This window comes from Carcharhinus amblyrhynchos, chromosome 13 (assembly GCF_965287045.1).
Source record: "Carcharhinus amblyrhynchos chromosome 13, sCarAmb.v2.hapA, whole genome shotgun sequence".
Lineage (NCBI taxonomy): Eukaryota > Metazoa > Chordata > Chondrichthyes > Carcharhiniformes > Carcharhinidae > Carcharhinus > Carcharhinus amblyrhynchos.
This window is the reverse complement of record NC_137336.1, coordinates 31783559-32071916: the sequence shown is the minus strand read 5'-3', so window position 1 is coordinate 32071916 and position 288358 is coordinate 31783559. Positions and strand designations below refer to the sequence as shown.

The 288358-nt window shown below is 41.1% G+C and overlaps 2 protein-coding genes across 6 annotated transcripts; both read left to right on the top strand.

The window, feature by feature from the left end:
- The first annotated feature begins 12288 nt into the window (after positions 1-12288).
- Positions 12289-99898, top strand: LOC145351815 (polypeptide N-acetylgalactosaminyltransferase 10-like). Its single transcript, XM_080201482.1, has 12 exons — positions 12289-12618; positions 36217-36322; positions 47774-47912; positions 56330-56496; positions 65647-65832; positions 68605-68788; positions 71860-71977; positions 74235-74342; positions 78113-78334; positions 84077-84193; positions 85365-85514; positions 97992-99898. Exons 1-12 carry the CDS (start codon positions 12487-12489, stop codon positions 98154-98156), a joined length of 1794 nt encoding a protein of 597 aa, XP_080057608.1. The 5' UTR covers positions 12289-12486; the 3' UTR covers positions 98157-99898.
- A 12495-nt stretch (positions 99899-112393) lies between these two features.
- Positions 112394-283044, top strand: LOC145351814 (rho GTPase-activating protein 26-like). 5 transcript variants are annotated; one of them, XM_080201476.1, is made up of 26 exons: positions 112394-113257; positions 176050-176145; positions 181020-181081; positions 182216-182287; positions 187111-187212; positions 191078-191188; positions 191733-191837; positions 202040-202169; positions 202282-202382; positions 204996-205090; positions 205803-205881; positions 213671-213710; positions 216394-216459; positions 221523-221597; positions 228529-228607; positions 234494-234552; positions 235915-236020; positions 241783-241942; positions 244253-244394; positions 259409-259565; positions 263807-263854; positions 268232-268264; positions 270300-270319; positions 277735-277845; positions 279792-279883; positions 281283-283044. In XM_080201476.1, the coding sequence occupies exons 1-26, from the start codon at positions 113104-113106 to the stop codon at positions 281373-281375; spliced, it is 2388 nt and encodes a 795-aa protein (XP_080057602.1). In that variant the 5' UTR covers positions 112394-113103; the 3' UTR covers positions 281376-283044. The 5 variants fall into 5 exon arrangements, with proteins under 5 accessions (XP_080057602.1, XP_080057606.1, XP_080057604.1 ...); XM_080201480.1 differs by lacking the exon at positions 176050-176145; XM_080201478.1 differs by lacking the exon at positions 263807-263854 and having other exon boundaries at positions 112395-113257.
- Positions 283045-288358: the final 5314 nt, after the last annotated feature.

Sequence of the window (288358 nt, the reverse complement as noted above, 5' to 3'; positions counted from 1 at the left end):
TAGAGAGATTCTTTCCACTTAGAAAGGACACCCAATAGAGGGCACAGCCTCAAAATAAGGGGGGGGCGGGTGCAGTTTAGAACAGAGTTGAGGAGGAACTTCGTCTCTCAGAGGGTAGTGAATCTCTGGAATTCTCTGCCCATTGAAGTGGTGGAGGCTACCTCGTTGAATATGTTTAAGTCACGGGTAGATAGGTTTCTGATCGATAAGGGAATTAAGGGTTATGGGGAGAAAGCAGGAAAGTGGAACTGATCCATTTCAGATCAGCCATGATCTTATTGAATGGTGGGGCAGGCTCAAAGGGCTAGATGGCCTACTCCTGCTCCTATTTCTTATGTTCTTATGTAGTCAGAAGGAAGAGGAAGCATAAGATAGGTCTGGGAACCTAAAGACTGACAAAGCCGTTGAGAAATATTGTGAAAGTAGGAAGGAACTCAAACATGACATTAGGAGGCTTAAAGGGGGCCATGAAATATCTTTAGCAAACAGGGTCAAGGAGAATCCCAAGGTCTTTATGCATATATTAGGAGCAAGAAGGTAGCAAGTGAAAGAATAGGCTACTCAAGGACAATGAGGGAGGTTATGTGCAGAACTACAGGAAGTGGGTGAAATCTTTCATGAATACTTTGTATCAATATTCACCAATGTTGAATCTGTAAAATCACAGGTACTTTCGACCAGCTTACTTACTCAAAAGTTTAGCCTGATATTCTAATTTGCAAGATGGACAAAGGACAAACACAAGTAAAGGTTCAATAAGTTTATCAATAATACGATTAACCCTTAAATTACCCACATAAAACATGAGGATATCCCAGATTCAAGAGTACTCCTGAAAAGATGGTTTGGTTAAACTGCAGGCCCGATTCTCTGAGTCCCTCTGGTCCGTTTTCATGAAGGTGAGTTTCGATGACAGTCTTTTCCTTCCTTCCTTCTCTGGTCAGTCTTCCAGATGGTTAAGGTCACCCCCCTCATCGAGTCTTTGCTGCTGGTGTGTCTGAGATGTATACCTTTATCCCCCTCCCTCCCCGCCTTTCCAGAAACTTCTCTGGCTTCCAGCCAATGAGGCCTTGGGAGGGGGTCCCAATACCCAGTGGGTTTCTTGATGTCTGCTTGACAAGACACGGGGTCGGCCCCCAGGTGTCCATCTCCATGGTGTTGCTTAATGTAACCTGTTGCCATATAAGGTAACAGCAGGAACTCTAGGTGACAGAAAGTCTGGCCTGATCTGGGCTTCTAATAATAGACCAGTGCATTTCATTGGAGTGCATTGATCTCCGGCTGGGTCTCAATGTGATAATCTTTGATGGGTGATTGATAGGATAGGCCCGGACCTGTTTCTATGTCTTTGTATATTTGACCTTAGTCAAGTCTCGCCTGCCCGAGGTTTGACTGTGTTTGACTTTAATATGCCCAATTCTTTAATTGAGGATATCCAATTTAGTCAGCCTTAAAACTAGGCCGGAAATATATTACCACACCAAGGAGAAGGACCTGACGGATACTGAGGTCAGTGATAAGTGTGTGAACGCTCTAGAGCTTGTCAAAGGAGGAAGTGTTGAGTATCCTAAATTGCATTAAAGTAGACAAGTTCCCAGGGCTGGATGGGATCTATCCCAGGTTATGGCAAAAGGCAAGGGAAGAAATAGCTGGGGCCTTAACAGATATCTTTAAATCCTCTTTGAACACAGGCAAGGTTCCAGAAAACTGAAGAATAGCCAATATTGCTCCCTTGTTTAAGAAAGAAAGGGGGATCATCCAGGAAATTATAGGCCGGTGAGCCTGACGTAGGTGGTGCGGAAGCTTTTGGAGGAAATACTGAGGGACAGGATATATGCACATTTGCAAGCAAATTGACTAGTTAGCATGGTTTGCAAAGGGAAGGTCATGTCTCACCAACTTGATTGAGTTTTTTGAAGGGGCAACAAAGATAATTGATGGGGGAAAAGCTGTGGATGTAGTTTATATAAACTTTAGTAAGGCCTTTGATAAGGTCCCATATGGCAGACTGATACAAAAACTAAAATCACATGGGGTTCAGGGTGGGCTGGCTAGATGGATACGGAACTGGCTTGGTTATAGACGACAGAGAGTTGTGGTGGAAGGATATTTTTCAGAATGGAGGACTGTAGCTAGTGGTATTCTGCAGGGATCAGTGCTGGGCCCTCTGTTGTTTGTAGTATATATAAATGATCTGAAGGAAAATGTGAGGGGGGGTGGGGTTCTGATTAGTAGGTTTGTAGATGCCACGATGATTGGTGGAGTTGCTGATTGTGCCAGGGATCGTCAGAGGATATAACAAAGTATACAGTATGGAGACTTCGGTGCAGAAGTGGCAGATGGAGTTTCATCCAGACAAATGCGAGGTGATGCTTTTTGGAGGGTCAAATTTAGGTGTGAATTATACTGTAAATGGCAGAACCCTTCAGAACATTAACATACAGAGGGACCTGGGTGTGCAGGTCCACAGTTCCCTAAAAGTGGCAACACTGGTGGCCAAGGTGATTAAGAAAGCATATGGCATGCACGCCTTCATCATCCAGGGCATTGAGTTCGGGAGCTGGGAAATCACCTTGCAGCTATGTAAAATGTTGGTTAGACTGCATTTGGAGTATTGCGTGTAGCTCTGGTCACCACATTACCAGAAGGTTGTGGAAGCTTTGGAGAGGATGCAAAGAAGGTTCACCAGGATGTTGCCTGCTTTCGGGTGTTGGCTATGAGGAAAGGTTGAATAAACTAGGAAAGATGGAGGCTGAGGGGAGACATGGTAGAGGTCTACAAAATTATGAGAGGCACAGACAGGGTGGACAGTCAGAGGCTTTTTCCTCGGGTGGATCTGTCAATTACAAAGGGGTACAGGTTCAAGGTGAGAGGAGGGAAGTTTAAGGGAGATGTGCAGGGGAAGTTTTTCACACAAAGTGGCAGGTGCCTGGAAAGTAATGCCAGAGGAGGTGGTGAAAGCAGGTATTTGAGCAACATTTAAGAGGCATCTGAATGGGTACATGAATAGAGAGGGAACAGAGGCACACGGATCGAGTAAGGCATAAGTTTTTTTTAGTTTAGTTAGGGCATCATGATTGGCACCAATCTGGAGGGCCGAAGGGCCTATTCCTGTGCTGTACTTTTCTTTGTTCTTTGTTGGAACCGGATGGGGCAAATCTTCCACAGAATTGACCTGGAACTAAATGCTTGAAGTCGAGGTGGCATTCCTGGCACAAGTCACCGAGTGACCAAGAGTGAAAGGAAAAGGTTTTGTGGGCTAGGAGAAGCATTCATGTTCCTTCTGAACAAAAAAAATCAATGATACAAATTTATTACAGGAGCTTGGGAGCAGACTCCATCAATCCCTTTTAAGAATCACTGATGTAGGCCACACTGTAATGCATTGAACATGGATGCACAGTGTTTGCAATGGGCACGATCTTATCAGCCATTCATGCCATGCTTTCGCTGCAGCGAGGTCAGAGATTTTGGCACCCAACCAAACGTCCGTCTACTGCAGCAGGATGAGAAAACCCTGTTGGTGTGAATGGCCATAACTTTCTGGCCTTCTGCCTATTGGTATCAAAAACTGCATTGAAGTCCTACAAGCACAAGTTAAACCTTTTAATAAAGTTCACTGAAGCTACCAATTTTTAATGTCTGCTCAAAAATCAAGTAAGGCGAATCCAGTTATAGTTCAAATCAAAGATTTTTGAAGGCAATGACCAATAGATAGTTTCTGGATACATACTATTGGGACAGGGGTTTGTACTGTCTATTGACACTAGAGAAAGGAATCCCCTGCTCCTTAGGCAGCAGCACAATACAGAAAAGGTCAGGAACTTGTTTCCATTATCAAGTAACTTGCTGAGATGTTGTTGTGAAAATATGATTCATAATTCATATGTTTGAGAATATAGGACATGATTTTGAGCCCATGCTCTCCATCCATGGGAATGCCATGCATGCTCAGATTCCAGAGAGACTTGGAAAATGTGATTCACGCCAAGAGGGTTTCCGAGTTCTGATCTTCCAGCTCCCTTGACAGTGGATCGGTGTGAAATATGCTGTGGGGCCCCAGGAAGCTAATTTTAAGGAATTAGCATGTTCTTAGCGAGCACTCTCTCCAGGACTTCCCCCTCACTGGATATTCAGTAGGTGCCTGCGTGATGTCACATTGGCGCCATTTACAACAGGTCTACGTAAATGTGAACCTGGTGCTTCACCTCTGAAGGGGATTTCAGAGGTGAGCACTCAGGCAGGCATCACCCTCTGGGGTGTGCATTACTCAGGGTGCACTGGAGAGAATTCGGGATACAAAGATAAGTGCAACTTGGGGTCCTAGACTGACCATTTTGTAGAGAAGGGTCAGAAGGCTCCTGGCGCAGTCAGAAGACAGATGACTCTCCATTTCTCCTCCACCCCCCCCACTCTCTCTATTTCCAGAGGTGTTCAAAGGCTCTAGGATTGTTAACAAGTACAAGCATGTAAGCCTGGGGGGTTTGAAAACTGATTTAGAAAAGGAGTTTACGTCTATAAGAGGACTACAGCCTGAATTATAACTAATAGAGATAGATTAAAAGTTAAAAACTGTATCTTGTCCTTTTAAGTGTTTCATTGCTTCTCGACCTTATGGCTAAGATCAAGTGTTGTATCGACATATTGGACTTGGTTGAAGTCATTAGGTTATCTTTTAGCTTCATTTGAAGCAATTTTTAAAAGCAGTATCTCAGCCTTTTGGTTAAGATGCAAATGAGATCAAACCTTGTAGGAGGAGCTATGCCTACTCCAATCAGCTTGGATCATGTAGATCAAGCCCAAGACAGGAGGTGAGAGCCCTGTCTTGTCAGGTTGGATCGGGAATGTCTCAACTTGTTGAGACTCTGAATTGGACTTGATTTGATTGAATTGGAATAAAAATACAAAAAAAGTATTTCATTTGGTAAAAGCTAAGCTAATTCATTCATTATAGTTACATTGAATTGTTAAAGAAGGTTTGTTCTGATAAAGCTTCCTAGTGTGTCAACAGAATAACACCTGGAGTGAAGCATCTTATCCTCACATTAATGCCAAAATAGAAAAAAGAACTGTTGGAGTCTAATCAGGCTTCACAACATACCCTGGAGTTTCTGCTCTGGTACCTTAATACAATGTACAGAACCTAATGAATTCTGTTATGTAAGCCAAAGACTTGCACATGTACTGAGCATAACTAGCTGATACTCTGATATGACAGCAGAAGGAAATTAAGCACTATAATATAAATATATTTTCAATTATTTTTTAAATACTTATGCAAATCATTCAGTTATTGAACTGTTAATAGAGTGCTGCTCTTCATTAGCTTCCCAGTGGCAAAAATAACGTGGATGCTGACCATATGGTAAAAGCTTTTTTTTTTGATTGTGTCATGTTAAGTGAGAAAGTGAAGGAAATTGCTGCAGAAATAGTCCCCTTCAGCTCACAGTTTTTTAAAATAATTGATACAACAATTGCAAATTGGAACAAACAGTTATTTTGGGCTGTTTTGCTGTGTTTTTGAGTGAACAGGTTGTTAGAATATTTGTATGTAAATTCTCAAAAATGACATATTTAAAGGAAACTGATTTTCAATGTGAATAACTCCAGACCAAAAATGTGCTTGTCAGGAACAAAAGTAAAATTATTAGCTTAGATTGTTGGTGCATAAGGTTCTTTGTCACACAAAAATAAAATAAATAACTCCTTGGATGTTGACTTTTTTTTGGCATTTCCCATCAACTTTCTAGCCCAAATAATAATAGGTTGGAAAAATAAAAGCGAACTAGATGTGAGAGATCCTAATCTGAGGTAGATAAAGTACAGATTAAATACTCCCAATCAGAAATCTAAGGGGTTAGTCAAAGTATGGAATTTAATGGAGAACTTGAAAGGCTTGAAGAAGATGAGATGTTTGAAAAAAACAAACAAAATTTTGCAGTTACATGACATCAGCCGATCACCACTCCCACACTGCAGCAAATAGGCAAAGCCACTCGAACTTGAGCTCAAATAAGAAACAGTGCTTGTGGAGTTTAATTTTTGAAGTCATTCAAGTAATGCCATATGTTGCAAGTAGATCAACGTGCACCTCCACCACATGAAATGCTCTGCACTGGATGTTAGGTAACATTTGCTCTTCTATATTGTGGGATAGTTCCAGTTTTCCATTTGGACACTTTTGATATGAGCCAAACAGATGAGCACACCTGCATCCTTCACAACTTTGGCTAGTGAAAATGACACTTCACAGAATCCCAGCAGAACAATTTTTCAATGAAGTCCATTGATTTCCCACTCATCTTTTTAGTTACCATAAGAATGTTGAAGCGTACATCAGCCTACAATTGCTGTCATTGTTGACAGTTGTTAAAGGTCACAACAGATATTACAGTGCTATCTAATGGTTATAATTCCAAATTGCCAACTACAGTGATTTTTGCACTTAAGCTGTTAAACCTAAAAAGAAAAGTTGACTGTATGGAAAACATTTAGTGTGCAATATAGTGATAGTGATGCCAATTTTCACACAGAACTCACGTTGGGCAGGTGACAGGTTGGGCAATCATAGTAAAGCCTGATGACATGAATGAGGGGTCAGAAATGTTTTCATGGTATGGCCAAATTTGATTGTGATTTGTGAACTGCCAGGGCTGGATAAATTCGGAGGGAAGGCTTGCCATCCACGGAACAGGATGTGGCACATCAGGTGTTGAGTGTTAATGGAGCTGCACTCATCCAAGCATGCGGTGAGTATACCATCATACTCCTGACTTGTGGCTTGCAGCTAGTGACTTGCGTCTGAACCTGCTTAAATAGTAAGAGAATTTATATCGCTGCTCCAATTAAATGTCTAATTAATGCCAATATCTATGATGTTGATTTTGGGGGATTCAGCAATGGTAATGCCATTGAATACCAAGGGAAGATGTGAGATTCTCTCTTGTTGATCATTGCCTGACTCTTGAGTGTCACTTTTAAACCAAAGCCTAGATCTTTCTGAATGTAAACACAGCCTTCTTCAGTATCTAAGGAGTCATGAGTGGTACTGTGCAATCATTAGTGAACCTCCCCCTTCTGATCTTATGATGAAGGAAGAGTATCAATGAAGTAGCTGAAAATGTTAGGCCTAGGACACAATCTTGAGGAACTCTTGCAGCGATGTGCTGGAGCTGAGATAGTTGGCTTCCAACAACCACAATCATCTTCCTGTGTTAGATATGACTCCAATCAATAGAAACTTTTCCCATTCCCCTTTCACATCAGTTTTGCTAGGGCTCTGTGATATCACACTCAGTCAAATGTTGGCTTGATGTGCAGTGCAGTTGATCTCATCTCATCTCTTGAGTTTAGCTTTTTTATCCAGGTTTGGACCAAGGCTGTAATGAGGTCTGGAGTTGAATGGCCCAAGCAAAACCTAGAGTATTGACAAGTAGGTTGTTGCTGATTAAGTACTGCTTAATGTCTTTGTTAATGATAGCTTCCATCACTTAGCTGTATTGGATTTGTCCTGCTTTTTGTAAAAAGGTCATACCTGGATAATTTTTCACACTGGTATTGTTATAACTGTGCTGGAACAACTTGGCTAAGGGCATGGCGTGTTCTAGACAAGGGCATGTCTTTAGTACTACAGCTAGCATATTTACAGAGCCCACTGCCTTTGCAGCATCCAGTGCCCAGAGTCATTTCTTTGTATCAATTGGAGTGAATAGTATTGATTAAAGACTGGCATCTGTGATGCTGAGGACCTTAGGAAGAGGCCAGATGGACTGTGCACTCAATATTTCTGGCCTAAGATTGTTGCAAATTCTTCAACTTTACTTTTGTACAGATGTGCTGGGTGCCCCCATCATTGAGGATAGAGATGTTTGTGGAGCCTCCTCCTCTTCCTCTGGTTAGTTGTTTAATTGTCCACTGCTATTCATGATTGGATGTGGAATATTTGAGGTTGTGCATGTTGTTACAATCCCAGTTGATGTTATAATTGGACAGGAAGATTCCAGAATGGAACCCCAGCCCAAAATACTTTAACTTTTATTCATAATATGTGGAGGAACTGCATCTTTGGTTTCTTTGATAACTGGTACTAAAGAACAGATTCATGTCTGGGGGGGGGGGGGCAACGTGCAGCCGCGCACACTAGTGAATTGGAACATTAGAGGTAGCTAACTGTTAAGAATTACATTTTGTCATGTTTGACTATTTTAATTGGCAAAGTTGATGCTAATTCTTTTTGTTGTTTTTTATTTATATCCAATCAAGAAATCAAATTGGCCCAATCAAATCCCTACAAGAAAGGCATTATAGATCAAAGCTGACAAGACAGGCACCACTTTTCCTGTCTTGGGCTCGACCCAAGCTGATAGCGGCAGACACTACACCCCCTCCTGGGCTTGATCTGAGCTTCATCTTAGCCAATAGGTCGAGATGGCATTTTAAAAACTTGCTTCAAGTGAAGCTTCAGTGTAACTCACTGACTTCTACCAAATGTAGGATCAGCAAACTACACTTGATCTTAGACTTCTAAAATAGTCTAACTGTATTCTTAAATAAAGGTTCTTTTCATAAAAGTTTCCCAGTGAACCACTTGAATCATACCTGGAGTGAAACACCTTATGCTCACCCTAATGCCAAAATCAAATGCAAAAGTCGGGATCTAGGCTACCTTCATAAGAAACCTTATAGTTTCTCACCTGGTCCTTAACCATAGGATGCACTCCAACAAATGGCAAGGAGCCTTTGGCAGCATTTCCTAGAATCATGACCTCTGTACCCTAGAGGAAAAGGGCAGCAGAAGCAGGGGAACTCAGCCACCTCCCAAAGTCCCTTCAAGACAAACACCATCCTAACAGATATATTCTGCCATTCTTTCATGTTGCATGAAATTCCTGGAACCCCCATCTTAAATAGCATTATACAACAATCTTCCCATATAGACTGCAGCAGTTGAAGAAGGAAGCCCAGTGTCATCTTCTCGAGAGCAACTTGAGACACGCTAAGAATGATTTTTGAGTTGAATCTGAAGGGGACAAAGGTGTGGATGAGTATTCCAGCAGGAGAGCCAGAGCACAAGGTGATATAATTTGGAGTCAGAAACAGAGCTTGGAGTTGAATAGAATGTTTAAGTTGCTGTCCGGTTGAACCTGAGACAATGGCCAAGAAGGTGATGGGAGTGGATAATAAAGGCACAGAGTTTGCTGTGCAAATCATTATGCAAGGGTAGAAACTGAAGTCATGATAAAAATTAAGATAAAGAAGAGAAAGTATGTTTATGACAGGCGTCAAGTAGAAAATATAATTGAGAACGAAGCTCAGTACAAAAGGTTCAGAGGAAGTGTGAAGAAGCAAAGAGAAACAAAGAGGGATTATGCAAAACAATTGGCAACCAACACAAAGGGAAATCACAAAACCTTCTACAGGCATATAAATAGCTAAAAGGTGATAAAAGATGGAGTGGTGCTGATTAGGGATCAAAAAGGGGAATTTATGGAGGCAGAGGGCATGGCTGAAATGTTAAATGAATACTCTGCATCTGTCTTGATCAAGGAAGCAGATGCTGTCCAGGCAATTGTGACAGAGGAAGATCATGTGCCAGTCCGGCTCAACTCTGGATCCTTCAGTGCTCAGTAATGAATTTAATTTTTAAAACATTGTTGCAAAGACGGGAGGAACAGGGCCTGACTCCACTGCATTCATACCCACCTCATCCACATCTCTTTTGTATTGTTGAAATGGGTAAGTTGACAGTGGAGGTGTAACAGGCACTACAGCCCACCCAATTTCCATTCATGAGAAGGAGTCTGAAAGGGAGCAGGATAGGAGACAAAACCATTCCTATCATTAACTAAAAGTTGACCTCTCAGCTGTCTCCGATTTGTCACATTACTTGTCTGAAATCCAATACTGGGTGAGCAGAAATTTTCTCCAATATTGGAAAGCCTTTGGTCCCATCATGAATTCTGTTCCCTGTCCACATTTGCCATCCCTGGTACCTGACTTAAGCTAAGCCAAACTATTGGCAACCTCAATGCTGTATTTGACCTCCAAATTGAGTTTCCCACCATATATCTGCAACATCACCAAGATTTTTATCTTTTTTACATTGCTTAACTCCAAACCCTATCCATGTCTTTGTTACTTCCAATGCTATCCTGGTCAGCCTCCCTCTCCTCTTTCACCCTACACACTCTTGTGCTCATACAAACTTCTGTTGCCCATATCTTAACTCATTCCAATTCAATGCCTGGGAGAACAACCCAAGGATGCAAATCAAGAAGACAGCGTTCCAAAAGCCCAAGACACCCAAAGACAAATTTGGACGATAAAAGCCGAGTATAGTCTGACAGTATGCTGAGCATCATGGCATGTGAAGCTTATTTGAAGTCACCAGGGCCATCTATTGTCCAAGGTCAAAATCAACTTTGCTCACAGGATGTTGTCTTTCTTCCTCCTTGTGCAGCCCTGATTTGAATCATCCCACCATGAACAACCATCCTGATAGCAGTTGGAATTTTTGGAATTTCATAGAATCCCTACAGCACAAAAGGAGGCCATTTGGCCCGTCAAGTCTGCACTGACCACAATCCCACCCAGGCCCTATCACCATAACCCCACTTATTTACCCTACTAGTCTCCCTGTCACTAAGGGGCAATTTACTGTGGCGAATCAACCTAACTCGCACGTCTTTGGACTGTGGGAGGAAACCCATGCAGAGACGGGGAGAATGTGCAAACTCCAAACAAACAGTCACTCTAGGCTGAAAGTGATCCCAAGTTCCTGGTGCTGTTAGGCATCAGGGCTAACCACTATGCCGCCCTTTTCTTCCCCATGCTTCTCCATCTACCTCTCTTTTTAAGACGGTCCTTAAAAATTGAGCAGGATTTTGGACATTTTTCTTTTTGATGGCTGTGTGTCAAAATCGTTTAATTGATATGGGTTTTGTTCAGCACCTCGGGATGCTTTACCGCTGAAACATAAATGTAAGGTTATCAGTTTATTGGGAATGGTATCAAAGGAGCTTGGACAAGGTGAGCTCAGAAAGTGAGTGAATGGGCAGGAGCTGAAGTAACATTCTACGCCGGAGTAAACCGTGACTGGACGTAGGTAAGAGGGGAACTTTCCTGATGCATGCAGAATGATCAACAGTTGGAATGGATTTTCAGTCGTGATAGTGGAAAAACCCCTGCAATCATTTAATAAACGACAAGAAACGGCTACGGGAGAATCCAGGCATGTTGTGGATGGTGAACGGAGGGTAAAAAGCCCTCCCCACTGTTGCATGATCTTGCGAATTGTGCGTTGGGCTGAGAGGCTGAAGCAGATACATCTTATCCGCTTGGTACAAGTGAACCACCTGTCGGCTGCTCGAACAAACTACATTCACCATGAAGTTTCCGAAGAATTGAACATTTTAAAGAAGTCAAAATGAGGAAGTCGCCATTCCAATAACAGGGGCCCCTCCAATTTCAAGATTATTCCGGTGCCTCTCGTTTTCTTTGTAAGTGAAAATAAACAAACGATTGAGAGTAACAACTTAAAATATCACTTTTTTTTCCCCTGACTGCAAGGAGTAAAAACCAGGGCTAGCAAACAAAGACCAAGATTTGGCATTTTTTTCCCCACAAGGTGAATTGAAATATATCCGAGCCAGAATTGTAGGATAACAGCTTCTGTAACTCAGCTCTGCTTCTGTGTCTGTGCTGGAACCGAAAGGTGGGATTAAGCAGTACAGCCTTGGAGCCAACGTCAGAATAAATCACCACTATTGCAATCATTTGCAGCGATTCCTGCCTTGGAACCGATTTGAAATTGCATACCACGGAATGTTGTCGGTGAAATAAACACAGTTAAACTATGTTAGCAACATCGCATCCAGGGCTGCTGTCGCCCTGGGAGGTTTCTATTTTCTCTGTAATTGTGAAATCCAGAGAGTAAATATTTGTTTACGGGCAAGATACTGGTTCCAGAGGCTAAACTTCGCTTACACTGAGCACCTCAAGGCGTTTCTAATATACATCGGCACCGAATAATGGCACCGCCCTCCCACCCTCTCACAATTCAAGTCGGAGACTGAACCCAGTGGGTTAATTGTGAGAAACCACCACTAATACACGTTGCCTCTGCCTAGAACTCAGTAATAGTCAGGGTTTCACAATCAAACCTAGTCGGGAGGAGCGATTAGCGCCTTAGGAGGGAGCCATCCTCAAATATACTGCTAGAAAAATACTAAAACCTTCGCTTTGGATCCAAACTGTTCAAAACTGGATGGGAAATCATGAGATTTGGCTCTCCAAAAAATCTCACTAAACGTAAAGTGGAGGAAAAGACGGCTCAGTAAGTGTTCCTCTGTGTCAGATCTCCCCTGTGAGGTGAATGGTAGCAGTCAAACGGAAGTCCCTGATTCAGTAGCTGCGAGGAGGCGCAGGAAGAAAGTTGGATACATATTTACTGACTGCAAAGTCTCCTTTTCTATCCAACACTGGGAGATGAGGCGGAGGCAAAAGAGGCTTCTCCAGGCGGCCGGTTTAATCCTCCTGACAATAGTGTTCGTGCCAAACGTCGGTCTGTGGTCCCTGTACAGGGAGAGGCAGTTAGAGAGCCCGGCTGAACTGGTGCAGGTAAGAAAGCACAATCTCATCAGAGTTGTGATACCTGGGACCTGAAGTGTTATTCTTTGAGGTGGTACACTTCACACTATTTGCCTTTCTGATAGATAGCGGAGGCCCCCATTAACTCTCAACTTTTAAGATTCATACTGTCTTAAACCCAGTGTAGCAACAATCTTCGATTACTAAATTGTTTAATTATAAATCTAGAATTTGGATCATTGGTCAGTGCTGTGAGAGTGACAGTTTAAGATGTGGATCACAGTCGTATAATTAAGAGGAACTTTTTAAGTGCGATGCTCTTCTATACAATTTCGAGGAGGAGTTTCCCCAGCTTGACTTACTTCCTTGATATTCGAAGCTATGTTTATACTGCAATTCAGATAAAAAGCTGCTGTGTGGAACCAATTAGTACCTTGTTCACACAGCTTGACTGATTCTTCTGACACAGGCGTGGTTGGCTTCCCGGCAGATTAAGTGGGAAATATTTAGATGCTGTGTCAGCATGGCCTAAATATTTCATTCAATAAATACAAGTGGATCTAAAAATATGGAGGAGTGGATATTAAGGAGCTTGTAGACACTTTTTAAAACCTGGTTTGACAGTTCTTGGGAGTTATGCTTAATGGCTGTATCTCTTTCCAGATATCTCATTTTGCATCTTGCTGGAGTAAAGTTGCTTCATTTTGACATAAAACTGGTAGAGTAAGCATAATGGAATTGGCAGTATCTGAGAATAGCTTTGGTATCGATTCCCATATTCTACAATAAGCTCAAGGTTTTCAAACTTGATGTGCTCCTCACTGAATGTCATCTGTATTGTAATCACAATGCCAGCCAATTTTTGTTGTGAGGTGAAACAACTTTTTTTTCATAAACTTGATTAAATAGAAGTATTTTTCCTCTTTTGATAACTTTTTAAGCACTTCTGATAGGCAGTCAGATAAAAATATAAAATATTAATCTGGAAAGGAAGAACAAGCTTAGATAGAGAACCTTATGCAACCTTGCGACAACTCACTTCACAGCCAATTAAGCACCTTTGAAGTGTAACTAAGCCCTGGGCCATTTTATTTGATAGTTTCACATGGTAATTTTTTTTCTCTAGAGAGCAGTTTGAAGTAACTTTTACTTCTAAATAATAGTTTCACAAAGCTGATGTAAGAAAAAATAATGAGGAAGTACAGTTGAATATTGTGCCAATAAAATTTTTCAGTGATATCTTTGTTTATAATGCCATTTAGTTAAACTAATGGTCGTATTTTGTTCTACCTCAAAATACTTCCTCCAGTCTAAAGATGTGCAGGTCAGGTGAATTGGTCATGCTAAGTTGCCCTTTAGTGTCCAAAGATGTGTAAACTAGTGAGATTAGCCAAGGAAAAGTGAGGGGTTACAAGGATAGGTGGGGGAAGAGGGCCTGGGCAAGATACTCTGTCAGAGAGTTGTTGCAGACCCGATGGGCCGAATGGCCTCTTCTGCACTGTAGGGATTCTATGATACACAAAAATCTGTCACTTAATTGTACTGATGAGATTAAGTTCACAGTACAAGTGAATGTACAAAAAATTACATTTCTGCCTTAACGGTGTAATTAAAAATGTCCAGTTTCAATCTGGCTGAGAATTTCATCCACTGTTCCACTTTATTTTAATGAGGAAAGAGATTTTCAAATCATAGCGTAGTGATGAATCACCTTGCAGATAATTTGTCATGAGCTAGTGAAATAGAGTTTCTGTGCAAATGGCGCAACTGTCGGAAAGTACAGCTGAATCCAGCCAGGTAAGTTTACTGTTGGCTACTGTGGTGGGTAAGTGATGAGTGCTTTTTCTCTCCCCCCAAAATCCTTTCATGCCGAATGCTCCTTGCTTGTGATTCATGTTAATGGCCATTAGCTTCGCTTTATGGGAGTGTGGAGGAGTTTTGAATTAATTGAATTTTTTTTGCGAACGAACATCTTTTTAATGTCCTATAATAACTTTTTATTCCATGTTGTCAATTATTTTAAATTTCTGGCTGAAGTTTTATGTAAAAGAAACGTGAAGACATTGCACAGTATTCTTTACTACTAGTTAGACGGACTAGTGAACACTTACAGATTTATTTTATTTTTCATGGGATGTGAGCCTCGCTGGTGAAGCCAGCATTTGTTGCCAAGTTTTTCTTCTAAGACACTCCTTAGTAACATGGATAAGGGAATTGTCAGTCATTTCATTTGTTTAGTTTCTCTGTCAAAAACTCAGCCCTGGGTACCATTTAAATCTGTGAGCCTTGGTATTACTTGGATCTGCTTCCTCGAGGATTTCATGTTTGTTGGCATGTCAGATTTGAAGTTCGTGGGCCTAGACGCTTGGAGCCCGTTTGTAGTTATTTCTTTCATTGGTGTATTAATCTTGCATCAGAGTGCCGAGCTATATTAATGCTACCAACTTGAGATAACAGGAAAATTTATTTCAACTTTACACTTTATTTATTTATTTCAACTTTAGTCCCGCAACATTTCTTGGCACACGTCTCTGCTGTCACTGAAGACAAACAAAAATGTGGGCATGCCTACCTTAAAGGCAGTGTACATAAGACGAGAGGGCAGCATGGCAGCACAGTGGTTAGCACTGCTGTGACACGGCGCCAGGGACCTGGGTTCAATTCCTGGCTTGGGTCACTGTCAGTGCGGGATCTGCATGTCCTCCCCGTGTCTGCATGGAGTTTCCTCTGGGTGGTCCGGTTTCTTCCCGCTGTCTGAAAAATGTGCATGTAGGTGCATTAGAATATGCCTAGTGTTGAATTTCATTTTGCCCTTTGCTTCTACTCATGTCTGACTCCATCAGGTGTTTTTGGAAAAGTGAGCTGGGATGAATGTTGGGACCATAATAGATTACATATCTTTTAAATACGCTAAGTTCTCCCTCATTATACCTGAACAGGTGGCAGAATGTGGTGACTAGAGGATTTTCACATAATTTCTTTACAGTATTAATGTGAGCCTAAATAAATAAGTAAATTTTTAAATTGATTCCTGGTATCTGAGCAAAGAGCTTTGAATGATTTGATAAGCTGAGATATTGGAATCTCAATGTTTTATAACATGGGTGGCTAAACATTCTGAACCTTGGAGCCACATATGATAACCTTCAGATGTTCAAAAGCCACAAGGCATGGAAAAGCTTTACATATATTCAGTATGACTGTTTGCTTAGAAAACTATTATAATAGTAATATCCCTTCAGCCAGACAATACTGTTGGATGTAGAAGCTTTGTGAGTTTTCTTCCTGGATACAGGCCTTTGAAAATTGAGGACAGATAGAGATTGCAAGTAGTAGGGTCAGCAATGAGAGGGTGGGTTAGGGAGCTGGAGAGATTGCTGCAAATGGTGCTTATCAGGTCAAGCAACTCCACATCAGGCAGTCGGGAAACTTTGTTAAAAGGAACTGATTGATATTCAAGTGCATTCACCTTCTCTAACCTGTTAAGTTGCTAACATGGTGCATGCCTGCTCTGCTGTCAGGGATTGTGAATGTGGAAGGTGCTTGAATGCCATTTTGATGGCTTCCATTTCAGCCATGGAGTTTCCTACTTCACTCCCACCTCACTTCTGAAGAGATGGCAAGTAACATGTTATGACCCTGGACCAGACCTCCAAATGTTTGGTATGATCCAGTAACTTTCTGTTTAGCTTAGATGAAGTTTGATATTTAAGACAGTTGCTAAGAGAATAAAGCCACAAGGTTACACAGGTTTGGAGCAAACAAAAATAAACTTTACAAGGTCAGAAAGATAAAACAATTTACAGTATCTATTTTACATGCTAACTTTCAAGGTTAATATGAGATACTTATTAATTAAGAGGCAAACTATGATCAAACACACTACCCTGCACAATAAATGTTAGATGTGACCAAGACAGATTCCATGGATTTTGCAATAACACACCCAGATGTCAGTAAACCCTGAGTCAACCAATCTCATTGAACTTTTTCTTTCTTGCAAGAGATTCCTGCCTTTATTTTTGAAGATTTTGCCTTGAAATTCTTTCCAGAAGTTGTTCGAACCCAGGCTGCATCAACAATGGCTCATCTCATAGGATTTCAATCTTGTTTCCCAAAACTCTGTTCATGTGGATTTCCTAGTCTGCATTCCAGCATCAATTCACAAGCACAACTTTAGCGCTCGGCTACGCTGAGCAGAACACTGTTGCTACAAAGGGTCATCTTAGCCCCAGTAGCCCAAATCACAGAATCACCAACCTTCTGTTGCTTGCTTTGATTGCTGGGACTTCCTCTGAACTCTCTTTAATTGCCATTGCTACTCCTTAGTCGTCTCCACTTACTGGTTCTTCCAACCACATTACGTTTCTGGTTGGAGTCTCTTTTTCCTGCTCCTTTTTCTTCTAAACTGGGACCTCTTCCTGTCCCCTCTTCCTTTTGAAACGTCTCCCTGTCCCCTGTCTGTGACTTTAGCCTATGGCGCGCTGCTCCCAGGTCACACAACACTTTTTATGCTAATTACTTTTTAGGCAGGTCTATTAAGCCCACGTCCTCGACCCGAAGGACTTTAAAGGCTGTATTGCGCGTGCACAACCCTCTCCTGGTCCACGCATGCATGGAGATACCCGGGACTTGTTGGCTGCTTCCTGACTGTTGCTCCAGGAGACATTTCTGCTATTTTTCCAGTCTGACCCCACATTCCACCCGAGGTGCAAGTGCAGGAAATGTCAAACCAGGAAATGTTTGAGTTATGAATGAACCTTTGATGTTTCTGAAAGATTGCCTGAAACATAAGATGCGATCCCTTACGTAATTTAAAAATAAATTCTGCATTCTGTCTTTCAGCGGTTTCAGATAGAGAAATCTTTTGCTTTTGTCACTGAGTCCTTACCATTGGGAGCCCCAGTTTAAGGGAAAGGGAGCACATGCTGCATATGGCCTGTGAGCCACAGCTTTTTGGCCACCCTTGACTTAGAATGCCACATGGTACTTAAAACAGGGAAGATTATGCAAGACTAGAGTGTACACATTCAGAAATGTGAATGGGACAAACGGCATATGCCCTGTTACACGTGGAACAGGTAAAACTGGTTGGCAGGAAGAATAGTTGAGGTCAGACAACAGAATTCACTTAAACTGTGATATGCGGTAACGTTGGAAAGATGAGCTAAGTACCTTTTTAAAGTTTTGCTTCCTCTGAACCTACTTGTACTTCCACAGATATGTTGCCTTTAATTGCCCCTTTTATGCATACCATTGATGGGGATACACAACACAAGATATAGGAGCAGGAAAAGGCCATGTGCGCTTTAAAGCTGCATCAGCATTCTTATTCTTTCAAGGGATATGGGCTTCACTGGCTCAGCCACCATTTATTGCCCATCCCTAGTTGCCCCCGAGAAGGTGGTGGTGAGCTGCCTTGAATAGCTGCAATCCATGTGGGGTAGGTATATCCACAGTGTGGCTTGGCGAGGAAATGCCAGGTAGCAGTGTTCCCATGTGCCTGCTGCCCTTGTCCATCTAGATTATAGTGGTTGTGAGTTTGGAAGGTGCTGTTTAAGGAGCCTTGGTATCACCAGGTTTCAGTGACCTGAAATCTTACTTTGCTGCATGTCCCCCTTAACCTTTGATTCTCCTATAGTTCAAAAATCTGTCCAAATCAACCTTGAATGTAAATCCTCACTGTGCAGAAGGAGGCCATTTGGCCCATTGAGTCTACACTGACTCTCTGAAAGAGCTTCTTACTCAGGCCAACTATCCCCATGACTCTGAGTATTTATCATGGCTAATCCACTTAACCAGCACATTTTGGACTGTGGAAGGAAACAGGAGCACCCTGAGCAAATCCATGCAGATACAGGGAGAATGTGCAAACTCCACTCAGACAGTTAGTTGAGGCCAAATTGAGTCCAGGTCCCTGGCACTGTGAGGCAGCAGTGCTAACCATTGTGCCGTCTTGCCGTCCTGTATTCAATGACTCAGTCTCCACTGCTGTCTGGAATAGAGAATTCCAAAGATTTGCAACCTCCTGAAAGAAGAAATTCCTAATTGTCCTTCTTAAATGGGTCACCTCATATTCTGAAATTGTGCTTTCCAGATTCCTCCATGTGAAGAAACATCATCTTAGCACCCATCCTGTTATGTCCCTTGAAAAGGTTACATGTTTTCATAAGATTTCCTCTGAAGCCCATGTAAAATAGGCCCAACACACTTAAGCTTTCATCCTGAGATAACGCCTTCATCTTGGCAATCAACCGAGTGAGCCTTTTCTGAACTCCTATAATGTGAGTATGGTATGTGTGCTCTGCCTAAAGGCAGATCCTTGGCTCATTGTTTGCCAATGATTCATCCTGAGCCGCTTTTCTTGGCAGTTTTTGTCAGTGGTGCTTTGCTATTGAATTCCATTCTGGAGCAGGGCCGAAAGACAGCCCAGAGCATATTCATCCTTTAATAAGGAGGTCAGAATTGTATGCAGTACTCCAGGTGTCACAGGGTTTGTCAATTTTTAGACCCCATTCCTGTTTCAATAACAATTAACATTTATTTGTTGATTTAGGTGACTGTCTGTGCAGAGTCTGTACGTTCTCTTCATGTCTGCATGGGTTTCCTCTGGATGCTCCAATTTCCTCCCGCAGTCCTAAAGACGTGCTGGCAAGGTGCATTGGCTATGCTACGTTCTCCCTCGGTGACCTGAACAGGTGCCGGAGTATGGCGACTGAGAAATTTTCACAGTAACTTCATTGCAGTGTTAATGTAAGCCTACTCGTGACATGAATAAATAAAAATTGCAGTACCTAAATAATTTTTGTGATTCTTGTACAAAGACACCCATATTCTTCTGTAGTTTCTCTCCATTTAAATAAGAATAGAAAAATCAATATATTACCAAAGTGGTACTGTTTTCCCACGCATCAGCCAAATTTTTGTCCACTCACTTAACCCATCTTTATCCCTTTGCAGGCACTTGGTGCCCTTCTCACAACATGCTTTTCCCCCTATCTTTGACTCATTAGCAAACTTGACTACAATACGTTTGGTCCCTTCATCCAAGTATTGAATATAGATTGTAAATCATTGATGCCTCAGCAATGATCTGCTTCGGTTACTGTGATGCATCAGGGAGTGGGGGTGGGGTTACCTGGACACTGTTTCATTGGACATGCACAAGCCTTAGATGAGGTACTTCAATTTGGCCTGTGAAGTGAGGAACAGGAGGGTGTGACTGCAAGTGAGGCATGTGTGATCTTATTAAATGGCAGAGCAGGCTTGCTGGGCCCAATGGCCCATCCTATTTCTGATGAAATTACTGTCACGACGCTGTTTCCTATTGGTTAAATAGTCTTCTCTCTAGTGGTCATTGGCAGCCTTGTGTCTCGTGAAATGATAGTTTTGCTAAGGTGGTGAATGCTGTGTTAAGCATTGCCTGGTGTGTCTCAGGAGTCGCACTCTGGGCATGGCAGTCCCTGCTGCATTTTCTGTAGAGGAAGACCATAGGCTAAGAATCTTCAGGAATCACTGGCCTTTGTTTTCTCTTCACTGAGTTTTCTGTTTCTTTTCAAATGCCTTTCCAAACAATCAGCCTCCATAGTTCACTGCAGTTGGTGACTGCCCACTGGCTGTCAGTGTCACATCTGCCATCCTCATATCTTCCTGATGGAGGAATGGATGACTGGGATTCCTAATCAGTGACCGTTCACTGTACTGAAAGCCTTTCAGTATATGGCCGTTATCCATCAGATGTACATGGCTGAACTAGCCCAGTTGTAATTTTTAGTGATGAATATATGCTGATTCCATCAGCATATTCCAGGATCTCTTGAATTGGTGACCTTGTTTTATCAAGAGACGTCAAGGACACATTTGAGAGATTGTTCATCTCTTTCTCATGTCAAGTGTGCAGGTCTTACTATTTGTAGAGGAGGACTTGCAGTTTACTTGCAGGTTGCTGTTGTTCCATGCTCTTACTCAACTTGGACATAATTACAGTTTTTGTGATAGGTGTATTGATTTCTGCATCAAGCGGCAGAATGCTGGTGATTGTAGAGCCAAGATATGTGAAGCTATTAGCAACCACTAATGTCACATTGCCACACTATCCATCAGCACTGACAGTGTCCTGGAACATAACATTTGTCTTCCTGGTGCTGGTGGTCAAACCAAAATCTTGAGAGAGTCTGTCCGTTTGTTGTTGAAAGTGTTTTCTGGTGCGGAATTGTCAGTGTAGCAGAACTGTCTGATGAGGACTGACCTCCTCGAGCCATGGATGCAGTACCAGTAGTGGCCAGTACTCCCAGTGGTGCCAGCCTCTGGCAGGCAGATCCCTAAAGTAGTCTCCTAATCCTGAATAATGGAATTCTCTTTCACCTCTCAGAGTTGGCAACAAAGCACGGAAGGGCAGATGTCATTCTGCTAGATGGGCTAGCCTGGACTTTTTAACTAGTGTGGGCGGGGGCGGGGTGGTGGCGGGTGGCCTGTAAAATTAGCTCAGAGTCACTGAGGAAGCACAATTGATACTTTTATATTTCAGTCTAGACGATTGACTTTTAAAACTCTCTGAATAACTGACCAGAGTCAATCTCAGATGGTATATGAGCAACAGTCAGCCATTCTTACGCAGTATTAAGGATGAAGTTGTTGTCAGAAACTTGTAATGTTCATAATTATTCCTTTGCTCTATTAGAAATCTTTTGGGCATTATTAACACTATTTTGAAGAAAAGCAGGATAATCATCGACAGTGCCTTTGCCAATGTTTATTCCTTAATAAACATCAGAAACACATTATCTGGTCATTATTACCATGCTGTGGGCAAATTGATTGCTGCATTTCCAATGTTACAGTGACGATACTGGATTCATTGGTCATAAGGTGCTTTGAGACGTTTGATTTTGGCACCACTGGGAGTAGTGGCCACTGCTGGTATTGCACTCATGGCTTGAGGAGGTCAGTCCTCATTGAGAGTTATTCTTCTACACTGACAATTCCACACCAATGTTCCATGCTGTGGAATAACTTCAACAGCAAATGGACAGGCTCTCTCGAGCGTTTGGACAATATAAAGGTCAGTTTTTCACTCTCTTTTCTTTCCCTTTCCTTTAGTGCCTCAATGAAGCGACCAACAATGCACAGCAAATAATCCTGTCAAATGTTTTGCAACCTTTAGCTTTCTTCACTGCCCTCACAAAACATTGAAGATTTCTAGACTTTTGCATCATTTCTTTTTGTTCTTGGATTTCAAACCACTTGTATCCTCTCCATCTGTCTCAGGAGATGATGGATTGTGCCTCATTTCTATATTGAACATTGTCTACTGCTGGTGTAGAGGTCAAGTTATGAAGTGCCATTCCTTCTACAGCTGGCATAATTACATTGACCAAAGGTTTGATGACTTTTGCCTTCCAGTGGACTCTTTTCTCCAATATCCGGCATTTCTTTTGCCCTCTGTCCTTCCATACTTTTCCTGACTTCTTGATTCCGTGCATTCCAGTCAGCATCAAGCATTTCCTACACATCAATTCTGATCCCGTTCAACTTGAAGACTTGCTTGCAGACACCTTTGTATTACAGGCATGAATGACCAGGTGGTCTTACGCCAATAACAAGCTTGTCATAGAGCATATCTTTGGGATGCAGCCAGCATCTATTCAGCTCACATAATCCAGATCCCAACCTTGACAATAAAAAGACCAATAACATTTAAGGAGCGTATTGGTCAATCTAGTTTATCATTCTGGACAAGCTCTCGTGCTCCAATATTTCTATATCCGGCTCTAAAGAATGCTGGATAATGGATGATCAGCAATTGCTTCAAGCACCACTTGATTTTGCAAATCTCCTACAGTCTCTGACCCCTTCTGTATACTGTTTTAAAATTTAAGGTAATTTCTGAAACAGAGGCTTGAACCATACCTTTTCTGAAATAAAACTGTAAGGAGTATAAGAATAGAGAAGTGTTGCAATTGTATAGAGTGTTGGTGAGACCACTTCTGGAATATTGTGTCCAGTTTTGGTCTCATTTGAGGAAGGATGTGGTGGCATTGGTGACAGTTCAGTGGAGGTTCACCAGATTGATTCCAGGGATGAAAGAGTTGACGTATGAGGAGGGATTAAACAGTTTGGGCTTCTACTCGCTGGAATTTAGAAGGATGAGGGGATCTGATCAAGGTATATAAAACTTTAAAAGGGATTGATAACGTAAATGTAGAACAAATGCCTCCTCTTAAGGAGTAATCTAGAACAAGAGGTCACAGGTATAGGTTGTGGGGTGGTAGCTTTAAAACTGAGATGAGGAGGAACAACATCTCGCCGAGGGTGGTGAGTTTGTGGAACTCGCTGCCCCAAAGCATGGTGGAGTCCGAATCATTGAATGGTTTCGAGAAGGAGATAGATATATTTCTAATAAAAAAAAGGGATATGGCGAACAGGTGGGGAGGTGGACTTGAGACCAGGGAGCGACCAGCTATCATCTGATTGATTGGCGGAGCAGGCTTGAAGGGCTGAATTTGCCTACTTCTGTCCCTAATTCCAATGTTCCTAAGAGACATGGGTCATGCTATGTAGAATCTGTTGGTGATTCTGTACATCTTGTGCTGCAATAACCTAAGTCAGTCTGAGGATACTGAAATGCCCATTTATTTAATCCATACCAACAACTTTTTTATGATTATAATCCCAGAAGTCTACAGCTAAGTAATACCAACTTGACCTGTCCCTTTAAAATCACTGCCCCCAATTTTCAAATGCGAGGAATTGTGATTGGGTTTAAACAACCTCCTACTGAGCAATATTATGGTTTCCGTGGAGATGATAACTTTCAAAAAGAAATTCAAACTTCCAGATAATAGAGAAAAGAATGATGCATCAAGAGTAAATGTTTTAAGACATTAACTATAACAAAAAATTGCTTACAAAATTTAATATTTATATCAACTTATATCTTAAACCACAAAACAGGATATTCCCTTTTTACTTTTAACATGATCAAAATATACTTCACTGAACTTTACACTGTTCTTTAAGAAAACAGTCTCCCAGAACTAATCCAAGGTGATTCTTAGTTGCCAGGTATTTACTTCTATTCTTTTCCTTTCTCATCTTGGGAATTTTAATCTCAGAACTGCCTTTCACAATGAGTTATTTCAAGCTAGCTGAATACTCCAGCCTTGATTTGCCCCTTCCTCCATTCTGTCTTTTCAATGAAAGTGTGAGCTCTCACCTGCATCCCTGCATGGTGAACCACAGAAACGTTTAGCCCCTTGTTTCTTTCTCACATGCGGTCTATCTCATATGCACACTCTCTGTCCTGGATCGTGGCAGACTAATCTTGTCTGTGTGTTTTCAGGGATAGCGTCATGAAAACATGAATCACATGGACCTTGTAGTCAAGTAAAAATGCCAATTTGCTATACTTGAGACCTCAGCTCTCTTTTATCATGAATGTAAATGGACATTTCAAAGCAAGTTTACAACCCATCATTATCAACTCTTTCCTGGGAGTTTGGAGGCTTACTGTCTACCCACTGTTAGGGAAAGGAAAATGCTATTGTCTGCAGGTGTCTTGTACCACCTTTACAGTTGAAGAATCTGGGACCTCTTTAACTTTGAACGGTCAAACCACTAGGGTGTGCTGGAAGCAGACTTCTGAACAGGTCTCATGTCCCCCTTCGTTTTAGCTTAAAGACATAGTCCCAAACCATAGCAATTTTATAAGTCTCATAGTTATAACAGCAGTTAGCCTACTGGTAAAATTCCATGCTCCAGGTGAGTGAAGAAAAAATATTTGTGATATTTGTGTCTTGGATAATTAAAGATCATTTTCCATGCAGTAGAAATTGGATTTTTTTTTGCTGAGGTATTATTCATCGCAACAGCGGGTAGTGAAAAGCTAAATACAGTTCATGTTCTGTCTATAACTTGTCTTTCGAATAAGTGATAAGGTGGGAGGGGCACCCTTCTTAAAATGTTTGAGTAACAAAGTGGAGAACAAATCCCCCAATCAGCTGCCATGCATTATAAGATTAACAGCATGTGTGTTTATTGAAGATAACTGGGTTAGGCATGGCCTCATTTGATTTGCCTTACTCTTGTTTCCCTTAATTAACAAATTATATGGTCTTGCAGTTACTGTGCCCTCTGGTGGTAACTCTGCGTTGGGATTGTAGCTTCTTTGTAATTTCAGAATTTCATGTCAATGATTATTTCTGCTCTCTGTGCCTTATTGAATGATGTTTATCAAGGTAAATACATCATTTGTACTACTCCACTCTAATCTCTCATTAATATATATTTAATGTTTGCTAAATGCTTCCAAGATCAGCAGCTTCCCTACCTGTGGCACAGTAATTGCATTGTAATAATTGGAGTCACAGTGTTCAGTGATTCCTGAAGTCTTTCTTTCCCAATAATTAGGTTTCATCCATATTCCTCAAATTCTTCTCATTACCATGACTAGGATAGTGAAAAATGATATACAGTTGCAGGTTTTTTTAATTCATTCGTGGGACATGGGCATTGCTGGCTGGCCAGCATTTATTGCCCTTGTCCCTTGTTGCCCTTGGAGGGCAGTTGCGAGTCAACCACATTTGCTGTGGCTCTGGAGTCACATATAGGCTAGATCAGGTTACGGTGGCAGATTTCCTTCCCTAAAGGACATTAGTGAACCAGTGATTTAGATGGATTTTTCAGACATTCGACAATGGTTTCATGGTCATTAGTAAGTTCTTAATTCCAAGAATTTTTAATTGAATTCAAATTCTACCATCTGCCGTGGTGGTATTGAATCCAGGTCTCCAGAACGTTAGCTGAGTTACTGAGGATTGTTTTACATAGGATCTGCATTTTACTTCGGATTGGTGTCTTCATCATGCTTTTGTTCTTAAACAATGTTGAACCAACTATGCAATGTGACAGACTTAGAATCCCTACAGAGCAAAAAGAGGCCATTTGGCCCATGGAATCAGCACCCATCACAATCCCCATAACCCCCTTTATTTACCCTGCTAATCCCCTGACACTAAGGGACAATTTGGCATGGCCAATCAACCTAACCAGCACATCTTTGGGAGGAAACCGGAGCATCCAGAGGAAACCCATGCAGACATGGGGAGAACATTTAAACTCCATACAGACAGTGACCCAAGCTGGGACTTGAGCCCAGGCCCTTGGTGCTGTGAGACAGCAGTGCTAACCACTGTGCCACCGAGCCACCCCGGAGGAAGAAACTTTACATGAGAAGACTTCATATTATGCAAAGAAAAACTACAATTTCCTTTCACTGCCTAGTCTTCTAGTTTAATGCAGCTTTGTTTATTAACTTGGCTGAAAATTGTGAAACATGATACAGACTGGACTCCCCATAAGAGGCCAGTGAGAATACCACAGGAAAAATTTTCACAATAGCAAATGAAATGTCTGAGACTGTGATTTAACTTCTCAGGTGTAGTAAAAAGCTGACGCAATTGAAATCTGTTCTAATTAGAATAGTAATAGGGATCATTTTAAGGCTTTCATATTGGAAAGCTGTAAATATTCCTTCTTTCTCATCCAATAAATTGTTCCAATCAAAGTAAAATCAGTGACTTTGGACTAGTCTTCCAGCCCCGTCCCCAGAGTCCAATTGAATTAAGAAAGAATTGAGTATTCCATCCCCCCACCTCCCCTCTGTTCTCGCGCTCGCATTATTTACTGTTTGATGCTATGGTTTATTTTTGGATCCTTTGCATTTTGAGATTCCCAGCTGCATGACATACTGCTGGACTTATTTTAAATCAGTCCCGTGGAGTTTAGTTTCCAGCACACAGGAAGGAGCCAATATTTTCCACTGTCTTGTGGTTAGCTCTACTTAAGTTGACAAAGGGGCAATCAACTCCCTGCAGGCTGCCTGTAATACTCATCACCAAGTATAGTTTAACAATCTCTGCATTAGTTCCAGCCCGATTTTAAAATATAGACTTCTTTTTTAATAAATTTTTTGAATAAAACCTCTACTGAGGGAAATTCTGTAAAATATATTCAAGATCTATTCTCACATCTTATAATTCAAAGTTAGAATCTAGTCCCAGATTTTCTCTTGGTGTATTAACATAATAGTATGACCACTTTCTGTTTGATTGTGTTACTGCCTAATATCATACTCTTTCTCGCCCACCACCCCCACCCAACCCCGTCTCGCCAGCTCTTTGGGGCCTGTAGATACTTGCTTTATTCTGTCATCAGTCTTGCAATTTTACCTTGAACAATCTATCTCTTTGCCAGCTCAACTACGTCCTTCCTGTAGAATGAGATGAAGGAATATGTGCTGCACTCCAGATGTGGCATGATCAAGGATTGATATACTGGCATGGTTACTTCACTTGATCTGATGTCAGGCGGCGGTTAGTGGTTAGCCCTGCTGCCTCACAGCGCCAGGGACCCGGGTTCAATTCTCGGCTCAGGTCACAGTACGGAGTTTGCATGTTCTCCCCGTGCCTGCGTGGGTTTCCTCCGGGTGCTCTGGTTTCCTCCCACAGTCCAAAAGACGTACTAGTTAGGTGCATTGGCCATGCTAAATTCTCCCTCAGCGTCCCCAAACAGGCGCCGAGCGTGGCAACTCGGGTATTTTCACAGTAAATGTAAATCTATTTGCGTCTAATAAATAAACTTTAACTTTTTTGGGCAATTAAACATTTCACTTTTTAAAAAATTAATTCAGACTTTGACTTTGCCTTGGCAGATCTATCTGCTGTGAAACACCAAATTCCTTATTGACTGTTTCTGTTTTGCTGTGGCAACTTGTAAAGAACCAAACAGTAATTTTTTTCATTTAGTCTCAGTTTCTGAAGTTGAATATTGTAAGTTTCTATTGAAGTGCCTTCAGGTTTAGTGAATGACCTCTGCTTTTATATCCAATATTATGCACCTGTACACTCATTACTTAGGGGATTTTCGCAGTAAATTGCATTTTCATAGCAGTTTAATGTAAGCCTACTTGTGACATTAATAAATAAACCTTAATCTGGCATTTTTGGCCAGTATGTCAAATCGTGTTTACAAACTTTAGGAATGGCTGGTGCTTACGTTAAAATCTGAGCGTTTAAGTAAGCAGAATTTTGCAATACGGCATTTCTATTTTCAAGAAGTGGGGATGCTGGCATTGGACTGGGGTGGGCACAGTTAGAAGTCTCATAACACCAGGTTAAAGTCCAACAGGTTTATTTGGAATCACGAGCTTGCTGAGCACTGCTCCTTCATCAGATGAGTGCATTTGTCAAGAAAACAGTGGTACTTGTAGATTTGCCATATTTGCATTTTTGAGTATCAGAAATAGGTATAGTTTTAAGTGAGTTTAATTTGGTGTTTTTTATTAAGGAAGAGTAAACCTATGGTTGGATTCATGCTAGACTAAGATGTTTGTATATGCGAGGGTTTTGGTTTCAAATCAATCTGTGCTTCTATTGTGTTTGGAGAAGTTACAGTGTGAAAAACAAATAAAAGTTGTTGCTCAGCAATCAGGGACACTTTCTAAGATAGGAAGGCTTTTTGAGTTTAGTTTTTAGCTGGATGTATTGCAGTTGGAGAGTTAACATTCTCAGCTCTGCCAGAAGAAAAGCCGTACAGGACAAGGGGATTTCGAAAAGGCAATCATCCCAAAGAACCAGATAAATTGGGACGGAAATAATGTTTTAGACTGAAGTTAAGGGAACGGAGATGAAGAAGTTGAACAAGGTACTGTTCAAGACGATTCAAGGGAAGAGTCGATAGTGTTCTGAGTTGAAGAGACGGCTGCAGTAGGGAAAAGTGGGAAAGCAGACTTCAGAGATGCCATCTTAATTTGGTCTGGGAATCAACAGGTAAAGCAACTGTGAAGAGTTTGTGTAACGGTCTAGATAGGAGGAGTCCTGAAGGGAGACGTGTAACACCTGAAAGTGAACTGTTGATGGAAGCAGCTGAGGGAAAGCTTTGTTTAAAAGAAGATTCAAAAGTGTGTCCATTTGACATCATTAATACAAACAGCAAGGGCACCAAGACTGAACCCTGTGGAAATCATCTGCTATTTACAAAAACATCCATCGACCATAACCCTTGTTTCCTGTCACTGAGCCAATTTTGGACCCAAACTTGCCTCCACCACACTCTCAGGCAGTGTATTTCAAATCTTAACCCTCGCTGTACTAAAACATTTTGCTTCATGTTGCCATTGCTTCTTTTGCCAATTACTTTGAAGCTGTGTCCTCGTATTCTCGGTCCTTTCATGAGTGGCGGCATTTCCTCCCTATCATACTCTGTCCAGGCCCCTTGTGATTTTGAACACTTCTATCAAATCTCCTGTCTGTCCAGTGGTGGATTAACTACCACCCGGACCCCTAGGCTGAGCTTTAGTAAGGCCCCACTGACCTTGCCCCTGCCCCGCTCCCGCCCCGCCCTTTGTCCAATTATCAAATGATGATCCTGAATTTGATGATACATTGATAGCACTGGAGGCAGTGGTGACGGTCATCATGCTGTGGTGTGGGACTAATACTGTGTAAGGGTGAACGTTGAAAAAAGTACTATATGTAACTAAGTATGCACTAAAATAAGTATGTGTACTTGTTATAGCATGACAATAAACTCCTTGCATTTATTTTGTATTTATTTGCATGTAGTACAAGTCTGGCAGTGAAGCTCCTCTATTTATAGGTATTTGTTATATTAGTTCACCCACAGGGTATAATTATGAAAATTTATTCACCCTTAAAAGGGTTAAACCAATTTCTTTTTTTGCTCTCTGGCCCACCCTCCCTTCTGGTCCCTCAGGCTTAAGCCTACTCAGCCTAATGGTTAATCCGCCACCGTCTCCGTCTTCTTTTCTCCAAGGAGAATAATCCCAACTCCTCCAAACTATCTCCCCTGGAACCTTTCCAGACCTCTGGCTTCACCTGAGCACCTGCTTGAGCCCAAGAGGTCAGAAGCTTGTCCAGAGATTGTGGATTTGTGGACCCTTGATGTAATATGGTACTGTGGACAGAGGAATTGGAACATTCCCTCAGGAAACTGTCAGGCAGAATGTGGGGCAAAGGTCATTAACAAAGCATTCCTTACCTTGAATGTTAAGAGGAGGTGGTTAGATTTTCTTGGTGATGGTCACTGCATGGCATTTGTGTGGAACAAATATTACTTGACATTTATTAGTCTATAAGAATAAGAAAGATAATGAGAAAAAGGAATAGGAGAAGCCCTTTGGGCCCTAGCTTGTTGTCCAGGTCTGTCCACTCACAGGCAGAGATTGTGTTTTCGCAATTATGAATGGTACTCAACTGCAATCATCAGCCAACATCACCAGTTCTGAGAGGAACATTGGAAGTAGGAGCAGGAATTGGCCATTTGGCCGGCTGAGCCTGCTCTGCCATTCAAACAGATCATGGCCGATCATCCATCTCTGTGCCATTTTCCTCCATAAGCCTTTTATCCCTTGATGTCATTTGTATCCAGAAATGTAAGGATTCTGTCTTGAACGTTCTTGATTGTGCTTCCACAGCCCTCTAGAGAAGAAAATCCAAAGATGTGCCACTCCAGGTGAAAAGATTCCTCCTTATTTCAATCTTAAATGGCCTGCCCCTTAATCTGAGACCGTGTCCCCTAGTTCTAGACTCCCGAGTCAGGGAAACACCCTGACTATATGTCACACCCTGTAAGAATTTTGTAAGTTTCAATGAGATCACCTCTCATTCGTTGAAAGTCTGGAGAATACAGCCCAGTTTCTTCAGTCTCTCCTCATAAGACAATCCTGCCATCCCAGGAGTTAGCCTCGTGTCCCTTTGTTGCATTCCCTCTATGGTACGTTCATTTTTCCTTAGATAAGGAGACCAAACCTGTACACTCCATATGTGGTCTCACTAAGACTACATAGCTGCAGCAATAAATCTTTACTCCTGTACTCAAATCCTCTTGTGATGGAGGCCAGCGTACCATTTGCCTTCATAATTGCATGCTGTCTTTCTGCAACTCAAGAACAAGGTCACCCCAGTCCATTTGGTGATCGACACTTTCTAACATCTCGCCATTAAAGAAATACTATGGCTTTCTGTTTATTCCACCAAATTGGATAACTTCACACCTATTCACATTTTATTCCATCTGTCATGTTCTTGCCTATTCATTTAACCTGTCCAAAACCCTTTGAAGCATCCTTCTCACAACTTTCATTCCCACATAGTTTTGTGTCATCAGCAGATTTTAAGGTGGAGGGTCATTGATGAAACAGCTGAAAGCGGCAGGGTCTAGGACACTATCCTGAGGAACTGCTCCAGAAATCTTGTGGGGCTGAGATAATTGGTCTCTTTAAAAACCCACAACCAGTTTCCTTGGTGCTAGGAATAACTTCAGCAAGTGGCATGGTTTACCCCTCCTGACTCCCATTGACTTCAGTTTTAGCAGGATTCATTGATGCCACACCAGGTCAAATGCTACTTTTGATGTCAAGGGCAACCACTCTCACCACTGGAATTCAGCATTTTTATCAGTGTTTTAACCAAGGCTGTAATGATGTGAGGAGTGAAGTGAGCAGGTTATTGGTGAATAACTGCTGTTTGATAGCACTATCAACCACACCTCGCATCATTTTACTGATGATTGAGAGTAAACTGATTGGGAGGTAATTAACTTGAATGGATTTGTCCTGCTGTTTGTCGACAGGACATAGATGGGCAGTTTTACATTTTGACAGATAAATGTTGCAGGTGAACTGCTCACAGCATCAAGCACAACCTCTGTATGTTAGCAACAGTTAGTGGGCAGCACAGTGGTTAGCACTGCTGCTTCGCAGCTCCAAGGTCCTGGGTTCGATTCCCAGCTTGGGTCACTGCCTGTGTGGAGTTTGCACATTCTCCTTGTGTCTGCGTGAGTTTCCTCCAGATGCTCTGGTTTCCTCCCACAGTCCAAAGATGTGCGGGTTGGATTGATTGGCTATGCTTAAATTGCCCCTTTAGTGTCCTGAGATGTGTAGGTTAGAGGGATTAGTGGGTAAAATATGTAGGGATATGGGGGTAGGGCTTGGGTGGGATTGTGGTCGGTGCAGACTTGATGGGCTGAATGGCCTCTTTCTGTACTGTAGGGTTTCTATGATTTCTATGAACTGTGCAAGTCCATCAAAATATCTTACTGCTTTGTGTATTCACCCCTCCCAAACATCATCCAGAGAGTCCCAGCTAGGTTATGTGTTACAGGCACAACATGTCCTCCTTCAAGCTATTGCATGCTTCATTTGTTTATTTAGCATGCACCTGATCCTGTATTGTAGTTTCACCAGCTGGCATCTTATTTTTAGATTATGCCTGGCACTGCTTTTGGCATACTCTCCCATCCTCCTCAGTGTACCAGAGCTGTTTCCTTGGCTTGCTGGTAATGGGTAGAGTGAGGAATGTGCTGGGCATTGAAGCTACAGATTATGGTGGTATACAATTCTGTCCTTCTGGTGGCCTGCAACACCACCTGGCCAGTTTTAAGCTGCTAGGTCTGTTCTGAATCCATTCCATAACAGCATAATGGAAGTGCCAAATAAAACCATGGAGGGTGGCCTCTGTATGAAGATGTGAGTTTGTCCTGAATTTCATGATCCCCCTCCAGCGGATTTTTAAGTGTTGGAGGCGGCAGCAGCTATTAATGGTCAAAGCCTTGGATGGATTATCTGCCCTGGCCTAATTTGAGGTCCTTAAGTGGTGTCCGTTTTTCGGGTAGTGTGGGGGGGAAGCCCAAGAATGGATGGACTTGGGCCTTGCTGTGGGCTGGAGCAGTGGTTTGGTATGCTCCACCAGAAGGCCCCTTCTACCTCCCTGACCCATTTCCCTTGAGGTCCAGTGGCTGTTAGCACCTTCCCAAGTACCTGAATCACCCACTTCCCTCCCCACTCTGGGACCTTTTCCATTCAGCCATGGGATTTAGGCTCTGTCGTCTTTGAGCACTTCCTCTTCTGTCCACTGTACCTCCTGTTGCTGCAGGGACGAGAGAACTGCCATCCCCAGTGCTTCCTTCAAGCTGTGTTTCAACATTGAAGTGAGTTTTGAATCTTCTTCATGTTTGGATTTAATTCATGTTTGATCATCACACACAGAACAAAGGCAGCTCACAATAAAGATTGTTGAAAACTATAACCCATGACATTAAATTATTTTAGATGCAGTTTTGATCCATATTTCCTGTACCTCTGATAATTATCCATTCCAGCGATTTTGTTTTTCTTTTAATTTATGAGCTTTGACAAGGCCAGTATTTGTTGTCCATCTGTATTTGCCCTTGAGAACATGGTGGTGAACTAACTCTATGAACATGGGATGGCTCAGTGGCACAGAGGTTAGCACTGCTGCCTCACGGCACCAGGGACCCAGGTTTGATTCCAGTCTCGGGTCACTGTGTGGAGTTTCACATTCTCCTCGTGCCTGTGTGGGTTTCCTCTGGGTGCTCTGGTTTCCGACGTGTGGGTTTGATTGATTGGTCATGCTAAATTGCCCCTGAGGGTCTAGCAGGGTAAATAATTGGAGTTATGGGGATAGGGCCTGGTTGGGATTATTGTCAGTACGGACTCAATGGGTTGAATGGCCTCGTTCTGCATTGTAGGGATTTGAGGATAACCGCTGCAGTCCAGGTGCTATTCAGTCCAGATTGTTATTCAAAGGAAGTTTCTAGTTTTTAATTTGGCAATATATTTCCAAGTCAGGATGGTGCATGCATGAAGGGGAACTTGGTGTTTTCATTCATCTGCAGCCCTCCTCTTTCTAGGTGATGGAGGTCAGAGGTTTTGAAAGTGCAGTTCTCAAGGAGGCTCAGTGTGTTGCTGTAGTGCATTTTGTAGATAGTACACCTTGCTGCCACACTCATGATGGAGGCAGTGAATGTTTTAAGTAATGGATGAGGGGTTGATCAGGTGGGCTGCTTTGTCTGGGATTGAGCAAGTTTATTGAGCAATGTTGCAGCTGCACTCACCTTGCCTGAACTGATTAAATATTTTCAATGAAAGGAAATTAATTAAGCACATCCAAAAGATGTGCTGGTTAGGTGCACTGGCAATGCTAAATTTTCCGTCAATGTACCCCAACAGGTGCCAGAGTGTGGCAACGAGGGGATTTTCACAGTAATTTCATTGTCGCGTTAATTTAAACCTACTTGTGACGCTAATAAATAAACTTTATTGAAATATATAAACATCTCAAATTTTTGTCTGTTTTAAAATATTTGATTTCAACATTCATGTTTATACTGTGTCCTAGATGTACTACACACAAATTTGTTGCATGTGTAATGTTCCCTTAATTTATTAGTTTTCTTAAATCTCTCAAACAACGTATCAGCGAAGTTGATAATCTGGTCATTATCAGATTTTTTTTTGTGTGGTAGTTCGTCATACATAATTGGCTGCCATGCCTCCTACATTACAACAGTGATTAGACTTAAAAAGAATACTTGATTGGTTGTAAAACGTTTGAGACATCCAATGGCTATGAAAAGTGTGATGTAAAAAATGCAAGGCTTTCTTTCGCAGTGAGACAAGATAGCAAAAACATCTTTCAGAGAAGACCGATCTGCCCCCTCTGGTGGACAAAATGGATCCCTTGGCATCATTCCAAAGAAGGGCATGGCAGTTATCCCCGCTGTCCTGGGGCAATATATACCTGTCGATCAACACCACAAAGTAGCTTATCTGGCCATTATATACCTGCTTGAGAGAGCTTATTGTGTGCAAATTTACTGTTGCCTGTATTACAACAAGTGAATACATTCAAAAATACTCCAGTGGCTATAAAACACCTTCTGTACTCATGAACAATACTATATAAATGGAAGTTTCCGTTTTGTTGTGAAAGAAGTGACACAGTTCAATATTTGAACTTGTTGTATGGAAAGAATAGCTCATTCTACTGCAACCTCTGGAGACGATATTTGTAAGTCAATACCAATTACTTTCTTAAGTTCCCTGGGGTAATTGTCTTGCATTATCAGTTGAAACAATGCTGAGATAGATATTGGTCTTTTCCTGGTGGCTATTTGCTTTGTAACATTTAATCAGAAAGTGCTTTCTTGCGTTATTTCCGATCAGTCTGCTCCATAGTCACCTCTGAATAAAGGCTGCCTGATTTATGCTGACAATTTACTGCAATACTGAGCGAGCGCTGCACTATTGAAAGCTGCCTTTTTTTATTGGATGAGCGAGTAAACTAAGGCCTAATTTGCACACAAAAGATTTCATGCCATTTTTGATTGAAAAATAGAGAGTTCTTCAGATGTCCTAGACAACACACAACCTATAATAGAGGATGCTGAAACAGATTAACTGTTTACTTGTCTCACTGTGACATTTTGCTGTGTGTAAATTGGCTACCAAGCTTGCTTGCAAAACTATGACTATCTTTCAGAAGTTAACTTTTTTTTGGGAGCCTTGCTGTCATGGAAGGACAATACAAATGCAAGTTGCTTTTCCTTCCAAGTGATGTACCTCAATAAATCTGACCCAAATATGTTTTCACAAACAGTTACATAATACAATAATGTGAGCACTGGAAAAATGATTGTGAATGAGAGTCTTTGTTCTTTTCACTGGTGAAAGCTTGCAAAGGTTCTGAGAGATTAAATTCATGGGACTCAAATTAAATGTACCTGCATTCATTTCCACTTGAATTTTTCCAAATATATGGAACTACAGTTAGTTAAATCCTGACGAAGTAGGTTTGATTTTTGCTTAAAGTTGTATATTTACTGTGACTGTTTAAATTAAACCATTTTAATCTGCATTTGAAGTCTTGCTAGGGTATGTTCGCATTCCATTGTGATGGTCACAATGGTATTTAAACAGAATTGATAGGCCTTCCACAACAATGTCAGTCTGAAAGTCATTTCAATCTATCTGTCCTATACAGAAGAAAATCTGCTGTCTTTACCCAATCTGGCCTATGTGTGACTCCAGAGCAATGTGGTTAACTCTTAACCGCCCTCTGAAATGTTCAATTCAAGGGTAGTTAGGATGCGCAACAATTGCTGGTTTTGCTAGTGCTGCCCATATCCCAGAAAATAATGTACATTTTTAAAAATTAACTTCAAATTGGTTTATCTTTGATTCCTTGGTACTAGAACTACAATGAAGATATGAGTGTATTTTGTGTTGTAGAGTTTGCTAATCATATACTTGACTACTTCCCATTTGTTATACTTGAAAAGAGTTAAAAGCAGCTAGCACATCTGTTCCCAACTTTGTAGTAATGTTAAAATCTGATAATCCAGAATGATACCACGATGCTTAAACTTCAAATTGTCACTGACAAATTAAATGTGTTGTTCTTCACGCTACACCTGGCCTGAATTTCTAATTTTATTGCATGATAAAATGGTCATGACTGGTACACTTCGCATGAAGCAGCACAGTTACATGTGCCAATTACAGCAAGCGCAATAAATAATCAAACCGTGGCAAGAAGTGGAATATGGCCCAGTTGGTGAATCATTTGGGTGTTTCACTGTGCGGCAAAGTATTGAAGTATGTGCATTCATGAATATTATAGGAGTGGTTACAATTATTGTAGCTTTTCCTATATATTGACAACTTATAGTTGGAACAATCAAGTGAAGAGTACAGATGCTACTGGTAACCTTAGACTCTCTTGTTTTGATGCAATTCCTTTTAAATAGGGTTTACCAATCAAGCCAAGACAAGACACTTTTTTCATTGAAGATGGGTTGAAGAAGAAAGATTGGCATGACTATGAGGCAATCAGAGCAGATGCAGCAAAATCAGGTCAGTATTTATTAATGCAGATTTTCTAACCTTAGTTCCTGAAGAAAGCTAGTTGGTCATGTGGGAGTGATTACTTGCAAAATTAATGTTTTTTTTAATACTTATAAAACAAAATGCAAATTTTCTCCTTTTTTTCCTAGAAAAAAGCTTGTGCTAGTTAACCTCTCATGGCACTATCTCCAACAAGTGAAAGAGCTGTATAGAAAAAAAGATGTAAATTGAAAAGATTTAGTTTGTGGGAATGAAAGAAAATGACACAATTGAGTGTTAAGAACATAAGAACATAAGAAATAGGAGCAGGAGTAGGCCATCTAGCCCTTCGAGCCTGCCCCGCCATTCAATAAGATCATGGCTGATCTGTTGTGGCTCAGTTCCACTTTCCCGCCCTCTCCCCATAACCCTTAATCCCCTCTCTTATCAAGAACCCATCAACCCGCTTCTTAAAAATATTTAGCGAGGCAGCCTCCACCACTTCAACGGGCAGAGAATTCCAGAGATTCACCACCCTTTGAGTGAAGAAGTTCCTCCTCAACTCCGTTCTAAACCGCCTCCCCTTTATCTTGAGGCTGTGCCCCCTAGTCCTACTGTCTTTTTTGAGCGGGAAGAGTCTCTCCACCTCTATCCTATCCATCCCATTCATCATCTTATAGGTCTCAATGAGATCTCCCCTCATTCTTCTAAACTCTAGCGAGTACAAGCCTAGTTTATTCAGCCTCTCCTCATAGCTCAACCCCCTCAACTCCGGTATCAGCCTAGTAAACCTCCTCTGCACTCCCTCCAGGGCCAAAATATCTTTGCGCAGGTGCGGCGCCCAAAACTGCACACAGTACTCCAGCTGCGGCCTCACCAATGCCCTATACAGCTGCAGCAAGACCTCCCTACTTTTATATTCAATCCCCCTCGCTATGAAGGCCAGCATCCCATTCGCCTTCCTGACCACCTGCTGCACCTGCAAGCTGGGTTTTTGCGACTCATGCACAAGGACCCTGAGGTCCCTCTGCACCGTCGCCTGTTGCAGTTTTTCGCCACGTAAGTAATAGTCCTTCCTACCATTCTTCCTACCAAAGTGGACCACCTCACACTTGCCAACATTAAATTCCATTTGCCATTTCCTGGCCCATTCGCCCAGCCTATCTAGATCCTTCTGCAGACTCTCCACACCCTCCGCACAATTTGCCTTTCCCCCAATCTTGGTGTCATCAGCAAATTTCGACACCCTGCACTCGGTTCCCTCCTCCAGATCATCTATATAAATGGTAAATAGCTGAGGCCCCAGCACCGACCCCTGGGGCACCCCACTAGTCACCAACCGCCAATCCGAATAGCACCCATTGACCCCCACTCTCTGCCTCCTATTTGACAACCAATCCTCTATCCACGCTAACACCCTACCCCCAACTCCATGTCCCCTGACCTTCTGCAATAACCTCTTGTGAGGTACCTTGTCAAACGCCTTCTGAAAATCCAGAAAGACCACATCCACCGGCTCTCCTCTATCCACTGCCCTAGACACATCCTCATAGAACTCCAGTAAATTTGTCAGACACGACTTCCCTTTAATGAAACCGTGTTGCGTCCGCCCTATCAAGCAATTCCCTTCAAGATGCCTCGCAATTTCCTCCTTAATGACGGATTCTAACATTTTACCTACCACAGACGTTAAACTAACCGGCCTATAATTCCCCGCCTTTTGCCTGGCACCCTTCTTAAACAACAGCGTAACATTAGCCGTTTTCCAATCTTCCGGCACTTCCCCGGAATCCAGCGACGTCTGGAAAATAACCACCAAGGCATCCACTATAACCTCCGCCATTTCTTTCAGAACCCTCGGATGCATTCCATCCGGTCCTGGGGACTTGTCCACAATCAGCCCCTCCAGTCTGTCGAGCACCACCTCTCTAGTAACAGTAATGTCATTAAGACCCTCCATTCCTACCACCTTTCCATCACTAACACCCGGCAAATTATTCACGTCCTCCTCCGTGAAGACAGAAACAAAAAAGTTATTCACAACCTTAGCCATATCCCCATCCCCTACCACTAGCTCCCCTTTCTCATCCTCTAAAGGACCAACGTTCACCCTAGCCAGCCTCTTCCTTTTTATATATTTATAAAAACTCTTGCTATCCTTTTTTATATTAAGTGCTAGCCCAGCCTCATAGCTTCTCCTACCCTCCTTTATCAACTTCTTTGTCAATCTTTGTTGACATTTAAACCTTTCCCAATCCACTTCTCGCCCACTGCTCTTAGCTACTCTATATTCCTCCGCTTTTAATTTAACACTTTCCTTCACCTCCTTCGTTATCCACGGCTTATTACCTCTCTTCCTACTGTCCTTTTTAACCATCGGAATAAATTTCTGCTGAGCATCAAGAAAGATCTCCTTAAAGATCCTCCACTGCTCCTCAGCAGACCTACCTTCCAACGCACTCCCCCAGTCCACATTCGCCAATTCTTCTCTCATCCTACCGTACTCCCCTCTGTTCAAACAAAGTACGCGTGTCCAGGAACCCACTTTCTCCTCCTCCATCTGCACCAGAAACTCCACCATACAATGATCACTCTCTCCAAGAGGATCCTTCACCGCAAGGTCCCTAATTCTACCCGCCTCATTACATAGCACCAGATCCAAGATAGCTCGCTCCCTCGTCGGCTCCAACACACACTGTTCAAGGAAATTATCCCGGCAGCATTCCAAGAACTCCTCCTCGAGCCCACCTCGTCCAACATGGGTCGACCAATCAATATGCAGATTGAAATCTCCCATAACTACTGCCGTCCCATTCCTGCACGCCGCACTTATTTGCGTGTTAACAGCCCGCCCCACCTCCAGATCGTTATTCGGGGGCCTATAGACGACACCCACCAGCGTCTTTCTCCCTTTGCTGTTCCTAATCTCCACCCACAACGATTCCACGTTCTGCTCTTTGGCTCCGATATCATCCCTTGCTACCACCTTGATACTATCCTTAATCAGCAGAGCTACGCCACCCCCTCTTTCCTCCTGCCTATCCTTCCTAAACACTTGATAGCCCTGTACATTCATCTCCCAGTCCCTGTCACCTTGCAGCCACGTCTCTGTAATGGCCACCAGATCGTATCCATTTGTGTCGATCTGCGCCACCAGCTCATCCACTTTATTCCGAATGCTTCGTGCATTCAGATAAAAGGAACAGGCCAAAAACGAAAAGATTAAAGAACAGTGATATGGTAGGAAAAGAATCAACTGGAATTAATGAAGAAATTTGTTAAAATTGGGATAAAGTTTATTTATTATTGTCACAAGTAGGCTTCCGTTAACACTGCAATGAAGTTACTGTGGAAAATTCCCCTAGTCACCATACTCCGGCACCTGTTTGGAAGAACTTAGCATGGCCAGTGCACCGAGCTAGAACATCTTTCAGACTGAAGGAGGAAACCGGAACACATGGAGGAAGCCCATGCAGACACGGGGAGAATATGCAAACTTGGCAATGAATAGAAAATATAGGCAACATGTGGGCTTAACGTGTAGATTTGGAGTTGAAATAAAGGCATTGATTTTCATGTAGGGACGGGAAAATGCGGGGTCCTTGTGCATGAGTTGCAAAAACCCAGCTTGCAGGTGCAGCAGGTGGTCAGGAAGGCGAATGGGATGCTGGCCTTCATAGCGAGGGGGATTGAATATAAAAGTAGGGAGGTCTTGCTGCAGCTGTATAGGGCATTGGTGAGGCCGCAGCTGGAGTACTGTGTGCAGTTTTGGGCGCCGCACCTGCACAAAGATATTTTGGCCCTGGAGGGAGTGCAGAGGAGGTTTACTAGGCTGATACCGGAGTTGAGGGGGTTGAGCTATGAGGAGAGGCTGAATAAACTGGGCTTGTACTTGTTAGAGTTTAGAAGAATGAGGGGAGATCTCATTGAGACGTATAAGATGATGAATGGGATGGATAGGATAGAGGTGGAGAGACTCTTCCCGCTCAAAAAAGACAGTAGGACTAGGGGGCACAGCCTCAAGATAAAGGGGAGGCGGTTTAGAACGGAGTTGAGGAGGAACTTCTTCACTCAAAGGGTGGTGAATCTCTGGAATTCTCTGCCCGTTGAAGTGGTGGAGGCTGCCTCGCTAAATATTTTTAAGACGCGGGTTGATGGGTTTTTGATAAGAGAGGGGATTAAGGGTTATGGGGAGAGGGTGGGAAAGTGGAACTGAGCAGCGACAGATCAGCCATAATCTTATTGAATGGCGGGGCAGGCTCGAAGGGCTAGATGGCCTACTCCTGCTCCTATTTCTTATGTTCTTATGTTTTTCTGCAGCTAGGTTCTATATGGGGCAGGGTTGTACGTTTCCTACAAGCGGGTTTGAAGGCAGGGGACATCGTGTCCAGTGAGTGGCTGTCCCACCACCTTTTCCCCTCCCAACTAGTCTGAAGTGTTATGGGGAACCTTGGGTGGCCCGACTGCCCTTGAGCCTTTTCATCCACCAACAGATCTAACTGCCTGGGCTGGTGTTGGACAAAAGATGGGGTGGGAATCTCCATTATGTGTTTCCCTGGACCTATTAGAGGCACCGGGTACAGCAAGGCCGCTTTGCCTGCACCCCCCTTCCCTTAGGCGTCTTGAAACTGGCCCCCCCCCACCCCACACTGCTTGCTTGGACCCCCAGGTCTGGACTTACTCCTCAATGTATTGGGACTGCCTGTAATTCCAGCAGCAGTCACCATCTTTGGCCGTCACTGTGCTTCCAGCCATCTGGTTGGCTGGTACCTATCTAAGGCTCTCCAATATAGGAGCAGAAGTCTTGCCTTAAAGCACTGCTTCCAACATTAAATTGGTGAGAGGCAGTCAGCAGCATTGTGGTGGGTTCCCCCCAACCTTTTAGCCAGTGGGACTCGGTTGCTGCGTGGAGATGGCGCTGCCTGTAAAATCAAGTCCTATGTTTAATCTTTCTGGACTGGAATCCTGCCGATCTGCTTTCCATCTCTGTTGAAAAATGAAAATTCAGAGAACGGAATAACAAAAATGCTTAGAGCTTAAAATGAAACAATAAGTGAAGGAATAGAGTACTGGAAATAAAAAGTAAAATGTAAAAGCACAACAAGAAATGTAACTAGTTGGAGTGCTAGAGGAGTTGGTCCTTGAACCTCAACTGTTGATAATCTGTATAAATAATCTACAAGCAGGGACAGAGTGTAACATAGCAAAGTGTGTGGATGATATTAGAATAGGTGGGAAAGCAGGCAGTGAAGAGGATATAAAGATTCTACAGATGGATATAGATAGGCTAGGAGAATGGGCCAAAATTTGTCAGATGGGAGTTTAATGTAAATTAGTGTGAGGTTTTCCATTTTGTCAGAAAAAATTGAAAGGCAAATTATGATCTAAATGGAAAGCAAATTCAAAATTTGCCTAGGCAGAGGGATCTGGATGTCTGTATGAAAGTCAGTATGTAGGTGTAGCATGTAATAAAGAAGGCAAATGGAATATTGGCATTTATTGCAAAAGGACTGGAGTATAAAAGTGGAGAAGTGTTGTTGCAATAGCGTATGATGTCGGTGAGACCATACCTGGAGTATTGTGTCTAGTTTTGGTCTCCTTATTTGAGGAAGGATGTGGCATTGAAGGCAGTTCAGAGGAGATTCACCAGATTGCTTCCGTGGATGAAGGGTTGACGTATGGGGAGAGATTAAACAGTTTGGGCTTCTACTTGCTGCGGTTTAGAAGGATGAGGGGATCTGATCGAGGTATATCACATTTTTAAAAGAGATTGATAAAGTAAATGTAGACCAAATGTTTCCTGTTAAGTGGCAATCTAGAACGAAAGGTCACAGGTATAGGTTGCGAGATAGTAGATTTAAAACTGAGACGAAGAGGAACTACTTCTCACAGAGGGTGGTGAATTTGTGGAACTTGCTGCTCCGTAGAGCGGTGGAGTCGGAATCATTTGTTTCAAGAGGGAGATAGACACGTTTCTAATAAAAAAAAGGGGTATGGGGAACAGGTGGGGAGGTGGATGTGAGATCAGGGAGAGATCAGCCATGATCTGATTGAATAGTGGAGCAGTTTGAAGAATTGGATTTGCCTACTTCACCACCTAATTTCTATGTTCCTAAGAGGCTGGAAGATGAGATGGGAGGATATTCTGATTGGGACTGAATAAGACTTTGGGGCAGTTGATTTGAGAGCAGCAAAACAAATTCAGCAAGGCTGGGTTTAGGTTATGTGGCAAACAATATCAGATCAGAAAACTGAACTGAGAAATCGCTGTCCAAGACAAAAGACATTTGAGCTCATTTTCTACTGTCCGCCCCGTCCCGCCCTGGCAGCTCTGCAATACAAAAGTAATGGAGTTCTTCACTAACTATGGAAATCAATTTGGATCATTTAGCCCTGACAGAATTTGGAAATGATACATCCAAGGTTGCTTTTTCTTCCAAAACTAGTCGTCATTTACTGTCTCAAAATACCCATGTAATAATAATGTTCCTGAAGTCTGTCAGATTGTATTTGAATTAACTATAACTGCTTCAAACATCTCCCCAGAGAGTCCATAGCTCTGATGAAGGGTCATCCAGACTCGAAACATTGGTTCTATTCTCTCTCCGCAGGTGCTCTCAAACCTGCTGAGTTTTTCCAACTTTTTTTTTGTTTCAGATTCCAGCATCCTCAGTAATTTGCTTTTATCCCCTGCAGATTTACTATTCATCCGCGGAAATATTGGGTTGAATTTTCTTGGCCCATAGGTGCTGTGTGGGAGGGCTGGTAATATGGCGAGGGAAGGTGTTGGGAGGGAAGCCTGCCACCTTCCGCTACCATGGAACATTGCCACCAGTGGGCAGTTCAGTGGCTCAGTTATTTAATATCTCAGTTATTTAATATCTCAATTAAGGACCGCTACTCAGGCCTGTGGCCAATTAGTCACATCTGGAGAGCGCACTGTCATAGAGCGACCACCAGGGTTTCTCCTAGCATGTTCTGGGCTACAGGAGCTGTGGTGGGCTTTCCGTGATGGACACTTCATAGTGCGTGCGCACACACACAAACACACACACACACTCTCTGCTCCCCCCCCGCCCATCCTACATCTTGCAATACTAGTGCTTCTGTTACACCATGACCGATCCCTTCTCCCTATTGCTAATGTCCTGGACAAAATGTGATGTGGGGAGGCCGGCATTGGACTGGGGTGGGCATAGTAAGAAACCTCACAACACCAGGTTAAAGTCCAACAGGTTTCTAACACAAGCTTACAGAGTGCTGCTCCTTGATCAGGCAAATGGAAGTAGGTTCGCAAGTACGGCATATATAGGCAAAGACACGATTGCAAGATAATTATAGATTGGAATGTGAGGAATGGCTGGAATATGAGTCTTTACTGGTACAAACAATGTGTGTGGAGAGTGGGATAATCGCAGGTTAAAGAGGTGTGAATTGTCTCAAGCCAGGATAGTAAGATTTTGCAAACCCAGGCAGTATGGTGGAGGATCCAAGTAATGTAATACCTGTTAGACTTTAACCTGGTGTTATGAGACTTCTTACTGGACAAAGTAAAGTAACTTGTTGTGAACAATATTATTTGGTCCCTGTAGAGTCTTAAACATCAAGAATATACCCCTCTCTTTCAATGAGACCATACTAAATTTACATAACTGTTGTACATGAACAATAGGACTGCAACAGAGCTAGGCACATGTGTGGTAGGACCTGAGCAGTGCTAAGAAGTTTGAGTGGGAGCGTGCAATGGTTTAAGGACAGAATTGGGTAATTCCAGAAAAAGCCTCAAGGCTGAAACTGACCACAACTTCTAATGCCTGCACACAAATAGTTAAACACAAACTCAGACTTTGCTATCAGTAATAACCTGCTCCTTTACAGGTGTGTCTTTGCAAACCCTGCCAATAGACTCAATACTGAAATCAGTGTATTTGCATAAACCTACGGTCTCATTAGTCCCATTAGTCTCACATTGAAACTTCAATGACATCCGAAGTTTGAAATGTTTGTGTTTCATGAAGAGTGGGGTAGTCACTGAAAGCTGTCAGTTCCTGCAGCTACAACATCAACTTGTGAAGGACAAGGGCAGCATTTCCTGAGGCTGTGAAAGGTGTCTGACTATCGATGTCTCTGGCTCCTTTTCAGCCTGTTGCTGGAGCTATTAGCAAATCACTTAGTTTGCAGTACACTGTTTCATGAGGGAAATATTAAGACTCTGCATTCTAAGACAGACACATTCATCTTATTTTTTCCTGCTGAGAGAAGCAGGCAGAGCCAGCACGAGGGTTTGCAAGGATTGCAGATTTCCCTCAGGTGCAGAGTGCCGTTGAAAAAAAACAAAAAAGAAAGTCTTGCCTTTATATAGTGCCTTTCATGACCGCCAGATACCTCGCAGCGTTTTGAAACAAAATACTTCTGAAGTGCAGCCCCTACAGTAATGTAGGGAGGACAACAAACTCCCACAAACAGCAAAGTGATAATGAGCAGATAATCTGTTTTAAGTGATATTGATTGAAGAATAAATATTTGGCCAGCATGCAGTGTCTGAGGGCACTGTTGATGTCTTCCATGCTCATTGGGTACCACAGGGGTTGGGATGCATTATCAACTCCTTTTAATCACATTTTAGTTAGATGTTTTAAGTTTCCTTTCTACTTTGTCTTTTGTTTTGGGGTGGTTCCCTTTTTGGGAGCTGCCCTTTTTAATTTGTCCTTCAGTTAATTTGATTTAGTTTAATTGTTTAGTCAAAAAGATTAACATCGGGGGAATCTCCTGCTCTTCTGTGAAACAGTGCCATTTCCATATGTGTCTAAATGTCTCACCCATGCCTCTACATCTCCCCCCCCACCCATGCCAACGATACAGGGCATCTCTCCTCCTTTCCACCTTCTCCATCAAGATTTCTAGTCCAGCATCCAGAGACAGTGCAGCTATTACTGTGCAGGAAAACTGAAATAGTGCAACTACTACTGAGCAGGAAAATGCTGTTTTTGTGTTAGCAATCAAGCAGGATGCTAGTGAGAGTTGGTTCTCTGTTGAAGAAAGAGATTAAAAAATGGGAATTTTCATGATTTAAGGAACAAGGAGCTGCTAAGGTAAGCCTTGCTGGTGGAAGTCATTTCTGGAATCCTTAGGCGGAATGGAGCAATTTCCGACGGACACTGGCAGATTCAACCAGGATGTGGAGATGCCGACATTGGACTGGGATAAACACAGTAAGAAGTCTCACAACACCAGGTTAAAGTCACACAGGTTTATTTGCTATCAAATAGATATCGGTATCTATTGATTCAACCTGGCCAGGTTGGGAGAAGCGGGCTGCTGAAAAGCTGGTAGTAACTTAGACTTCTAATACTATATATCAGCCAGAAGTATGATGCATAGTGAAAGAAGTTGCAAGAAGTACCTCAATTGTGTTACTTAATCTAAAAGTACCTTTCCTTTAATGTAGTGTATTAGTTGCCTGGTAAGTTATGTTTGATTTAAGTTAATTGTAGTTTCTTAGTTAAAATGAAAATTTAAAAACTCTTGTCTTTTGTTATTTCCATTGGCCGTTTGGAAAGTTAATTTTTTTTCAAAGTTGTCGAAATATAAGGGGATTATAATGGTTTGGGTGAGGACATAATCATTGATATTTTAAAACTGCCTTCTCTTCTTTGGAGTTGGGGATCTTGCATGAGTACAGTATCCCGGATTTGACTCGAATGAAAAATTAACTATGAAATAGAGTCCACATTCACTTATATGGTCTGTTGTATTGATCAGTGTTAATTTTAATATTCCTTTTCCGATATCTAATTAGAAGCTGTAGAACAGTGATTTGGATATCTTTATAATCATTGTCCCTTGCCCCATTCAGCCTAGGAGTATAAGAAAAACGCCCTGTTAATTTCCTGATGTGTATTCTCAAGATGGAGTTGAAGTTCTGAGGCCAGAAAGATTTCTTTCTTACATTAAATGGCTTAGAAATGTGATTGGCTGTGACAACAATGCATACTCGCAGAACAGTGAGAAACATTACGTCAAGGTCACAGAGCAAAGATAGCTCACTAAAGGGAGATAAACGTGCAACTATTTTTAACTGATAAGTGAACATTAATTCTTTTGTTCTGTGTAGAGGTAAGGAAATCAATTACCAGCTGACATATCTTGGTACCCAGCAACAAGTTCAAATGAAAGGACACAAACAGAGTTGATTGATAGCCAAACAGGGAAACTGATTTGACTCATTGGGCCCAATTCACTGGTTTTGGGACTTTGTGCCCACGCCGGCAGGGAAATGAGAGTGCCAGTGCCATCTGGAAACAGTGTCTTTTTCATGGGAAAGATACTAATAAGCTCATTTCGACAACCTGCTGTTCCAAGGGGATTGGCGGTGGTGGATGGTCAGATGAATCCTGAGAACGCTGATGCCCCATTCCTGCTGGCCATCTTGGGGAGGTTGCAGAATCACCCCCATTATCAATCAGATTGGCCATTTGAAGGGAAGGGGTATTTTCCTTTGGATTTGAGGGAATAATCTTGTCTGCACTATGAAAGTTTAAAGGATTAATTTTCATCTAAAGTTTAGCTTTTTTCTCTTTTAATTTTGTAATTAAGCAAAAATTATTACTAAAGTTAGAAGTTAAGTTTCATTCCAGCCTCAAAACAGGTATGTACAAGCTGTCCAAGAGCAGCAGCAGCTACTTAATTAGGTAGCTAGCTCAAACTGTTTTGTCAGATGCCCGAGTTAGTTGTTTTTCAGGGAGCATAAGGAGAGGCTTTCCTTGGTGCTCCCTTGTCTGCACTGAGTGCTGCATTGGGTGCAGAGGATTTAAGCAGGAGTTTGGTGGATATGTTTTTTTAACCTTTTTTCAGCTGCAGTAATGGGATCTTATTTCTGTACAGGGGAAGGAGTTGATTTGGTGAGTAGCTGGCAAGTTTTTCTACCTATAATAATTCTGATAATGTTTTAAAATTTTTTACGGTAAAAGGTTAAGCTGCACGCTTAATGTTTATCAAAAATACAAATAGGTGGGATGGTTAACAAAATATATAAAGGGAAAATAAATGAGAGGATAATGTAATTAACTAAAACATATTAAAGATGGCAGGGCAGGTGAGGTGTCAAGGCTGCAGCACATGACAGCTTCTGGATGCTGTTGTGATCCAGGGCAAACACGTCTGCAGTAAGTGTTTGTGACTGGAGATGATTCAGATCAGAATCATTGGGCTGGAGGCTGAGCTGCAGACACAGTGACACATCAGGGAGGGGGGAAATTACCAGGAAGCAGTCATACCAGCTAGGAGGGGATCTTCTGATTTGGTCAGTGGTAAGGGACAGGACTGTTGGTGAAACTATACAATAGGCTCTATTTAACTTTGTCCAATGATCATTAAATAGGCATACTTCACCATCGCAAGAAAGTCACCACGAAAGAATGAAGATTTAGTTGTATATTTGGTAGATCCTTTCAGCATTATCCTTCTGCTTTATCCGGTTAGGTATTGGAGAACAGGGAAAACCTGTCCAATTGTCCGATGAAGATCGAGCTGACCAAGCATACCGAGAAAACGGTTTCAATATCTACGTGAGTAATAAAATCTCTCTCAATCGGAGCCTCCCTGATATTCGACATCCAAAGTAAGTGAAGCATCTTCCTTCCACATTTTGCAATTAACTAAGATGCCCTTATTTGTTTGAAGTTTTTTTTTATCAAGGTTGGAACTATCCTTGTCAACAATATTTTAGTTTGTTTTGTCTCATATAATGTAAAATATACGTTGGAAAAACTCAGCGGGTAAGGCAGCTTTCTTCAGAAGAAGATTCGAGCAGAATCATAGAATCCCTATAGTGCAGAAGGAGGCTATTTGGTCATTGAGTCTGCACTGACCACAATCCCACCCAGGCCCCATCCCCATAACTTCACATATTTACACTAGCTAGTCCCCCTGACACTAAGGGGCTATTTATTTAGCGTGGCCAATCCACCTAACCGGCACATCTTTGGAATTTGGGAGGAAACCAAACCAGAGGAAGCCCACGCACACATGGGGAGAACGTGCAAACTCCACACAGCCAATAATCCAAGCTGGGAATCAAATCTGGGTCCCTGGCGCTGTGAGGCAGCAGTGCTAACCACTGTGCCACCGTGCCACTCAAATGAGACTCAAAATGTTAACTCTGTTCCTCTCTCCGCAGATGCTGTCAGACCTGCTGAGTTTTTCCAGCATTTTCTGTTTTTTTTTAATACAGATTTCCTGCATCCACAGAATTTTGCTTTTATTTTTCTGATATCACTTTTGAGTTGGATGAAATGGATGGTGAATGTATTTGAGACGTGACTCATCCATGATCCAGTTAAATAGTGCTCCTGTTTCTAGGTCCCTTTAATCAACAAAAATCATGATTATTGCATTTTTTGTAATAAATTGCCCTATCGAACATTTTTTGAAATGTCTTGTGCACAATTATTGACAATATATATTAATGACTTAGACGAGGGAAGTGAATGTACTATTGCTAAATTTGCAGATGACACAAAAATAGGTGGGAAGGCAAGTGGTGAGGATGACAGAGGAATATAGACAGATTAAGCGAATGGGCAAAAACTTGGCAGATGGAAAATTAAGTCAGAAAACAAGGTTATGCACTTTGGACTGAAGAATAAAGGAGCTGAATGTTACTTAAATTAATGAAGATTGCAGAAAGCTGTAGAACAGAGGAATCTGAGGATCCTTGTGTATAAATCACAAAAAGTCAGCATGCAAGTTCAGCAGGTAATACAAAAAGCAAATGGAATATTGGCCTTTATTTCAAATGAGATGAAGTATAAAAATAGGAAAGTCTTGCTAAAACAATGCATGGCACTAGTTACACCACACCTGGAATACTGTGAGCAGTTTTGGTCACCTTATTTAAAGAAAACATATTGGTGGCAGTCCAGAGAAGGTTATCTATGTTTATCACAGGTAGGGAGGAATTTTCTGATGAGGAGAGATTGAATAGGTTGGGCCTGTATTCATTGGAGTTTAGAAGAATGAAAGACAACCTTATTGAGACATACAGGATTTGCAGAGAGTTTGACAGGATCGATGCTGAGAGGTTGTTTCCCATATGTGGTTTAGGGCATAATCTTAGAATAAGGGATCATCCATTTAAGACAGATGAGGAGGTATTTCTTCTCTTAGGATAGTAATCTGTGGATTCTTTTTGCTATAGAGGTTGGGTCAATAAGCATGTTCAAGGTTGAGATAGGCAGATTTTTAATCAGTAAGGGAATCGAGGGATAAAGGCTGGAAAGTGGAGTTGAGGATTATCATATTAGATCAGTCATGATTCCATTGAATGGTGGTGTGGACTTGATGGGCCAAATAACCTCCTGCGGCTCTTGTGTCTTACAACCTTATGGTCTATGTGGGTGGACGTAAATATCATTTTAATCCTTTAGGTGAACTCCCTGTTCTCCTTCTTTGCTCTGAGCAACAGTTAGTCCATTGATTAATAACTGCTTTGCTGCTATTGGGTCATTATTCCATTGGTTATTAGAGGAGCCATGCAGTGAGCAGATTGGCTGCTTTGTTTTCCTACGTGAAAAATCTTAGATTAAATTACAGTCGCTCTCTGCCTTGAGACACCCCAAAGCAGTTTACAGCTAATGAAGTACTTTTGAAGTGCAGTCATTGTTTATAATGTAGGAGATGATGAATACAGTTCAAAGTTATTCTCTCTGTGAGGCTGTTTGAAACTTCCTGATAAATGCCCCAATTCAAGCTTTTCTTTTTACATTCATTCATAAAATCAAAAGTGTAATATTTATTTCACATTTCTGTCATATCTTCAACCGTCACACCTAGTTTCCCCCCCCCCCCCATTCACCCACGAGGAATCTTGCCCTGCCCTTAACACACTGCATGGTTTCACAAACTGGACTAAGAAGAATAAATTGAGTTTTCTCCTTGGAAAATGAAGAGTTTTCATAAATACAAACGGAAGTTGCGTGTAACTGAAAGACTACTCACTCTTTACAATTGAAGGGGGGATACGAATTGGCCGATGCTCACTCTGCAGGTGGGATTAGAAAAGGATAACGGCCAATGCTTCCAACCACAATCCAGCAACTTCAACCGAGAACAGCCTTGTGCAAATATGCTAGGAAAGGATCTATCTCAGCTGTGATAAGTATCTTGCTAGTACTCACTTTCTTAGTCCTCAGAAATATTGTTTGGATTTTATAGTGGCACTGACAATGAAACTGTCAGCACTCGTCAGATTTACTCTTTACTTCTCTGGAACTGCTAGTAACTTCTGGAATCTGGCCATGTGCAGTTGAAAGTGGAAATCTCAATGTTACTATTCTACACTTGTTCACTGTTGATAGAAACATTGAAGATAGGAAAAGCAGGAGGCTGTTTGGCCCTTCAAGCCAGCTCTGCCATTTATCATGATCATGGCTGATCATCCAACTCCATAGCCCAATCCTGCTTTTTCCCCCGTAATCTTTGATCCCATTCACTCCAAGTGCTATTTCCAGCTGCCTGTTGAATACATCCAATGTTTTGGCATCAACTACTTCCTATGGTAATGAATTCCACAGGCTCACCACTCTTGAAGAAATGTCTCCTCATTTCTGTCCTAAATGGTCTACCTTAAATCCTCAGACTGTGACCCTAGTACTGAACTCCCCCACTATTGGGAACATCCTCCCTGCATCTATAATGAGCATCTAAGATGAGCCCCAGACTGCAGTCTATTGGAAATTGTTGAACTGATGAGAGCTTTCACTCTTACATTTTTAGCTTGACTGTACTTGGCAGGGTTCAAGGCTAGCCCATTACACTGGGGGTGTGTTGACGCCTACGATTGTGGTTTCCCTAAGCACAAGGGTAGAGTTAAGGATCAGGATAGCCAATAAGGTTAAACCGAGGCTTTGAAAAATTGCATCAGGTAAAGCCATCTCAGCCTTTAGGCTAAGATGAAGTGTTAGAACAAGCCCGAAATGGGGTGCAATGCCTCATCCTGTCAGCTTGGATCTTGCCTAATCGAGCCCAAGGTAGGAAGCAAAGTCTTCTTGGATCTTGTTTGCCCCTCATGTGGGGACCATGATTGGACTTGATTTGAATTGGCATTTTTGGTTAGAAATAAAGTACCAAAAGGTACCAATAAAAAAAACTTAAAGTTGCCATAAGTTTATAGCCTACTAATTTCATAACCAATGCCTTAAACTTCACTGACCTTGAAAGCGTGACTTCTTGTTGAATATCAAATGTCGTAAGGAACTGCACATTTTAAAAGAATAAAAATAAAGTTTGCTTGTCATAGTTCAATCATAATTTCACATGTATGCTCCAATCGTTTATCTTGCAACCTGCAAATGTCAAGGGAATCAGTAGGCTTTTCGCTCCTGGTTTGCTGGCTAAATAGAATGCTTTCACGCGATTGGCTACTTCCCCAGCTTGATGACACACCTGCTGCAGTGTGCCTGGCAGTGCCCTTGGCTTTGTGCCAGGTTCAGACTGACATTGGGAAAGTTGCTTCATAATCCAGTCCAATGAGCTAGGCGCCAGAGGCGTTTAGTTCTCATGGAATCGTACCTCAGCAGGGCTTAAATGATGCCAAAAATGGAGAAGGGGAAGCATCACAGATTATGGAGAGGGAGATCATTCTTGAGTAAAGATCTTATCAACATTTGCAATAACTGATTCTGTCTAGTTGAGCAAAACTGTCAAAGAAAAGCCGAGTGAGCTAACTCAAAGTCTGCTTGTAGCTGATAGTGTGCACAGTTTTGGGATGTACTAATCTATTGACTGCTTACCTGCAGCCACTTATGTCCTGATTCTGAAGCTGTTTTTATGTTGCAAGAGATCGGTGCTATTGCGTTTGCGTGGATCTTGTGTAGTATTGGGTTACAACATAAAAATAAACTAACCAATCTATTTCCTGTAGTTCCTGATAGACTCAGTTTTTTACTACAATTATTCTCTGTCCTGCTGGTGCAAGACTTTCCTTCATGTCTAACTCTCCAGGTTCCAACATTTGTGAACATTTAGGTACTTCATCCTTCTCACTGGAATTCTCTGGCCAATTTCACTTGCCTTAATATCTTTTTAAGCTGCACAAAACTCTGCGACTTTAATTCTCCATCCAAATCTTTCCATTTCCCATTTCCCCTCAATTTCTTTTCAAGATTTTCTCACTGCTTCACGTTGTGAGATGCATGGCATACGTTGTAACAAAACAGTATATATGAATGGCTTATATATTTTGAATAACTGCAGCAAACTCTCTGTAAAAAGCAAGAGAAGCCCACGGATTAGTTATTTGGTAAAGGGAAGAAGGAAGCTGACTAAGAGAAACAGCTGTAATAACTTTGCTTTCCTTTTAAATCCCTAAACGTGACTTTTCATTCCCTCGTTGCTTCTTGTAGGCATTGACCTTTCTTGCAGCAAGAGTTACAGATCCTGAGATACTATGGTGCACATTTCTATGATTTATGTGTGTTATGCTGTTTAGCTTGGGAATTGCTAGAATGTCACTTTCTGTGAAATCAGGTTTATTTATGGAGGAATAAAATGGGTAACTATCAAATTAAATTAAATGTGCTGGTAGCTGAACATTAGTGTTGCACAACAACTTGTGTCATTGGCATATTAAAACGTTCTAAATTGCTGGCTCAGATTTTGTATTATTCATAATGTTAATGAAACAATCAGCATTCAGTATTATAGGACCATAGAATCTACAGCGCAGACCATTTCGCCCGTCGAGCCTGCACTAACGACAGTTCCACCCAGGTCCCACCCCCCAACCTCGCATATTTACAGTCCCCTGACACTAACGGGCAATTTATCATGGCCAATCAACCTAACCCACACAACTTTGGATTCTGGGAGGAAACCGGAGCACCTGGAGGAAACCCACACAGACACTAGGAGAATGTGCAAAAACGCCACAGACAATCACCCGAGGCCAGAATTAAACCTGGGTCCCTGGCACTGAGAGGCAGCAGCGTTAACCACCGTGCCGCCCCTAAATTATTGTTGAGTTATTTGGACTGCGACCTGTGTGTATACAAGTGCAGTTTAAGGTAAAATTCCGAGCTACCTAGCTTCCCCACTGGCTGTGAAAGAACAAACCTCCTCGATAGACTTGGCAATTAAATACCTGCAACAGCATAACGTTGCAGTTCTTGGTTAATAGTTACAGGCTAAATACAGCAGAAAACGTTCGGCTGTCTCCATTTCTGCATTTTTTCGAGTATCTTCTTGCTTACATCTGTCACTCTTCCAATGCTTTTAAGTCACGTGAACAGTTCCTAATTTCTGACTTCCAGGGACGGTCACTGTCTCTGTGCATTCGCCTGCCCCACCGCCCTGGTTCTCTGGGAGGGGTGAAAGCTGAAGTGAAATGGAACAACACAGTTGAGGGCTCTGTCAACTACAGTATAGGATGGGGGTGGATAATCCTCCATTTGAGGGAAAGGAAAAACATAGCAGATGCACTGGTACAGACGGTTGCATCATCAAAACAGGTGCGACAGAAACAGGGAAACTTGGAAAACGGAATGAAGCACTTACAGGAAGCAGGAGGAAGGATATTTGAGATAGCTGGGAGAGTCAGTGAGCTAATACTAAATATTCATTAATACCGTATCACCAGGAAAGGGACAAGGCAAAGATACACTGTTTATAAAAATCGGAAGTGAAAATTGTGAAATTTCCAGTGCAAGTAGGCAGAAGGAAACAGCACTTGTACTGTCATCAGCATAACAGAAAAAGATTTGAGGGGGGACCAGAGTAAGACCTTAAGACACAGGAGCAGAATTGGGCCACTCGGCCCATCAAGTCTGCTCTGCCATTCAATCATGGCTGATTTATTTTTTCTCATCCCCATTCTCCTGCCTTTTCCCCATAACCCCTGATCCCCTTATTAATCAAGAACCTATTTATCTTTGTCTGAAAAACACTCAATGACTTGGCCTCCGCAGCCTTCTGCAACAGAGTTCCACAGATTCACCACCCTCTGGCTGAACAAATTCCTCCTCATCTCTGTTTTAAAGGATTGTCTCTTTAGCCTGAGGTTGTGCCCTCTGGTTCTAGCTTTTCCTACTAGTCCTCTCCTCATCCACTCTATCAAGGCCTCGCAGTATCCTGTAAGTTTCAATAAGATCCTCCCTCATCCTTCTAACCTCCAATGAGTATAGGCCCAGTGTCCTCAACTGTTCCTCATATGACGAGCTCTTCGTTCCAGGGATCATTCTTGTGAGCTGCCTCTGGATCCTTTCCAAGGCCAGCACATCCTTCCTCAGATAAGGAGCCCAAAACTGCTCTCAATACTCCAAATGGAGTCTGACCAGAGTCTTATAAAGCCTCAGTAGTACACCCCTGCTCTTGTATTCTAACCCTCTTGACATGAATACTAACATTGCATTTGCCTTCCTAACTGACGACTAAACCTGCATGTTAACTTAAGAGGATCTTTAACAATGACTCCCAAAACCCTTTGTGTTTCTGATTTCCTAAACGTTTCCCCATTTCGAAAGTAACCTATGCCTCCATTCCTCCTTCCAGAAATGCATAACCTCACACTTTCCCACATTGTATTCCATCTGCCACTTCTTTGCTCACTCTCCTAACCTGTCCAAGTTCTTCTGCAGCCTCCCCGCTTCCTCAATACTACCTGTCCCTCTACATACCTCTGCATCATCTGCAAACTTAGCAACAGTGCCTTCAGTTCCCCCCTCCAAATCGTTAATGTACTTTATGAAAAGTGGTGGTCACAGCACTGATCCCTAAGGCACAACACTCGTCACTGGCTGCCATCCTGAGAAAGACCTCTTTATCCCTACTCTCTGCCTTCTGCCAGTCAGCCAATCCTCTATCCATGCCAGTATCTTACCCTTAACACCATGGGCATTTAACTTATCTAACAGTGTCCTCTGCAGTGCCTTGTCAAAGGCCTCCTGGAAGTATAAATAAACCACGTCCTCTGGTTCTCCTTTATCTAACTTCCTTATTACCTCCTCAAGTCTGTTATGGGGCACTGCTTCAAATTCCTTTTGAAGGTCCAGGTAGAGCACATCAACAGCATTATCCTCATTGATCCTTTCTGTTACCTCTTCAAAACACTCCAGCAAGTTAATTAAACATGATTTTCCCTTTAAAAATCCATGCTGCCTGTTCCTAATTCACCCACAGTTAATTCTTGTTTCATTATTACATTTGGCCTTGCACCACCAACGTTATTGTAATTTAATCTCCCCAGTTTTTGTCTTATCACAGACCGTTCCATATGAACTTCTACCAACCTCTTTCACTTGCTTTAGGTTTTCCTGGTTTTGAGGAAAGGCCACTGCCTTGAAACATTATATATGTCACTATCCACAGATGCTGTCTGATGTATTGATCATTTCCACCCTTTTCAGTTTTTATTCCAGATTCACAACATTTGCGTTATTTTGATTTAGTCGTGCTAACCGATATTCGAGCAACCTTGATGATGACAGAACTTGCTCTGCCAGTGCCTGATTTGGTTTCGATTATGCCACTAGTACTTTGACAGTTTCTCTGAATGGATCGGACTTTGGTCTAGATATTTGATAAGCTGAGGTTCTGTCAGTCAACTGCTGACAAGGGACCAAATATCCCAGCAGCTTTTTAAGAATTTCTCTTCAATTCAGCTTGAGGGAGTTCATGTTATTTCTCAGTTGGGCTATTTTTCATCGGACTCCATGTTGAAAGTATGGGGGCCCCTTTCACAATCATCTCTGTGCCCTGTACCAATAATGAAGAGCTTGCCCAAGTTAGGATCTATGTGGTCCACTTAGGGTGCTTAGTGATTTTGTGGGCATCACATTGCACCACCTGGTAGTAGGGATGGATGAACTTCCTACTTGTACGGACTAAAGAAGTTGCTGATTTTATGTTTGAGAAAGTCCTAAACTGCTGATTATTAATTGCATATATATTAAACAAAAATAAAAAATGGACTATGTTTCATTACAATGGCTATTTCAGGTTCTAAAATGGTTTTCACACTAATCGTGCTTCTTTATTTGACAGCTGCAAGAAGAAACTGTATTTGGAGAAACTTCCAAATACCACCGTGATTATACCATTCCACAATGAAGGCTGGTCCTCGCTCCTTCGAACTGTGCACAGTGTCTTTAATCGCTCACCACCAGAACTTATTGCAGAAATTATACTTGTAGATGATTTCAGTGATAGAGGTAAACCTGTTGAGCTTTTACTATAAACCATTGTTAAGAATAGATTGTTAATGTTTTAAATATTTAAAAAAAAATTCAACATGAACTAAATGTTAAGTAATTTTGACTTTCAAAGATGCAAGGCTCGATCTTACAAAAAAAGTTCTAAGTGCTGAACAAGTGTGAAAATGGGAGAGAATTGCACTCATTTTTGGACGAGCTCTTAGATGCTAAAATGAGGCAAAGTGTGATTGATGCCAGTTGGAGTCCATTCATGCCAGGTACAGACACAATGCATTGTTGCATCCCCCCCGCCCCGCAAAAAGATGCGAGGCCGATTACACTGCCATTTCAGGACTGATATCATTGCGAGCAGTGAGAAAGTGGGTGCGAACCCAGATCTTTACCTCTCTCACGATCTTGCTGGCACACCATACTGACCGACTGGTATGACAAGGCAGTAAGATCGCTCCTGCAACATCTCAAATGTTCTCCACTCTACCTCCATTTAACTGGGATGCCTCAGTAAAAATAAGAAAGGCAGATGGCCAGCACACAATGAAAACTAACTTCACTAACAAGTACAATAGCCTGTTGTGTATTGTCAGTAATGAAAAATGAATAAAATTTGAGTGCTGCCAAGTCTTGGCTGTTTTTACTATCAGACGTGCATGACTCAGTTACAGTTTTCAGTTTCACGGACAGTTACCTTTTTTTATATTCTTTGCTGGGATGTGGGCATCGCTGGCTGGGCCAGCATTTATTGCTCATCCCCCGATACGCAATTCAAACCCCAAAGGTGATATTCAGGAAATCAAGGTTGTAACACTTTGGATTGTTCAATGTAATGGCAATCTTTTTTTTAAACAATAAACTTTTAATGAATCATAAATTTCTTTTAGTGGTTACTATTGTATTTTTAAAGGTTAAAGTACACAATTCTTGCTGTAATTCATGAAATTAACTCTTTTTTTTCACGGCCAGTCATGAGCTTCAGTGTTTTACTACAGCTCCTTTTCCTTCAGAAATGAAAAAAGGTGATGTTTCTGAAACGACAACAAAAACAAGAACATGATTATAATGGAAGTAAAATTTATCTTGGGAGGGTGGGTAGGAGTAGTTGGATTCACGGGTACTCCATGACAGAATTAAAACAAACACTCTTTCTTTTCCCCGTGAACACTGAGAAGGGCAAAAACTGGAAAAAATACTATTACCTCCTAATTCACCCTTTAATCACGCAGCATCCTAACTTGAGCTCATTTAAATAACAAATGAGTAGCATTTACGCCAGCGGGATCTGATGGTCCTGTCGGTGGCACAATCCCACCATGGGTTTCCCGGCAGCATTCTTCAGGACACCTCATTGACAATGGCAGGACCATAAGATTCCACCGTCTCCAACCACTGCAAAACATACTGCGAAGGGGAAGGAAAATCCCACCCAGGATTTTCCAGAAAAGCCATACAATAATGATGTTATGAGTCTAGAGACCTTTTGTGCTTAAGGGTAGATTGTTAGCATTTTAAATATTTTCCAAAAATTTAATCCTAAGTGCTTTTATGTTTCCTTACAGTTTTCTCCTCGTCCATTTTTAACGATAAAGATATAAAAGGAGGTTTATGACCGTCAGGTTCGTAATCCAGTAGGGAGCCAAGGTGAATATAGAAAGTACAAAATAAAGCTGAAAATAGGAACTAAGGGCAAAGAGAGAGAACAGATTAGTGGTTAACATGAAAGGGAACCCAAAAGACTTTCATAAAAATGTTTAAGAGTCGTTAAAAGAAGGCTGAAGGTAATTAGGAACCAAGAAGGAGATCATCTTGTGGACGCAAAGGCACGACTGAACTACTGAATAAACACTTCTCATTTTTTTAAATTCATTAGTGGGACATGAGCATCACTGGCTGGCCAACATTTATTGCCTGTCCCTAGTTGCACAATAATGTTGCTAATGTCAATGAAAAGGAGGGAAATTGGATAGGATAAACTTAAAAATATTTTTGCAAATGCTGAAACAGTACCCAAACTGCAACAGCAGATGGCAGTATGGAGTGAGCAGGTGGGGGGGTGTGAATGAAGGAAAGATATCTGAGGTAATTCAAACGAAGCAAAACTGCAAAAAAAATGAAGTTGTTCTACAGAAAAATGTCCCCATCAGAGCAGAACTGGAAGATTTGAAGCACAGGATTCAAGCTGAGTATATACCTTTGAAAATGCATGATGAACTTGAGACCTTTGGTGAACCAAGTTGTTTGAGATCTGAACAAACGAATGTCAAAGATGACACAAAGATACCAGGAGGAAATAACAACCCTTAATTCCACGGATGGCAAATCAAAGCGGGAGTTAGGAGTTCAGGTGTGCATTCAGGCAAAACAGCTTGCTGAAAAGGCACCCAAAAAAAGTTATGAACCTGAAAGATGCCTTAAAGATTTGATATGTAGCCATAGGAGAACATAAGGAACTAAAAAGAATGTTGAATCTCAGTTCAGAAAATGGAATGTTGGAACTATCAGTAGCAACAAAACGAAAAACCAAAGTTGAGTGTGGCTTGGCAGGAGGTTAACAATACAATAAACAGTTGAAAGACAAGCTGATTATCCTTCAAGATCAAATGTAAAAGGAATGTGTAACCATTCAGTATCATGTAGAAACAAAGACTACCCTAATCAGCAGTATGAAAAGCAACAGAAAACACTTGAGGAGACTCTGCTGAATTACAGGAAAACTCAAGATATAGCAAGCAAACTTTGCAAAGAAAAAGAAAACATGTTGGAAAATCTTCGTGTTACTGAGCGAAGAACCAGTGGGCAGAGCAGATTCAGCATTGCTCAGTAGTCCAGGAGGAAGCCGAAAGGTACAAGAAAAAGGCTGAAGACCAGCTGAATGAAAATGAGGAGGTATTGAAAGGAAAAGCAGTAGAACTTTCCAAGCTGTAAGAACAAAGAAAATTACTGCACAGGAACAGACTCTTCAGCCCTCCCATCAGCCATGTTGCCTGGCTGAACCAAAACCCCCTATCCTTCTGGGAACCATATCCCTCAAGGGTCAATGAGGGTAATGCTGTTGATATGGTCTTTCAAAAGGAATTTGATACAGTACCACATAACAGACTTGTAAGAAACATCTGAATTTGTGGGGGAATAAAAGGGACAGCAACAACACAGATACAATGAAGCCATCAGTAGCACAATTGCAGAACTGAGACAAGTTCTGACTTCACCGGAGATAGACCTGGTCAAAGGAAGGACAAGGTTCAGCAGCAGACACAGAAAGAAAAGACAGAAATGAGATTGGAAAATGTAAATCTGACAGTAAATACAAGGAACTGGAAGAAGAAAATGCACTGGATGTCTCCGATGTTTTGAGAGCTGTTGAGTGTTGAAAAATGAAAATCAATAACTGAGAGTGTCAAGAAAAATTTGGACAGTTGCAGCAAAAAGTAGAAGTTTGCATAAAGGAGTGTGAAGTGTCTCTCACAACTGGCAGAAGTAAAATTAAGAACATGAGCTTGACAGCACAGTGAATCAGATTCTGTGAAGGAAAAATTGGCCAATGTAGAGAACCAATTTTTGATGGAATGTTGGAACATCAAGAAAAGAACAATGAAATTCTTGAACTTTAGTCAAGTTTGAAGAAAGTGAAAGATGATCTGTGCAGTGTGGAATAGCAATTGGACTTTAAAAGCAGAAAAGAAAATCCTTAGGAAGAATCTCAGGAGCAGCCAGTGATCATGGAGTTAAGACTTGAATAGAACTGAGTTTCCAAGGTAAAGTTGTTCAGTGTGTTTAAGGATCACATAGATAACTCTAAAACAAAACCCACCAGAGTAGTTGCTGAGCTGAATGAAAAGATGCATAAGCTTGCAAAACTAAAATTGAAAATCAAACAGCAAACTAATTGTTTGGCAGAAATTGTGAAACAAGTAGAAATTAAGTTTTCAATTCTGAGGCATCAACGTCCAGCAAGAACATGGCAGCTTTCAAGAAGCCTGGTAAAAAGGACATTTCTGTCCACACTAGGAATGACTAGAATGTTCATTCTCTCTGGAAGGAACGGTACAAAGCTACAGTGTCCAAAAAAAGCAGACATGTTGTTAACAGAAACGGAACTTGAAGGGGTGCAGAAATTGAATCGACTGGAGATAACCAAGCACCAGAAACATGATGGACCAAGATGTGGAAGAACCATCAAATCTTAAAACTATCTGAGTCTGTAAAATCAGAGACTTGAGGTGAGGGAGAAGAGATAGCAAGTGAAGATGGTATTGTAAATAGTTGTACTCTGGAAGGGTGGAAGTTTTCTTTTGAGAAGAAAGTGATGTGTGTGCCTGCATGCCACTGTAATGTAAAGGTACTTGGCAAGTCAAGGTTAACATGACTTGAGAATAGCACTGTCCAAGGCATTATGTGCAGAATGACAACCTCTACTGGACTCAGAACTGTCTGGAAGATGCTTGTTTGGCAGCACTGTGTATAGCAGCAACTGAGATATGTACATAATTAAGAATTACTAATAAATAGTTCATGTTTATCCATGCAAGTCTCACAATCTCAGTGAGACACCAAATGAACCCATAACAGAACAATAATATCTTGTATATAAATAAATGTTAAAAAGCAATTTTATAGTTTGGAATTTAGGCTAATCTTAATATTTGTGGAAATAAATTCCAACTGGCAAAATTTATCACAGTACCTATAGTTGGCAATAATGAACCAAAATGATGGGATGAAAATAAATTATTCATATTTTTAATAAATCTAAAGCTCTCCATAGTTTAAGGAGACTGCCACACTCACTAAGGGCAACTAGGCATGGGCAATAAATATGAGACTGAAGCTTCCAGTCAGTAGCAGAGTTGTGACTCATTCCTTTATGTTTTTGCCAGCTGCAGCAGGAACCTTGTGACCTGGCAGCAGCATTGGTCAATCATTGAGGTGATCAGGGAAGCCTAGGGACAAAGTGTAGTTGAAATTGAATCATTTGACATCTTGGATTAAAGGCTTTCCCTTGCCTTCACTTTGGTGTTTTCAAGTTAATTTTTAATGAATCCTTCATTCCAGCAACTCCCTCAACTCTGGGTGAAGGATGAGCCAAGGGAGGGATGTGAACTAGGGTTGCGGGTGATGGGTGGAACTATGCTGTGAGCCAGGAGTGGGGGATTGGGGGGAGGGGGGGTGGTGGTGGTGGTGATGTTTAGCACTATCGGGGATGACAGGATTGTGTAGACATGCTTCCTGATTGAACGGTCTGCTCTGCTCCAAGCAGGCTGGGTATAATGCTAATAAATCAATACAAAAGAAGTAGCTAATTTCTGGGCAAACAGCCCAAGCTTACACACTGGCTGGTTCCAGGGGAACCATTAGCAGGTGACCCCATTGAGCCCTTCTGCTGAACTGGAAGTTCCGAGTTCCTGTACAGCTCAGCTCTCTGCAGAGCTACCAGTTCTGCTATATTCCTTAATAGCAGCCAATGTGTTAAGCATTTACCGCTATTGGGATCACAAGCTCTGGGCCATTGTCTTGCCAGGATTGCACATTCCCCAGAATAAAAATAAGTGACAAATATTTTGAATCATTCTGTTTCCAGATACCTGATGAATCTCAAATTTCAGAGCTACCATGCTTTCTTTTGAAAGATGATGCTGCAATCTGAGAGCATGGTGCAAATAGTTTTGCATTTTAATATTAATGCTGCCCATGAAGTACATTCTATAATACAAAGGACAGTATTGTTTTGTTTCAATGGAGAAGTGCACCTCTTGAAATATCATTGTACTCTCCATAATGTTATTTTTCATTACAGAGGTTTTAGTCAAGTTATGTTGGGTAAAGTTATTTTAATTAGCCAGATTGATTTCTATTCAACTGAACTGATGAACCTTTTCAGTGTTTTAAAATTGAAAGAAAATAATAGATTGAATTTTCCCTACATAATGAATAACTGTCCTATTTATCTTCAGTTCATAACAAATGGTGAACCGATGTACATATGCAGTCTCAGAAGAATTTCTTCGTGGTGATGCAACCCCACTAAATGCGCACAACAGTATTTAGGTCATTACTTCAAATATCTTTTGCTGTTGACAGGCTTGTATTGAAGTTATGTCTATTTTTAAGAAACAATAACATCCCTCCCCCAACAGAAGGTGAATTTCAGGAGTCTTCCCTCGTTAATTGCTGAAGATAAAATTTGGCACAATTTAAATTGCACTCATGAGTTTTGGGAGGATGTTGGATGCTATTGGGACTCTCGCAAAGTAGAATTTTATTACAGTAAGCGGTGCCATGATCAGTTTATTTAAATTAGATGGTCAAATGTGAAACGTTTATAAAATTCATTCAGGCTTGAGAACAAAAGTATGAAATGCAAAAAAGGTCATTCAGCCTTTAAAGTTGCTTAATACTCTCAACTTTTTACTAAATGGCCCATAATGGACATCCCAGCCTATTTAATGTGGTTCTGCAAAAGCACCACCTGCCCTACAAAAACAAATTCTGTCAAGTTCCAGTGAACTCATTTAACCTTCGGTTCTAGATTATAAACCTAGACTAATTGCTACCATGGCAATGCCTATTTATTGTTCTAGTAGCGCAGTACCTCAGGGTGAGGCTCTGCAGATCATATCATTATCTTAATCAATGCCAATTCTTGTTAGAATTTATCCCTACTGGCTTTGAATTTGCATTCCTAATGAGATCCATTTAGCTTTTATTATCAAGTTGCTTATTGATGTTGCATCAATTACATATTAAAGAAATTCTGGTGTTTCAACTTGCAACACGATTATGATTCACACGGATTTTTACGTTTACAACAAGCTACAAATTAGAGTTGTGGAGCAAGTAGTTTATTTGGTTGATATACCTTGTTTTGTTCTTGCAGAAGCACATGTGTTCATGTGTTTGTGTGTTCATTCTGATCTCTCTCCTGATCCCTGCTCTTGCCAGACTGTTTACTGAATAATATCAGGGCTCAAGTGTTGCTGTTCCTAGCAAAAGAGACCTTGTGTCAAGGAACAAAATAAATATTGGGCCTGAACCTCCACAGAGTTTATTAATTGATTAATAAACTCTGCAGTGCTTAAGTATATCCTGATTACATAGTGTATTCACAATAAATAATTTATAAGTAGAAAATATTAGAATGCACAGTAGATCCACCATGTCTTCTGTCTTTACAGATGCTGCCTGTGTCCAGCATTTGTATTGTAGCTGGTTTGTTGTTCTTTTCTTTCTTAAATTATGTGATGATAGTTGAATTTATTTACATTCGTGATTGCCATAGCAAATTTAGCATTCCTCTAAAAGATGGTGCATTCAGTAGTGCAGCATTCTCTCAGTACTTCGCTGACGTGTCAGGCTGGAATCTTTTTTAAAGTAAAGTTTATTTATTAGTCACAAGTAAGGCTTACCTTAACACTGCAATGAAGTTACTGTGAAATTCCCCTAGTCGCCACACTCCGGCGCCTCTTTGGGTCAATGCACCTAACCAGCACGTCTTTCACACTGTGGGAGGAAATCGGAGCATCTGGAGGAAACCCATGCAGACACAGGGAGAATGTGCAAACTCCACATAGACAATGACCCAGGCCGGGAATCGAACCCGGGTCCCCGGTGCTATGAGGTAGTAGTGCTAACTAGTGTGCTACGATGTCGCCCTTCTGTGCTCAAGACTCAAGAGTGGGATTTCAACCTTCAATTTTCAGACTTGGAAGTGGAAGCGCTCCTAACTAAACCATGACTGACATTAGATGACAATAAATCGCTTCTGAAGGATTGGGGAAAAGTATCCATTTGAGGAAATCTAAAGATAGCGCTATCAGCAGTGCGCTAGAATAATTGAAAACTACGTGTAGTCTTTGTAATCTGAAAGAAAGGTGACAAATGTAGTGTAGAATCATCAACAAGCCTAAGAGGGGAGGAGATGGTGGAATTAAGGGAATAGAATAGGAGAGTGGAAACGCTGTGAAGAAATTGCCAAATCCCGTTCTCTGGTTCATGGCAAATGATCCATCAGTTATAGCAGTGTTAGAGCAATTTGAGGGGAAACTGGACTCTGAACAGGTTTAGTGTGCAACAATTTGATTTGCCCTCTGACCAAAATTAGGGTGTTATTGAATCTATAGTTCTATAATTAAGTGATAGATGATTTGCTGAAATTATATTGGAGTGGCTCATCAGCCAAAATCAAAGTGTGAAGCATATCAGGGACGTAAAGATTTAAAAACCTGTCTACTTCCCCAGGATTTAAATAGAGTGCTGCTTTGGGCACGTGTAATTAACCAATAATTTTATAAACTCTTGTAGGGGAAAGCAGCACTGAGCAATAACTACTTGTTGTTGGAGAACGAACTGAGAAAACCAAGTCCTGGAAACATATTAAAAATATCAGTTGCATCTTGCGTAAATATTGCTGACAAAGATTTGAAGAAATATTATGAATTCGAGTAACAAATTTGTTGAATGTGAATTGAAGAGAAAAATGGGAAACCTATTTTTAAGGAAGTAAAGAAACTTGAGTCAGATAGTTTGGTGAAGTTGCTTATATACCAGACACAGACCTTGCCTCGTACGTTTCCTTGCCCCTTCCATAAAATTCAGTTTGTGAATGAGGAAAACTACGTATCTCCCTTCAAACGTAACTAATTTGCCATTTCCACTCCAGTGGTAAATTGAGAGAGATTGGATATTTTATTTTTAATAATAGCAATTGTAAGTAGTATCAATGCTATTGTCGTATTATTTTCAATATTTTTAACAAAAGATCTTTGTTGTGGTAACTATCTTTACAGTTCAGAATTAATAGTTTTTAATGATCTACCACACTTAGTTTGCACCAAGAGGGGAAGTAAAATGATGATCTTCCAGTTTATAAATGTCTGATGCTACGCTGAGAGAGAAATATATGAGTATTTGCCGTTCTTGGGTTGGGATTAAATTCAGTTGTCCTTGGGGAACGATGCACATTCAGAGTCCAAATAGAATTCACGATTCAGAATTATTGATTTTCATCATGGAAGGGTAATATTTGAAGAGGCAGAGATTACACACTGTACTTCACAATGTACCTAATCAGACAGATGATGCGACGCAGGGTGCTTGGTGTCTTTGTGTTGTTCTGAAACCAACAATGTCTGCACTTTCATTTAATTTTTCAAAAAGAATACTTGAAAAAGAACTTGGAGGAATATATGGTGCAGTTTCCGAAGGTCAGAATTGTGCGGACCAAGAAACGAGAAGGTTTAATTCGAACGCGACTACTTGGGGCTTCGATGGCTAAAGCGGAGGTCATAACTTTCTTGGATTCTCACTGTGAAGCAAATGTGAATTGGCTGCCCCCATTACTTGGTAAGAAACTAAATCGCAAGTAGGTGATGCATAAAAAGGAGTACAGAAAGCTCAGAGGGAGTATTGTCCTCCTACCTAGGCCCTATTCTCTAGTCTCCTTCTAGCTCTTGATCTTTTCGTTCACAGTTATTGGTGTGACATTGGCCATGTCACATTTCTCTGCTCCTCTCACCTACTCCAAATTGTCTCCCTCTGAACTTTTGACACTGTTTTCTTAGATCCAACCCTCACCTGCTGAGAAGGGTAGTGCTGCTGTTATCTGGCTTGCCAAGTGCTAATTCTCAGACACTTTCTCTGCCTCCCCGGCCACGATCCGACCATTGAACATCAAGCCATTATTTTCAGGATTGCCACTGACCTCATCAGCTCTAACCTCATAGTCCCTCATCTCCATGCAACTTGCTTCTACTTCCTGTCCAAAATGCATGAACAGGACTGTCCTGGTAGACCCATCGTTTCAGCCTGTTCGTGCTCCACAGAACTCATTTCTTTCTATCCCGGCTTCATTCTCACACGCTTTGTCCGGTCTCTTCCCTCTTACATTCGTGGTTCATCTGATGTGTGATGTCATATCAACAATTTGCAGGTTACTGGCTCTTCAGTACGGACGTCCATTCCCTGTACACCTCCATCCCCCTCCAGGATTGTCTGAGTGCTCTTTGTTTCTTATTAGAGCAGAGGTCCAAACAATCCCTGTTCCCACCACTCTCCTCCACCTGGCTGAATGTGTTCTGTTACTAGATATTACTTTAACTTATCTCACTTCCGGCACGTAAAAGGTGTGGCTATGGGTACCCATATGGGACCAGTTATGCTTGTCTTTTTGTGAGTTATGTGGAGCACTCCTTGTTCCAATTCTACTCGGGGCCCATTCCTGCACCTCATTTTCTGTGACATCGATGACTGTATCGGGGCTGCGTCATTCTCTCATCTGAAGTTGGATAAATTTTATCAATTATGTTTCAATTTCCACCTCTCTCGGTCTATCTACAACTCTTTCCTCCCCAGATCTCTCTATCTCTATTTGGAGTGATAGACTAGCCACCAATATTCATTACAAACCCACCGACTCCTACAGCTCCTCAAACCCTGCTTCCTGTAATGACTCCATCCCATTCTCCCAGTTTCTCTGTCATGATGATGTCACATTTGAAAATGGTTCTTCTGACATGTCTACTTTTTCCTTAACTGAAGTTTCTCACCCAATTGACAGGGCACTCAACTGGGTTTGACCTATTTCCTGCACCTTCCCCCCCCCCCTCCATTTCCCTCCCTCTCTGAACCATGATAGGGTCCCCTTTGTCCTTGCCTCCCGTTCTACCAATCTCTGCATTCAAGGGATCATCCTCCGCCATTTCTGCCAACTCCAGCATGACGTTACCATGAAACACATCTTCCCCTCACCACCCCCCCACCCGAATCAGCATTCCACAGGGACTACTCCCTCTGTGACACCTTGGTCCACTACTCCATCATGCTCAACTCCCAATCCCTTTCCCATGGCAGCTTCCTTTGCAATCACAAAAAGTGTGCAACATCTGCCCCTTTACCTCCTCCCTCCTCACCATTCAAGACCCTAAATGCTCCTTTCAGGTTCACCAATGTTTCACTGGCACTTCCTTCAATTTGGTCCCTTGTATTTGTTGCTCCCAATGTTGTCTCCTCTGCACTGGGAAGACTAAACGCAGACTGGATGGTTGATGAGCATGACTCCGACCTTCCTGTTGCTTGCCCTCATGCCCATATGTCAGTCCTTGGCCTGCTGCCATGCTCCAGTGAAACTCAGCGCAAGCTGGAGGAGCAGCACCTCATCTTCCTGTTGGGCATGTTACAATCCTCGGAACTCAAGTTCAACAGCTTTAGATTGTGACCTTTCTCCTCCATTTTAAACTCTTTTTAAACATATCCCATATGTGTAGTGCCGCAATGCAACCCACCTTCTCCCTCCCACACCAGGCCATCTGTCTTTTGTCCTTAAAAGTTGCCACATTTTGTTACAATCTCTCACAGCTCTTGTGACACTAATAAATAAACCTTAAACATTCTCCGTCCCTTCAGTTCTGATGAAGAATCAAATGACTTGAAGTGTTAACTCTGCTTTCTGTCCTTGGAAATGCTGCCAGACCTGCTGAGATTTTCCAGCATCCTCTGTTCTTGTTTCAGATTCCAGCATCTTTTGCTTCTTACCTTGGGAATTAATGCTTTGTATTTTATTCTCAGCACATATAGATAACCTTTCTGCAAATTTAGTATCATTAAGTCAATCTGACAGAATTTGGAATTTATTCATTGTTGGTCATGAACAGACCACCACATTTTGTTTTAAATGAGAGGGTCGGGGGGATTGAATAAGCATGCAGAGAAATTAAAAGGAAAATTTGGAATGGTGGAAATAATTTGGAGAAAGTGTACAAGGTGGAAATATAGTTAAACTTTTGAATCGCAGGCATTTTTTTTTTAAGAGATCCTACATCCAATTTCTCAATGACTGTCAGCTAGAGAGGAGAGAAGTCATTTCATGTCGCCTCTCCTTAAATGCTATGTTCCTTATTGTTAGAGTACATGTGCACACAAGATTAGAGTTTGTTGAAATAAGCCAAATGGTAGAATGGCTCACAAACATGAACACTGCCCTTGCTTGCACAAGAGAATGTCTACTGACTTTTTCTAATCATATTTGGATTGTAAATTGTTTTTCATTGAAATAGTGTTTATTATGTCATTCTAAGACTACATGTTAAATTTGAATCCTTATTCTCTTAATTTTTTCAGACAGAATTGCCCAGAACCACAAAACCATAGTGTGTCCTATGATTGATGTTATTGACCATGACAATTTTGGATATGAGACTCAGGCTGGTGATGCCATGCGAGGAGCATTTGACTGGGAAATGTATTATAAACGTATTCCCATTCCAGTAGAGCTACGCAAACCTGATCCAAGTGACCCTTTTGAGTAAGTTTTTTTTCAGTCATTTGAAACATTAGTGATCAGCAAGGATAGGGCTGTTGTATGATTAAGTGAACAAAGAATTTTTTGTCATCCTTCGCCCTAGTCAGTTCACTTGCTTTTTTTAAAACTAGAGTGAATTTCTTCACCCACCAGCTTAACTCCATTCATTGAATCAGAAATTGCCATCTCAGAGCAGTCTGTTTTAAATCATTTGTTGCAAAATGCTATCAATTACCCTACTCCTATTTTATAACTATACTTGCCTTGAGTGATTTTATAGGGTCCTCTGTCACCTGGAAGCATAGAATCTCTACAGAGCAGAAGGAGGCCATTCAGCCCATTGAGTCTGCACCAGCTCTCCAACAGAGCTTCTTACCCAGGCCAACCACGCCCCGCCCCCAATCCCTGTAACTCCACATATTTGCCCCGTTAATCCCCCTAACTACATATTTTGGACATTAAGGGGCAATTTAGCATGGCCAATCCACCTAACCTGTGCTACTTAGGATTGTGAGAGGAAGCCATAGCACCCAAAACCTGCATATTTTTGCATGCAACCATTGGGAAAATGTGCAAACTCCATGATGGTCCCCCAAGCTGGAATCGAACCCGGGTCCCTGGTGCTTTGAAGCAGCAGTGCTAACCACCGTGCCACCTATTTTAGACTCCTAATCAGTGCCTCCATAGACCTGAGATACAAGATGTGGGCCTGAAATTTATGCTCACCGCAGGTTTGTAGGCATAAGTGAGCAAAACTCCCAGGATTGGCTTCCTGCTGGACTTATGCTTGCCCTAACCGCTCTGCACTCTAATGCCAAGTATTGGCCACATAAAGGCTGTTTCCTACCCAGCCTCAACTTTTAGGCTGTCAGAAGAAGTTCTTGTATGTGTGGGAAGCCTGAAAAATGATCTGATTGTGGCTTCTGGTGGGAAGGAGGGGAGGGCATATTCATTAGCGGCCTCCTCCCTCTTTAACGTTCGGTAACCAACCACAGGACTTGGGTGCCTCTCACCCGACACCCTATCCCCCACTGTTCTCTCCCCAGGCCACCCTTACCTTCACAGCCCTGAGATTCCAAAACTATCGCTTCCTGGAATCCCCGAACCTCCACTCCAGGGGCTGCTTGTAGTTCCATTCCTGCCCACTGCAGGTTCTGTCACTTTGGGGTCTAAGAGCTGCTGGCCAGCTCTCTAAGGTCTGACTTTCTCCCGAGTGACAGGTGGAAACGGCTGTTGGGCAGATCGTGTTGGCAGTGGTGTATTCCCTGCCAGTGGTAGCATGGGAAAGCCCACCTTGTAAAATTTTTGGCTCTGGTGCTCCTTAACATTACACAGAAGGGTTGGTAATAAGGCTGATGCCAGTTGCTTCCTGATTGCAGCCCTGGAGTTTGGTCATGGGTGGCTGGTCTTCCCTTCCGTGTTTACCTGGCATGGTTCTGTCAGGGCAAAGGCCTGACTTACTCCTATACTGAAAGTCCGTCAGGCAGATGAACTTCAACTGACATCATTCCACAGGGCCCTGGATCTACCCAGCTACTCCTACTCCTGCTCCTCATCAGCATGATGTTCCTCCTCGTGCACTACCTATTCCTTTGCAGGATAAAGGGTAAAAATGTGGAAGGTAAGAACAACTCGCTTGGAATTAAGGAGGCGGAGAATGGATTGGATTCCTGTGTATGGTGTTTCATGGGGATGTGAGGGCGACAGTCGCTTATCTGACACTGGTAAGGTGTCATCCATTTTGCCGATTCCCCTGATGAAAATAGAATGTGCTCCTGCTAGCTCTAATGCCTTGTTCTTGAAGAGGATCAGAGGTTTAAAGTTGAGTTGTGTGCTCCCCAATGGCTGACTGTTCTGCAGTCCTGGAAATGGAAAGGAATTCAGTGCCACATCTTGTCTGGGAGCACATGGTACATTTATAGTTGGTTTGGTTACATCCACAACCAGAAATCTGGGAGGAGATTGAAGGCAGGAGACAGAGAGTTTGAGGGTCAGAATCACATGCAAGCTGATGACAGTATGCTCTACCTCACTCTGTTCTGCATTGTTCCAAAGGTTGGTATCATTCTCGAAAATTGCCCATTTAATATCAAGATGTGGATGAACAAACTTCTAGCTAAATGCCACCAGCCTTTATTTCATCAACCTCAGCACCTGTAAGCTGAACATGTCAGGAAGTGTGGAATATTGGTTTCCTTGATCAACCTGGGTTCTTCATCCTCCTTTACAAGTGCTCCATTATGAAATTACATTCTTCCATCTCTGACTTTGTTTTTACTATTTCTTGCTGAAATCATGTCTCCTCCAGCTCTAACTTTGACCTCTCTGGCCATTCTGCCTGAACAATTGTATATTTGAACTTATCTAACACTCAACAGCTTGTGCTCACACCAAAAGAACTCTCAAATTCCCATCATCCTTATTACCCCTGAGTTCAAGATTCTAGTACTTGTTTTTCAAATCTCAAGCCTTGCTGCCTTCTGCCCTAATTTAATAACTTGCTCCATTTTTGTGTTCTCTAACATTAGATTTCTCAACTTGTTTCCTTCCTTCATTTCTCCATTGATGCATGCTTATTCAGCAGCTATGCATCTTTGACTGGAAGCATTCTGTTCAGACTTCTCTGTCTGGCCACCTCTCTACTTGCTTTCAAAACATTCCTTGAATTGTCCTGGTTCCCATCCGAGCCTGTATCGTACAAAGAACAAAGAACAATCCAGCACGGGAAACAGGCCCTTCGGCCCAACGAGCCCGCGCCGCCGCATCACCCTACACCTATTCTACCCTGCATGTCTACGAATGGGACCCTACTCAGTCAGATTCAGGGAAGAAATAGTGTCAATTTGGTGGAAACCAATTAGCCTAAGAGCACATCTTTGGGGTGTGGGAGGAAACCGGAGCGCCCGGAGGAAACCCACGCAACCACAGGGAGAATGCGCAAACAAAATGTACGTCCTTCCCTCCTCTTATTATGGTTTATATGAAGGAGCCAATGCATATACCAACACTCCCTATTTACCTTGCACACTTAAGTATATAATTGTTCTCAAAGTAGTCTACTTGTATCTTTCCAGATCACCTGTCATGGCTGGAGGTTTATTTGCTGTTGACAAGAAGTGGTTCTGGGAGCTGGGTGGCTATGACACAGGCTTGGAAATTTGGGGAGGAGAACAATATGAAATATCATTCAAGGTGAGTGATGTACCATAGTTGCACGAATGCATTTGCAACATTCCAGCAGTGTTTGGGGGCAGTGTATATCATTAAAATATTCTTTAGTGCAGCATAATCAGCTGCCAAATGTTATATTTTAATTAGAAACTTTCACTGTGAATGAAAGTCGATCATCTTTTCCAAGGCATTGACTCTACTATATAACAATGTTGACAATTTTTAAAACATTTTTTTGGTTTGAAGTACAGTGTTCAAATTATACATTGCATTTTATACAAGCGTGTGGAATCTTGAATTGCACAACTGTGGTAGGTTATAATTATCAGCAGAATGGGACTCTTTCTACTAGAAACTGGAAGGCTCCAGGCTGACCTAGGAATGGTCTTTAAAATTTTAAGTATGTTGGGTATGTTATTATGACAATATTTCCACTTAAGGGGAGTCCAAAATTAGGAGTCTCAAATATATAATTTAGTCACTAATAAATCCAGCAAGGAATTCAGAAGAATTTCATTTAACCAGAGAGGTTAGAATTTGGAACTTGCCACCACACAGCATAATTGAGGTGACTAGTGTAGATGCATTTAAAGGAAAGCTAGGTAAGCAGGTGAGGAAAAACGGTATGCTGATAGTTAGACGAAGAAGGATGGCTCTTATGGGGCTTAAACACATCTAGAGTACTGTGTATAGTTTGGCCTTCCTACTTAAGAAAAAAGCATAATTAGAAGCAGTTCAGAGAAGATGCAGGGGGTTATCCTACGAGGAAAGATTGAACAGGTAGGGCCTGTATCCATTGACATTTAGTTTAGCAAGGCAATTTCATTGAAATATGGAAGAGCCTGAGGGGACTTGACAGGGTGGATGGTGAGAGGATGTTCTCCTTTGTGGGAAAGGCTAGAAATAGGGAGCACAGTTTAAAAATGAGGGATCTCCCATTTAAGACAGAAATAAAGAGAAACTTTTTCTTTCAGAGGATCATGAATCTGTGAAACTCATTTCCTCAAAGTGGTGGAGGCAGAGGCATTCAACATTTTTAAGGTTGTATTAGAAAGATTATTGATTGACAAAGGAGTCAAAAGATAATAGGGGTTAGGAGGAGAGTGGAGTTGAGAGGCCACAATTGGAGCTGGCTCCAGGGGTAAAACGGCCTACTCCAGCTCCTAATTTGTACGTTCATAAATAAAGACGAGTTGGGCTGAATGACATGTTTCTGCTCTGTAAAGTTTATTTAACTATCTGATAACTCTGCAACTATCTATTGCAATGAGTTTTTCAAGTTCCAAACTGGCAGTTATGAGACTAAATGGAAGGTGAAATCATTCCTCATCGGTTATTACTCAATTTTACAAAACATCTAATGCTGGAGATTACTTTCACTTTTCCTCATGCCCTTTTCACAAATATGAAAAATTGTGGATTAATATCTGTCCTGCCATTGAGGTAATTTATTTTCTTTGATGTAACTGCTGATTTGTGTGGGTGGCATTTCTATGTAGGAGTACAGTATAATTTTACTGTGTTGCACGTAGCTAACTGACCTATATAAATCTGGGCAGCTTACTGAAGCACCAGAGATTCAGATGACACATGCCATACAACTCCTCCACAGATCATCTGGACCGTCTTCTTGGGTAGTTCCCCACTCATGTTCTCCTCATTTCTGGTGTTCTGAAGTTGGGCAACAGGACTGCTTCCTCTCCAGGTTCTCAGTCTCTGGAATCTTTACAGCACTCAATATGAACTCCTCTGTGTTGATTTGTCCTCCATCAATCTTTTGCATTTGTAATTCTTTCCTTCCCGATCCCACACTTGGGATGTTTTCACTGTTCTCTCAGTTAAGTGTCTTTAAACCCCATGGGACCTGGTCTCTAACAGTGGAAAGCTCCATGCCCTGCCTGTTTTCAAAGGTTAATTCTCATTCGTTCACTTCCATCTCTCTATTGCTTCACCCTTTCACACCCCTTCCCAAATCCTCAACTGCTCATTTTCTAAGTAAGTTGATCTGGTTGTATTGTGTTAAAATAATACTGGAATGTATAACCTTAAAATGAGATGTGAATTAATTTTGTAGGTCTAAATCTAATCATCACTCAACTCAGCTTTAAGTGAGGATTATTCTTGGTCTTCACACACTGTGCAAATGTTGATCTTTTTGAACTACACTGGGTTGATCTGATCATTTAAAAGTATTGATGGCTTATAGTATGCATGCAGGTTTCAGGTTGACTATCTTAAATTTACATTGTTAATACACTGCTTTTGACTGGGGTTTCAGGTATGGATGTGTGGTGGACGGATGGAAGATATCCCTTGCTCCAGGGTAGGACACATCTACAGAAAATACGTTCCCTACAAGATTCCAAGTGGATTTGGCTTGCCTAGAGTAAGTGATTTCCATTTATGTGTCCTTTCTTCTCTTTAATTTTCATTATGCTAACTTGCCTGTTTTTTAAAGGAAATGGTGAGACCTTATCATGTTTCAATTGTTGGATACCACGCATCTTCCAATCGATGAAACACATCTATGTGTTCAAGGCTGAAAAAATTAAAACATGATCGAGTATACAGAATACAACAAGAACTGTGGGCCCTGCAACATCTGATCTATTACTGCAGACATGTTCCAGAATCAGCTATACCTCTAGGCAAGCTGCTTTAGTGCAACTACGATGCAGGGCATATTATCAACAAAATGAAAAATTACCCAGGTATGTCCTGCCCACAAAGGGTGGAGAAAATCCAACTGGCTAGTTACTGCCCTAAAAGCCTCCTCTCGATCATCAGCAAAGTGATGGAAGGTCTCATCAGTAGTGCTGTCAAGCAACACGTACTCACCAAAAACCTCCCCAGTGCTGTTCGTTTTAAGACCAGAACCATTGGACTTTAGACCTCATTGCTGCCTTTTTTCAAACATGGACAAAAAAGCTGAATTTTAGAGGTGGGATGAGATTGTGCCTCTGATATCATGGCAGCATTTGACTGAAGGTGACATCCAGGAGCCTTAGAAAAATTGGCATTGATGGGAATTGGCAGGGAAAAACTCTTGATTGATTGGAATCATGTCTATCAATAAGAAAGATGGCTGTGACTATTGGGGCCAGTCATCTCAGGCCCTGATCATTGTGACAGGACTTCCTCAGGCACAAACATTTTTCGCTGCTTCATCAATGAACTTCACTTCCTCAATGTCAGAGGTTTGGGTGACCAATGATGGTTCAGTGTTCAGTTCTATTTGCAACTTCTCAGATCCTGAAGCAGTCTGTTCCCAGATGCAGCAAGACTTGCACCAAATTCTGGCTTGGGCTGATAAGCAGTAGACAATATATACAACACAAGTGCCAGGCAAGTCAAATGAAAAACATTCATTTCCAGGGTATTGTCATTGACCAAAACCTAACTGGATTGGCCACAAAAGTACCTAGAGCAGGTCAGAAGCTGGGTTTTCTCTGATGGTTGACTTTCTGATTCCTGAAGGCCTTTCTACCATCTACGAAGGCATAAGTCAGGAATGCAATTGGACACACTCTATTTACCTGGATGACTGCAGTTCCAACACATCCTTCAACTTCTGAAGCTTGACCAACTTGTGTAATGTTGGGGCTCCTGGGGCTTGTAAAGCATCGAGCTCGATGAAGAGTGTGGAAGGGTATATCAGGAGTAGCATCAGGCACACCTAAAAATGAGATGTCAACCTGGTGAAGTTACAACTCGAGACTATGTGCATACTAAACAACGTAAGCAGCATACAGTAGACAGAGCTAAACAATCCTACAACCAATGGATCAGATATAAGCGCTGCAATCCTGCCACATCCAGTCGTGAATGTTGGTGGACAAGTAAACGACTCATTGGTGGAGGAGGCTCCACAAATACCCCCATCGATCGGGGAACCTAGCGTATCTGTGCAAGAAATGAGGCTGAAACTTTTGGTGCAATCTTCAGCCAGAAGTGCCAAGTGCATGATCCATCTTGGCCTCCATAAGTTCCCCAGCATCACAGATGCCAGTCTTTAGGCAATTTAATTCACTCCGCACACCATCAAGAAACATTGAAGGCACTGGCTATTGCAAAGGCTATGGGCTCCGACAATATTCCTGCAATAGTACTGAAGAACTTGCTGCATCCCTAGCTATTCCTGTATAGTTATCGACAATGTGGAAAATTGCCCAGGTATGCTCTGTACGTAAAAAGGACAAATCCAACCTGGCTAATTATGCACCATCATTCTACTCTCAAAATATTGGAAGGGTCAAGTAGCACTTGTTTAGCAATGACCGACTTATGGCGATTCGGTTTGGGTTCCTTTGGGATCACTTGGCTCCTCACCTCATTGTAATTATAGAGTCATAGAGATTTACAGCATGGAAACAGGCCCTTTGGCCCAACTTGTCCATGCTGTCCTTATTTTTTTAAAACCCGTAAGCTAATTCCGATTGCCTGCATTTGGCCTGTATCCCTCTATACCCATCGTACTCATAACTATCTAAATGTTTTTGGTTCAAACACAGACAAAAGAACTGAACTTCAGAGGTGAGGTGAGAGTGATTGCCCTCAGCATTAAGGTAGCATTTAACCAAACATGGCATCAAGGTGCCCCAACAAAACTGGAGTAAATGGGAATTGGGGGCAAACATTCTGCTGGTTGGATACATATGCGGCACAAAGGACGATGGTTGCGGTTGTTGGAGGTCAATCATCTCAGTTCCAGGATGTCATGCAGGAGTTCCTTAGGATCTTAAACCCATCCATCCTCAGCTACTTCATCAATGACCTTCCTTCCATCATAATGTTATAAATAGGGATAATTGCAGAAATCAGCAGCATTCATGACTCCTCAGATAATGAAGCAGTCCATGTCCAAATACCAAAGTAAAACCTGACGATATCAGGCTTGGGCTGACAAGTGGGAAGTAACATTTGTGCCTCAAGTGCCAGTCAATGACCATTTCCAGCAAGAAATACCATTACCCCATGACATTCAATGACATTACCATTGCTATATCCCCCACTATCAATATCCTGGGATTACCATTGATTAGGAATTGCAGTGGACTAGCTTCATAAAAACTGTGGCTGCAAGAGCAGGTCAGAGGCTAGCAATCCTGCAGCGAGTAACTCACCTGGGACAGCATTGTTGGGTGTACCTAGACCGCATGGCCTATAGCAGTTCAAGAAGGCATTTCCTGATTACCCAAAATTTGTTCACCATCTACAAGGCCCACATCAGGAGTGTGATCCCTCCACTTGCCTGGATGAGTGCAGCTCCAACAGTACTTGAGAAGCTTGACACCATCCAGAACAAAACAGCCCACTTGATTGACACTCATCCATAAACATTCAGTGGCAACAGTGTGTACCATCTACCAAATATACTGCAGGAATTCACCAAGACTCATAGAATCCAACCCATTGAGTCTGTACTGATTCTGGCTGACCATCTTATTCAGCGTCCCCCCACCTTATCTTGGTAACCCCACAGGTTTACCCCGCTATTCCTTCTAACCTAATTGGTCATTAAGGGACAATTTAGCATGGCTAATCCACTTAACCTGCACATTACCTTCCAAACCCATGACTGGTACCATCTGGAAGAGCAGGGGTAGTAGAAGCATATGAGCAACACCACTTGGAGTTTCCTTTGCAAGCTGCATACGATCCTGACTTGGAATTGTATCGCTTCTCCTTCACTGTCACTGGGCCAAAATCTTGGAACTCCCTCCCTACCAGCACCATAGTTGTACCTACACAACATGAACTCCAGCAGTTAAAGAAGACAGCTCATCGCCACCTTCTCAAGGACAAGTGGAGATGGACAATAGATGCTGCCTTATCCAACGATGTCCGTGAATGAATAAAAAAAGTCTGAAGTGCACTTCTATGTATACCTAAACAACTCCCTCAAAATGAAAGAAATTACCAGAACAGAGAGGGAAATCTGATTAACCAATGCTCCTCAAAACAGAAACTCCAGATTCCACATGATTACCAATCTACATCAGCAAAAACATTGTATCTCCTCACCCATTTGAACTTCAGGAACCAAATTTCTCAGCCCTTGAAGCATTTTCACAAGATATGTTTGTAATTTTTTTTTCATTTTGCAAAAGAAGCAACAGATTATATTCATTAAGAGAAATGTTGTTTGTGTTACAGAATTTGAAACGAGTTGCTGAGGTGTGGATGGATGGATATGCTGAGTATCTTTATCAACGAAGACCAGAATACAGGCATATCTCTGCTGGAGATTTGACTGCACAGAAAGAACTGAGGAATTCCCTTAATTGCAAAAACTTTAAGTGGTTTATGACTGAAGTGGCATGGGATTTGCCTAAATACTATCCACCAGTGGAACCTCCAGCTTGTGCTTGGGGAGAGGTGGGTCTGCTGGAATTTACAAAGGGATATTGTGGTTCAGTGCTGCATAATTTACAGAAGGTGGAGGAGTACAGTGCAGAAAAGGCCCTTTGGCCCAGGAAGTCTGCTCTGACAATAACTACAGCCAAAGTTGCGCTAATGCCATTTTCCAATACTCGTTCCATATCCTTGAATGTTTTGATGTTTCAAATGATATTCCAAATACTTTTTAAATGTTGTTACGTTTTGGGCCTTCTCTACCTTCCCAGGCAGTGCATTCCAGATTTCCACCACCCTCTGATTGAAAAAGGTTTTCTCAAATCTCTTCTAAAACTCCTATTCCTAACCCAAAACTATGCCCCCTTGTGATTGACTCCTTGACCAAGAGAAATAGCTGCTTCCTATTCACCCAGTCCATATCCATCACATTCTTATATACCTGAATCATTCTCTGCTCTAAAGAAAACAATCCTGGCCTATCCAGTCTCTCCTTATAGCTTGAATGCTCCACCCCAGGCAACATCCTGGTGTATCCCATCTACCCCGTCTAGTGCAATCTCATTATTCCTGTAATGAGGTGACCAAAACTGCACACACTACTCCAGCTGTGGCCTAACCAATATTCTTGTACAGCTTCAACATTATATTCTTGCTCTTGTATTCTATGCCATGACTGATAAAAGCAAGTGTCCCATATTCCTTCTTAACCATCCCATTGACCTGCTGTGCTGCCTTCAAGAATCTGTGAATAAGCACCCCATGATCCATCTGTTCCTCTGAATTTCTAGTGTCCTGCCATTCATTAAATAATCCCTTGTCTTGTTACTTCTTCCAAAGTGCATCACCTTGCACTTAGGGTTAAATACCATCAGCCACAGCTCTGCCCATCTATATCTTCCTGTAACCTACAACCACCTTCTTCACTATTAAGCACCCTACCAATCTCAGTGTCATTTTCAAACTTGCTTATCGTTCCCTCCTCATTATCATCTATATCATTTATGTATATAATAAACAATAAAGGTCCCAGCACTGAATCTTGTGGTACTTCGCTGAATACTGGCCTCCGGTAACTCATGATGTAGAGATGCCGGCGTTGGACTGGGGTAAACACAGTAAGAAGTCTGACAACACCAGGTTTAAGTCCAACCGATTTAAATTTTAAATTGGTTGGACTTAAACCTGGTGTTGTCAGACTTCTTACTCCGGTAACTCAAACAGCCTTCCACCACCATCCTTTGTGTTTTATTACTAAGCCAGTTTCGGAACCATCTTGCCAAGTTTCCCTGAATTCCATGTGCTTAAATCTTCTCAATCAGCCTCCATGTGGGACCTTGTCAAAGACTTTGCTAAAATCCATATAAACTACATGAACTGAACTTCTCTCATCCACACATTTGATCACATTTTTGAAAAATTCCATCAAATTTGTTAGACGTGACCTCTGGACAAAACCATGCTATCTATCCCATGCCTTTCTAAGTGTAGATTAATTCTCTCCTTCAGAATTTTCTCCAATAGTTTCCCTACCAATAACATGAGACTCACCAGTCTGTAATTTCCTGGTTCATCTCTACCACCACCCTTAAAAAGTGGCATCACATGAGCCTTCCCTGATCCCGCTGGTACTTCCCCCATGATCTGAGAGGTATTAAGAACTTCTGCAATATCTTGCCTTGCCTCCCACAGTAGTCTGGAATGCAAATCATCCAGATCTGGAGATTTGTCCATTCTTTTTAAGCCAGTCAGAGCCGCCAATACCTCCTCATTCCTTGTTTCCTATGTCAAACTGTGCAAGTTCCAGTCCTGTTTCCTGAATTCTGTACCTACAGTCTCCTTTTCTTGAGTGAAGAAGTATTCCAATGTTCTACGGCTTCACACAGATTGCCCCCTTGGTCTTCATTGGGCCCTACTGTTTCCCTGGTTAACAACTTCCCCTTAATGTATTTATAGAATTTTTTAGGATTCTTCATAATCTTGTTCATAAGGTTTTTTTATGCCCCCTTTTTGTTCTTTCAATTGCTTTCGTAAGTTCGTCCTTGCACTTCCTATATTCCTGTAGGGTCACAGCTGGAATTGCTCCCTTTGGTCTTGTTAAAACTCTTTCTATTCTTCCTGATCCAGTCCTGAATTGTCCTAGACATCCAGGATTTCCTGAACTTATTGCTCCTACATTTACCCCGATAGGGGACATGTTGGACCTGCATTCTCCCCAGTTCCTTCTTAAGTGTCCCCTACTGCTTCACTGTAGACTTTAGCACAAGGAGTTGTTCCTAGTTAACTTTCACCAGATCCTGCCTTATTTCAATAAAATCCAAAGCTGTCTTTTGCGGGCCATCTTTCTCCTCGTCCATAACAAATTTGAACCATAGTGTGATGTGGTCGCATTGCTGAAGTGCTCCCTCACTGCCACGTTGAACAATCGTCTGGCTTCATTCCCCAGATGTGGAGATGCCGGCGTTGGACTGGGGTAAACACAGTAAGGTGTCTTCCAACACTAAGTTTAAGTTCAGCAGGTTTATTTGGTAGCAAATGCCACTAGCTTTCGGAGCGCTTGCTGCTCCTTCGTCAGGTGAGTAGGAGATCCTTTCACAAACAGGGCATATAAAGGCACAAACTCAATTTACAAAATAATGATTGAAATGCAAGTCTTTTGCAGCTAATCAAGTCTTAAAGGTACAGACAATGTAAGTAGAGAGAGCATTAAGCACAAGTTAAAGAGATGTGTACTTTCTCCAGACAATACTTTACAGTAACACAGCAGGGGCTCGATTCTTCACTGCAAAGACTTTAAAACTTGATTAGCTGTAAAGACTCGCATTTCAATCATTATTTTGTAAATTGAGTTTGTGCCTTTATATGCCCTGTTTGTGAAAAGATCTCCCACTCACCTGACGAAGGAGCAGCAAGCACTCTGAAAGCTAGTGGCATTTGCTACCAAATAAATCTGTTGGACTTTAACCTGCTGTTGTAAGACTTCTTACTGTGTTCATTAACCAGAAGCAGATAGAGGATTTTGCCATTCCTTGCTGGGCCTTCTACATATTAATACAAAATCTTCCCTGGAAACACTGCAAGAAATCTGGCCCTTTTAACTCTTTACGCTATGACAATCCCAATTTATGTTGGGGAAGTTGAAATCCCTTAGTATAATTACTCACACCTCAGTGAATGATTACATATCTGCTCCTCTATTTCCCGCTGATTCTTTGGGGATTTATAATATGCTCCAAGCAATGTGGCTGCCACCTTTATATTCCTAAATTCTACCCACAAAGCCTCTTTTGAAGACATCTTCCAAGATATCTTCTCTCTTTATTGCAGTTGGTACCAACATATACTACGACCTCTAACTCATCACTCACCCCTTTCAGGATGCCCTGCAGCCATTTAGTGACGTCCCTGACCCTGGCACCAGTGAGGCAACACACCATCCTGGGTTATATCTTTGGTTGCAGAAACTCCTATTTTCTCCCTGACTAATGAATTCCCTGTCACTTGGTTCTAACTGCACTGCTTTGAGGTACCAGTGCCCTCGTCAGCTTACAAAATGGAAAACTGATTAGTGAGTGGGACCCCAGGGGACAACTACACTACCTGCCTGTTTTCTCCTGGACTGCCTGTTGGCCACCCATTCCCTTCTGCCCTCTAGTCATTTGAGCTATGGTGTGATCACCTTCTAAACATGCTAAGCACATAACATTCAGCCTCACGTATGCGCCACAGGGTCTCCAGTTGCTGCTCAAGCTCTGAAACCCGGAGCTCCAGTTTCTGCAGCTGGGAGCACTTCTGCACATGTGGTCAGCTAGGTCTCACCACAAATGACAAGTCACACATTCCACATAGCTGTCCTTACCTGACATGTCTTAAATGTAAAATTAACATAGGAACATAGGAATTAGGAGCGAGAGTAGGCAATTCATCAGTTCAAGCCTGCTCCGCTATTCTATATGGTCATAGCTGATCTCCATCTCATCCTAACTCCACTTCCCTGCCTTTTCCCCATAGCCCTTTATCCTGCTTTTGATCAAGTATTTATCTACCTCTTTGAATCCGTTGATTGATTCTGCATCCACTGCATTCTGCGACAGTGAGTTCCATAGATTCACAACCCTCTTAGACTATACAAATCTAAATATAGCTAATAAATAATACTTCTCCCAATAAATGAGTTTCTTTTAGCTTCAGCTATTGAAACACAGTCCCTAATATCAGCTACTCACAAACCAATCAGCTTCTGCATTCATATGGCATCACTTTTTGATTTTTTTTTCAAACTCAGCGCGCTGTTTGACGGTTGGGTGAAGTCCCTTGCAGGTCTGATGCTCTCTGCTGCCCAAAGATGAGTGAAGGCCTAGTCCCTGCACTCTCTTACCCTGCCCTGGTGAAGCGTGTATCTCACAGGTCTGCGGCTGTCCACCCCCAAAGCTGAGTGCTGGCCTCGTCCCCCTGCTCTGTTTTATCTTATCCTGGTGAAATGTGTCTCTTGCAGGTCTGGTTCAGTCCATCTCCTGAAGGTGAGTATAGTTAAGTAAGGAAGAAGACAAGATAGTACTGAGTATTGGGTGTTCCGTGAAGCCACATAAATAAATCTTGTATCCAATGAGTATGAGCCTTGTAAGTAAAACCTCAGCAGACAGTTCTGTGGTAGAAACCTTTATCGAGGTGTTATGACTGGTTCTTGAAATGGTGAATAGGTCAACAGCAAAAGTTTAATTGGTACCAATAAAAGATTGGGTTAAGTGGAGTGAACTAATACAGATAATAGAAAGCCAGACCCTAGCTGGAAAAACCATTGCTATGGAGAACTAAATAGTTACATAGGTAGACAGTGAAATGTAGGAGGTAAATGTTAATAGAATTTTTATTATTTTTCCTATAGAAACAAGGGCTGATGAGTTAAGAGGGGGAAGGTCCTGAATCTGTAGCAGGGTCTTGCACGTCAAACAAAATTATTTCCTGAACAGATTTCAGTGGAGCTGTAACAAGGAATATAAATCATATAATCCCTACAGTGCAGAACCGACCACAATTCCACCCTGGCCCTATTCCCGTAACCCCTCATATTTACCTGCTAATCCTGCTGACACGGTCAATTTAGCATGGCCAATCAACCAAACCTGCACATTTTTGTACTATGGGAGGAAACCTGTGCAGACACAGGAAGAATGTGCAAAGTCCACGCACACTGACCCAAGGTCGGAATTGAACCCTGGTCCCTGACACTGTGAGGCAGCAGTGCTTGCCACTGTGCCGATAAAGGTACAGATAGAAACAAAATCCCACCAAAGCTGGTGATTTCTCCTATTCTTCAGCGAGTTGAGAGCATGATAGGCATTGAGATTCTTAACTATTGAAAAACAAAAAACTAGCTGATAGAAGAAATTATGATGATAGTGATAAAAAGAGGTTAAAAAAAATGAACATTTATTATATTAAATGGATTCTTGCCAATAACTTGAAATAGTCAAGTGGGATAGAAATAGGAATGGAAATTATTGATGGATTCTACACAGCCCATAAAAACAACAGCTTTGATGGCCAAATATCCTTCCTTTGTCTGTATTTTGTTTTCATTGATGATGAATGATTCAAATTATAAAAAGGGAGGACGAGGTTGAACTACTTTCCTAAGAGATTTGAGTCAGTGCACAATTGTCCCTTCCTGTTCAGAGCTCAGAAACTAGAAAAACCCGAGCCAAGAAAATGCAATTCATTAACAAAAGTTGTTTTATAATTCACGTAAATAACTTTCTTTCCCAGATTCGTAATGTTGGTGTGGGTCTCTGTGTGGACAGTAAACATGGGGCTTCTGGCTCACAGCTGAAGTTGGATGTTTGTGTCAAAGGTGGTGTAGATGGAACATGGTCTAATGAACAGGTCAGTGAGCTGAAACAGTGCTTTAATTTCAATTACAAACTAAGAACCAGTTAGTTATGATAAAGGATGGAATTTTCCCTGCTGCTGGAATCGTAGGGGGTGGGGCACAGACCATGCAAAGGTCCGTTGATCTCAGTCGGGATTTTTTAGCATTGGTGCAAATGCCCATAATGTCTGCCTTCATCTCACTCTTTCCTGCTGCTTTTCTTTCTTTAACTCTACTCTTTTCTGTGTGTCCAAGTCATGTGGGTGGCAGCGAGGCACTGGATTGTATAACACGCTTTGCCAAGGAAAGGAGCCACTAGCAGCTGCAGTCTGCATTTGGGATGGGATTTATGGGGAAAATCTGATCTTCAATGGGCCTTTCAATACCTTCTCTCAATCACATACTTCCACATCTCCTCTGTCCCATGTTACAGTCATAGGAAGCGTATGGCATTGAGAAAGGCCATTTGGCCTGTCTTGATTGTGCCAGTGCAAAACAAGCCCCCAGCCTCAGTCTGCAGCCCTTCAGGTTACAGCACTTGAGATCCATATCCTGTCATCTTTTTAAATGAATCGCATGTTTCTGCCTCTATCAGGCAGTGAGTTCCAGACCCTTACTACTCTAGTCTACTCTACTACTGCAGTCCAAGGCCCCACACTTCATCTACACCTCTTAATATTCTCCCACTAGTCTCCCTTCACTTTGTTTAATCTCCCCAAATGCATCACCTCATATTTTTCCAGGTTGAATTCCATTTGTCACTTTTCTGTCCATCTGACTAGTATATTGATATCTTCCTGCAGCCTACAGCTTTCTGCTTCACTATCAACTACACAGCCAACTTTTGTATCATCTGTAAACTTTTTGACCATTCCCCCTACATTCACATCCAAATTATTTATACCACCAAAAGCAGGGGACTTAGTATTGAACCCTGGGGAACCCGACTGGAAACTGCCTTCCAGTTGCAAAAATATCCATCAGTATCCCTTTATTTTCTGCCACTGAACCAATTTTGTATCCAGGTCACTGCATTTCCCTGAATCCCATTGGCTTTTCTTTATTAATCTGTTTGCCCTTTTGTCTCACTCCTTTTCACAGGTATTGTAGTGTTAAGATTTTTAGTCACGGCAGTAGTAAATTGTTACATTACTAATTTTCACATTTGATTTTGAACTTCATTAGGTATTCACTTTGGGTTGGCGAGAAGATATACGCCCCGGAGATCCCCTGCACACTAGAAAATTTTGTTTTGATGCTGTTTCACAAAATAGTCCTGTTACATTATTTGATTGCCATGGAATGCGTGGAAACCAGCTATGGAAGTATAAAAAGGTGAATGGTATTAATCAATTTTTATAAGGGAATAATTTCCAACAGCTGTGAATAACATAGATGAGAGGACAAATTCACAGATGGGGAAGTCTCTCTTAGTACCACTTACTTTTGAAAACACTTTTTTTCCTCTCCAAATTGACTGAGGATGTTAACTTTGAAATGCTGATTGATTGATCCAGCGCGTTAAATTTAATATAAAGTAAGTGTTGATAAATGAAATGTTGATGTACAAGTTCATCCCTGATCTTCCTGAATGGTAGAACAAGCTTGAATGAGCTATAGGGTGGAATATTTCAGTTGCACTTGCCCCAAAACTGTAAAATCCTGCCTGAGGTCAACAGACCTCTGCATGGTCCATCCTCCCACCCTCTACGATCCCATGGCAGGAGGAATGGGAAAAATTCCTCTATTCCTGCTCCTATTTCTTACGTTCCTCAAACGTAATAAGTGGGCATATAAATTACGAATCAAGAATCGAGTGTCCACAAGCAGCTACCAATGCTATTAATCTGGAAGAGAAAAGGTGCCGTGAATTACTAAAAATATGCAGGAGCCAAATAAGATAATCTGTGATGGCAAGAGTCCTATTTAATATTGTTTGTTGCTTTAATTTTGAACGCCTTGACATCCTTGTTTTAAGATATGTTGCTTGCACTTGCCTGTGTCCAAGATGGAAATCAACTTCTCCACTATCCCTGGTACCTTGAGCCTTACTTAAAACCCTCACTTAAAACCCCTGCACCAACACTCTACTTGGCCCATGTTAGAGTAATTTTGGCAACAGTTAAAAGATAGCGAGGAAGCTCAGCATGGGTTCTAGTGAGATGCTTAGCCTTTATTCCCTGAGCAAGGCCTGAGGTTGAAGTTGGAGGTTGATGGAGCCAGGACTGTGAGATGGAAATGCAGCTGGAGTTAATTTTACCAACACTTATGGTTATAACATGGAAGGAGGCCAGTTGGTCTTTGTGTTCATGCCAGCTCTCTTACAAAAGCAACTCAGTTAGTCTCACTCCCTCATAGCCCTACAAATTCCTTTCTTCAGGCAGTTATTCAATTCCCTTTTGAAAGCCAATATTTATCCGATTGCCACCACAGTTCATTCCAGACCCTATCCAGTCACTGTTTTTTTAAAAAATGTTTTCCTCATGTTCCCTTAGATTCTTGTGCCATTCACCTTTAGTGTTCTCAATGGAATTTAATGTTGGCAAGTGCGAGGTGGTCCACTTTGGTAGGAAGAATGGTAGGAAGGACTATTACTTACGGGGCGAAAAACTGCAGCAGGCGACGGTGCAGAGGGACCTCGGGGTCCTTGTGCATGAGTCGCAAAAACCCAGCTTGCAGGTGCAGCAGGTGGTCAGGAAGGCGAATGGGATGCTGGCCTTCATAGCGAGGGGGATTGAATATAAAAGTAGGGAGGTCTTGCTGCAGCTGTATAGGGCATTGGTGAGGCCGCAGCTGGAGTACTGTGTGCAGTTTTGGGCGCCGCACCTGCGCAAGGATATTTTGGCCCTGGAGGGAGTGCAGAGGAGGTTTACTAGGCTGATACCGGAGTTGAGGGGATTGAGCTATGAGGAGAGGCTGAATAAACTAGGCTTGTACTCGTTAGAGTTTAGAAGAATGAGGGGAGATCTCATTGAGACGTATAAGATGATGAATGGGATGGATAGGATAGAGGTGGAGAGACTCTTCCCGCTCAAAAAAGACAGTAGGACTAGGGGGCATAGCCTCAAGATAAAGGGGAGGCGGTTTAGAATGGAGTTGAGGAGGAACTTCTTCACTCAAAGGGTGGTGAATCTCTGGAATTCTCTGCCCGTTGAAGTGGTGGAGGCTGCCTCGCTAAATATTTTTAAGAAGCGGGTTGATGGGTTCTTGATAAGAGAGGGGATTAAGGGTTATGGGGAGAGGGCGGGAAAGTGGAACTGAGCCACGACAGATCAGCCATGATCTTATTGAATGGCGGGGCAGGCTCGAAGGGCTAGATGGCCTACTCCTGCTCCTATTTCTTATGTTCTTATGTTCTTATGTAACCCTTCCACCTACTAATGGGAGCAGTTTACTTCTATCAGCTCTGTCTAGACCCCCTCAAGCCTTTAAAGACCTGTATCAAGGGTGGAATTTTACAAGAATGATTCTAAGTATCCAACTGGTGTGAAAGTGGGAGAATTCCTGATTCATTTTTTTGGGTGTGTTTTCACACTCAATCTTTTGCGCTTTGTCATTGAAAAACTGGTGTAGACTGTTTCTAGCTGCTGCAGATAGTGGGCTGGACTTAATTCACCAGTTAGCCTGCAGAGCGAGCTACTGTGCATGTGTAGACTTCTGATTCTGTACATGCTCAATAGCAACAGACGGAGTTGCTATCAGACCCCTGCCGCAAGCAGCCTCAACAAACTCTGTGCCCCCTGGCAATCATGGGGGCCCATGGCTGATCGTGAGTCCAACAATGCCTGGGCATCCAGCCCCTGTAGCCCAGACCAATCACGCCTCCCCTCTCCCTGATGTGATCCCATTGCAGAAGACAGCAGCCTCCCCACCCACACCCCAATCCAATCAGGTCACCCTCTTCATACCCTGCCGCCGCCCCCCCCCCCCACCCCCCCGCATTGCTCGATGGACATTGTCCAGATGCTGGACTGGCAGTGCCCAAGGGGCATCCCCTTTGCCCTCTGTCTTCCGGGGTGGGGTGGGGAGGGGGGTGGCCTCAATGGCCTCCAGTTCCACCGGCAAGGCCAACATGACTGTTTCCTGTTCATGGGGAGCAGGTGTTTCTCTCACCAGAAAGAACCTCTCCCGGAGAGGCCATAAAGGCAAGTGAGCCCAGACAATCGGGCTGCGAACTCACAAAATACATAGAAATTTAAATTTAAATATATTTAAATTATTCAGCCTTTTGCCCGTTTCTGCCAAGAGGCTGACCTTGTAAAATCACAAGAACCAGGAAATCGGTGTGATCCTGATTTTTTGGCTCATGCATGATTTTATTGGCTTACTCTGTCCCAAATTCCCTCCCAACCTACTCGTTTAAAAAAAACCAAACTAATCTATCCATGTAATTAAGGCCCCCATCCCTCTTTCTGCATCTTCTCTGAAGCCTTCATATCCTTTCTAAAGTATGGTGTCCAGAACTGGATACACTACTCTAATTGAGGTAGAATCAGTGATTTGTAAAGGTTCATCATAACTTCCTTGCTTTCGTACTCTATGCCTCTACTTATAAAGTCCTGGATACAGTACGCCTTTTAATCTCTTTCTGAATTTGCCCTGCCACATTCAATGATTTGTCCATATAAATGCTCAGATCTTTCTCCTCTTGCATCCCATTTTCAATTTTACCCTTATCTTATCTTGCTGCCCTTGTTTTTTTTTCTAGCAAACTGTGTCGCTTTGCATGATTTCAGCATTAAATTTCATTTGCCATATGCTTCCCTCCGATTCCACCAGCGTAACAATGTCTTTTGACATCTGTCACTATCCTCCTTACAGTTCGTATAACTTGCAACTTGAGTGTCAAATGCACATTTTGAAATTGTGACCTGTACACCAGAATCAAATGCAATTAATATCTATCAAGAAAAGGAAAAGTCCTGGTATTGATACCTGAGGAATCCCACTGATTACTGTCTAATTCTAAAAACAACCATTCATCATTACAGTTTCCTATCACTCAACTCAATGGCAGCATATTCATGCTGTCACTGACTCTTTTATTCTGTGCTTCAACTTTACTCATTAGAGGGTTATAACTCTTCTTAAGCTTAATGTTAGGTGAACATTTTGGCATGGGTGGCTTCAGTGGTGGCATTAAAGGTGAAGGCTGAGGTTTGAAGCAGCGTTGCAATGGTGTCCAAGGTGACTTCACATTTCCAGATGCTGTTGCCAATGTGCATAACGTAAATTGAGAATATCAAGGATGTACTAAATATTGACAATGTGAGCACAAAAAGAGAACGCCATGGAGATGTAGTGACTTTGTAAAAGCAGATAAGACTGAAATGTGTCCTAAGTGTCACAGAAGTGGACTGCAATGAAGTGTATTGGAAGAAGATTGGTAGTTCTCAGTGTTGAAGGTTTGAGGTTGATAACTTGCTGAATCATGAGCAGCCAACCATCAGCAATCACATTCCCAATCTGATCAGTTAATTGGACTTTATTGTGTATTTAACTGGGAAAGTCCCCAGCTACAATCAAGGCTGGAAAATTTTTGGGCTAATCCTGAAAAAATGTGAATCCAAACATTGCAAGTGAAAATGCAAATTAACAATAGAGTAAGGTAGCAAACATTCAATAAGTGAAAGGCTTTATTCATTCACAACAGTATAAATGGTGTGAATGTATATTCAGTCTGCTATTTTGCATTGTACCTGTTTCTACTTTTTGCAAAGGTATTCCGCTAGATAATATACCAAAAGGAAAGGAAAGTGCTGGAATGGCTAACGTACTTAAAGGGCAAGGGGGAGAATTATCATTGTGAAGTACATCAGCTGTACACAATAATACAAATTCCGTACTTGGTCTGGGAAGTCATTATAAGCGATAGACTATAACCCACCCTATAAATCGAATGTTTCAGATTAATTCATGGCTGGATTTTCTGTCAGCTGTTGAACAGTGACTGAGTACGTACATTAAGCAAGAATTAACATTTTTATTATTCATAGATGCTGATTTGAAGCTATTAGTCACAAAATAATACCACACTGGTGAAGTACCTACACTCTATATCTGGTGCAGATAGCTTTGGATTTGACAATGCCACTTTGGCAGATGCCCAATAGAATTGCTTGATAATTCACCCATGCTGTTTCCCAATCCTACTACTGAGAATTTGCCACGTGAAGAATTTTACATGCAAACCCACAACTTTCCACTAAGTGGTGCAATTTACTTTGATGACATGGAACTAACTATATAATTTTGGGTTTGGAGTTTCTCATAATGAATAGTTCCTAAATCCTTCCTGTATAAAAACACGATGTATCTAAACTCGTGTATTTAAGAGAAAAATACTCTGCCCATCTATTTTGTATTGCATCAGAGAGACATTTGCATCTTTTCGATTCGTAACCCTGCTTCATACTGGATTGTGAGTGTTCGAAGTCATTTCATGTGGCCCATTAATTTTAACACAGAGCTTAGCTTGCTCTATATTAACTGTTAGATTGCTCGCAAGTCCAGAGAAATTGCAGTTATATCCCATATCAATATCGATTTTCCAAAATCATTTTCAGTTCACACGCTAGCATAGAAGCAAATCATGTTATTATTGTATCAGATGTCAAGAATAGTTGTATTAATGTAATGTAACCTTAAGAAGTATATAACTGTAAAATTATACACTGCTTTCAACTTAACATTTTGGTTTTTCCTATTGTCCCTAAATTTCATAATTTCCCCACTCCCTTTTATTTTTCTACTTAACATTATCAGTTCAAAACCTTTTACTCTTTTCTAAAAGAAAACAGATCCTGGTCCCTCCTCTTCACTTTGACAGCAGTAATGACTTTGAGGTAACAGTCTTTAGTTATAAACTAGATTTTTTTAAGACCAGATGTAAGTGGTCATATACTGGATATAACAAAGTCAATTTTTGACATGCATAAATGTACCAAATTAGTAATGGCTGCCATCGGATGAGTTATTTGCATTGGTAGTTCACTTCAAGGCAGGTTATCTGATCGAAGTTAAGATTGGATTAAGAAATCAAATTTTAAAATTAAGAATGATACACAAACAACAATATGAATGCATCTTCATCTTTTTACCATTTTGTGGAAAAGTGGGGGAATAGTGGAAGGATTTCTGAGCTGATTATCAGCCTGAACAACCACGTTGAACGCTGTTTCTGCGGCCAATAAGTTTTGGTGTTGGACTTGAGCTTGAAGCTTCTAGTCCAGCGGTAGGGATGCTACCACTGCACCACAAGATCTTCTATTAATATTATACTTGCTTGATAAAGTAATATGGTACAGTTTAAATAAATTTCCATAGGCACTATGACCTACCAAACCAACGTGGAACGTAATCCTTCCCACATTCTCTGGTTGACAGTGACAGAAATGTTTTCTGCGGAAATTCTGACCAAATCTCAGTTAACAATTGTGATCATTGTCTAGTTAGCTGAAGGTCCAATGGCTAACATTGTTGATTCTGGTTGGTTGCACTATTGTAAAATTGGTAGGTAGAGCTTTTGTTTGGTCACGCTGTTTCTTTCAATGAAATTCATCCAAACGTTGAATTTTAAGTGGCAGTTATATTCAATATAAATTGAGTTTTCATAATCACTGGCATTGGTTGTAAAGAGTCACACTAGGAGCCAGCCCCACCCACAACTGGACATTCCTCCAGGATGAAGTAATCATCATTGGAAATTTCCACTAATTGTACTCCCGCTTGCAAGCTACAAACAGGCTCTGAAAATTAGTACAAAATTAAAATACTGCAGATGCTCGAAATCCAAAATAAAAATGAAAATTGCTGGAAACACTGAACAGGTCAGACGGTATCTGTGGAGAGATTACAGGGGGTATCGAAGACTTAGTCAGGAAGAAGAGGGAGGCATATGTTAGGTCGAAACAACTGGGAACGGAGAGTGCGCTGGAGGAATATAGAGAGAGTAGGAGGGAGCTTAAAAGGGGAGTTAGAAGGGCGAAAAGAGGGCATGAAATGTCTTTGGCTGATAGGATTAAAGAAAATCCAAAGGCATTTTACTCTTATATTAGGAGCAAGAGAGTGGTTAGAGGGAAAATTGGTCTTCTTAGGGACAAAGGAGGGGAGCTATGCATCGAGTCTGAGGGAATGGGGGAGATCCTGAATGAATACTTTGCGTCGGTATTCATGAAGGAGAGGGGTTTGGTGCCGTGCAATGTCTTGGAGGGATCTGTAGGTCAGTGGAAGGAAATATCCATTACGAGGGAGGAAGTGCTAGGGTTTTTAGGTAGCATAAAGACGGATAAAGCTCCGGGGCCTGATGGTATTTATCCCAGGCTGCTTAGGGAGGTGAGAGATGAAATTGCTGGGCCTCTGACGCAAATCTTTGTCTCTTCTTTGGACACAGGTGAGGTCCCAGAGGACTGGAGGATAGCTAATGTGGTACCACTGTTTAAAAAGGGTAGTAAGGATAACCCTGGTAATTATAGACCAGTGAGTTTGACATCAGTGGTAGGAAAATTATTGGAAAAAATTCTTAGGGATAGGATGTATGAGCATTTGGAGTGTTGCGATCTGATTAGGGATACGCAACATGGCTTTGTTCATGGGAGGTCTTGCCTTACGAATCTGGTAGAATTTTTTGAGGAGGTGACAAAAATGGTTGACGATGGGCGAGCCGTTGATGTCATCTATATGGATTTCAGTAAGGCGTTTGACAAAGTCCTTCACGGTAGGCTGGTAGAAAAGGTTGAGGCACATGGGATACAAGGACAGGTAGCTAGATGGATTGAAAACTGGCTGGGCAATAGGAGACAGAGAGTAGTAGTGGAAGGGTCCTTTTCTGGCTGGAAGTCAGTCACCAGTGATGTGCCACAGGGCTCAGTACTGGAACCTCTCCTCTTTGTATTATATATAAACGACTTGGAAGAGGGCGTACGTGGCGTGATCAGCAAGTTTGCAGATGACACCAAGATGGCAGGATTGGCAGATACTGAGGAAGACTGTCAGGTGACACAGCAGGATATAGATAGGTTGGTATATATGGCAGATGGAATTTAATCCTGACAAATGCGAGGTGATGCATTTTGGAAGGAATAATGCAGGGAGGAGTTACATGATAAAAGGTAGACTGATTAAGAGTATAGAAATACAGAGGGACCTGGGAGTGCAGGTGCACAAGTCTCTGAAGGTGTCAACACAGGTAGAGAAGGTTGTGAAGAAAGCGTACGGAATGCTAGCCTTTATAGTAAGGGATATAGAGTATAAGAGCTGTCGTCTAATGCTTCAGTTGTACAGAACGTTGGTTAGACCGCATTTGGAGTACTGCGTCCAGTTCTGGTTACCTTACTACTGGAAGGATGTGGAGACCCTGGAGAGGGTGCGGAGGAGGTTTACCAGGACGTTGCCTGGCATGGAAGGACTGAGTTACGAGGAAAGGTTGGAAAAACTGGGGATCTTCTCCTTAGAAAGACAGAGATTAAGGGGGGAGCTGATAGAGGTGTATAAAATAATGAAGGGAATAGATAGAGTTAACAGTGGTAGGCTTTTCCCTAGATTGGGGATAATTACGAGAGGTCACGATCTAAGGGTGAGGGGGGAGAAGTATAATTTGGATACTAGAGGAAGGTTTTTCACGCAGAGGGTTGTGGGGGTATGGAACGCGCTACCAAGTAAGGTGGTGGAGGCAGGCATGTTGGACTTGTTTAAGGTTTACTTAGATAGACACATGAGCGAAACAGGGATGGAGGGTTATAGTAGATGGTATTAAAAAGGGTCAGAGCCTCGGGGCGACACTGGAAATGTAGTATTACATGTTAATGTTTTTGTCTCTTTAATCCACAGGTGTCAGTCCACCTTGTTGTCAAACGAGGGGCATGCACACGGTGGGTCGTGCGTGGGCTGCTCTTGGAGGTTTCGAGAGCGGCCTAGTACTTCGTGTTGTTGTGTGTGCTTAATCCTGGACCAGCAGATGGGCACCACAACAGCTCAGTGACTATCACTGCTAGCTGTGCAGATACATGGATTTGAGCCAGTGTCTGTGGGAGTTTGCACATTCTCCCTGTGGTTGTGTGGGTTTCCTCCGGGTGCTCCGGTTTCCTCCCACACCCCAATGATGTGCTCTTAGGCTGATTGGTGTACCAAATTGACCCTACACTATTCTCCCCTGAATCTGGCTACATTAGGGGTACCATTCACGTACACACGGGGCAGGGTAGGTGTAGGAAAATGCTTTGTTGAAATGGCGGCGCGGGCTCGTTGGGCTGAAGGGCCTGTTTCCCGTGCTGGGTTGTTCTTTGTTCTTTGTTTGAGAGAGAGAAAAAGCTAATGTTTCTGGCTAATGATCAATCATCAGAACCTCAAATTAAGCTGGCTTAATTTTGAACGTAAGAAATAGAAGCAGGAGTAGGCCACCTGGCCTCTCAAGCCTGCCCCACCATTCAAGAAAATGATAGCATAGAGACAGGCCCTTCGGTCCTCCAAGCTTGCACCGACTATGCTTCCCTGAACTAAAACCTCCTACCCTTCCGGGAACCATATCCCTTTATTTCCAAACCCAATCATGTATTTGTCCAAATGTCCCTTAAAACCCATGACTGTATCTGCTTCTACCACCTTCCCAGACAATGAGTTCTAGGCACCCACCACCCTCTGTGCAAAGATATTTTGGCCTTGGAGGGAGTGCAGAGGAGGTTTACTAGGCTGATACCGGAGTTGAGGGGGTTGAGCTATGAGGAGAGGCTGAATAAACTAGGCTTGTACTCGTTGGAGTTTAGAAGAATGAGGGGAGATCTCATTGAGACGTATAAGATGATGAATGGGATGGATAGGATAGAGGTGGAGAGACTCTTCCCACTCAAAAAAGACAGTAGGACTAGGGGGCACAGCCTCAAGATAAAGGGGGGGCGGTTTAGAACGGAGTTGAGGAGGAACTTCTTCACTCAAAGGGTGGTGAATCTCTGGAATTCTCTGCCCGTTGAAGTGGTGGAGGCTGCCTCGCTAAATATTTTTAAGACGCGGGTTGATGGGTTTTTGATGAGAGAGGGGATTAAGGGTTATGGGGAGAGGGCGGGAAAGTGGAACTGAGCAGCGACAGATCAGCCATGATCTTATTGAATGGTGGGGCAGGCTCGAAGGGCTAGATGGCCTACTCCTGCTCCTATTCCTTATGTTCTTATGTTCTGTGTAAAAAAAAAACAAACCTGCCTCATACATCCCTTTTAAACCTTGTCCCTCGCACCTTAAATCTGTGCCCCCTAGTAATTGATTCTTCCACCCTGGGAAAAAGCTTCTTACTCCAATCTGTCCCTCATAATTTTGTAGATTTCTATGAGATTGCCCCTCAACGTCTGTTGTTCCTGTGAGAACAAACCAAGTTTTCCCAACCTCTTCTCATTGCTAATGCCCTCCATATCAGGCAACATGCTGGTAAGTCTTTTCTGTACCCTCTTCAAAGTCTCTACATCCTACGACCAGAATTGAACACTATATTCCAAGTGCGGCCTAAGTTCCTATAAAGCTGCAACATGACTTGCCAATTTTTAAACTCAATGCCCCGGCCGATGAAGACAAGCATACCTTCTTGACTACCTTCTCCATCTGTGTTTCAGTGACCTGTGTACTTGTACGCCCAGATCCCTCTGCCTATCAGTACTCTTAAGGGTTCTGCTATTTACTGTATATTTCCTATCTTTATTAGACCTTCCAAAATGCATCACCTCACATTTGTCTGGATTAAACTCCATCTGCCATCTCGCCGCCCAAGCCTCCAACCTGTCTATATCCTGCTGTATCCTCTAATGGTCCTCATCTCTATCCGCAAATCCACCAACCTTTGTTGATCGCAAACTTACTAATCAAACCAATTCCATTGTCCTCCAAATCGTTTATATATATATTACGAACAGCAAAGGTCCCAGCACTGATCCCTGAGGAATGCCACTTGTCACAGCCTTCCATTCAGAAACACACCCTTCCACTGCTACCCTCTGTCTTCTGTGACTGAGCCAGTTCTGTATCCACCTTGCCAGCTCACCTCTGATCCCATGCGACTTCACCTTTTGCACCAGTCTGCCATGAGGGACCTTGTCAAAGGCCTTATTGAAGCCCATGTAGATAACATCCACTGCCCTACTCTCATCAAGCATTTTCGTCACCACCTCGAAAGACGTGACCTCCCCTTCACAAAACCATGTTGCCTCACTAATACGTCCAGTTATTTCCAAATGGGAGTAAATCCTAACTGGCCTGTAATTCACTAGGCTGATACCAGACATGAGGGAGTTGGACTATGAAGAGAGACTAAATAGACTGGGTCTGTACTCGCTGGAGTTTAGAAGGATGAGGGGGATCTTATAGAGACGTATAAGATAATGAAAGGGATGGATAAGGTAGAGGTAGAGAGATTCTTCCTGCTTAGAAAGGATAGCAGGACTAGAGGGCACAGCCTCAAGATAAGGGGGGGTGCAGTTTAGATCAGAGTTGAGGAGGAACTTCTTCACTCAAAGGGTGGTGAATCTCTGGAATTCTCTGCCCATTGTAAGTGGTGGAGGCCACCTCACTAAATATATTTAAGTTGCGGGTAGATAGGTTTTTAAGGGTTATGGGGAGAGAGCGGGAAAGTGGAACTGATCCACTTCAGATCAGCCATGATCTTATTGAACGGCGGGGCAGGCTCGAAGGGCTAGATGGCCTACTCCTGCTCCTATTTCTTATGTTCTTAATTACCTGGATTATTTTTGCTACCCATCTTAAACAAGGGAACAACATTAGCTATTCTCCAATCCTCTGGGACCTGCCCTGTAGGCAGTGAGGATCCAAAGATTTCTCTCAAGACCCCAACAATTTCCTCCCTTTCTTCTCTCAGTATTTTGGGGTATATCTCATCAGGCCTTGGGGACTTGTCTACCTTAATGTTTCTCAATACCTTCTCCTTTTTGATCTCAACATTCAATACAATTTAGCTGGCCTCAACTTCTTTTCTGTGCCATTTCCCCTTAGCCCAAGCCTCTCCTACCAGTGAAAACATCTCACCATCTATCCTGTCAAACCCTCTTGGGATCTTATATGTTTGAATGAAGTCTCCCATTACTGTTTTAAACTCCAAGGAACTTTGGATGCAAGGACTCCATTAGCATGTTTTCTAATTTAATGTTCTCAAAAATTTACTAAAATCGAATGTTGTACTCCAACAAATGGCGATTTATTGGTAAATGGCTTTGTATATATATTTTTAAAGCCTTTTTAAGTAATTTTGGGTTACTGACAGGTAGAGAATTGACTTTGGAATTAAAAATGCTTATTTTCTATAGTTGAACTGCATCAAGAATATCTTTTAAGCAAAATTTATAAAATGCTGCCTGATTTTCATTAGTTCACAAAAATGTTACATTCTACAAAATGAGTTCTGAGTGGCAAGTTGATTTTCGCAGGTGAGTTGAAGCTTGAGGAGAACAAATGGTACAATTTGCGCCATGACAGACATTCTTAACTGATGACCTATTGAATATTTCCAACATTTCAAAGCATTTTTTTGATCTCCTTCACTATTTTCTCCTCTGCAGGAGGTGAAGTATAGTGAGCTTCAAGATCATCATACTTGCACTCAGCCGTACCTTTGATTAACATCAAGACATGTTTACATTACATGAAGGACTACTGAAACTCTAAGCTGGTTTATTTTAATTCTCCCTTTGTACCCAAAGGAAATTTTATCTCTCTTAAGCAAGACAGGTTAAGCCTGTTAGCAGAAGGAAATGTACATATAGTAGATGTTCACCATACTGATACCAAAATCATTTACTCAATTTTTTTTATTCTGTCTTCTAGGACAAGACTCTGTACCATCCAGTCAGTAATAGCTGTATGGACTGCAGTGCAACAGATAAAAACATTTTTATGAATACCTGTAATCCCTCGTCTCCTACACAACAATGGATATTTGAAAATATAAATGCAACAGTCTTGGAATATATGAACGCCCAAAACTTGTAGTGACTTGTATTTAAAACACTGAGATGTAATCATTCATTTTTATTGAGGGTGGTTTCTATGGGATGTTTTTATAGCCAAATCCAGGTTTTTTTTTATAATTATGGTATTTTGAAAGGTTAATCTCAGGAATGAATCAGGTATAGGCTGGTGTTTCAGTGATGACATCATATGCTCTTGAAGTGTACAAATGCTTGTATGCTGAAATAATAAACTTGAGCTAATTTCTAGTGCCTTGGCAGGTGAAAAGCAGAGAGTATACATGTCACTATGGTTCATACCTCATCCGAGCTATTAGCCAGCTCACTCTTTGCCAATTTATTTTCTAATTTGATTAAAGAAAACGAAGGATCTGCGTCTGCGCTTTTCACGATCACTGGAAGTCTCCAAGTGCTTCACAGTCCATGAGTACTTTCGAAATGTAGTCACTATTAAAAGGAAACTTATAACCTCGCTAAATTGCTGCAAATGATTATTTAAATTAGCTGATATGATAGCACTTTAAAGAAACCTGTGCAGTGAAAAATAACAATTAAAATTGACTGCAATATTTTCGAAACTGACTAAGTATCCATGTTGTATGAAGTTCTATTTTCCATAGAGGAGGTTGCCGCAATTTTGAAATTCCTTGATTTATAAAGAAAGGTGTAGGGCCAGGTATAGTTTATTCACTATTTAATTATGACCAGAATAACCTTCGGAAGCATCCCATTGAAGTAAAATGGGAGAATATAAAATGTGTTGTGGTGCATCCATGACTGTACATTTCCTGTTTTTAACAATCGAGTTGCTACATTTACGTGTTTCTCATGTTGACACCAATATTACATTTTATTCCGGATTTGGAATTTTTATTTTGCACTTTAAGATGACAATTTCTGCATGTTACCAACCTTGGATAGTGGTTATTGAAAATGACCTTATTTAGAAGTATGTAAGGACCTGTATTCAAATAACTTTATGCAATGTCTGTAACAAAATTTTGAATGCACTCAGAGAAATTTTGCATAAGAATCTCATTTTAACTCTGAATTTATGAGCAAGTTAAGCACAATTTTGCTTTCTTTTAAAAGAAACACAATGATTAGCGGTGGGGAATATTTAAACTTTTACTTATTTATGGGTGGAATTTTCCCAAAATAAACTGTCATAATAGTGAGAATAAGAGAGTGATCCACACCTGTCTCCCAGGCACATTCTGCACCGCAATCGTCCCATATTTTCTTTTTGGAGAGTGGTAAGTTGCATACCGATACTGATTGGGGGGTGGGGACCGTCAGCTAAACACACACAGGTGAGCCCAGCTTCAGTGTGCTCAAGCACCATTTTGCAAGGGCACCCTGATCTCACAGTGCACTGGGAAACCACCACTTCTCTCCCCATGAACACTGGGATCGCTCCCCTTCATCTGTGCACATTCCCCAACTATTCTCCCCTCACCCCCCCCTCCGTCCACAGTCATGGGTCACCAGCATTGGAGCCCTCCCTGTGGGTCCCCTTGCCTGGCCCCTGATATGCCACCCCCGTTGTGACCCCCTTCAAGCTCCACCCTGCAAATCCCCCATCATACTCCACCTCTTCATAGCGTCACTCTGGTTGATCTCTTCTGCACAGCCCTCCCCATCATGCCAGGCACATTTGCAGTGTTCAACTGGCACCGCCGGGGTGCCTGATGTACACTGTCAGGTCAGTATTCTCTGGTCATGTCCCCAACCACCCAGGGCTTCAATGACCTCTGAGCGCACCCCCCCCCCCCCCCCCCCCCCAACACCCTCCCAGGCATGGCCATTGCTCCTGGTCTCTGCTGGTCGGGACCACTATTGTTCTCACTGTTCTCGTGCCACACTCGTGGGTTAGAAGATTCTGGGAGCTGGGTTTTAAACCAACTGATTATATTTAAATGCCACTTTAAATATGCTAATTGATCTCGCACCCTTCCTGGCCTTATCCGGTTTGCGCCATTAGAAAGGGACCAGGACGATTGCAATCCATTTGGCACGAGGTGTAGAAGCGATTTTTAGGCCCACACACTATTTTCCAAGATTGGCGTGATCTGCACCAGATGAGGCAACTCTATGCACAAGACAATTTTTAATTGCCGTAGAGCTCATCAGTAGACTAGAGTTACAGGAATTACATAGTTTTTTGAACTGTATTTTCCATAGTGCATGATTTTAAAGAGAAATAATTTCTATGAAATGCTTAGATTCAATTATGACTGAATTCAAAGCTCCTTATAGAAGTCTAATGGGATTATCCAATGAAAATACAAGGATGCATTACATCTTGCATGGAAGAGCACAAAAATGCCCAATACTGTTTTTGTTGCCCCTGGGCCTCCTTCCACCATGCTTCATTTCACTCTGACAACATTTGATTTTATTTATTAGTATACAGTGAAAAGTATTGTTTCTTGCGTGCTGTAGACAAAGCATGTCATTCTTGGAGAAGGAGAGAGTGCAGAATGTAATGTTACAGTCATAGCTAGGGTGCAGAGAAAGATCAACTTGATGCTAGGTAGGTCCAGTCAAAAGTCTGATGGCAGCAAGATAGAAACTGATCTTGAATTGGTTGGTATGTGACCTCAGACTTTTGTATCTGTTTTCTGACGGAAGAAGATGGAAAGGAATATGTCTGGGGTGCATGTGATCCTCGATTATGCTGACTGCTTTTGAGGCAGTGGGAAGTGTAGACACTGTCAATGGGTTGGAGGCTAATTTGAGTGATGAAATGGGCTTCGCTCACAACCCTTTGTAATTTCTTGTGATCTTGGACAGAGTAGGAGCCATACCAAGCTGTGATACAAACAGAAAGAATGCTTTCTATGTTGCATCTGTAAAAGTTGGTGAGAGTCATAGCAGGTGTGTCAAATTTCCTTAGTCTCCTGAGGAAGTAGAGGCATTGCTGGGCTTTCTTAACTATATTTTCAGCATGGGGGGACCAGGACAAGTTGTTGGTGATCTGGACACCTAAAAACTTGAAGCACCCAACCATTTCTACTTTGTCCCCATTGATGTAGATAGCACGCAACATTTCCTAATGTTTTCTCTTATATACCTATGTAGCTTCTCTTGAAATGCATCAATACTATTTGTCTTAACTACTCCATTTGGGTAGCAAGTTCTACATCCTCACCACTCTGAGTAAAGCTGTTTCTCCTGAATTCCTTATTTCATTTATTAGTGGGTATCTTATATTTATGGTCCCTTATTTTAGACTCTCCCACAAGCAGAACTCATGTTATTTTCAAAAATCCGAAATTAGTGGAGGGAGGGGTGCTGAGAGTTAAATATTAAATGATTGCTCTCCAATATTGGCTTTTAGACATTTTATTGATTTCTTCAGAAAATTTATACAAGCATAAAATGGAGATGTGCTTTCAGTCCAATTCTGATCTGTGGATTGGAATACCTTTTTGAGAAATCAAACCAATATCAACTGTCAAATACATCTGTTTTAAAAAAAAACTGCTGAAGTATAAAGATAAGTTGGCCTCAACAATATACCATTACAATGGAAATATGATAGTTCTGCCTTTGAGAAAATGTGCATTTGAAAATGGCCTTTTGGTAAGGGCAGCCATATTACATTTTAATTACTTAGGATTATATATGTATCAACCACAGAATATATTCTGACACATTTAAAATCTTTGTTAGAGTGCTTTATTGTTCAAATGTATAGTCCTCAATTCTGAATGTCCACTGGCTCTCAAACCGTTTGTATAAATACTTTGTGGTATTTTCCATCAAGTCTTTTTTTTGCTACATGAATTATCTCATTGTAAATATCTGAGGAAGATGACAAATTGTACTATTAAATGAACATGGTTCTTCAGTTTGACCACTTGTTATTCTTTGAAAATATTTTAAATCACTACTGTTTTGTAACATTAGATTGTTAGTAATGATTATGAACATTCTGGGAACTATGCATAATTTTGGAAGCTGAAATAATTTGATATTTGGCCTCAGATTTGGCGCAACCAAAGAAATGCCCTGTGGACCTACAGCATAGTGGTCACTCTTTTTTAAATGTTGTTCTAAGATTTTGCATTACCTTTGCCAAGATACTGAGTTCAGCGCTGTTGTTACTGGGGCAGTGAAGGACTCAGCAACCCAGTTCACCACACACTTCTTATTCCAATCAGAACTAATTTTTGTATTTCTTCTACGTAATCTACATCAATTTCATCTCAAAATCTCAGACAGAATAGGAAAGCAGGAAGAAGTAACCAAATACCTATTTGCGGGGGGTGGGGAGAGCAGGAGAGAGGTCTGAGCAATAAAAACTATCTTTAGCTTAAATCCAGACCAGGGGTTTCCTTGTTTAAGTTGGTTATTTGAAAGTACCCATGAACTATTTTGCTTCATATTTGGCCTCAATTTAGGTCTTAAAATCCATTTTTAATCAATGTCTGTGCAAGAGACTACATCATTAGAACGGGCTTTACCGCTTTGAGTACATTGAAACCAAGTACTTGTCCTGGCAACTTCCTCCTTTTGCATTTAATTATACCCCCCTGGATTATGTTGAAATTTGTTACTGGCCTAGTGCCCACTGCCATGAAATTCCAGTCATGTAAACTGAGAGGGTCAAGAAACAAAATATGATAGAGGTAATCCAACCTTTTAGTTTGTCTCATTACCAAAAACGGTCACATTGCTTTAAACAGGAAATCGGAATGAAGGGGGTCTGGTACTGCTGACCTTTGCATTGCTTTTCCCAACGTGAATAGTAATTGTTTACAATTATTTTAGTGGATGAAATTGGAAATCTGCTCATAGATCCATACATAATGGAGCCACCAGATTAAAATAAAGTTATTGCACTGATCGCAATATAATGTAAGAGCATAAGGACATGTGGCTCGAAACTTGAATCGCTTCTCCTGTAACGCTGACAGCCAAACCTTCAAATGCATTTTCAACATCCATGTCTGACTCTTGTACTTTGCATGCTAGATTATTCCAAATGTTTATCGTCATTTAGGTAAACAATTCTCTCCTAATACCAGTTTTGTGATTATAATTTTAACTCTTATGGTTCTATTGGTCTGATAAATTTTGCATAGCAATGGGGAAAATTTAAACATCAAAAATGTCTTTCGTTAAGGGATATTTCAAAACGAAGTTTCAGAAACATAATCCTTTTGTGAAATACAACAACTTGTGTTTATATAGTGCCTTTAACATAATAAAATGTCCGTAACTGCTCCAGGAGCATTATAAAGGAAAAGTTGACAATGAACCATGTGAGGAGATATTAGGGTCAAGAGATTTTAAGGAACGCTTTAGATTCAGGGAGGGAATTGTGCAGCCCAGAGTCGAGGCAGCTGAAGGCACGGTCACCAACATTGGAGCGAATAAAAAGTAAGTTCAATTGGTTATAGTTAACACAGCACAGTATCTTGGAAGGTTGTGGGATTAGAGGATTTGGTAAGATCATGTGTGGATTTAAAAATAGAGATGAGAATTTTAAAATTGAAGTTTTGCTTAATTAGAGGCCAATGTAAGTCAACAAACTGGCGGTGGCTGATCTTGGTGCAAGTAATAAGGTGGGCAGCAGAGTTTTTGATTACCTAGTTATTGACAGGAGAATGTGAGAGGGTGATCTGGAGTGTATTGGAATAGTTGAGGAAAAGAAATAAGAAAGATATGAATTATGATTTTAGCAGCAGATTAGCTGAGGGAGTGCTGGGTCAAGTGATCTTGGAGGTGAAATTAGCCAATTTTAGTGATGGTGTAGATACGTAGTTGAAAGCTCATCTTTGCAAAATATGACACTAAGTTTACAAGAAGTCTTGTTTAGCCTCAGTTGTCAGGAAGAGGGATGGAGTCAGTGGTTAAGTAACACAGATTGTAGTGGGATCTGAACACAGTGGCTGCAGTTTTCTCAATACCTTGTATTTAATTGGAGAGAATTTCTGCTCATCCAGTATTGGATGTAGGAAAAGAAGACAGTGGAGAAGTTGAGAAAGGTGGTGGTGACCTGGGTGTCATCATCACACATGAAAACTGATGCTATGTTTTTGGTTGCCAGGGGAACATGTGGCTGAGAAATGCAAGGCATTCAAAGCTGTATCTTTGGGGATGTCAGAGGCAACTGTGAGGGAGTGGGAAGAGGAGCCATTGTGGGTGATTCTCTGACAACAACCAGATATGAATGAAACCAAGCAAGTGCATTCATAGCATATGGAATATGGGAGAGAGGTGTTGGAAAAGGATCATCCATGTCAGGGGGAACAGGTTGAGAATGATGCCACAGTCATGTAGCATGTCATTGGTCACTTTGGTCTTTAATACAAAAATAATGGAGTTGTTGACGAATCACTATAATCTATCTCTATGAAATAGTCTTCAATGGATACAGATATAAGGCAAGGGAATTCCGCGTGGTAGAAAGATTTGGGAATCATATTTTCCAAAGTTAAGTGTTGCCACCTGAGTACATATTCAGTACTGAATATATTATGCATTCTGGGCTAATGACACACATTAGATGGATAAATCTGGGTATTTGTCTGGAATTTGATACTTCAAACAAATCTGAAATCCTTGTAACGTATCTGCAATATGTTGAAAGAAAAAGAATGCTACAATCCTTCGAAAAATTGTAAATTTGGTAAGAAAATTAAAGTAGATTCAGTTTTTAGTTCATTTTCTACTTGAGCATAACTAATTGTAGCACTGTATTTATATACTGTATCTCCATATGTAACCAAAGGTTTTTTTTTTGCCCATTAGTAAAAACAGGGGGTACTTTATCAGTTTTTGACTCTTTGAATTTATTCCAGTGTTACTACTATCTAAAAGTATGCTTTTAATTGAGAACCTATCAGTGAGATTTAGACTTCATGGTGACTTTCCATCAAGGCTAGTCAGCTCAAGAAAGCTGTGCTGAATATGTAATCAAACATCTTATTGGAATTTTTGGTTTCTGAGTTTGTTTTAGTGGGAGAGATAACAACATCTGACATTCATATATACAGTCTGTAATGGTCGGGTGTGAAGTTAATTACTTGAGAACAATGGAACAGGAATAGGCTATTCAGTCCCTTAAACTTCTTCTGCTGCTGTTCAGTCAGATCATGGTTGATCTGTACCTTAACTTCATCAACTGGCTTGGTTCTGTAACTTTTAATACCATTGTTTAACAAAAATCTACAATTTATTTTTAAAATTTTCAATTTGCCTACTCTGTTTGTGGTGGGGTTTCCAAATTTTCAGAAACACTCCTGACATCACTCCTAAATGGTCCGACGCTTATTTTAAAAAATTACACACTTGTTCTGAACTCTCCCAGCCGGATGATATAGTTTATATTTATTTGTCTTGTCAAATTATTTAATCACCTTAAATCATCTTAAACACCTCAGTTCAATCAGGTATTACTCTTCTATAATCAAGGGAATAAACACCTCGGGTGCAGTCTTGCAAAGAAAATCCAAAGCACCAAACAAGCGAGAAAACAGGTAAGTTTCAGACCTTTTTTTGGGCGAGTTTGAAAATGCAGTCTTATGACACAAGTGTGAGTCTCACTAGTTGTTTGGGGGCCCCCAAGAGCCAAGCCTAAGCTGACCAATGAAGCCAGCTACAGACTGCTCAGGGTACCATTGTGCAGGCTCCCCAATCTTCCAGTACACTAAGGACTTCCTGCCACCCCCTGCACATCATCCATCCCATGGATTTTGCCACAAATTGGGGGGGGGGGGGGGCGCAATATACCTTCCCCATGGCAACACCGGTCACTGGCGTTGGGACCCCCCCCCCCCCCCCCCCGCCCCGTGAACTCCAGACACAACCCACTCTCTAGCACACCCTGCACATTCCACCATTTGCCAGTCTCCCCTGTACACTGATCACCCCCTTGCGCTGGTCATCCCCTTTGGCGAACATCCACTTTGAAGGTCTCTCTTCCCTGCTGAACACACCCATTGCTCACTCCCCATGCTGATCAGCCCCCTGTCTACTGAGCTCTACATCCCACACAGCTCCCCACTTGCCTCCCCATCTTTATAGCCTCACCCCCTTGGCACTGCCCTGGCAGTAATGGTGCCCATGGCAGTGCCAAGTGGGCACTGCCTGGTCTTGCCCCTGACCACCTATGGCTTCAATAACCTCCGATCCCTCGTGCGAGGCCATAACATCCAAACTAAACTTTGCTGTACGATGTCAGAAAAGAAAAATCAACAATATCTAAAATAGGTGGTTGAAAGCATTGTCAAAATGATAGACTTTAGGAGACTTTCACTGACAGAGATTTGTGTTGGGATTCCAGATACTAAGTCCAAGGTAACTGTGGGCCATTGAACTGACAATGGAGTGAGGGGTGAATGGGTTACACAGAAAGGTGGAACTGGAGAAATTATGGCTTAGTTTGTAGAGGGAGATAAAATAAGCAATGGAGGGGTTATGATCAAGGATGAGAGCATTGAATTTGATGTATTGGGTGAAAAGGAATCAAAGGAAGTTGGTATGAGCAGAAAAGTGACATCATAGAAATTGAGTCAAGAAGTAACAAGCTTGCCTATGAATCTCAATAGTAGATGAAAGGAAATGGGAGGGAGGAGTGGGGGGAGGGGTGGGGGGGGGAGGCGAGGCGTAGTGACAAGAATTAAGTGAAAGAAAACAAAGTGAGTGGACATATGCAGTTGGATGAGTGGGTGAGTGGGCAGATGCATGGTAGATGCAGTATAATGTGGATTAAATGGATTAAGTGTGACACTACCCAGTTCAGTAGCAAAAATAGGAAGGCAGATAATTATTTAAATGAGTGTAAATTGAGAGAGGTGGACAGTCAGCAAGATCTTTGTGTCCTTGTGCATCAGTCACTGAAAGTAATTACACAGTTACAGCAGGCAGTAGAGAAGTCCAATGGCATGTTGGCCTTCATAGCAAGAGATTTGAGTATAGGAATAGGGATGTTTTACTGCAATTATAGAGGGCATTGGTGAGACTACACTTGGAGTACTATATACAGTTTTGGTGTCCTTATCTGAGAAGAATGTCCTTGCTATTGAGAACAGCAAAGATTTACCAGGCTGGTTCTTGGGATGGCAGGTCTATCATATGAGGAGAGACTAAATTGGTTAGGATTATATTGATTGGAGTTGAGAAGAGTGAGAGGGGAATCTCACAAGAAACTTACAAAATTCTAACAAGATTAGACAGGGTAGATTCAGAAAGAATGTTTCTGATGGTGGGGAGTCCATAAATACAGGGCACAGTTTGACGATAAGGGGTAAGCCTTTTAGGACTGAGGTAAGGAGAAATTTCTTCACCCAGAGAGTGGTGAATCTGTGGAATTCACTACCACAGCAAGTAGTTAAGGTCAAAATGTTGTGTGATTTCAAGAAGAAATTAAATTTGGCTCTTGGGGGCTGAAGGGATCAAGGGATATAGGGGGAAGGCAGGATAAGGATATTAAATTTGATAATCAGCCATTATCAAAATGAATGGCAGAACAGGTGAAAAGGACTGAATGGCCTACTCCTGCTTCTATTTTTGATGTTTCTAAATGTGGAAGTGATCAAATGTTCAGCAGCCCACCTGAATGGCCTAATTTTAAGAATGCTCTCTCTTGTTCAGCGTTCCCTTATAAGAGGAAATAAGGATTTGTGACAGAGATATAACCATGATTTTCGGGCATGGCGTCAGTATGCAGCTCCCTTGCCATTTCAGCTTATGAAATTGTGCCAAAGATTTTGCCTCTATGGGTAATTGTCTTCTTTCAGTTGGCTCAAAGGAATTTCACAATTACTGGCACATTAGGCACTACTTCACACCTTTATCATGAGACTGATATATTCATCTTTTCAAAATCATCGTGTCTGTCCTCTGTTGTGGAGTAGTTTGGCACTAGAAAGAATCTCCAGATTTCTAGAAGTTAATTTTAGGATCTCAGCTTTCTATACATATTAATGACTTGGATAGAAAAATAAAGAGATGTTTACCAAGGTTTCCAGATTCCACCAAATTAGGAGGCAGAATAAGTTGTCTGGATGTGAGCAGAAAGTTACAAAGAAACATGGGCCGGAATTTTACTGCTTCACCTGCCACGGGAATTTGAACGGGCAAGAGGCGGACATGGAAAGGTCCATTTGACCTTGGGTGGGATTTTATGGCTTCAGAACAAATGAGCCACAAAATCCCAGCCATTGACTGAGCCAGTGAGAAAAACTACAATAAACAAAGTTCAATGAGATCATTTATCTTGGATTTGAGAAAGGGAAATCAAAATTTTCAACCATGAAAGCCTATAAACTGTGGAAGAACAAAAAGATTTAGCTATCCATAAATATAAATCACTAAAAGCTAATGGGCTGTACAGAAAGTAAGAAGCCAAATAAAATGTTGGGCTTTATTTCAAGGGGCAGGGGTGGAATTAAAAGTGAGGAAGTGATGATTCCACTGTAAAGAGAACTGGTTAAATAAACTCCATCTTGTGTACTGCAGTTAATTTCCGGAACACCCTTCAGCGAAGATATATTGGTCTTGGGATGGGTTCAGGGCTAATACTGGGGCTAAAAGGATTAAATAATGATGGTACCAAGAATTTATACAGGATTTAAGGATGATCAGCTCCAGGGCCAGAACCTTACCACCTTTCACACCAGCGGGATTTTCCCATCTTGCCATAGTGAATGGAGATTTGGCTGGCTGCCAAATTCTTTGACCTCGCTGCAGTGGGACTGTGGTGTTAATGGCAGGTAAGATCGTGTCCCAGGTCTCTCACGTGATGACAAAATTTGACAGACTAGACACAGTTAGATCAGCCTTCTATCTGGTGTTGGATTACAAAATAAAAAAGTATAGCTAGAGCATTTGACAGTAAAATCTAGCAAACACCTTTTTCACATGAAGGGAGGTAAAATTTTCAGACAGAATCCTCCCAAAAAACTTGTCAAATTTGTGTCAAATTTGCATGAAAACAGTCGTAATTCACACTGTTTCGTTTCAGTGGGAGTTCAGACAAGAATCTTCCACTTTCTTGGCATTGCAGAGGCCCCAGCGTGAATATCATTAAAAACTATTCCTGCCGAAGAGGCTTAAATTAGCGCGCTGAGCACGGTATCAGGCATGTGCTGATCTGTCAGTGCCGATATTGGCACAAGCACCAAGGCCCCTCAATGACAGCCTCCCTCCTGGCTGGCCAGCTCAATCGCTGGCCTCCTGACCACCCTGGGCCCAATCCCGACCCTCCCCTCTCCCCCCACCCCCTGGCTCACCCCAATCTCTCCAATTACCCACTCCACCAATTCTCCCCCTGATGGTTAACTGCAGTTCTGAACCCCTAGCATGCTAACCAGCCACCACCACCCACCCCCCCCAAAGCCCACCCTGATTGCCGACCTCCCTCCTTTACCGAACAATCCCTAGGCAGAGTGGCAGCTGGACTTGCCACACCACCCCACCCCACTGATTGCCCCATAGGCCCCTCCCCCTTGGGACTGTCCCATGCCTGATGGGCAGTACCAAAGAGGCCCCTGGGCATTGGTACTTTGACCTTGGGCAGTGCCAGGGGCACAGGTTGGCACTGCCAGGGTGCCCTTTACCCAAGGGGCACCAGCTCCTGCACCCGACCCCTGGGCATCCCGATTCCCCCCTCTTCACTCCAGTGGGATCAGACTGCAGTTCCCTGAAAGTGGAGCCAGTGTAATCCCCGTTGGAGTGAAACACTCTGGTGGGGTGGGAGAGGCTAGCAGGCCCAGAGAATTCGGTCCTGGGCCCACTAATCTCATTTAAATTGTAAGGAAATTATTATTTAAATCATTTCTAGATCTCCCTGCCAATTTCCGGCAGGGGGCAAATGCCACTGGAAATCCAGCGCTTGAAGACACAAGCGGAGCGCAAACACTCACACAATCCCCGCGAATCAGCCGCCACGGGATTACTGTAGTGGGATAGGAGAATCGTGGCCCTGGAATTTTCTCCTCCAATAGGCAGTGCTCACTGGGACAAGTAAACACTTCAAAACTTAAAAGAACATTGATTTTTGTTTGGTGGGGACGCCAAGGGATATGGAGCAAAGGAGTTTGTTTGATTTGATTTGATTTATTATTGTCACATGCATTGAGATACAGTGAAAACTATTGTGTCTTGTATGCTTTACAGACAAAATATATTGTACATAGAATACACAGGGGAGAAGGCTAGGACAGGGTGCAGAATATAGTGTTTAGTTATAGGTAGGGTGTAGTGAAAGATCAGCTTATTGTATGGTAAGTCCAATCTAAGTTCTGATGGTAGCAGGGAAGAAGATGCTCTTGATTTGCTTGGTACATGATCTCAGACTTCTGTATCTTTTTGCCAACAGAAGAAGGTGGAAGAGAGTGTCTTCGGGGTATGTGGAGCTCTTGATTATGCTGGCTGCTTTTCCAAGGCAGAGGGAAGTGTAGACAGAGCCAATGGACGGGAGGCTGGTTTGCGTGATGGACTGGGTTATGTTCACACCCCTTTGTAATTTCTTGCGGTCTTGGTCAGGACAGAAGCCATAGCAAGCTGTGAAACAGCCAGAAAGAATGCTGTGAAACATCTGGAAAGGATGCTTTCTATGGTGCATTTCTAAAAATTGGGTCATAGCGACATGCTAAATTTCCTTAGCGTCTTGAAAAAGTAAAGGCTTTGGTGGACTTTCTTAACTATAGTGTAAGCATGTAGGGACCAGGACAGGTTGCTAGTGATCTGGATACTTAGAAATTTGAAACTCTCGACCATTTCCACTTTGTCCCCATTGATGTAGACAGGGGCATGTCCTACACTATGCTTTCTGACTATATGACTACCAGCTTTGTTTTACTGACACCGACGGAGAGATTATTGTCGTCACACCATTTCACCAGATTCTCCATCTCTTTCCTGTACTCATAATTGTTTAAGATCTGATCCACTACGGTGGTGTCGGATCAGTGGAATTGAAGTCAGATTATCTAACCGAATAAAAGCAGCTCTAGAAGGGTCATATGGACTCAAAACATTAACTCTGTTTCTCATTAAGATAAAAGCAAAATGCTGTGGAAACTGGAATCTGAAAATGCTGAAAAATCTCAGCAGGTCTGACAGCATCTGTGGCGTGAGAACAGAGCCAACATTTTGAGCCTGGATGACCCTTTGTCAGAGCTCAGAAACTCGAGGTCGAAATGTTACAACCTTTCATGCTAGCAGCATGTTTCCATCCCGCTGCCGTGAAGGGAGATGTGGCTGAGCGTCAAATTCTCCGACCAGTGCGGCAGGAGTGTAGCGTGAATGGCTGGTAAGATTGCACCCTCTGTTTCTCTCTCCACTGATGCTGCCATACTTGCTGAGTTTATGCAGCATTTTCTGTTTTGAATGAGCTAACTGAATATTGGAGTAAGCTGGAAGGGCTGAATGATATTACTCTTAGAAAGGTATGGCAGCATCAGTGGAAGGAGAAAGAGGGTGTGCTCTTACTGGCCATTCACACCACACTCCCGCCACAGCGAAGGCCGAAAATTTGATGCTCAGCCAAATCTCCCTTCACAGCAGTGGGATGGAAACATGCTGCTCGTATGAAAGACATGCTAAGCATGAAAGCCATTTCGGCCTTGAGTTTCTGAGCTCTGTTAAAGGGTCAGCCGGACTCCAAACGTTGGCTTTGTTCTCTCTCCATAGATGCTGTCAGACCCGCTGAGATTTTCCAGCATTTTCTAATTTTATTTCAGATTCCAATATCAGCAGCATTTTGCTTATATCTTACTAAGTCGGGAGTTCGGGAGGGGGGGGGGCAGTGGCTAGCAGGGTAAATACGTAGAATTATAGGGATAGGGCCTGGGTTAGGAACTGTTATCGCTGCAGGCCCGATGGGCCGAACGGCCTCCTTCTGCGCTGCAGAGATTCAAAAGTGGTGCGCCTCTCCCGACAGTGCAGAAATACGGGCTTGAAATATCTCACTTGAAGGTCAAATGTGTTTGAACTGTACGCACCACAAACCTGACCTGTCAAGACCCGCGGGTTGCACGGTCAACACCTTTCGCAACCCGTGTGGGAAAATGTCCGCCGCGCGGCCGTGTAAGAGTTGGACGCGAGCCAACTGCCTTTAAATCTGCACGAGCTCCGCACCACCCCCCCCACCCCGCCCCCAACAAATAGCGGGCCAACTGACAGGAATACGGTGCAACCTAACTTACGGCACGGAGCCGCGATGTCTGATTGGTCCGTTCCCCGATCGGTCGCCCCCCGTCCGTCAATGGTAACCATAGTAATAATCAGGCTTGGTTGGTCGGGCTGACGGAAGCGCGAGCGTAACCCTTCATGAAGTTTCTCAGGGGGCAGCGATGACCATCACCATTATAATGTGAAGCGATCGGAAGCGGCGGCCGAGTCTAAACTCCCCACCCTCCCCAGCACCGCAGCCTGGATTCAGCGGGGCGGCTCCGAGGGAAGAAACCAGAAGTTTAGCAGCAGTCCAAGAGCTGAGGGGAAGAGAGAGAGAGAGAAGCAAACAAACACAACCGGGAGGGAGAAACATTTACACACGCACACACACACTCCAGAGTGGTGTCTTGTACAGACACCAGGGGCAGGGAGAAAGAGCCACAGGCATCAAAGTGTGGTTAGAGGCAGAGACTCACCTGAGATAGTGAGAGCCGCAGATTTCTGCACTGGCAGGGACACACACACACAAGGAGAGAAAACATAAGGGAGCGATAGTCAGAGAGTGGCACCGACTCAGCCCCAAGGAAGGACAGAGAGAGACAAGGGATAAACAGTGCAAGGGAACTCGCGCATCCAGGACAGAGCGAGAACTGCTGTCCTGGGGATAGACACAGGGTCAGGACTCAGTGGGACACCGCTTAATCGATTTGCGATAGTCATTTGTCAGTGCAACAGTTCATGTTGAAAGGTGGCCAGGACGAACTGTGTGTGTGTGCGTGCTTTGATTCTAGTACCTTTTTCACTTCTGGCTATTAGCACTTCTGTTGTTAACCATGGGCCTACCGGCACTGGAGTTCAGTGATTGCTACCTGGATAGTCCACAGTTCCGGGACAGAATCAAGTCTCATGAAGCAGAGCTGGAAAAAACAAACAAGTTCATTAAGGATCTGATTAAAGATGGAAAAGCACTGATTCAGGCAATGAAAAGTAAGTTTTTTTTGTAAACAGTTGATTATTTATATAATCTGTGGCATGAAACGTGGTCATTCTGAAGAATGTCTTTGCTGAAAAACAATTTGAAGAGCCTCTGGAAATTGCTGTTATAGAATCTTGTAATAGTAACCAGGCTTATAGTAAACCAGGATGCTGGCTAACGGAAGGTGTCTCTTGATAGTGGTCTGTGTTAAAATTCGCTCCATTCACAAGTTTACAAATGTTGTAAAATATTGCTCTCCTTGTTTTCCTCAGATACTTCAGATTTAATCAGAGTAATAACAGCTCATTTCAATCACTTCTTGACGGTGGGCTTTGATGAACATTATTCTTGAACAATTTAAGAATTATAAGATCACAGCTAGCTTACATAACTATTTTGGAACAAGCAGCTTCTTCAATTGCTAGTTGATATAAAATTATAGAATGGTTACAGCACAGAAGGAGGTCATGTTATGATTCATTTGACCCATTGTGTTCCTGCTGGTTCTTTGCAGGAGTATTCCAGCTGGCCCCACTCCCCTGTAAACCTGTTCAGATAATTATCCAATTCCCTTTTGAAAGCTGTGATTGAATCTGCCTTCAGCACACACTCTGGCAGTGCATTCCAAACCTTTACCTCTTGTTAAGTGAAAAAAAACATTTAAGTCACCTCTGGTTCTATTGCCAGTCACTGAATCAATGTCCTCTGGTTCTCGATCCTTCTGCCAATGGAACTAGTTTGCTGCAACACTAATGACTTTTGAGCATTTCTATGAAATCTTCTATCAATCTTAAGTTCTCTTGAGAGAACAGTCACTACTTTGTCAATCTGTTCACATTACTGAAGTCCCCAGAACTATTATCATAAATCTTTTTTGTGCCTTATCTATTGCCTTTATATCCTTCTTAAAGTGTAGTATCCAGAATTGTACAACATTTCAGTTGATGCTAAATCATTGTTTTTTAAAGATCATCATAACTTTCTTGCTTCTGCACTCTATGCCACTGTTTATGAAGCCCAGGATCCTATGTGCTTTAACCACTTTTGCAACCTGCCTTGCCACCTCCATCAATTTGTGCACATTTACCTCCAGGCCCCTCTGCTCTGCCACACTCTTTAAAATTGTACCCTTTATTGTTTATTGCCTTTCCTTATTCTTACTATCAAATATATCACATCACATTTCTCTGCATCAAATGCCATCTTTCATGTGTCCACCCATTACACCTGCCAGTCTATATCCTCTTGAAGTCTTTCATTATCCTTCTCATAGTTCATAATACTTTCAGGTATTTCACCTGAAGAATTTGAAATTGTGTCCTGCAGACCCAAGTCTAGATCATTAATATAGATTAAGAAAAAAATGAACCTTGTACTGACCCATCACTGTTACACTATTTTTTTATAACTCAGTCAACTTCTTTTTTATGCTGCTATTGTCCTTTTTATGCTGTGGGCAACAACTTTGCTGGCAAGTCTGTTATGTGGCATTTTACCAAACACCTTTTGGAAGCCTATGTATATCGCATCAACCACATTACCCTCTCTGTTACTTTATCAAAAAAACTTTGTTTAAAAAATTAGTTAAACAGAATTTGCATTCAACAAATGTGTTTATTTTCCTTAATTTGATCAAGTGACTGTTAGTTTTGTCTCGGATGATTGTTTTCAAAAGTGTTCCCAACACCCAGATTAAATTGACTGGCCTGTAATTACTAGGCTCATTTTTTTTTTAAAAACATTTTTTACCAGCGTACAGACTTAATTCTGTACAATACTCCTTGTGTCAGAAAATGTTTCTATATATTATGTAGCCTTTGTTAGTGGGAGACATTTGGCATCCTTTCATCAATGTTGGAATTTAATTTGCATATTCAGCATTTTATATGATTCTGTAGTTAATTTCGAATTATCCTACAAAATCCAACTGAAAGCATTGATAAATCAGCAAGAAAATAACATCACAACACTGCGTGAAGTGCAGCTTATCTCTTGTCAAGATGAAGTTCGTGTGATGTCATCTAACAAAAGCTAATTTTTTTTGCAGATGTGGTAAAATTATCAGTGCTTACAATAAAAACTCCTAACACAATCACAGTTATCACAATTTATCCACATTAGGTTGGGTTTCATTTGATAAGTGTAACAATTATGTTTGAGTTTCCAGTAAAGCCTTGGCAAGATGTCAATATTTGGTGTATTGTGGCTGATAGCTGACAGCATGAAGATTGTCAAATGTTCCTTTTGAGTATCATACTTGCTCTCTTAATTAATTTGGTTCACCTGTTGTGTCAGAAACAAAGCATTGCCTCATGTCTTTGCCAAACAAACTAAGCTTGCATGCAATTGTATTTAAACTGTACTTTGGCCTTGTCCTCAGAAAAGCCATTGCATTGTTACAGCGTACTTCACTTTCACTTTCTCCACTTGCATTTAACATAAAATAATCTAACCTTTCTTAAACTTTGTAACTTTTAACTCCTGCAAATTCACATTTTCCAAAGATCTTCTTGAGCCTTTTGATCACCTGTGAAAGCTTTTGACACCTTCATAAACTTTCAGAATCTTGTTTTTGAAGTAAACAATATCTGACCTTAGCTACAATCTATTATTCTTAAATTCCTTAACATGAATTGTTAATTTGAATCAATATCATTCATAAATGCCTTCTGATTTAAAGTTGTACTACTGGATATACTTTTTTTCAAATTAAAAACCAACTTTGAATTAGCAAAATTATAATATTTTCCAAACTGCCATTTCCAGTGAACTGATGAATTCAAATTTTTTTAAAATTCTGTTTTTGAAGTTACAAAGCTACTGCTTAGAGTGGACCCCGGTGAACTTTAATCCATTTCTTGCTTGCTCCAGAAACCAAATTCAAATTCCATTTGAGTCCAATTCACGTTCCTCACAAGAAAGAAAAACAACATCCAAGCTGACAAGATAACACGGTGCACCCATCTTGGTCTTGATCTGATGTTTGATCTTAGCCAAAAGGCTGAGAAGCTAATAAATTAACCTTAGCAAGATAGTTAAAAAAGTTAGAATGCTGTGCAGTCAGCCATCAGTTTTCTGTATCACTTGAAGGTCAGTGTTTGGATGGCTGCATCTACTTTCTCAATGGAGAACAGCCATTCCTTCTGAACATTGAAGTCACTTGAGGAAATTAACTCTTCGGCTGGATTACAGCTTCTCTGTACAAACAAGATCAAACAGTTTAATTTTCCTGAATAAAACTGCAAATTAGCATTACTTCTTTATAACCATTATGTATTAAACAGGACACATTAACTCTATTTTTAAATGAAGATTTAATATTTTAAAAGTTGAACAACCTGCAGATTTTGTACATGTTTCAAATGTGTGAAGCCCAGAGTTCAGCTTGATTCTCTTAGTTGCCACAAGAAAAGTTTCAGCAGACATAAATGAACATTGCAGCAACAGTTACATTTATCACTCTAAAAGCAAAGTTAGTAAGTTTCTATATAGTTGCTGAAAATGGTTCACTTCTCATATGTATTACGACTTTGAAGACCCTTTTTTAATGGAGTTGTATGTTACAGGTGGGGTCAGTGTGCTTTAGATTTCCATGTATGATGCAGATTTTCTGGTCATTATCATATTGCTGCTGATGGAAGTTTGCAGAAAATTGGTGCCACGCTTCCTGCATTATAATAGTGACTGCAATTAAAAGACAAGTACTTAATTGCACTTTGAGATGTGTGGTGATTGTGAAAAGTATATGTAAATGCATGTTTTTATTTAATGGATGCTACCTTTCTTTTCTGATGCGTGTTACTAAGCAAGTGGAAACATGAAGGCTAAAAACTTCTAAGTGCGCTTCAGGGAGTGTCTGCAGATGGTGTGTGCTGTTAACTATAAAAATAACTGTGCACTTTATACAGAGCTAATAGTTTGAGTCCTGGTGTTGCAAAGATATCAAAATAAGCCTGTTTCTGGGTGTAACTGGTTAGTTTTTATGGCCATGTTAATTTCTTGTCATTTCAGTCCTTGATAACTATTAGTTTCAGCAACAAAATCAGTAAGTATTTTAGAGCTAGGAGAATTTTCATGAGCTGCAACAAAAAATTTGCAGTAAATACCAGGGTTTAAATATTCTTTGATAGTGCTATTTATTCCCATAGTGGCCTAACAAATCGGCATGTGGGGAATGCCTAAATTGCCACAATTGAACTACGAGGCAGTCTAACTCAAGAGGTACTATTTCATCTGACCTGAATATTAGTGTTAGCTGCACATGTATTGCTTCAATTAATTTGAAGGCGGATTGAAGAAAAATCTTAAGACCATAGAAACCCATCAGTGCAGAAGGAGGCCATTTGGCCCATTGAGTCTGCACCGACAACAATCCCATTCAGACCCTATCACTATAACCTCTGCTAATCCCCCTAACCCACACATCTTGGGACACTAAGGGGCAATTTCGGATGGCCAATCGACCTTACTGCACACCTTTGGCCTGTGGGAGGAAACTGGAGCACTGATGGAAACCCATGCAGACACGGAGAGAATGTGCAAACTCTACACAGGCAGTTAACTGAGGCTGGAATTGAACTTAGTCCCCGGGGCTGTGAGGTAAACAGTCAGGTCCAGCGAATTTTGTTAAGTTTAGCCAGAATTTAGATGAATGGGCAGGCTTTGACCAAGTCAGCTACTTAGCATGCTCAAGGGTAGCTAACAATCATGTAAGATGATCCATTGATGTAAGTAGGTGGAGTGTGTTTTTACTGTGTGTGAATCTGGTCACATCTGTCACAAACACTTCAGACCTGGCCTCCGGAGAGTGGCACAGTGGTTAGCACTGCTACCTCACAGCTAATGAACTGTTTATTATTTCATTAGAAACCGAGAACAGGTGGAACATTACACACTTTTAATAAATGTGTAATAGTCTCCAGCAGTTCTTGATTTTTTAAAAAATTCCATTTTCAAACCCCACATGGCTTCAGTTCTTCCTATCTCTGCAATTTGGTATAATCCCCCATTTCCATTGTGCTGCCACTGGTGACTGCTTTAGCCCCAACTCTGGAATTTGTCCTAAGAACATAAGAACATAAGAAATAGGAGCAGGAGTAGGCCAACTAGCCCTTCGAGCCTGCCCCGCCATTCAATAAGATCATGGCTGATCTGTCATGGCTCAGTTCCACATTCCCGCCCTCTCCCCATAACCCTTAATCCCCTCTCTCATCAAAAACCCATCAACCCGCGTCTTAACAATATTTAGCGAGGCAGCCTCCACCACTTCAACGGGCAGAGAATTCCAGAGATTCACCACCCTTTGAGTGAAGAAGTTCCTCCTCAACTCCGTTCTAAACCGCCCCCCCTTTATCTTGAGGCTATGCCCCGTAGTCCTACTATCCTTTCTGAGCGGGAAGAGTCTCTCCACCTCTATCCTATCCATCATCAATCATCTCTGTCTCTATATCTCTGTTCTTTAAAGACGCTTCTTAAAACCCACCTCTTTTGTCAAGCTTTTTGTCACCTGTTTTAATACTTTGTTTCTTTGGCTTGGTGTAAATTTTTATTAAGAGTCATGGAAAGTTTAAATATATTACAGGTGTTATATAAATTCAGGTTATTGTTAGCATATGACATTATGGGTCTAACTATGAATTAGCTAGATTTACCTTTTAAAAAGTTCAATGTGGTCGTATTAATTTTTTTTTACTGGGAGAGGTTGTGCATGACACAGAACTTCCCATTCTTTACCGTTTTTCATTTGGGCTGAAAAAGGTGGCTGTAATGGGAAAATGGAAATGCCAGTGAGGCTGTAGAGGATACTCATCTCAGCTTGGACTGGCATTCATTTTTGGAACAGTCTAGAGAGAGCAGCACTCTTTGTTGTGTGACTCTTGACCTGTGAGTGCTTGGTGATGATTGTGATTAACTGATAAAAGTAGAAAAGTGATATCCTTCGATGGACACAAAATTTGACCCAGAGATATAAACAGTACATGCTGTGTTTTCACTGGAACTGGCAGCGGCTCCAAGGAACAGCAGCACTGGTGATGGCACTTTCCAAGATTCCAAGGTGGTGAATGAGAGCACTTTGGTTTGTTTTTTGTATCTGTTATGATTATTTGTTATTTGTCCGATTTTAAACAAATCCAGCTCACTACTATTTTGTATTTTATTGTTTTTACTGTTTAAATGAATTGTATTGTTGTGTAGTTCCTATTGCAGCAATGTTAGCCTCTTGACCAGGTTGTTATTGTAAATGAGAATTGACTTACTTGGCTAAATATAGGTTAAATAAATAACATTTTCTGACACTGGCCAGTGAAAGATGCAAGTGGTTTGGTTGTCGATACAACCCACAAGATAAAGGAACATGCTTATCTGTCAAAACAGTTTTAGCAGCTTGGTTATTCAAGTGACTGCAGCAAAACTCCAAGTTATTGTGCAGTGCACCATCTGAGATCAATGCTTCAGTAACTATGTCACTCTCTCTAAATTTATTTTCCAGAATCATAACCAAATTTCCATTGCTCTCTTTTCTTTCAAAACCTTATGAAAATAATTTGTAACTGCACTGTTCCCTGAAGCTCACTATCCCATCCTATTCATTTCTTTCACTTTTTTGCTTTACCTCCGCCTCTCTATCTAGTGTTTTAAAATGTTTGCCTTTGTGAGGATTGTTATGAAAGTATAAGTTCTTGATGGCACATGTACGATTGGATTTCACAACATATTTAAATAATCTCAACAGCTCTACCACTCGCACTCAAATAGTAATTTTTCAGAAGAGTAGTGTTGATCACTTTGCAATTTTCATTTGAAAAATCAACTTTATTTTCTTTCTGTTCTAAAGTGACGATAGATGCCAAAATCAAGTGTAGTCTTAAGTGTTGTTGGAGGGCCAAAGGAGGAAACATTAGATCACAGTACATAGATGTAATTCACTGTCCATTTTAAAACAAGTTTTGCAATTTTCTTAATATAATGCCTAGATTTTATAGTTATTGGTAAATTGTAGGAAACATGATTTTGAGAAGGATAGAATTCATGTTAGTTGGAGCTAAATGTTGTCTGAGTTGGAAAATGCGAAACAGAGATGCTACATTACCATTGGTGGAAGGATGCCCTTGCAGTATATGTTTATAGACAATTTCTGTCATAAATGTTGAAGTAGGCGTTTATAGTGAAAAATTCACAAGAGGAAGAATGGTTTTGAAAATAGAAGTATCTGTTTTAATTTTTATATAACATGTATTTAATTAAAAATGCAAGAAACGTGCTTGTGCTTCACATACCTTTCAGAATGCTAAAGAGAGGCTAGTTCTTCAAAACTGAAATGCTCCTGCACAGGCAACGTCCTGGTAAATCTCCTCTGCATCCTTTCTAATGCAATCACATCCTTCCTATATTGTGGTGGTCAGAATTGCACACAGTAGTCCAGCTGTGGCTTAACGAGCATTTTATACAGCTCTATCGTAACCTCCCTGCTCTATGCCTTGGCCAATAAAGGCAAGTGTTCCACATGCTTTCTTAACTACCCTATCTACCTGTCCTGCAGCTTTCAGGGATCTTTGGACATGCACTCCAAGGTCTTTCTTCCAAATATCTTACTGTTCATTGTGTATTCCCTTGCCTTGTTAGTCCACCCAAAATGCATCTCCTCATCCTTTTCAGAATTAAATTCCACAGCACCAATTTTCATGTGATCTGCAAACCTACTGATTATACCTCCCACATTTGCCTCTAGATCATTAATGCATGTTGAATTTCCAGTATGATCTATAGTTTTCATTCAGTTGAAGGGAGATATGACAACTGCATTGCACTGTTGAATGTTCTTTAATTGTGTTGTCCATTATCAGTGCAGTTCAAATTGATTTTACTTATACTGAGTGCTTTGAGCATTGTGTGGGCAGAAAAACTTGTCATTTTCATGGTTGTTTCTCTCTGGAAAGTGATATATATTTATTCGAAATTCTGTTGAAATGTCTATCAAATCCATGTAAGTCAGTAAGTGGCTTTTGTAATAAGCAGTTGCAAATACGTAAAGTTTGTGGAACTCCGGCCAGGATTTTTGCCTCCAAGACAGTGCATAGAATTAGGAAAATTCCTGGTTCAGTGCACCTGTGTTGGAAGAAATGGCCTTGAATGGAAGGATTTTCATTCTGTGGGTGCAGGTACATATAGGAGTCGGTACTGCACCCTCAGAAACATTTGGAATCAACAACAAGGGATGCCAAGTACTAAGGTGACTGTTTAAAAGCTCACCTTGGTGCTCTGGGACTTGGTTCCTGTTGTAATGAAAGTAGTTAGGCCATTTAGCCCTCACGTCACTGCACCCCCTCCTCCCAACTACTTCATGGCACCCCCATTCCCTCCTTGCTAATCTATGTACCTCTCCACCCACCCAATTAGCCTCTAAAGTCCCTTTGCCAACTTAATGCCAATTTAGGCCTCTAAAGTATTTTGCCCTTTCACCCTCCACGTCAACTCCCCCAGTATTCACTGTTCAACAGTTCTGCTGAGATGAAATAAAATTAAGTTCTAAGTTTTTATTATAGACTTCACTGTATTAAAATAATCTTCTCATTGATAAAGGCCCATTCAAAGATATGAATTCCTTCAAGTACTTAATTCAGTTGGGGGATCGATAGCTCACTTGGCTGAACAGCTGGTTTGTAATGCGGAACAACAGCAACAACGTGGGTTCAATTCCTGTATCAGCTGAGGTTATTCATGAAGGCCCATCTTCTCAGCCTTGCCCCTTGCCTGAAGTGTGGTGATTCTTAGGTTAAATATGGTCATCTAGGATTATGGTGACTTTAATTTAACTTAATCCAATGTTGGACAACCTAGGCAGTTAGTGACTGGGTAGCATGATTGGCCTTCCTTCTTCGCAGTGGGAAGCAAGGTTGAAATTGGCAACGTACTCTAAGCACAACCCCATGAATAAAATTAAATACATTTAATACACACCAAATATTTCATAATGAGCTGCATAAAAACCTAAATCATTCTTGTATTAATAGAACTGTCATCATCTTCAAATGGGAGAAATATTTAAACCCAATTGTATTTTATAATTTACTGTGCTTGTCAAAGCTAGTACCAGCTACAGCTAAATGTTATACATTTCTAATTACACATATATGCTTTAGGTTTTTGTTTTATTTATTCATATTTACTTACTTTTTTTGATACATCTTTACTACTGTTGTTACAAAAACTGTGAAGAAAACTTTACAGTTTAAAATATATTGTAAAAGTGTTTAAAGATAAATGAGGAAAACAAATAAAATACTCCCCTGTCAATTGCTCCACTCTCAGCCTTGTCTTTCCCATGCCTTTGTATCTCTCCAGGCTCCACTTTCAGTGTCGCACTTTCCCACACCCTTTTGCCACCAGGCTGTATTCTCACTCTTGCTCCTTTTCGCATTCTTTTGTCCTCTTGGCTCCATGCTCTCTCTCAAACTCTGCACTTACTCTGTCAACAAAACATCTTGTGGATCACAGTTGGAACCCTGATAGGCTGCCCACCACAATGTTAACTCCCCTAAAAAAACAAACGTTTGTATTCGTTCCCCCACATCAAAGAGAGCTCATCCTTTAATAACCTGCTTGAGCTGTCAAACTGTGGGCTTACGGGCCTCCCACTGTGATAACTATAGGTCATGGAAGCAGTTAAGTAATAATAAAACTAATGATAACTCTCAGGCTTATGCCAACAAACAGCTGCTGAAATTGTAAATACTGACTTTTTTTCAACTCAGAGACAGAGCAGGCTGTTTTATTTTGAAATATAAAGAGCAGGTATTTACATCACTTGAGAGCTTGACAGTTGCAGAGACTTTATCCACTTTTATGCACATTCACATCTTAACAATCCTAAACCACACACTAAGGGAAATGGACCTTGCTCCAGTAAAAATGGGCTCTGTTTGAACTCAGCGTAGGGTTCAGTTAGCCCTGATGGGTTTAGGTTTCTCCCATGTGTGAATGACACCTGCTCCCCCATCCCGACAGTGAAAGTAGGATTTGTTGGAAATGGGGATGGGATTTCTGAATCTGGCATCTGGGTACCATTTTGGCTATTTGGCTAAAGTATGCAGTTCCCACTATTCTGTGAAAATCTAGGATTAAATCTATATGTTAACCTCTTCAGGAGGGAAGCTGCTCCATTCATGCACTGTCATTTTTCAGAGTAGAGTGGTGTTAAGCTTAGTGTGTGCATCAGTCAGTTATAAAAATACCTGTTTAAAATTAGAACATTAGTAATAGAAATGAAATGGATATATGATTCAGGTACAGAAATAACCACCATGTGCAGAGATGTCAAAAATACTTGCAGGTGGAGAATCCCCCACTCACTTGGATGAGAAGCACAGTGTGTTCAGACTGCAGTAGATTCATTTCAAATTTCAAGAATAGCATGTATGATGAAATATTTGTATTTATTAAATTGTAATTCATAATGTGGTGCTAGTATCATTTTGGTTGCCATGTCTACCCACTTTCAAGTTTTTTTTAAGATCGTAAACTGTTACTAGACAATTGATGAATAGAGTGACATTTAAGTAGCCATAATGGTTTCTCACTTAATGATTGCTCTTTGATTACCTGTGGAAAATGTGCAGGTTAATCACTTCCAAAACAACTCCAACAAATTTCAGAATGATTATAAGTCTCATATAAGATTGATTGTGACAAAAAGCAGATTATTACAGTGTACCTGTACAGAATTTTGAAAGCAAGCCAGAGTATTAGGATTGATATCTCTTAAAATAATGATGTGAGGTACAACATATATAAGCCATCCTTCACGGGGGAAAATCATTTTGAATATGTCTCCCCTTGTTACTTATGCAAAGCTTCAGTTAGAATTGAAGTCAGATCCTTTTCCAACTGGCTTTGCCTTGATTAACACATGGTATTAGCTGAATCCAAGTCCATCTTAGATTCTGGAAGGTTATCTTTGGTGATTGCCGAAAAAAGGAAACTGGAACATTCAACCAGAATATGTAATTGTTTTTCTAATCAAACATCCCATAATACTTGCTACTGGTGTGTTCCATTCTGCGGTGTGCAGAAAAAGAAAAGCTTTCAATTGTCTCTGGCCTCTTACAGAAGAAACTGATTTTTTGTTTCTTTTCACATGCCTTTGGCTAAAATTGTGTATTGGAGAACCAGAGGATTAGTCCAGTAATACTGTGTTCTATCACTCTTGCAACAATGTCAGACTGTGTCTATTTTGTTCAACATAAATATTTGTATTTAATAACAAACATGTTTGATCTGAAATTTAAAGCAGCAATTTAATTTTGCAAATCTAGTGAATTCCATTCTTGCAAGTTTGATAACCTCCAATTTGATTAACGTGTTGTCAGACACCTATTATTCTGTGCACGTATAATTAAAAATAATAATGTATTACACCTGTTATAACCTACTCTTTTTAAATATTTAACATCTGTGTAGTGTTCTGCTAATTGCAATCTGGGAAGAATTCATTTTGTTAGACACAGATTTATTGTCCAAAATTTAGTCACTTGGATTTCCTGTGCAAATTTTCAGGTGAAAATCTTTCCGCAGTCAGCTCCATTACTGGGTAGTATATCCTTCCATATAATTTGGGAAGTTGTGTTCGAATGCTAGTTTTCTTTTCTAATGCTCCCTTATGAATTGGAGTTTTGAATCAAGTGGTGTGTTTTCCTTAGTTTGCCAATGTTATTAGAACAGTTGGCGTGAGATTAAAGTGCATTTCTGTACCTTATACTTGTGCCAACATTTTCTTAATGAATGAAGGATAAAATGTTAGCAAGAATTCTGCCTTTAGCCAATAGAATCCTACGGTTTAATTGAAATTATTGACACTTAAAAAGAAACAAGCTCCTTTCTTCTCCTCCATGTCTTGCCACTGACAGAAGCAGGATTTCTTTTGTATTGTACTGTCCTGTGTGATCATGTAAGTTACGCAATTAACCAGTGCGATTCTCCTGTCTGAACTCAGGGAAAATCAGTGTTCCCTGCTTGCATTAGCAGTGCCTGTCAGGTGGGATTCGCCCACCTTCATCATTTGAATGTATGCATGCCACAAAACAAGCTGGCCAGCCTTGCTTTACAGAAGGGGCACCCAATGTCAGTGTTCAGATACAGCCACCCTTCCCCAAAAGACACTCTGAGCTGGAGTTTCCTCAGGCCTCCTGAAGGCCCTGCCCCCAGCACCCTGCAACTCAACCTGCTGTCAATCAAAGCACTTTGAAGGGATTCAAAGCAGCTGGGCCTTATAAGAAACAGCAAGGGGATCTTCTTGGTAAAACCGATCGGTCCTTTCTTTAAGAGCACTTTAAAGAGGTTATTTAACACCTGTTGCCCATGCCATTAACCAGGGCCAATCCCTATTGTGGAACAGCATTGATGAGGTTTTGAAGGCTTCCGGGTGCACAGGGCATGATTTTTAATGTAATCAGGCCACTTCAAAGATTTTAAAGGACAGTGATGGTGATAAATATCTCTACCAGAACAGTGCCAGAAATCACCATCCTGAGATTGAAACCACTTTTTCCAGAGCAACAAAGTGCAGCCACTAGACCACTATCCCAGGGGTCCATCTCTTATCACCCTCCCATCTCATCACAGCCCTACAAACCCAGGTCCCTTGAGGGAATCCCTCCCTGCAACAGTCAGCAGCAGAAGGAAACAGGAACACAGTTGGAAACTGCAGTTCCCTCTCACACCCCTTCTAGTCCTCTTCTGTAGAGCCCATTGCACCAGGTCCATGCTCTTATGGACCAGGATTAATTATTGGCACCCGTGGGACTTCCAGCTCTGAGGATTGGCTGGGGGGGGTAGTGGAGCTTGCCCGCAATAGGTGAGAACCTGATTTCCATGGCAGTGGCTGGGAGGCTGGGGCTGAACATCCAGCAGGAATCCTTATTTGGCTCTCTCATAAAATTCAATGGGCCAAAGAGATTCCTGGCTGTAACAAATCAACCTGGAGAATCCTGACCAACATTTTGTTCACTGAGGTAGATTGTATTTTCTGTTTAAAATAAAGCAATATGTAGTTTGTGATGTATTTTTCTTTTACAAAGCATTACATTGTAAGCTCAGACTTTTGCAGGACTGAAATGTTTAAAGCTTATTTTTGTTAGATGGAGAGAATATGGCCAAATTAATGACACTCAATACTGTGGTGTATGAATATGAAAATGTTCAAACCAATACAAATATAGAAGCTTGCTACAGTGCCAATCTTTTCTCAGCAACTCAAAACCAGGGTATATCTTTGGCTTTTGAAAGGAATGGATAATGTGACTTTTGACCTTGCTTTAGTAACAAATAAGACATATTACAAATTCATTTTCTGTTCTGAGCGAACATTTTTTTATGTATCACTCTGTCAGACAGATGTTGTTCAGTTCAGTGGTATTACTGGGCTATTTTCTTCTCTTCAAAGCCAATTATAATAGCTCACCACTATCCTGGCTGAGATCAGCGAACTCCACGCAGGCAAGTGGTTAAGCCTGAGACCTTTACGATGAGCATAGCTCACTGGCACATTATGTGGTTCGTCTACCAACTTGAACCATTGGGAGAGCTTTGTGTGATTTTTTTTTAAATGCAGGTTAATGCATCTGAAACTTTGATATTCGGGTAAGGCTCAAAATATTAATGGTTAAATGAGTAAAGTCAAACATTGTTTGTGATATAAAAGCAGCTTAGCTGTCTATATTGTGCCATTGCCCCTAGGTCCAGATTAAGGGTGGATTTAAACGTATTTCTTATGTGTATTAAACTTACTGATTGGCAAAAAAACATTATGTTAGTGCCAAATTCTTTATATTTGATGTAAATTGGAAACAGTTTAAGTGGAATTAAGTATTTTGTGGGAATATGTCAGGAGTTGACTTGTGTGAATAGTTTGGCTTTCAAACTGATTACTTGGTGAGGATTTGATCCCCTGAAACAATTGGTTATACAGAATCCCATGCCTAGCGTACTAATGCTCTTGTTAAAATGCAGAGCATTTCTTAGTCCTTGACAAAACACACCTTCATTGTAACTATCAAGTGCTTTTGGTTTCTAATGCTGTGCATTCTGTCTGCTTGTCTGAGTAAAATAAGTTAATATTAGGCATATTATATTGTTTTGCGAGAGTGAGATTTGGATGCATAATGAAGTCGGCCTTTGGTTTTGCTGTTCAGGTTTCTATTCAATTCTTTCTATCAAGGCCGCACAAATTAATACATTATAATTTTTCAGCTATTACAAGAATATGTTTACATTCAATAATTTTAGAGAAATTAGAATCCTCAGAAAGAGTCTCCAACTCTGAATTAGGTTTGGAGACTTCGGACAGTTCATACTTACTTACTTGATTACTTACCCAGCAATGTTAGGCAGGAAAACCCTAGTCTATCTCCTAGATAACTAAATTACATATATTCTCTGTTAATTCAATCATACCCCGAAATTGCTTGTGTGGCTTCACTTCAACAAATATTTTACAACAGTGATGATTGCATAGAACCATCCTTTGTAAATCTGCCATGACTCCCAAAATCACTTTTGTCTTTTTCACATTCAACTTGTGTCACCTCCAGACCTTTGTCCCCACTATTTTCATGCAAAAATATTACTTCTTGATTCTGTAAAACAATAATGTATTAGCTAAATAGATTTGTCATCCATCTCTCTCTCTCACTCACTCACTGGCTTCCTCGCTCGCTCGTCAGGGATCGCCTTCTCTGAAAGCTAATGCATTTCTGAAAAAGAATACTTAACCATAGCAAATTTACTACCTGCTCTTTGCATGTGTGTTCTGATGGAAGTTTTTTTCAACAAGAAGCGTATTTTGGCAAAACAATAATGGTAAGTTAAGAGGTCTGGATCTTCCCCCCAGTCTCAGGACAGTGGGATACTGGATGTATCTCCCAAATGCACATTGGGACTCCTTGGAAATTCCAATGCATTGACTCTGTGGAAATTGCCCGTGAAGTTTGAACTTTCAATGGACCATTCCCCTGCTCCCCAGAATCCTCGGAAAGAGTCTCCAACTCTGAAATAGACTTGGAGACTTCGGACAGTTCATACTTATTTACTTGATTACTTACCCAGCAATGTTAGGCAGGACTAATTAGGGGGGGGGAGGGTGCGAGGGTAGGTGATGTTAGGAGGTCTACAGTTAAGGATAGGGTACAGGTAAGGGAAGAGGCTGAGGATGTCCCAAGTGGTGGCGTTACGGCAAATAGGGTCCAGAAGAAGGCTGGGATGAAAGCGCTTTATCTGAATGCACGAAGCATTCGGAATAAAGTGGATGAGCTGGTGGCGCAGATCGACACAAATGGATACGATCTGGTGGCCATTACAGAGACGTGGCTGCAAGGTGACAGGGACTGGGAGATGAATGTACAGGGCTATCAAGTGTTTAGGAAGGATAGGCAGGAGGAAAGAGGGGGTGGCGTAGCTCTGCTGATTAAGGACAGCATCAAGGTGGTAGCAAGGGATGATATCGGAGCCAAAGAGCAGAAAGTGGAATCGTTGTGGGTGGAGATTAGGAACAGCAAAGGGAGGAAGACGCTGGTGGGTGTCGTCTATAGGCCCCCGAATAATGATCTGGAGGTGGGGCGGGCTGTTAACGCGCAAATAAGTGCGGCGTGCAGGAATGGGACGGCAGTAGTTATGGGGGATTTCAATCTGCATATTGATTGGTCGACCCATGTTGGACGAGGTGGGCTCGAGGAGGAGTTCTTGGAATGCTGCCGGGATAGTTTCCTGGAACAGTGTGTGTTGGAGCCGACGAGGGAGCGAGCTATCTTGGATCTGGTGCTATGTAATGAGGCGGGTAGAATTAGGGACCTTGAGGTGAAGGATCCTCTTGGAGAGAGTGATCATTGTATGGTGGAGTTTCTGTTGCAGATGGAGGAGGAGAAAGTGGGTTCCCGGACACGTGTCCTTTGTTTGAATAGAGGGGAGTATGGTAGGATGAGAGAAGAATTGGCGAATGTGGACTGGGGGAGCGCGTTGGAAGGTAGGTCTGCTGAGGAGCAGTGGAGGATCTTTAAGGAGATCTTTCTTGGTGCTCAGCAGAAATTTATTCCGATGGTTAAAAAGGACAGTAGGAAGAGAGGTAATAAGCCGTGGATAACGAAGGAGGTGAAGGAAAGTGTTAAATTAAAAGCGGAGGAATTTAGAGTAGCTAAGAGCAGTGGGCGAGAAGAGGATTGGGAAAGGTTTAAATGTCAACAAAGATTGACAAAAAAGTTGATAAAGGAGGGTAGAAGAAGCTATGAAGCTGGGCTAGCACTTAATATAAAAAAGGATAGCAAGAGTTTTTATAAATATATAAAAAGGAAGAGGCTGGCTAGGGTGAACGTTGGTCCCTTAGCGGATGAGAAAGGGGACCTAGTGGTAGGGGATGGGGATATGGCTGAGGTCTTGAATAACTTTTTTGTTTCTGTCTTCACGGAGGAGGACGTGAATAATTTGCCGGGTGTTAGCGATGGAAAGGTGGTAGGACTGGAGGGTCTTAATGACATTACTGTTACTAGAGAGGTGGTGCGCGACAGACTGGAGGGGCTGATTGTGGACAAGTCCCCAGGACCGGATGGAATGCATCCGAGGGTTCTGAAAGAAATGGCGGAGGTGATAGTGGATGCCTTGGTGGTTATTTTCCAGACGTCGCTGGATTCCGGGGAAGTGCCGGGGGATTGGAAAAAGGCTAATGTTACGCCGTTGTTTAAGAAGGGTGCCAGGCAAAAGGCGGGGAATTACAGGCCGGTTAGTTTAACGTCTGTGGTAGGTAAAATGTTAGAATCCGTCATTAAGGAGGAAATTGCGAGGCATCTTGAAGGGAATTGCTTGATAGGGCAGACGCAACACGGTTTCATTAAAGGGAAGTCGTGTCTGACAAATTTACTGGAGTTCTATGAGGATGTGTCTAGGGCGGTGGATAGAGGAGAGCCGGTGGATGTGGTCTTTCTGGATTTTCAGAAGGCGTTTGATAAGGTACCTCACAAGAGGTTACTGCAGAAGGTCAGAGGACATGGAGTTGGGGGTAGGGTGTTAGCGTGGATAGAGGATTGGTTGTCAAATAGGAGGCAGAGAGTGGGGGTCAATGGGTGCTATTCGGATTGGCGGTTGGTGACTAGTGGGGTGCCCCAGGGGTCGGTGCTGGGGCCTCAGCTATTTACCATTTATATAGATGATCTGGAGGAGGGAACCGAGTGTAGGGTGTCGAAATTTGCTGATGACACCAAGATTGGGGGAAAGGCAAATTGTGCGGAGGGTGTGGAGAGTCTGCAGAAGGATCTAGATAGGCTGGGTGAATGGGCCAGGAAATGGCAAATGGAATTTAATGTTGGCAAGTGTGAGGTGGTCCACTTTGGTAGGAAGAATGGTAGGAAGGACTATTACTTACGTGGCGAAAAACTGCAGCAGGCGACGGTGCAGAGGGACCTCGGGGTCCTTGTGCATGAGTCGCAAAAACCCAGCCTGCAGGTGCAGCAGGTGGTCAGGAAGGCGAATGGGATGCTGGCCTTCATAGCGAGGGGGATTGAATATAAAAGTAGGGAGGTCTTGCTGCAGCTGTATAGGGCATTGGTGAGGCCGCAGCTGGAGTACTGTGTGCAGTTTTGGGCGCCGCACCTGCGCAAGGATATTTTGGCCTTGGAGGGAGTGCAGAGGAGGTTTACTAGGCTGATACCAGAGTTGAGGGGGTTGAGCTATGAGGAGAGGCTGAATAAACTAGGCTTGTACTCGTTAGAGTTTAGAAGAATGAGGGGAGATCTCATTGAGACGTATAAGATGATGAATGGGATGGATAGGATAGAGGTGGAAAGACTCTTCCCGCTCAAAAAAGACAGTAGGACTAGGGGGCACAGCCTCAAGATAAAGGGGGGGCAGTTCAGAACGGAGTTGAGGAGGAACTTCTTCACTCAAAGGGTGGTGAATCTCTGGAATTCTCTGCCCGTTGAAGTGGTGGAGGCTGCCTCGCTAAATATTTTTAAGAAGCGGGTTGATGGGTTTTTGATAAGAGAGGGGATTAAGGGTTATGGGGAGAGGGCGGGAAAGTGGAACTGAGCCACGACAGATCAGCCATGATCTTATTGAATGGCGGGGCAGGCTCGAAGGGCCAGATGGCCTACTCCTGCTCCTATTTCTTATGTTCTTATGTTCTTATGAAAACCCTAGTCTAACTCCTAGATAACTAAATTACATATATTCTCTGAAGTTGTAAGGACTTAAGCTGGAATTCTCCCAAAAAAAATTCTAAGTGTCAAATTTGTGTAAAAACTGGAGTAATTCATGCTTTTTTTTCAATGGGAGTTCAAAGAATCTCCCACACCCTGTGCACTGTAGAGGCCATCAGTGTGAATATCATTAAATTTCAGTTGGGAGGGCCTGGAGAGGCTGAAATCGGCTCGCAGAGTAGGCCACAGCGCGTGCACCAATCTGTTTGTGCCAAGATTGGTGCATGTGCGATGGCCCTGCACTGATTGCCTCCTGATTGCTGGCCAGCCCCGTCACCCCCCACAATGCCCGCTGTCCACACACCCGCTCCCACAGTCCTTTCCCCAAATTATTCCAGGCCCAGGCTGATCTCCCCAACCCCAACCTGCTCCCATCACTGCCCTTTCTTCTCCCCCACCAACCTTTATGCAGAGAGGCAGCAGGGCCCCTGTCCCCTTGGTACTGCCCCATGCCAGGAGGGCAGTGCCAAGATGCCTCCTAGACATTGGCACTTTGCCCCTTGGCCAGTGCCAAAGGGCACAGGCTGGCACTGCCAGGGTCTCAATGCCTACGGGCACTGTCTTCCTGTGCCTGATCCTCTTGTGGACCCCAGTTGCCCCCTTCACTCCTGCAGGGTCGGGTTGCAAGTTCCCTGTTAGTGGTGAGCGACACTGAACCACTCTGGAGGGGGAGTTGGAGGAGATACTAGTGGACCCGGAGACTTCAGTTACAGAGCTGATACAAATGCTCAGTGAACTATCAGCTGAGCAAGTACAATAAAGCTCAGATGACTACTTACAACATGAGCAACCAACACCGACCTCACACTTCTCTTTGGCCCACTTTTCCACTTTCCAAGTGTTTGAAACTTTTTGATTCTAACCTGTTGTACACAATGTAGTAATTATTTCACAGGCTAAGACTATCTCAGATAAATGTGCTAATAACCAGCATCAGTGTTAGACTCTTGGATTTCGGAAGCATTCCTTTGATTTGTACAAGGAAAGCTTTGTAAACATTTCAATTATTCTTTAGATAACACCTTTGGGAACAAATGCACATATCTTTTCGATAGATGCTTTCAAAGTTAGGTCAGTATTGCAATGTAATAATTAATTCTTGTGTGACAATATTCCCAATGACTGATTCTACAATCGAGAAGCTAGACGCCACAGAGCTAACAAGATTACATTTGAAAGTCGGTTTTATTTTGTACCAGACAGAATAATGGGAGGTAAAATGCTAAAATGGGTTGTAAAAGTGAACAAATCTGGTAGTTTACCTCCTCTTCATAGCTTTTTAAAGAGGCTTTGGACATTTAAACTTTATTTATAGAATTCAGCAGCTCATGTTGTAGAAATTCTCTGAGCTGCTCTTTCCTAAGATTTCGTGCATTGAATATGTTCTGTGGCATCCTCCATTGGGAAATTGTCTAGAAACATTGGAGAAAGACAAATGTGTAGTTTTTTTGTCTGATCAGGTTCATAAAGAGAGTTTCCAACTCTGATTAGAAGATTTGGGCCAGTACTTTTTAATTGGAGTGAAGCTGAAGGTAAGCTGAAGGGAATTGAAGTGTTAGTTTGTGGTAAGAGTGGGAGATGATGAAATGAGCACAAGTTTTCATGTTTGTGTAAAGTTGATGATGAAAATTTATTTAAATTTTTACACTGGATAGCTAAATATTTAAGTCTTAAAAACATTTCTAGGCTTGCGTCAAATTCTTTATGCTACGCTGCCCTAGGTATGTGATAACACCATTTTTTGGTGCATTGGCATTTTTTGAGTTTTTCCACATTAATCTTTCTCTCCTCTGTGTAAAGATTTCCACTTTAACATGAAATTATAGGTCTTTCATATTGTGGACTACTAACTGGGGCTCCCATAAACGGATCAATCTTACCCTATCTGATTTCATGGAGAGAAGACCTTATTATAGTTTAACCTACAATAAATTTAATGACATTACAGCCCTGTGAAAATGGGGCTCTGTCATCTTACTTACTCCAAGTTAACAAGCAACAGACTCTCTGTAAGTGACCTTTAAATGAAACCTGTAAGCTTTATTTGATACAGTAGATTTGTTCTTTTCAGCTGGAGATGAAAGTCCTTCTGACTTTTGCTACAGGTGTATTTTCAGTATTACTAAGAATGCCATCTGCAGCAAAATATCATTCACAAAGCTATGGTAAATCCAAATTGGAAACCATGTATAACAACCATGTACCTCTGGGGAATTAGACACATCCATTCCAAGAAGCTGAACATTTTTCTCAACAAATAAAAAAGACTAATATTTTAAGTTTTTTTTACAAGTTTCTCACTCAGCAAAAGAAAGACTTGCATTTATATAGTGTATTTAACAATGACAAGACATCCCAAAGCATTTTGTGGCCAATAAAATACCTCTGATGTATACACTGTTGTAATCTAGGAAATGTGGCAGCTAGTTTGCACAAAGCATACTCATAAATAGCAATATGATAATGACCATGTAACTAGATTTTGTGATGTTGATTGAAGGAAAAGCATTGACTAGGAGAGTTGAGGCAAACCCCCTGCTTTTCTTTGAAATGTTGTCACAGGATCTTTTGCATTCACTTGAGATGGCAGACAGCTCCCCAGTTTAACATCTCGTCCAACAGACAACACCATTGACAATGCAGCATTCCCTCAGTACTGCATTGGCCAACCTTCATTTTCGTGCTCAAGTTCTGGATTAGGACTTTAATCTACAACTGTCTGACTCTGATGGTGGAGTGCAATTAACTGAAGCACAGCTGACACACACTAACTGAATTAAAATGGGTTCCCTATTGGATTGAATGTATAAGGTTATGGGGGAGAGGGAATTGAGTGACAGCTAAATAGTGAGGAATATGTACACAAAGCCTGTTTACCATGTTCTGTTTTGGAAATAGATGAAGCTTAGTTCTAACCAGTAATGTGAGGAAGAAGAGAAGGTGGTTTTGTTTGTGAAATCCTTCCCCTGAAATAGAAGCATTTAAGAAGGGAAATTTTAAAGACATTGGCTGACTTTAGCATATCCATTGACTTCCCAAAATTTGAACAGCAATGCCAAGGCTATGCAGTGTGGAGGCCATGGTTCAATTGGCCTCTGAGCTACAAGGATCTAGGTTCAAGCTCCATTTCAGAGCTTAGGTATAAAAATTGAGGATGACATTCCAGTGCAGTACTGAGGGAGCATTGCACTCCTGGACAGCATGTGAAGATGGCATGCCTTTGAGATGACACATAAAACCAAAATCCCATCTCCCTGCTCAATCAATACAAAATTCCATTACATTATTCTGATTATGAGCAGGGGAATTATTCTTGATGTTCTTATCAACATTTATCCCTCAATCCGCATCACCAAAAAACAGATTATCACTTTATCAATTTGCTGGTTGTGTATGCTTTCTGTTTGCATTTTCTATTTCATGTGTGGCTAAACTTCAAAAGTACTTCATTGGCTGTAGAGCGTTTGGCGATACCTGGTGGTTGTGAAAAGCATTCTATAAATTGCAGTGTGCAGATTTTTTTGTGGAAGCATATAATGTAGCTCTGAATTATTTCAAATCAAGACGGATACTTCTGGTATTTTCTCAAAGAAAATATTCTGCTAACAGTAAATAACAACAGGAATGGTTAATAATGATTGTCTGATTTGTTTGAGTTGGGTGATTTGTTTTTGCACTGTGCATAGTTTTTTTTTCACCTTGGTTTTGTCAGATATGACAACTCTCTGATGTTCGCCCAAATGATGTATGAAAACATACTGGGGCTTCTGACATCCACACATGTCTGGTATCCACACATGTATTTTGTACAGGAATCTTTGAAAAGCAATCATGAGAAGGAAAATAACCAACTTTCACAGAATTGTTACTGTGCTGAAGGAGGTTATTTTACCCATTGTGTCTGTCCCCCTGCCCTGCACATTTTTTCTATTTGAATAATCATTGAATGCCCTCTTAAATGCTTTCATTGAACCTGCCTCCATTACGCTTCCAGGCACTGCATTCCAGACCTGAACCTACTGTGTGAAAAAGATTTCTTTCGTATCATATTTGCTTTTTTTTGTAAATTACTTTAAATATATGCCCTCTCATTCCTAATCCTTTTACAAGTGGGCACACTTGCTATCTTGCTATTTCTCACTATCTACTCTGGCCAGCCCTTTCATGATTTTGAAATGTCTATCAGATCTCGTCTTAGTCTTCTCTCAAAGGAAACAGTCGTAACCTCGCCAATCTATCCTCATATCTGAAATTTCTCATCCCTGGAACCATTCTTATAAACCTCTTTTGCACTCTCTCTGATACGTTCAATTCCTTCCTACAGTGTTCTGGCCAGAACTGTACACCGTACTCCAACTAAAGTCTAACTAGTGTCTTGTAGCATTAGGTATATTCAGTTTAGAGTGTATTTGTATTTTGAAATGGAAAAAGTCAAAATAATGTCCTAAGGACAACAATTTATTGGTCCATAATAATAAGTCTTGCTCATTATTCATGCATCACTATGTTCAAGCCTAAAATAGATTGGTGTGAATGAAATTATAACAAAAGATGAAAAAGATCACTTTGTAATGGAGTGTCCTAAGACTTTACTGCTTTAGTAATTTGAAAAGTTTTAATTTGTCAAATGGGTGAAGTTATTCACACCTGGGTAACTGCCATGCAATTCTATATTGCATAGCATTTTGGTAGGTTTGATTTTAAGGTCAGAGATTTGTAGAAGTTGAGGCTGAAGTTCTCATATCTGGTATTTTGGAAACGTGTACAAAGGGAGATTGTTGTCATAGAGGAAGGACTTGTATAACAATCAAGATAATTGTCATTTGGAGCAATTAACTTTTGATCAAGCTGAAAGCTTATTCAAATATCATTAAGGAAAATGTTACTTTTATTAATGTTTGTTTCAGAAAGTGCCTCGGTACATTGAATGACAGCACGGTGGCACAGTGGTTAGCACAGCTGCCTCACAGCACCAGGGATCTGAGTTCAATTCCCAGCTTGAATACCTGTCTTTGTGGAGTTTGCACGTTCTCCCTGTGTCTGCATGGGTTCCCATGGGTTTCCTCACACAGTTTGAAAGACGTTAGCTGCATTGGCCATGCTAAAGTCTCCCTCAGTGTACCTGAACAGGCATTGGAGTGTGGCGACTAGGGAATTTTCACAGTAACTTCATTGCAATGTTAATGTGACACTAATAAATAAATTTTACATTCAGTTTGTGTTGTGTGAGGGGTCGCTTCAAGAAATGAGCTTTAATTGTCATAATGTGTAGTTCATACCAATTGTATAAATCATTTGCAAATTTTCTGACATTTGATCTTTGGTTCAGTTAATTTGGATCCATTTTGTTTTGCTGAATATTGCCCTTTTCTTGTCCATCACCAATTTGTTTGACCCTTCTTTTCTGGCAAAATTATGAGCCCAGCTGCTGTGGTTTCTATTTCCTCATTGCTTCCTGTTCACCACACTTGCATCACTTTATTTCCCAGATCTAAAGCAAGCAATATTTTTTAATTGGACTAGAAATGTATAGATCCATGCAAGTCATGAATGTACCCTATATTCTGAAAATTGTTCCCATTTTGACCATTTGCGACACCTTTGATTCAATTTGTATTAAGATTGGTAAAATCACGTAATATATTTTGTTCTATGTTCTTGCACATCTCTCTGAACCTTCAACAGATCCTTCCTATTATTTCTCCATTGTTTGGTAATACATACCATTTCCTTCTTGCTCCTTAACTGCCTCCATATCAATTCTATCATGTTGCAAGTGCCAAGAATATTGTTATGTGATGGAATTCTTGACTGATATGCGTTAGTCCTTCCCAAATTTTTTTTCTCTTTCCATTTCCAGAAAATATTCCAGCCAGTAATATTAAGTCCCCTATCCTAAGCTCTGACATTGTAACATTAGCGTAATCCTCTGGAGCTCGGGGGCTGTAGTTTGGTCACAACTGATGCACAAATATAAAATAAATAAGTTGGGGACTCCCTGGGGTCTGTTTGTGAAACTTCAGCTTGAAAACCTATGTGATGGGTAACAATGCATTGATTTCAATGCATATTGTATTCTGGGTTTTATTAATAGGGAAATAGAGTACATGAGCAAGGAGGTTATGCTGAACTTCTACAACAAGCTTGAAAACCTATATGGTGGATAATAGTGCATTTATTTTTTAAAAATGTAACCATATGTTACAAAATTATTGTACCCAAATAAATGTAAATACATTTTAGTTAAAAAAATGTTATATCAAAGCTTTCTTTGTATTTTAACTACTGTTTACACACGTGCAAATTTAATCCTTGAGAATAAAAGTCCGAAGATAAGTACTTCACTAAACGCTTGTCCTTTCTCTTGGCGGACTAAGTGCATTTTATGAAAACTGGTATTGAGCATTTTTAATACTTAAGAAAATCACACTACAGTTGTTCAAGGGGGTGACAGTGGTTTGAAATGGAGGAGAGGAAATGAACAACGGTGTTAATTAAGGGCCATGAAGGAAAGTTGGGTGGTCAGTGTTTGAGTGGGAATGACATTCTGAAACCAGGAATGATTTGGGCGGGGCGTTTAAGAGAGATAAGAGTGAAGTTAAAAGAGTTGTGTTTCAATGTTTGGAGCTCAGAGAAAGGATAAAAGGTGGGAGGCAGAGAATGAGAGGGACAGCCCAAGGGATGTTAGCCTTAGTGGGCAAGCTGAAGCAATAGTGGTAGGTGAACCAATGCTCTGTTTTCCCCCTTCCAATTCCATGATCAATTAATTTACTTATCCCATAAGTCAGTCCATCTTTAAAGCGTACCTGCTAGCCTTTATCTTCAGAATTCTTCTGAGCAAATGGAATGAGTTGCACAGGATACACCTGAAACATTTTAACACTGTAGTTGTAATATTCGCCTATTGAGTTCAGCAGTGTAGATCAGAGAAAAAATCTGTTTCATATTTGAATATTCTTTCCTTCCTCCCCTTTTAGCCTCTTTGCCATTCCAGAAGACCCACTTAGGTTTTGTACAAAATTTTCTTCAATAGAACACTTTCAATTGTGAAGTGTTTTCTGTTGGTCCCCCTCACCTCCAGAGTCTATAAATCTATAATTGGTTTCTTTTGCTCAAAATTAACACTGATTCTTTAGATTGGCAAATTGGTACAACACTCAAGAAGCTCAACAGCATCCAGGACAAAATAGCTCGCTTTATTGGCACCTTATTTATCACCTTCAACATTCACTCACTCTACAACTGGTGCACAACAGCAAAAGTGTCTGCTATCTACAAGGCTTCTTTGACTGCACCTTCTAAAGCTGCGACTCTACCCATCTACTGAAACAAAGGCACCAAAAGCACGGGACTGCTAGCATCGGCTGGTTCTCCTTCCAAGTCACATACCATCCTTCCTTGGAAATTATATTGCTGTTCCTTCATGTTGTTGGGACAAAATCCTGAAACTCCCTTGTGATGTATATGCACTTGTGCCAGATGGAATGCAATAGTTCATGAAGGCATCACCTGTGCAAGGGCAATTAGGCAGATGGACAGCTAATGCTGATGTTGCCAATAACGTTCAGCCCCTAGGGACAATTGCCAGATCAGTTAATTTTGCTGATCGCTAGCTGAGGAGAATCTTCCACAATGCAACCTATTTTAGAGCAGTAAATTACAGACCACGTTTCTAAGGATTTCTGTGTTAATCTGTTCATGCCAATTTCTGAGGTTGTGATTTGATTCAGAGGGTGATGACTGAATGCTGACAGTTTGCCTGGGGAGCATGATATTATTCAACATAATTATTAAATACAAGGAGCGTAATTGGATTCTATTTTATTAGTAATTTCATAGAATAGAAAGATCAAATGTCTCCTGAGCAACAAAGTAGAATAATTGAACAACATAGGTTGTCTTTGTCAATGAGAAGCATTGGAGCCCTCTGTGTGACACAACTTTTAAGAGGTTGGATGACAAAGCCTGGTTCACAGTTGTATTTGTGTTTTCTTAATCAGCAAGTCTGAAGACTCTCACAACAATATTTTCAACATCTACCATGCAAAACATCTTTATCATGACATTTAATTCCTCAAAAAGCTCATAAAAGCACCAAGATAAATTTGGATTATAGGTAAGTAGATAAAAAGGCAAGATTGAAGTGAATGGAGAAGACTCTTGAGAATCAGTCGCAGGATGAAAAAGGTTACTGATTCACAGTGAGCCCATTACACACTGCCATCTTGGCAATTTCATCCCACAAAGCCTGCAGACAGTAAACTTCCATTAGCCACAAAATAAACTGAACTCGAGCCATATTCCAGCCTTTGTTTGCAGTATAATTATGGATGACAAACACCATCTAGCCCAACTCATTTCATCCATCCAGAATAACATGAACATACATATTAGGAGCTGGAGTAAGCCATGCTGGAGTAAGCTGTTCCACCATTTGATAGTAAGAAGTCTCACAACACCAGATTAAAGTCCAACAGGTTTATTTGGTAACAAAAGCCATTAGCTTTCAGAGCGCTTGCTGCCTCTTCGTCAGGTGAGTGGGAGTTCTATTCACAGGGCATATAAAGACACAAACTCAATTTACAAAATAATGATTGGAATGCGAGTCTTTACAGGTACTCAAGTGTTAAAGGTACAGAGAATGTGAGTGGAGAGAGCATTAAGCACAGGTTAAAGAGATGTGTATTGTCTAGACAGGACAGATAGTGAGATTTTGCAAGTCCAGGGAAGTCATGGGGGTTACAGATAGTGTGACATGAACCCAAGATCCCGGTTGAGGCCGTCCTCAAGTGTGCGGAGCTTGGCTATCAGTCTCTGCTCAGCGACTCTGCGTTGTCATGTGTCGTGAAGGCTGCCTTGGAGAACGCTTACCTGAAGTTCAGAGGCCGAATGCCTGTGACCGCTGAAGCATTCCCCAACAGGAAGAGAACGCTCTTGCCTGTTGATTGTCGAGTGGTGTTCATTCATCTGTTGTCATAGCGTCTGCATAGCCTCCCCAATGTACCATGCCTGGGGACATCCTTTCCTGCGTATCAGGTAGACAACATTGGCCAAGTTGCAAGAGTGTGCACTGTATACCTGGTGGACGGTGTTCTCATGTGAGACTTTAACCTGGTGTTGTGAGACTTCTTACTGTGTTTACCCCGGTCCAACACTGGCATCTCCAACCATTTGATGACATTGCCTACATTATACCAGTGACAACAACACAAAATTATTTAATAGACTGTAAAGCAATTTGAAAGATCATGAAAGGTATTGTATAAATGTAAGTTTTTTATTTTTCTCTTTCATTATATCTGCATCGAAGTGTAAAGGAGATGCTCCTGTCTACATCAATGGGGACGAAGTAGAAAGGGTTGAGAGCTTCAAGTTTTTAGTTGTCCAGATCACCAACAACCTGTTCTGGTCTTCCCATACTGACACTATAGTTAAAAAAGCCCACCAACGCCTCTACTTTTTCAGAAGACTAAGGAAATTTGGCATGTCAGCTATGACTCTCACCAACTTTTACAGATACACCATAGAAAGCATTCTTTCTGGTTGTATCACAGCTTGATATGGCTCTTGCTCTGCCCAAGACTGCAAGGAACTACCAAAGGCCATGAATGTAGCCCAATCCATCATGCAAACCAGCCTCCCATCCATTGACTCTGTTGACACTTCCAGCTGCCTCGGCAAAGCAGCCAGCTTAATTAAGGACCCCACACATCCCGGAAGGTGGAAGACAGAATGTCCGGGAAAAAGACACAAAGTCTGAGGTCACTGATTCAAGAATAGCTTCTTCCCTGCTGCTGTCGGACTTTTTTGAATGGACTAACCTTGCATTAAGTTGATCTTTACATCCTAGCTATGACGTAACACTACATTCTGCACTCTCTCGTTTCTTTCACTATGAAGGGTATGTTTTGTCTGTAAAACATGCAAGAAACAATACTGTTCACTGTATGTTAATACATGTGACAATAATAAATCAAATTTTAAAAATCAAATCTAATTTTAAAATGTAGCAGGGAGAATGACTATAAAAATGGTGAATTTGGAGGCCCGATGATGATTCTCTAAGGATGATTAATTACAGAGCAATCAACTGATGTTAGGGAAATGGCTACAAAAAATTACTGCATTTACAAAACAGTTCAACTCTGTAGCTAATGCAGTCTTATCATTTTAACCTCTCTGGTGCCAACGCTCAATATACCATAAACGGCATCTGCTTCTTTTAGGTTAATGACATTCTGGGGATTGTGTCAATCAGACGTGTGCCAGCAGTTTACGGAAAATATAGATTGAATTGTTTGAATGAATTTTTCAGAAAAGAATGGTACAAGGGACATAAATTCAAAAAAACCTCAAGTCAAAAACCGCATTGTTTCCCCTTCTTGCAGAAGCTGTTATACAAGTCATGTTATGCACTGTGGATATACCACCTAAATTGGAAAAATTAATAAATAAGGAATTTCAACAGTAAAAGTGTGACATTCCCACCACAGGTTAACTCCCACTTCCCTAACCTTCCATTCCTCCAACACCCCACAATCTCCTTTCCACCTTCCCAGAAGCCCTGAAACTCCAACCCACACCCGTTCTACACCCCCTTACCCAAATCCAATTTGTTCTAAAATAGAGATTTCATTTATCATTTTTTCAAACAGGAAGACTCTTAATTGCTGTGCTGCTGCAGCTGAAGCTTGCACTGGTTTTCTGGTGGGCTTTTCAAAAAAGAATCTGAACCACAAAGTTGTCGAGAACAGCAGCGCTGAACAACATCTTTTCCAGGGTTAGAAGAGACAGTCGAGCTATGAGACCCCATCCTGAGAGAGAGTGGCAAGGTCAATCCCTTGCTCCAGCCATAGCTCATCCAACCTCCAGGACTCTTAGCGGACCCTCCATCTGCAGCTTGACAAACATCACCCCTCCATTCAACATGCCTTGTGCATGTTAGTCATGACCAACACCAAATCCTGCCCAATGAAGTTCCTGCTGGGGAAGTGGATGAATAGCAGGAGGCCATTGAATGGGCCATCCAACCTGCTAATTATATTACAATCAGCGGGTTTCTATAATTATAGGGTTCTCTCTCACTCTGAGGGCTGGGCTGGGTGAAACCGAAAGCGTTCACACCTGGTGGAGATCCCATTTTAAGCCGATGCCCCATTCAATGGGTGATCGGGATTCCCATCAGCAGCAAACAGGTCCGGAGAATCCCTTCTCCCCTGTCTGCTTAGGCTGGGGACAACAAGAAATTCAGTTCAAAGTAACAAGCCCAGTGTCTTTCCACTGCCTTCTCCACCCCCCAACTTGAGGCCACGTGTGTACCACTTCTTCCTGAACCTTGGTCGACCAATATTTATTCTTATATAATAGAAGTCCCACACTGCAGAAAGAGGCCATCTGGCCCATCGGGTTTGCATAGTATCTCCAAAAGGGTATCCTACCTAGGTCCTCCCTTCCACCTTGCCCATGTAACCCCACACATTTACCATGGTTAATCCACCTAACCCGCACATCTTTGGACGCTATGGAGCAATTTAGCTTGGAGAACCCACCTGCACATCTTTAGGCGGTAAATCCACAGTGCATAACATGATTTGTATAACAGATTCTGCAAGAAGGAGAAACAATCCAGTTTTTGACTTGAGGTTTTTTTGGGATTTATGTCCGTTGTACCATTCTTTTCTGAAAAATTCATTCAAACAATTCAATCTATACTTTCCCTAAACTGCTGGCACACATCTGATTGACACTTTACCCAGAAGTTGTCATTAACCCAGAAGAAGCAGATGCCGTTTATGGTATATTGTGGGTTGGCACCAGAGAGGTTAAAATGGCAAGACTGTATTAGCTATGGAGTTGAACTGTTTTGTAAATGTAGTAATTTTTTGTAGCCATTTCCCTAACATCAGTTGATTGCTCTGTAATTAATCATCCTTAGAGAATCATCATCGGGCCTCCAAATTCACCATTTCTATAGTCATTCCCCCTGCTACATTTTAAAATTAGATTTGATTTTTAAAATTTGATTTATTATTGTCACATGTATTAACATACAGTGAACAGTATTGTTTCTTGCATGCTATACAGATAAAACATATGGGAGGAAATCAGAAACTCACACAGACACTGGGAGAACAAACAAACTCCACAGTCACCCAAGGTTGGAATTGAACTGGAGTCCTTGGCATTGTGAGGCAGCTGTGCTAACCACTGTGTCACCCAAAGCTGTTCGTATAGTCAGTTATTTCTCCTTTTTAAGTGGAGGAGATGTTTTTCGCCAATTAACTGCATTATTATTCATTAATGACCTAATAAGTAATAGTTTAGCTGTAAAGATCGCTAAGATATAATGAATATGAACAATATTATATAAATCCATGTTCAGTCATTCTTGGTTTAATCTAAGAATTAGAATATCATTTAATGAGTTAATGAACATTATAGTGGCTCTCGAAATCATAAGGAATGCAAAGCCTATTCGTGGAAGTGACCAAGAGGAACTTAAAAGAATAGGTCATGATAAAATCCTAAATTTGCAGTAATGAGGCACTGTATTTGAACCTGCAGTCCTCTCAAATACCTGGAGTATGGTATTTTCCTTAAAGTGCCCCTACTAGAAGCGTACAAATTAGTTATGTCATAAACTTGTCTGAAATTATTTAGAATCCTTTACTGAAGACAGTTATTAAAGTGGCCTAATTGAGATGCATTGTAAATACAGGCCCGAAAGGAGCAAAATGTTGCTAATTAAACAATTGTGACTTGTTATTTAATTGACAATTTTATAATATGGAATAAGTTACAGATTTTGAACAGCTGATAATAATCTTATCAATGCTCTGGAAGGATAAATGGGCAATCTTACTTTTTTTTTTAAATGAAATAACCTAAATGATAGGTTATATCAAGTTTGGAAAAGGAAATTAAGGAACAAATTAATGTCACAAGTTAATGGATTGAGTAATGTATGGAATCGCAAGTCAATTCTAAGCAGAACAGGAATTAGCCATAATCAAAGTAAAACCAGAACCAGATATTAGGAATACAGAACTTGCTCAAAATTTGTTTTTACTGGAAATCATGTAGTTCAGTTTCTCTGAATCCAAACATAATGAGTGTCAGCATTACATCGACTACAATCTTTCGAATTTCACTTGCAGCAAAGCTGGTGAGTGGTGTTGGGTATTAGATTGGGAGTGTGTTCTTATGATTTCTCATAAGTTCCTGGTTTCACTAGGTTAGTCAGGGAGTGATTATAAAATTTCTTCTAAATTATGCCACCTGCGCAAATATATAGAACAGTATGGCTTATTGAATGGTACTATTACAACCAGTTAAAGTATATACCATTTTTGCACTAGGCCAAGACTATGTACTATGTAGGAACAAATGCACCATGTGGCAATCTAATCCCAAGATAGTACAAAGCCATTAATCATGAGCTGATAAATCCAAACTGTGGGAAATGAAATGAAAAGCACAGACAGGCATCTTCCATCAACAGCAGAGTTTGTCGGCTCTTGACCATCCAATTAGTCCTATACTTCGCAACCAAACAAAGCCACAAACTGACATTCTTAGTATGTGTCCATGCTGAACCAATTTCTAAACTTTGCTGCATTCCTGAACACTGCACTTGGCAGCCCAAACATGCCACCACTTTTATATTTTAAAAAAAGACCTTTCTAGTACATTCATCAAGTGTTACAAATGATCCATAAAGATTAACTAGGACAAAATTCCTTCTAGCGTTATGGTTCCTGACTGCACAGAAACTGTAATTTTTGAAATATATTTAGGAAGAACAACCAGGCAATGGAATAAACATTTTATTGCATCTTTCATGAACAGCTAAATCCTTTTAATATTCATTGGAATTGTAGCATTTAGTCTGCTGTTTTGATGAACCCAGCCACCCCAACAAAAATACTACTTAGTCTGAAGTCAAGTCAACAATATTCTACTGTGTCACAACAGAATAAAGAAACATCTGCAGTAGGCCTAGGGCAGTACACTTGGAGGTGGACTGTTGCTTGGTGGGTGGTGGTGGAGATGGGATTGGAACACCAGTTTAAGGATTCTGGCATTGCAAACAGTCTAGTTCAGCCTGGAACGCTGGCAGTGGGGTGGTCGAATTGATGGAGAATGAAAAGAATTTGTGACGCAACCTGAAGATGATGGATTTGGTCTTCCCAATGTTTATTCACAGGAAATTGCAGATGAAGCAATATTAGATGTTGATCAAGTAGTTTGACAACACAGTGTAGTCCAAAGAGGGGAGGGTGAGAAATTTTATGTAAAAAAGGGTATTGTTTACTAATATCAGCTTCTTTGTTGACCAGGAGAAAATTGACCGGTCAGCAGGCCTAGGGTCAAATCTGAATGTTGATTTTGTGGATTGTGGATTTGGAGTGGGCATGTGGGAAGACCAGATATAAACTGGAGAAATATAAGAACTTTGGGCATAAGGGCTTCTTTGGTGGAGACTTGGCAGTTGAACAAATCGTCTTAATCTTAGTGACACAGAATTCTGAGCTCCTTGCAATTGGTGTTGGAGGTGAGGTTGAAGGGGCAGGAAAGGGGTTTAAAGGGAAATTAATAGTAGAAAAAAGATGAGTATTATCAAGGGCCATGACAGAATTGAAATGTCTCTAAAATTTTCTCCCAACCTCTTCATGTTGCTCCTCTATCTTTTTAAAACGCTCTTTTAAAATCCTCATCTTGATCATTCATTTTGTAATCTTTTCTAATTTCTGTTTATTTGATTCAGTGGCCGTTTTCCTTTATTCTTCCATGAGGTACCTTAGAGGCACAGTTATTTTAAGTTGTTCTGAAATACACAAGTAATATGAACAGGAGTAGACTTTATGTCCCATCAAGGTTGCACCTCTGATTGATATGATCAAGGCTGATCTTTGCTTTGGCTGGGATTCTCCCAAAAATATTCTGTGCCGAATTTGCATTAAAACAGGAGTAAGTCCCGCTGGCATTTTAGCGGGATTTTCGAAATGAATCTTCCACACTCTGTGCATCACAGAGTGCTCCAGAGAGATTCACACTGAAAATCTTGGAGTGAGGCCTACTCCCACTGGAGAAGCTGGCAGCATAGTGCTGAGCGGGCCACTGTTTATGTGCCAATCTGTCAGCACTGAGATTGGCACATGCAAGGGGAATTGATAACTAATATCAGCTACCTTGTTGATCAGGAGAATATTGAGCACTGCCAGCTCGACTGCTGGCCTCCCCCACAACCCCCCGTCACCACCCTTCTGACCTCCCTCCACTCCCCCACCTGCTGATTGCTGGCATCCTGGACCAACCCCTGAGTCTGTCTGTCTATCTATCCCTGTCTCTCTCCCTCCCTCTCTCTCTCTCTCTTTTTCTCTCTGTCACCGTCTTGCATGTTCTCTCTCTGTCTCTAACCAGCCTCTGCCCACGTTCCACCGATTCCTGACAGCAGAGTGGCAGGATCTCCCCACCCCAATAATTGCCCCACGGCCTTGCCACTGCCCAGTGGGCAGTGCCAAGGTGCCCCTTGGATAGTGTCAGGCTAGGTTGGCACTGCCAGGCTGGCACTACCAGGCTAGCAGTGCTCGGGGGACATCCCCTTACCTGTGCTCTCCTGGCAGGTCTCACTTCACTCCAGCGGGGTTGACTGTCAGTTCCCCATTAGTGGGAAGCTGTTGTAAGCCTCTGGAGTGAACAACTCCTGCACTGGGGGAGACGCTAGCGGGCCCAGAAACTTCAGGCCCTGGCCTGCTAATGATGTTAAAGTCTGGATTTTACTATTTAAATCAGCTCTACGTTGATTTCCTGGAGCTGATGACTCTGGAGATCCTGGAGACATGAGGAGACCATCGTGCCAAGCGGGAAGCCCACCAAACTTCCTCTGCTGATGTCTCCCCCTCAAACTTCAAAGAATATAGACCCAATTTACTCAATTCTCATCATAGGACAACCCCATCATCCCAAGGATCAATTTAGTGAATCATTGCTCTACTGCTTCTAATGCAAACATATCTTTTTAAAATGTGGAGACCAAAACTGCTCATAGTAATCCAGAGATGGTCTCACCAAAGCCTGTACAATTATTGTAAGACATTTTTATTCATGTACTCCAGTCCCCTTGCAATGAAGGCCAACATGCTATTTGCCTTCCTGATTGCTTGCTGTACCTGCATGTTAACTTTCTGTGTTCCTTGTATAAGAACATCCAAGTCTCTATGAACATCACCTACTAATTGTGCACCTTTTAAAAAATATTTTTATGACCAAAGTAAACAACTTTACACTTACAAATATTACATTGATTCCTACCTTTTGTATTGTCTGATGTTGTTGCTGTTCTTGTTTTTAATACTATGCCTATGTACTTTACACCATGTAGCAAGAAAGATAAATAAAAAATAAATTGTTACCCACTCACTTAACCTGTCTATGTATTGTCGCAGACAATCTGTCTTCCCCACAGCTGATCTTGCCACCTAGCTTGGTATCATCGGCAAACTATGATACTTTACTCTTGGCCTCTTCATCTGTATAACTGTTCACTGCAGCCACCTTGAAAAAGCACCATTTCATAGAATCCCTACAGTTCAGAAGGAGACCATTTGACCCATTAGGCCCTATCCCCATAACCCCACGCATCTGTCCTGCTAATCCACCTGTACACTGTGTCCATTTAGCATGGCCTATCAACCTAACCCACATATCTTTGGAGTGTGGGAAGGAACCAGAGTACCTGGATGAAACCCACACAGACACGGGAAGAATGTGCAAACTCCATACAGTCACCCAAGGATGGAACTGAACCTGGGTCTCTGGCACTGTGAGGCAGCAGTGCTAACCACAATGCTGCCCACTCTCTGCTTCCCGTCCAACAAACAATTCTCTGTCAATGCTTAACTATTTCCTTGAACTCCATAAGCCCTTATCTTGACTATTAAATTTTTCCATGGCGCCTTATTGAATTCCTTTTGGAAATCCAGGTATACTAACTACATCTATGATTCCCCTTACTTACCCTACTAGTTACATGTCAAGAAATTCTTGTAAATATGACAAACGGGATTTCTCATTCATTGAACCATGTTAACTTGTTCAATCATATTATGCTTTTCTCAGTATATTGTTAAAACATCCTTAATAGATTCTAGTATTCTCCCAGCAATTAATGTTAGGCTAACTGGCCTGTAGTTCACTGTTTTCTCTCTCCCCCTCCTCCTTTCTTGTACGGTGGTGTAACATTTGCCAACTTCCAATCTAATGGGACCATTCCTGAATCTAAGAAATTTTGAAAAATCATTGCTAGCACATCTACAGTCTCTGCAGCTATCTCTTGGAATCTTAGTGTGTAGATCATTGGGTTCTGATAATTTGTTGCATTTTAGTCCCTTAATTTTCTCCAATACTTTTTCTCTGCTAATTTAATTTCCTAAATTGAACTTAAAAAGTAAAAAGTAAATTAAATTTACTTTTTAGCCCCTAGGTTTCTGTCTATTTCTGTTATGAAATTTTGTTTTGTGCAGTGCTTCATCTCTCTCTCTGCTTCTATGGGACCAATGCTTATTTTAGCTACTCTTCCCTTTTTATACTTACTTACAGTCTGTTTATTTATTTCTGGCTTGTTTACTCTCATTCTGTTTTATCCCTTTTATCAACTTTTTAGTGGCCTTCTGCTGGTTTCTAAAACAGTCCCAATCTTCAGTCTTGCTACTCCTTTTTTGCAATGCTGTCTAAGCCTCTTTTTTTAAAAATCTAACACTATCCTTAACTTCATGAGTGTGTCATGGATGGGTTTTTTTTGATGGCGTGTATTTTTGTTGAACATTTTTAAGTTCATTGAAATGTTTTTCACTGTTCATTTACGTCCATACACTACTCATCATCCAACAATCTACCTCAGTAATTTTCTGGTTACTATTCAACTGCCAGCATTCATAAGTTATTTTTTCATCACTGGTATTCCTGACCAAGCTTTTGAATATCTTGTAATGTGTATCTCTCTCTTTTGCCAGTTTTCTTTCAGATGTCTATTATTGTACTTCTCTTGTGCTTCAGTTTGCCTTGAATCTTGGCACAAACATGCTAGCAGTTACCTGCACAGCAATTACTGGGGGTTTGTGGTTAGGAGGCCCAAGTGTGGAATCTTCAGGGCTTGGCAGTTGTAAAGCTGGCAGTTTTAGTGACACATTTACTGGATTTTTTCAGTACCTGTTCAGATTTTGTGGATTCTTACAAAATCCAGAGAAGCTGACCACTCATTTTAAAAGAATGAAGAGCTGTTTGTTTTGTACTCCATGCAAATTTAAACTGTTGTGACATTATGCTTCTGGGTGAGTTCCTGCATTTCATGGTTACAGCGCTTTTGCAATTCTTGAGTGTTAAGACCACTTTGGTATTGATACACAACCAAATTGTTTTGCATTAATGTGAAAGTAGCCTTGATTCTGTCCCTAATGATCAGGCATCAGGAAGCATTCTTCTGATTTTATATACTGGAAAGCTGGATTGTCTGGTGAGGGAAGTCTATTTTTCTGTTGCCAAACTCATTAGCAACAAATTAGTGAAGGCTCTTGGATCTCTTTTTTAGCTTGCAAGTATTATGGCTTCACATATTAACTTTTGCGTCTATCCCAGGGCGCACACGATTTTCAAACATACAGTGTTTCTTTGTTTAAGCAATTAGGCAGCAGGGATGCAGCTATCAGCAATGGGGAGGTGAGGATGTGTTTGGAAAGAAAAGTGCCATTCTGATTATTGTGATGAAAACACGTCATTAGGTACTGCAGGATGAATCTCTGCATTGCAGCTTCCTTATGCCACATGTGACCTTGGTGCTCTTGCACAATAGAAGGTAGAATAGATATTTCTTTCGACCTACATATATCAAACTGTCTTTCCTTCAGATTGTAAATGAATAAAACTAGTGAGGGAGGGATCTTAAAATCTATCAGAAAACCGCAGTTTGCATGAAAAATATTCACAGGCTTTTGCTAAGAGGAACAAGGTTTGTGGTTTTGTAATAATTAGGTACTCAAAACCAGAATTGTGCATGACGTCCTTCTGGAACTCTCTTTTTAGCTCTGGTTTGAGTGGTAATTCTTCACTTGCTTTAAAATACATGGGACAAGCAGTTGCAACAGAAAGCTGTTGCACAAACTTTGCAAGCAATTCTGACTGATTTCTAATGCCTATTCAATTTTTCTGTAAAGTTATTAATTTCTAAGGATTTAGAATATGAGGTGCTTGGTTTCCCTTTATGAAAGACAACCGCTACATATAACTTTGCAATGTGTCCTTTAATTTTAGCAGTTTTGTTAATTCAGGAGTTGTATTTTCAATGTGCCTTGCAAAGCCACAGTTTAGTAGTATCATCGGATTGTGATCTTCCCAGCTGATCCCACAATTTTAATAGTTTATATGACATTTGTTTCTATACATACCTCTGTTTTCTACTGCCTCCCAAAGAAGTGATGGTCTGCTACTTGTAACAAAACTTGTGCATTCTGTTCAAGACTGCAGACCGTATTTGCAATTTTTGAAATTTTTGCAAATGTAAAACCTTTCAATTGTCCAGTATCTACCTCTGTAAAAAACCTGGTGTACTGAAATCCAATTTATATACAGTGATTCTCCATGCAAGTCCTGGTGTGGTAAACCCCAGGATTTGAATGGGGAAATCACTCATACCAAATCATTTCCGAAATCCTACTTTTGTATGACCTCAATTTCTTCAATTCAATTTAACTTTGAAGTGGCTAATTTCTATTAGGACTGAAACAGATTGAAGTAGTGATTGTGATTTTTCATATTCTGGTTGCAGACGATAACACTTTGTGCCATAAATTGATAGTTGCATATGAAGTTAAGAGGGTTTATGATTGTGGTTAATCAATTTAGTATAATTTTAAGTTTTTGAAAAAACGGCCTAAAGCTTGTAAATTTAATTGCCAGTATTGATTGAAATTGACTAAAGGCAGGATTTTCCAACCGTGTCCACCAGTGGGATTTTGGGTGTTTCACTGCATCCACAGTGCCTGGGTCAGAAAATCCAGGCCTATGTCTTTTCTAATGGAGAGTGGTCAGTCTGATGTATTAATTGATACTGACCTGCCAGGATGATGTTAGAACCAGCTGATCTGCACCCTAAGTCTTTAGGGTGTATTAATACTGTCATTAAGTGGGTAGATTAAGTGGTGATGTGAGAACATGATGATGCAGCTGCAGAAGAGGTCACGTGGTGGGAGTAAGGGAGTTATCCCTGGGAATGTGGACAGAGCACATGTATATAGCAACTGGAGCTCAGAAATAAACTATCTTTGTTGGAAGTCTGTGTTACCAGTGATTAAGGAAATCCACAACTTTTCACATGGTGTCAGTAATTGTCAGTATGACACAGGGACTTCGCTGCATCGACCCATTCGAGTTTGATGAAAATATTGCAGATATTTGGGATAAGTTCCAAAAGGAATGGCATACTTATTACGGTGCTTCACTCTTTGACAAGTCAAAGGTTTATCATCTATTACACCTTCCGGGCCCTGAGGCCACCTAAAACTTCAGGTTGTTTGTTTTCCAGACAGGAGGAAAAAGTAAATCTCTGCATAATCCTGAAACAATTTAAGAACATCTGTCTTGAAGGAGAAAAACATAATCCTTGATAGATGTGCGTCCAATTCAATGAACCAAAGAGCAGATGAGTCAATAAAAGTATTTGTAAAGAAAGAAATGCACTTTTGGAGCACTGTAGTAGTTTGTGGAATATATAGTGATTCAGTCAGCGAGCAGCTACTGCGAAAAAAATAATGTTACAAGCAGCCATCAATATCTGTATGTTAAACGAACAATCGGAGAAATAAAGCAGACATTTTAGGTGGGAATCAGAGCTATTTGCAGTACAGGGGATGCCCTGCTTCAACTGCAATGGCCAGCACCTACTAAACAGAACAGCTTGTTTTGCATATGGTAAAAGATGCAACAGATGTGGGCAATGGAACCACTTTGCCAAATGCTGCAGCTCCAAACCACAGCAGCCCACCTGTGCCATCAGCAATATAACACTTGTTCAATCCTCCAGGGATTGGAGCATCAGTAAGGTTAATGAATTGGAGTTCAACCAACCAAAGCAGTGAAGCTACAGAGCCTCTAACAGCACTATATTGTGACAGTGTTGACAATGTCACAGGCAAAGGCAAGATCTGCATCATCCTCAACATAATTAGAAATAATGCCAGCCTTCAAGTTATGATTGACATTGGAGCAGCGGATAAAGTACTCTCCAGACAAAGGTTACAGTAAATAAACCTGTATGCAGTACCAGAACCCAGATGCCTCTCATGGTTTATAGTGGACAGAATCCACACCAAAGATGTAGCAGTCCTCCACTGCCCAGAGAAATTTCAAATAGCTGAGCAAACACTATGAGGGCTTTGGGACAGCATTGCATTGGGACTCATTCAACTTGATCCAGAAGTACATGCTCAACAACTTCAAGCCCTAGAGATAACAGCATATTGAGACTATTTCAACTGTCACATTATTGGTAAGCTACCAGTTGTACATGATACTAGCTAATTTGGTACCTCCAATGATCTGTGCTCCGAGAAGAGTACCAGTAGCCATGAAGCAGAACATGGTTAATGAGCTCTTTTGGATGACAGCACTAGGTTTCATAACTCCTGTAGAGTTAGACCATGGAATGGGTTTCAGCAATGGTGGCCGCAGTAAAAGAAAATGGCATGGTCAGGATATGTATTGATCCAGTGCACCTGAACAGAGCGCTGCTCAGACCACGTCATCCTGTCAAGATAGTGGAACAGGTGATAGCAGACACTCTAAATGTCAAGGTGTTCAGCATTCTTGTTGCAAAATGTGGGTTCTGTCAGATCCTATTAGATGAGGACTCCTCAAAAATAAGTCCATGTCGTCAGTAGGCAGATGTTGTTTTCATTGTATGCTTGATGGGAACTCTTCTGGCAGTGAGATTTTTCAGCGCTGCATGAAGCAACTGTTTGCAGGCCAATCTTGTTGATGACATGCTTGTTTGGGGTTGTACTGTGCAACAACATGGTGCACGTCTTTGTCTTGTCCTTGACAGCTTTCCTTAATCTGGCAAAGCTGAATACTTAACTCTTTAAGTGCTACTTAGAGTGATCATCAGCTATTTAAAGGTTAGATGTTCTGCTTGATTTTCTTCTGGCTGTAGCATCGATTGTCACAGGAGTTGGTATGGCTGCTGCTGAAATACTTGCTGACTCCAAAGATTCATCATAAGCTCAAATATGGGTGCAGTAGTAAGCCATCTCCTTAGAATTGAGTATGATTGGGAAAATGAGTTGAGATGATGCTAAGCAAGAAACGTTCCAAAAGAACGGGGAGGTTGAAGAAACGAGGGTGGCCTCTAGTCAGCCCATTTCTGCCTGGGTTATTTGTGAAGAACTGGTGGGATACTAATAACTTTAGCCCCAATTCCCTACTCAACACACATCTTTCTCTCTCACTGATGATCACATTGTTCTCTTGACCGCAATGGGAAAGAAAATTTAATTCCAAATGCCCATTTCAAACCAAGTTTATAAATGATGCTCTATTGCATACAGACTTAAACTACTCATCACTGTGCTCATCCGTGGTGTGCCTTTGCCTCTCCTAGTGCTCTTACACAGTGCTAGCCCAGTGACCACGGCAAGGCAGGTGGAAATCTGCTTCCATATTTTAGGAGCCTGTTGATTGCCTTTTGAAGATAACCTTGGAGACACCATCCCAACTTAGGTGACAACAGTTTGGGCTGGCTGGTTGATACATTACACTTAGGCACCGGTGGAGTGGTGGAAAGGGAGTCATGAATACTGTCCCCCTGAAAGAGAGCAGCAGTTTTGTGCACCATGAATCCACTACCATTCTCTGAGATGATGCCTTCATAAACCTAGTAATCAGGACTGCTGTGAGACCTGCAAAACCCTTTCCAGCACTGTTATCCACAGCCATGATGACAGTAATCAGAGCTGGCATGGCTGTCCTCAGACTTTTCGTTGGAAACTGAAATGGAAATTGAGGCATTGGCCATCAAGCAGTCTCCAGGCAGCTTATTCTTTACACTAAAATGCAATGTGTAATATCTATTTGTACTGAAATTTATTTCCTATTTCAGTGTTCATTCTGCAAACTTATTAACCTCTTCCTGTACTTTGCATACTCTTTTGAATTAACTACATCTTCCACTAAGATGTTGTCAACAAATTTTGAAATTAACGTTTCTGTTTCTTGAGTTCAAGTTGTCAATAACAGAGGTCTGAGCTTTGATTATTATGGAACATCACTTTCCACTTTTTGCCTGTCTAAGTCAGTATCCTTCCTACCACTCTGTTTTCTATTGTTTTACTATTTATTCTGCTGACTGTCCTCTGACTTCAACTGCTCTAATTTTAGTAGAATCTGATATGTGTTGCCTTACCAAAGGCCTATGAAATAAACCAATGCAGTAATTATGCATTGTGAAAATTGTTTAGTAGGGCCAATAGTATCTATTTTCCAAAGTAATGTTATGCATGATGACACTTATTCATCCATTTATTTAATAAATGTACACGTTATTTACTGTGAACTGCCTCAGATTACTTTGTGCATAAGGCACAAATGACAAAGGACAAAAATGAAGCATTTACTGCAATGAAAACAGAACATTTTTGCCTGTATCTTTCTGTGTCACAGCCTGTGAAATTACAAACCAGGATCAAAAAGAGAAACTGGGTCAGCTTGTTTTGCTATATCTCCTGATTGAACATTTTGTCTGTAATAAGGATCCAAAGGAGTTGCCAGACTATTGAATGTAAATGATTATCCTGTGACTTTTATTAGTTGCACTGATTGGCAAGTCTGTTTGAATTTGAGGTGCCTATTTAAATTTGCTTTATCTTGCCAAAATTTTGAAACTGTGGCCTTGAATTTCCTGGAGCTGACATGAACATCCTAAAAACATCAAAATGTGAGCAAAAGGAGCAGGAATAGCAAGGTAGCACAGTGTTTAGCACTGCAGCTTCATAGCTCCAGGGACATGGGTTTGATTCCCAGCTTGAGTCACTATCTGTGTGGAGTTTGCACATTCTCCTCGTGTCTGCATGGGTTTCCTCCCACAATCCAAAGGTGTGCAGGTTAGATTGGCCATGCTAAAATTGCCCCTTAGTGTCCTGAGATGCGTAATTTGGAGGGATTAGTGGGTAAATGTGTGGGGCTATGGGGGCAGGGCCTGGGTGGGATTGTGGTTGGTGCAGACCAAATGGCCTCTCTCTGCACTGTAGGGTTTCTATGATTCTATGAATGGAGAGCCCAAAGATCTAAGTTGGCCTCAAATATTTCCAAAATGGAGCAGCCACAATCCTCTGCCGTTGAGAATTCCAAAGATTCACAACCCTCTGAGTGAAGTAAGTTCTCCTCATCTTGGTCCTAAATGATTCCCCCTTATCCCGAGACTGTACCTGAGTAGATTCCCCAGTCGGGGAAGTAACCTCCCATTGTCTACTTTGAAAAATGTAAGAATTTAAAGGGGTTTGAAACTCCAGAGAATATAAACCTAATTTACTCGGTCTCTCATGTTAGGACAGACTTCTCACATCAGAAACCAATCCAGCGAACCTTTGCAGTACCTTCTTCAATGCAATCATATCCTTCTTTAAATATGGAGAGAAAAACAATATTAATTAACTCCCTATTCGTGCTAACATATTATCCCAAACTCTTAAGAGACCTTGTTGTGTATTCAACTTTTGGTCTCATGTAAGCCATTAGTAGCAAAAAATTCCTCCTTCTTGTACTCCAAATCCCTCACAATAAAGGTCACCGTACCTCCTGCTTTCCTAATTGCATGCCGTATCTGCATGCTCTTCCTGTGCTTCTTGTGTGAGTACACCCAAGTCACAGTTTACAAATTTCACATCTTTTAAAAAATTTCTGCTTTTCTATCTTTTACCATCAAAGCGAATAATCTCCACAATGCCCTACTTTATTCTCCATCTGACAATGTGTTGCACACTCACTTAACCAGTCTGTATCTCTTTGCAGTCTCTATGTGCCCTCCCAATCGCTTACCTTCCCGCTTAGCTTGGTACCATCAGGAAATTTTGATACATTATTCTCAGTCTTTTCATTTAAGTTATTACTATCTCCCACCTTGTTGCCCACTCATTTAACCTGTCTATATCCCTTTGTAGCCTCTTTGTTTCCCCCTCTTTGTATTGTCAGCAAAATTAGATGGCGACACAGAGAGTAGTGTACTTAAGTCAATAATATAGATTGTAAATACCTGAGGTCTCAATACTGATCCCTGTGGCTCTCCACTAATTGCAGTCTGCCAGCTTGAAAATTCTCGATTTACTGCTCTTCTTGGTTTCCTGTCCGTTAATTAATTCCCTATTCATGCTAATATATTATGCCAAACTCTTAAGAGACCTTATTGTGTATTCACTTTTTGTGTGGTAAGTTATTGGATGATTTTGGGAAATCCAAGTATATAACATATATTGGTCCCTCCTTTATTTAGCCTACTAATTACATCTCAACAAACTCTTAATAAATTTGTAAAATATACTTCCCTTGTCCGCATGCCCTGTTGGTTAGACTTTTTTCCTCACCCTTGTGCTCAGCACAAATGCCAGAAATGTAACCTGATAACATTGTGTCTGTGGACAACTGTGATCTTGGTGAATGATGGGACCAAAAACCCCTCTGTTTATCCAATGAAGTAGGATTTAAAGATTGAAAGAGAAATACAGAAATGACAGAGTAGGAAATGGCACAAATTAAGGATCAAATTGGTTATAGAAAGAGGGATGAGGAGAAAGAAACCGAGATAAAGGGAAAGTAGGAACGTTTTTAAAGATTCTCTAAAATAATTTATTTCCTGCAGGAGTGAGACTCAACAATTTCAGTTGTTTACTTCTTGCACTGGAGAGGTTGAGTAGAATTACAAGAACATGCGTCCTTTAATTAATATAATATAAATAATTATATTACATAAGTGGCTGCATCAGGTTTAATAATTTTCAGACAAAGTTTTTTTTGGAATTCACAGGTTGATGGCCAGCTTTTTGGTTTTGTATATTAATGGCTTAAGAATTTAGAATGTGGACTATTGGATTTTTTGTATGAAGTAAAACTGTGAAAACCTGTTCATTAGTTGTGAACAGTTTATTTTATTAGTTCAAGAGTTACCCCAGTCTTACATGATTTCACTGATGCACAGTAGCCTTTGAAGGGCCTGAGCAAGCAACTGAGTTCTGAAAATAGCAACCTGGCATACATAATAAATGGAGCTGGTAGGTGTCATCCACATCCTGTGAAAACTGTTAAAAACGTTTTTAATTTTTAACCCAAACTCGAGTCCACGTCTAGGCAACAGTTTTATTGAAAAGCACAGAAAAGATCTAGAGTTGTGGCTCTAACTTGATTTACTTGATTTCCTATTTTGGAGCTAAATATTGTATGTTGTAATATGATGGGTCTTCCTTCTTAAACTCTTGTAAACTTGCATTTATTATTTGCTGGTTGGGTGAACAAGTCAACTTAGGAAGGAAAAGAAAGAGAGACTCATCTTTGTACCTAAGGAAGAATTTGTATATTCACAATGAGGTCTGAAGTCTTTCTTTAGGTTAAATCCAAGCCTCTTTTAGTCTGGTAATATACCAGTACACCACTATGTTTCTAACACGCACAGGGATATAGAGCATAAGCCAAACAACTCAATTAATCAGTACAAGCACATTTAAAATAAGAAGCTCTTAAAAAAAAACTGTAAACTGAAACTGTTTGCAGATGCCTAACTTTTGTAGTGAGCAGAGTTGGGAATCAGCCTGAGAGTTGAAGGATATACTGGCATGCCCTTTAGTTTGGGAAGTACTCAATTAACTGAAAATCACTGACTTGATTTAGTTCATGTTTATCATGACAGTAAAAGAAATAGGATTGTGAATTATTCCATAAAGATAGTGTCCATTTTAAAAATAATCAAGCCCACCTATCCACTAAATTTCACCCTGAACATTTGGATTATTCTGCTTTGTTTGGTTTATTGTGACAGAAACTAAATGGTAGTAATGTTAAGAATTGGTCCAATTACTCCTGGAGATAATGCAATAACTTAGATCATACTACTTCCAATGTTAATGGAACTAACCAAAGTATTTTGAATTGCATGGCTCGTGCCACTATTGCTCTAGCTCTCGTTGGTTTTACAAACACATGTCTCTAAACCACACTTCCAGTATAATGCATTGTTCATTGATTTAATTTGGATTCCAATTGATTAGAAGTTGGTGTAGGATTAGCATTCACAGGAGCGAAACCATATTCTGCATTTGACTGAAGTCCATTTCCATTTGATAACTGTGATTTTGCATAGTGTTGTTCAACCTTGTACATTATTTGAGGCATAATGTTGTTATCTGGAGGCAGGGAAGTCATCCCTGGTATCCTGGTCAACATTTATCCCTCAATCGACATCATAAAAACAGACTATTCAAGATACATAGCTGTTTTTTGGAAATTGGCTACCACATTTCCTACAACACAACAGTGATTACAGTTCAAAAGTACTTTATTGTGTGCAAAGCACTTTGTCGTGTTCAGTGGTTGTGAAAAGTGTTACATAAATGCAAGTCTTTTAAAGGTATTGGTTAGTTTTAAATCTTTTGAAGATTTGAAGATGAATTTCAGTCTTTTATGAGTGAGCATTTTGTTTGTAGGTATTTTGAGTTTAGATTAATGCAATGCAGCATTGCATCTGGAATTGTATTCTTCTTTTGCTCTTTTCATTTGAGTAACGAATATTCAATCATTCAGTTTTGTCTTGGGAGTGAGAGAAAGGTAAGAAACAGAAATTCTTGAAGCAACTGAGTCATATCTTCCCCAAGTCAGGAAGAACACTTTGGATCTATTTCTTCTACTGGGATTGCTTTTCCATAGTTTCCATGCACAAGAAGTAATGTTTGTATTTTACTATGGACTTGCAGCTGAGTAGTAAGCATGTAAAATGCCCCGACTTGCACTCTGCCTACAGTTCTTTGAACTAGCTTATATTTTTCAATTCAAGTCATTTAAGTGGCCCCAATACAACCCCTGAAGTAGACTCTATCCCTGTTCCTGGAATTTGTATAAGAAGATTAGCCACTGCTCAGATCTCAGAAGCCTGCAGCAGTGACTGCTAGGTCTGAATTTTGACACAGATGGGATAGTGGTTAGCATTACTGCCTTACATTGCCAGGTATCTGGGTTTGATTCCTGCTTGGGTCACTGTCTGTGCAGAGTCTGCATATTCTCTCCATGTCTGCATGGGTTTCCTCCTACAGTCTGAAAGACATGCTAGTTAGGTGCATTGGTCAAGCTAAACTCTCCCTCAGTGTACCCGAACAGATGCTGCAGAATGGTGTAAAGGGGAAAGAGATTGGGGGCGGGATGATGTGGTGGAGGAAAATAGGAACAAGTTGAACTTTGTGCATCCATAATCCACATAGGCACCTGTACATGTTAGTGCAGCTGTGCATGTTAAAGCCTTAAGTGTAATTTGATTTTTGCTAGGAGAGAGTGGAAAACATGGAGTGTGTGTATATATATTAGACATGATAGCAGTAGGCTTAAATTTGATTGGAGTTCATTGGAGAGTTAAGGTCTCCTTTTGGATTTCGTCCAAGATTTAGGGGTCAAGCACCCTTTTGGGGGAGGGCAGATATCCTTTGGGATTGTTAAAAGTAGACACAAATATGCACAAATCTTTAGAACTGTGAAAGGAAGCATTCAAATATCCTGCTCTTTGAAAATGACTATCTGCAGTGTTGAAAAAATATCAGTGCTTGCTGTTTCACTTTTCTGTTGACATAATCCTGAGAGTTACCCGTTTGAGGATTCGTGGTTTCACCACCTATCTTTATCACAGTAGGTTGCCTATCAGTTCACAGTGTGCTTGACAGCACCAAGTGCTTGTAAAGTCTTTGAAGTGGGACTATAAACACAATTACTTGTTCTTATAAAGGATGAAAGCAAATTAAATGTATTGAATGGGTTTTTATCAATGAGAGTATCTTTAAAAATTCATCAGTAGACACTTATGAATGTAACTTAATCTCAGCATAGGTCCTGAGGTCTGCCATGGTGGATACTGGGCAATTTGATATGGACGGTGTAAGGCTAAAGGATGATGGAGGGGTCATAGGTTGGCATGAATTGGCACTAAGTTGGCAAATGGGCTATAAAGGCCATGAGGGTGGGTTGAAAGGCAGAGTTTGACATGGAGAGTATTTGGAGACGCGGGGGGTGGTGGTGATGGGCAGTGAGAGATGACAGCTGAAGGCTACTTGTGGAGCACCATATAAGCCCTTCTTAACAATTGTTTGAACTTGCCTGGCCACCTTCAGAGAATTATGCAGTTGAAGCTCAAGGTCCCTCTGCTCCTTTACTTCCCTCGATGTTGTAACATTAAGCCTGTATTGTCTCCCCATGTTTCTTCTACTAAACTGCATTGTCTCACATTTCGCGGCATTGAAATTCATCTGCCAGTTTCTGCCTGTTTGGGCAGCTTGTCAATTCCCCACTGAAGTCGCTCAGCACACTGTCAATTGACTATTCTCCATAGCTTAGTATCATCTGCAAATTTAAAGATTTGCCTTCAACACCCATCTCTAAATCATTTATATTAATCAGAAAAAGCAAGGGTCCCAACACTGACCTCTGGGGAGAACCACTTTTAACTTATCTCCTGTCTGAGAAATGTCATTTATACCTACCTTCTAGCTGCTGTCCAAAAGTAACAATCAAATACCTCATGCTGCGATCATTCTGTTAGGGGCTGAGCAGAAGATGGAAGGTCATTATTTTCATGGCACCCCTCAAGATGGGTGTCTGATTTACAAATAATGTAATAAGCAGGCCAGAAATGCCCCCCCAAACCTTTGAGTGTATTTTTTGAAAACATACATGACATTTTCATAACCTTAAGGATCTGTATGTCAAATGTCTACATAACCTGTTTTTTTCTTCAAACAGGCTTAAAATTATAAGATACACATAATTGTAGATATTATAAATGATCATCCAAGTATTAAGCAAATTAATAATTCTCTTATTAAAGATAAAAAAAATTTAAAAAGATGAGAAAGGTTCAAAAAAGTAAATACTTAGTGTTGGGTAGTGTTACCTCAGGACACAGAAATCAAGGGAGGAGATTTGTGAGGAACCAACAATCATCATGAAGGAGCCATTGGACACTGAAGAGGACCCTTAAACCTCAGTGTCTTTAGAAGGAGATAATTTGCCGAAGAAACTTGTGTGCTTTCTTTGCAGAAGTGACAAGTGGTGTGTAGTTTGACTACATTATTTAATTTAGACTTTGAAAACACATATGACTTTGTCCCACACAAAAACTAATTTCAGAGTCACGGGAATTAATTGTAAGTCTTGTGAATGGATAATAAATTGGCTTCAGCATAGAAAAAAAATGTAGATATTAGAATACTTGCTTTGGGATAGAGGGAGCATTTGAGTGGAGTGCCCCAGCCTTGGTTTTGGGATAACTATTGCTTTAATTTATATTGATGATCTGGACTCAGCAATTCTTTACAAATTGGTCAGATTGAGGGACAAAATAATCTGAGGCCAAAGCCCAAAATTACCCTATGAAATTAAATGAGTGGATAGAAATTTATTGTAGATAAATATGAAGTATGCATGTAGAAAGGAAAATGGGTGGAACAAGTATTCCATCAATGGTGTGAAAATAATTTGGAAGGGACCTAACAGTTACTGTAGATCTGATGCTAAGCCCAACAATGTGCAGCAAACCCAAACAAATGTTGAAACAAATGTCAAAACAATAGCACATAACTCAAAGACTATCGTGACCTAAATGTTTAATGCTGTTGTCAGACTACACCCGAGTAACATGTTCAATTCTGCCTCCAGAGAAAATATTCTGTCAGCATTGGAACTGATGGAGAGAAAAAAGTATAAAATTAATTCCTGTAATTGTAGAGAAAAGCTGGAAAGAAGGCATTGGGGCTTGTAAAAGTATATATGGTTGTAATGAAGTGGCAAAGGTGAAGACTGAATAGTAGCTTCATACTGAATTGTGAAAGTAGCACATGAGGACAACAGATTTAAACTACAGATGATAAATTTAGGATTGAAATTGGGGAGTTTTTCGTCACAAAAGAAGTGAGAAAGGAACTTGGAATGGACATATAGCAGTGGAGGTGATAACCTTGGAATAATTTAAAAAACACATGATGAAATAATGGGACTGTTGAATGAACTAAGGCCAAATGGATTTCATAATTTGCCTATATCTGTTAATCTCATAGTGAACATACTTGGTATCTTTTTTCCTTTAATATCCTTCTTATAAAAGTGGGAAAAATTATACATGTAGTCTAACTATACCTCTAGATATAACAGCCATATCGATTTACATTTGTACCAGTTTCAGTTACAAGCTTCATGGTGACAAGTGGAGGAAGAGAACAGAGAAGACAGTACATTATCCTTTGAGTCTGAATCATGGGTCATTGTTGACTAAGCCATACATATACTTTCAATTGTGATTTAATAGATAAATAAACCTTTTGTAACTTGATATATTGCTTCAAGATTCAGCAACTGTTATGTAAGATTGGTATCTTCTCTGCTCAAGTTCAAGGAAACTTTTTTGTTGCATATTATGACTTCATCACCCTACAATCTTTTGAAAAGTTTTTGTGCCAAGAAGCTGTATTAATAATGATTTTTTTCAAATCTTTCTGTTAATGCCTCAGACCGAAGCTGAATAACGCAACACTAAATTCTTCAATGATAAATAAAAGTAAAAAATGCTGGCAATGCTCTGTAGGTAAAGCAGCAACTATGGAGAGAAGCAGAGTTAACATTTCAGGTCTAGATCACCTCTCATCAGAACTTTAATCATTCAGGGGAACCTGCCCCAGGGCCGAGAAGCCAGAGAAATCTCCATTCACATTAGAGTGACCAGAAGATTCCACTGGTGTGAGGGCTAGAAAATTCCTCTTCACATGGCTGCGTTTTGCTTTTATTTCAGATTTCTAGTATCTGCAATATTTTGTTTTTCTGGTATTATTTTCAACGCTTTATGCAAGTATTGGTAAATTGTGTAGAATTAGAATTACTGCTCTGTAACCATTATACATACATCTTGTATTTTGTTGGAAGGGAGCAAAGATGAGCATACTTATATTGATATTTAAGGCTATGAGTAAACTGTTCTTACTTGCTTTGCCTGTTCCTAAGAATTGTTAGATGTTGTGCAACAAACAGAGGGTGTGATCGGGCACACCAATAATGCCTTAAACTTGACAATTTGTTAAGTTGTCTATTAGGACGTTGATACTATTCCAGTAAATAATAATTATAGTATAAAACATCAGTTAAAAAAGTTAATTTATTAGTCACAAATAAGGTTTACATTGACACTGCAATGAAGTTATTGTGAAATTCCCCCAGTCAACACAGTCCAGCTCAATACAGCTAACCAGCACATCTTTCAGAGCGTGGGAGGAAACCAGAGCACATCCACACAGACACAGGGAGGATGTGCAAACTCCACACAGACGATGACCCAAGCCAGGATTTGAACCTGGGTTCCTAGTGCTATGAAGCAGTGGTGCTAACCACTGTGCTATGGTGTCACCCTTATTGATAACAAAGGAAGTTTTAGAATACCTTCTCAAGGGGAAATAGAGATGGGTAATAAATGCTGGCCTAGCTAGCGATGCCAAGATCCTGTAAATGAACCAAAAAAAATCTTCATACTTGTGAAGCAAAAAAGTCAAATTTATGAGTTAAGTTGCAAAATTCTATGATTTGGCAATAAGCAAGATTTTTCAAAGGTGAACCTTATTATAAATGTAGCTGTAGGTATTTGTAAACAAAATGTTGACTTGCAAAATGTGAAGCAAAGTCCTGTTGCAAGCAGAAAGAAGTGTGTGCAGCCGCAAGACTTCTGTAATATATTAAAATCTTGCCTTAGTATGTGCACCAGTACACAAATGCTATTTCCTGTAGCACTTGTCTGCTGGTAGTTAGAATAGAAACATCCTTTGTGGATGTTTATTTTGAGTAACATTTTATAATGAGAGAAACAGCATGTTACTTGCATTATATTAGAAAATTAATTTGTTCTCCCTGTTTCTTCTTGGTAATTGAAACTAAATTTGAAATTAATAAAAAAAAGTTCACAGTAACCTGATTAAATTCATCCACTTCAATTGTATTTTATATCTTCTCATATTTCCATTAAAATTTTTCATGATGTCAGACTTTCCCAAAGAGGGGGTTGAACTTGATATATTTTCCTTGAGCTTGAATGCGCAAGCTTGAGTGAGAAAAGAACTGTTAACTAAAGTCAAAGTTGAGAGAGTGATAAACAGAAGTTGACATCAATGTCTGGGAAATAATCTCAAAACACTAAGTTGAATGTTTGCAAAGATCCAACCCACCATACTGCTATCAAAGTGTGACAAATTGGTACTGCTAAATCTGAGATATGTAACCACCATCTTTTACCTGGCTGTCAAGCAGACTTTGCAATGCTATTTTGCTGTGTTTTATCAGCTGTAAAGCTAGTAAGGGACAAAAATGGAATGCGCAAGTAAAACATTAGTTTGTAACATGTAAGATAATGGCTGTTTACTTATGATTAAAGATTGTGAGTTCAATTTTCCACTCCAGAGACCTGAGCACAAAAGTTTAAGCTGACCTTCCAGTACAGTACTGAAGAAATGAGGGTGCTACATTTTGGGTGAGATGTTTAAACTGCGGTGTGCTTTCTCAGATGGATCCCATGGCACTATTTTGAAGGAAACTGGGGACTTCACTTGGTTGTTCTAGTCAATTTTTATCCCTCAATCAACATCACTAAAATTGATTACTAGGCCATAAGCACATTGTTATTTGTGGGACAATACTGTGTGTAAGAACATCCTATACACTATATGTATAAGAACAGGAGCACATGGCCCGTTTAGTTGGCTCTGTTATTCGTACAATTATGGCTGATCATCACTTTTCTGCCTGCTCCTTATTTCTGTTTGATTGCCCAAGAGACTGAAAGTCTATTCGGCTCAACATTAAGTATATTCATTGGTGGAGCATCCACAACCATCTGGGGCAGAAAATTCCAATGGTTCACAACCCTTTGAATGAAAACATTTCTCCTCATCTCCTTTTAAGTGATGGACCCCTTATCCTGAGACTTTGCTCTCCTGTTCTGGATTTATGTGCCAAGAGGAATGACTTCTCTGTGTTGACCCTGTCAAGCACAGTAAGAATCTTGATGTTTCAATAAAATCATATTTCATTCTTCTAAACTCCAGAAATTATAGACCTAATTTACTCAATCACTTGTCGCAGGACAACTATCTCCTCTTAGGAGCAATCTATTGAACCTTTGTTGTACCCCCTCCAAGGCAAATATATCCTTCCTTTAGGTATGGAGACCAAAACCATGCACAGTACTCCAGGTGTGGTCTCATCAAAACCTTGTACAACCTGTAGGAAGATTTTCACATTCTTGTTGTCAAATCTTCTTATAATGAAGACCAATATGCCATTTGCCTTCCTAGTTGCTTGCTGTACCTCCATGCAATTTAGTGTTCCTTGTATGAGAATGCAATAGTATCTCTGAAAATCAATTTTTATAACTTTCATGCCATTTGAAAAATATTCAGCTAGGTGAACTCCTGCACTGAACTCTAATCTTGTGTGTGGCTTTTTATTGAATAGCTTATGAAAATCCAAGAATATTACATTCACTGATTCCCCTTTATCTATACTACTAGTTAACTTCCTCAAAAAATTATGTCAAACAACGTTTGTTGTATTTGACTCCCTGAAAGTTTCTCTAATACTTTGCTGTCATCAATTACCTTAATTTGTGTCTTCTACTATAAAGACAGACAAAAATGTTTTTTCATAAATATTGTAAGATGTAACTTTTAACTCCTGACATGGTTATTCAATGGTTCAAACATGAGAATTATGAGAAATAAGGAGACAGCACTCAAAGCTCAAATTAAATACTAATGATACAAAGAATGATGCATACAATCACTCATTAAGTGGTCACCTCTCTGCTGATCATATCCTTCACCAGTTGATCAAACTGCTATACCTAAACATCGAATCACTGTTTGCAATGATTCTTATATCTTTCAATCCAAGGTGGGCAAGCTGCTTCATTGACCAGATTTTACTGTCCCATCAAAAGTTACAATTGTCCAATGCAACATCTAATTTTTTTTGTTCAAACTATGGGCAGGATTTTCCAACCCCACCCATTGCTGGAATCATCCAGTCCGACTAAGCGTCACTGGAATTTTGGCTGGTCTGCTGTAGCCTGTGGCTGATCCCACCCAACCTCTGATATTAGAGAACACCTTGATGAAGAGCATCTAGTTACATTTTCTTTAGTAATTTCATCACTTGTGGCTATTATTGATGTCTTCAAGCTTCTTTCCTGGTGTCTTTCATACTTTAAAATCACATGACAATGAAATCCAAGTCCCTTAACCTATTGACTTCTTATAAATTGTTGCTTGGAGGATTAAAGGCAGTTTATCTGATAAATCATATGTTTTTTTTTGTGGGGCCAGGTTCTCTGCATTCAAAAGAAGACAATTACTGACATCATCAATCAGTTTTCAAATGCTTTGTATAGCACTTAAACCAAATGAATTTGGTGTTCCCTAATATCATAGGCTGGGTGGGAGCGTGCCTGATTTCTTGCCCGATTTCTCACCTCTCACAATCTTACTGGCACCAGATATCTGGCGAGATCAGTTTCATGCCTGAAAAAGGCATGAAGCTTGATCTCAATATTTAAATCCTACTTCCCAGGGCTCATTCGTCTGGGATCACATACCACTGTGGCCTTGCCGGTGAAGGTTATTACCAGTGGAGGATCCCAAACAAAGAGGACCTATTGTGATTGTCTCGCCGGTGGGACTGGAGCTTGTTGAGGTGCCCCCAGGAAGTCGGGGGTAGAGTGGGGCATGCCCCTTGGGCAGTGCCAGCCTGGCACACTGGCAGTGCCCATTGGGAACTGTGCAGTGACTAGGGATTGGGGCCTGAGGGAGCAGGACCAACTGAGAGAGGACAGGACCTAAAAGGGCAGGCCAGTTGGTGGGGGTAGGGGTGCGTGTGTGTGTGTGTGACACTGCACGCTCTGCAACCAGCATCTGTTCATATTGGGGGGCGGGGAAGGGGTGGTAGGCGATCAGTCCATGTGGTTGGATGGGGTAGAAATAGCCGTGGAGTCCCACGATAATTGGGTGGGATGTGATTGGCAATGGTGACCAGCTATAGCTGGGGGCAGGCAGTGACAGATTTCCGTGTTCTCTGCCATTACACAGAATAGAAAGAGATATGCAATGTATAATGGCACCCTCTGCTGTAAGCTGCAGGCTTTCAGTGAGCTTTGGCCCTACACTGTTCCCTCTGCTGGTGGGAAACAAATCCTACTTCATTGTTTCTTCAGAATGAGATAAGATTCAGTTTTTAATTTACCCAAAAAAAAGCACGATTTTCTCCCGTTTTTCTGCTGGTCCCACACTTAGAATTTTTTTTAGTAAGATCACTTCCTGAATCCATATTGATGACCCCATTCCAAGTAGCTATTGTCTTGGTAGACCCTCAGACTCTGCAGAGGGGTAAGCTCATAAAGATGCAAATGACATCCATTTCCTTTCAATACCTCCTTTTTGAAATGGACCTTGACAGTACCAGGTGTGTGTTTCCATGAGCAACATGTCAGAACATGTCTCCAATGCAATCCATGTAATGCCTTCACCATATAATTCCAGATATCAAGTTATTTGTGGTGGCCATCATTTGGTTCATAAAAGTTAATTTTTAAATAAGGAAAATGTTTTACTGAAATCACAACAAACATGATAATTTCACTATATGACCTGTTACAAGTCCTTTTCCAAATAGTTTGGGTGGCTTTATCAAATATACATCCTGTGCGATGACGTTCACACCTTGAGTTTGAGACAATCAGGGTCTTTATATCTAAGTGACCCAGGCAATTTGAAATTACCCTTCTGAATTAGTTTCAAGAAAAGACACTGAGTCACTATCAGTTTGAAATGTTATTTTAGTTCCATCTTGAGACTGAAGAGTGTTTCAATCCACAAGAGAAGTCAGGTCATTCTCAAGTGGCCATATTTTTAGTATCTTTCTGTGCTTTTTAAAAATATGAAGTATTAACAGAAAGTTCATAGTATACTGGAACATGACATTTCTCTGAAATTCGTGGGGTCGAACTGACGCATAGCTTTGCTATTTATTTATTTTCTCTTTATTGTTTGTGGTGCAATTTTACACATTTTTTGCCTTTCCTAAATATTCCATGACTGTAAAGTGTTTTTACTAGTGATGCTATTTATCTGTAATGAAAACAGCTTGTAGCTGCTAATAGGTTTTTTTAACTTGAAAAGCCTTTTGGCTTTGCATGCATATTGGGTCAGATTTAATCAGTTTTTACACAGCTGCATATAGCCAACAGCATTCTGTGTTTGATTTAAACTGTTGACGCTTCTGATTGGATAGCCATGCAAGTTGAAATCAAATATTCCAATTAAAATCTTGCTGTCTCTTACAATGTCTACCATTTTCTCATTCCCTAGTATAATTTCTCCTGCTTCTGCTCTAAGGCGCCAATGTTCACTTCAGCTACATTCCTCCTTATGTACTTGTAAAAGCTCTTGTATTCCTGACTTTTTATTGATGTATTCTATTTTTTCCTCCTTTCATCAACTTTTTGGTTCCCTTTGGTTTTTAAAACACTCCCAATCCTCTGGCATGCCATAATTCTTTGCAAGTAAGCCTCTCCTTAATCTGATAGAATCCTTAACTTCTCTAGCTTTTGTGGAGTTGAATTTTTCTTGTTGAGTTGTTGTTTTTCAACAGAATGTATTTTTGTAAAACATTTAAACAACTTCTTTAAATGCTTCCCAAGTTGACACCACATTTCCTTCTTTTAAGTAACAATTACTTAAATAGTGATTCCACATCATCAGCTTTATTGATTGATTTTAAAGCATTTTGGGATGTCTTGAGATTATGGTAAGCATTATATAAATGCATTTTTCTGCAGGGATACAGTAGAATGCAACTCTCCAAAGCATCGGTAACGCTATTTAATAAAACTGAATTTTATTTTGTCGGCCTTTTGGCTAAGACCAAGTGTAATATTTGGCTTCGCATCTGGTCTTAGCCAATGAGGTTACGTTGAGGCTTCACCTGAAGCAATTTTTTTAAAGGCATATTGGCATTTTGGCTAAAGCCAGACCACGCTCGGGAGGGGGTGAAATGCCTCATCATGCCAGCTTGGATCTTGTTTGATCGAGCCCAAGATGGGATGTGTGTCCTGTCTTGTCAGCTTGGATCTGTTTTGTCTCTCTTGTGGGGACTCTGGGCCAAGCTGGATTTTTGATTGGAAATAAAGTACCAAAAAGAACAAAAAAAATTTTACTTTTGCGGCCACTGTGAATCAGTGCGTCTGCATTCATTTCCTGGCAGCTTTTTCCATCTTAAATTCAGAGAGCCAATGTTCCCATGCACTGCTCCCATATAGAGCCTGAAAAATATTTGCGTTATGTAGGAAAAATTGGCTACTCATCATTGCTTCTTAACAGCTTTTCTTACAAATGTTTTCTCTGGCTTTTCTGTATCTGAAAGGAATGCATCAATTAAAATTTCATACAAATATAAGCCAGAAATCAATGCACCCACATTTATTTGATTATCACCGGTCATAGCTATGCACCAAACTGTCACACGAAAAACCTGGCACTACTGATTCTAGAACTGCTCTTTAGGATCAGGCTGGTATAATCAAGAAAGGGTATTATTTCTGGTGCCTTGAATTAAAAAAATGCTTTAGCTACTGTTTTACCGTAAGTATTCTTCTTTGTGATGTGGCTTATTTGGAGCTGATGAAATAACAGCCACTAGTCATTTACAATAGTTTATTTACCACATGGTAGGAATTTTCACCCCTCTCCCCGTGACATTGACTGTTCTATCTGAAATAGAAGTGCCTCATTGTTAAATTAGCACACTCTTGCTGCTCTTGAGGTGCATGCTTTTTCCAGGCTTTCCCCTGCCTTCACAATGTGCCTCCAAATCGGCTCACATTATTTCTCTTTTTCACATAGACCTGCAAACATATTTGGGCACTTTGGGTTCCATTGGATTCACTTCAGTCATTTCATCCGACTATTTCTGGGAAAGGCAGTTAGGTCCACCATAATCCACCATGGATTGGAGTGTATAATTACAGCATAACAAATTTGCATAGAAAGTTTTCAATCTAAACATAGATAACTGAATTTATAATGGAAATATTAAAAATAAAGACAGAATGTAAACCCTGCTGTGGCTGAATTATATGCACCGTTGCACTCAGACTGCATTCAACTCCCCATATACAAGGCCATGTGAAATTGGTGTATATTTTATGTGTGTTTGTGTGTGATTTATGAGTATGTGTGTATCTCTATCTCTTTCTCTCTTTGTATCTTCTCTCCATACTCTTCCATGCCACTACGACAAAAGGTAAATTTCAATGCTGTATACTTAATGTGGGGTTCAGGTGTATGATGAACTGATTGAAAGTTATTCTTGCAACTAATTTGCTATGAACAGATTACTAGATCTGGATTTTCCCCTTTGAATCAGGAATTGTGTGTGAGGCCATTTCCCAATGCTGTACCCCAACCATCTGTATAAACCTGCATCCCCATTATTTTCCGCACTGCGAGTCGGGGTTGGGCTGTAGTAAGGGCAGCTATTTCCTGAAGCATTTCCCAGGTGGAAATGTTGGCACACAAATGCCAAGGCTGGCAGCTTTGAAAACCTGCCTCCATTGCCTGGGACATTAGCCTGATAAGTCCCTAGCCCTTGCTGGCTTCTCACTCACTACATATTCCCTATGTCACCTCTTATTTATCATGCATCTTCTATGTCCCCCCCCCACCCAACTCCAGTAGGTCAACCATGCTCCCCATATGTCTTCCCCACTCCCATCCCCACCCCCCATGTGTGCCCCCATGCAACCCCCGTACCCACCCACCCAGGTATTCACTCTGGACAGAACTCATGAGCCTGAAAATAAACTGAGATGTCCTTGAGGTGTTCATGAAAATAAATGATCATCCATTCAAACTTGAAAAAAATAATGCTACTCTTAGAAGCTCATTATAATGCCAATCAAACATACAGCCATTCAAATTCAATTTGAAAATAACTTGACTTCTGAAGTGCTCATAAATCTGTCAAACTAAACAAACTGCCAAGGCTGAAATGCCAAATCAATGATGTGTCTCAACCTCTACTTGAGTCTTTACTATCTCACAGCAAGTGTTTGGATAATTTGAGATGTTGCACATGATATCAAGAAACAGTTGAGCATACTGGACAAAGCAAAGACTATGTTCTGTGACAATATGCTGGCTGTGCTGCTGAAGACTTGTGCTCCAGAACTAGCTGTGCCTCTGGCCAATTTGTTCCAGTAAAGCTACAATAGTATCAGAGTGGAAAATTGCCAAGGTATATCTTGTCTACAAAAAGCAGAACCAATCCATTCCTGCTAATTACACCTCATCAGTCTGTTATAATCAGTCTGTTATCATGAGAATAGTGATGGACAATACTATCAAGAAGAACTTACTAATGACCTGCTCACCAATACGCAATAGAAAAAAGATAATAAACACTATAAAGAACAATCTTATACCTCAGCAAATTAATAGTAAGCACTTAGTCCCTCAAAGATTGAAAGCCCAAAAGTATCAGTTTCCCCCATAATCCTAAATTCTGCTGAGACCCTGTTTCACAAACAACCACAAATCTATTGGTCAAATCTAGCCAGTGATTGCCATGCTGTAGAGCTAAAGTGACCTGGACTTGGGACTGGTCTTCGGTTTGGCGAAGAAAATGACCTTTTGCACAAGTTGGTTTTTGCCTTCAGCACTCGTTGTCTAGCTGAGCTGTTCCCCAAAGATAGCTGCCCTCTCTCTTTCTCTCTGCTGCTTCTTCTTCAAAACACATTTGGTGTCTAACCTACTTCCTGGCTTACAGCACTCTGATTATTAATTGTATCAAGTGCAAAGAACACCCTAGGATAAAAGCAAAATACTGCAGATGATGGAATCTGATGTATTGTGAAGGCTCTGATGAAGGGTCAAAACAAAGAACAAAGAACAACACAGCACGGGAAACAGGCCCTTCGGCCCAATGAGCCCGCGCCGCCATCATAACAATGTATTTTTCCTATACCTCCCTTGACCCATGTCTATGCTTATGGTACCCCCATTGGAAACCAGATTCAGGGGAGAATAATTTAGGGACAATTTGTTACACCAATCAGCCTAAGAGCACATCTTTGGGGTGTGGGAGGAAACCGGAGCACCCAGAGGAAACCCATGCAACCACAGGGAGAATGCGCAAACTCCCACAGACACCGGCCCAAATCCATGTATCTGCAAGTCATTTAGACTCGCAACATTGGCTGTATTCTCTTCCCACAGATGCTGTCAGACCTGCTGAGATTTTCCAGCATTTTCTATTTTTGTTGCAAAGAACACCCTCTTCTATGTTATTTCCTTTCTGTTAGGTGCTGCCCAGACAGTGGTTTACATGGCAGTTTGATTTTACTTGTGCAAACCAAATTCATTTTAATAGCATCCTGTCATTTCATGACATTAGCCCAACGATCTTCAGCTGTTTCATCAGTGACTTCTCCTCCATCATAATATCAGAAATGGAGATGTTTGTTGATGATTGCACGATATTTCATTTACAGATAATGAAACAGTACACTTTGCCTGTATGCCGCAAGACCTGGAAAACATTCTGGTTTGGGCTGCTATGCAGCAAGTAACATTTATGTCATACAAGTGCTAAACAATTACTGTTTCCAGCAAGGGGGAACCTAACCAGATTCCCTTGAACCTCAACTAGATCAACCCCGGAAATATTGTGCCTATAACAGCAGGTCAGAGGCTGGAAGTTCAGTGGTGGGTATTTTGACTCGCCTCCTGATCAATGTTCCTGTTAGGCCGAACAGGCATGCAGCAGCTTGACAGAGACTGCAAAAGTCTTGTTCTGGGATAAATAATGTGAGTGAAGATGTGCAAAAAAATTTAAAGGAACCGCACATTAAAAAAGACAGCCTATGCATAGCAAGTAAAATATTAAAGAGAACATTGCTTCTGACTTCACAAAATCTTTCCAGCATCTACAAGGTACAGAGGCCAGGAGATAATGGATGACTCTGCACTTGTCTGGATCTGTGCAGCTCCAGCAAAGCTCAAGAACAGCCAAGACAAAGCAGCACACTTTATTGGCACCCCATCTACTCTGCCACCTTAAAACACTCACACCCTTCACCACTGGTGTGTAGTGGCTGTGGTGTGTACCAACCAACGACAAGATGCGTTGCAGTAATTTGTCCAGGCTTCTTTGGCAGCACCTTCTAAATTCTTTAACGTCTAGAAGGATAAGGAGTGCAAGCGATGGAGACATCACTATCAATAATTTCCCTCCTAAGTCGCTCACCAGCCTAACTTGGAAATACAATTGACATTTCTTCATCAGTGGATCAAAATCCTGGAACACCCTCCCAAACAACCCAGTGGGAGTACCTGCACTGCAGTGATTCGAGAAGATGGCTCACTACCTCCTGCTAAAGGACAGTTGGAGATAGAAAGTGAATGCTCCCCTTGCTGGTCACACCTTTGTCCAGTGATTGAATTAAAATTCCTTAAGAAAATGGCAGCATAATGTTTTATTCAGGTCATGATATGAAAAGATATTGAGAATTACAGAAATGTTCAGAACAATACAAAAGTTGAGAAAAGAGTAAACTTGTGTTTCTGTAATAACTTAATATTTATCTAAAGAACACATCTGTTTCACTGAACAATTCTGGCCTCATCATCATTTCAAATAGAAATTTTATTAAGTCTTACTTAATTTGTTGAGAGAGAATCCTGGGTTTAACAGTATTGACTTTAATAGTGTTCGCAGATTGCAACAGAAGATTGATATGGAAATGCATTTTAAACTGGTAATTTTTAAATGTTCATTGAATGTCACTTTGCAGGAAGCCAACCATGGCTTGTAGTTGAAAATTCTGAAGTAGATTTTTGGAATGATTGCATACTGAAAGATAAATGCTTATGACTTGAGCCCTTACAAGATCTTCAAGTTATGCAAGATGAGGTCACTTCACTTAATTTTAGGTTAAAGTAGTCAGTTCTGTCCTCTGTATAACCCTGTTTTGTCAAATGTGTTTTAAGCGAGCAATTGTTGTCTGATGGAAACCACTGTACAATGTAAAAGTGAACTTTTGAATTCTGTTTCTTCAAGACTAGGGCAGGACTTTGAAGCTCCACTGTGCTGAGTAATAAATTTGTAGGAAATGCCTCCAGTAGGTTCTTAATTTTAGTTTTTTTTTGTTTTGGGTTTGGAAGAGAAGGGTGTTGTATAATGAGTAGACACTCTCTAATTGGTAAGCAAATGAAAATGGAGGCTTATTTTACTCTCTAATTGGTAAGCAAATGAAAAGGGAGGCTTATTTTACTTTTACTACAGAGCATTATTAGCAGAGATTTTGGAAGTGTACTTTAGGCCTACCCTTTGCTGAGACATGGATCTCTATATTTTTGGCTAGTGCTTGAGCTGGTGGAGGAGTTTAAGGCATAGAAACCCGGAAATGCTAAGGTCCTGTTTGAGTTAACATTTTAACGTCATAGTTTCTTTGTTCAATTTTCCACCTGGAAGCCAGCCAAATTGACAAGCTGGCTGGTGAGAAAGCCAGTGATAAAACACTGCAGCTGGGGACTGTTGCAAAAGATCCACCACATATCAGTGGTTGGTGGATACTATCAGATGACAGTTGGGGTGCTGGGTAGTGGGCCAAGAGGGGCTATAGGTTTGGAAATGGGAGAAAGTCTGTTATTTGCAGGAGCAGAGTTTGTGTTGGCTGTGGAAGCATTCCTGCTCCTCATGGTTCACGAGTGTGCTATAAAAAGGATTTAGCTTCTGAGTCCAGCTGTTCCTGGCTTCCATTAGCTGCCAGGTCTTCTGAGCCCTTGGAAATTAAAATTTCAGCCAAAATATCTGTAACATTATTACAGACCAGCCTCTTTGGAGTGGGTTACTTGCAAGTCCTGAAACCATCATGGTTAAAATGGGAGCAGGCAGGCTCATGGTGGGTGAAGTTGTGTACAATACACAAAACACACATCCACACACATTGAGAGAGCAAGTCAGTCAATTCCGATTTAAGGACTCCCAGGTATAAGTGTTGACAAAGGCTTGGTAGGTTATTAATGTAGCACCTTGGTACATTGGAATGCCTCTAAGCATTGTCTGCATTTAATTAAAGTGGCTGTTACGTAAGCATCTCTGTACCTCTTGACATTTCAAACTGGTATAAATATAACTAAAATTTGCTGCACTGCAGTTTTTTGACAAGGCTACCTTAACATCTGTTTGCTTTCTGTATTCAGATTTATCCAACGCAAAGAGGAAATTTGCAGAGTCATTAAATGAATTTAAGTTTCAGTGCATTGGAGATGCAGAGACAGATGATGAGATCTGTATAGGTGAGTTTTATTTTATTCTCAGCATTCCCTTACTGACAGTCTTACTGTACTAAAGGGGTGAAATTGTTTAATGACCACAGGACAAAATGGGTTAATAGTGAATTGATGGTCCATTTTACACCTCAGTTGATTTTCATTTCAGTTGATTTCAGTGTTTGCAGTGAGGCAGTCTGTTAATAAGGGTGAATTGGAGCATGACTGGTTCATGGTTGGAATTAAATATTGCTCAACATGGCAACTTTTGTGTGCAGTGGATTAAGGAAAGTGAGGTTAGCTGAAGTGTCACTGGTGTATGTTCTAAGATGGCCGTGGCTCAGTGAGGCAACTTTTGATTCCAGGAGGTGCTATGATCCTGTTGGGAATCTTAACATGTAAAGAAAAAGTCCAAACACCCAGTAATTAACAGACAGAATTATGCTAAAGTTTTTGCATTTTTAACCAAAATCAAACTATTATGTACAAAAAGAAATTTTAAAAATTAAGCATCACTATCTGAACACCATAGTTTATAAAGACTGATGCCATTACCTCTGTTCTACTAGTTGCTTCCCACAAGAGTTCCCATATGTTATGAAGGTTTTTATCTTGAAGATTCATTCACTTCTACAGGGACAAACTGAAAAGGTTGTGCACAGCCCTCCAGAAGTCACTCTGATTTCTCTTCAATGTTTCAGCTGTTCTCTGAAATAAGATTCCAAGGGGTCCTTCAATTAGCTTTACGGCGATGCAACCCTCCACCTTTTCTTTACAGACCTCATGACTGTGGATACCTCAGCTCCTTGTTACCCAAATGCCTTACCATTGCTTTCCAAGTTAACTCTGCTTGTCTGCTTTCTATCACAAGAGTCTGTGAGGTCCACTGTAAATTTATTCCACTAGTTGCAAGCTAGAGAATATCTTCCAGATATCTGTCACAAAATTCAAACTGAGATCGAGCTGCACCCTCATTCCATGCAGTGAACAATGAAGTTAGTACTTTCTTTGCCTGAAGTGCAGACCTGACTGACTGGCTCTCTGAATCTAGTGGTTGCACAAGCAAATCTGTAACTCCCTCCATTTTTTCTCAAACTGAATTGATTGCTGGCTGTTCACTTCTGTCAACAAACACACTCGCATATAAATTAAACAAACAAATCTTCCAACCAAAGCTCCATTCAGTATCACTACCTCTAAGGCAATATGCATGTTTTGGGATAGTTCAAATAGAAATGTAAACTAATTATTTTATCTTCAACACAACTCTTCATTCTGTAACTCATATGGATAATTTCTGTCTGCAATGGAATTTTATGACCCTCTTTCTCTGAATTGCTAACTGAATTAAATCTTTATGGAGATAACACCAGACACCCTGGCTCTACCAAGAACTCCCAAAATGGGTCATCTACTGATCTTGAAGATAAACATAGGTTAACTATTAGTTATAATTAACTCCAAGTTTGTTTAAGTTGATTATACTTCAAGGTTGCTTATCAATTTCTCAACTAGATGCTCCTATTTATCTGCAGTTAAAACTTTAATTCCTAAAACTAAGTTACATTCCAAAACAACTGAATTACAAACCAAATCTTTGCAACAGTAGGTGTAACTATTTTGGTAAGAAACAGCTGCTTCAAGATCATATTTTTGTGTTGGGTTTGAAAGAAAATGGATTTGATGTCAATGGAGTGCCGTGACTTACTTTAATATCCCCAATTTCTCCATGGGCAGAAACCAGAAGTTGGTGGGCAACATGTCAGGGATGCCCTGTAGCCATTAGACATTTTCTGAGGAGCATTGATTGGTTTTCCGCTCTCACTTGGTCCTGCTTCAGAGAAATTGACTAGCAGCTCTGTGGTCCAAGGAACTGTGGCCACTGATGGGACCGCAAGAAATCCCCAGCATTGAAGTGGTGGAGCCCCAGGACATATTGTCTGGCGTCTTGCGGAAAGCAGGGCAAAGAACAGGATAGTGGGATTAACTGGATTGCTCTTGCAGACCCAATTTTTTGAATTTTGTTCATCCGTGCTGTACTATGTTATTATTCTATCAATCTTGCGGTGGGAATGGGTTTCTAGGGGAGATGTTGGAACTATTATAATGAACTCCCCAGCTAATTGACTTTTCATCAGGGTAATCCTCGAAAGGGCTGTTGTTCTTTTGTCAATTTATGACCACCCCTCATTCCTGGATGAGTATTTGGTTGCTTTTTTGACCCCCGTGCGTTTAGTATGTTCGGTAACCCCACATATTTACCCCAATAATTAACACATCTTGGGACAACTAAGGGCAATATAGCATGGCCAATCTACCTAACCTGCACATCTTTAGACTGTGGAGGGAAACAGGAGCACCTGAGAGAAACCCATGCAGATATGAGGAGAATGTATAAACACTACACAGTCAGTCATCCAAGGCTGGAATTGAATCCGGGTCCCTAATGCTATAAGGCGGCAATGCTTACCACTGTGCCACCGTGTCACCCTCACATGTCGAGAGGCCAGTTTACATCCAGGAGGCTAGGCCTGCATCCAAATCCTAGAGCCCAGACAGTGCAGAACCTTCGTAAAGCCAGTGTGAATATCTTCGTTGAACCAGAAAAAGATGTTTCCCAGACTTGATCCTCAGTCTTGTATTGTGTGACAGTTGTAAGCTGGATTTGACTTGTAGGTTTATTTAAAGTTGTTTGTGAAGAGGGAACTCTTAAGGGGTTCAGACTTCATAGGTATATTTTGGAACAAAAGGTACTTTCCACATAAATAGGATGTGTGTTTAGTGATTCCTATACTTATTTGTCACAGAGTATTGTAGTCCTGTTCATATGTATTCATGTTTTCTTTAATTTAATAGTCTTTACTAATTGTTGTGAGTTACTAACGATGACTGAACTGGTTATTCTCACTGGGATTTCATGTGACTCATCACATCATCCCAAAAAAATAAAATGATACACCACCACAAACTGGTGTTTCAAGTTGGGACATCCTCACAGATAACATCAGCGAGGTTTGTGACAATTCGTAATTTAGTGCTTCACTCCCAGAGAGTTAAGTTACCAATGTTGAGAAGCATTGATATTATCATGGATATAATAGCTGAGATTCATAGCTGAAGGAAGTTTGCGTTTTGTTTCTCCTTTGTTGTCTGAGTGCGGCTATCTTTAGGTGTTGTAGTTGGGTTGGTGTTGTCTGAGATGAGATGGAGCGTTGTCTGTCACCTTGTGCAGGTGTTAAACCTTCATATGTCGAGTGCCTTGTGGTGCATGCAAAGTTTAGATCTTTGATGGGTTGGTGGAGTCTTGTACCAGGTTTTGTTTGAACTTTGCCCAGGTTGGCTGGGAAGATCTTTATTCAGAATGAATTTGGTAATTTCTACTCAATTTTTAGGGGACAATTATCCACATATTAAATAAATTGGCTTAATATTGACAATTTTACCAAGGCTACAGAGTGAACAGTATGGAGAAAAAATAAGCAAAAGGAAAGAATTACATTTACGTAGAATGAGGAGATGTTGGATTGAATTCTGGGATTTGCAGTGGGTAGAGTTTGGGGAGTAATATTGACAAGAAGTGAGGATAGAAGCAATATCCTCATTACTTCCTCAGTAATTGTCTATTTAATAAGCAACGCTGTTTTAAGATTGATGTTAAGGCACGTTGTTGGGATAGATTGATGGAAATTACAATTCTGCATCTGTACCAGACAGTGATAATGCCAATAATGGTAATTGTCCCATTTCTGTGTAGCCTTGATGAGCGTAAAAGTCGTACCTAAAATTATAATCCAGATCAAGCTGTCTGCAGTCTAATTAGCCCTCAGGATAAAAAACACTTTTGCAACAAATCACACATTGCTGCATGATTCATGGTGAACCTGCTGTCTGTGGTAGGTTGACAAGCCACTTAAATGCATTGAATCCACTTGAGGATGGGCAAGTAATGTTGCCGTTGTGTGTGAATACCTAAATCCAGTGAATGATCTGAAAAAAAAAAGCTGGGGTTCTATCTTTATTCCTCTGCCTCAGAGCCCTGTGGGTTTCAGCATTAGCATTGTAAAGTATTAGCCAGTAAAGTAGACCAAGAACTGATAATAAAATAAAAGATCAATCGCTACCCTATTTTTTTCAAACAGTGTATTGCCAGGTCCATTAGCCCAATTAAGAATGTAATATTTAAATTCTTTACTCCTCGCAGACCACTTTGCAGTTTGTTCTGTTCACTCAGCAACTTATTTATTCAGTGCTCACTTACAGAACAGTTTACATTAAAAGGTAACAAATCTAATTAGATGCACCCTTCACAGTAAATGGCTAGTCTAATGCAGTATTTTTGTAACTCATTACTTTCATTGTTTTGTATATCTGTGGGACAGGTAATATTTGCAATGCCATCTCAATCCTATGAAATATTGTTGTTTGGAGATAGATCACAAAAAGACATTGCAGAACATAGATGATCAGAATTTGTATTTCAGATAAATATTTACAGGTGTCATTTATCTAACTAATTGCTTTAAAATGAAAACGTGATGGGACACTGTATGCTATATTCTATATTTGTTTGGAATGTTTGTTTCATTTCTGCTTCTGTATCATGTATTTTCACTTGCGCATGTAATTTTTAAAATCAAAATACATGAAGACATGGGAGTTCTTTGTAACTGTGTAAATGCAGGTACACCTTAATTCCAGAAAGGTAAGAACAGCATGTTGATACAACAATAAACCATACCAATTTGTGATTCTGTACTTCCTTCAATTTTGTTTTATGTCCAATATGATGGCTGGGATCTAATATGTGCCATCTTAATGCAATGCCGTAAGTTGTTCCTGTTTGTTGCTTATGTGGGCATGCTGTAACATTTCTGTTGGCTAACTTATACTTTCTTTTAAAGCGAAGTCACTTCAGGAATTCGCAGGAGTTCTGAAGAATCTTGAAGATGAGCGAGAACGTTTGGTGAGTGGCAGCCTAGGAAGTATTTATGAAGTAGGTTGCTAAGATAGCAATAATGAGGACTTGACATAAGAGTAAGATTTTATTTAAGAAATATATCTGAATGTCAAGGGTTCTGGGGCATGATTGAAAATCCAGTGGATTGCTGGTATAATTATGCCCTCTTCTGGTTTGTACTGAAAATGCAAACTTCAACTTCAATATTTTAACTTTTGATCTCAGTTAAAATATTTTTTAAAAGACAGAAGTTATGTTCTATACTACATAGGAAACATATTCTCTATACTACACAGACTACAGGTTGACATTGTAAAATCATCCTTCACCTTTATTTCTTACACAGAATTAGTACAATAATTCTAGCCTAGCTGAGGGTGATGGGGATGTTATCATTGCTGATTGGACCTGATGAGCTACTAGTTAAACCCCCTGTCTTATTTGACTATGACTTCAATGTCTGCAAATATAATTGTTCAAGGAAAAGCCTACTGCAACAATTGCATTTAGTTAATTTTGAATCGCCTAATATTGTACTAAGAGAAAAATTAAACAACTTTGCAGCAGAGATGGCATTTGAGTGATTGTGACTTGTGCAGATTTGTCTCTGATGCAATGATGCTGTAGACTGTGCTCATATTTTTACACACACAACTACAGTGGTTCAAGGAGAATCACTGCCACCTTAGTGTAACTAGGTTGGGCAATAAATGTGGACTCAGCAGTGTCACTCATGTCCCAAGACCAAAATAAAAATCTTGTCATAGAATAATGCAATATTCTTCTATTTAAACCTGTAAGTAGGTGTTTAACTTGATTGTGACTTGTGAACGCAAAGCATTGACCTATCAGTGAAAAATCGATTTGGAGGAAAATGTGTTATATTGAATTTAAGGTGGCTTTGTGGTCTTAAATTTTGATTTCTAAGAATACAAAATTGTTATGCTTTGGATTGTTTGAACTTTATCAAAGCTTAATATCAGAAACATATGCTATTATGAAATTAATTGCACGTTGTTCAGGCAAATTTATTAGAGAAAAGGAATATTGGCTATATACTAGAGTCACACTTCCCTATATTCTATCTATTTGCACTTTATATAGGATAACATCTCTAACATGGCTTTGTTTTCATGTCAGATTGAGAATGCTGGTGAAGTCCTCATCAGCCCTTTGGAAAGGTTTCGGAAGGAACAGATTGGAGCTGCAAAGGTAATCTGTCCAATTCTCTTTGCCCCTTCTTTCCTGCTCCCCTACTCCCTTAGTTTTCTCTCTGCCTCCCTTTTTCTCTCCATTCCCACCCACTTTATTGCCAAATAAGAGGTGAGATTGTCTGATAAGCTGTATTTTTCTGTTGTAGTGATCACTTTCTGTATTTTGACAAACTGGTTCACTTGTCACAAGCTTCTTCAACAGTTTACCTACCACATGTCAATGAGATTTTTAAGAAAGCAAACATTTTGCCCTGAATCACATGGGGTAAATTATTATGTTGTCTTTAGCTATATATAGGATAAGTATAATTTAAAAATTGGTATGAAGTATCTGAAAGAGTTCCTTCACCTTAATCAGAGTAGTTGCCAGTATACAGATGATTTCAGTGGAAGGGCATGACTTATTTTACTGTGGCTTTGTCATTAATTAGAACATGTGTGCTCACTGGTTGGACTGACATTGAAATACTATTACATGCAAATCTGCAGAGTAGTGAAATAAATGAAGTTTAGTACATCAATACATTTTAGACTGATCCACTAGAAATATATTCATAAGGAAGATAATAAATGCCTATTGATATTTATAGCATGAAAGTCTGCTTTTGACACAGTTTTACTGGCATGTCCGTTTGTGGTTCATACAATCCCGCCTGAAGCTAATGGAGAATGCCATTCTCAGAGCCTCGCCCGACCCCAGAATTGGGGGGTGTGCCAGTAAAATTCTGGCCAAAAGATCTGACTAGCTGCTCAACTTTTTAGTTTAATTTGATTTGATTTATTATTGTCACATGTATTGGTATACAGTGAAAAGTATTGTTGCTTGTGCACTATATGGACAAAGAACACCGGTCTTAGAGAAGGAAAAGAGAATGTTGTGTTACAGTCATAGATAGGGTGCAGAGAAAGATCAACTTAATGTGAGGTAGGTCCACTCAAAGGTCTGATGGCAGCAGGAAAGAAACTGTTCTTGAGTTGTGTGTCCTCAGACTTTTGTATCTTTTTCCCGATGGAAGAAGGTGGAAGAGAGAATGTCTGGTGTGCGTGGGGTCCTTAATTATGCTGGCTGCTTTGCCGGGGCAGCAGGAAGTGTAGACAGAGTCAATGGATGGGAGGCTGGTTTGAGTGATGTACTGGGCCTTGTTCACGACCCTTTTGTAGTTTCTTGCAGTCTTTGATAGAGCAGGAGCCATACCAAGCTATGATATAATCAGAAAGAATGCTTTTTATGGTGCATCTGTCATCTGGTGGTACATCTATGGTGAGAGTCATAATGGACATACCAAATTTCCTTAGTCTTCTGAGAAAGCAGAAGTGTTGATGGGCTTTCTTAACTATAATGTCAGCATGGGGGAACCAGGACAAGTTGTTTGTGATCTGGACACCTAAGAACTTGGAGCTCTCAATCATTTCCACTTCATCCCCTTCGATGTGGGTGGGGGCATGTCCTCCACTGTGCATCCTGATGTCGATGACTATCTCCTTCATTTTGTTGACACTGAGGGAGAGATTATTGTTGTTGCACCAGTTCACCAGGTTCTCTATCTCTTTCCTGTACTTCGACTCGCCATTGTTTGAGATCCAACCCACTACGGTGGTGTCATCAGCAAACTTGAAAATCGAATTGGAGGGGAATTTGGCCACACAGTCATAGGTGTATAAGAAGTACAGTAAAGGGCTGAGAATACATCCTTGTGGGGCAGTGGTGTTGAGGATGATCATGGGGGACATGTTTTTGCCTATCCTTTATGATTGCAATCTGTGGGATTGGAAGTTCAGGATTCAGTCACAGAGAGAGGAGCCAAGGCCCACGCCACAGAGTTTGGAGATGAGTTTCATAGGAATAATGGTGATGAAGACTGTGCTGTAGTCAATAAATATGAGTTGGCCATAGGTGTCCTTGTTTACTTGGTGTTTCAGGGTTGAGTGCAGGAGCAGGGAGATGGCGTTTGCTTGGATCTGTTGCAGAGGTAGGCAAATTGTACTGGATCCAGGCAATCTGGGAGGCCAGAATTGATTTGTGCCACGACTAACCTTTCGAAGCATTCAGAATGATGGATGTCAGAGCCACCGACAATAATCATTAGGGCATGCTGCCTGGCTTTGGGATGATGGTTGTCTTCTCGAAGCAGATGGGGACCTCAGATTGTTGTAGAGAGGTTGAAGATGTCTGCGAATACTCCTGCCAGCTGATCGCCATAGGATCTGAGTGCTTGACCAGATACCCCATCCAGGCCAGTCGCTTTCCGTGGATTGACCTTTGAGAAGGCTGCGCAGACATCTGCAATGCTGACCTTGAATACTGGTTCATCCGAGGCTTCCAGGGTAGAGGGCATGTTCTCACTGACCTCTTGCTCAAAACAGATGTAGAATGCTTTGAGCTCATCAGAGAAGAGTGCATTGGTGCTGGTGATTTTACATGCCTTCACCTCGGAGTCTATTATGTCCTGCAGATCTTGCCATAGTCGGCAGGGATCCATGTGGCTAGCCTGGGACTCTGGCTTGGGATGGACCGAGCCACTGTCTTTTGGCATTTCTGATGGATCTCCTTTGATCACATTTGGATTTCTTGTATAGATCAGGGAGATCTGATTTGAACACCTTAGATCTGGGCTTTAGCAAGCAGTGGCTATCCCTATTCATCCACTGTTTCCAGTTGGGAAACACGTGGATGTGCTTCTATGATTGTTAGACCTTGGAATTTTACCAATCTTCCATATGTGTAACAGGTGAGAAGAACAACTCCCACAAAAAAAACTTGCCCCAAGTCAATTTCAATTTGCACTATCGATGAACAGTTGTCTAACCCTTGGCTCTCTGTTTGTTACAATATTTTTGCAGACATCAATTTGCTTTGTTTGCACTTTTTAAGGCAAGTTTTTATTAAAGGTTTACATTTTACTCAAAACACAATGAATCCCAAAAATCTAGTACAGTTCAGAATAATCATTATTCCATATAGAGAAAAGACCAGCAAATATTCATACAAATGGCTCAAATTATTGAGCATTGCAATCATCGTAGCTGGCATCTCCTCTCGTACAGATAAAGGATACCAGAAAGAGTGGAGGATCACAAGACAGCACGATAAAACAATGAGCGCATGGCCCCGTAGTGCATATCCTTTACTACAGGACAACAGTGACAGAGCTACACAATACATGGGATTCTTTATGGGGTATTCCTGCCAACAATTTAAGGAAAATCCTCTAGGATTAACTATAACAAATCAGAGCACATATCAACACCCCACCTACCTGCGTAAAGATAGGAAACTCCAAAGAGAGAGAAGCATCAGGATTATCCAATAGACGCCAGAGGTTGTCTTTCAGTGTACACTTTTGCAGGAAGGTTACCTAGAAGAGAACAGCCCAACCTCACAACAAACAATACACTGTCCCCTCCTCCTCCTCCAGGGGAACCAAAACCTGAAAAAATGGACATACTGGAAGACTCCATTTAAGACCACTTGGAGGAGGGGACCTTATCTCCACCTGAAGAAAGATTCCAACAACACTGAACCAAAGCATCCAGACTTGCACTCAGCCTCTGCAGCCAACAGGATACTACATCCCCAGGAGAACTAAGTCTCAAGAAGTAGAGCAGTCTGGAAGTTTGCTAAAGGGGATATCTCAGAGGAGAGCAATGTGCCTTGCTCACTCCTCCATCCAACCCAGATAAACACAGCCACCACTACCCTAATCTTCTCACCAGAGAAAGGGCCGATAAGCCAAAAATAATTACAGCGTTCTTATATAGTGAACAAAGCAAACTGCCCCTCTCTGGGCACCCCTGAGGCTTCATTTAAGCCCTGTCATCAACTAGATTTGATCCTCTCATCAGAGAAACCCTAACAACAAGAAGATATGCCCACCATATGTTCCATGTGCCAAGTAATCAAGTAGTCACTGTCACTAGGCACGCAGCCAAGTCAAAATAGAAGATCACCTAACAAGGCTAAGTAAGAACATAAGAGATAGGAGCAAGACTTTAACCTGGTGTTGTGAGACTTCTTACTGTGTTTACCCCAGTCCAATGCCGACATCCTCCACATCAATGAGTGCAGGTCGGAAGGACGGTGGAGGAAAAGCAGCAGTCAAGGTAGGTTGGGGGTGTGCTCTGCCGAGGGGGGGCCTGCCTCCTGGGGGGGGTCTGACCGTTGGGGAGGGGGGTGGTGGCCTGCCTCCCAGGTGGGTCCAATCGCGGGCAGGGTCTGCTGGTGGGGGGTGGCGGGGGGGAGGCGGTGGTGGTGCTGCTGCCCCAGGGAATTCGGATTGCAGGGGCAGCTCTGCCAGGGTGGTTAGTGGGGGATTGCGAAGAGTGTTTGAGGAGGATGGGCTTCGGAGGTTCCCCTGCAGAATAGGAATCCACTTTGGATTTTTATTCTGCAGGTTGGTAACACTGCAGATCCAGAACACATCCGAAGACAGTAAAGTGGGATTTGGCGGTAAAGTTGAGCGTGCGGTTCATTAAGTCGATTTAAGTCGGGTGTTGGTAAAGGCGCGATCTGCTTGGTATCGGGTGCAAATCATGTTAGTCCTGATGCCCCATGGTCTCTGCTTAAATAAACAGCCCTTATGCTTTAAGTACTTTTATAACTCGGTGCTAATGAAGAAAAGTTTCACAGGTCCTCTATCTTGAACCTTATGGTATGACCCCTTGTTATGGTCAGCATTTATAACTAAACTGCTCCATGAAATTTTCTTGTGCTGTCCCCTTGTGGCGAAAAGTAATAAACTAAATGTTCTTGCTTGGTTACCTGAAGATGATCCATTGTTAAACTGAGATGTTTCATTCACTCCTTTTTTTTCTTTTACAAAGGAAGCAAAGAAGAAATATGATAAGGAAACAGAAAAGTATTGCAATGTGCTAGAAAAACATTTAAATCTGTCATCAAAGAAAAAAGATTCTCATCTTCAAGAGGTAATTATATTCCCCAGCATTTTACTGAATTTGAGAAACAGATTTTCTAGGATCTTGTAATTGTTTTGCTTTACATTGACCTATCTTCACACTGTAAGCTTCATAACTGGTTCATAACTGACAATGTTGTATCCATTTCTTGTTATCGGGTGCATAAATGTATCAGCTCTGATTAATCTAGCAACATTCTTGTCCAATACTGTACCTGGTATGATTGACCTCATGCAAGTGAACAATTCAAGATTTAACAAGCTCTAGTACTCACCACAACACAAAAGTGATATTTTGGTCTCTCTTCAGGTACCAGGCTCTAAGATTGATAAAAATTGTGTTTGTTATACGCACTTGGCCTGCAAAATGAGACATAGACCAATGAAGTTGGTCTGTGGTTCCCACTGAACTAAGTGCATTTTTTGATGGTTTTTGAGCGTACAAAACACCTCCTCATTTTCATTTCATTTATTTTACCCTGTTTCTGTTTGAAATGCTTATTAATGATCATCTTCAGTTTATTAGGTGCTGTTATCAGCAGCCAGCATTTAAGTTTGATAAAGTAAAATGCCCAATTTGTAATTTTTGACAAAAAAAAGCTTGTCATCAGAAATCATTTGCTTAACTGTCATTCCTTAAATATTCCAATCAGTTACTTTACTGTACAAGTTATTGTGTATGTATCAGAGAACTTTTAAAACTGTAAACATTATCCATAGTAAAACTTGATTGTTTTAGATTTCCCATTTTCATAGTTTTTCTTTATTTCTACATTATTGCTAATACTACTATTTATCCCATGCTCATGAAAACGTTCTAACACTACGATTACTTATGGTACATAGTAAGTCCATTGAATCTTGAAAGATTTTTCTGAAATCTTGTCTCTAACCTTTTTTTAAAACAAAACTGGCCGTTTCTTTGGCTAGAATTGAATGCCCTGTGAACGTGTAAACTTTGAGTAGAGTCTCACAGTTATCGATAAGGTGGTAATTATGTTTAATGTTTCTTTAAGTTGGTGCAAAGATTTAGGAACCATTTGTTGCTCAGGTTTGTTTCCCATTCAAGTTGGCTACTTGGAAGAAATCTGCTCCTTTTCATTATTTTGAAAGATTCTGGTTATATCACCTCATAGTGTACACTTTTCCAGAGCATTAAGCTCTAGTTCCCAAATGCTGCCCTGAAATGTAAGGATTTTGAAACTAGGTATAATTGTGACCTGATGCTGGATTTTTCAGTGCCCCAATACGTCCCACCAGGTGAGAGGTGATAACTGTGCACAGTTTTCTAGATGCAGCCAAGCCAAAGTCTTGTACAAGGTCAGAATTGTACTTTTAGTTTTATATTTAATTATACCATTACACATACCCCAGTTCCCAATTTTAAAAGGACTATTAATCTGTATCCTTCTCCTACTTAGCAGTCATAAATCGGCATGGTGTGAATAGCTGGTATAACTCTGGATGATAATGTTGTAATAGTATACATTAAAAAGGCATGACTATATCCGCCTGCGCAGTCTAAGGCCCTAAAGTCCCCACCCCCGGCAATGCTCATCAAGAGTAAACTTGTGGACTGTTGTTCTAATAACCCTTTATCCATAACATTAATGAAGATGTACCACAGTGCACTTTGCAGCACAGCAACAACTTGCATTTAAATGGTGCCATCGCTATCCCAAGACACTTCACAGAAGCATCGTTAAACAAAATTTAACACCAAAGCACACGTTAGAACAGTTGACAATGATCCTTGAAGTAAGTTTTGAGGATTATCTTGGAGCAGTGGGAAATATAGAACCCTCTAAGGAAGAAATTTCAGAGCTCAGGGCCTTGGCAATTGCGGATTCAGCCTCCAATTGGGAAATTGGGATGCCTAAAAAGTCAGAACGGGACAAAATCAAATTTCTCAGAGGCTACAGAGAAAGGGAGGGATGAACCAAGGGTTATACAGTAAATGGCAGAACCCTTAAGAGTATTGATAGGCAAAGAGATCTGGGTGTACAGGTACACAGATCACTGAAATTGGCAGTGCAGGTGGAGAAGGTAGTTAAGAAGGCATACAGCATGCTTGCCTTCAGTGGCTGGGGCATTGAGTTTAAAAATTGGCAAGTCATGTTGCAGCTTTATAGTACCTTAGTTAGGCCACACTTGAAATATGGTGATCAATTCTGGTCACCACACTACCAGAAGGATGTAGAGGCTTTGGAGAGGGTACAGAAAAGATTTACCATCATGTTGCCTGGTATGGAGGGTATTAGCTATGAAGAGAGATTGGAGAAACTTGGTTTGTTCTCACGGGAACAATGGAAGTTGAGGGGCGACCTGATAGACGTCTACAAGATTATGAGAGGCATGGACAGAGTGGATAGTCAGAAGCTTTTTCCCAGGGTGGAAGAATTAATTACTAGGGGGCACACATTTAAGGTGCGAGGGTCAAGATTTAAAGGAGATGTATGAGGCAGATTTTTTACACAGAGAGTAGTGGGTGCCTGGAACTTGTTGCCGGGGGAGGTAGTGGAAGTGGAGACAGTAGTGACTTTTAAGGGGCATCTTGACAAATACATGAATAGGATGGGAATAAAGGGATATGGTCCCTGGAAGGATGGGGGCGTTTAGTTAAGCTGGGCAGCATGTTCGGTGCAGGCTTGGAGGGCGGAAGGGCCTGTTCCTATGCTGTAATTTTCTTTGCTCTTTGAATGTATTGGTATTTAAGGAAGTAAAGCATTCAATGATCAAAATACACTTTCTCAACATTTTATCATACTATTTCCACCAACAATGCGCAAAGTAAGTTAAGCTGAAAGTATGTATACATCATGTGAAAAAAATTGAGGCTTGAATTTATATAATTCCTTTCATGATCACCATATTTTTCAAAGCGCTTTGCAGCCAATGAAGTACTTTTGAAGTGTAGTCACTATAATATATGGAACACTGAAACCAATTTATGCATAGCAACCTCCCACAAACTTCATTATTATATTCATGATGCTGTTGACAAGACTAAATATTGACTTGGACACCGGGGATAACTAATAGTCTATGGATATGTTAATTAAGGTCACATGTCAAGAGATAGTATCTGTTATTCCTCTTTTAAATTAACTAACATAATATGCAGTTTGCCACATCTGGATTCCTAATTAGCCAACTAATATTATATTGAATTCCATCTGTTATAGTTTTGCAAAGTTCACTTAATTTGTTTGTTTCTAATTTTCTCCTCCCATCTGCACAATTTGCTATGCCTCCTAACTTTGTGTCAGCTGCAAATGTGGGATTAAAAGCTCTCTATTCCTCCATCTATGTTATTAATATAGACATTAAGGAAAAGTGCAGATCCCAGGGAACACCATTTGACACATACCACCAATCAAAAAATTGACCTTTCCCCTGCTTTCCCATCTCTGAAACAGTTAGAAGATTTCCTCCAGTTTAGTACATTTTCAATTTTGTTAATAATTGCAAATGTGGAACTTTATCAGATGCTTTCTGAAGATCCATGTAGACAACATCCATTGAATGCTCCCCTATGCTGTGATAGAAATTATATTAAACAACTGGATTAGTTTTGCTTGTCTTACGTCTCTGAAATCAAAACTGACTTTCTACTAGCTGACACTTACTTAAGTACTCTGTCAGTGTCATTGATGATGGAATCATGTAACTCTTTTAATAAATTGACAGATCATGTTTCTATCACCCTCCTTTTTTGGTAACAGAATGATTGATTTTACATTTAGAGTCTTGTCCTAAACCTAAAAAGTGATTCTACGCTGCTGTTGGTAACTAATTTTCTGTTGGTATCTGTTTTTGTATTGGATCCTGGTATCTATTTTGGTTTATAGAAAAGCTTTTGCTTTGACTTACAGGCAGATAGTCAGGTTGATGTCGTCCGACAACATTTCTACGAAGTATCACTGGAATACGTATTTAGAGTGCACGAGGTGCAAGAACGAAAGATGTTTGAGTTTGTGGAACCAGTAGGTGAACATGTTAAATCATACTGTCTTTGTAGTACTGATTGCAGGTTTAATTTACTTCTTAAATGTCTGCTCAGACCCCCTTGTGCTCTACTATTCTAAAGCTGCAGAATTTCTCCTCCCAGCAGTTATTTGATTCAAATGATTGTTGCCAATTTTCAATCCCATTAATTTGCACCTTGTTAGTCCACATGTTTCATACATGTGTTAGCTTTTCTATCTATTTTCAAATCTTATTGATTTTGCAATCCGTAGTTAGTTACTTTGCCCATACTGTCTATCCAGCCTTTGAGCATCTAGACTCTGTTCAGTCTATCCAATTACATGCAACTTTAAATGTTTAAGTATTTCCAGTCATGTTTATCATGGTTTAATGTGCCAGCGAATTGAAGGCATATTACTAAATGTGCTACTGGCTATTGTGAATCCTTGAACATGTTTCCAGTGGCCAAACTGAAGATATGTATGTTGAGTGGAGCTTGACATTTGATGAAGGCAATAATCCATGGATTATGACCCTGCATTACTTGATATTGTTTTACAGTTGCTTGCATTCTTACAAGGACTCTTCACATTTTACCATCATGGTTATGAACTGGCGAAAGACTTTGGACATTTTAAAACCCAGCTTCAGATCAGCATTCAGAATGTAAGTAAATTTACCTCACACACAAAACAGAAAAAAAATGCTGCAATGATTTTTCATCTACAATTGATTTAATGTTTCGATAATTCTGTGCACGTTTGTGCACCCAGTTTAAATGAATAAGTAGCCATCAAAACAAGTGAAAGTAAAATGAGGAACTTGTTCCTTTTAAATCTTTGCATGCTATTTGGGGTTGCTGCCAATCAAGAAAAGAAACAATCTTCCACAATTGCTTTATTTTTTCACATGTTTCAAGACTTTACTGTCTAGTGGTCAGGAAAGGAAACTCCAAATCATCCTTCTGTATAATTTATTCACTGCAATATGGCATGATGTAGCGCAATGTCCCCACATGACTTAATGTGTTTCCAACCTTAATCAATTAAAAAGCTACCCGGATTTCATCAGTGTTCTTTAGTGTTTTACAATTTAGTAATCTCCTCTTATCATTGACATGTTCAAAGTTTACTTACCTTTGTTGTCCAAAATGCATTCTTTCATTCATTGAGGGGAGGTGATGGCCTAGTGGTATAATCACTAGACTATTAATCCAGAAACTCAGCTAATATTCTGGAGACCTGAGTTCAAATCCCACCACAGCAGATGGTGGAAGTTGAATTCAATAAAAAAAATCTAGAATTAAGAATCTACTGATGACTATGCAACCTTTGTTGATTGTTGGAAAAGCCCATCTGGTTCACTAATGTCATTTAGAGAAGGAAATCTTCGTAGAAATCAGTCCTTACCTCGACTGGCCTACATGTGACTCCAAAGACACAGCAATATGGTTAACTTTAAACCTTGGGCAATAAATGAAGGGCAGCCAGTGATGCCCATGACCCATAAATAAATTAAAACAAAAATATTGTAACATTCAGTTAGAATACCCATTTGTTACTTTATCGTTCATCAGATAGCTGTTATAATTATCTGAGTCTTAATTTTGTCTGCTGCTCATGCTGACCCTTAGGGCAGAATTTTAGTTTCCCCAAGGCGGGAAGGGAGCCTACAATTAAATGGACGGAATTTCCCTTCAAGAACTCGCCCGCCTAAATCCAGTCGCAATTTCATGCTTGGGTGGGAAAGGCCTCAGGTCGGAAATGCATCCGTTTATCTATTAAGTGATGATTAAATGCCATTTGAGGGCCTTTTCCCATCCAGCTTCAATTTTTAGGCTAGCAAGAACGGGTGCGGACAGAGTGGGAAACTGAGAAAATTTTTCTCCATCTCATGTGGGAAAGGCCTCTTCAAAGTTGGGGCACCCTTCCCTCTGGGATGTTGGAGCTCTGGACCTCCTTCCCCCACAACTGGACTAGCCTTCAATGCCACTATTGGCCTCCTCAAAACCCTCCTTGGTAGTGCCTACCCTCTCACCCCCTTCAGGACCTACCTTTCCAACGGTCCTGAATATAGTTCCAGACAGAGCACTGTAGTACAGCTTCTGGCCACTGCAGTGCTGTGCCTGGTGGGTTGGAGAGCTATCAGCCAATCTGTTTGGCTGACAGTTATCGTGGGTGGGACTTCCAAGAGCAGATAGAAGTCTCACCTACTGTCTCATTCAAGTGAACATTAAATGGCAATGGGCTTCCCAGAGTTGGCGCATGACATGCTACCGCCAACTCCCGGAATAGCAAGCTCCGATCGTTCACCATCCTTAAAATCCTACCCTTAATGTTATTAGCAAATTTTTTGATTGTACTGTTTGTAACTGTTTGTCTGCAGAAAGAAGTGACCTAGTGATTAGTTGGAAGTACAATAGTCTATAGTTCAATAATCTGATTAGTTAGAAACACTGCAATAGCACAACAGTGCACCACACATTTCTAAACACAGATTATCAATAACTGCTGACATTCTACTGTCTCAAACCAGAAAAGGATCAACTTTTATTTTACTGATATACTTAGTAGAACTAAGGAGCAAATCATGATTTTTCAAGTTCCCTGAGTCGAGCCTATGTAATGCTGCAGATCCTGAAGTAAAAACAGCAAATGCCCAAAATACTCAGCAGTTCAGCAGAATGTGTAGAGGGAGAAACAGAATTAAATTTGATGACCTTCCATGATGCAAAATACCCTTTAGAATAACTGTTGCACTCTTTCAATACTCTGTTTTCAGAATGCTGTTTATTTCCTTGTTTTCAGTTGAGAAATATATCTCTTCAGAGTTGTTTCTCTGAGATACTGTTATAGCTTTCTTCAAAATTGGTGTTTGTTAGTGCTAGATTTTAATTTGGTAGGAGGGAATAAATTATGAGTGTAAAGAACACAAGAACGTAATCAATGATTTCTGTCTTGAAACCACATGGGAAGTAAAAGTGGTGCTGTTTAGTCCAGCTGATGTCCTGACTTTATAGTAAGCCTTTGGTATAGGAATAGCATGCTGCAAATTGCTAAACCTTTTCAAGTTGTTCTTCAATCCACGATAACGGTGAAAGATCCTTTAAGGCTTGTCACCTGAAGAGGTTGTTTTTAGACATATATCTATTCTGGAAGAAATAATTAGACAACACTATTTTTGTGATGAATATTCTGCATTTATGATATTTTGCAGCTATTGTGATGTTCTGTTTGGTAGAATTGTTGGAACAGGTGTGTATGCATGCAGCCGTAAAATTGCATGGAAAATAGTATTTGCCTGATAGTACATCATGAAACACTACACAACAGCTGCAATATATAGCTACATCCGTGTGTTGCACCTATCTTTATCTTAAGCATTCCCCTCTTCATGCCTCGTTACCTCAAATCAGTAAATTTGCCTTTACTTCATATACTTTGATCCCTGTAGCTAACAAAATTCTTTAAACCTTGGTCTTAAATTTTAATTGACCTAGCACCTCCAACTTCTGGGTTGGAGAGTTTCTGATTTCCCTTCAGCCTTGCATGGAGAAACTGCTTCCTGAGTTCATTCCTAAATGTCTTGATAATTTACCACTGTAAACCCTAGTGTCATTGTGATGTGTTTGTGGTGTATTCACTTCATTATCTGTCCCAAGACGAGGTATCTAAAACTGAACGCAGCACTCCAGATGTGGCCTGTACAAATATCTGTAGCAATTATGACTAACTTAAATTGGAGGCAGGATTCTCTCTGGAGAGAGCTGTGTGTTGCCTGCTGTCAAGAAAGCCTACCACATTAAGTTCCTCCGTAAACCACACACCATCCTGACTTGGGATTATATTGCTGTTCCTTCACTATCACTGGGTCACAATCCTGGAATTCCCTCCCAAATAGTACTTTGGCTGTAGTTATACCACATAGACTGAAGTGGTTCAAGAGGCGGTTCACCACTACCTGTGGAATGAACCGGAGAATGGCTGTCACCTGTTTTGTTTAGTTGAAACAGGAGCAATGTGCGTACATGTTCTGTTTGTTCACATCAGGCAAGGTAATGACCATGTGCAACCAGCCTATGCTTGTAAATCTCAAAACACAGGCTTGTCTGGAAGCACAGTCTCCCCTACCCCACATTGTGTTTCTCAGTGGTGGGACGTGGCTCACCTTTGGTCAGCAAATGGATCATCTGGTCCCACTACTGTCAACAGGATTTCACATTGAATCCACCCCACTCCATGGTGCGCCATTGGCTGGATTGGAATACCCCATCAGTGGGAATGGTGGAAAAATCCTGCTTACAGTGACCAACATTAGAAGTGTTTCCACGATTGGACAACTTTTGCTAAACAATCCTCAGTGTGCTAAGAATTATGCTGACAATCAATTTAAGATTATCAGTTGGGCTCACAGTGTATCACACTTACGCATGCTGGATGCGACATACATTATTATACAGGGCACCATTCTTTCCAGACTCGGGCACGATCTTTCCAGCTCGCTGCACCAGTCAATTGGTGCAGCAGGCCAAGAAGGTAGCGTGTGAGAGTGAAATTCTGGCCGTTTCTGGCCTCCCAGTATCTTCCTCCATCCCCTTTGCCCCCCATCCCCACACCCATCCTCGTCAATGAGAATCACTGTGGCCCCCACCAGTGGGGACCAGGCACATGACCATGCCGGGCGACCGGAAGGCATTGAAGCATCTGGATGGCTGGGGACATGGCTGTACAGTGCGCATCAGGTGTTGCCTGCCTGGTACTACCCACTGGGCATCCTGGCAGTGCCCACCAGGTACCTTGGCAATGCCCGTCAAATGCTATAACTGCTTGGGGTAGTGCCAAGGGGGGTGGGCCTGAGTGGGGGTTGGGGCTATGACTGGGGGGTATGCAAGTGGGGGAGCCTTGCAGGGAAGGGGTGGTATGCAAGGGGGATCTTTGCAAGGGGATAACCATGGGAAATGCTCTGCAGGAGCAGGGGGTATTCCGAGAGGGAGCTCTGCGGAGGGCATGGAAAGTGGGAGCTCTAAGGGGCGGCATGCAAGGGGGGTAAGGTTTGTGGGGGAATGGGGTATGGCAGATGGGGGAGATGTCCGTCGGGAGAGGTGGCAGGCAATTTCTCAGTGTACTGGAAGTTCAGGATGCCTCTGCAGTGGTGCCCGAGTGCTCTGCAGCTGGCTTCCAAGTGTCCCTCCCATTTGTGGCTCTTTATTGCACAGTCTCCAGCTAATGAACGCCATGGTCCTCTGCAAATAAATTTAGGAATGACAGTCAAGGTGTGGTCTAACTATAACACTTACATTTTATCATGAGTGTTTGTAATCTAACCTTGCAGATATTTAGGTAGTTCATATGGTATTACTTTTTTTTGGCTAGATATGTTGCGTTTATTGAGATAGGATGAAATTAGGCAGGAAAAGGGATGAGGTCCTGAAATGTGAATATAGAGAGTTGGGCAGAAGGCTAAAATGCAGGACCTTGAAGGTAGTAATTTCAGCACTACTACCGCTGCCACATAGTAGTGCGAGTATAAATAGGAGGATTAGGCAGATGAATGCCTAGCTTGAGAGCTGGTGCAGGGGGCAGGGATTTAAATTTTTGGATCATTGGGATCTTCTGTGGGGAAGGGCTGACCTGTTCAAGAGGGATGGGTTACATCTGAACTGGAGGGGGACTAACATCCTGGTGGAGAGATTTACTAGAGCCACTTGGGAGGGTTTAAACTAGTTTGGCAGAGGGGTGGGATCCAAAGCAGTAGGGGGACAGAAGAGAAGTTTGAGGACAGCACAGAAGTTAAAGAGAGCACATGAAGTAGTAAAGGCAGTGTCAGTAATCCTAGTGCCAGACAGATCAGGCAAAAGCAAGACAGAGAGCAAGGGAAGTCCAGATTAAACTGCATTTTTTTCAATGCAAGAGGCTTGACGGGCAAAGCAGATGAACTCAGGGCATGGATGGGTTCATGGGACTGGGATAATGTAGCAATTACTGAAACATGGCTAAGGAAGGGACAGGACTGGCAGCTCAATGTTCCAGGGTACAGATGCTATAGGAAATATATACCAGGAGGTAAGAGAGGAGGGGGAGTTGCACTTTTGATTAGGGAAAGCATCACGGCCATACCGAGAGGGGATATATCTGAGGGCTGAGCCACTGAGTCTACATGGGTACAGCTGAGAAATAAGAAGGGGGAAATCACTTTGATAGGGTTGTACTATAGGCCCCCAAATAGTTGGCGGGAAATTGAGGAGCAAATATGTAAGGAGATTACAGATAACTCCAAGAAAAATAGTCAGAGATTTTAACTTTCCCAACATTGACTGGGATAGTCACAGTATTAGAGGGTTGGATGGAGAGAAATTTGTTGAATGTATTCAGGAGGAATTTCTCATTCAATATGTGGATGGCCCGACTAGAGAGGAGGCAAAACTTGACCTCCTGTTGGGAAATAAGGAAGGGCAAGTGACAGAAGTGTTAGTGAGGGATCACTTTGGGAGTAGTGACCATAATTCTGTTGGTTTTAAGACGGCCATGGGAAATGACAGGTCTGGCCCAAAAGTTAAAATTCTAAATTGGGGCAAGGCCAAATTTGATGATATCAGGCAGGAACTTTCTAAAGCTAATTGGGGAAGTCTGTGGGAAGGCAAAGGGACATCTGGTAAGTGGCATGCTTTCAAAAGCATGTCAACCAGGGTTCAGGGTAAACACATTCCTCTGAGAGTGAAAGGCAAGGCTGGCAGAAGTAGGGAACCCTGGATAACTCGGGATATTTAGGCCCTAGTCAAGAAGAAGAAAGAGGCACATGACGTGCATAGGCAGCTGGGATCAAGTGAAACTCTTGAAGAGTATAGTGGATGTAGGCGTAGAATTCAGAGAGAAATCAAGTGGGCAAAAAGAGTACACAACATTGTTTTGGCAGACAAGGCAGAGGAGAATCTAAAGAGCTTCTACAAATACATAAAGGGCAAAAGAGTAACAAGGGAGAGAGTAGGGCCTCTTAAGGATCAACAAGGTCATCTATTTGCAGATCCACAAGAGATGGGTGAGATCTTAAATGAATATTTCTCATCAGTATTTACTGTTGAGAAAAGCATGGATGTTAGGGAACTTGGGGAAATAAGTAGTGATGTCTTGAGGAGTGTACGTATTACAGAGAAGGAGGTGCTGGAAGTCTTAAAGCTCATCGAGATAGATAATTCCCCAGGAGCTGAGGAAGTGTATCCTAGGACATTGTGGGAGGCTAGGGAGGAAATTGTGTGTCCTCTTGCAGAGATAGTTGAATCATCGATAGTCACGGGTGAGGTGTCTGAAGATTGGAGAGTGGCAAATGTTGTGCCTTGTTTAAAAAGGGCTGCAGGGAAAAGCCTGGGAACTGCAGGCCAGTGAAGCCCACATCTGTGGTGGATAAGTTGTTGGAAGGTATTTTTGAGAGACAGGATCGACAGGCATTTAGAGATTATGGACAGTCAGCATGGCTTTGTGAGTGGAAAATCATGTCTCACAAATTTGATTGAGTTTTTTTGCAGGGGTAACCGAGAAGGTAGATGAGGGCAGTGCAGTTGATGTTGTCGACATGGACTTTAGCAAGGCCTTTGATAAGGTACCACATGGTAGGTTGTTGTGTAAGGTTAAATCTCAAAGGATCCAGGGTGAGGTATCTAATTGGCTTCTTGACTGAAACCAGAGTGTGGTTGTAGAGGGTTGTTTTTCAAACTGGGGGCCTGTGATCAGCGGTGTGCCTCAGGGATCAGTGCTGGGTCCACTGTTATTTGTCATTTATATGAATGATTTGGATGACAATATAGGAAGCATGGTTAGTAAGTTTGCAGATGACACTAAGATTGCTGGCGTAATGGACAGTGAAGAAAGTTATCTCCAATTATAACGGGATCTTGATCAATTGGGCCAGTGGGCTGACGAATGACAGATGGAGTTTAATTTAGACAAATGCGAGGTGATGCATTTTGGTAGGTTGAAACAGGGCAGGACTTAGTTAATGGTAGGGCCTTGGGGAGAGTTACAGAATGAAGAGATCTAGGGATACATGTTCATAGCTCCTTGAAAGTAGAGTCAGAGGTGGACAGAGTGGTGAAGAACGCATTTGGCATGCTTGGTTTCATTGGTCAGGACATTGAATACAGGAGTTGGAATATCTTGTTGAAATTGTACAAGACATTAGTAAGGCCACACTTAGAATACTGTGTGCAATTCTGGTCACCCTGTTATATAAAGAGCCGACGAGTGAGCAAGCTATCTTGGATCTGGTGCTATGTAATGAAGCGGGTAGAATTAGGGACCTTGTGGTGAAGGATCCTCTTGGGGAGAGTGATCATTGTATGGTGGAGTTTCTGGTGCAGATGGAGGAGGAGAAAGTGGGTTCCCGGACACGCGTCCTTTGTTTGAATAGAGGGAAATACGGTAGGATGAGAGAAGAATTGGCGAATGTGGACTAGGAGAGCACGTTGGAGGGAGGGTCTGTTAAGGAGCAGTGGAGAATCTTTAAGGAGATCTTTCTTGGTGCTCAACGGAAATTTATTCCGATGGTCAAAAAGGATAGTAAGAGGAGAGGTAATAAGCCGTGGATAACGAAGGAGGTGAAGGAAAGTGTTAAACTAAAAGCGGAGGAATTTAGAGTAGCTAAGAGTAGTGGGCGAGAAGAGGATTGGGAGAGGTTTAAATGTCAACAAAGATTGACAAAGAAGTTGATAAGGAAGGGTAGGAGAAACTATGAAGCTGGGCTAGCGCTTAATATAAAAAAGGATAGCAAGAGTTTTTATAAATATATAAAAAGGAAGAGGCTGGCTAGGGTGAATGTTGGTCCTTTAGAGGATGAGAAAGGGGACCTAGTGGTAGGGGATGGGGATATGGCTAAGGTATTGAATAACTTTTTTGTTTCTGTCTTCACGGAGGAGGACGTGAATAATTTGCCGGGTGTTAGCGATAGAAAGGTGGTAGGACTGGAGGGTCTTAATGACATTACTGTTACTAGAAAGGCGGTGCTCGACAGACTGGAGGGGCTGATTGAATGGCGGGGCAGGCTCGAAGGGCTGGATGGCCTACTCCTGCTCCTATTTCTTATGTTCTTATGATATTATTAAACTAGAAAGAGTGCAGAAAAGATTTACTAGATGCTACCAGGATTTGATGGGTTGAGTTATGAAGAGAGGCTGGATAGACTGGGACTTTTTTCTCTGGAGCGTAGGAGGGTGAGGGGTGAACTTATAGAAGTCTATAAACTAAAGAGGGGCACAGATCAGTTAGATAGTCAATATCTTTGCCTAAAGGTAGGGGAGTCTAAAACTAGAAAGCGTAGGTTTAAGGTGAGAGGGGAGAGATACAAAAGTGTCCAGAGGGGCAATTTTTTCACACAGAGGGTAGTGTGTCTGGAACAAGCTGCCAGAAGTAGTAGTAGAGGCAGGTACAATTTTGTCTTTTAAAAAGCATTTAGATAGTTACATGGGTATGATAAGTATAGAGGGCTATGGGCCAAATGTGGGCAATTGGGATTAGTTTAGGAGTTTTAAAAAAAATGGGCCGCACGCACAAGTTGGGCCGAAGGGCCTGTTTTCATGCTGTATACCTTTATGACTCTATTAAAACTTCCATGTCCTTTTCACTTCACCCATGCCTATTTAAAATGATTCATGGATATATGTAGTGACCAATTTTTCTTCTTATGCAAATCCTGTATTTTGTAGATTGCCGTATTAAATTCCACTTATCATTGTTCTTCCCACTGACATATTTTGCTTTAATTCAAGCTGTAATTTCTGGGTTTTGTCCTTTGATTCTGCTGTCCTGCATAATGTGGCATTGTCTGCAAATTTAAACAATTTGCAGTAAGTTTGAGTCCAAGTCATTGATGTAAATTAAAAACAGTAGAAGTCTCAATGCTGAGGCCTAGGGCACCCTAGCCAATGTTCCATCCCTGTATCCGGACATGACTCCTCTAACAAGTATCTGTTGTTTTCTACCATGAAACTAATTATTTACACATGCCCAGGTTTGTGTGAGTCTGGTTAGCTTTAAGTTTAACTAATTGCTTTTCAAGTGGGGCATTGTTCAATGTGTTTTCCAAGAACATACAGTACAACAGTGTTTACCACATTCTACTTGTCATTTCCGAAGTGAAGTCAAGCAAGCTGTTTTGAAACCATATTTACTACTGTTTACCAAGTTCCCTCAAATTGTTTTCTTTCCCATTTCTCCTTGCTGCAAGTGATGATATGTTAACAAAGGAAACTGTCTTAAATATGGCAGAAAGATATTACTGCACATATTGTCATTTTGAGTTTGAAATATAGTTATTCTAGTTTCAGTAACCCACTAAGTTTGAGTTTATTAAATCATCAAATAACTATTTTGCGGAAAATTGGAAATTGCCCAATCTGAACACTGATTTTATTTAGTTGAGGTGTTCCGAATGCTGCTGAGATTAACTAACTAATTTTTAAGAATGTTTTGGTTTCTCCAGTATAAAGTGCCACTCAGCTGCAAAATATGCATGTACAGTGCTAGATTAACTCTTCAAGCTATTTATATCCATTGTCATTATTGTCACTGGACTTTTTTAAGCACATTGGTGGCAATATATTATATGAAAATTATCATTTTAAAGCATTATTCTTATATGATTCTAGTTTATCACCTCAAAGTGCTCCCACCAATTTGAATTTTCTATAATTACAAAATGATCTATATTTTAATTCAAAATTCTTCAAGCAAGTACAGCTCAAACTTGGAATGACAAAATCCATAACATAAAAGTAGTTTAGGTGTTTTCGCAGTTCAAGGAATTACCATACAAAAATGTTACACATCCATCATCATGCTTTGCTTAAATCTTATTATCAGCTTTGCTCTACTATGTTACAGACACGAGACCGTTTTGATGGTGCACGATCTGAAGTTGAATCATTAATGAAGAAAATGAAGGAGAACCCTCAAGAACATCAGAGTATCAGCCCTTACACAATGGAGGGTTACCTCTTTGTGCAGAAAAAAAGTAAGGATAAACATTTATTTCTGTATTTGCGCATACCCAATTGTTTTGGAAATCCTTTTGATGCTTATCTGGTTTATTTAGAATGAATACATTTTTAAAAATCCTCTTCTAGGTCCATTTGGATCCAGTTGGGTGAAACACTACTGCACATATCAAAAGGAACCAAAGAAATTTACCATGGTGCCATTTGACCAAAAAACTGGGGGAAAAATAGTAAGTGGACTGCATGACAGCTGAAATATTTCATTGTGAGGGAAAGGGGTGCCATTCCTACAGGAATGTTCTCCATGTGATAGAACATTCCTTTATTTACATTTCAATTACACCATTCAGAACTTCTGCCTCTGGCTAATTTTAGTAGTGTGTATATTGCAGGTACTATTGTGATAGAACTATACATGTTATAATCAGAAGTAAGCTTTCAATCCATTTTGTCTCTATAGTTCCAAGCTATTAACTAAAACTATGTATTCCAAACCTGCCTCTCTGCCTTTCCCCTAGCATTTATATTATTCCTTAAAAAAAATTATTTTCAACGTGTTGTAGTCTCTGCTTTAATAGTCATTTGTATTCCACATTCTGATAAACTGCTGGAAAAAAAATGACCAAGTTTTCCATTAGTTCTTATGGATGCTCAGTTTGTGACCCCTTATTGATTTTTGCCAATCTCCAAAACATTAATGTCCGGGATAATCTATTCTTTTTTCATTGGGCGGGTTCAGCATTGGGAGTGGAAAGTCTCAGGAGATGTCCAAATCATGTTTCACGTTGATAGAAGTGCGTGATTCAATTGTCCCCGCCAGTGACATAGCTAATTTCGTAAGAAACATAATTTCCATATATTTTCATATAAAGTTAAAGTTTATTTATTAGTCACAATTAACACTGCACTGAAGTTACTGTGAAATTCCCCTAGTCACCACACTCCTGCACCTGTTCGGGTCAACGTATCTAACCAGCGTGTCTTGGAGCCTGTGGGAGGAAACCAGAGCACTTGGAGAAAACCCACGCAGACACGGGGAGAACATGTGAACTCCGCACAAACAGTGACCTGAGCTAGGAATCGAACCCAGGTCCCTGGCACTGTGAGGCAGCAGTACTAACAACTCTGCCACCATACTGCCCCATATAGTCATCAGGCTTCGACACATGAATCACACCCCCACCCTGTAAGAAAGTCCATCTGCATTGTTGTAACAGCAGACTGGCATGAAACCAACTCATCTCCCAAGGCATGCACCTGGCGAGCAGACCTCCCAGCAGAGTTCAGGCAAGTGTTGGCAGGGTTGGGGGTGATTTCTGGTGAACTGTTATGAACTGGGGTGGCAACCTTTGAAAGTATTGCCTGGTCTTCGAAAAACTAAGTTGCTTGAGGGGTGGGCTCCTAGTTTCCCCTTGTGAAGCCCACCCCTCATTGTTTTTTTTTTAAATCGATGTTCCAAATGATGTGGCAGAGTAAGCCATCAGAATGCCGCTTTTCCTGCCCACTTTTGATCTTTGTTGAACTTAAGGAAAATTCTAGTCAATGCCTCAGGTCACTGAACTTTCATCAGATTTGTCCTGATGAAAAGAGAAAATGCTACTCTGTTTCTCTCTTCAAATATGCTGTCTGGCCTGCTGAGTATTTCCAGCATTTCCTGTTTTATTTTAGGTTTCCAACATGTGCAGTATTTTGCTTTTATTCACTGTCAATTGACTACTTAATCCTCTTTATTTAACACTTTTCCACATAGGTTGACATCATCAGTGAATTTTAAAACAATTGCCTGAATTTTACAGTCAGTGTCAAAGCAATTGCACTTACTGCTCACCACAAGAAAAGCCGCCTGCAAAAGTCTAATGGTTTCTGTGGCATCCCCGTTTTTTGATAGAACTTTAAGTCTGGCGCCAAGTCAAGATGATACTAATGCTATATTCATTCGCGGCAAACCAGGACATTAAAAGCACTTGGGTGTCAACTGTGGCCCATTTGGTAGCACTCTTGTCTCTAAGCCAGCAGTTTTGGGTTCAAGACCCCCTCCAGACTTGAGCATTAAATTCTAGGCTGACACTTCAGTGCAGCATAAACAAACTGCTCCATTGTCACAAGTGCTGTCTTTCAGACATTAAGCTAAGGCTCAGTTTACCCCAGGAATGAACATAAAAAAATCCCATGACAATATTTTGAAGAACAGTGGAGTTATCCTTTGTGGACGGTCAATATTATCTTTTAACAACGCCACAAAGTGATCTGGTCATTATCCTTTTGCTTATTGCAAGAACTTGCTGTTTGCAAAATGGTTGCTGTCTTTTCGATGTTACAACAGTGACTAAACATCACAAAGCACCTTCACTGACTGGAAAAGACTTCATTTTATCCTGATCATATTACATAAATGCAGGTTTTTAATAAAATCCTTCACTTTTAATTCAAAGTTTCAATAGTGAAACAAATAATTTTAGCTTCTATCTTAGCCCAATCATAAAGATTAAAACATTTAAAATTTTATTTTTAAAGTGCTTTTTTTGTTGTGGAGAGAATTTGCATTCTAAAAACAAAATCAACTTCTCAGTGCCATTTGAACGGTTACATTATGACATTATAATTTATTTAAATGAGGTTCTTGACCTCTCTGGGTGGGAACCTCATTACATCACCAGCAGGCTGGGGAAAATCTGAAAACGAGAACTTGCTGGTGGGATATCGTTTCTGACTTCTGTGAGATTTTCTGCCTGCGTCGCCATTTGTTATCATATTCGTCATGGGCACAAAATCTGGGTCTATGACTTTTTCTTGTTAGTTCTTGAAAGAAATTAGTATGTCATTCACTAGCTTCTTTTTCATAGGGGGATGAAGAAATGTTTACCCTAAAATCATGCATTAGGCGAAAAACAGACTCCATTGAGAAGAGGTTCTGTTTTGATGTAGAAGGAGTGGACAGGTGAGTTGAATGCTGAACATTGTATCTTTTTTATCACTTTTTTTTGCTGATTGTTTTAATATCTGTGGAAAAGTAGTTCCGGTCTCCACATGTTCAGATGTAAAATAATTGTTGGACTTCAAACTTTCATGTATGCTGGTGTTCCTCAAGATAACCGTGCTGGAGAATTTTACACATTTTTTTTCAAATTCATTTGAAACTGAGTGGGAGGTGGATCCTGGCCCCTATTTAAACCTGGAAATCTCTCTATAACCTCAGAAGTAGTTTGGAGTTCTCAACAGGATGAAACTTTGTAAACGGATAGTGTTTCTCCTTAACATGTTTGCATTGTTCCAAAAATAGTTTAATTTAGAATTAAATAATCCTTATAGGCTAATTTGTAGCAATCTAAACTCTACTTCTCCAACATGAAGAAATAACATTTCTATCAAATTTTGAAGTTATCAAAAATAATTTTTAGAAGGAAGTATTAATCAAAAACATCAAAAGAATTTCACCCAAATCTAAATATTGGTCAAGTTCTTTTTTCTTTTCTTCCTCTGTGTTGCCATACTCTGTATAACAAGAGATGTCTCTGAGGTGCTTTTGGAGTGAAGTCAAGTTGATTCCATTTAAGAGGAAAACTATGTTTGTTCAAGCAAATAACATGAACTTAAATTCTTGAAGGGATTATTTGTGGTGGACAGTTTTGATCGTCTTCTGTACTTGACAGGGCAACCATGATCACCATGCAGGCACTTTCTGAGGAGGACAGACGGCTGTGGATAGAGGCCATGGATGGCAGAGAGCCAGTAAGGATAATCATTACTGTTGTATGAGGTCTGCAGTTCCAATTTGTTGCTGCTCAAACTGGCCGATCTGAGCTGCATGTCTTGTATTTATCTCTACAAAATAAGGTTTGCAGATTGCAAACCCATATATTACTAACCAGAAAAATTGGAATGGAAAAGAATGGCCTTTAAAATTGAAACTCCATGCATATATTTCCCATGCTTGTGAATCTAGTTTCAAACAGTGACTAAGAAAAGGGAAATGCGAATTAAAAATAAAACAGACCTAAAAGCCAGTTTAAGTATGTTCTTCATTTTTGCAAAGTTCATTTTAGTCTGGATTGCAGCAAATTCAAAGAGTTTATAGGAACAGTATTTTTCTGTAAGTTTTTTTCATTGGTCTATGTTTCAGTTAAGTAGGGCAGAATTTCCCCCCCAAAATTATAAGTGTCATAACAACGTGAAAAAGGGAGTCTTCCTGCTGGTATTTTGGTGAGTTTGACATTGCAATCTTCTGGCACTCTAAATTTTTTTTGACAGCTGGGAGCTTTGCACTAGTTGGGGGATGGATGTAAGTGGTGGAGCCGGCTTTAGAGTGCTCGGGCACCATCGCATAGGGCACACCAATCTGTCAGTCAACTGGGACCCTCCACCTAATCATGCCGTCTCAATCCTCCGCACCAACATGGGACGCCAGCATTGGGGCATCAGAACCTTGCTGGACCCCCAACATATCCCCCCCACTCCTGTCATGACCCCATTTCCAAGTCCCACTCTATGCATGCCACTCCCTTGAATGACTTCTCCCCTACCCCTCAGCATGACCTCTTCTCTCCCCCCTGCATACCCCCCCACGCGCGCACACAAGCACGGTTTTTGGCCTCTCATGCCTGTAATGCCTCCCTGAGAATTAGATTGAGCAAGTCATGAACGGCATCCCTGGAGAAAAATAAAAAGAACTTGCAGAGGGAAAAAAAGACTCTGCAATAATTAAATGCATGTCTGAAAAATAGAGCATTCCAATATAAGCATGAAAGATTTAAGCTATAGTACAAATCCTGTGGACATATACCAAAAGGAGGAGGCTTTCAAGGACCTGCTATTGTATATCCTTGTTTGTCTCATTGACAATTCATTAAAGTGGTGAAAATCCTTGGATCTATTTGCACACTCTATCCATAACTCAATTGACTCAATAGATTCATGACAGAACAGTCATGGACAAGGCTAGAGCCTTGCCCAAGGTTCAGCTTCAACTCATTTGTGTAGCTATTGTGGACCCCACCACCACCACCTGCAGAAGAGGGGTACAGAGGAAGCTTCTTTCATTGAGGAACATAAGACTCTATTAACTCCTCCTTCCCAGCTCAGTTGATGTTCACATACTGTCTAGGTCTCAGATGCCTTTTTTTAACCTCTAATTTAGTTATCTATTCCCTCCTTTTATTTTGCATTATTATCACTTCTGTCATTTTATCAGCTCCTGAGAGTTGGTTATCTTCCTGCCCATATGGTTGAGGTGTAACATATTTTGAGAGACCAAGAGCATTGAAAATTTTTTCTATATATAGTGATTAGAGCATAGAAAAACACCTGCATATTCAATATGGGAATATAAGAATGCCTCCCTCATCTACAGCAAGATTCCTATGCTTTATAGAGCATTGAACAGGAGGGGGAAAGGAAAGGCTGCTGAAGATTAGAGCGTGATTAAAGAAGAATCTTGAAGTTTCAAGAGAAAGCTCCAGATGGAGGGCACAGTGAATGAGGAAAATCCATCAGTGATTGCCTAGAGAAAACAGGGAACAAGGAGTAAGATAGAACATGGTGTAAAAAAAGTACAGTTGGAGGAGATAGGGTAGAGTATGATAATGGGAAGACCTGAGAACAAATGTCTATGAGAGTAAGTGTCTTTGAAGCTAATTCACTACAGGATGTGGAGCCAGTGGAACATACTGAGGATGAGGTGCATGAGTGGGCAAATTGATGTTTGTGGAGACATGGGGACCTTGATCAACTCTGGAGAAAGCTATTACTAAGACTAACAGGGGGCAAAATTGTGTTTAATGAAAACATGTTTAAGCATAAGCTGTCTGCAGTTCATTTTGTTTCCTCCAAGAGACAGCAGTGCTCTAGTTTGTGATCTGTTGTTTTTTTTAATCATACAACATAGTATTTTAACACTTAAATGTTTCACATTGGGATTTGGATGAACTGAGTAAGGCGATAGCTTAATTAAAAATTTTATTCAGTTAATGAATTTAATTGGAGTTGCATGAAGTCAAATACTGTGTTTTAATTAAAGACAGTAATGCTGGAGCCAGTCAGCAGGCCAAGCATTAGGTCATAATTCTTCCTCTTTAATGTGATATAAATAATTATAAAGAGTGAAGTTATTGATAAAATTTAGGCTCTGCATGTTTGCCAAAATCAACAGATAGTAGAGTTAAAGACTAATTAGACAAAGTACTATGAGCTTTTCCTTATAGTCCATTGTAATACCTATGGGCACTTTGCTACTGTCTATGCAGTGCAGACCTGATTGGTTGGCTGTATAAATGCAATATTATTAGTGAATCACCAAAGTCTATCAGCTCAAAATTCAGCCATGCAAGACAGTAAACAGTCTCCTAAGACTCCAACATGGTGGCAGGAAACATACGCTCGCTACAAGTGGAAAAACCTGTCATATTGGTAAAGGCAAAACATCGGAATGCTCAAACCTGAAACAGGCATTAGAGTCTTTCCAAACAAGAGGCTTAATGCTGGTGCCAGATTCAACTATCAGGAAAATCAGGTCTATATAAAGAGATTCTATATAAAGCAGCAGCCAGCTGTTAAGTTTTTTAAAAAATGGACCATGAAGGACTGCTTCTGCCAAATGCTGCATTTAAAGCACGAGGGATCTGCCAGTTGGCGATATTTCTTTCTTTTTCCCCTTGTTAGCCACTACTACTTCCCTCCAGCCATTAGTACCCCCAGCTACCTCCCAATCTAACCAATAGATGGCCCCCACCCCCTCTGTGGTGCGCCCTCTTTCTGGTACCTACCCACTCCACATATCCTCTCACTTAACTGTGGACCATGACAATGAACTTTATGCTGTACTAGTATGTTTTCTGTTGCTGTCAATTGTATACTCACTTGATGGAAATGATTCCCAGGGACCAATATCAGGGATGTCTTGTGCACCACCTGTTCAGGGTTAGGGGTAAATGCATGTCCGGACCATGCACACTAATTTCAGTTAATTTGACTGTGTCTCACCATATCAAAAGATGTTCACATAACAATATATTCATTCAAATCTGAGCACGTTTTCTGTTGTTTAAATTATTGCTTAATAAAAGACATTCTAATTTCTGAAATAAATTGATTTATTGACCTGGTTTCTGGATGATCAAGTTCTCAGTGACTCATACAACCCTGTTGTGACATTTAAAAGGGTACATAATGTTCTCTAGCAATATATAGCCAATGAAACTAAATGAATATACTAATGAAAGAGAGGATCTGTCTCTCAATGGTCAGATTAGAGTTTTAATTAATGTTGAAGCAGGTTTTCTTTTTGCAGAATTGTTCTTTTTGAAATCCTATGCAAAACAAAAGCCAGGAAAACAGTTTTCACACACAGTTTTTCTCTGTTGCTCAATGTAAAGCATATAATCCAGGAAGAAGTTTACAATCGAGACTGTTTTTCCCCCACCCAGAATATTATCGCTGTGGGGCAGCTAGTTTTAAAGTCAGTGAGTTGATGACTGACTTTCCAGCTGATAAGGGCTTGAGTGAATTATGTCATACTCCTCCCCCAGCTCCACCCCCACTGAAAAATTCGTCCCATTGTTGGAACTCTTCATATTAACTTCGATTTATTGCACTGACAAGCTGAGTAATTATTGCAAGGTAGTTCCAATCCATTTGGATTTACTTCTCACCGAGTTTTCTTTTGTGTTTTTTCTTTTATGTTGTGCATTTGTTTAGTGACTCTCTTGCACTCTGTCTATCTCTGTTTCTCACTGCAGCTTGCTGTAAGAAATGAATCCAGTCCAATCCCTGCTCCTCTCACTGAAGGACCTCCATCATTTACCTAGGCCTGGTTCTATGAGGGCTCTTTCTGGTTCAGAAGCCTGCCTTCTTCCCTTCCCACAGTCTCCTTTGGAGAGATAAACAGATGAGAAGGAGAAAGGGTGGTACCAGAAGGAATAAAGAAAAACAATGGGCATATGTGGAATAACCATGCCACAGAGAAGAAGCAGAGGGTGATGCCAAATATAGACCTACTGAAGGGATAGTGAGAAGACAGTGAGATGTGCTCTCTACTTAATTAGAAAACAGAATTTGAATTGAATTTGTTTATGTTTATGGTATCATAGAATCATAAATAGAATTATAAGAAATAGAAAAATAAATACAACCATAGAAAAGTTACAGCAAAAGAAGGCCATTTGCTTGTTGTGTCAGTGCCAGCTCTCTGAAGGAGCAATTCACCTCGTGCCACTCCCCTGACTTCTCATAGCTCTGCACGTTGTTCCTTTTAAGAACATAAGAAATAGGAGCAGGAGTAGGCCATCTAGCCCTTCGAGCCTGCCCCGCCATTCAATAAGATCATGGCTGATCTGTCGTGGCTCAGTTCCACTTTCCCGCCCTCTCCCCATAACCCTTAATCCCCTCTCTTATCAAGAACCCATCAACCCGCTTCTTAAAAATATTTAGCGAGGCAGCCTCCACCACTTCAACGGGCAGAGAATTCCAGAGATTCACCACCCTTTGAGTGAAGAAGTTCCTCCTCAACTCCGTTCTAAACCGCCTCCCCTTTATCTTGAGGCTGTGCCCCCTAGTCCTACTGTCTTTTTTGAGCGGGAAGAGTCTCTCCACCTCTATCCTATCCATCCCATTCATCATCTTATACGTCTCAATGAGATCTCCCCTCATTCTTCTAAACTCTAACGAGTACAAGCCTAGTTTATTCAGCCTCTCCTCATAGCTCAATCCCCTCAACTCCGGTATCAGCCTAGTAAACCTCCTCTGCACTCCCTCCAGGGCCAAAATATCCTTGCGTAGGTGCGGCGCCCAAAACTGCACACAGTACTCCAGCTGCGGCCTCACCAATGCCCTATACAGCTGCAGCAAGACCTGCCTACTTTTATATTCAATCCCCCTCGCTATGAAGGCCAGCATCCCATTCGCCTTCCTGACCACCTGCTGCACCTGCAAGCTGGGTTTTTGCGACTCATGCACAAGGACCCCGAGGTCCCTCTGCACCGTCGCCTGCTGCAGTTTTTCGCCCCGTAAGTAATAGTCCTTCCTACCAAAGTGGACCACCTCACACTTGCCAACATTAAATTCCATTTGCCATTTCCTGGCCCATTCACCCAGCCTATCTAGATCCTTCTGCAGACTCTCCACACCCTCCGCACAATTTGCCTTTCCCCCAATCTTGGTGTCATCAGCAAATTTCGACACCCTACACTCGGTTCCCTCCTCCAGATCATCTATATAAATGGTAAATAGCTGAGGCCCCAGCACCGACCCCTGGGGCACCCCACTAGTCACCAACCGCCAATCCGAATAGCATCCATTGACCCCCACTCTCTGCCTATTTGACAACCAATCCTCTATCCACGCTAACACCCTACCCCCAACTCCATGTCCCCTGACCTTCTGCAATAACCTCGTGAGGTACCTTGTCAAACGCCTTCTGAAAATCCAGAAAGACCACATCCACCGGCTCTCCTCTATCCACTGCCCTAGACACATCCTCATAGAACTCCAGTAAATTTGTCAGACATGACTTCCCTTTAATGAAACCGTGTTGCGTCTGCCCTATCAAGCAATTCCCTTCAAGATGCCTCGCAATTTCCTCCTTAATGACGGATTCTAACATTTTACCTACCACAGACGTTAAACTAACCGGCCTATAATTCCCCGCCTTTTGCCTGGCACCCTTCTTAAACAACGGCGTAACATTAGCCGTTTTCCAATCTTCCGGCACTTCCCCGGAATCCAGCGACGTCTGGAAAATAACCACCAAGGCATCCACTATCACCTCTGCCATTTCTTTCAGAACCCTCGGATGCATTCCATCCGGTCCTGGGGACTTGTCCACAATCAGCCCCTCCAGTCTGTCGAGCACCACCTCTCTAGTAACAGTAATGTCATTAAGACCCTCCAGTCCTACCACCTTTCCATCACTAACACCCGGCAAATTATTCACGTCCTCCTCCGTGAAGACAGAAACAAAAAAGTTATTCAAGACCTTAGCCATTTCCCCATCCCCTACCACTAGCTCCCCTTTCTCATCCTCTAAAGGACCAACGTTCACCCTAGCCAGCCTCTTCCTTTTTATATATTTATAAAAACTCTTGCTATCCTTTTTTATATTAAGTGCTAGCCCAGCTTCATAGCTTCTCCTACCCTCCTTTATCAACTTTTGTCAATCTTTGTTGACATTTAAACCTTTCCCAATCCTCTTCTCGCCCACTGCTCTTAGCTACTCTAAATTCCTCCGCTTTTAATTTAACACTTTCCTTCACCTCCTTCGTTATCCACGGCTTATTACCTCTCCTCCTACTGTCCTTTTTGACCATCGGAATAAATTTCTGCTGAGCACCAAGAAAGATCTCCTTAAAGATCCTCCACTGCTCCTCAACAGACCTACCTTCCAACGCGCTCCCCCAGTCCACATTCGCCAATTCTTCTCTCATCCTACCATACTCCCCTCTATTCAAACAAAGGACGCGTATCCAGGAACCCACTTTCTCCTCCTCCATCTGCAACAGAAACTCCACCATGCAATGATCACTCTCTCCAAGAGGATCCTTCACCGCAAGGTCCCTAATTCTACCCGCCTCATTACATAGCACCAGATCCAAGATAGCTCGCTCCCTCGTCGGCTCCAACACACACTGTTCAAGGAAATTATCCTGGCAGCATTCCAAGAACTCCTCCTCGAGCCCACCTCGTCCAACATGGGTCGACCAATCAATATGCAGATTGAAATCTCCCATAACTACTGCCGTCCCATTCCTGCACGCCGCACTTATTTGCGCGTTAACAGCCCGTTTCAGGTAATGAATTCTCTCTTGAATGCCTACATTAAGCCTAAGTCCACCACACTCTCAGGTAGTTTTAGATTCTAACCACTCACTATGTGAAATAGCTTTTCCTTGTATTGCCATTGCTTCATTGCCAATTACCTTAAATCTGTGCCTTCTGGTTCTCAATCTTTCCACAAATGGGAATAGATTTTCCCTCTCTAATCTGATCAGCTCCTTCATAATTTTGAATACCTCCATTAAATTTCTTCTCAACTTCCTCTTCATCAAGGAAAAGGATCCCAATTTCTCAAATCTATCCAGATAATTGAAGATCCTCATCCCTGGAACCATTCTTGTGAATTTTTTCTGCACCTTAAAACCTTCACATCCTTCTTAAAGTGTAGTGTCCACCACCGGACACAATACTCCAGTTGAGGCAGAATCAGTATTTTATGCAAGATTAACATACCTTCTTTCTCTCCTTCAAGCCAAGAATGATTTTAGTAAGCTGCAAGAAAACTTAAAAATGTTCAAATAGAATTAAACATAATTTGCCTTCAGAATATCAGATTTTGTTTCAATGTGGATTCACTGATGTGATTTTAAAGAAACATGGAAAAATCTTTGTTGGTGACTAATTCAACACTAGGGGAGATAGCTCCTACATTATTATGTATACATGGTCTGATTTATGCGACATTCCGGGCTACCACAAATTTCTGGTTCTCATATTATCACGTGGATTTTAAAAATAATGTTTCACTACTTTTCAGGTGTACAACTTGAATAAGGACAATCCCATAAGCGAAGGCAGTAAGTATTTATTGTTAATCTGATCTGGAAGATGCTGTAGAAGGAGCCTTGGCAAGTTACTGCAGTGTACCTTGTAGATGGTACACATTGCAGCCACTATTCACATGTGGTGGAGGGAGTGAAGGTTTATGGTTTTGGCTGGGGTGCTAGTTAAGTGAGCAGCATTGTCCTGGATAGTGTCAAGCTTGTTCAGTGTTGGAGCTGCATTCATTTGGCAAAGTGAAGGCTATGCATCACACTGCTGACTTTTGCCTAATTGCTCCGGTTTCCTCTCAGTCCAAAGGTGTGTAGGTTGGGTGGATTGGCCATGCTAAATTGCCTTTTAGAGACCGATTTTACCATTTGGGTGTGAAAACATGATAAAGTTGGGTGTGAGGCCATTAACGTGATCTACACCCATGTCAGCGCAGATTACCATTTTACCAAACCCGGGAATGGCGACAATCTGCTTTGCACCCGAAACAGGCGTAACAGCGATTTAAATGCATTTGCATGCATTTAAATTGAATTAATGAACTGCCCACCCAACTTTATCAGCATTTCCCCGTTTATCACCACGTTTGCCAATCTGGAATTGTGCCAAATGGACCTCCTGAATAAGAGTTTGAACCAGGCGCTTCAGCGGCTGAAGAGGTGAGTTCATAGCTTCCAACCGCTCTGAGTCAGATCAGGGGGGAGGGTGTCAGATCATTCTCTGGCTATGGGGGTGTGGGGAGGAGGCTGATCATTGTCTGGTGGTGCGGGGGTGGGGAGGGCTGATCGTTGTCTGATGGGGGGGTGGGGAGAGCTGATTGTTGCCTGGTAGGGAGGGAAGAGGAGGCAAGTCAGATGTTCCTCTGTGGGAGGGGGTTGGTGAGTGAGGCCAGACCATTCTCGGGGTGGGAGGTGTGTGAGGCCAGATCATTCTCTGACCGGGGGAGGAGGGAGGCAGGTAAGATGTATCTCTGGTGAGGGGCAAGGGGGAGGCCTGATTGCTCACTGGTGGCGAGGAGGGGGCAGATGGATCTCTGGGGAGGGGGTGCAGATGAATCTCTGGTGGGGGGCAGGGGCAGATGGATCTCTGGTGGGGGAGGCGCAGGGGCAGAGGGGTCCGCTGCCACTCTATGGGTGATTGGTCCGGTGGGGAGGTGGGGGCAGGGGGTTGCGATCAGTCTGGATAGGGGGGGATGGATATGGGGGACAGTGATGTGTGCGGAGGCCATTGCTCCCACTTTTCGCTCCCGGGCTGCCTTCTCTACTTTCTGCGGCCCAAGCAGGCATGCTTTTTCAAATTTTTTTCCAACTGCGCACGTGCAGTTCAGAGCTCCGATTGTTTCAGGCGCGCTCAGCCCTGCCCACAGCACAATTGGGACCGTGATTTTTTTTTCCAGGCAAAGTGCATATGGGGGCACCTGAAAGCAGATTCCCATTTCGGATCTGAATTATGCCCAGATTCGGCACTTAGAATGAAAATGGTAAAATCAGGCCCTTAGTGTCCCAAGATGTGTAAATCTTCCCAAATGAAACAGACACTTCTTGATCTTTCTCATCTACTCATTGTTATATTTTAAAAATATTGACTGTGATTTTCCCATCCTGCTGGACAGGAGATTCTCAAGTTGGCCAATTCACAGGGTTTGTACATGCGTTCCTGCCGTGGTAGCGTCTCCCAGTGCCAGATTTTGGCAGCGTCAGCTCCGCACCGGAAATCGGCAGGGAGGCAGGATCTTCGTTTCAATAGTCATTCTCATATCATTTAAATGAGATTAGTGAGCCTGGGACTGAAATCTCCAGGCCCACTAGCATACCCCCCCCACCTCCTGCCAGAGCAGTTCAGTCCAGCAGTAGCTTCTGGGAAGTTTGCGGCCTGACCCCACTAGAGTGAAGGGGGGGCAATTGGGGCCACCCAGACGATCGGTCGGCAGGTGGGTACCCCCTGGGCGTTAGCACCTTGGCAGAGCCAGCCTGGCTCCTGTCACTGCCCTAGGGGCAAAGTGCCAATGCCCAGGGGGCACCTTGGTACTGCCTATTGGGCATAGGGCAGTGCCAAATGGGGGTGGGACCTGATGGGGGCATCTGGGGGAGCTCCGTTGGGGTGGAGTGTCCCACTGCCACTCTGCAGAGAGGATTGGTGGGGGAAGGAGGAAGGCCAGCAAGTGGGGTGACAGAGGTTAGGTCAGCATGCTGGGGGAGGGGGTCTGGCTGCAGGGAGCTGATCGTTGCTGTGGGAGGGAGGTAACTGTCGGGGGTGGGGGAGCAAGAGCTGGCGATCAGGGTGGGCCGGGGGCAGGGTGCGTAGGGTGGGGGTGCGTGTTTGGGCTTGCCCAGGTATGGTCGGCAGGCCAGTGATCGGGCCATTGGGGGCTCGGAGATGTGGGGATCACGAGGCTGGCCAGTGTTTGAGCTGGCCAGCAATCGGACGTCCGGCAGTGCGGGGCCGCTGCACATGTGCTGGCAAATCAGTGTGTGCACTGTGGCCCACTCAGCAGTATGCTGCCGGCCTCTCCAGCAGGAATAGGCCCCACTTCCAGCTTTATAATGATATACTGATGAGCGCTGCAGTGCACAGAGTGAGAGATTCTTCTCTGAACTCCCACTAAAAAACAGCATGAATCACTCCAGTATAACACTTAAAATTATTTTGGGAGAATTCTGGCTATCATTTCTGAAGTTTGACCTCATTGGATTTGTTTTTTATTTTCAGCTGCCCAATTGGACAAAGTTGGCTTTGATTTAGTAAAGAAATGCATTCGTGCCGTTGAAGAAAGAGGTAGCACAATTTTTTAAATTTGTTAATTTGCGTTAAAAATATTGGGCGGGATTCTCTGGCCTATTAGCCGTGTGTTTCTCAGTAGCGGGAGGTGGCATGCCATTCACTGGCGGCGGGATTCTCTGGTCCCACTGCCATCAATGGGATTTCCAGTTGAAATCTTTCTATGCTGCCGGGAAACCTGTGGGCAGGGGAGCACTGCCGACAGGACCAGAGAATTCTGCTGGCGTGAACAGCCAGAGAATTCCACTCGCTGTTTGCACACGGCTCCTGTACATGAAGCTCAACTATTATATTTTTGCACCCATCTGACATCACCTGTTGAATGACTGAAATTGAAGTGTTAAACTTTGGTAATTATTGTGACTCCATTGAAATTTAGCCGAAGAAAGTCAATGTAACTTGTAGCTCAACTAATCAGATTACAAAACAAATATTTTCAAAACCTTTTGCTTGCATTTTATCTTAATAACTGAAGTTTATAGTGTCTAATTTAAGCTCTAACATTTAAAGAAAGTAGTAATATTTGGTGAAACTTACCTATAGAAATCTTCTTGGCGTCTGTCATTTTTGGTAGTTTTCAAAAAACACACAAAATAAATTCTTTAGAATATCAGCAGAAAGCAGAAGGCCAATTTTACTATGATTTTGCTTATTGTGATGTTTAAATTGTGTTTCAAAGCTTGTAGCATTATCTCTTAGATGAATGCTTAGCAGTGCACTTTGTTAAAAAGCTGATATACTTTACAATATAGCTCTATTTGTAAACTTGCATGTGAAAGCATGCTTATATGGTATTTTCACATATACATTCACAGGTAAAGACACATAGCACTTTGCATATCCCAGAGCACTGCCATTGCATAAAAATTAGGAACAAGAGTAAGCCATTTTGCCCATTAAGTCTGCTCCAACATTTAATAAAATTATGGCTGATTTGACTGTGGCATGAACTCCACCTTCCTACCTGCCCCCATAACGTTTGACTTCCATTATCAAACTCAGCCTTGCATTTAATCAATGATCCAGCCTCCAATGCTGTCTGTGGAAGAGAATTCTGAAGACCGATGACCTGTCTGAAACAAGAAATCCCTCCTGTCTCCCTTGACATGGGAGACACTAACTGTGCCCTCTAGTTCTAGGCTGAAGCAACAAATTTTCAGCATCTACCATGTCATGCCCATCAGAATTTTTTTATGTTTCATTACCCTCATTCTTTTAAAATGTAGTGAGCACAGGCCTGACATGCAAAACCTTTCCTCATAAGAAAACCCTTTCACCCCAGGAATAGGCCTAGTGAACCTTCTCTGAACTACTTCCAGTGCAAATAACTTCTTCCTTACGTAAGGAGACTAAAACTCTATACGGTACTCCATGTGTAATCTCACCAATGCCCTGTACTGTGAATGCATAACTTCTGTGTTTTTAAACTTCATTCCTCTTGCAATGAAGGCTAACGTTCATCATTTGCCTTCCTAAGTAATTGCTGTCCCTGCACACAAACCTTTTATGATTCATATATAAAGGCACCCATATTCCTCTGTATTGCGTTTCGCATTTTCATGCAAAAGTGGACAGCATCATGCTGCCAAATATTTTGCCCTGTCACTTAAGTTATCAATATCACTTTGCAGATCCTTGGACCTGAATTTTTGCTCCTGAGGTGGGTAGCGCCAGTTGGGAAATTTCCTAGTTTGTTGCACCCATCTCGGGAGGAACTCCATTGAATGGTGGGATCTTTGTTCTGGGGAGGGTAAGTGGCTCGTCACAAGTGGCCAGAAGAGCTCGAGTTCCAGTTATTTGTTCATATTTTAGGATATCTAGCTCTAACCCTGACACCCACCCACGATTTCTCAACCATGCTAACCATCCTAGTGGCCCTTCATACCTTTCCAGCCAACTCATGTCCCCCCATCCATCCCCCACAGGCCTTCATATCCTCCATTTCAACCGTTATAGATTGTGGAAAGCAACCAAGCATTAATAATGACATAATGATAGCACTTGGGTATTGTCAACAAACAACTATTGTAACTACCAGATCAAAGATTTATTTAACCTCTCCTGGACACAAATTGCCTGTTTTTTAGGGCTGAGGGTTAAATAGCTTCACAATTTAATAGTTCTACAGACCTTCGTGCTTCAACAGTATTTACATCTTCTCCAAAAATTCATAACTCTCACGCTGCGACTTAGGGCCTTTCTATGGCAAAAATGAAAGTCTGAATTTTTTGGAACATAAGAACATAAGAAATAGGAGCAGGAGTAGGCCACCTAGCCCCTCGAGCCTGCCCTGCCATTCAATAAGATCATGGCTGATCTGTCATGTCTCAGTTCCACATTCCCGCCCTCTCCCCATAACCCTTAATCCCCTTGCCTATCAAAAACCTATCAAACCACGTCTTAAAAATATTTAGCGAGGCAGCCTCCACCACTTCAACGGGCAGAGAATTCCAGAGATTCACCACCCTTTGAGTGAAGAAGTTCCTCCTCAACTCCGTTCTAAACTGCCCCCCCCTTTATCTTGAGGCTGTGCCCTCTAGTCCTACTGTCCTTTGAGCAGGAAGAGCCTCTCCACCTCTATCCTATCCATCCCATTCACCATCTTATACGTCTCAATGAGATCTCCCCTCATTCTACTAAACTCTAACGAGTACAAGCCTAGTTTGTTCAGCCTCTCCTCATAGTTCAACCCCCTCAACTCCGGTATCAGCCTAGTAAACCTCCTCTGCACTCCCTCCAAGGCCAAAATATCCTTGCGTAAGTGCGGCGACCAAAACTGCACAGTACTCCAGCTGCGGCCTCACCAGTGCCCTATACAGCCGCAACAAGACCTCCCTACTTTTATATTCAATCCCCCTCGCAATGAAGGCCAGCACCCCATTCGCCTTCCTGACCACCTGCTGCACCTGCAGGCTGGGTTTTTGCGACTCATGCACAAGGACCCTGAGGTCCCTCTGCACTGTTGCATGCTGCAGTTTTTCGCCATGTAAGTAATAATCCTTCCTACCATTATTCCTATCAAAGTGGACAACCTCACATTTGCCAACATTAAATTCCATTTGCCAGTTCCTGGCCCATTCGCCCAGCCTATCTAGATCCTTCTGCAGACTTTCCACACCCTCCGCACAATTTGCCATTCCACCAATCTTGGTGTCATCAGCAAATTTCGACACCATACACTTGGTTCCCTTTTCCAGATCATCTATATAAATGGTAAATAGCTGAGGCCCCAGCACCGACCCCTGGAAGATGGGATCTTCCTTCTTACCATCCAGAGAATTGGCAGGGAACACATCTTTGCTGACTGAATGCCCCACAACAACTTCACATTCAAATCTGACTGGCCAGCATCTCTTCAGCGATGAAAAATACAATGAACTGACTGAGCCTAAGGCTCGAGAATATTCCGTTAACCTAAAAGTTGAGGTTGAGTGGAAAATACCCTATAAGCAGCCAGTTATTGGGGCAAGGGCAGGCTGCCCAACCGAGGCCTTGCCACTCCAGCATAAAATTGCAGCATGGTCGTGCAGATGGGAACCCTAAGGGAGTCCAATTCCTTAAATTTCATATTCCCCTACTTACCTAAAAACCTGCCAGCAGGGCCGTCTGAAATTTTAGTTGGATCTATTTGAATTCAGTGCTGAATTCAGGTGACCCTGCTTAGTTTGGATTTTGCTTATATGTGAGTCATGCCATCTTTCAACTATGATGGAAATTGGTCTGTTGGATATGTGGATGAGATTTCTGGATCTGGGTCCTGCTTTCCAATGTGGAAGAACTGTGGAGTCTCCTCAACTCCATAAAACATCTGAGCTTTACATCATCCTTACAACTTGAATTCTTACCTGTCTTTTCATATGAATATACAAACAATACGAACCTTTGTACCAGAAAAATTGGGCGAAAGTAGTAGATCCCTTAGTGAAGTGGGCTCGAAGAGCTGAATTGCTTACTCTCGCTCCTAATGCCTAAAGTTGTCCAAGTATAAACAGTAAATAGTTGAGGCTCCACCAGTCATTCTGCATTATTCCACTCGTCACTGTCTACCAACCTGAAAATGGCTCATTTATTCCAACTATTTCATGTTAGTTAGCAGGTACTCTACTCATGCAAATATATCACCCCCAACACTGAGCTCTTATTTTATGCAGTAACCATTTTATGTAGCACCTGATCAAATCTTTTGAAAATCCAAAAATACTACATCTGCTAGTTCCCCTTTATCCACCCCACTTATTACATCTTCAAAATATTCTAATAAATTTGTTAAATACAATTTCTTTTCACAAAAGCATGTTAACTCTGATTGTATTATGATTTTCCATATGTCCTGCTACCACCTCCTTTAATAATGTGTTCTAGAATTTTCCCTATGGGAGATGTCAGGCTAACTGACCTATAGTTTCACGCTTGAAACTTCCCACCTTGCTTGAAAAATGGTGTTATATTTGTGGCTTTCAGTGCACGGGGGCCTTTCCAGAATCTAAAGAATTTTGGAAGATTACAATCAATGCATTTACTATCTCTGCATCCACTTTGCAGGCCAGATCCGAGGGAGTTGCGAGCTTTTAATCCCCTTAGTTTTTCTTGTACTTTTTCTGCCGTGATCATGATTGTTTTAAGTTGCTCTCCCCATGTTGCTCCCTGCCTTTGCATGCTTTTTGTGTCTTTAATTGCAAAGTGATACAAACTAATTTTTCAATGTCTCTGCCATTTCCCTTTTTAATAATTCTACAGTGTTATCCTCTTAGGGACCAATTCTCACTTTTAACTATTCTTCCCTTTTATATACTTGTAGAAGCTTGTGTTTTTGTACATTGTACTGGTTTTCCTCTTTGTTTTTTCAGTCAGTAACATGTGGATATGAATATACAAAGCTACCTTAATAAACAGGCATGAATATATGAATATATAACCAATCTAAAGTGCTTAAAACATGTTTTTAAAAAAAACTAATTTAAATTGCAGCTGGTAATTGTAGATGGATGATAATTGTAGATTTCACAAGCAGTAATGGTAAAAACTTAGCAACAGTATTTTTCCCCTCTACCTTAAAACAGGTATAAATGAGCAGGGCCTATACCGAATAGCTGGTGTCAACTCCCGAGTTCAGAAACTATTAGGTTTACTAATGGGTAAGTACTAGTTTTGATTTCCCTTTCTATTTGTGCACGTCAAAAAATGGCAAGTTCAACTTATGTTTTTACGTAACTCAAATTGTATATCTCATACCCAATCTGTGCCTTCTAGGTTGTAAAAATGGGACTGTTAAATCTGTTTGTGCAGAAGCTCCCAAACAAACTGGGAAATATTTAGTGGGATATGTGGGCACAATCTGTAATCTGGGTGTAAATTGCATGAGTTTCCTGAACTGAAGTTGTGGGCGATGTTTCCATTCATTTATTTGAATAATTAAAAACAGTTTTCCATAAACCAGTACAATCAGGCTGCATTTTAAACTATTTTTCCCCTTGCATTAAAAATTATCTCGATATTTCAGAAGTGGTAGCCTGGTGCAGTTTTATTAATACACAATCAGAATTGTTATGTGCAGAAGGAGGTCATTTGGCCTATCATGCCTGCACAGCTGAGAACTTGCTTTGAATAAAAAGCCTTCTTCATGGGAGTCTTGACCACCACCTCCAAGCAAACTGATTTTAAATAACTGGAAGTACTTCTTAAAATAATCTATACATAACATTGGTGCATAGTTATTTAAATTTTAAAAACTTTTACATGTACAGCAAAATAGCACCAAGAGCTTACAAAAGGGCTGACAAAGGGAAGTAGAAACTGTTATAGTATTATCATTGGCACATTAAGCATCTTCCTATTTGAATTTGTATATTGATGTTTTTGAAGCTGTTCTTGAGTCAGTACGTGATAACGTCATTAAAAAGTTTAAAGGAGTTCAAATTAAGTTTTAAGAACACAAAATAAGAGTATAACATAGGATTAGAGGGAATGGTGGGGACAGCATGCAAGAAGTTGCCTCGCTCCAGTGTCATCTTTTAACCATACAACATCAGAACAAAAGACAAGTTAGTAGCACCATGACTTTGTTTGAGACTATCAGTGAGTTTCATAGAATTCAACAGTAAGAAAGAGGCCATTCAGCCCATCGAGTCTGCACCAACCACAAGCCCACCCAGGCCCTATCCTCATATCCCTATATATTTACCCACTAATCCGTCTAACCTGTGCATCCCTGGACACTAAGGGGCAATTTAGAATGGCCAATCAACCCAGCCCACACATCTTTGGACTGTGGGAAGAAACCAGAGCACCTGGAGGAAACCCATGCAAACACAGGAAGAATGTACAAACTCTACACAGACAGTGACCCGAACCGGGATTTGAACTGAGGTCCCTGGAGCTATGAAGCAGCAGTGCTAACCACTGTGCTACCATGCCACCCTCTGAATGTGAGTGGTTGTTTGTGGAAGAGGATGGGACTGAATATGTGGAAAGATTGGAGCACTTTTTTTTGGTGAATGAAATTACAGAAAACGCTCAAAAGTGCCCAATTCTTCTGTGTCTGTGAGAGGCAAGGACTTACAAACTAATGAGAAATTTATCAACACCACTGAAACAGGGGTGGGAGGAAAACATTTCATTTGTGGATTTAGTTGCAGTAGTTCAGAATCATCATAATCCTAAGCCCTCAGTGATTGACCAGCAATTCAAGTTCCATTATCATTTTTGTAGGGTGGGACAATCTGGAGCTAACTTTGTTGCTGAATTAAGACAACTCTCTGAACATTGAGAGTTTGGGGTAGTGTTGGAGGATACGCTCCAGGATAGAATAGTTTGTGGCATTAATGAGGACAGCATACTGTGTCATCTGTTGGGTGAAGCAACACTGACTTTCAAGAAACATAAGAACATAAGAAATAGGAGCAGGAGTAGGCCATCTAGCCCTTCGAGCCTTCCCCGCCATTCAATAAGATCATGGCTGATCTGAAGTGGATCAGTTCCACTTTCCTGCTTTCTCCCCATAACCCCTAATTCCCCTGTCTATCAGAAACCTATCTACCTGTGACTTAAATATATTCAGTGAGGTAGCCTCCACTACTTCAATGGGCAGAGAATTCCAGAGATTCACCACCCTTTGAGTGAAGAAGTTCCTCCTCAACTCTGATCTGAACTGCCCCCCACTTGTCTTGAGGCTGTGCCCTCTAGTCCTGCTATCCTTTCTAAGCGGGAAGAATCTCTGTACCTCTACCCTATCTATCCCCTTCATTATCTTATATGTCTCTACAAGATCCCCCCTCAGCCTTCTAAACTCTAATGAGTACAGACCCAGTTTGTTCAGCCTCTCTTCATAGGCTAACCCCCTCATCTCCAGTATCAGCCTAGTGAACCTTCCCTGCACTCCCTCCAAGGCCAATATATCCTTCCGCAAGTGTGGCAACCAAAATTGCACACAATACTCCAGCTGTGGCCTCACCAGTACCCAGAGGAGGTTTACTAGGCTGATGCCGGAGTTGAGGGGGTTGAGCTATGAGGAGAGGCTGAATAAACTAGTCTTGTACTCGTTAGAGTTTAGAAGAATGAGGGGAGATCTCATTGAGACGTATAAGATGATGAATGGGATGGATACGATAGAGGTGGAGAGACTCTTCCCGCTCAGAAAGGACAGTAGGACTAGGGGGCACAGCCTCAAGATAAAGGGGGGGGCAGTTTAGAACAGAGTTGAGGAAGAATTTCTTCACTCAAAGGGTGGTGAATCTCTGGAATCCTCTGCCCGTTGAAGTGGTGGAGGCTACCTCGCTAAATATTTTTAAGAAGCGGGTTGATGGGTTTTTGATAAGCGAGGGGATTAAGGGTTATGGGGAGAGGGCAGGAATGTGGAACTGAGCCATGACAGATCAGCCATGATCTTACTGAATGGCAGGACAGGCTCGAAGGGCCAGATGGCCTACTCCTGCTCCTATTTCTTATGTTCTTATGTTCTGTACAGTTGCAGCAAGACCTCCCTGCTTTTATATTCTATTCCCCTTGCTATAAAGGCCAACATTCCATTCACCTTCTAGAGAAAGCTCTAGAAATTTCTCAGGGACTGGAAATAGCTCCCAGTAATGCAAAAGATATTCAAAAGGCCAATGGTTTTGCACAGGCAGATGCAGTGCATCAAATGAGAAAAGAGGCAGCAAACAAAAGAATGAAAACAATGGAGTGTTTCAGGTGTGGGGGAACACACTACACAAATAATTGCAAATTCATGGATACTATGCTGTCACAGTTGGAACAAAAAAGGGCATTTGGCCAAAAAGTGCAGGGGTACTAAGAGCAGGTCAAAGGCTGAGCAGGGCGATTCAAATTCAGTCAGCCTCAGCTCAGTCATATCACCTGGGAAGCATAGAGCAGGAAAAGGAGTAGTCTTATAACATGTTTAAAGTGGGTGAGGTGTGCGTGGAACCTTTCTATAGTGCCACATTGGAGGTTTTTGAAAGGAAATTAAGATGGAGGTGGACATAGGAGCCTTTGCATCTGTAATCATTCAGAAATATCCTGAGGTTTTCAGTAATGAACTGGGCCATTGCGGGGCACCACAGTTAAGCTTTTGTAGATTCTCAGGCTACTCCTCACTTTTTCAAGCCCAGAACAATGTCCTGTGCTGTGACGGTCAATCTGGAGGAGGGGTTGGAGCTGCTGCAGAGACTTGGAATCATTGAGCCCATTCAGTTTTCATGCTGAGCAGACCCAGTCGTCTTAAAAGTGATGACACTGTGCGCATATGCAGTAATTACAGACTCACCATCAATCAGGCCTCCAAGCTGGATGCTTACCCACTGCTGCAGGTAAAGAATCTGGTTTCTATCCTTGCAGAAGGCAAGACTTTTTCAAAATTTGACAGGAGCCATGCCTACCAGCAACTTTTATTAGAGGAGGACTCAAAACAGTATGTTATAATCAACACTCAAAGGTTTGTACAGGTGCAACCACCTGGTTTTCAGACTGTCCTCCAGTCCAGCGATTTTTCAGAGGACAATCTGTTGCAGGGGATTCCTCACGTAGCAGGTTGCTTAAATGATGTGCTGATCACAGGGAAAACTGAGGAGGAGCACCTTAGCAACAAGAATCAGGTGTAAAGGAGATTTTAACAAGTGGGGATGAGCCTGAAGTGAAGCAAGTCAATCTCCCAGGCACAGACTGTGGAATATCCAGGTCACAAAATCACAGTGCAGGGTCTGTCCCCTGTGGAAGACAAAGATCAAGGAAACTCCGAACTGCAGAAGTGTATCCAAGCACAGGTCATTTCTGGGCATGATAAATTACTACAGAAAGTTTCTACCAAACTGTTCAATGGTGTTAGCACCACTGTATCTACTACTTCACAAAGAGACTCAATGGAAGTGGAAGCCAGCTCAAAAGAAAGCTTTCAAGGACGTAAAAGCACTGCTACAATCAGCCATTCTACTTGTTCACTTTGATCAGGACAGAAAGTTCATTCTGACATGTGATGCCTGTGATGTCTCATCCTACAACATGGAGGCAGTACTCTCTCATCTGATGGAGGATTGGTCAGAAAAACCCACTGGATTGGCATCACGTATGCTGTTTATCAGGAGACTGTTAAATAAGTTAAGTGCCCACGGTGTTAAGGGTAAGATCCTGGTGTGGATAGAGGATTGGTTGACTGGCAGAAGGCAGAGAATAGGGATAAAGGGGTCTTTCTCAGGACCGGTGACTAGTGGTGCCTTAGGGGTCAGTGCTAGGACACAACTTTTCACAATTTGCATTAACGATTTGGAGGAAGGAACTGAAGACACTTGCTAAGTTTGCAGGTAATACAAAGATATGTAGAGGGACAGGTAGTAGTATTGAGGAAGCAGGGGGGCTGCAGAAGGACTTAGGCAGGTTAGGAGAGTGGGCAAAGAAGTGGCAGATGGAATACAATGTGGAAAAATGTGAGGTTATGCACTTTGGAAGGGGGAATGGAGACAGACTGTATTCTAACTGGGAAAATGCTTAGAAAATCAGAAACAAAGGGCCTTGGGAGTCATTGTTCAAGATTCTCTTAAGGTTAACGTGCAGGTTCAGTTGGCAGTTAAGAAGACAAATGCAATGTTAGCATTCATGTCCAGAGGGCTAGAATACAAGAGCAGGGATATACTTCTGAGGCTGTATAAGGCTCCGCTCAGACTCCATTTGGAGTATTGTGAGCAGTTTTGGGTCTCATATCTAAAGGAGGATGTGCTGGCCTTGGAAAGGGTCCAGAGGAGGCTCACAAGAATGATCCCTGGAATGAAGAGCTTGTGGTATGAGAGACGGTTGAGGAACCTGGGTCTGTACTCTTTAGGGTTTATAAAGATGAGGAGGATCTTATTTAAACTTACAGGATACTGTGAGGCCTGGACAGAATGTACGTGGAGAGGATGTTTCCTCCAGTAGGAAAAACTAGAACCAGAGGACACAACCTCAGGCTAAAGGGCCGATCCTTTAAAACACAGATGAGGAGGAATTTCTTCAGCTAGAGAGTGGTGAATCTGTGGAACTCTTTGCCACAGAAGGCTGTGGAGGCCAAGTCATTGAGTGTCTTTAAAACAGAGATAAATAGGTTCTTGATTAATAAGGGATCAGGGGTTATGGGGAAAAGGCAGCACAATGGGGATGAGAAAAAATCAGCCATGATTGAATGGCAGAGCAGACTCAATGGGCCGAGTGGCCTAATTCTGCCTTATGGTCTTATGTTGATAACAGCTGTGAAGGAATATTTGCAGCTAGTCAAGGAAGGTCTAGCCGTTGTTTTTGATGTGAAATATGTTCATCAGTACCTTAATGGCCGACCATTCACTGTATGTACACACAAGTCACTGATGAGCCTTTTTACTGAAGCCAGGTGCATTCCTCCCTTGATCTCAGTGAGAATACACTGCTAGGCTTTCACATTGTCAGCATATCAGTATAATATTGTGTACAGGTCAGGGAAGGACAAGGCAAATGCAGATGCACTGAGTCATCTCCCTTTATTGGACTGTCCACCAAGAATTATTTCCTCCAGAGACAATTTTCTTGCTGAAGAGACTTTCAGATTCTCCTGTGAATGTCAAACAGATTAAGCAGTGGACGGACCGGGACCCTGTTCTATCCCAGGTCAAGAGATTCCTTTTACAGGATTCGCTTGGTTTCATTTTGAGGGTAGAGAGTAGATGTTCCATCCCCTGGTCATTCTCAAGTCTTGGATGAAGTTCATTAGGGTCACCTGGGTGCCTCTCAAATGAAAAGTTTAGCAAGGTCGTACGTCTGGTGACCTAATATGGGTCAAGGTATTTGGACAACAACATGAAATCCTATTCTGCATGTCAGATTAACCAAAAAATGGTGCTACCTGCACCACTACACCCTTGGGTGTGGCCTGCCCATTCCTGCTCCAGGCTTTATGTGGATTTTGCAGGGACTTTAATGGATCATATATTTCTAGTCGTTGTGGACATGCATTATAAATGGCTGGAAGCAGGCATTATGGGCAATATCACAGCTCCCCTTACGATAGAGAAAATGCATCAAGTTTTAGCAACTCATGGCTTACCGAATTCTCTTGTCTCCAATAATGACGCAACATTTACGAGTGATTTGAATTCATGCAGAGGAAGGGGATACGCCGTGTGCAGTGCTTCTTTTCACCCAGTGGTTTAGCAGACACTGAAGGAAGGACAGAAGAGAATGACAAGCAGGACCCTCGGAACCAAGCTTTCTTGGTTCTTGTTCCAAAATTGTGTCATGCTACAATCAATGACAAGACTCTTCACCAGCTGAAATGCTGATGGACAGGCTGCGAAAGTTCACCTTGATCTGCTAAATCCAGATATCAAAACAAGAGTTGCTGCACCATTTACGCTTGAATAACAGCAGTTGCTAGCATCACTTTTGACAGCAAAATCTGGACCTATAAATTCGTAAAGCCATGAAATTACACTTTAGATAGGTTCAAAAAGATTGCAGCAGAGGAAAGGCATTGAATGAAACAGCAAGGACGAAGAGTTCAAACACGTCAGAAAATGACCTGGTTTAGTGGTTTTATTTGTCTTTTAACCATGTTGTATTTTCTGTATTTAAAAGGAGCAGCTGATGTAGATCTGGAGACTTCAACTGAATGGGAGATAAAAACTATTACCAGCACACTTAAGCATTACCTGAGGTAAGATCTTCAAGGGGAAAACGATATTCATTTCCATTTAACAAGTCTATAAATATGCAGATAGACTTCATTCAAACTTAAAAGTTTTGAAAGTAGTTTTCAGAGTTTGAGGTTCTTTACTGAAGAGACCTGTTTTGGGGAGTTGAAAATATTTATCACAAATTACAATTATAATATGTGTCTACAAATGTAGCACAAGACGGGTAAATAATGATGCATCTATCTGATCCTGAATCACTGGAGCTGGTTTTATTATGTAAGCTCAATGTATCAGTTTCTCATATCTGGACAGTTCTTTGCCTAAAATTTTGATTACTTTGTTTTTTTTTATGTAAAAAAGCTCATCTGTTTCTCTTTATGATGTTTTGCTGTAGAAAATCCACTTGGTTTCCTCCATTGCCATACATGATACTAAGAATGGAGCCAGGGATACAGTAGAACTTTCCACTGCTAAATTGAATGTTTTTATCAGTTTTTAATTTCAACAGTTTTGTGTTCTTTGGAGCTGATTGGTGAGAGATGGTGCCAAATATTAAACTAGTCATTCAGTCTAGGCAGTTCAGATGCCATTTAAGAGGTATTGGTGCTTCAATTTAAGAAAAGGTTGGCTAGGTGGGTGCATTTTGATGAGAAATTGCAGTAAGTTGACAATTTAATGAATTTCAATTTGTGAAATGCATTTTTATGAATAGCATAACTTGCTGACACCTGACATGTACAAAGCCGATTGCACTATGTCAAAACATCTGTTTTACTTGAAAAACAACCTGATGCATAAGGCTTTTTACCTATCCAGTACAAATTCCTACATCTGCATTGTATGCTGTTGGGCCTGAGAATTACTCTAAAATATTGATAGAATTGTATTATTTTTACAGGGACTTCAGCTGCATTGTAGCAAACAGATGTGAAATGTTCATGGTAGTGTAAAGATAGGTAACAAAAATATTTTCTGGAGTAAATTATTTATGCTTCAGATATTACGTTTCTGCAAAAACAAACATTAATCTATTATGGGTAAAAATGATTGGCTAGTTAATTCTACTCAGGGGTTTTAAATATTATGTAGGAGATGGAACGGGAGCAATTTTGTGGCCATGTTAGCCTCTGGCGCAAATCCTGTAATGGCTGCTAAATCTTGCAAAGGGCCAAAAACTGGATTTGTGCCTCACCCCCAGCATGAACTTGATTTAAATAAATTAACATATAATTACTAGAGTTGACACTAATATCCACCCACGATGCTTCTTTCCATCCCCTGGCAGCATGATGTCATGCTGGCGTGAATGACCACTAGTTTTCAAAAATGAAAATGAGAATTTACATTCAGCTGGAGTGGCGGCGTCTATACACGCCAGCAATGCTGGGAATCTGATTGGATGACGAATGGATTAAAAAAATTTTATTGCACTCATCAGGACAATTCATTAGAATATCAAATATAAAGAGAACAACAATTTGTATTTCTACGAAGGAAGTGCTGATTGGTTGGAAAGTAGATGCTCATTGAGAGATATTGCTACGGGGAATGCACCAGTTAACTAGCTTTGTTTAAATTCAAACCAGGCAGGGTTAACGCTAATCCTGGGGAATAAACCAGAGTATGTCTGTTTATTTTGTTTTGTAGTTACATGGTAAACAACAGGGCCCTGGAGTATTAATATATGTAGCTTCTAGCACACAAAAGTGCACCATGCTGTAAGCACATCTGATCATCTTAAATTGGTTGTCAGTATAATTCTTAGTGGAATCTGGAATGTTTAGCAAATGTTTGCTAATTATGGAATCACATTGAATGTTGGACATTGTGGTTTGAGTTTTGCAAGCAGAGGCTGGTTGGGTATAGCCTGAAGAGATTTGTATCGTAAATCCTTGCTCATTACAGTTGAAGTTTAATTTAGATTTCCTATTTAATTTGTATGTATCTCCATAGAATCGCTACAGTGCAGAAGGAGACCATTCAGCCCATGGAGCCTGCACCAACTGTCCAAAAGAACATTTTAGTTAGCGCTACACCACTCCACTCCTCCTCCCCCCCCCCAACCGCCACCACCACCACCATCTTTGAACACTTGGGGGCAATTTAGTATGGCCAGTCCATCAAACCTGCACATCTTTGGACTGTGGGGGGGAAGCTCAAGCATCTGGGAGGAAACCCACACAAACACAGGGAGAATATGCAAACTCCACACAGTCACCCGATTCTGGAATTGAACTTGGATCCCTGGTGCTGCGAGATAGCAGTATTAACCACTGTGTGCCACCCCAATTGCTGATACCGTCAGGTTTTGAAGTTTTGATGTAGGATTCAGCCACCAATGAGGAAACAAAATACAGCCTCATCTGGCCTCAAGTTTTTCATAAATTGGAGGACAGGCTGACAACAAGCACAAGTAGGACTGAGTTATCTGAGTTGGAGATAAGATTGCTAGGCTTGAGAACCCCTACACAGCCCTTGGATTGCAGATGGGCTATCTTCCTGCTGTTTGTATGTATGCAATTTGTTCGTATATAAATTATAGCTATGCAATGATCTCGCTGTATATGCTAAATTACATTATAATTTCATGTGGCACTGAACACCACAACAACTTGCGTTTATATTGTATCTTTTAACTTTGCTCACACAAACACAGCCACCTTGGTGTGAAAGCAAGGGCAGGATTTTCTGGCTGCACTCACCCCAAAACCAGAAAATATTGCCCAAGGTCAATAGTCTGCACCCCCACCTGCTATGATTCCTGTGATGGGCAGAACAGGAACATTTCCTCCATGTTATTCTGATTAAAATAAGAAAAACTAATGTTTGGTGAGCAAAATGTCTTAGTGCATTTTAGGCACTTGTCAAGATGCCTGCAACTTGTATGTTGTACTCAAAAAATGTGGTGATTTAATCTCTGTTCTTAGCTGATTTAAAATTATGATGGGTCATAGGATGTTTCATGCTGGAAGGAGATCAAAAGTGCTGGTATTAAATGTTGCCATTTTGCTGCTAGTCCAGTGTGTCCTGAGAACCCTGCAGGCTGAATTTAAATTGCCATTTTTTTCTGCCTGTTTCTGGCTACTGATTCTTAGCGAATCAAACTATTCCGAGTGAAAAGCAGCTCTCTATTGCAAGACAATGACCATCTGGAACTCATCTATTGTAAGAATCATGAATTTCTGAGCAATGAGTCCATCTCTATGGTGACTTACTGTGACCGCTGCTCATTGATTTTTTAAAAATCTTGCTTAAACTTATCCCAAGCAAAATAATCTGATTCTGAATATTGCATGAAATGTGACTGGAGGATATTAATAAATGAAATGTGTACATCAGGATGGTTTTTAAATTGATGCAGAAACATTTTCCTTGCTGCATTAAATTGCAGAATACCTCTGCCCGTTGAAGTGGTGGAGGCTACCTCGCTAAATATTTTTAAGAAGCGGGTTGATGGGTTTTTGATAAGCGAGGGGATTAAGGGTTATGGGGAGAGGGCGGGAATGTGGAACTGAGCCACGACAGATCAGCCATGATCTTATTGAATGGCGGGGCAGGCTCGAAGGGCTAGATGGCCTACTCCTGCTCCTATTTCTTATGTTCTTATGTTCTTAATACAAATGATGTCAATTTGCATGTATTTGCTAATTGTAATTTGTTTATAAATAATAATCAGGATCAGCTGTAAACTGTATTTGGTCATTACCTACCTTTGTCAAAATGTTGCTAAGATTGGAAAAATTAGATGTATCAAATGAAATCCAGTTTTGTGTCAAGTAATTGCTGAGTTATATGGTAGTTAATACATCAATAATGAGTACCAATGGAGGTAGAATGGAAAGAGTCAATTGTTAAAACCACAGTCTATGTTGATCATCTTCATCAGGACCACTTTGACGGAATTAATACATAGGTTAACACTCTTGATACTTTCTATTACCATATCAATTACCATATCTATTGTAAAGAAACATCATTCGAATAATGCATAAAAATTTTGCGTTAATTTGGGAGGAATTAAACAAGTTGTGATAAAAATGAAAGCGGTCAGTTTATAAACAGACCTACCTCAACAGAATATGTTCTACAGCACACTGAAATTTGTGTGGAACAATCGCTTATTGTGCTGCTTTCCCCAGTTATGCAGTTTAGGAAAATTACATTAGGTTGAAGATTTCAATTAATTCTCAATAAACCTTCAGTAATAATTGCCTGGTAGCCAGAATTTCCCAGGGGCCAATTCAAGAGTTCACCAAATCTACCCATCACTCCAACTGAAATACAAAAGACCATCCTCAAGCCAACAATGATGAGACATTTGTCATTACAGCAGAGTTACTCTGCCCTTGCAAGCCAATTTTTCAACTATTAAGAGATTGTTCCAGGAACTTAGTAACCAGAATAGGCCATTCAGTTCCTCAATCCCATTATGCCATTTAATTAGATCATGGCTAATGTTTCACATAGCTTCATTTTATCCACCTTCCCTCCTGTTCCATTAATACCCTTGTTGAACAAGAATTGAATTAATCTCAATTTGGAAATACTCTGATCTAAAATAATCAGCCAAGCTCATAATGTGGCTCATTTATATTTGTGACATGCATTCATACACAAGGACCCATTATTTGCAAACAAAAGGAATTTTTTAAAATTACCTGGAAGCTCAGAGAACCTGTAGTTCACTTTTTGCTTTCTCCATTGCATTGTTTTGGTCAAAGTTGACTTACCAGTCAGCAGCCTTTTTTATTGTTGTGATTGTTTGAAATTTGGCATTCTACCATTCATCCTGATTAGGGCAAGATGAAAAGCTTCAGCAACGTGTCTCTTTTCAGCAATATTCAAATTCTGACATCTTTCCTATGTGCAAGGTAAATGACCTCAAACTTCATGTAGAGTGAACTCCATCTGCCTAGTTTTGCTCACTCACTTAATGTTTCAACTTTCATTTGCGTTCTGTCCCTTCTTTTGTCAATGATGAACATGTGGAGATGCCGGTGTTGGACTGGGGTAAACACAGTAAGAAGTCATTGTAAAACTTCTTACAATATTGCATGTGCCAATGTGCTCAAGTCAAGTCAGTCAAAACTAAGTGCACCGGACGGAGCATGTCATTCATGTGCCTGACACCTGACTCTTGCAGCAACTAATTTACTTGGAACTCAGTTGTAGCAGGAGACTCCCAGGTTAACAGAAACATGCCCTCAAATCATTTCTGAAGAGGCCAAAGATCCCTGCCAACTCGTGGCTTGTGACCAATCAAATGGAAATAGTTTATCTGAGCAGGCAATGAACACATCGTGATACATTGTCAAGATCATGTTGTAACATTCAGTTTTGAGCAAATGGTGCTACTTTCATGAGGTCACATTATGAAAAGTCTTGCCAGTTATTTAAAGACTTTTTAAATTCATTATTAAATGTGAACATTGCTGTCAGTTATTACCTGTGAAGCAAGTGATGGGCTGCATTGTCCAACCATTTTAGTAGAGGTTGGTTGATTGAACAGGCAGTCTCAATGGGTTGAATGGCCTCCATCTCTGTTTTATCATTTTAAGATTCAATGAGCTGAATGCCTTGGTAGACCACTTCAAAGTAGCATAGAATCATCCGCATTGGTCTGGAGTCACATGGACCAGACTGAGTAAGGATGGCTGCTTTCCATTTGTACAGGACCTAGTTGAGTTTTAACTTTTGTTAAAGCTATCTTTATTTCCAGTTTACTTTACTATTTTTATTTCCAGTTTTCTTTACTAAGCTCAAATTCTCAAATTACTATGCCTAGACCTCAGGGTTACTAATTTTATAACATTCAGTGTTACTGCACATGTTGTAAATTAATCAGTTTTAAAATCAAAATCCTTCTGTTCAACATTAACTTTATGACGTTTCAAATTTTCTTTTAGGGTGCTTCCAGCTCCACTGATGACATTCCAACTACAACACAGCTTTATCAAAGCAGCCAGTAAGTACAGAACCTTACTCTACTAGATTAATGGAACTGCATAAATTAGTACAGCACATAGCGTGACTGGCATTTTAACCCATACCGTGCTGGATAAATGGGAATGGTTTGTGTATAGCAGAAGATTATGTAGAGTGCAACATTTGGTTGGACTATTAATTTTGCTTCTTCAAATAGGTCTTCTGTAATTTACAGACTAATTCTGTTTTGGCTATTCACCCATTACTTAGGACATTAAACAAGCCTTCACCTAATATTCTCACACTAACATGTCCAGTATCAAGTTGTGATTAGCGATGAGACCTGAAAATCTTGCCAGATCTCCCTCTTCTTTCCCAGGAGCACTTCATTCTGTCTAGCTGAGGTGAGATAAGATGAAACGGATTGGAGACTGAATCTGGGACTTTCCCAGGTTTACTGACTGGATGAGTCATTAGGGGAGCAGATTACAAAAGTTCAGAAAGGGAGGAGATATTGAGGCTGATTGTGATTTTTAATTTTTTTTATATTGAAGAAAATGTTAGAATTTTCTTACAAAACATCCAAAAAACTGTTCATCAATGGATAAAGTCTGCTGTATCATGCATTCTATCCAACCTACAGAATATCTTGAGAAAATTCTGCGCATATACTCCATATACCCGTGTACAGTTAATTAAGCAAAGTCCCAGAATATTCACGAAGCCTATGTATCCCCCGCTCTGGTGTGCTGCAAACTCTCTTCTCCTTTTCTCAGGTGGAAAGCAAACCAGTACAGAATATTGCAGCACCTGCACTAGCCTCTGTGGAATGCAGTGCTGATGCTAGCAAATATTTCTAGGCAGACAATTGTTCTGCTCTGTAGAGCTTTTGATCTCCTTTCATAGTATTTAAAAGCATTTCTAAACGTGCACCAGAACTTATTTTAATGTAAGCATGGAAAGCATTCAGGAATTTGGCATACCACAGACTATTTTAATGTCTTTATATTTTCTATCTTTGGTGACATGTGACTGTAGCCATGAAGGTAAGTTTTTAAACCCATGTAGCTGATAGCATTAGGCAAACTATTAGACCAATTGATTGCTTCAAAGGAATTTGCATTATTAAGCCTTCCTTTTCACCTGAAATCAGACTGACTTATTCATTTGGAAAATGAGTATCAAAGCATTCTTAAATGGAAATACCACTCTTAGGTTGAGATAAACTAGTGCCGGAATTCTCTGGTCTCATGCACCTCTCCACCATTGCCAGTGAGAACAGAGAATTTGGCACTCAGCCAAATCTCCATTCACAGCAGTGGAACCAGAGAATTCCAGCCATGAGCAAAGTTGGCGAATTCTGGCCCAGAAGTATTTTAATTCTATTTTTGACTTACACTAGAATTGGATCATCCAGAATCAAGATTGTCAGAGATTCACAAATATGTGCATCGGTTACCAGAGAAGAACAGAGCAATGCTGGAAATAACGATAAGACATTTGGCAAAGTAAGATAAAGCTCTTTGCTTTAGCTGGTTTGATTGGGTTTATGTCTCATTAAAGCTTTCACTGGCACTTGCTTTACAAAACACATACTTTTTTTCAGTAATAGTTGTTGAAGGTGATACAATAATGGAATGGGTGCTACCTATTTATTAATTTCTTTTGTGTACATTTAGTAGCAAATTATGACCCTATGGGCCCTATTTTGTCATTTTGATTTGAAATGCTGGGCGTCCTAGAAACTGGGAGTGTTTCAGATCTGACTCTTAGGCCCGTTCTCGCATCCCTACACACTCTGCCTACAAAAATATCAGCAATTCCAAATTGTGCTGCACAAGCCTGTGGGCAGAGCTTAAGTGCCCGAAACCCTGCAGCTCCAAATGACGCTTCCAACTGTGCATGCACAGAAACAATTAAATAATGCTGCTCCCCTGCCACATCCCTCCTGGATAATGCCTTCCCCTGGCCCACAAAGACACTGCCCCACCTCCACAACATTACTGACCCCTGATCTTCCCACCCCTCCGGCCACCCAGACTGAATGCAGGCCCCTTCCTTTCCTTCAGGCAGAGTGGCAGCGGACCCCCCCTTCCCCTGTACTGATACTGTTGTGTCTGATTTGCAGCTAAATTGCTTATATTTTAAAATAACTGACCAGTTTATAACCCCTTCCCCGCTATTGCTGTTCCCACTGGGGCTGCACCTGATCTGCACTGGCTGTTTTAGCAGCTTCAGCTACATCCTGATTTCTGGCTGGAGTGCTACTATCCTGGGTTTGCTGCTTCTGGATTTTATGGTGGCTCCAATTTTGTTGTCAGCTTTCTGCCCTGCACATCTCTTGGATCTTGCCAGGGAAATACCTTCATCAGTGTCTTCACTGACAGTCTTTCCTTCAAGTAGATTCTAGAATACACTCACTTGTCACACCTGTCTCCAAACTTGGACAACAGTTTGTTGATGCTCCAAGATGACTCCACCCTACTATTATTCAGGTTTTAATGCCTTCTAATCATTTCAGTTTAATGAGACAAACAAGAACAATAGTTGACTCTTTAATTCATGCAACAATTTATTTCCTTATTTAACACTTCTGATCCCAGCTGCAACTCATAATTCTCAACTGAACTTTAATTCTTATTTGAACATCAGCTTTAACTGAATATTAACTTGCATTATCTAACTTAAAATAGACACTACCAGTTTTAGAGAAGAACTGGCCAAATCCTTTCCAATGTTGAATCTATCTTTGTTATCTTCTGAGGAAAATTCCTTCAGGGTACTCTTACGATAGCTAATAAAGTTGTTGTTGGCAAACAAAGGACTACAATGTCTTTTATGTACAAATCCTCCACTTGCTTCCAGACACTGATCACATGGCTTGAAAATTCAATGGCATTACTAACAAACAACGCCATTCCACTTAGCTCAGACTGCATGTCCCACGCATAATGGCAATAAATTCAAGGCCACTATGCTCAAAAGTAAACAATTTCCCATATTTAGTCAATACAGGAAACTTCAGACCAGAGTGTTGCCTGCCTCACAGTCTGTTTTAACCCTTATACGGTGGACAATTAACTACAAGTAGACATCTTGTTAGTACAACCAATATTTATTTAAACCCACACCATCAATAATCACCCACCCAACCAACAATAAGTTATCTTACAGACGATACTAGAATTTCAGACCAATACAAGACCTTGACTTAACTTTGTGTGACTGGCAAGTACCCAAGCGGATATTGGCCTTTATCTGTGCATCGGTCTCAGTGGTCATCTGTGTAGTTTGGTCCTTTAGTCTGGTGTGGCACTCTGGCTCTGCTCTTTTTCCTTCCTTCTCGGGTGTGGTGGCTTTCCTCTTGCTGGCGATGTTCACCATTGTTGTAGCTTGTTTGTGGGGTCAGAGAGAGAGAGAGAAAGATTCCTGGATGTGCAGCACCCTTTATACCCCGTTTGGTTTCACACCCCTTTTTGGCCATTGCCAATCAGTTGATCAAGACATGATCACCCTGATTGAAAAGAGTCCAATCAGGTGCTACCACACCGATCTCTGGGTGTGTCCCTAACGGTCATGTCTGTAGGTGTTGGAGGCACATAGGTCACATCCCTTCCTCCTAAATAAGGATTCATGGTGCCCCTATGCCTGGCACACAACCCCCAGAAAGTCTCTTTCATCCTGGAGATGGCCCATATCCTGTTTATTCACTCATCAGGGTAACAGCCTGTTCATCTCTGTCTTTAAGCTGCAGCCTGTCAGTTTAGTATCTTGCCCAATTGTCCCAGAGTACTTTACAAAACGCCAGTTTAGCTGGCCCGTTTGGCTACATTAGGAACAATAGTTGACTCTTTAATTCATGCAACAATTTATTTCTTTGTTTAACACTTCTGATCCCAGCTACAACTCACAATTCTCAACTGAACTTTAATGCTTAACTGAACATCAGCTTTAACTGAATATTAACTTCAGTTATTTAACTTAAAATAGACACTACCAGTTTTAGAGAACTGGCCAAATCCTTTCCAATGTTGAATCTATCTTTGTTGTCTTCTCTGAGGAAAATTCCTTCAGGGCACTCTTACGATAGTTAATCGCTATAAAGTTGTCATTGGCAAACAAAGGGCTACAATGTCTTTTATGAACAAATCCTCCACTTGCTTCCAGAAGTCTCTTTGTCATCCAGCCAATTGTGTAACCAGAAACTGATCACGTGGCTTGAAAATTCAATGACGTTACTAACAAACAACGCCATTCCACTTAGTTCAGACTGCATGTCCCATGCGTAATGGCAATAAAATTCGAGGCCATTATGTCTGCTCGAAAGTAAACAACTTCCCATATTTAGTCAACACAGGAAACTTCAGACCAGAGTAACATTATGAGCTGCATCTGATTTTAATTATAAGTTGATCAAAGATCCCAGCATGATTTAACTCTGTCAGAATAGCGAGGGGGATTGAATATAAAAGTAGGGAGGTCTTGCTGCAGCTGTATAGGGCATTGGTGAGGCCGCAGCTGGAGTACTGTGTGCAGTTTTGGGCGCCGCACCTGCGCAAGGATATTTTGGCCCTGGAGGGAGTGCAGAGGAGGTTTACTAGGCTGATACCGGAGTTGAGGGGATTGAGCTATGAGGAGAGGCTGAATAAACTAGGCTTGTACTCGTTAGAGTTTAGAAGAATGAGGGGAGATCTCATTGAGACGTATAAGATGATGAATGGGATGGATAGGATAGAGGTGGAGAGACTCTTCCCGCTCAAAAAAGACAGTAGGACTAGGGGGCACAGCCTCAAGATAAAGGGGGGGCGGTTTAGAACGGAGTTGAGGAGGAACTTCTTCACTCAAAGGGTGGTGAATCTCTGGAATTCTCTGCCCGTTGAAGTGGTGGAGGCTGCCTCGCTAAATATTTTTAAGAAGCGGGTTGATGGGTTCTTGATAAGAGAGGGGATTAAGGGTTATGGGGAGAGGGCGGGAAAGTGGAACTGAGCCACGACAGATCAGCCATGATCTTATTGAATGGCGGGGCAGGCTCGAAGGGCTAGATGGCCTACTCCTGCTCCTATTTCTTATGTTCTTATGTTCTTAATAGCCATTTTCAAGCAATTATTGCCGTTATTCATCCATCTACACTACCTATGTCAACTTTATCCCACCATGAGGCTTGAAACTTAACTCTGGACATTTTTCTGTTGTTTTCTCTGTATTCTCTGCCAATAGCAGAATATATGTATTCTATTAATTTTATTGTAACCAGGCCAATAGATCGTCACTCTGTCTATATATTCTTTGCCTGTGCACCTCTCTCCACTTCACCTGATGAAGCTGCAGTGGTTTGAAAGCTTGTGATTTCAAATAAACCCATTGGACTATAACATGGCTTCTCATCTTGAGCATCAATAGGCAGTTTGCCAAGCAAGTGCCACTTGATGGGGGTGGCATGGTGGCACAGTGGTTAGTACTGCTGTTTCACAGTGCCAGAGACCTGGGTTCAGATTCAATGGGCCAAATGGCCTCTTTTGTTTTGTAGGGATTGTATGATTCTATGATGTAATTGTTAAATCCTTCCATCACTTTGCTAATGATTGTGTGTAGATTGATTGATGGGTGTGATGATTTATCCTGCAGATAGGATATACTTAGATAATTTTCCACTTCGTCGGGTAGATGCCAGTGTTGTGACAGCTTGGCTCGTGACCTGCCTAGTTCTGAAGCATATGAGTTCAGCGCCACGGTTGGGACTACTGGGACACTACAGCATGGGTTATTGGGAAGCAGACCGAGACCAAGTCAAAACAGACATGATCTCTGAATAGTGGAGTAAGTTCAAGGAACCAAATAGCTGACTAAGGTGCTTAGCTGTTTCTTGATATTACACACAGTAAATCAAACTGGCTGAAGACTGGATCCTGTGATTCTGGGCACCACAGAAGGAGTTGAGATATCTGATTAACCTATACTTTTGGTGGAAGATGGCTTTACACTAACTACTGACTTTACACTATTTCATTACACTAAGTAGGTGACCAACACTAGCAGCTGACAGCAATTGTTGACTGATAACAGGAAACTTGCAATAAATCTATAAAGAAATGAAAACTGAAATCAAAAAAGTTAGAAAGGTGTTTGTGACATAATTGTTGAGTACAGTCTATTGAGGAGTAGGATCAATGAACGCCTTAATTCTCAAATATGACTGAGTTGTTTTTAATTCATTCATGGGACATGGGCATCGCTGGCTGGCCAGCATTTATTGCTCATCCCTAGTTGCCTTGAGAAGATGATAGTGAGCTGCCTTCTTGAATTGCTGCAGTCCATGTTCTGTGAGTTGATGCACAATGCCATTAGGGAGGGAATTCCAGGATTTTGACCCAGCGGCTGCGAAGGAATGCCAATATATTTCCAAGTCAAGATGGTGAGTGGCTTCATGGTAACTTGCAGGTGGTGGTGTTCCCATTTATTTGCTGCCCTTGTCCTTCTACATGGAAGTGGTCATGGATTTGGAAGGTGCTATCTAAAGATTTTTTGTGAATTGCTGCAGTACAACTTGTAGATTGTACACACTGCTGCTCCTGAACATGGGTGGTGGACAGATTGAATGTTTGTAGATATGGTGCCAATCAAGGGAGCTGCTGTATCTGGATGGTTTCAAGCTTCTTGAGTGTTGTTGGAGCTGCACCAATCCAGGCAAGTGGGGAATAGTCCATCACACTTCTGACTTGTGCTTTGTAGGTGGTGAATAGGTTCTGGGAAGTCAGGAAGTGAGTTATTCGTTGCGGTATTCCTAACTCTGACTTACTTTTGTAGCCACTGTGTTTATGTGGTGAGTCCAGTTGAATTTCTGGTCAATGGTAACCCCAAGGATGTTGAGGGATTCAGTGATGGTTACACCATTGAATGTCAAGGGGCATTTAAAGGTAAGATTACCTTATCTTTAACTGCTTGATTCAGCCATTATTGAGAATGAAGGCATTCATCAATCCTACTCCTCAATAGACTGTACAACAATTATGCCACACCTTTTTAACTTTTTGATTTCAGTTTTCATTTCTTTTTAGGTCTGTTACAAGTTTCCCGTTATCAGGTCAACAATTGTCAGCCACTAGTGTTGCTCATGTAGTTAGTATAATGAAGTATATAAGTGCCATTTTCCCAAAATTTATGGTTTAGGAAGCTGAGCTGCTTGTCCTGTTTTGTTTAAGTAATTGAAACATTTCAGAATAATTTTGTTGGCAGTCTTCAATCAGTAAGTTTGTTCTCTCTTGTTGCCCAGAGTGTCTGATAACCACAAACAAAATCTGATGACCGTGGCAAACCTAGGTGTGGTCTTTGGACCAACTCTGCTCAGACCAAAGGAGGAGACTGTAGCAGCAATCATGGATATCAAATTCCAGAATATAATTGTTGAGATTTTAATAGAAAACCATGAAAAGGTAAGTGTTTCAGAAGCCATACTCAAGTTCACTGGTACACAGACTTCCATAGTTCTTTACCATAGGATAGTACAGCACAAAAGATTATTCAGCCCATTGGTTATGTGTAAACTCTTTCTAAGAGTGATCCAATTAGTCCCACTCCTTGGTTCTTTTACAATTTCCCTGTTTCTTTTTCTTTGTATTTATCAACCTCTCTTTTGAAAGCTACCATTGAATCTGTTTCCACCAGCCTGGCAACCTGTTGTATAAAGAAATTTTATCTCTGAATCTTTTGCCAAACATCTTAAGTCTATGCTCCTTGCTATTGACCCTTTAAAACATTGGGAATGGTTTCTCTATATTTACTCTATCTAAACTCTTCATGATTTTAAACACTTCTAATAAATATCCTCTTGTCCTTCTGTACTTTATGGAGAACAGTTCCAGTTTCTCCCATTTATTCACATAACTGGAGCAATTCTAGTAGATCTTTTCTGTACCCTTTGTAAAAGCTTCCCTGAAGTATGGTACTCAAAATTCAACACAACACTCCAGTTGGGAACGAATTAATGTCTTATATAGGTTTAGATTAATTTCCTGGCTTTTGTAATCTAAATCACTTCCCAGGATCTTACCATATCCTCATACCTAGGAGCCTCACACACCCATCAGAAATCTGAATTAAAAGCAGAAAATACTGAAAACATTCATGTCAAGCAGCATTTGTGGAGAGAGTATCAGTATTAATTTTTCAGGTTAAGGCCCTTTTCCATTGAGCACTGCACATGGAAGATGCCAATCTGAAGCCTACTAGGGAGATTTTCTTAGAAGCCTAACTGTGAGGGACAAGATTTTCAGATGGTTCCTGATGATCTATAGGAAGGTAATGAGCCATCTCAGGTCATGCAGATTCTGAATTTTTCTTAAGTGTCTTTGACTTACTAACGTTATTTCAAAGGCAAAATACTCTGGATGCTGGAAATCTAAAATAACAAATAATTCTGGAAACTTCCTGAGTATTTCTAGCATTTTCTGTTTTTACATGCTAAACAGGAGCATGAATTGCATTTTTTTAAATGGAGTAAATAATTTTTGATTTAATTCCCGGGATGTCAGCATAGCTGGTAAGGTCAGAATTTATTGTCTTAAGAAGATGGTGGTGAACCGCCACAGTCTAAGTAGTGTACACCCATTGTTTGGTTTGATGTAATTGAGTAGGTTGCTAAGCCATGAGACCAGATGAACACTGCAGATTTCCTTCACTGAAAGACTTTAATGAACCAGATTTGGTTTTTAATGATACTGGTTGCTTCAGAGGAGTAGTATTTTACTCCATAATTTTACTTAATTTAACTTAAATTTCTCTAGCTCTTATGGGAGTGTTTTGAACTCCTGTCTCCAGTCTTGGGTCCCTGGATTACTGATCCAGTAACATTGCTGCTGTCCCTCATGAAAGTTTGATTATGGATAAGGTAGTAATCTCAAACATGCATTTACAAACTTCTGTGTACAGCGTTAACAGCTCAGCGGTTTTACTGGTTGTGAAACTAGTTGGGTTTGTGCGGAAGAAGTTAAGAGAAAAAGGGATAGGCTCGGTCTCAATGACCTTTAAAGTTAGAAAATGAATGCTATAATATGGTTCTTACTCACATTTCTGTACAATGAATCCTGCTGGAAAGATGTGTGTGGCAATAGTGGGGGAGATAGTGGCATGTTGATAATGTCACTGAATTAGTAATCCAGAGGTGCGTATCCTGGGCACGTGGGTTTGGATCTCACTGTAGCTGGTGAAACTTAAATTCAATTAATAAAAATCTAGCCCCAGTAATTACGACCATGACATCATTATTAATTGTTGTAAAAATCCATCTAATACTAATTCACAAATGGTTTAATAATATCCTTTAGGGAAAGAAATCTGACATTGTTACCTGGTAGGCCTGCACGTGACTCCAGACCCACAGCAATGTAACTGTCTACTGAAATTGCCTAGCAAGCCATGCATCTCAAAGGCAATTAGGGATAGGCAACAAATGCTGGCTTCATCAGCAACACCCATATGCCACGAAATAATAAAAAGAAACTTGACACTAAATGCCCTCCTGTCGAATAGCATGCTGGCACTTGCTGTCTAGGCTTGTACATGAAGGATGACTGCTTAGGTAAGGTGCTTGACACTTGCAGAGCAAACTGCCATCAGGGAAAGGGGAGAGCATTGGTAGGAGGTAAGCTCTTTCAGATGCGATTAACTCAGGAAGTAGGAGTCTGCTTTTGGCCAGTATTGAAATATAGAATGTATGTGAAGATTTCTTTGTCAACCATCCACAGATTTTCCAAATGGTACCAGAAACTGGCACAATTCACCCAAATCTATCGCTGAATTCGGCACAGAAAAAGAGTTTTGAGTGTAAGCCTCCCTTATGTAGCCAGAGGCCTTTAATGTTGTTTCCAGCAAATGCAAATGAAAATGGTAAGTACCTGCAATCTGTGCTGTAAGGTAAATTAACCATTGTTGTTTTATCTAATTCGTAATATACCCAGTTATATTACCTCAACTGTACTCTGTAACCATTTGCAATATCTGCCAGTTTGCTTATACACAAGCTTAGTTACATGTTCACGTAGTTTATTAGTTTAACATCCTGAGCTCATCTCTCTTTATAACTGGCATTTTGAAGGTGGTACAAAATGAAATAAAATATAATGCATAACTACAATATTAGAGTTAAGAAATTATGAATTTATTATATGACATTTGCTGAGTTTAAAAATGTCCTGGTTGATCTGTGCATTTTTCAACAGACATGAAAATATTTTTGATTACTGATACAGTTCAAGTTTTTCTCCTAATACAGTTCCATAAGTTACTTTGCTGCCCATATATAACAGTGCTGAATTGCAGGCAATTGCTTACTGAAGATTATGTGGCTCACTGTAGGCGCACTGTCTGAATGTTTTGCTGCCAAATTCTGCCAGCTATCATTTTCCTGAATTCTTGCTGCCAAAATGCACAGCTTCTAATGTACATCTGACTTGAAGTATTACTGCAAACCTTTAATCCCACAGAAATATAGAACAGCTACTTCTCCTCTTCCTGTCCCCATCACCCAAAAAGATCTATATGAATATGTATTTCCTTTAAAAGATCCAAATTGAGGGTCAGTTTCATTTTTTCTAATTTTCTTGTTCCCCAGGTATTTGAATTCATCACACTTTCAGATGTAACACTTTGTTACAGATGCAAAAGTCAAAGGGGGGGCAATTTCATTGTTTGTAAAGTGGGGCCTAAAATGATTATCGTGATTGATGCTGGTCTTTGCAACCAGTGGCATTTTTAAGAGCACGAGGGGCTAATGGGGGAGAGGTCAGTAGGTGGGGCTAATGGGGCAGAGGGTCAGTGAGGGCAGGGCTAATGGAGGTGGGGACACTCTGCCAGTCTGCAACGATCAATGGGAGCAGGGGCATGTTGCCACTCTACAGCGATCAGAGGGGGAGGGCAGCAGGGCCACAATTGGTGGGATTGGTGGAGGGTGGGGGTCTGCAATTGGTCTGGGCGGCAGAGGGGAAGTTGGCAGGAGCTTGTCTCAGGCTGTGGGCCCCCACAATTGAAGGGGGGGAGCTGTTGCTCTTTCTTTGTCTGTCAGACCCCTGCTACTGCTAATGCACATGTGCAGCATCAGAGGCCTGCACATGCACATTACCTCCCTCTGCAGGCTTTTGGGTGCATTAAGTCCTGCCCACAGGCTTTTGCAGCGAGCAACAAGCTCACTTGGCATTTTGCAGGCAGAGTACATATGGGTGCGCCTAAAAACATGCCCAAAAGTTGGACCTGAAAGCCTTCCAGTTTCAAGCCTGCCCAGCACTTAGAAAAAAAGTGGTAAAGTACTGCCTAAGGAGTGAAAACGAGCCCTTTCCTGTTGATTTCTGACTTTCAGGAGGAACTGAGAAGTTACCCCAACTGTTAATCTATAGAGAAATAATTATGGTTGACTTTAGAGTGTGCCTGTGAGGAATAGTCCTTAAAATGACCACAGTGCATGCTGTGAATAGTGTTTGGGCTTAACAGGGCAGAATGCACTCTGATCCTGATAATTCAAACATTTTGCACCACAAGTATCACGGTTTAGAACTTGAATTTAGTCTCTAATGTGTTTTGTTAACTGGAATTGTGCAACTAACCTTGTGCATTCTGGAACTTGATCATGAGTGATCTACAAGTTAATTAAAAAACTGTTAAATATGTCTTCATTGTTTTATTCATTATACTTCAAAATATTTTGAAGATTTAAAACATTTTCAAAAAGAATGTGTTAAAAGAAAAATAATTTTTACCAATTAATAAGTGAAGACACAATCCAGTCTCATGTACTTGTTCTTTTGATTGTTTGAATGGACTGACATTTAGGATAAGTACAGTCATGTTTTCTCTTTGAGGAAATACTTGCTGTTCCTGGTGACTTTTATATGAATTTTGAAGAGTTATTTTCTGATTCTTTGTTTTCCACATAAGTCATTTTTTTAATTCATTCGTGGGACACGGGTGTCGTTAGCTGGCCAGCATTTTTGTCTATGCCTAGTTGCCCTTGAGAAGGTGGTGGTGAACTGCCTTACTGAATTGCTGCAGGCCCCGTGCTGTGCATTGACCCACAATGCCATTAGAGAGGAAATTCTAGTATTTTGACCCAGTGACTGGGAAGGAATGGCAATTTATTTCCAAGTCAGGATGGGGATGGCTTGGAAGGGAACTTGCATGTGGTGGTGTTCGTATGTATCTGCTGCCCTTGTCCTTCTAGATGGAAGTGGTCGTGGGTTTGAAGGCAGTGTATAAGGATCGTTGTTGCAGTGTAACTTGTAGATGGTACGCACTGGTGCTACTGAGCATTGGTCTTGGAGGGTGTGATGTTTGTGGATTTGGTGCCAGTCAAGCAGACTGTTTTGTCCTGAATGGTGTCAAGCTTCTTGAGTGTTTGTAGAGCTGCATCCACCAAAGCAAGTGGAGAGTATTCCATCACACTCCTGACTTGTGCCTTGTAGATGATGGACACGCTTTGAGGAGTCAGGCAGTGAGTTACTCACCGCAGTATTCCTAGTCTCTGACCAGCTCATGTAGCCACTGTGTTTATGTGGCGTGTTCAATTGAGTTTCTGGCCAGTAGTAACCCCAGGATGTTGACAGTGGGGATTTGATGATGGTAACACAGTTGAATGTCAAGGGGTGGTGGTTAGTTTGCCTCTTATTGGTGATGGTCATTGCCTGGCATTTGTGTGGCGTGAATGTTACTTGCTACTTGTCAGCCCAAGCCTAGATATTGTCCAGGTCTTGTTGCATTTGGATATGGACTGCTTCAGTATCTGAGGAATTGTGAATGGTGCTGAACATTGTGCAATCATTGGCGAACATCCCCACTTCTGACCTTAAGGCAGAGGGAAGTCATTGATGAAACAGCTGAAGATGGTTGGGCTTAGGACCCTGAGGGACTACCTTGGAGGACTTCTACAAAAATGTCCTGGAACTGAGATGACTGACCCTCCACAACCACGACCATCTTCCCATGTGCTGGTATGCCTCCAACCAGCAGAGAGTTTTCCCCCAGTAACCATTGATTCCAGTTTTGCTAGGGCTCCTTGATGTCACACTCGGTCGAATGCAGCCTTGATGTCAAGGGCTGTCATTCTCATCTCACCTCCGGTATTCAGCTCTTTTACCGTGTTTGAACCAAGGCTGTGTGAGACCAGAAGCTGAGTGACCCAGGCAAAACCCAAACTGGGTGTCACTGAGTGGGTGCTGCTTGTTGACGACACCTCTATCAGTTTAGTAGTGATTGAGGGTAGACTGTTTGGGCAGTAATTGGCTGGGTTGGATTTGTCCTGCTTTGTTGGGTACAGGACATATCTGGACAATTTTCTACATTGTTGGGTAGATGCTAGTGTTGTAATTGTACTGGAAGAGCTTGGCTATGGAAGTGGTAAGTTCTGGAGTACAAGTCTTCAGCACTATTGCTGGAATGTTATCAGGGCCTATTGTCTTAGCAATCTTCAGTGCTTCCACCCGTTTCTTGATATCACGTGGAATGAATCAAATTGGCTCAAGTCTATTATCTGAGATGCTGGGGACCACTGGAGGAGCCTGAGATGGATCACCCACTCGGCACATCAAGATTGCTGCAAATGCTTCAGCCTCATCTTTTGCACTGATGTACTGTGCTCTTCATTATTGAGGATGGTGCTGATTGAGGAGCCGTCTCCTCCACTGAATTGTTTAATTGTCCACCATTATTTATGACAGGATGTGGTAGGACTGCAGACCTTAGATCTGATCCGTTAGTTGTGGGATCGCTTGGTTCTGTCTGTCACTTGCTGTTTATGCTGTTTGGCATGTAAGTCATCCTGCTTGGTAGCTTCACCAGGTTGACACATCATTTTTAGGTATGCCTGGTGCTGCTCCTGGCAAGCCTTCATGCACTCTCCTTTGAACCAGGGTTGATGCTTGGTGGTAACGGTTATGTGGGGGATATGTCGGACCATGAGGTTGCAGATTGAGCTGGAGTACAGTTCTACTGCTGTTGATGGCCCACAGCGCCTCATGGATGCATAATCTTGAGTTACTAGGTTTGTTCTTTGGTCCAATTAGCATGGTGATAGTGCCACACACAACACAATGGAGGTTATTCTCAATGTGAAGGTGGGATTTTGTCTCCACAAAGAATGTACGGTGGTCATTCTTACCGATACTGTCATGGATAAATGCAACTGCAGTCGGCAGATTGGTAAGGATGAGGTCAAGTATGTTTTTCCCTCTTGTTGGTTCCTTCATCACTTGTTGCAGCCCCAGTTTAGCAGTTGTATCCTTTAGGACTGACCACCTCAGTTAGTAGTGCTGTTGAGCAACTCTTGGTAGTGGACATTGAAATCTCCCACCCAGAGTACATTTTGCGCCCTTGCCACCCTCAGTGCTTCCTCCAAGTGTTGTCCAACATGGAGGATTACTGATTCATCATTCGTTTGAAGGAGTGTGGTATGTGGTAACCAGAAAGAGGCTTCTTTGCCCATGTTTAATCTGAAGGCTTTGGAATCTTCATGGGGTCCTGAGTCAATATTGAGGACTCCCAGGGCAACTCCCTCTTGACTGTATACCACTGTACTGCGATCTCTGCTGGGCCTGTCCTGCTGGTGGTGCAGAACGTATCCCGGGATGGTAATGGCATCTGGGGTGTTATCTGTAAGGTATGATTCTGTGAGAATGAATATGCCAGGCTATTATTTGTCTAATTTGAGAGACTGTTCTCCCAATTTTGGGAGAACAAGCCCTCTTTTTACAACAATCTGAGGTCCCCATCTACTTCAAGAAGACAGTCATCATCCTAGTCCCAAAGAAAAGCGTGCCTTAATGACTATTGTCTGGTGGCACTGACATCCATCATTATGAAGTGCTTCGAACGGTTAGTCGTGGCACAAATCAATTCCGGCCTGCTAGAGTGCCTGGTTCCACTATAGTTTGCCTACTGCTGCAACAAGGCCACAGCAGATGCCATCTTCCTGGCCCTGCACTCAACCCTGGAACATTTAGTAACAAAGACATCTATGTCAGACACCTATTTATCAACTACAGCTCAGTCTTCAACACCATTATTCCTAGGAAACTCAGCTCTAAACACTGTAGCCTGGGGCTCGGCTCCTCCCTCTGTGACTGGAACCTGAACTTCCTAACCCACAGACTGCAATCAGTAAGGATAGGCAACAACACCTCCTCCATGATCATACTCAACACCAGTACCCCACCAGGCTGTGTCCTCTGCTGTTACTATACTCCTTATACATCTGTGACTGTGTGGCCATATTCCTCCGCAACTCGATTTTCAAGTTTGCTGATGACACCACCACAGTGGGTCGGATCTCAAACAATGATGAGGTGGAGTAGAGGAAAGAGATAGAGAATCTGGTGTGACGATAGTAATCTCCTCCTCGATGTCAACAAAACTAAGGAGATAGTCATCAACTTCAGGAAGTGTAGTGGAGGACATGCCTCTGTCTACATCAATGGAGATGAAGTAGAAATGGTCAAGAACTTCAAGTTTTTAGGTGTCCACATCACCAACAACCCTCCATGCCGCGCTATAGTTAAGAAAGCCGACAAACGATTCTACTTTCACAGAAGACTAAGCAAATTTGGCATGTCTGTTGCAACTCTCAGCAACTGTTACAGATGCACCATAAAAAGCATTCTTTCCAATTGTGTCACAGCTTGGTATGGCTGTTGCTGTATCCAAGACCGCAAGAAACTACAAAGGTCCTGAATGAAGCCCAGCCCATCACTCAAACCAGCCTCCCATCCATTGACTCCGCCTACAACTCACGCTGTCTTGGAAAAGCAGCCAGCATAATAAAGGCCCATACGTACCCCAGGCATACTCTCTTCCACCTTCTTCCGTTAGGAAAAAGATACAAAATTCTGAGGACATGTACCAACCAACTCGAGAACAGCTTCTTCCCTGCTGCTATTAGGGTTTCGAACGGATCTACCCCGCATTAAATTGATCTGTCGCTACACCCTGGCTATGACTATAACACTATACTCTGTACTTCCTCCTTTCCTTCTCTATGTATGGTATGTTTTCACTGTATACTAACACATGTGACAAGAATAATAAATCAATAAATCAAACAATAAGGCAACAATACATGTCAAACTATATTCTGTAAAAGGTTGATAAATATTTGTCAATTATTTTATACAATGTTTTGGGAATGGGTAATAACTGGTTTATTATATTCTGGATGCTTATTTACTTCCCTATTAGAAGCCAGGAGTGCAGCTGCCAATCTCACAGCAAGCATGGCAAGGTATCTGTGGGGCATAAGCATTTAATTAGAAAATGATTGCTTGCTGCAAAACAAAATGATTATCAGTCAGCACTTTTAGAAAAAGGCACTGTTTTTATCCCTAATGACCTTTATATTCAAACATGTACACTCATTTCATCAATGATTCACAATTCCTAATTTTAATTTTTAAGCAATTTTGATTGTGCTGTCTTTCAACCTCTTCCAATGTTCCCTTTTAATTCTGATGTGACAGGGGAACCTTGCAAAGGCCCTTATTGTAAACATTAGATGGAGACAGATCCAGACTCAGGACTTTTCCAGCATTTTCTGTTTTTGTTCCAGACTAAGGTAAAATAGCACACTAAAAACTCACTGTTGTGACTGTCATCTAAAAAGCAGCTACTTGTTTGTATGACTGAGTTGTGATATTCTATCCCAATTTAATTTGCTCCTTTTAAGAAGAAGGAGATACAAAAATGTTGTGCATCAATTGACAAAAGAAAAGCTAAGCATGAAGAAAAGTAATTTGGCCCATCTAAGTTCATTGTTGTAGTATTTATATCTCCCAGTTTATGTGATCCCAGTCTTCAACTGTGTCTTGAATCCTGCGTGAATCGGTATTTCAACTCCATAGACTGCCAGATTAATCAAGGAATTTTAATAATCTGTTAATTTATTTTTCATTCAGCTATAGAAAATAGAATTAGGAATAGGCCATTTGGCCCTTCCAGCAAGCTGTGCCATTTATTTTGATCATGGCTGATCATCAAATTCAACATGCCGATCCTGCCTCCCCTCACCCCATCCCATATCCCTTGATCCCTTTGTATTTATACCCAGACTTTCTATTCTGCCTTATTTTAAAATAAATACATATCTTTTTTAGCTGTACTTTGTACACATCGAGGCATATCAGCAAAGTTGAAGCCCCATGTAATAAAAGATATTGTGGCTGCAAGGATATATAATTGGTTGAGTGACAGGCAACAGAAAGTAGTCATAAATTGTTGTCTTTCAGATTTTATTGAGACCTGCGCATTCACCTCCACCTGCTCGCCATCCCAGGGTCTAAGCACTCTTTTCAGGTGAAACAGCGCTTCACGTGCACCTCCAGTCTGTTGCATTCACTGCTCTCAATGCAATCTACTCTACATCAGAAAAACCAAATGCAGATTAGGTGACTGCGTTGCAGAACACCATTTGTCTGTCTGTAAGCAGAACCTAGACCTTCTTGTTGCTTACCATTTCAATGCAACACCCTGCTGTCCAGTCCACATGTCTGTCCTTGGCCTTTTGCAATGTATGAAGCCTCACAACACCAGGTTAGAGTCCAACCAGTTTATTTGATAGTAATCTCACAAGCTTTCGGAAATGAAGTTCCTTTGTCAGGTGTGTGGAAGGTTCTGATGAGAGAAGGGCATATAAAGTCACACTCAGTTTACAGAATACTGATCAAAACCTTTCACACACCTGACGAAGGAACACCGTTTCCGAAAGCTTGTGAGATTACTGTCAAATAAACTGGTTGGACTCTAACCTGGTGTTGTGAGACTTCTTACTGTGTTTACCCCAGTCCAACGCCAGAATCTCTACATCACTTTTGCAATGTTCCAGTGAAGCCCAGCGAAAACCGGAGGAATAGCATCTCATCTTCTGACTAGGCACTTTAGAGCCTTCAGGACTGAACATTGGGTTCAACAACTTCCGAGCATGAACTCTCCACTTCCACTTCGTTTCCATTTTTTTTTAAATTTCTTATTTTCATCTTATTAATCCATTATTATTAGTTTATATTGTTATTTTTATTTTTCCACTTCTAAAATCACGCTTTCCATCCTTTCTTTCATGCCCCCTCCCCACCCCTCTCCACCATATTAGGGCTATCTGCCATATTCCTATACCCTGCACCTTTGTTCTGCTTTTTACACATTCTGATCTCTTGACGGGAGTGTTTAGCATTACCATTTACATTCCTTTTGCCTTTTTGTACCTACTATCCCTAGTACATACCATCCCTCACCCTCATAGTATAAATCTTATCCCATTTCCGTTGTCTTCAACATTGATAAAGGGTCATCCTGACTTAAAATGTTGGCTCTATTCTCTGTTCACCCAAACACCAGTCCCTTGCACACACACACCACCACCACCACCTTGGTGCCTCTCCGGGTTTGCTGGGACCTGCACCAAAGCCTGTCTGGTGGGCTTCTGCTGAGGGTGGAGGAGGGGGGGGTGGTGAGATGGGGGTATTGCAGGAGGGCATTGAATTGGGCTTCCAGCCCTATAATTACACACATATTAACATTTCTGAATATACATCAGCTCTCTACACCATTCTGGACAGGAACCTGATCAGCAGGATGGGAGCATTGCGACGGGTTTGACACCTGGCAGGGAATACCACCCGATTTAATGGGTGAATCCCATCCACTGTGTATCTTGCTGATTTCAAATTAACATACGAATGTCCTTGTCCCTGGCATGTTCAAGTAGACTTCTTAATTGTTGGTTTAGTTCTGATAAAAGTTCATTTTGGGAGAGGGAATGGATCTTAGTTTCATTTTGCTCCCTGCAGTAGTTGGTTCAACTGGATGGAATTTTATGGTCAGCAGTGAAGGGTAGCCTTCCGTAGTATGCTGTTAAGCTCGGAAAGCTGGCCACAAATATCTAATGGCTTTGTGCTGTCAATTTATCCATTGCAACATTAGATTCATTCTCACAGGGGAGTGTGTCATTCAGGAATGGTAAATTCATCACAAAGGCACAAGTAAAAAGCAATAATTATCTATCACTTTTTAAAATAATTTTGCAGAGAGCAAAATAAAGATTGGACAGACACATGAGATTAAGGTAGAAGTTGAAATATCATAAACATTTTTAAATATTTTTAAAAAATTTTAATCATTAAGGGAATTAAGATGGGGATAAGTCGGCAAAGCGGAGTTGAGGATACTCACCTCAAGTCTTATCTGTTACATTTTTAATGTAGTTTGGAGGAAATGGCACTTGACTTATAACATTAATTTTTCAGGGTTGGAGAGGTGGTTTAGTAAATAATTATGACTTAGCATGTCATTTTAAAGCTCTGTGACTCCTTATTTATTATGGCTTAATCTTTTCATCGGATTTTTACAGACATATGGGACAGTATTACATAATAAATTTAAGTACACATCAAATCATTGATTTAGTGCTGATTGCATCTGTAAAGGCTGCAAAAATGCATCCTCTAGAGGAACATGACATCACTGACAACAGCTTCCAAATTTCTATATTTATCTCTGCACGTATCAATGTTTGTGTTGCATAGTAATGATGACATGTACAGATTGTTTAGACAGTGTCATGATATTGTGCACATTATGTTTCATATAAGGTACATGTTTAGAATTCAGACATGGTTTGCAAGGTGCCAATTTATCCAAGAACTCTTTTAAATTGGTAGCTAGAAGAACAGGATAAGTACCTGGGTATTGTCTTAAATTGAGCTAACACATTTGTGTTTACTTAGGTTTTCCCCTGAGGTTTCAGAGTTGAATTTTGTTTGGGTTGATTGAAAGAGGCAATCACATGCTTAATGGGAGGAGCTAAGCTTGTAGGGAAGATACAGTTTCTCTTTCATTTTTAAACAAGATATTACTGCCTAGTTCTAAAAGAAGCAAGATATGTCTCTGTATCTTTCTCCAGAAGTATTCTGAAAGCTCTAGGACTGTTTTATGGAGACAAGCAAATGAGCTTGTGTTTTGCTAACTAATATTGAGTCGATAAGGGGAATATTGCTTAAATTGAAACTCATAGTGAGAAGTTAACGATGAAGAATTGTATCTTGTCATGTTTAAGTATTGTTCAATTGTTAAATGTTATGCTAATTCATTGTTATAGTTAAACTATTATTAAATAAAATTTGTTTTAATAAAAGCTTCCCAATATGTCAGTAGAATTGGACCTGGTGTGAGCCATCATATCCTCACATTAATGCAAATATAGCGAATTGCTGGGCCAAGTCTGATTTCATAATATACTTTGGGGGTTGCTGATCCGTACTCTCACAGCAGCCATTACAACCACAGGTTTTGGGTCACAGAATTTCAGCACAGAAAAAATCAAATTGGTCCATCACCCCCTTTTAAAAGAGGCATTGAATTTGTCATGCTCACTACCACTTCTCCATAGCTGAGCAAGTTTATTCTTTTCAAATATATATATTCACCTTTTTTTTTAAGTTTTGAATTTACTTCAATTTTTTAATTACCTTCTTGGGGAATGCCTTTCAGCTCATGGTGGGATAGAAATGAGGAATTGACATTGACAATAAGGAAGAAATCAAGGGACATATGTGAAGGGAGAGAAAAAGGGTCAGTCATAAAGGAAGAGAAGCAGAATGAAAGACATGCAGAGAAACAAATAGCTTAGCACCACTTCCTTTCAATATTTTTGGCTGCTGTTAATATTTACAATAAACTGTGCCAAGCAATAAGGATGAGATTTATATTGTGGGTTTAGAATTTGATTTAGATGAATTGAGGGATTAGCAATGCAGATGCAGTGATACCCAAGATGTTTTATTGGCACCCATTAATACCCCAGATCAGTGTTTATAGATTCCTCTATACATTACTAGGCATTTTGAAGAAGACTTAACCTTGTCATCTTTGCTTCCCAAGAAAGATTGTCAGATTTGCAGTATTGTTGCATCCTCACCCATAGACACCATCTAGGACTGTAGAAATGGAGGTTTCCACAGTTCAAAGCTTTCATTCTACCAGAACATTTCACCCTGCCAGATGAAGCAGTTAGCAATGCACAATATATATCAAGTAAATGGTAAATGCTGAAAGTGATAACTTTGCCTTTCCTGTGGAACTAGGTATCAGCTGAGGCAGAGCTTTCATAAAGTGGTAGTTTTCATCAAGTGCAAAGTCTCACAGATGACCCACAGAAAGGTATCCGGAGTCTCCATTCCAACTTCTGAGTTTATATAACTAGAGGTTTATATCAATTCATTTTAGATAGTATCTGACCACAAAAACATGATTATTCACATCCATGGTTCTTAACCAGGAAGCAGATGTGATGTCTCATTATGCAGTGGCTCACAGTACCCACAGTTTTGTAAGTGGAAGACACATTTGGAAAGTAACTGTTCATGAGTGAGACTAGTGTCTACATCCTTGGCTGATGCAGCTGCTGAGAAACCCCTTAACAGCAATAGAAAGCCTTTGGCTGGAAGCCAAAGCATCTGTTCACTGTACTCCATCTCACAGCTTTGGCACAATGGAAGCATAATTGAAAAAAAATTATGGGATGTGAGCATCGCTAGCTAGACCAGCAACTATTGCCCATCCCTAGTTGCTTTCAAGAAAGTGATGTTGAGCTGCCTTTTTGAAACTCTACATTTCCTGATGAGTATGTACACTCATTGTGCTGTTAAGGAGGGTTCCAAGATTTTAATCCAGTGAAAGTGAAAGAACATCAATATATTTCCAAGTCAGGATGGCGGGTGACTTGTAGGGGAATCCCCAGGTGATGGTGTTCACAGGCATCTGCTGCTCTTGTCCTAGACGTTGGTGATTGTGGGTGTGAAAGGTGCTGCCTAAGGAACCTTGTTGAATTCCTGCAGTTTAATGCATTGTGTAGATGGTATACACAGTTGCTATTGTTTGTCGGTGGTGGAGGAATTGAATATTTGTGGAAAGGGTAGAAATCAAGTGGTTGCTTTGTCCTGAATGGTGTCAAGCTTTTTGAGTGTTGTTGGAGTTGCAGTCATCCAGGCAACTGGAGAGTATTCTATTGCACCGTGACTTGTGCCTTGTAGATAGTGGACAGGTATTGGAAAGTCAGGTGAGTTACTCACTGCAGTATTCTGAGCCTATGACCTGTTCTGATAGCCACAGTATTTATATGGCTAGGTCACTTGCTAGTCAATGGTAACTCCACTGGATATTGATAGTGGGAGAATCAGTGATGGTAATGCCATTGAATGTCAAAGGGCAATGGTTAGATCCTCTTATGGTCTGGCACATGCGTGACATGAATGTTCCTTGCCACTCGTCAATGGCAAGCCTGGATGTTGTCCAGGTCTTGCTGAATTTGGACGTAGACTGCCTCAATATCTGAGGAGCCGCGAATAATACTGAACATTGTGTAGTCATCAGCAAACATCCCTACTTCTGACCTTATGATGGAAGGAAGGTCATTAATGAAACAGCTGAACATTGTTGGGCCTAGGTCACTATCCTAACAAACTCCTGCAGTGACATCCTAGAGCTGAGATGATTGACTTCCAAACACCACAGACATCTTCCTTTGTGCTCGCTATGCCTCCAGCCAATCGAGGGTTTTCCTCCTGATTCCCATTGACTCCAGTTTTTCTAGAGCTTCTTGATGCCATATTCGGTTGAATGCTGCCACGATGTCAAGGGGAGTCACTCTCACCCCACCCCTTGTCCATGTTTAAACCAAGACTGCAATGAGGCCAGAAGCTGAGTGAACCTGGCAGATCCCAAACTGTGCATCTGTGCAGGTTATTGCTAAGTAAGTGCCCCATGATAGTGCTGTTGATAGTATTAGTAGCAAGATATTTTAAATTACACTCCCTCAAAGATTGCAGAAGTTCACAACCTTGTTTTGCGCTGTGCTCTGAGCCCCACAAGTGGTGTCTTTAAAAGTAAAAGGCAAATTTGCCATTGCCCTTTTCCCCATTCAAGGAATACCTTCCCTGTTTTCAACCAACTAAACAGACTTGGAAGACTGCGTTGACTTTGATTGGTGTCTTCCCACCATTCATATGGCACCACTGTTATTTGGAAGTGTTGCAGTCAGCTATAAATAGGACCATCTATCTTTGGTACAGCTCTCAGAACGAAGAGAGCATTGTTGCAGAAGTGTCTTGAATCCTACTATCTGCACCTCCCATTAATGATCAACTTTTGTCAAGGTCAAGAATTCTACAAACCTAATTCTCTAATCCATAGAACTGAGGGTAAGAAACTTTATTCCACATTCAGCTTAGCCCTGGAGCGCCCAGTATTGGTGAGCATATGTCGTGTGTCAGCTTTGCCAATCTGGCAAATCTGTGATGTTCATTGCTAAATGGAAAACTTGCAGAAAGCAGGGTGAGATTTCCTGGCCCGTTCCTCTGGCAGGATCATCCAGCCTTGCTGAAGGTGACACCTGTCCCCAGCATGTTCCCTGGCAGCACAGCAGGTGAGCAACACGTGACTGCTGGGACCAATGACAAGCTGGTTCTGCCGCTGGAACACACACACACACACACACACACAGCCAGAAAATCCCAGCCTCGGTTTTACTGTTGCTAAAATATTTTTTTTGATTTGTTTGTTCCTTCTATATCCTCGGGCTAAATGAGGGCAACATGGGTTGCTCATTTTTAGTCATTTGCTAACTGTGCTCTTTATTCAGATGCTAGGAAATGGCAGTTACTCAACCATATTCTTTCATTCACTTTGCATCTACATCTAGTATATTGTTTTTTCTTGCATTTTCCTCAATAATGTCAGAATCTAAGTCTCTGTCATGTGTCCGAAGCACTATATGTCTAGCAAAATAGAAATGAATAAATGTCTAATTTTCTTGGAGCAGGACAGGAGGAAGAGAGAGTGACCAAATAATGACCTTGTATTTCTTTAACTTGGGTTTATAATGAGGAAACCAGCATGAGAAATAAGAGCTGTCAACATTCTGGGTTACCATTGACTGGAAACTGAATTGGACCCACTTTATGAATACTGTGGCCATAAGAGCAAGTCAGCAGCTGGGAATTCTGTGGCCAGTAACTCACCTTCTAAAGCCAGTCCACCAGGTGCAAGTGAGGTGTGTGATGAAATACTCTTCAATTGCCTGGATTAGTGCAGTTCCATCAACACTCAAGAAGCAAGGCACTATTCAGGACAAAGCAGCCGCTTGATTGGCACCTTTGCATCACCTTCAACACCTACTGCCTCTTGTACCGATGTACTGTGTACCATCTAAAAGATGCATTGTAGCAACTCACCAAGGTTCGTTTGGTAAATCCACAACCTCTATCACCTAAAAGGACAAGGGCAGCAGGTACGTGGGAACTCCACCACCTGCAGGTTCCCCTCCAAGCCATTCACCATCCTGACTTGGAACAATATTACTGTTCCTTCACTCTACCCTGAGTCAAAATCCTGGAGCTCCCTCCCTAACAACACTGTGGGTCTACCTGCAACACATGCAGCAGTTCAAGAAGGCAGCTCACCACCACCTTCTCAAGGGCAGTTAAAGATGAGCAATAAAAATGCTGGCCTAGCCAGTGCCATCCATATCCCATGAAAAAAGGAAAGTCTAAATTCTGTGATGCAAAGTTTTGCTTATGTACAGTCCTGCTAGGAGAGATATATGTCTGTGAGGATTGTTGTGTGTTCAGGTAGCAGTTAGGTAATTTCAGTCCAGTAGATGTATGCTACATATTTTGGACAATGTAAGGAGTGTATTTAGGTGAGTTAGTAATATCAAAATGATGACATTTCTATTTAAAGATCCATTGTTAAGGTGAACCTAGTATGGCTAAGCTTTTAATTTAATTTTTACCAAAAGCAATTGTTGCAAAATATAGTGCAACATTTTGCTATTAAGATGGATATATCAAATTTGAGCAAAAATACATTTGTCTTGGCAGAGAAGCAAAACAACATTACAAACTCCAGTGCCGAGTCTGTGTTCATCCCTTCTGTGAATGCATCATCTAACTCTAAATCCTATCGGCAAAGTGTGCAGAGCCTGGGCTCTTGTGACATTGAGGCACCTTCAGTGAAACTGAACCGACCCAATTCTCTGTAAGTAGAGCAGCTGTTTACATTATTTCCTCTTCTGTATTTGCATCTGTTGATCATACGACAATAAGAATATCCCTTCTGTAGAGAAGCAAATGTTGCTTACAATGCTTATTTCTATATATACCAGATATGTATTCTTTTAATAGTTACACTGGTGCCTCAGACATTGCTATAACACTCATTAAGTGTCTGAAATTAAGCTATTTAAAAATAATGTGATGAGAATATCCCTGTATACTACAACAGAGAAAAAAACCTCAGGCTCAATATGGTAAAAATAACCACCTTGGCTAGGCAGATGTATTGCCTAATGTTCACAAGAATAACCCTCCTGAAAAGCTATACACAGTACACCAGGACTCACCAATAACTTCTACAGCTGTAACAAGCATTCCCTACTTTTATACATTGTTCCCTTGCAATAAAGGAGTGCCTTTCTAATTACTTGCTGTACCTGCATGCTAATCTTTTGTGATTCATGTGAGGACATTCATCCCTCTAGCATTTTTCAATCATTCTTGTTTAAATAATATTTTGTTTCCCAATTCTTCCCATCAAAATACACAACATCATATTTTCCCACAGCATGCTTCATCTGCCATTGTTTTGCCTATCCAGTTAACCTATTTATATCTCTCTACAGGCTCTTGTGTCTTCCTCCCAACTTGTTTTCCTACCTATCTTTGTATTGTTTTATCCATGACATGCAGGAAGACGTGAAAGAGAGTAAAGACAGTTGCAGCACCTGTCACGCCAAAATACTCTTATGTTAAACTTTCATCCAGCATCAAATAAAAGTGAAAGAGAGCTTTGAACCGTGAGAAACCAGTGGAGTGTGGAAGAACACAGTAGTATAGAGTTCAGCCAAAACAAGAATTGTTGAGGCTCAAAAATTGAAATTTTAATTTTTAAAAAATGGTGTTATGGAGATTTGGTTTTATTTTACTTATTGGGGCTGTCTCGTGTGAGTAACTATTGAGCTGTTGGGCAAGTTTTGTTTGATACTTTACCATTAGATTGATTTTGGCTGGTAATTGTTCAATTCGTGGTGCTAATAACTATTTTGTACATGGATTTCTTCCTGCAGTTGTGCTTTTGTGGAAGGCAGCACAAAATTTGAGTTTATTAATAAAAGATTAATATTTAAGCAGAGAGTGACCAAGTACGAAATATCTTAAGAAAATGTTAAGGGTATTAGGTAGCCAGAGAAGCTTAATCCTCAACAGGTGCTCAGCCATAAAGTTGGCCTAAATTTATATTTGCGGGATTAAAGCACTAATTCAATTGTTTGGATTTAATAAACTTTTATTGGAAGATAGCATAGGGAAAGACTGAAGCCTGTTATATGTAGAAGTTGCATGCAGAAGTACTGGATACTTTGTGTCCAGGGTGACCACAAATGTATGAAATCTCAGAGTAATTGTTCTTGAGCTCAGGGTTTCTGAGCTTGAAAGGTTTTAGGAATGCATCCAAAAGATACAGCAAGTACATAAGGAAGGAAAGCAATTCACAATTCATCAAGGTCAAAACACACAACAGTGTAAGGATAGGATCTTGATATCTGTGATGGTGACAGCAACTGTAAGCAAAATTACGGCATCATGAAATAAATAGTTGCCAAAGAGGTTTAGAAGTAATCAGAGATTTTATAGCAGAATAGACGGATACTCTTGAAGCTGAAATCCAGAGTTCTAAATGGTATGCTATCTTTTACCTAAAAGGGAAGGGATGTCATTGGTGTAAATGATTTTGGAGAGAGAAGGGGATCTGCGATAAACAAAGAAATGGATTTATGATTCTGCAAATGAATTTTCAGGGGTGAGATGATAGACTAGATAACATTAACTCAAAGATAATAATGATAAGAGTGCTCCTTGTGGTGCCCTCAAACAGGAATAACAAGATAAGGGAATTAAATACATGGCTGTAGAGAAGCTGCAGATGGGGAAGTTTCAGATTCCAGGGACATTGGAATCTGATATGGGCTACAGCTGGCCTATACAGGGTGGATGAACATCACCTGAACACCAGTAGGATTTACACTCTTGTTAAAGATTAACACAAGTTATTAAATTAATATGGTAAAGAAAGCGTAAAACAAGAAGAAATAGGAAGGACAGAAAAGCAACCTGATTAGGGGTAAAATTGGCAGAAGTGATCCATGAATACAAAAAGCTTTGAAAACAAAGCTTCAGGAGCATTAGGAGTGTTTATAACTTTGAAGGGTACGAGACGGTACCTGTAACATATGTGGCATGGGCGTGATTAGGTATTTAAACTTTTCAGTTATAGCATTTTCAGCAGAGATAGTGTGAGGAAAAGTGTAATGGTATAAAAATGGGAGATAATTTCTAACACAGACCTAAAGACATTCTAAAGCATTTAATCAAAATAAAATCCTCTTGGGAAATGTCTCAATTCTTGAAATGCAAGTCAACAGAGTGGGGAGATCTGTACAGTTTAGAAATATGTGAGAATAGAGCAATACTATTGAACGATTTTAACAATTCCAATTGGCTTAAAAATAATAGAGCGATGAACACATTTTAGAATTCAACATTCAAGTCATTAGGGGGAATTTTATGGTCTCCCACTGATGTATTTGAAGGTTGAGGGAGGGAAGTAAAATAAAACAGGTACGTAGCCCGCTGAATTCCTGTCTATCCCTGTGCTTAGCAGATAAGCCATCAGCCAACTCACCTGCCCTTACTGAGGCCTTAACTGGCTAGGTAAGGGTCTGTTTCTGCCCTGCTGCAATAATACATGTGGTTGGGGAAGGTGAACAAAAGAGGCCAATCTGCTATTCACCATCTCGGGTGAAAAGGAGAGAAGGAATGGCAGGGGAGACATCAACCTGAAACTTTTACTCTCTCTCTCTCTCTTTCTCTCTCTCTCTCCCCAATTGCTGCCTGATCTCCTAAGTATTTCAGCGTCCACAGTATTTTGCTTTTGTCAGAGGATGATAGCCTGACTGGCACATGCTGCACTTTTGCACCTATAAATTTTAGTAGAAGCCAGAGAGGGAACTGTAGAAGCTCTGACTACTATTTTTTAATCCTCCTTCAATGTGCGAATTCTGCTGAAGAACATCCACTAGCCAGTTTTATACTATAACAGGTGAAAAAGGTGAGCCTGAAACAATAGGCCAGACATTCTGATGTCAGTTTGGGTACATTATTAGGATCCATAATCTGAGATTGTATTAGTGATCTCAAAATATATGCACTAATCAAGAAAATTTATTTGTCAAAGCCTAGTTGTATTCATCAATTTCAATATTCTTATTTGAAAAAGTGATTAATTAATAAGACAACTCAAATGGAGTAATTGCATTTGTGGATTTTCAGAATGTGGTCAATGAAATATTTCATAGGAAGATTGTTATAGAAAAATGGGTATATAGTATAATAGAAAATGTAGCAAAATGGGAAATTAGTTGCAGGTAAGAAGCTAAGGTTAATAGGTATTTCCTCAAATTTGGAAAAACTAAACTCGTAATATTTTTAATTTTTATTATAAAGATTGCATTTATAAAATGCTTTGCACATGCTCAGGACATCGCAAAGTGGATTGTTACCATGTTTTTGAAGTGTAGTAACTGCAAAGAAACATAATTTCAGAAACCTATACTGCAACAAGAATCAATTCTTGTGGTAGCACTAAAAAAGATTCCTGTACAAGTTGTTCAGGAAGATAATCCAAACTAAAGACTTTTTCAATTTCCAACCTAGCATTTATTGCCAATCAATGCAAGCTATTATCCACTTTTATGGTACAGATAATTGGAATGGACTAACCAGTAATTCTGACTGGAATCTGCTCATTGAAGGAGTTTCATCAGGTCCGTTGCAGTGAAATACTGAGGAAAAAACATTCAATTTGTCATCTGCTGCAACAGCACTTAACATGAGGATGGAATCCTTATCACATCCATCATCTATATCCCCAGCTGAAGATATTAGTGTACTTTGAGGTGTTAGGAAAGTAACTAAGATTTGCTATCATTTAAAAGCATATTTTAAGGGTTTTTTTTTGTTGTCCTGTGATTTGGGTAAGCTTCAGCCAGTAGCACTCCATCTGACCATTTTGGAAAATCTAGAATATCTTTGAGAACAGACATAAACATCTGGTGTAATCATAGGATCTGATGTGAGCCAAGTATTAATGATGCACTATAACATTAATCTGTTTGCATTAAAGCCTTGCTAATGTGTAAATGAATATTTGTTGATTCTTCCCAGGGCTGTGTGGTCAAGTTATGCAACTTTATCAGCTAGATTCCGCAAAAGGTGAAAGGAGAATAATGCATAGTACAGGTTCCTTGCACGGTGTTGCAAATAACAGACATTATTTAAAAAATACAAATTGCATCCCTTTGGTGAGGGGGGAAGTGTGAAAACCCATTCACTGATTCACTGTTGTTCCTTTTAAATTATACAGCACTAATCTTGCACAGTTTGCTTCTATCAGAGTGATTTGTATTGGAAAAAGGGGAGAACAAATTCACTGTATGCTGCAGCTATTTCAGCCATTGCCATAAGTATATTATCTGATCTGTGTACTTGTGATCCAGTGAAACACTTAAACTAATGATTACTTCAAAAGCTTTATACTAGACGCTAATTTTTTCAATGCATACACCTATATTGTGTGAAATGTTATTCCAAGAAAAGCAATGCCAATAAGTAGGAAGTGCTACCAAGATAGCTTTGACATGGTTTATTCATTTCATCCTGACTACAATCTGCAAATGTAATTGCCACAAGTTTTAGATGGTTAGTCATGTTTAAGCTTACTGACTATTCCATTTTTAATCAATATGAAGACATTTCTCTGCTGCCATGGCGTGGTATGAGTGTTTCTATTTTATTTTGTATGTACCTTTCATCAATGTCAGAAGTGGTCAGCCTATTGACTTGCCAACTCAGTAATTTTGAAGTATTGAATTTGGAAATTGTGGTGTGAAGACAGGGCGGAATTTAATGAAAAAATTCTAAGTGCTGAATGAAAAATGGGAGAGTTTCAAACTTGCTTTTTGGTGAGTTTAAAACAGCAGTCTTATGGCACTTAGTCAGAAAGGAGTGCCAGGTGCAATTCATGCCATTGAGGGCTGTGGAGCTTAATTTTGCTGGTGAAGCTGGGTGCTGAGCTCTAGGGGTGCCATTGCACAGACAGGTGGAGATCTTCTGCTACCTGCCTCAATGAACATTGCGACCTGCTCAGACCTTGTAGATGGGGATCAAGGATAGACTCTTGGGGAACATCTGGGGTTGGTTTTTAAGCAGCTCATCCTGCCCATCGTGCGAGAGAGCCCGATTTCTCACCTCTCACGATCTTAGCGGCGCCAGATATTCGGCGTATTCAGCCTACTGCCCGTTCTGGTGAGAGGCTAAATAAATTATTTAAATGTATGTGAAGGTTCATTAGCGAGCCCAGGACGCAATCATCTCAGCTCACTTGCCTTTGTGGCTTTGTTGGCAAAGGTTCTTTCTGGATCACATGTGATCCCCATGAATGGGGACCAATTCTGATAGCTTCACCAGTAGAATCAGAGGCCATTGAGGTCCCCTTGGGAGGTCAGGGCAAGATTGGGGGTACCCCTTGGGCAGTGCCAGCCTGGCATCCTAGCATTGCCCAAGGGGCACCTTGGTATTGCCCACCAGGCACCTTGGCACTGCCTGTCAGGCAGTGCCAGGGCAAAGCTTGAAGGGGTGGAGCCAGACCAGGGTGGGACGATCAATTAGGGAGGGGGCCACTCTGCAGAAGATTGATGGGGGAAGGGAGGGGGCCTCGTTGCCATTCTGCATTGCGATCGGCAGGGGAGGGAGGGGGATGTGATCGGTCTGGATGGTGTGGGAAGGGGGGAATATTTCCAGGTGGTGTAGGCTCACGATTGGCCCTTGCGATAGCTGGGGAGGGCTGGGTCAAGGCCAGCTGCAGCAGTCTGTCAGCTGTCTGCTGTCTGCTGATTGCCAATGCACATGTGCAGCCACAGAGGTCTGCACATGTGCAATAGCGCCCTCTGCTGCTGCAGCAGGCTGGCTGGTGATTTAGGTCCTGCCTCCTTCCTCTACAGGTAAGGAATGGTTTAGCCTATTTTTTTCATGCACTGTGCAAAAAATCCTGGATTTGAACTTGCCCAAAGAAAGGCGAGAAACTCTCCCATTTTTCTGCCCATCCTGGACTTAGCATTTTTTTGGTAAGATCAGCACCCCCTCCCCGAGCCATCAGTACAGAAGCAAGAAAAGAAATCGTCAGAGATGATCTGGTTATGATTAGATAAGTGTGGAACCGTGATGCATTCCCATCCAGCTGGACAATGATGGACAAGCAATGGGGAGGATGGCATTATCAACCATGTCAAAGGTTGCACATAAGTCGAGAAGTACAAAGGTATATAGGTTACTTTTATTGCGATTACATGCTGTATTATTTGTGATATTGAGGGTTATTTCAGTACTGTGTCAGGGGCAGAAACCTGAATGGAGGCATTCAAACATGGAGTTCTGGGAAAGGGCTATCAGCATGTTGTTATGAAATGGTTGGCTGAGTTTCTAAAAGCTACAATTATCATGCAAGGGAGTTCTGAGTTCACAGTTCAGTTGACAGCTCAATGAGGCTATTAAAAGATTTACAGTTTTTGTAGCTTCTGAATTGAAACTTGTTTTTATCAGATATAATCGCTTGAAGAGATTTAAAGTTTTGAATGGATTTTTTGATTGGGAGTTTTTTTCATTATCAAGTCTGTAGAAGTGAGAGCTATATTGGATTGCTTGAAATTCATTTGTTATCGTTTTCACATGGCCCCCAGCGTGTATATATTGGTTGAGTGGCTATGGAGGTGGCCTGGAAGATATGAGGATCCATATTGAGTAGGTGGTGGGCATGAGTTTGCATTGAGAGTACGAGGGGCCATGGGGAAGTGGGAGGGGAGTGGAGGGTGGAAATGTGATGGATAACAGCTTCTAAACCAAAGAACTGGAGCAGGCTTTCTAATAGCACACTGAGGTACTCACTTAATCCCTCTGTTTCTGATGTCGGCATGCTTCATTCCATCCTACATCATCCTCCCTGGCATGAAAATCACATATCAGAGTACCTTTTACTGAGACAGGTCTGGCAAGTCAGGAAATTTCTCAGCCCGAGCTACCTGCCTTGGTCGCTAAAATCTGGCCCATAGTTTCAGAATAAAGGTCATCCATTTATGACTGAGATTAACAGGAATTTCTTCTTTCAAAATCTTGGATCTTTGGCATTCTCTATCCCAGGAAACTGTGGAGACTGAGTCATTGAATGTCTTCAAGGCTGAGTTAGATATAGTGTTAAACCATTAGGTGAGTCAAGGGCAATGGGGAACAGACAAGAAAGTGAAATTGAAGCCAAGATCAGATCACTCATCTTCTTATTGAATGCAGAGCAGGCTCAAGGGCCAATACGGCCTACTCTTGGTTCTATTTTTTATGCTCTGTACTTAACAAACCTTGGCTATTAAACCTGTTCTTTTCAACAGGGACATGTTAAAGCTACATATTTGTTAGGCTAAAGTATGACTTTCTTCATTTGCAAAAACAAGCATTGTAAAGTTTAAGATCTAATGGCTATGGCCTGCTAAAAATAATCCAAAAACAATATAACATATACTAAAATAGTTATGTTTTGTCATGATTATAAAGTGTCCAGTCTTGCATTTTTCATGACTGTGGCTGTTGGCATAATTGCTTGCCAATGTGAGTACATGTATTTGAAAGATTTCTCATCATTAGGATGTGAAAAAAGATTACCCACTATTTCTTATGCAGTTTCAGTAGTATCTTGCAGTGTTGGCCAAAATCAATTAAAGGAATTTGAAAAATTAACCATTCATTTTGATTCATTGCAGCCATTCATTGCATTCCGTCCAGGTTATTTCATACTTTGTAGTTGCCTTGTTATGATTGTTGCCAGTAACTGGATTCAAGACATATGTGTCATGCACATGACTATTCTTGGACATGGCTATTCTTGGAAATCAAGATTTGCTTTCTACAGTAACTCAGCCAAACACTGGTTTCCTATCACCAGTACCCTTTATTATATACCAAAGGTAAAGGCCACTCCCATGGCTTACAGTCAGGTAGTCTTCACTTTGGGATCTACCACTCCATATGGGTAAAGTTACAGGCTTACAATCACACACTGGCTGCTTCCAATTGAGTGAGCCTCTGCTCGCTCAAGAGAGTCGCGCACTCCACGAAGCCCATTGGTAGATTTATTGATGATCCCCTGTGGCCTTCATGGTCACTCAAAATCTCATAAATAGTAATGATTTATGATTTTTTAAAAAAGTTTATGATTTCATGAGCCAGGTATGAAAACTGGAATTCTATGATTGTGATATATTATTTCAAATTAAGGTTTATAAATTTTAATACCATGAAAACACCCAATGTTCATTAAGATGGCATGCTAGCCAGTAGCTGCATACAGTGAATTTTTTGTGCCTTGGGTGGGCTAACTTGGTGTGACTTGGCTCATTTGTGACATTAATCATGTAGCATACACAAGTTGCAGGCACAGGTATTGCTTCTTGTGCAAGTAAAAATCTTTCCAACATCAAAATAAATCTGATTTACTAAAATCAAGGAAATGTAATTGACTAGTATGTCTTTCTTTGTTAATGTTTACAGGTTAAACCCCAAAAGAAAACACAGTCTCAGTAGGTATGTGTATGCATTTTATCACTCATGTAGTCTGCAATCCATTAGTATTAAGTATGCTACAATAATGGCGGTAGTGTGCTGAAACCTGAGTTGCCAGTCAGCTGTGTAATGGAATGGCGTAATGTCCACAACTCTCCACAGGGTGATTTCTAGATCTCAGCCCTGTTAGTACACCTGAACAAAATCACAGTGGAGCACCTCATATTGGCTAACTGTAGAGCAAAACAGATTGAGGTTGATTTAGGATGCAAGAAGACTTCAAAAAAATGGAAGGTACAAGAAAAATCACAATATCCAAACCCAGAAATCTCCAGTTTGAGCTAAATTGTTTTGTGAATTTCTAGTTATCCTTTATATAAGTATTGCTTTAAAAACTTTAGCTTCTGTCTATTAAGTGGCAAATTTGAGCCTCTGAAAGTTTGAGCCCTGTTTGTCTTTTCCAAGTTATTTTACCCATGCATCATTAACCCTGAAGAGCTTTAATTCCATTATTATAGCATGTCATTTATTGTGTCTTATTTTTATTACCAATATACAGATGTACCTTGCATTGTCACTGTTTTCCTATATACTATAATAGCTATGGAAATGTACTAGCCACTTTGCTATGTGTGGCAAACAAAATTGTTTTCCTTCTGCCAAAAGGGTGAACTGAATTACTATTTGTTTCTTGACCTCAAAGAGGCTATTAGTCAAAGGCTAACCTTGATCAAATAGATAGGAATCTATCAAATGCAGAGTAAATCAATTTATGTTGTATCTTAGAGTATTAATGTCATGGTAATACTGATTCACTGGATGGTGAAAAATTAGGTCATATTAGTTCACTGGTTTACCAAAATGATGCTTTGCCTTTTCATCCTTTTCCTCTTCCCAGAATTTTCATTACTAAACATTTGTAAGACATGTGGCATAAGTCAGAAATTCACCATGTGAGATTTGTGTCCTACCATATGACAATGACCAGTTGCTACTTATTTTTAATATATGTTTATTGTCAATTTTAAACCTTTATAAACGCACAAAAAAAATCAAATGAACACATTTTTCAGATTTTGTATCAGTAACAACAAGCCCTTGCAGAATCCACAACATATTGAGCAAACCTTGGAAGCCTCAGGGTTAAAGATTAGGATGGCCAGTTATTTGTGTGTGGATTTCCACAAAAGACTGTCTAAGAGAAGATATTGGACTAATATTATATGTAATTGTCAGAAAGGATTCAGAGTTATTCTTTTGAAAGTTGAGTTCAATCCTAACATATTGGTAACTAATTGTTAGTTGAATTGATAGCAGATTACTTCAGCCAGTGTCTATGTAAACAGAAGATCAAATCTTTATATCAGGATCAAATTTTAAATTATTCAGCTGTTCATCTTTGAACAGGCATATATAAGTTTAATGTAATAAATTTAACTTAAACTTTATTAGATTACAATGTGAAATCTGTTTGTTTTCTGACAGGGGAGATGATGGCCTGGTGTAATTATCACTAGATTATTAATCCAGAAACCTAGCTGATGTTCTGGGGACCTGGGTACGAATCCCACCGTGGCAGATGGTGGAATTTGAATTCAGTTTAAAAAAAAATCTGGAATTAATCTATTGATGACCATGAAACCATTGCCAATTGCCGGAAAAACCTGTCTGGTTCGCTAATGTCTTTTAGAGAAGGAAACCTTCCATCCTTACTTAGATTTGGCCTAGGTGACTCCAGAGCCATAGTAGTGTGGTTGACTCTCAACTGCCCTCTGAAATGGCCTAGCAAGCCACTCAGTTTAAGGCCAACTAGGGATGGACAATAAATGCTGGCCAGCCAACAAAACTCATGTCCCACAAAGTAATAAAAAGAAGTTACTTGACAATTTTGTCTTTCAGTTAATTGATAATTGGAAATTGGAGAAATGTATTACTTTAATTACACCCTCCCCAGTTTATGTCATCATTGGATTAACCGTCAAATCCATCCAGTGCGAATTTTGTGTTCTTCCTCCTGCCAGTTTCCAAAAATATTTGCTTGTTTTCTGTCTTCCAGTTTGTTCTTCCTGTGTGCAGGTAAACTGTCAAAGCTTTGCCTTTTTCTATTTGGCACACATGCCTTATTACATGCTTATTGCTTCCTTTTTACTGTCATCAGCTCTGTTGTTGCATGAAAGCTGTTTCTTCAGTTACTCACTTTGTTCCCCTCAGCTGACACCAACATTTTCCATGTGCATAAAGCAAAAATATTGTAGATGATGGAAATTTGAAACAAAAACTAGAAGTGTTATTAATACTCAAAAAGCCAAGCAGCATCTGTGGAGAGAACAAAAGGTGACACTTAGTGTAGAGTTCCTTAGGATTGGCCTCTGTTGGATAGGACTGCTTGATTACTTCAATTTGCTTTGCTACTCTATACAAGAGTGTCCATACATGCAGGTTTAGGTCTTTATTGAGATATTGTACATTTCAATTCCAGTTTGTGTGTTCAACCACATTATACTTCACAATTCCAGTATAAGTTCAACATATCACATGCTTCATAATTATCCCTTTGATCTCCATGCGTAACATAAATCAGAGTGCATCAACAATGTATAAAAGTCATATCAGAATAATAACAGAATGCTCTTAGTCCATCTCACTTTCTTCCAATAATTTTATTATCTTAGTTATATTGATCGCTTAAGCTCCTTCCATCATTTTATTATCATAAACACGTGTATCATTTAATATACTCCAACCTATTGCATATACAGCTGAGTGATTTTTACACATTCCATCACAGTCCTTTATCTAAGAAGATATCTTTGCCTTAGGTCTACTTGCTAACTGCATTCTATGCTTAGTAGAAAGTTGTTTTAATTCAGTGTTGCTGATCCACTGACAGCGGAAGCCATTTTGTGTGAAATCTAGTTGCTACAGTATTTAAACAAAACATTGCCTTGTGTTCTCCCTGCAGACCTGCTCAGCTTGTTGTGTTTCCAACATTTTCTATTCGTGTTACAAAACTCTTCCAGCTACAGCATTGTGCTTTTTCATTTATGTTGCCTAATTAATTGCCATTTCACTTCCAGAAAAATCTTGTGTTGGAGAAGCTGTGCTCTCTTAAACATGATTTACATTTGTTTCTTTAGGCTATTCACTTTGCTTGCTTTTTCTGGTATTTTCCAAGACTGGGAACTGATTTCCTAGTCATATCTTTCTTTCTCAGCACTTACCTACAACCCTTGACTTATTTTACATGGATTCTTGTCTGCGCATGCTCATTTCAAAGACATCCAGGGGATGTTTTTGAGCTCGCATTCTCCATCTGAGGGGATGGCAGCGTGGGCTCAAAATCCGGAGGGTGCAATTTGTGCCGGTGAGTTTCCAAGTTCCCAACTTCTCAGCACCTTGCTGGTGCAGTGACATGAAACATGCCGTGGGACCACAAAGCTTATTGTAATACATTAGCATGTCATTAGCTAGTACACTCTTCAGATATTGAGGCCACACAGAATTTTCAGCTCTCTGGCATCATTTACAACAGGTCTATAGAAGCATGAGCATGGTACCTTTGCCTCTAAATGAGGTGTTAGAGGTCAGTGATTAGTCAGCTAGTGCCTTCCACAGAGCGCACTGCTCAGGGGGCACCAGAGAGGACTTTCAGGACATGGATAGGTTTAATGTGGCTGGACTCCCAGAATCACGATTTTGGGGAGTGGTTGGGAGAGGTCACTTCTAGGTCTTCTCCATCTTTCATGTTGAGGAGCCACCTGCTGTAAAGGGGATGCGAAGGTTAGTATGCAGGCAGCGCTTCCCATATCCTCCTTCCTGGGTTCATCACAGCTGAGGGAGTTCCCTTCCTTAGTGGAGAGTTGACAAAAGGGTGGGTGAGACATAGTACTGCCATTTTCACACCACAGATATAAGGCACTGGGTGAGCACGGTTGTTCCCCCAAACTTGGTGGCATGAACAGACAGGTTGGAGGCTCTGGGTGAACAAAGTGAAATTTATTGACAAACATTCAGGATAAAATAGTGACCTATCTACACTAGTGCCTATATTCACCAGTGCCCACTGAATGCCTATGGTTTCTTAATCTTCCTCATCCTCTCACTAATCTAGGTGTAAACCCTGGATCCACAGCTGAAGTTGAGGCGACCTGTTGACTTCAATGTCCTTTCACTGGAGATGACTGGTGGGCGTCCTTGGGCTGTCAGGACCTTGAGGGTCGAGGCCTGCTTTTGGGAAGCATGGATGTTGGATTGCTGCCCCCTCAGTGTCAGGGGCTAGAGTCACTCTCGAAGAGGGGAGTATTATATGGGCCGGATTAGCCCAGGGTCCCTGGTTGGAGGGCCCCAGGATGTACTCCTGCTGATTCTCTTGCCTTCGGGTCCGGGGGATCCTGTGCTGCTTCACGGGATGGGGGAGGGTGGTGGTGAGGGCAGCTGGAGTGAGATCCAGAAGTCCTACCATTCTCTGGCGCAGACAATTCTAGATTCCCACCAATGCCTACCCCATGCAGTCAAAACCCTGGTACAGACCTCTCATGCCGTGGAGAGCACATCCTGCATCAGGGTCTCCAATCTCGCAGTGTTAGCTTTGGTTGCGCTGCAGTGCCAGCAACATCTCCTGGGATAGAGGGCAATGGGACTCCTCCAATTGGCCTTGCAGTCCGAGGAGGGATGCTGTCATCCCTTCCTGATACTCTCGACTCTGCCTTTGCAGCTTCAGCAGCTGTGGGATGACCAGGCACAAGGCATATCATTGGCAAGGGGTTCAGCAGAGTCCTGGGCTCTGGGACAGTTCCCTGGGACATCTCTGCCTCCGACTGCTGGGATTGCCAACTGTGAAATTCTCGCCAATGAGTGACCCAGAAGCCTGTCTATTTATTGTACCTACTGAGGTGTGAATATCTGTGCTGTGCTGTGCTGGATGTGGGTGACAGCTGTGTCACATCTTCCAAGGTGGGCTTGGAGAAGTCCCCCTCTGTACTACTGGAGCCCGGTGGTTCCAGGGGTCATGAAGATTGTCTGGCCTGTTCTGCTAGTTGCCCTGGAAGAGATGGTACATGGTATGAGCACGATGGCACAGTGGTTAGCACTGCTGTCTCACAGTACCGGGGACCCAGGTTCAATTCTGGCTCGGGTCACTGTTTGTGTGGACTTTGCACATTCTCCCTGTGTCTGTGTGGGTTTCGTCCAGGTTCTCTGGTTTCCTCTCATAATCCAGATATGTGCAGGTTAGGTTGATTGGCCATGTTAAATTTGTCCCTTAGTGTCAGGGTGATGAGCAGGGTAAATACAAAGGGTTATGGGGATAGAGCCTGGGTGGGATTGTTATTGGTCAGGCTCGATGGGCTGAATGGCCTCCTTCTGCACTGTAGGGATTTTATGATTTCAGGGAATACAAGGGAACATTGATTGCTCACTTGAGATTTGAAGAATGACAGCATTTGTGTTGAGAAATCACGTGTTTCTATGCTGCCCCATTTCCCCAGCAGCAGAGGCACGCTCTTCCTCCTCCCCAGCCAGCTCAAGGGCCTGCTCTTCGAAGCATCTGAAGGTTCGCAGTTTGGGCACGACTCCCAGCTGGCTGCGCCCACTCACGGTTGGTGTTCTCTAGTTTGTCCTGCAGTGACACAGATAGGAAGAGCATGGGTGGGTATGTGGGCATTTAAAATGGTGGCAAGGGTGGGGCTTGGCTGGAACCAACACTGCCATTTTTTGGTAAGAGACACCCAGTCTCATACGTTCTCTTTTTTTTACAATGTGTTTCATCCATCACCTTGGTTTAATTGTCCATCAGAAGCAATGTTTCTCTTTATCTTGTTATCTTAGCCCATGCAACTGCCAAGGTAAATTAGGCTATCCACATTTCAATTCCAGTCATAGGACCATTGAGGTTTACAGCATGGAAACAGGTCCTTCCGCCCAACTTGTCCACACCACCCAGTTTTTACCATTAAGCTAGTCTCAAATGCCCGTGTTTGGCCCATATCCCTCTATATTAATCTTACCCATGTAACTATCTAAATGCTTTTTAAAAGACAAACTTGTAACTGCCTCTTACTACTACGTCTGGCAGTTCATTCCAGACACTCACCACCCTCTGTGTGAAAAAAAGTGCCCCTCTGGACTCTTTTGTATCTCTCCTCTCTCACCTTAAACCTATGCCTTCTAGTTTTAGATTCCCTGACCTCTGGGAAAAGATGTTAAATATCTATCTTACCTATGCCCCTCATTATTTTATAGACCTCTGTAAGATCACCTTAAGCCTCCTACACACAAAGGAAAAGTGTCCCCATCTATCCAGCCTCTCCTTATAACTCGAGCCATCAAGTCCTGGTAGCCTCCCCGTAAATCTTTTCCTCACTCTTTCTATTTTAAAAATATCCTTTCTATAATAGGGTGACCAGAACTGTACACAGTATTCCAAGTGTGGCCTTACCAATGTCTTGTACAACTTCAACAAAATGTCCCAACTCCTGTACTCAATGTTATGACCAATGAAACGAAGCGTGCCGAATGCCTTCTTCACACCCTGTCCACCTGTAACTCCACTTTCAAGGAGCTATGAATCTGTAGCCCTAGACCTCTCTGTTTTATAAATCTCCCCAATGCCCTATCGTTAACTGAGTAAGTCCTGCTCTTGTTCGATCTACCAAAACAAATCACCTTAATTTATTTAAATTAAACTCCATTTGCCATTCATCAGCCCACTGGCCCAATTGATCGAGATCCAGTTGTAATCCTAGATAATCTACTTCCCTGTCCACTATGCCACCAATTTTGATGTCATCTGCAAACTTACTAACCGTGCCTCCTAAATTTTCATCCAAATCATTAATATAAATGACAAATAACAGTGGACCGACCACCGATCGTTGAGGCACACCGCTGGTTACAGGCCTCCAACAATCCTCTACAAACCACCCTTTGTCTTTTGTCATCAAGCCAATTTTGTATCCAATTGGCTACCTCACCCTGGATCCTGTGAGATTTAACAATATGCAACAACCTACCATGCAGTACTTCGTCAAAGGCCTTGCTAAAATCCATGTAGACAACGTTGACTGCACTGCCCCCATTTACCTTCTTGGTTACCCCTTCAAAAAAACTCATTCAAATTCATGAGATACGATTTTCCACTCACAAAGCCATGCTGACTGTCCCTAATCAGTCCTTGCGTCTCTAAATGCCTGTAGATCCCGTCTCAGAATACCTTAACACTTTTCACTTGATACTTTGTCCATTCATCTGTGCTTTTCTTTATGCAATCAATGATTTCCATCTTTGGGAAGCTGCCTTTGAGCTACTTTTCTTCATTGATCAGCTCCTCGTTTGTTATGAGAACGGCAACCAATGAAAATATAAACATCCTTCACAATTTTAAGGCGACTTATTGTGTCCTAACCTTCCCTCATAATAAAAACAGAAAATGCTGGAATTACTCAGCTGGGTTGGCAGCATCTGTGAAGGGAGAAACAGAGATAATGTTTCAGGCCAAGAACTGCCTCATTTTTCCCTTGAGGCTTTTGGTCAGTAATTCACGACCTTTTTCCCTAATGCATCACTTATTATTTGTCACCCGAATGTAGTAAAGGAAATGAATGATAAGAATCCTGACACAAATCCTTCTTCACTTTGAACTGTTCTGACATTTTTCATTCAATTATCAATAATGATTTGTTCCCTAATATAAATTGTCTTTGTAGTCTGGTAATTGGTCAAGTTAATCTGATAATTTTTCAGGTTTCTCTTTCCCAACAGCAGTACCTGTGTCCTAAGTCATACACATAATTCAAAAGCACAGAGCGTTGATGTTTGCCATGTATCTTTTGATTATTTGCCCCCAGTTTAAACATCTGGGCAGGCCACCACATCCTCACTTTCTCTTTGTAATTGTACATCTTACTGAGGAGCACTTGAACAAATGTTGTCTGTGGCCCGTTAGACAGACAGAAGACATCATTGGAATTCCTTCACTTTGTCCTCACCTCCTTTTTGTGTAATGGAATTATTACTGTCAGTTTGCAGAACAAAGACACTTTCCATTTTTAGTGTGTGGATGGTGTGGAAAAGCTCTTTGAGTTTCTCAGTTAATCTCCATTTGTCTTTACTTCAATGGCAGTTCGAATTAGAGTTTTCCTCTTTGGTTACATTTACTGGGAGTTCAGTGAACAGTTTGGGGCAGCATACCTTAGGAAAAATACATTAGCCTTGGTGGGATTGCAGCATAGGTTTACCAGAATGATATCAGAATCCATGGGTTTAATTATGCTGAGAAATTAAGGTTATGTTCCCTGAAATTTAGAAGATTGAGGGATGATTTGATCAAAGTTTTCAAGTTATTAAGAGGAACTGATAGGGTAGGTAAAGATAAATTATTTCTGCATGTTGGGAAGTCTAGAATTGGGGACAAAATCTAAAAATTAGAGCTAGACCTTTCAGGAGTGAAATAAGGAAATATTTCTACATGCAAAGGGTAGTGGCAGTTTGGAACTCAAGGAATTAATGGAATTTGAATATCCAAAGATCTGAAGAGATATGGAGCAAAGGCCCTGTATATTGATATGGAGTTAGGTCACAGATCAGCCATGATACCACTGAATGGCAGATCAATGAACCAAATGGCCTACTCCTGCTCCTGTATTTCTCCTGCGTTCTCTTCTATTTTTAATGCTTGTTATATTTTCATTCTCTTGTTAAACCTACATGATCTTCAATTTTGTCAGTGATTATATCATGTTTTGGCTGCTATGGCCTATTTTGTATGCTAGGGAAGTCATTTGGTTAGCATTTTTCCTGAATAGATTGCCAAGACACAAGGCTGAAGAGAAACCAGAATGGATTCAGAGAAGTTATTGGTTATGCACAGTTACTCAAGTTAGTGCTGCCAGTGAAAATTGTCTTTTTCTCATTCTGCTCCTTCATTGTTGCAACCTCCCTTTCCCCAAATGAAGTTAGTTTTTTTTTGTCTGATGGGAGAAATCTAACTTTGGATTGCCTTATTACACCCTTGGGAATAATCAATATTTGAGTCAGCAGTTGGCAAAGAGATATTCAATATTGATATTGCACTGTTGTCAGTGGTGCTGGTCTCAAACTAGGGGGCAGGAAATTATGCAGCTATATAAGGAAGATCCCAAATCAGATTTTCCCAATTCTTCCACTTTGTGCTAAGTGGTAAGAGTAATGGATATTGAAGTTTAAAGCAGTAGGTCTTTGCAATATTTTCTTGAAATATTTTCTACTAAAATGTGAATGAATACAATTTTAATTCTGTGTGATGTGTTCCTGTTTATTTGGAATTCGGTGTACTGGTGAAAAAAGCCTTGTTTCCAACCATGTTAAAAACTGTTGCCAAAATGTTTTAAAGTTCACACATAAACCCGCATGCCAACCCTAAACTTTCAAGCTAATCCTACAATTATATCCTCTATTTGTTGTCATTTTAATTTTAATTTTTATTCAGTTTTTAACACTGCTTATTGAATTTCTAGCCCTCTCCCTCCCAGTCCCAGCTCACCAATATCACCCTCGTGGCCCATGGTTTCAGCACCTTCAAGTCCAGTACCTGTTTCCTCAACCTCCAGCGACTCCTCCCCTCTCAGGTGTGGTACTTTTTCTTTGAAATTATTAATTTCTTCTGTCTATGAGAAATCCAATCTTCCTCCAGAAAAGGTTTTACAGTTTTGTTAAAATGTATATACATCAGAGCTCAAGTTTTCATACTTGGCTTGGATGTACATGGACAGGTGTTTCACTTCAGGTATGATTTAAGCGACCCACTAAGAATCTTTTACCAACAAAGTTTATTTAAGAACTCACTTAGAATATAACAAAATATTCTTTTACCAATTACAAGACTTAAACATGATGCAGTATAACTCTTAACAGCTAGCTATCTCTGTTGTTCCTATTTAAATGCAATATCCCATAAGCGTACACCCATCTTCAGCATTAGTTAGCATTAAAACAAGTATGCTCACATGATACTTGATTTCCAGCTTTTAACACCTATAGACAGAAATCCAAACAGCAGTTTTCAGAGGAAAATACATCCCTAAAACAACAAAACAGGGAAGTAAACCTGGCAGCTCCAGTCTTCAGACTTCAGGGGCAAGAAAGATAAGTCTCTCTCTGCAGTTTCCAAAACAACATCTGAAAACTAAGCTGGAATTCTCTATGAAATGTCCCTTGCCATATGACCTGACTCTCAATTATCTCAATTAAGCCGTACTCTGCAATTACAGGGGACAATTAAAATAACAGAACACTGCATTAGTTCCGATTAAAACAAACATGATGTCAGTTCAGTAACAATAGAGGATACTGGCTGCAGACAAAACAGCTTTGACAAAATGCCAGGGACTGCTCGAAATATCCTGCAGAGAAACATAATTAAAACACATTCCTTCAAGGCATGGTTACACCCCTTACATCTGTCATGCCAAACACATCTGGTATGTAACATGAATGTCAAGGGCAGATGGTGAGATTCTCACTTGTTGGAGATAATCACTGCCTTCAACTTGTGGCATGAATGTTACTTGCCACTTATTAGCCTAACCCTGAATGTTGTCCAGGTTTTGCTGCATGTGGACATGGACTGCTTCAGTATGTGAGCAATCGTGAATGGTTCTGGCAATCTTCAGTGAACATCCCACTTCTGACCTAATGATGGAGGAAGGTTGTTGATGAAGCAGCTAAAGATGGCAGAGCATTGGACTTTGTCTGAGGAACTCCTGCAACAAATTCCTAGAACTGAGATGATTGGCCTCCAACAACCACAACATCTTCCTTTGTGCTAGTAATAAAGAACAAAGAACAACACAACACAGGAAACAGGCTCTTTGGCCCTTCAAGCCTGCGCCGCCATTTTAACATTCAGAGTGCCCTCTTCTACCTATGACCTTTGCTGACGCCTATTGGACTCCACAATAAAGGTGTGCAAATTTACAGAGTTATAACCAGATTGAGGGATGCCTAATTTAGGGACAATTTGTTAACACCAATCAGCCTAAGAGCACGTTTTTGGGGTGTGGGAGGAAACCGGAGCACCCGGAGAAAACCCATGCAAGCACGGGGAGAATGTGCAAACTCCCATAGACACTGGCCGAAATCCATGTATCTGCACAGCAAACAGTGATAGTCACTGAGCTGTCATGTTGCCCGTCAGCTGGTCCAGTTTAAGCGTACACTAACGACGTGAAGCACTAGGCAACTCTCGAAGCAACATCCAAGAGCAGCCCTCGCACGACCCATGTAAGAAAAAAGACGTCAATCAACATACACAACTTGACTCCAAACCATGGAGTGTTTCCCTCTGATTCTATCATCAATTTTGCCAGGGCTCCTTGATGCCAGATTTGTTCCTGATGTCAGAAGCAGTCACCATCACCTCCCCTCTTGAGTGCAGCTCTTTTGTCCATGTTTTGACCAAGGATATAATGAGGTTAGGAGTCAGGCAGAACTCAAACTGAATATCAGTGAGCAATGTACACAGCTGTTCTACCTGATTAAGTACCTGACCACAATTCATATGATTTTTTTACAGTATCCCAGGTCGCAAGGCTCGAGCCTTGTACGCATGTAAAGCAGAACATGATTCAGAATTATCCTTCGGTGCTGGAACCATGTTTGAGAATGGTAAGTGTGAAGAAAATTCTGTTGAATTGAAGGGTGAGATTGTTTAACCAAACTTCTGTATGAAATCAACTTGTTGAACAGCATTTAGAGTTTAGTTTTAAAAGACTTGATTACCCGTTAAGACTTGCGTTCTAACCATTATCTTGTAATTGAGTTTGTGTCTATGTATGCCCTGTTTGTGAAACAAATCCTGCACTCACCTGATGAAGGGGCAATGCTCCAAAAGCTTATGCTATCAGATGAACCTGTTGGATTTTAACCTGGTGTTGTGAGACTACTTACTTAGTTTTAAAAGAGTACAGGTGCACTTTATACTACATTGGAATACTACATTGGATTTTAAATCAACATAACGTGGGCATAATTGGTCAACCTTGTGCAATAGATTATGAAGTTTTATGAAATTATACTTAAAACCGCTTTTACACTTGGGCAATCACAGTACTTGCCCCTTCCTGACTACCCCTTCAAAATTGATAGGTTCAACTGAATGACTAAAAGCTTAATCAGGAAAAAGAAATTAGAGAATGGGAAGATGCTCGCTAGAAACGTAAAAATGGCTAGTAAGAATTTCAAGGATATTTAAAAAGGAAGAAAAAGTAAAGTGAGTGTTTGTTCTCTAGCGCATGACAATAGGGAGTTAATAGTAGATAATAAAGAAATGGCATATTAAATGAGCAAATATTTTGCTTCTGTCTTCACTATAGAAGTTACATGAACCGTTCCAGTAATAGCTGTAAGTCAGGATGTGAAAAGGAGAGAGGAATTTAGTGAAGTTACAATCACTAGAAAAGTGGTACTGAGCAAACTGATGGAGCTACGGGCTGACAAGTCTCCAGGTCCTGATGGACTTCAACATGGAGTTATAAAAGAGGTGGCTAATTAGGTAATAGAGGCATTGGTGTTAATTTTCCAAAATTCTCTAGATTCTGGAAAGATTTCATCATTGGAAAGTAGCAAATGTGACTCCTCTATTCAAAAAAGGACAGAGGCAGAAATCTATAGGCTTGACATCTGTTGTGGGGAAAGGTGCTATAATCAACCATTAAGGAGGTTAAAGCTGGGCACTTAGAAAAAATCAAGGTAATCAAGAAGAGTCAGCATGGTTTTGTGAAAGGGAAATCATGTTTAACAAAGTTATGAGAGTTCTTTGAAGAAGCAACACATGCCGTGGATGAAGAGGAACCTGTAAACGTATGATATCTGGATTTCCAGAAGGCATTTGAAAAAGGTGCCACATCAGAGGTTTTTGTGGAAAATAAGAAGTCATCATTTAGTGGGTAACATATTAACATGGATAGAAGATTGGCTGGCTGGCAGAAAATAGACAGTATTCACAAATGGGTCTGACCTAGAAGATTACTTGTACTCTCATGATTAATTGTTGTGTCTTTTTCAGTTCATTCATCTAGGGAACCTGGTTGGCTTGAAGGAACGCTGGATGGTAAAACTGGACTCATTCCAGAAAATTATGTCGAGTTTCTATAGCTAAAGGTGCATGATATTATTGCAGAGCACTACATGGTATCCATGGCAATTTACGAAGACTTCAACAAGAATTGAGTTTTTGATGTTTTATTTTTATTGCAGAGATGCAATGAGGAGAGATCTGTGAACTGGAGATAGACGATTAATTTCAACCCTAGCTTTTATTGTCCTGTAATGTTGATTTGCTGTTAATTTATCGAACCAGAGCCTGTAATTATTTCTTAAAGATTTTGTTTTTAATTCAAATACTCCTTGGTTTCCCAAGTTAGGGTTTATTTTATCTGTACTATATCTTGGCATGTATATAATGTAGATATTAATTCTAGAAGGCTGTTGCAAATGTAATCCATGTGATGTAGGCAGTGTGCTGATACGAAGCTTTTACATTGCAAAGTGTACCATGCCATTTCTTTTCAAGCTGTTTCCAGCATTGACAAGAAATTAAGCTCTTCATACAGCTAGTCTCATAAAAAGCATTTCTCTCACCTGAAGTGTTGCAATCAGATGCTTAGGTTGTAGAATTATGATAATGCATAGCAGAAGTACGAGGGGTTTAACAATGGTGACATCGTATGGCCAAATTTTACACTGGGATAAAGCTCACCACTGTCCATATAATTACTTTAAAATCTTAATCACTGATATGGGAAACATGACTTTTTATTTTTTTCAAAATATATATTACTTTGTGATATTTGCATGAGATATTTGTTTACATAAAAGTGAATGCCCTCTATAATGCAAAATAATAATTGGATTTTAAAGAATGTTACTAGTTTAAATAGAAATGTTTTTACAACAATTTTAAAATGACAATCAACCCGAAAGTGTAGGATGTTTCTAACCCCCCTCACACCAGCATTTTTATCATGTTGAACAGAATGCTGTGGCAGCAACAAAGTATGATTTCAGCAATCTGACATCCCTATCTTCAGCATCCTAGCTGGAGATGTTACTGGTTGCTAAAAATAAACATACAACTTAGCCAGTTCCACACAAATGCAACAATTTCAAATCATTTTTGAAGTCTAGACAATTTACATTTATATAGTGTCTTTAATTTCCCAAGACACAATAAGAAAGTAGCACCAAAGGTTATCTATGAACAGAATAAAAAGCTGAACTTATATTAGTTTGGCAGTTGAACAAAGTGCTATCTATTCTGTTTGGGACAAACCTTTTGTTAACTTATTCATCTTTCATATTTATAAGGGGACACGGAGCTTTGGGTTGCTAGTAAGAAACAGGATAAAAATAATGTGGAAAGTAAAAATCTGAGAGAACAAAAGGATGCTTTCATGGTCTATATTATTTTGCCTGTCACTTTGAACCAAACAAAAGATGTATGTCCAATCTAGAGCAAAGGTTTGGCATTTTAAGAATGGGTTTTCAGAATGGATATTATGTTTTGGGGGATATCTATGCTTTTCAAAATTTTTCAAGCTCTTACTACTAACTTAAAATTCACAGTACGCCCACTGAGACCAGTGGATTGTGATATCCAGAGTTATTTTGTGATCTTGCCACAGTGGTTTATGTGCCTTCCGTGTAGTTCACTGTATCAAAAGTACAGCTTAATCGCTTGGTCTCTTAGAAAATGTTTTGTTTTAGAAGCTGCATCACGTTGCATTCACTGTACTTATCTTCAAGTGGCAATAAACTTATTTGGTATAAAGAAAGATCAGTGTATGATTTATACAGTGAAAGAAGATTTCACTCATCAGATCAGTAAGACAGATTTTTAAAGTTTATTTATTATTGTCACATGTAGGCTTATATTAATACTGCAATGAAGTTACTGTGAAACCCCCTGAGTTGCCACAGTCCCGTGTTGTCCGGGTACACTGAGGGAGAATTTAGCATGACCAATACACCTAACCAGCATGTCTTTTGCACTGTGGGAGGAAACTGGAGCACCTGGAGGAAATGCACGCAGACATGGGGAGAACGTGTAGATTCCACACTGACCCAAACCGGAAATCAAACCTGGGTCCCTGGTGCTGTGAGGCAGCAGTGCTACCACTGTGCCACCATGCCGTCAGATATACATGTTGTTAATTCAAAGTTGCTTAATACTAATTGCTAATTATTTTTAATACTAAACTTTCACTGTTTGATTGCTGAATTCAGATTATTAAATAATTCAATTTTGATGCAAAACAAGGCAGGGTTAGCAAGAGAAAAAAATACATGCACCTTATGTACAGTGTACATCAAGATGTGCAGCTTTGGAATGGAAGCAGTTTGGTGCACAAAAGATCAAGACAGCTGCTCCAATACAGACTATAACAAATAGACTACCTGTAAGCATTCCTATCTGCCCCCTCTAGCAGAATTACAAACTTTCCTTGAAATTGAGAACAGTGTAATGTTAGTGCTGAATCTGCAGATGTCATTACATGGAACTGCTTTCTGCAACTGTTTTTCTCATCATTCCCAGGAGATATTTGTATGGGAAATGATCATATAAATATTAGATGCTGTCCATTTGAATGTTGTACAGACAGATTTTTGAACCTTGACTATTAGATTTTTAACTAAGCAGTATGCAAAACATAGGCCCTGATTTTACCATTTTCATTCTAAGTGCTGAGTCTAGGCGTAATGCAGATCCGACTTAGAAATCTGCTTTCAGGTGCCCCAATATGCACTCAGCCTGAAAAAAAAAATTGCGAGTCCAAATTGCATTGTGGGTGAGGCTTATCATGCCTGAAACAATTGGAGCTCTAAACCGCACACGCACAGTTAGAAAAAAATTAAAAATGTGTATGAGTTTGCTCCCAGACTGGAGAAAGCTCAGAGAGCAGCCCGGAGGCGAAAAGTGGGAGTGATGGCCTCTACAGACATCAATGTCCCCCTTATCCACCCCCACACACCCTGCGGCCCCCCCCCACAACCCAGACCGACCACAGCTCTCTGCTCCCTTCCCGCCCCCTCACCACTGATCACCCGCAGAGTGGCAGTGGACCCCCCCTTCCCACTTCCACTCCCCTCCCAACCATCTGAACCCATCTTACCCGCCTCCCTCCTCCCCCCACCTTAGAGAAAGATCTGGCCACATTCACCCTCCTCTCCCATCCCCAGAGGAACATCTGACCCACCTCCTGCTCCTTCCCCCCAACCACCCAGACAACAACTAGTCCTCAACCGCACACCCCCCCCGCCCCCGCCCAGAGATACATCTGACCCAACTGCACACCCCCCCCAACCAGAAAATGATCTGACCCACCTCCCCCACCCCCCCACTCCCCCGCCCCATCCCCCTCCCCAGCCAAAACCACTGATCTGAGTCAGAGAGCCGTTGGAAGCTCTGAGCTCACCTCTTCAGCAGCTGGAGCGCTCAATTTAGACTTTTATTCAGCAAGTTCATTTTGGCGTGATTCTGGATCGATGAGCATGGTGGTAAAGGCGGAAGTGCTAATAAAGTTGGGCGGGCAGGTCATTAATTCAATTTAAATACATGCAAATACATTTAAATCGCTGTTGCACCCGTTTCGGGCATGATTTGGATTGCTGCCATTCCCAGGTTTTGGTAAAGTGGCAATCTGCACAGTCGTGGGCGCGGATCGCGTTAATGGCCTCACACCCGACTACCATGTTTTCGTGCCCGTTTCTGGGTGTGATGCAGTGGTAAAATCGGGGCCCATAATGTCACTCTAATGTTGAAAAATATGTTGGGGCATTTCGTGAAGCCATAATCAGATATTAGTGCAAAAGGATCCAAAAAAGAAACTATGAAAATGGTGACCAAAGCCCTGTCAGACGCAGATTTTTGAGGAGGACATGGTGGGAGACAGGTGGTGGAGTTTTGGAAGGGATATAATAGAATTTGACAGCATGGTAATGGTAGTATAAAATGAGGGATGCATAGCAGCCTCAAATTCTGCCAGTTTTCAGGAGTCTGATTCTCTGACAGCTCCATTACAGCTGGGAGCCTCCGAGTTCACAATTCTAATGATGTGGAGATGCCGGCATTGGATTGGGGTAAACACAGTAAGAAGTCTGACAACACCAGGTTTAAGTCCAACCGATTTATTTGATAGTAAACTCACAAACTTTCGGGGTTTGCCCCGAAATGTGAGTTTTACCACCCGCATTGTCGGCCTCTTTCAGATTTGAATAGCAGGTTAGTTGTAAAGACTCACATTCTAATCAGTAATCTGTCTGTGCTGTTATATGCTCTGTCTGAGGCCAGAACTCTCCATTCATCTGACAAAGGGGCAAACCCTGAAAGCTTGTGAGTTTACTGTCAAATAAATCAGTTGGACTTAAACCTGATGTTGTCAGACTTCTTACTGTGTTCACAATTCTAGTTATGACGTGGAGATGCTGGGCTTTGGACTGGGGTAAACACAGTAAAAAGTCTCACAACACCAGATTAAAGTTCAACTGGTTGGACTTTAACCTGGTTTAGAGAGACTTTTCATTGTGTTCACAATCATAGAGCAGGGCAAGTACCTTGCATCTATTTATGGGCCATACTACCTTAAAAGCAAAGTTTCATTCTTCCGGTTGCTTCTTGGATTCTATCATTCCATAACTAAACTCACCAGTCTCTAAGATTTACATGATCATGGAACCGAAGGAAGCTTTTATCTTTTTAATTCTTCCAGATCTTATTTTGGTAAGGAAGCTTTTGTGATGTATATAATTCTACCTTTTAGAAACATGGAAAATATAAGCAGGAGTAGGCCACTTGGCCCTTTAAGCCTATTCTGCAATTCAGTATGATCATGGCTAATCATCTTTCTCAACAACATATTTTCAGACTCTTCCCATACCCCTTGATAAGGAATCCACAGACAGAGTCTGAGTGTAAGCATAATGTCAGCCAAGCATTGGCTAGTGACATAACTGAGCACATCATTAGCTCCTCTTGATGTCCATTAAGATAATATGGCATTCTCCAATATGCCTATGGCTATCATTTGCTGTACTTTACACAATCTCATTCTCCTGAGAGGGGAAGCCTTGTTGGAGGATGAATTGATGGAGACAGCCCAGTCTGATGAAAAAAAGGGTGAGGCACACCAGGCTGCTGTGCAAACTGGTCCTTGTGAGGATTTGGATGACTAGGAGATGAGACATGCTCTGATTCCAATAGCAATATATCTCCAGCTCAGTAACAACTTGCTGGCTCAAGTACATTCCTCTTGGTAGTTCTGTCTCATAAGCACCAGGATCACATAAGGGCAAATGAGACTTGCCAAATAAAGGCAAGTAAAGAGAACTACATGAACATAACCTCCCATGACAGCAGCTAAACAATTCAAAAGAAATCAATCACACTACACAAAAATGATGAATGAATGCAGCTGGAGAATTATTAGAGTTTATGTTCACAATAAATCAAAAAAAGTTCCCAATTACACAAATAAGGAAAGGACCCACGTGTGATTAATGGGGAGCTTCCTTGATTCTTTTCCAGTGTTGTGGCGTGATGCCTCCCCCTCACTGCCAGCTGTGCTGGAGACAGGCTGCTGATTGTCTGGTCTCTTTGTCTGGGATAACTTTGGTGGCTATCCTGTGGAGACTGTGGGTCCCAGTGTGCTGGGGCTCTCCTGCACAGTGGCACCAAGCTCATCTATCGCTGCAGTATACAAACGGCAATGACAGGGATGGAGGAGTTGCTGTCCCCTTCAGAATGACTCTGAGGTTCCCATTGAGCAGAACAACAGCAGTCTTTGGTGAACTTTAAGCCTGGCACAGCTGTCTTTGGAAATGTATATTTTTATGCTTCCAATAAAGGCCAGTCTCATCAATATTAAATACTTTTTTCAGCGAGTAGCCATTTTGATGATTTTCATCAAATAGTTAGGAATCTAGCAGCTGCTTCAACATCAGCACTGGCTGCTTCACTTGTGAATCTGATGGTTTGCAAGTAGCAACACCTCTTAAAAACCATCGATACAACTGTATGACTAGTGCTAAAACTTTCTAATTGTGACGTCGCAACTTATCAAGGCATCATAGAAGCTTTCACTTGGCTTTCCATTATATTAAGAGGCACACATTTGACCCAAAACTAAAACTAACAAAAATGACAAGTTTTTCCATAATTTTCCATGGTGCTGCTTTCCTATAATGAATTATCTTGGCAACGTTTAAAGGCGTAACCCTGTGTGCACTTTGCTTGAGTTTGTCACCATTACCACTAATTGTTCTTGGTAGCTCGAACATTCTTCTGATGTCAACTGTTTGCTCCCTGACTTCAAACTGTTTTAAAGTTGACTCCTAAAATGATAGTTTTTCTTTTTTTTAGTAGCACCAATCTTGTGGATTCATGTTTGAGGGGTCCTAAAGGATTAAAGCGTAAATTATCTCAACACTCTAGTCACAAGTTGCAAAAGACCTCAAAGGACTTCAAAACTGCAACTTTGCCTCTATTCAGTAATGTTTCGCAAGGCCATTCCTGGTGCTCCAAAATCAACACACATTTGCAGTAAAGCCAGAGTTCTGAATTTTTCAGTAAGTTAAAATGCAGGGTTTTTAGATGGACTGTGCTTGCTGCTGCCAACGCTGCCAGCATTCTGTGCCTTGAGGTCATGCATGTGTAGATCAGGGCATGACATTATCATGGAGCACCTGCACAGATTTTGCAGTATGTGTATGACAATGGCATGATCATTCAAGATAATGGGCAGATTTTTCCTAAGCTCCCACGGGCATGTTTGATGGCAGGCAAGGGGGAGGAGAGTTTCATGCCAGTGCGTTCGCAGTTGAATCTTTCTGCTGCCGTCCACCGCGGCCAATCAGAAAACTGGCCAAAGGCTGGCATGTTCCTTATTTGCATGCTATTAATGAGATGCAGATGAAGACACAACAGCCCGTCTGCCAGATTCTCTGTGATGCCAACAGGGAAACATGCTGATGTAACACACATTGTAACAAGGTAGTGTGCAGGTTAGGGCTTGTCTGGACATTGTCTTGGTCTGCCCCAGAGCTCATCATGAAGGAAGCCCACAACTCTGGCCCCTGGAACACCAC

What these genes read in the sequence shown, in the direction of transcription:
- LOC145351815 (XM_080201482.1), top strand. Translation starts at nt 12,487, where the DNA reads ATGAGGCGGAGGCAAAAGAGGCTTCTCCAGGCGGCCGGTTTAATCCTC. An exon ending in GATCCAAGTGACCCTTTTGA is followed by an intron (nt 68,789 to 71,859) that starts GTAAGTTTTTTT and finishes GTATCTTTCCAG; the next exon opens with ATCACCTGTCATGGCTGGAG. An exon ending in GTGGATTTGGCTTGCCTAGA is followed by an intron (nt 74,343 to 78,112) that starts GTAAGTGATTTC and finishes TTTGTGTTACAG; the next exon opens with AATTTGAAACGAGTTGCTGA.
- LOC145351814 (XM_080201476.1), top strand. Translation starts at nt 113,104, where the DNA reads ATGGGCCTACCGGCACTGGAGTTCAGTGATTGCTACCTGGATAGTCCA. An exon ending in TGTTTGAGTTTGTGGAACCA is followed by an intron (nt 191,189 to 191,732) that starts GTAGGTGAACAT and finishes ATTGTTTTACAG; the next exon opens with TTGCTTGCATTCTTACAAGG. An exon ending in TTCAGATCAGCATTCAGAAT is followed by an intron (nt 191,838 to 202,039) that starts GTAAGTAAATTT and finishes ACTATGTTACAG; the next exon opens with ACACGAGACCGTTTTGATGG.